Source organism: Rhinolophus sinicus, linkage group LG07 (assembly GCF_036562045.2).
Source record: "Rhinolophus sinicus isolate RSC01 linkage group LG07, ASM3656204v1, whole genome shotgun sequence".
In the NCBI taxonomy this organism is placed as follows: Eukaryota; Metazoa; Chordata; class Mammalia; order Chiroptera; family Rhinolophidae; genus Rhinolophus; species Rhinolophus sinicus.
In genome coordinates this window covers 123,998,504-124,286,861 of record NC_133757.1, presented here as the reverse complement: position 1 = coordinate 124,286,861, position 288,358 = coordinate 123,998,504, and the positions used below count along the sequence as shown (strand labels likewise).

Below are 288,358 nucleotides of genomic sequence, written 5' to 3'. Positions count from 1 at the left end.
TTTAAATGAAGAACATTGGTGTAGATAAACTCTGAAATCCATGCTAATTCTAAAGATGTGGCAATATCTCTCTCGGACCCAAACATATGCTTCTGGCATCCAAGGCCCAACTCGATACCCACTGTGTCTCTTCAGATACATGCCGATGCCAGGTTCTACCTCCAGACCTGCTGAGTCAGAGCTTCTGGAGAATATGACCAGAGCATGGAGTTCTTATAAAAGCAAACAGGAGTTTCCGACGAGCCCCTCGGGTTAAGAACCATTGCACTAGGAGGGCAAGGGTCACACCAGTGTTATGAAGCCCCATGGACTGGGGGCTCAGAATCAAGAAGGAATCTTTCCAGAGAGACTGTCTCCCCCAGGGCAGCCTGTATGGCTTCTGGAAATTGGGGAGACAGCCTACCTTCAAGTGAAGGACAGAGCCATGCCTGTAATAGTGAAGAATCAAGTTCAAAAACAAAACAGCGGATGTGATGGCTGGAAAACATCACAAGATTCAAATATAAGACATCCAGCAAGACCACAGGCTCCCTGCGGGCAGGACCATCAGAGGTGCAGCCCCAGGACTTCTGAATACCTGCTGGCCAGAAGCAAGAACAATACAGTGATTCTGCATGTTTCTCATTACATGTCCTACGCTCTAAGTGGCGCTCGGAAGATTCCCTTCAGGACAGACCCTGTTTTGAACGGGCCGAGGACTGGCTGCTGAGCTCTGGCTGGGAGCTAAGCCATCTGGGTGTTTCTTCCTCGTCCTGACTCAGTTTGGATTTGGGTGAAGGAATCAGAAAGTAGAACCTCCAGGCTAAAACACTAACCACGTAAAAGGCTGCCCCATGGGGAGAATGCAGCACCACTTCAACTAATTTAGGGGATTTCTGGTTTCTCTGAGGAGACGGGTGTAGAGCAGACGTGATGGTGAGGGTGCGTGGGAAGAAGAGAGCCCAGGTGATCACGGCTCAGGGAGGGCGGCAGGCAGTGTGGGTCCCACAGACAGGACCATCCACTGGGCACAGGTACATCTGACACTGAGCCTAACACTCCCTGTCCCAGGCTGTACCTCCTTTCTCATATCCTTACAGAATTCTAAATTTTGAAACCCAGGGTCATTTATGCTTCTGGGAATAGAGAGGGGCCCCGAGTTGTCCCCGGGAGCACTGTGACTGCAACGAGAAGGCCGTCTGAGGTAACAAGTGACAGCCAAGCTAATGACAAGATTCCACACAGTTGCCAAAAACACTAGATTTAATGCAGAAGTGAGCAATACAGGCTCAGCTATTTTATCTGGACATCGAAGCAAAGGTTAGCTAACCCTGGAAGACGGGGAGAACAGGGATACTCAGGGCTCCCTTGGCTTTTCCTGTGCCTCGGCTCATAACGGAAGGTGTGACAGCTAAGAACAGTGATTGTGGAGAGAGTCAAGTCTGAATACCAGTTCTGCCAAGTGACCTTGAACAAGTGACTTCATGTCAGGAAGCCTCTGTTTCTTTCTGTTTAAAACGGAGATGATGAGGTGCGAAAGGACGCATGTTAAGTATCTGGCAGGTAAAAAGCGCTCAGTAAACATCTGGGTTTGGCCTTTTGTTTGACCTGAATTTAAACGAAAGAATGGTGTTGGATGCAAGCGCTGACATGTCATAAGCCACTTCAGAGGCACCTAAATTCCTGATCTAAAAGCCAGCGGGGAAGCAAGATGGGAGCGTAGGTGGTCAGCAGCCAATCCCCTTCAGCGTGGCCTCAACTACCTCTATTTGCTTCTGACAAAGCAGGGGAACCGGCTGGCACGGCTGGGACACAGTGACCTCGCACTGTCACCCTCCTGCTTCTCTAGGATGGCACTGAACCCTCCCTCTGAATGTCGGCACAGAGTCTTAGAGCTCAAGGGAAAAGACGTCATCTGTTCTTCAGGTACCCACCCCCATGCCCCATAGCCCTCCTTTTTAGAAAGCGCCATCTTGTTTTCAAGTTAACATCTGTGTGTGGAAAGAAGAAAGGCTTGTGTGCTCAGAGGCGCGAGGTGCCATGATTTTAGTGACAGTGCAGCAGGAGTCCGGCCCCGCCCACAGTCAGCCTGGCCAATCACCGCTCGCTCGTGTATTCCCGCCTCTTTCAAGGCAAGTGATAGAACACCAACCTAAGTTACTGCAAGAAACAAATAGGAACACGGCGGCTTGGGTACTGGAAAGCCCAGGAGGCAGTCTGCATGCAAGCACAACAGGACCAGACGTCCAAACAATAACCTGAAAAATCCATCTCTCCATCCCTGTGTTCTGCTTCCCTCTGACCTAATGTGGGTCTCTGGAATGCGCTGTCCTGACAGCTCCCGACCTCAGAACAAGGCCACTTCCCACTTCCCACTGTTCTCATCAGACCAAATAACAACTATCCCTACTCCACACATTTCCCAGAAACAGTAGCCAAATGGGAGACAAAATGCCACTGTCCCTCTGCCCCCAAGAGACTAAGACCAAGCTCGCTGGTAAAACCTGAGTGGGAGGACACAGCTTAGTCCCGGGGGCCTGAGTAAGGTTTTCTACTCTCTCCCCATCCAGGGGAAGACAGTGGCTTCCGAACAATGAACCCTGGCTCACTGACCCACTCAATTCCAGAGAGAGAAGAGAAAACCCAGGGGGTCCTGAATGTGGAAGTACTGTGCACAATCACCCTGCCAATCAGGAAGTGTGGCCCAGCAACCAATCCTGCCAGCCACCTGGAGGAGGTGAGCAGGAGGAGACCAGGGCGTGAGAACACACCCCTGCACGCTTACACGCCGCTCAGGGCTCGGCATGATTTTGAGATGGAAGTCAGATTTCCAAGTTTGAACTGCTTGAGGTGACACAGAAAGAAAAGGAGCAGAGAGCCTCCCCTTCCTGCAGAACAAACTGCCAACTGTCCATGCTGGAAGGGCTCCCTCCCACAACGCCAGGGAAGCCTGTTTGTTCCAGGGGAGAACCCACCACAGTCCACTTTCCAGTCCGTTCCAAAGAAGTCATTTTTCCTCTGGAGCCAGCGCTCTGTGGCCCCACCGGCAGCCACATCCTGCCATCTACTCTTGTTTTGATTTTGTTCATTAGCTCCAGGAAAGGCATTTCCATTTCAACAAGTAGGCTGGCGGGTCTGCACTGTCTCGCTGTTTGGAATCCAGAACAGAAGTATTTCGAGTATATCTATGAAACGCACATGTCTTCATGTACTTTTGGTTTCTTGTCCCCTCTTTATTATTATCCTCACTTTACAGTTGAGGAAATAGGCCCAGTGAGGTTCAGTACCTGGCCTGGGACACAGGTAACAGCAGAGCTAAGATGCAAACCCAAGCTCTCTAGTTAGGAGTCTATGCTCTGTACTGCCTCCCTTTTGGCTTAAAAGACTCTGCCGTCACTGTCACCCTTGTAGGACTTCTGTAATTTGGGTGTTTGTTCATCAGATGATGTCAATATGAAGACAGACCCAAGAGATAGATAGCCTTTGTGCCATATCTTATGGCCCGATTTCTGGCCATAACGGGAAATTTTCAGGGTCCACGAGGAGGTTCTCTATACAGCACATGCCAAGTGATATAAAAAGATGATCTAAATAAAAAATAAATACAAAATGTATGTACAGACCAGCAGGCTTGCCCTATCTTTCCGGATAATGATCTGATATTTATCATGGACCGTGGGTTGTTATGGTGATGAAAGGAGGCTGACTTTTGAGGGAACAGTAAAATGATAAAATGTGGACGGGGCTGTTTTTAAAAAACTTATATAACCATCCGTCTAAACGTATCAACTTCAATGGCATCAGCAAATATCTTTACATCAAAAAACACTCTAAAATTCTCTAGGCAAAACCATTTAATTTTCTCTTCTCCAAAGAACACAAGTGGCAGGAGCTAAGCTAAAGGAGCAGAGCTACAGAAACTGTTTTTAAAATTAGATTTTCCTGGAGTGTCGAGGACAAAACATGTGTCATGAGACACAGAACAGAGAGTACCTTCTAAGGTAAGCCTGGCAGCTGGGACTCTGACTTACAAAAGTAAAGCCAGGAGGTGACTTCGCTAAGGTCAAGTTGGTCAGGAACAGAGCAGGCAGGACCACAGTCTGTCTTCCTACATTAAGTGCAGTGCAGGGAACAGGAAGGCATTTCAGAAATTGTCATCAACCATTCTCTCTCTCTCTCTCTCTCTCTCTCTCTCTCTCTCTCTCTCTCTCTGTCTCTCAATATAAATCAGTAAGGCATACAGACGAAAGGCTATGCCAAGGCCTGACCAGTGACAGAAATCTGCCTTTCTCAGGTCTCCCTCCTGACCTTTTTTCTGCAACTGAACACTTTCCTACTCTCCGGTCCAGTTTGGCAAAATTTGATTGTATGAAAACCATGGTTATTGTCGCCATCTTCTCCTTTTTGTTCCCAGAAATGTCTTATGCTGCTCCTTCATAAGCTAAAAAGGGACCAGTGACATGGGTGGAGGGGACGGGGACAGAGAGAGGGGGGCTCAATGACAGAGCTGAGCCGGTGAAAAAGAGTATTCACCACGGATGGTGTTTCGAATTATCAGCTTGTAGTAGTCACAGAAACAAGACCATGTTTTTGTACGTTTTATTATTTTTCAATTCAAGAAGACACACCACCTTATTGCCTGCACCTGAGGTGAATTTGAACCAGTGTTAGGGGTGGAGGACTCTTCTCTGGGCTCCGAAAAGCACAGAAGGCACGGAAGAAGCAAGTATGCCCCAGCAGAAAGTGATACCAAATATAAAATAATCTTGATTCCCCAATGAGAGGAATTTCCAAATGAAAGGTTTGGGGCACTTTAATTATATAATCTTTTCAAGATGTAGATGAAACAGTTAAAACCACTCGATAAACATAGAATTGGTTCACTTTGCTACATACACATTTAAGATGTCATATTATGCAAAAATCACATAAGATGAAAATTAATATGGCAAATTTTAAAACATTAGCTTATTTTTCCCCCTTACATTGCCTGAAACTATTTATTCAACCTTTGATATCAGTCTCAAGAGATGCTATACATACAATCTTGTCATCATGTCTTCATCACCATCAGAACCACAGGACATCATTTCTGGAGCACAGCAGCTTTATTTCCTTCTGAATTATTCAAATGACCCCATTTTCTTTGAAACTCGGTAGGATGCTATTTCCAGAAATTTTGTACAAATCAGAATTAGTCATTTTCATAACCTTTTGCATAGCAATTTTTGTTTTGTTAATTTGTACTGTAGTTGAATATTTTTGATGAAAAATTTTACTGTGGCTTTTTTTAAGTGATCTTTGAAAGACACGTAGGTAATATCCAGCCTTGAAATTATGAGATTACAGCCCCCACTCAGGAACAATTACTAACTCCATGCAGATCATTCCTCCTTTTAATCCACTCTGGGAGGGGCCCCACGTCAGCTCCGGGCATAGGTGTTAAATAACTCAGTTTCCACTGGACACTGAGAAGGAAGCAGTGCCACCAATGGCAGGTGGAATGCTGACACGCAGGGTCAATACAGCCCTACGTTCTCTGGCTGCAGAGCCGGGTGTCTGTGCCCCTTACCATGCAATGATGAGCTTCCAAAATGAAGTCCAACCCCCCGAGGAGGTGGTTTTGCAAAGGTGCTGACCCTCAAAGCACCAATAAAACCACCAAGCACGAAGGCGACATGGGCAGCTGCTGTCCATTCAAACAACAGCCCTGAGATGCCGCAGGGGCCAGGACCACCAGGACATGCGAGGCTGGGACCAGACCTGCACAAGGTGGCTGGTCTGCTCTCAGACATTGGTGGTTCGAGGCTGTTTCCAGGTTTCAGAGCCTGGCTACACATCACAGAAGGAACAGGTGGTTCACAACCGACCCTCTCTGTGTTTGGTCATCTCCGTTTGAGTTCATCTTCACTTTCCAGGTTTTTAGATCTTCATTTCCTGGCGGTCCCACTAAAGATGCAGTTGCACACACTTGTGTGGTCCCAATAGTAACCGAGAAGATGAGCCTTAGTCCCTTTTTTTTTGGCCTGGAAAAGTTCTGTTACGAGGACCTGCCAGAGGCAGCCCCAAACCACAAAGTCACTGCCCAAAGCAAACTTTCCTGTTTAAGAAAACCTTCATTTCATGCAGCTTAGCAAGTAAATGAAACTCCAGAACTATTTCGTGGATTATATTTTTCTGCCTTGAGAAAACATAAGCTCTCTCTGCTTTCATTTTAAAAGGATTAAAAGTAAATTTTATGAGATCCCCAAGAGTAGGTCTAATAAATGAAAAGCAAACAAATCCAATATCTGTAGACTTACGACTGTTGCAAAAACTTCATATATTGATTAAATTACTTCTAACCTTTAGGATCGGCAGAGCGTCAGAGTGGAGAAATGGCATGAGACAAGACAATCCTAACTCTTATCTCTAGCCCACCAGGATAAATCAGTCAAACTTGCTAGCTCTATTTCTTTAACTAAAATGAGATTGTCAAACCCCAAGTTCCTGTAAAATTCTATGAAGATGACATGTTTAAAAGTTATACGAAAAAGACATTTGAATTTAACTGTGAAAAGACATATTCAGAATATATAAATCTCGTAAAAAGCAATTAAAAAGGAGTAACAGTCCAATTTTATAATAATAGACAAAAGATTTGAAAAGGCACTTCATAAAAAAACAAAACACAAAAAACAGGCCATTCAGATAACCAATAAGCATATGAAAAGATGCTCATCTTTGGCCATAAGAAATGCCCCGATGACACTACAATATGCTAACGCCACAATGCACTAGGGTGAATTTTTTAAATTATCAAGTCCTGGCAAAGATTTGGAGCGACTGGAACTACAGCTCGGGAGAATGTAAGGTGGCACAGCCACCTGGTAAAACTGTTTGGCACAATCTGCTAAAGCTAAATCTACGTGTGATCCAGCAATTCCACTCGTAGGTATATGCCCCAAACATAAAGCAACAGTCATATGAGAAGCTTTATTCACACTGGGCAAGGGCTGGAAACCACCTCGATGCCCATCAGCAGAATAGTAAATTAATTGTATGTTATACAGTGGAACATGTACAGTCATGAAAACACTGACTTATTGCTACATTCAGTGTGGATAAACGCAGACACATTAACGGTGCACAAAAGGAGCCAGACAGAAACAGTATGTGCTGTATCATTTCAGTTATGTGAAGTTCAAAAATAAGCAAAAGCAATCCTTGATCATAGAAATCAGAATAGTGGTCACCTTTGGGTGCAGAATACTGAGCTGGGAATGTTCTAAATGTTTATCTGGGTTGTCGGTGTATGTGTGTATTCATTTATAAAAATGCATGAAGCTTTACTATGTCTATTGTCAATAAAAAGATTTGTAAAAATTTATCATTTTATTGTACTATGTGATATGTCAAAAAAAGTACCCCCCAAAATTTTGAGTAAAGAAAAATATATCTGAAGTTCAGTAATTCTTTCAAATATTATTGCTTTGGATTCATTTAAATAAAGTTAAATTTAATATTTTTTATTTTTAAATCACATGTTTAGTATGATTCCATTTTTCTAAAACTATTTCTACTTATATAGCTATAGTTTTAGCTGTGTGTGTGTGTGTGTGTGTGTGTGTGTGTGTGTGTACATAAAGAAACATCTAGGTAAGATTCACAAAATATTCACCAAATGTTCATTTTTACCAGAGGATGAAATTTTCTATATTGTTTAAGTGTTTTATAATGGGATATATCATTGAAACAAAACTCATAGGGCTATTATTCTTTAAGAAAAATGAATAAATAAAGCGATATTAGTAACATACTTGGCCCCTGGCCCTGGGAAGGATAATTGATGGGGCTTGGGTAATGGAATACTGGCAACAGAACCCGTAGCCACCATCATTCTGAAATCCTTGCGTCCTTTTTGTCCCTTCCTGTCCAGCAGCTACACCGCCGTTACCGGCTGAGGACACACGGAGCTGCTCTGCTGCTCATCTCCGAAGGGCACCTGCTCCGCGGCTCCTCGCCACTGCTGACGTCCCTGGGCTGCTCGTCCCCTAGCTGCCACCTCACAGCTCCCAGTCACCTCCCAGAAGCCGTTATTCCGACTTATGTGCCCAGGCCCTTTGGCCACACACACACTGCTCTGGATGGGATGTCTCTCCCTGCAAGACAGCTCCTAAGACACATGTCCCTTCTCCAGCCCAGGCCGAGCTGAGCCCAGGATGACGTTGGGTGGCCTGAGTACATGATCTTTGCCCCACAACAGAGGGCGCCTGACCCCCACGAGGTGGATATTTGCCAAAGCAGGTACTATGACTTGTAGTGTGGGTATCTGGTTATCTTTCCCATCCAGGAAAAGCCTTTGCAGATCTTGGCAGGAGACTAGATCTCACCTCCCACCATGAAAACCAAAGAAGTCCTTGGCAGCTTCCGGCCGAGCCTGTAGTCCCAACTCCAACTCTGCCATCAGAAGCATCCACACAAGACTTGGAATCCTGCTGGGTGATGTCATAAGAGTGACCACAGAGGTGTGTGTATGTGGGTGGTGGCAAGGGCTGCCCAGTGGCGGCACCAGTGCCCTTCTCCCAGACTTTTCTGAGATGTGAATTTGGCCATGTTCTCAGATACACAGACTTCTATGGCTTGTAACTATTTTCCAAGACTGATTCTTCTGTAAACCACCCAACGTGTTTCCAGTAAACGTCTTTCCTCTCAAATCTATCCCAATTTGGTCTCTGTTGTGTGCAACTGGGAACCATAATCCACCTCCCACTTTTTATCTTTTCTCCCCAGGTGGAACCTGAAGGAAACTCAATTACCTTTCCTTAAACCTGTGTCACTGAAGGAAGCAAATTCCAGTCACTTCCATCTCCCCACACCAGCCACCACCTCCCTGGGGTACCTAATCTCCATCATTCCCAGACAGAGTCCACACACAATGAGTCTACTTAGATGACCCTGCCCCCTGGGGGCCCTCACTCTCTTTACAAAATCCATTTAAAGAGCAAAAGTCAATCTCTGTTTTTTAGACTGCCCTGGGAATTTGTAAAAAGGTAAAGTTTACACACATATTAGTATCTAGAAATAATTTTTTAACATCTTGCTTCCCACATCCCACTGTTTTATCAAGTATTCCATATCTTGACTGTTGTGTATTGGGCATGTCTGTACTTCACACACAAATTCATAATCGTGAAGGTAAAATCAATTCATATTGCAACACCACTATCTGCCTTAGTTTCTCACCCCGAGCTGCTTTGAAAAATGCTTCAGATTGAAGAAGAGTGGGCACAACAAGGCAAGAGAGTCAGAAGGAGGTCTGTCCTCCGTGAGTGACTGCTTGTTTTGTCAGAGGACACAGCATAGCAGACATGGTCAGACGCTGGGGCTGCATAGCCTGTGCAAGTCCTTGCAATGTACTGGAATTTCCCACCATAAAAACTCCGCCTCCCCCAGGTAAACTCACTTCATTAGTGCCTGATGGGTTCTGCCCATCAACTGCTCAGGCCAAGACTAACAGGAAGAGGGAGGAGCTGGATGGAACACATTCGTCCAAGGGAAAGAGGATATGACAGACAGTCATCTGTCTGGGGAGGGCTGAGAGGAGCATCCAAAGCCAGTTTTGGTGATGTCACTGCCACCAGAACCTATCCACACCACGCCCAATTTCAGCAATGCTCCTGCCTGTTCAGCCTCCAAACCTTCCAGAGATTTCCATAGCCACATAACCCCTGTTAATAAATGTATATTCTGTTTAAACTAGTTAAAGCAGGTCCTTTTGGGCAATGGAGAATCCTAAATAAGAGACAGCAGGAAAACTGCTCATATAATGAATTGCTTTTATTTCCTTCTTGTAAAATAAAGAAATCTATCGTGAGATGAAATACTCTTTCAAATCATAGACTGTGAGAAGTTTTTGTAAAACACACATCTCACTGAACACTCTTCACGGCAGAGAAAGCAGCACCATTGTTCAGTCTTGAACTGAATCATACAAACAAAATGATGTGTTCTCTGTGATGTATTGTACTGGTAATTACTGTTCAATAAATCTTACTCAGTAACTGTGGCACTGCATCAGCTTTGCAGAAGATAATATTTTACAACACTCGGCATCATATTTTTTGTTTACTTGTGTAAATTACACGGAACTAAAACTTACTGCTAACCGTCTTTGTGAGTTATGTACACTGCCAAAGAGCTAACAGCCACTGGTTATCTTGCTTTGGGGTTTGTTGGCTTCTTGAGCTACAAATATTTAGAAGGTTTATGTGCTATCTGAAACTAATTACAATTTGTGTGGAAGGAATGAAATATAAAGAAAGGTCACTCTCCTGTACAATATCCATTATTTCCAAGCTGGGGCAAAGATGCAGTAGTGATCGTTTTTCTCTGACAATGTGATTTAGCATAAAAGGGACATGACAAGCATTACAACTACAAAAAAATAATTCTATGTAAATAATAATTATCCCATAATATGCTTGTATCTTTCTCCACCTATCAAATTCCATTGCCACTCCCTTCGTTTACCCGCCCACCAGTTTGGTCAAGGTTCATGGTCCCAGACAGCAGAACTTCTTTACCTAGTTAAAGCGGGAAAGGATTTACTAAGTGATATGAATCGCTCACAGAATTGTTGGGAGAGCTGAGGAAACAGACTGTTTGATAGCTTCATAACCACAACACAGGACTGAGCCTCCTAAGGAGTTTCCAACCTCTACTCTCCTCCACTCTGTGGATTCATGTTTGAATCAGTAACGATCCAACACTTCACTCTCATACATTAACGATGGTTCCAGCTCGAGAATTATGTCATCTCTGCCACTTTTCTACCCCAGCAAAAGGGATCTCCATGGTCTGCCTCTGTCTCATGAAACTCAGTCTCTTATCAGTTTTGTGTGAATGCATCTGACAGGGGACGGGCCCCAATTCATACACAATTCTCTACCTGCAGGGGAGTCTGGAAAACATTGGTTTTGGCTTTCCAGCCCCTGCATTACAAAACAACATGATAGAAGGGAGTTGAAAGGGTTGATCAAGCTTAATCTATAGTGTATCTCATAACAATTTTCTCCTGCTTCCACTGAAGCCAGAATTATCTTTAAAATGAAACCCTAATATTTTTACATTTCTACATAAAATCCTTTTGGAATTCTAAACACATTCAACATGGAAACTCCTCAACACGGTTCATAGGCCTTTCGTGATCTGAGCCCTACACAGGTCTCTAGCCTCATCTCTTTCCTTCATGTATATACTTCTCTCTCATACAGTAAAATCATTATGTGGTTTTCAGGTCTCCCAACCTTTGTGTATTCTATGCCCTTTGCCTGGAATGTCTTTCTCTGTCTTATTTCCCTACCTGATTCATACTAGTTCTTCAAATTAGCTTTCATGTTATCCCTTGTTCCCCAAGTTCCCTAGCACGTATCATCTGACCGGAAGTCTACCCATCTGACATCCTACAATGCCCTGTGCATGTTGGCTTGTAGCACCCACTTCACAGACCCATCATTGCCCCAATTTATTTTTCAGACTTCCATAGTAAACCATACCTGAGGCAAGGATTAAAATCTATCTACCTCTATAACCCCAGTTCTTTCCCTCATGCCTAACATATAATGAGATTTTTAAAAATAAGTGGAGAATAAATGAATGAGTAGAGCTGATAACAACACCACTGTGAGCACAGAGCTAAGGGAGGGAGTTTCCAAACATTGGCTTAGGAATACAGACTTAAAAATGGCAGTGCTTTCCTAAGAACAGATGGAAGACGCCTTTAAAAATCAGTTTACTCTCTTTGGTTTATGGAAGAGGAAACAGAGGAACATACTTCTTTTCTCAAAATCACACAAATAAATCAGAGCAGGGCACACACGTGTTTCATACCCACCTTCCTCCTTGAATAACCCTGGACCACTGACACAGCCAAGCATCGCGAGGTCTGGGCACAAGCCATTCCAGGGCCTAATGGACTAGACATTAAAAGTCAGGTAGGCACTTACAGGTTTGGTTCTATTAGTGATAAACACATGTGCAAAATAGTCACGGGGATGTCAAGCACAGCATAGAGAATATGTCAATAACATGATAATAACGAAGTATAGGGCCAGGTGGGTACTAGACTAATCGGGGGATCACTTCATAAATTATATAAATTTATGAATTTATATAACTTATAGATTATATAAATAATTATAAATTATATGAATTATATAATTTATACAAATTATATCATTTATATCATTAAATGTCTAACCACTATACTGTACAACTGAAACTAATACAAAATATTGAATGCAATTGAAAATAAATAAAATAAATAAATAGAATGAACTCATGTATTTTTTATTAGTATCAGGTGTACAAAACATGTAATAGTTAGACATTTATCATTTATATCCCTCACACAGTGACAACCTCCCTCCCCCCCATCCACTACCCCTCTGACATCACACAGCCGTTACATTTCCACTCTCTATTCTTAATGCTGTACTCCACTTCTTGTAAATAAGTAAATATATATACATACATAATAAATAAGTAAATAAATAAATATATATATACATATATATATAAAATTATAGTTGACATTTATTATGTGAACTCATGTGTTTTTAAGCAAACTATTCTCAGGGGATTCTCCAGAGTCCTTTCTCAAAATGACTTTATGTTTCACAACTAATCTTTGTGAATTTTAAGCAGAAAAGCAAAATAAATCTGTTAAAGAATCAAATGAGAAATATAACACATTATCATAATTGAATACAGTTCTTGGCATATATAATACAGTATCTGCCCTATGCTAGAAAGTGAAAAACTAATTTTAAAAACTAAATTATAGGTTTGTAATATATTATGAGTCTCCATAAATTATGGCTTAAAAAAGAAATGAGAAAAAAAGCCATGTGTCATGGTAAAAGCTATGACTCAGTATTTCGTTTCCTGAGAAATAACTTTGCAAGCCTCCAAATGGAACAGAAAAAAACTTTAATATTTTTTAAATATTGTACTTTATTTAATTTTTAGCAAGATGTTACACTTTAAATTGTGATCTTAGAGAAATTTATAGTCTGTTTACTATCATTAACAGCAGTTCAACTCAGTATTTTGATTCTTAACAAACTTGTGAAATGTCATCAAGAAATCTGAAAACTTAAATGAAATGAACAATTCTTAGAAAAATATAATTTACCAAAATTGACTCAATAAGAAATGAAATATATGAACAGACATAGAGCCATTAAAGGAATTGAAACTTTCCACAATGAAAATAATCAGCCCAAAGGATTTTATGGACAATCAATGAACACATAATTCTAATCTGGTACAAACTCTTGACTTCTGTCAGGTTGGTCTAAACTTTACACCAAAAGCAAGGCAGGGATAATAGAGCAAATAAAAACTCATCAAATCATGAATATAGGTGTAGAAATCCTAAACAAAACATTAGAAAACCAAACCCAATCAATAGCCTATAAAATATGATCAAGTGAGGATTGTCCTAGGATTGCGAAGGAAGCTTAACTCTAGAACATCTATTAGTATTTTTTACCACATTAGCAAAAACTAAGGAGACAAATCATATAAATCTCTGTAGACACAAAAAGGCATTCAATGAATTCAACATTTTATTCCTGTTAAAACTCTTAGCATCTAGCCAGAGAATTGCTTCAACTTGGTAAATATAACAAAAACAGATGCTAACCTCACACTCAGTGATGACACATTAGAATTTACTGTCTAAAATTCAAAAAGAAATGTAAGAGGCACTCCAATGTCTTTTCTGTTCAATATTGCTTTAGAGATCCTAGCCAGCGATAAATAACAATAAAAAGAAATAAAAGATATTAGAATTGGAAAAGAGTAAACTAAATTGTTATTATTTGTAAAGATGGTTGTCTGCATAGAAAATTTATGTAGACATTAAATGGTTGTCAACTGAGGAGAACTGAAGAATGAGAATAGGATATGGACATTTAAAGTAACAGAATGTGGGGATTTAAAATAATAAAGCAAGAGAAGAATGAAGTATCACAGATTGAGCGATGTGATTAATTCAACTACGTGGGATTTAAAAATATACACATAAGTTATTAGAACAAATAAAAGAGCTTAGCAATGAGATTGATTTCAAAAATCAACTGCATTTCTATATTCTAACAACAAAGAGATAGCCTGTGTAATTCACAAAGAAATACTGTTTAGAATAGTAATGGAAGAATATATTTTAAAACACATACAAGAAATTTATAAGAAAATTATAAACCTTTATTGAAAACACTAAAGAAGGCCTAAACGGTTGGAAAGAGATATGATGTTAATTGATAGGTAACTCAGTATCGTAAAAATTTTAATTCTCCCTAAATTGATGTAAACTAAATAAAATTCCAATCAAAATTGCACAAGGGTTTTTCATGGAATGTAGCAAATTGATTACTAAGTTTATACTGGAGACACAGGATGTCTGGATTAGACAAGACACTCTCAAAGAGTAAGTTAAGGACAGTAATAATTTACTTCCTCAAATACCAAAACCTATTTTAAAGTTATAGTAATTAAGACAGTGTAGGCTTGTGTTGGAGATAAAGACACCCAACTAGAAGAGAAAGTCTGGAAACAAACCCACACATAAGTGGAAAGAAACTCAAGCTACGTCGGCACTGCAAATCACTGGAAGAGGGCAGACGGACATTCAATAAACGGTGCTTGAAGAACTGATTATCCACATGCAAAAAGGTAAAATTGGATTCCTTACACATTAAACACAATAATCAAATGAAATTATTTTAAAAAGCAAAATTTAAAGGTTTTAGAAGAAAACACAGATGACTATTTTTTCACCTTAGTGAAAACGTATTTCTTAAACCAGACACAAGTAATGCTTACCAAAACACACAACCTACCAAGACTCAATCAAGAAAAAAATAGAAAGCTTGATCAGACCAATAACAAGGAGATCGAAGGAGTCATCAAAAGCTCCCAACAAAGAAAAGCCCAGAACCAGATGGCTTCCCAAATGAATTCTAAAAGATAGTTAAAGAAGAAATAACACAATTCTCCTTTTAAAGTCTTCCAAAAAATAGAAAAGGGAACACTTCCAAACTTACTCTATGAGGCTAGCATTCCCAAGGAAGAAAACTACAGGACAATATCCCAATGAACATAGATGTAAAAAGCCTCAATGAAAGACTAGCAAACCAAATATAACAACAGCACCTTAAAAGAATTATACACCATGACTAAGTAGGATTTATCTTTGGGATGCAAAGATGGCTCAACATATGCAAATCAATAATGAATACATCACATTAACAGAATAAAGGATGGAAATCACATGATCATCTCAATAGATGCAGAAATAGCATTTAACATGATTTGACACTCTTTCCTGATAAAAACTCTCAGCAACTTAGGTATAGAAGAAACATAACACAATAAAGACTGCTTATAGAAAGTCCACAGCGAACATATGTCCTTCAGTAGGTGAATGGATAAGCTGTGGCTATCCATCCAGACAATGGATTATCATTCAGTGCTAACAGGAAATGAGCTACCCAGCCATGAAAAGACATAGAGAAAACTTAAACGCATTAGACTAACTGAAAGAAGCCAATAATGAAAAAGCTATACATTGTATGATTCCAACTATAAGACATTATGGGAAAAGTAAAACTATGGAAACAGTAGAAAGACGAGTGGTTGCCAGAGGTTAAGGGAGCGAGAGACGAACAGTCAGAGAACAAATTTTTAGGGCAGTGTAACTATTATAGTATGGTGTTAGAATGGTGGATACATGTCATCATACATTTGCCAAAATCCATAGAACATACATCAAAAACAAACACTTATGTACAATAAAGTACAGTAGTCCCCGCTTATTTGTGGAGGGTACATTCCAAGACCCCCCAGTGGATGCCTGAAACCACAGATAATTCCGAGCCCTATAGAAACTGTTTCTTTATATACATACACACCTTTTCCCTCAAAGGAAGCACCTTGTGGCTTCTCTTTGGCATATCTGAATCGCCAGCATCGCTATTCTTGCACTTTGGGGCCGTTATTAAGTAAAACACAAGCACTGCGATACTTGCTTTTGGCGGACTGATCAAATTACCCTCAGTGGCCATTTTGTCCTCCTCCAAGAGTCATAAAATTCTGTTGTTTAGCTGGACACGTGGCCACATATCCCAGCCACCCTTGCCACTAGATGTGACCACCTGATTAAGTTTTGGCCCATGGTATACGAGTGTAGGTAATGAGTGCAACTTCCGTGGTTGCCCTTAAAAAGAGGTATGTTCTCTTTCCCCCTTTCCTTTTCCTCGTCCCTCTGGTGGAAACGGAGATGAGGACCTGCCCTGGCCCACACCCTGCATACAGTGGGAGCAACAAGGGAAGGAGGGGCGACCTTCACTGCTTCCAAAGCAGGGCAGCCATGCCAGCTCAGATCAACAGATAACTGCTACAGATTGTTTCAGCTGCAAGAGTCTGGGCCAGTGTCACAGTAGCCAAGCCCGTAATTCATTCCCCTGGTCTCTGTTCACTTTTGAGATGTCAAGGAAGAGAATGACAGAATGGTATCTATTATCGTATGTACTATATTGAAAACTTGAAAAATCACTAAGAACTATCTAGACATGTGATACTGGTCACCTGCTCAAAACAACAGCCTCTTTAATGACACACAAAAGCAGAGGTCCCCAAGATGAAAGGAGAAGGCAGCAACACTTAGCATATAAAGGTGAAAAGCAAATTGGGTTGAGTCACCCATTTTTTGGGGGGAAAAAAGTGTTAAAGGGCAAGATTTGTTTGATTAAATAATGGAACACCTCTGTTTTCAAAGCTGCGTTACAGTGACTTGCTTGATAAATTCAAACATTGGTGACAAATAGAGAGATCATCTCTGAGGCAAAGAAAAGGGTTTCAGGAAGTCAAAAAAGTAGGTTCACCCATCAAAATACCATTAAATGACAACATCAGTGGTGCTATAAAATCTGCAGCATGGATCGAAGTCCGAATTTTAAGTTTGCTCACTGCTTCGCAATTGCAATCCACTGAGAGAACACAATCTGCACGCACATACTGGGCAGTCCTTTCACAGAGGCACCTGCTCCTGTTCCTGGCTCAGCGACCAGAAAAGGAAGCAGCAGCTGGTTGTAGCTATTAGCACACAGGCTGCAGCCATTAGCACACAGGCTTTGCCAAGCTCTGTCTCTCATGAGCAGTCCTGGACTCAGCGGGACTAGTTCTACCTGTTATGTTTGCCTGACTAATGGCTTTGAGACGCTGCCTCCTCTGAACAGGCTCCTGTGTGACTGGCAGTGTCCTAGCCTTGATATTTTACCATCACCTGCCTAATTTGAAAGGCTTTCATCAGGCCACAGTTCTGTGACAGAAGGTAGAGAGAGAGAAAAGGAAAACTAATGTTTATGAAGTAATTCTCTGTACTAAGAACTGTCTTTGTGTCTGTGAATTATATACATGTGCTTATATATAAATATATAAGCATAGCAGCTATATACACAGAGTAAACAATAATTAAACAGCACTGATGGACACACTACCCAAAATAAGGAAGACATTACAAGTATCCCAGAAAACCTTCCATGTGCCCCTCCAGATCACATCCCCACCTTCCCGGCTGGAGATAAGTTATGTGTGTGAACCATTGCCTTGCTTTTCTGTATACACGACATGTGCACCTATTAATCAATTACTGTATAATTTTTGTTGCTTGCTTCCATCAACATCATCTTTGAGATTCATCCATGTTGCAATGTGGCTGTGATTCACTCATTTTCACTACCTTATAGTATTCCGTGTGTGATATACCACAGTTTATCCATTCTGCTGATGGGCATATGGGTTGTTTCCAGGTTTTCACTATTGTATACAATGCTACTATGAACACTCTTGTTTATGTCTCCATATTATGTCGCTCATAGAGTATACACCTAGACGTTAAGTATTTGTGTCATAGACCACACACATGTTCCACTTTATTAGACAATGACAATATTTTCTAAAGCATCCATTTACAGTGCTATCAGAAGAGTATAAGTGTTTCTGTTGCTTCCTCTACTCACCCATGCTTGGAACTGTTAGACTCTTTAGGTAACTTGATAAGGATGAAATGGTATATCAATTTCATTATTTTGCACATCCTTGGTTATTAACGAAACATCTTTTCATATGATTATCATTTGTGTCTCCTCCTCTATGAAACGTCTGTACATGTGTCTGGCAAGGTTTTGTTTTTGTTTTTGTTTGTTTAGCAAATATATAGTCTGAATACCCTTTCATGGTTTTATGTGTTGCACATATTCTGTTTATGACATATTTTACTATATAGATATTCCTGATTTTCATGTAACTAAATTTATCTATTGTTTCCTTTTTGGTCTGCACTTTTGAATGCTTTGTTAAGAAATTCCTCTTTACCCTAAAGTCATACAGATAGTCTCTTTATGTTTCCTTATAACAGTTACTGTTTTGCCTTGCATATATTAATTGTGCTCCACCTGGAAATCATTACTCTATATATATTGAGATTCAGAAAATCAACAATTTCCTTAAAGATAACCAATTTTCCAAAAATTATGGATAATTTTCCCAGTGTTCTACAAATATCAAATATCCATATATGTATAGGTCTGCTCTTGCCTCTATTACCCCTGCCATTTTTCCCCTTCCCTCACCCACTGCTCTATTTGTCCTTGTACCTATCCCACACTATCTTAATGGCCACACTCTTATATAAGACATGGTGCCTGGTAGGGCAAATAGCCCTGCCCTGGTTCTTCAGAGATGTTTTGCTATTCTTGGACCTTTGCTAGCTACATAAATTTTAGAATTCCCGTTGAGATTAGGCTTAGAATTGTATTGACCTTAAAGATTAATTTGATCTTAACATCTCTGTCTTTATCACCACTGGAACATTTCAAGTCATCTTGAAACACAGTTTCCATATATATATTTCCAGTTTCATGTTTATTTGCTTCTAGGTTATTTAATGTATAGCATTTTCTTTGTATCTCTTTAAGTATCTCCAGGGACTTTGTACAGCCCAAAATTACTCATTCATATAACTTTGGAATAGTGAGGGGGGAGGGTTGTTTTGTTTTGAACTGTACTTAAATATTTTTTATGGTAAAACTTACTATATTGCTTTTAAAAGTAGTCTTTTAAAAAGGATTATTAAAGGCAATATCCAATCCAAAGGCAAGAGACGATAAATATTGAGTCTTGTTAACTACAAATGTGTATACCTCTCCATTTTTTTGAGTTCTTGGGTTCTCTTTCCTGTCAATAAAAGTTTATCGTTTTTTCTATGGAAGCCATGCACATTTTATGCTAGATTTTTTTCCTAGATATCCCATATATTTTTGTTGCTATTGTAAATCACTGTTTACTTCCTCTTTATTTCTAACTGCTAATTGCTCATGTTTTGCTACACTTTTTATGTGTAATATCTATGTATAGGTATATAACCATGATACAAAGAGACAGTTATTATTAATCAGCCTTTTATGAAAAAGAAAAATGAGAATCAGAAAGGAAAGAGAAACAATGATTATTAAGCCCTTATTCTATTCTAGGCACTAAACTAGAAACTCTAGACATTATCTCACTTTACATACATTAACACTCCTTAAACAATGTTAAGGGAATGTTTTTATTCTTGTTTTCTAGTTTGGGAAACTGAGGCTCAAATGCTTAAGCAAATTTTCACTATGATGTGACCAGGGAAGGGAAGCATAGGAACAAGAAAGGGAATGAAGGTGGAGAAAGGCAAGAGATGATAAGGGAGGGCAGGAAAAGGAAAGGGGGAGAGATAACAGGAAGCAAAGACAAATCCGGGAAACACAGAGAAAGGCAGGAGGGAACGCAGGCCAGTTCTCAGGACTCGAGGCTCTGCACCCTCTCATCATCCGCAGTAAAGGAAACCGGAAGTCGGGAGGCCGGAAGTCGGGAGACCGGAAGTCGGGAGGCCGGAAGTCGTCTTAATGACTCCGCAACTTCCTGTTCCCTGAGGCCTTCACTCATTTTTCTCTCGATTTGTGAGTTTGAAATTATTTCCAAATAAAAAGTTAAAAATAATAGTTTTAGTAAGGAAGAGCATTGTTTGCAAAGAACTGCCAGCCTCCCGGCACGTGTCAGTCCAGCGATGCGCAGGCCTGGCCCCCGTGCCTTGCACCCGCCTGAAGCGGCGCCCCGGACGCCGCAGAACGAGCCGTGGCGTTCGCCTGGGCCTGGCATCCCGGGCACTGCTCTGGGGCCTTGAACTTCCCCTCCGTAGTCTCACGCGCCCGTGTCTCACCCAGAAGACTCTCCCTCTGCCAGTGGAGTGAGCGTGTGGCTCAGTTCTTGGTGGCCCAGACGCATGTCTCCCTGAAAACAACATCCAGGGAAAAGACCTAACGGAAAACTAACAAGCAGTGTAGGAAGCAACACCCACTGTGAGTACACGGGCCTTGGCCGCGTCCCAAGTCACACAAGGGCTGTGGCTGTCGTCTCGCCTACAAAAGGCTGTCCTGCCAGAATGATGAGCCGCTGTAAGCAGAGGAAACTAAGGGGCTCATTTGACCGTAGTGTCTCAAAGCTACCCTGCCGACAGGATGTTTCTAATATGATAACGCATTATGCTAATAATTGAGCAATCTTAGCAGACCTCGGAAATCAGAGAAGGGAGACAAAGACTGCCAGCATAATGAGGCCCCAGCCTGCGCTCTAAGAGCCAGTTTGTCCAAGCGGGGGGCAGCTTGTGTCCTGGATGTCACCCTGAAGTTGGAGCTGGAAGCTGCCTCTCTCTCTTTCTCTCTCTGTGCCCTCCCCTCCTGCCCGCCACGTCTGAAGCACACTCACCGCAGGTGCTTCCAGGGAAAAAACCAAATTGCACTGAGCAACCAGTGGCTCAAAACGAGGCCTGAGAGGACGAAGAGACAGAGCTGCATGATGTGCGGGCGGCAGGTGGGGGCACCGGGGCTGGCGGTGGGGCCGGAAGCGCGGCCCCGCCTGCGTGGCCCTGGTGGGTGGCTGTGACCAAGGAAAGCCAGAGAAGCGTCCGGCACCACTCGCTGCTTCTCCCGTGTGCCGGATGGTTTAATAGTCAGACTCCATAATGGACTATACTTTTTGCCCTTCTGAACATTAAAGGCATAGCTAAGGGCTTACATAAAAGAAAATTTAAAATTAAAATTAAAAAGAACAAAACATTTCCTTTGCAGGCTACAGTAGCAGGTCGTCATTGCTTTATGGTGCCACAAGGGGGAAAGATGTCATCTCACTCTTTGGCCTTTTATGAGATAAGGCTAGAAATAACTTTACACTTATTTTGTCTCCTTGATCTTTTCTACCATTTTTCAGATCAATAAAACTGAATGATGATGGCTCACAACTTTCCTACAGGCATTTACAGCAGGTGATAGCTTCGGAATAACCTCATTCTATATAAATGAGCCTTCACTTCGGTGCTTCACCTGCTCATCAGAGTCACGCTTGTTCAATCAACTATTGATGCGACTGATGAAGCACTGAATAAATAAACTGGGCCTCTGCTGTGTGTCACGTTCTCTGCAGGGACGTGTCCTCTGTCTCTACTCCTTCAGTGTTTAGGAAACTGACAGAACCTGGTATTTATGCAAATGAACTGTAGAAGAAACAACACAAGCTTAGTTCTGTGTACTATTATTGCCATAATATTGATATAGAGATATTCTTATGGTCTAAACTAAAACTGATAAAAATGAATTCTATAATTTCGACATGTTTATTCTACCTCCCATCATTTCCCATTCCCAGCTCTCTATTATTTAAATAAATCTTTGATTACTATTAAGAGGAAATCTTACTGATAATTCTTATATCGTGAAGGAAGCTATTTCCCAAGCCCTTTCACTCCAGAGGCCTTTACACATTCCTGTGTGATAAGATTGCACATCTGCCTTATGAAAGCAACTTAGTAGCAACAAGTAAACTCTCATTTTCAATTTTGAAAGTTGAACCAAGAGTAACATTAGACGGTAACTCATGGAAACAGGAAATAAAGAGCAATATTTCTAAGTAACTCAGAATTCCTTGGGTACCAAAAAAAAAATCAGAAAATTCTGCCTACATTAAGTAATAAGCATCTCTTTATTATAAGGATACAGATATACTCATAGGACTGAGGCAAAAGTTGAAGAATCAGTCTCAGGAAAAAAACAGGAAACAGGCAGCTCAAGAGAGTCACAGCAGCATAAGGAATTGACAATCCCCAGCTAGGGTGAATAAACTCCAGCTATCCTGTGACCTGTTTTTCCTCTGCTCACAATTCAAGTCTGGGGCAGTGGGTGGGTGATGGGCTCATTCAACTGCTCCAGCTGATACCTTAACATTCACCAGACTGAGTCCAACCGGGCATAGGCAGTGTATTTGTTTCATCCCCTGCAGCTGCTGTAACAAATTACCACTAACTGGGTGCCTTAAAACAACATAAATTCATTCTCTCACAATTCCGGAGGCCAGAAGTCCACCATCAGTTTCACAGGGTCAGAGAGAGTCAAACTCCCTCCGGAGGCTCCAGAGCAGAATCAGTCCCTGTCCCAGCCCCTGGTGGCCGTCAGCATTCCTTGGCTTATAATCACAGCCCTCCAATCTCTGCCTCAGTCGTCCCATCACCTACTTCTCTTCTGTAGTCAAGTCTCCCTCCACCTCCCTCTTGTAAGGACACATGTGATTGCATTTAGGATAATCCAGGATAATCTGCCATCTCAACATCCTCAATTTAGTCCCATCTGCAAAATCCTGTTTTTTCCATAAGGTAATTTTCACAGGAACCCAAGATTCTGTCATGGATATTTAGGGAGACATTTTTATAAATTTTTATAAATGTTAAATATTGCTTATCCTCAGTCAACAAACTATATTATAACATGCTCAATCTTACTAATAATCACTCATTCAAAATTTTATTAAATATGTGCTATTGGCAGGCACTGTGCTCACATCTAGACATTCAAAGCTGAGCTTGCCGCTGTTCCTGCCTCCAATTAAGGAAAGAGGCTGAGAAATAAGTACTTTTGCTAATGTGCTGTGTGTCTAAAATAGAACAGTGACAAAGCATCGAAAACTTCATTTCCTCATGGAAACCATGAATTCAAGATAATCAGAACTGGGCAGCTATGCATCTTAACAACTTGGCAAAGAACGTGCAGAGAGTTTATCTCCTATCACTGGGTGCAAAAAACAAAAGTGTGGTCCCTACGGAAACCTGCTACTGAGGAGCCCCAAAGCCGCAGATACTCACCATTGCCTATCAAGCCCACTGAGGCTTGTTTCCTGGGCTTACTAGAAACTGCAAGAAATCCTTCTGCAAGCCTCTGAAAACATAACATAAACCACAGATGGTGGTTCAGGTGAATTGCTGGGCTGATGGGGCTCGTGAGGAATGACAGCGTTTCCTGAACAACATAATAAGGAAATCCAAACTGATACTCAGAAACAGGGATGGAAGGCAAGGTGGTCAGGCTCTCAAGAGAACTGTCTGCTGAGCATTACCACTGCCCACCTGCCCAAGTTCAGCCTTTCTGGGACAACCTTAGTCACTATCAGTCAGGGTTCTCTAGATAAACAAACCAACTGGATGGATGGATGGATATGGATGGATGGATATGGATGGATATGGATGGATGGATGGATGGATGGATGGATGGATGGATGGATGGTTATGGGGCGGGGAGAGAGAGAGAGAGAGATTGAGAGAGGGAGACACTGATTGGCTGATTTTAAGGAATTGTCTCAAGCTATTGTTCCCACAATAGAAGTCCGAAATCCATAGGGCAGCCAGCAGGCTGGAAATCAAGGTAAGAGTTGATGTTATAGTCTTAATTGCAAATTCCACAGAGCAGCAGGTTTTCTGCCTTTTAGACAGGGTTTCTAGGTTATAGTCTTGAGAATTTCTGCTACTTTGGGAAACCTTAGTTTTTTTTATCTCTGAAGGCCTTTACCTGACTGTATGAAGCCCACCCACATTGCGGAGCATAATCTGCTTTATTTAAATCCTACTGATTTAAATGTTAGTCACATCTGAAAAATACCTCTAGAGCAAGGGTGTCCAAACTGCGGCCCGCGATCCATTTTTTATTGGCCCGCAGCAAATTCCAAAAATATATTTAGTTTACTTAAATAAACCAGGTGAGGCAATACGTACTTCACCTCGAGTGAGTGGCCCGGCTATTTGTGTATTTTACCGCACATGGCCCTTGGTGAAAAACGTTGAAAAAAAGTTTGGACACCCCTGCTCTAGAGTAACAACTAGACTGGCGTTTGACCAAAGAGCAGGACACTGTGGCCGAGCCAAGTTGACGTACAATCAGCCATCACACTAACTCATATATTTGGTGTCAGGATACCGTGGCTACAGCTCCAAGGCATGGAATCATTTCAAGGTATCTTGTAAGTGCCTCAAATTTATCTTCTTTCCAAGGGAAGGAATTAGATTTTTCTTTAAATGCCGATCCGATATTTAGCCAGTACTCACCCATCCATCATATCAGTCTGTTCACTATTGTCAATAATCGTTAACTATTTTAAATATCAACCTTGTCTTACCAGCTATTTGTACAATGTGTTAAGATTATTTTTTTAATGTTAATTGTTTAAACTGTCATTAATTTTAGGTCTTCCTCTAATGTGAGAATGAAGATATTTTGACGTACACATAAGGATCAGAGTTGTATTAAACTTCTAATTATATGAACAGCATTTATTTGATATTTTTATTTTGGGGGCTTTTTGGGTGAATTTCTTTTAACTAGAATGTACTACATTTGTATTCAGAAAACTAAAGTCCATTTTTGTTTGAGGAAGAACTGAGTAGTATAAACACCTGAAGGAAATAAGGAAGGCATGGAAGCAGACGAGCTGAGAAAAAGCTCCAAATATAAGACATTAGATGGTAAAACACAGACGATAAAAGAGGTCCGAGTCAATGCGGCAGCTCTGCGTTCTCTGAAAACCTGCTGACACTGAGGTATTCTGCCATCATTTTCAAGCACCACAATTTCCGTAACAGCAGTGTTCTAGAGACTTCTGAGGTTGGGTAACATTTCAAAATGAGATTTCAGGGTCCTCAAACTGTCACAGAAGTGAAGTGAACATAATAAATACAATAATGGCACTTGTTAACAGGTGGCAGCACCAGTAAGGAAGACTCGTTGCCCGTTTTTGCCTCCAAGCCTGCATGTTATGTTTTTATCCAACAAATGAGGATGCCTGTGGAATAACTATAAAATCACTCCTGTGACCTTTAACTCCTTAGTCACTAATTCATAAGCATTCTGTAATTTCCTTCATTGTACAAGAAATGTTGCTGAATCACCAATATGACAGGTTGCTTTTAATGATAAGGTTTGAGAGAGAAAAAGATATGGCAAATGCTGAACAACGGCAGATCGTGAGCTCATTTTAGAAGAACAGTCCCCAGCCCAGAGTCCCGGTGATGGGGACACAAACAGACCCTGCAATGGCTGACCAGCAAGGACTTGGCACGTGACCAGAGGCTCCCCACTCTGCCTTGGGGGGAAGCCCCAACCACATCGTCACCGTCACCGCAGATGAAAGGAAACTCCTCTCCCGCACAACTGCAGGGAGTTCTAACTCACACACACACGGCTGAGACAGAAAGCAGGACTGCAGCACGAGCACCCCACGGGAGGCCTGCGGCAGCGTCTGCGCTGAGCACAGACTCGCCGATCAAGAAGCTCCTCGCAGCCTGGTCAGTGAATGAATGAAGCACTGCCTCCCGGGGTCCGCAGGAGAGCGGCACACGGTTAGAGCAGGCCTGCAAAGCAGAGAGTGACTGTGAAGTCCGTCCAGGCTACAGAGCTGAGTGGCACAACCACCGGCAACTTGGAACCGTCCAGGATCCCACCCCCAGGACGAGACTGGAGAGGCCAATGAAGCAGAAGGTGGATGTGTCTCAACACATCAGCGCAGTTCGGGAAGACGATGGATCCAGGGACTGTCTGCTCAGGCTGCAAAGAAACGACCCATGATTCCGCAAATCCAGACTCACTGTGGCCGTTGCATTCCACAGCACAGTGCAACACAAGGGGAGGACACCTCAAGAGGCCTTAAAACGGTGGCGATGAGGCCTCGCACTTTCTGACTACACTACTTAAATGTGACTCTGAGTGCACTTCACACGCAGAGAGAAACATTGAGGAAAATGTACCGACACCTGTACTTTTGAAAGAGTTATGTCAACCTAACGGGCAATGGGTTTGAATGAAATCAGCTGGGCACTGCAGGTAGATATTCAGCGTCCAAGGGCAGCACTCTAATTGTCAACAAGACCAAAGAAGAGCCCCTAGAAACCAAGCATTTGGAGAAATTGGGACCCGTGTACAGTATTGGTGGGAACGTTAAATGGTGCAGCTGCTGTGAAAAACAGTATAGAGGTTCTTCAGAAAAATTAAAAACAGAACCACCACATGATCCAGCAATCCCACTTCTGGGTATTTGTCCAAAGGAAATGAAATCACTGTCTCTAAGAGATATCTGCACCCACTAATCACAATAAGCAATATGTGGAAACAACCAAAATGCCCATCAGTGGATGACTTGATAAGGAAAACTGATATATACATACAACGGAATATTATTCAGCCTTTAAAGGAGTGGAAAATCCTGCCTTATGCAATGACGTGGATGAACCTAGAGTGAAATACGCCAGCGCAGGACAGACGCTGCGTGATACCACTTACATGAGATATAAAAATAATCACACACAGATGCAGAGAGGACAATGGTGGTTGCAGAGGCTGAGAGGAGGCGGGAAAGAGGAGTTGTTATTCAAGGGGCAGAAAGTTTCAGCTACACATGATGGTTCATTTCTAGACATCTTCTGTACAACAGTTTGCCTATAGGTAGCAATACTGGACTGGACTTAAAAATTTGTTAAGAGGGTAAAGCTCATGTTCAGTGTCCTTAACCACAATAAAAAACCAAACAGGTAAAAAAAAAAAAAAAAAAAAAAGAATATGTTTGAGTCCTTACAGAGCTAGGCTCAGTATGTGGGAGCCTTGGCAGAAGTCCTTCAAGGATTAAGGACAAAGAAGCAAAAGTTAGAACAACAGAAGAGTAGCGTATAGGAATCCTTACAATCCTTATGGCCTATTTACTGAGATAATTAAAACATACCCCCCAAAAAAGATATAAAACCTCCAAAAAGAAAAAAGTAAGAGTCAAGAAAAATCTTAAACAAGCCAAAAATTAGGAAGCCTACAAAGATTTAGTACATTTTTGCTTTCATCTATCTTCTCAGTTCTACATGAAGTTCAAGTTGAAAACATAGCAAAACAAGACAAACAAATAAAAAATTACAACAGCTAACCCATCCTTTTTATTTATTTATTCCCTATGCTGTACTTTACATCCCCATGATTGTTTTTGTAACCAGCAATTTGTACATCTTAATCCCGTCCCCTTTTTCACTTATTCCCCCTAACCTGCCTCCCATCGGGCAACCATCAATTTGAACAGCTAACCTATCTTAAAAGCAACCATAAACAACCATGAAATCACCCTGCAGGCTCACTTAGGGCTCTGACCTAGAACTGCATTGGGGAAAAAAAAAAACCTTTTCATACCAATACACAATATGTGACACATGCAACAAAACTAAATGCATATAATTCACACGAAAATCAAGTCCAAGGTCATTTAGTCACAGACAAAATTCAAGAAAATCAGTAAACTCGGTAAGAACTGAGTAAATGAATTGAAAAAGCAAGGCAGAAATACAGGTCAGATAACAAAAAACAGTAACTCAGAGTATAAGACATAAATAATTGCCCAAGAACTCTTGCTAGGGGTCTAGAAAACCAAGTATTTGCTCAAGATGTAAGAGAACAGTCAGAGAGTACCACATAAAGAATAGAGTTTGACCTTCTGAGTTGGGCGCTTGTGTAATTCCTGCCGGGACCAGAACTTTTCAAATTAGAACTGACCTGAGCCTATTAGGGCAGAAATGTAAGTACAGTAACGTGGAGAGTGATGAAGTGGGAAACAAGACTTTTTTAAACCATTACTTAGACTTCTGCCAAATTTGAAAGGATAAAAAAGAAATTTCTGCTTTCTGAACCTAATGGATATTTAAAAATCAAAAGGCACTCCTGTTCTTGAAATCCATTATTCTTCCTTGTACACTGAGCTGGAGCTCTTAAAGAATCTACCTTTTAGGTATATTTCACTAATACTATGAGAACCCCATCAACCTGCATTGAGTTGATCCACCTAAAAAAATTAGGATTGATTCAGGAATGATTAAAGAGAAAGAAAAAAAATTAAGTGTTCTACATATTGTTTCAACTTGGAAAAAGAACAAAGAAAATTGATTTAAGGATAACCTATACATTGTGAATTGTAGTACAAAACATAAAAATTAATTAGAAAGAGACCATTTGATGATGAACAGAGAATGGAAGCAATGCTTTTTGCAACGTAGCTTGAGACAACAGAATCGAAATGCCCAGGGGTCTTTGGATGACATATTGTCTGTGTAGGAGGTATGGGAAGCACCACTCGTTGTCTACTCAACATCTATTCTCCCTTTCTTACAGTAAAAGCACCATACTGTTGGGTGGCATAGCAGGAAGCAGACTGCGCTATTATTCACAGACATGTTATTTCAGGCCTACCAAGAGCGGAAGAGAGGAATTACTTTCTTTGGTGGGAGGATTCCAGAAAGCTGTTGAATACGAGGGTGCTCGAAACATACAGTGAATGCTGCTGCCAAGTGCCATCTAATGGAAAGGCCAGGATCTTTAATTAATTGTGTGTTTTGACCTTGATGGAATTGTACGAGCTGAGTTTGTACCCAGGAACACTATGGTGAACTCTGAACATTATAAGGGATTATTAGAGCGTTTAAAAAACAATGTGTGTAGAAAACGGCCTGAGGAATGGGCAAACGGTTTCATCCTCTAGCATGACATTGTTCTGTGTCACACATCGCTTCTGGTAGGGCAATTTCTGTCAAATAAAAACATTGTGGTGTGTCCTCCACCTTATTTACTGGATCTGTCACCGTGCGACTTCTGGCTCTTCCCCAAAGTCAAAACGATTCAGGACATGGAGGCAGCCATGCCAGCACAACTAAAGACATGCATGAAAGAGGACTTCCAGAACTGCTTCAGAAAGTGGCAAGAACGATGGGATAATTGTGTTTAAAGCAAGGGGGAGTATTTTAAGGGTGATTAATGGCAATGTGTCTTTTACTTTTTTTTTAATTTAAATATTCACTGTATTTTTTTTTTTTTTATCACACCTCATACATAAAAAACGGTATCAACACTCTAAAAGTAACAATTTGGGAAACCTAATTTTATACAAAGCACCAAAAAATGTCCATAACGGCAGCAAAGAGCTTGGCTAAAAATTAATGACTGTCTCATTGTTACGGATACCAGGACCGGAAAGAACCCAAGCGGCACTCAGAGAGTTGGAGAGTCAGCTTTATTACACCGGCCGGTTCAGCGGGGTCCTTCCCCAAATACTGAGCCCCTAGCAAGGTTTTGAGCAGGTTTTTATGGGTTGGGGACTTCCTTGAGTTGGGGAAGGGGTAGGTGTCGTCTGGTGATTGGCTCAAGGTGTGGCTTGAAGGGGGTTATGCGGAAGTGGGCTGGGGCTTAGGCTGGGGCACTTCTCTCTCCGTTTGGGCCACTATTTTAGGTCAGTTCCACGTGGCAGGGAACCATCTTAGGTCAGTTTCTCCATCATCATATCTCCCCACCACCCACGCTGATATGGCCGGTGGTATATAAAGTCATTGGGTTGGGCTTCTGGGAAAGTTCTTCAAACAGAGCTGACTCATCTAGAAGGACATCATTTTTATTTTCCCCTTGCATCCTTCTAGAATGCAGATGTGATGGCTAGAGCCCCTTTGTGGTCGTGGAATGACCTTTAAGATGAAGCCACAGTTTTAACGATGGAGACACAGGAAGGTTAGCTGTCTGGGTTGCTGATGGAATCATGGAGTCACCCATCTAGTCCAAGGCCGGCTAATTCCAGCAAGGAAAGCAAGCTCCCTATTTTTGTTTTAATTACTGTTTTTTTAAGATTTATTCTATTAGCAGGTGTTTGCAATTCCCAATTGGCTGAGAGGACTTGTAGGGTTAATAAAGCTAGGTAAGAGTATTCTGTTCTTCTCATAGACTCTTGCTTATTTATGATAGGAAAAGTCAAAAGCACATATGCTTCACAATGAAAAAGGAGTCGAAAGAATCCTTGAACACAAGGATCTTTTTCCTCCTAATTAAGTCAAGTTAATTATATTAATAAAGTGCATCAAATCTTTTTTCTATCAAAATAAATTCATATTTTTAAGTCCACTTCCACACTTGAAGGTGGGATTTAAGTGATGAGTTTTAAAATAAACTAATCCAGCTTTAAAACTTGGCTCTAGACACAAAAAGCACAGGCAACAAAAGAAAAACTAAATAAATTGGATTTCATCAAAGTTAAAAGCTTTGTGCAACAAAGAATACTATCAGGAGAGTGAAAAGACAACCCACAGAATGGGATAAAATAATTGCAAATCACATCTCTTATAAGGGACTAATATTCAAAATAAAGAACTCCTATAATTCAACAATAAAACAGCAAACAATTCAAAAATGTGCAAATGACTTAAATAACCATTTCTCCAAAGATACACAAATGGCCAATAAGCACATGAAAAGATGTTCAACATTAGGAAAATGTAAATGAAAACCATAATAAGATGCCACTTCATACCCATTAGAATGTCTATTACCAAAAAAAAAAGAAAGAAAGAAAAAAGAAAGCAACAGAAAACAACACGGCTGGTGAGGATGTGGAGAAAATGGAACACTTGTGCATGCGGGAGGACTGGGTGCGGTGCAGCCACTGTGGGAACTAATACGGCAGATCCTCAAAAAGGTAAACATGGAGTTGTCTTATGATCCAATAATTCCACTTCTACTGTGTTTCCCCCAAAATAAGACCTAACCAGAAAATAAGCCCTAGCATGATGTTTCAGGATGACATCCCGAACATAAGCCCTAATGTGTCTTTTGGATCACAACTTAATACCTTGTTTCCCCAAAAATAAGACCTAGTCGGACAACCAGCTGTAAAGTGTCTTTTGGAGCAAAAATTAAAATACGACCCGGTCTTATTTTACAATAAGACCGGGTCTTATATAAGACCGGGTCGTATATTAATTTTTGCTCCAAAAGATGCATTACAGCTGATTGTCCGGCTAGGTCTTATTTTCGGGGAAACACGGTAGGTATAGAACCAAAATCACTGAAAGCATTGACTCAAACCTGCACACCAACATTATTCATAATAGCCAAAAGTGGAAACAACATGACCACACAAAAGATAAACAAACTGTGATATATATATACATATATTAATATATGTATGGTGGAGTATTATTCAGACTTAAAAAGGAATTAAATCATGATATATGCTACAACATGGATGAACTTTGAAACATCACGCTAAGTGAAATAAGCCAGACACAAAAGAACAAATACTGTATGAGTCCATTTATACAAATTATCTAGATATAACGGTTAATTTTGTGTGTCAACTTGACTGGGGTACGGGAAGCCCGGATAGCTGGTAAAGCATTATTTCTAGGTGTGACCGTGAAGAGATTAGCATTTGAATCAGCAGACTGAGTAAAGCAGATCACCGTTACCAATATGGTGGGCACCACCCAACCCAAAAGAGAGGAAAGGCGTATTCATGCCCACTGTTGGAGCTGAGACAGCGGCCCTGCCCTGCCCTTGGACATTGGGAGCCTGGCTCTCGGGCTTTCTGATGGGACTCTCGGACTCTGACGGGAACTTACACCATTGCCCCCCCCCCCAATTCTCAGGCCTTCAGGATGGACTGAACTGCGCCAGTGTCTTTCCTGGTTCTCCAGCTGGCAGGCCGCTGGCTGTAGGTCTGCTATATCTCCTTTTGGTAGTTTCTCTGGAGAACCCCGTGAATACACTAATCAAATTACCAGAGAGAGAAGAGCGGTTGCCAGGGGGTGGGTGGCGGGAGAAATAAGGAGTCATTGTTGAACGGAGACAGAAAATCTGTGTGGGATGATGAACACGTCGGGAGATGGACAGTGGTGATGGCTGTACAACATTGTGAATGTACTCGATGCCACTGAATTACATATTAAAAATGGTTAAAATGGGAACTTTTATATTACGTATTTTTTTAAAACTCCATCTTATATGCATTAACTGTGACCATATGAAACAAGTCAAGCTTTCCCACGTTAATACAGTCCAAAATGCTTCCTCTACAGGGACAAGTAAGGGTTAAGTGAGCAGACCTTGCCACTAACTCCTCACAATATTTGGCCCCTCTAAGAGCCTGAACTCTTGTCGTATCAATGAACTGAAATAAAGGGAAGAAGCTTCTGGTGAATGAGACAGAGAGGAGAAGAAGAGAAGGGAAGGAATATAAGGGCCTGAAGGAAGTTACACAATTAGAAACATAAATGAGCTCATGTGTAGAGCACTCAGCTCAGTAACTGAAATGTTAAACAATCGTCTAACTGACAGGTTAGCCAACCACAGTAGATAATAGTTGCAGCAATAACAGCAGCTACAGCAGTGAAAGTGCCCGATTATTTAGACTGGGGACCAGGGAAATCGGGATATTCATAAATACAGGGGATTATTATTTTAAAGAGGCCATTTGCCATAAAATGGCAAAATCCATGGGAATATCAGAGGCTGGTGAAAGAGACTTGCTACCATGTGCAGTGCTCGGCCTGGGTCCATGCACAGTCCTGGATAGAGGTTTACAAGTCACTTAATGTTGGTTTGTAGATTTTGAAAAGCCTAAAAATGTCTGCTGACTGTGGAGACACAACACTTGTCCTAACTGGCCCCGATTTTCTCAGAGAACCTGTTTGTATTACAGTGAATCGAAGAGAAAGGGACAATAAGCCACACCTAAAACTAAAACCACACCTGAAAGAGGTACCCTGAACTACGAAAACTGCATATGCTGGTCTGCTGTTCCCCGATTTCACATGGTGATGAGGACAAACTCACGTAGCGGGAACCCCAAAACAAGTCCGGTCCTCATGTGAAGTCACTCAGAGAAGCACCGTCCAGAAAGCAGAAGCATCTTAACGGAATCACCGTCCTCATGCGCATCCAAGAACATAAAGTGAGGCTGCATGTAGAACCCCAGCAATGCTTCTCAAATGCCCCTCTTCCCTCCCCAAGTCTCCTGCACTCCACAGACACCTCAGAACCTCTCAGAGCCAAACCCCAACACCTTCTCTAAGCTCTGCCTTGTGTCTTTTTAAAAATCCCTGCTACCTGCCTTGGTTCTGTCAGATTCTGCAGTCCTTTCCTCCCATGTTGCTGCTTCCCCAGTCCATGCTCTGGCTGGCACAGACAGAACTCTCCCAGGGGAGCTGGCAGCACAAGGTGAGGAGGAAGGCAGCGGGGAGCTTCATACCTCGGCTCCCTGCCACAGATTCAGGGTCCAGTAAGATTTTATAAGCTGAGTCAGGAACCTGACGGACAAGATCTGACGTCAGCTGCCGCCCCTGGGTTTTGCTCCCTTTTAAGTGCAAGTTCCACGGCTGCAGCAATCACGCGTTGTCTGTGCTGCAGCAGCCAGAGCACCCAGAGGCCCGACGTATAGGATCTGTTACATAAAATAAAGAAGCGCTGGGTGACAAGACAGTTTGAGCAGTTTGGAGGCTGCCAAAGACATTTTCTCAAATGACAGACAACATACCTCTTTGGGGCTCTGCTCTGTCTGCCACTTAACACCTTTCAGAATGTCAGCTCCTGCCTTTCATGGGCCCTTACAAAGGAAACCTCTAAAAGGTCCTACCCATAAAGTGGGGATGAGACTGTCTGCAGCCCCAGCCCCTCAGTGGCTGGTGGGCTGCAGTAACCCCTGACCACACTCTGTGGCACCGGCACCAGGAGAATAGGGACTGCCTCCATCCGGGGTCCCTGAGCCACCATCACGTGGGCCTGGTCTGGGCACTTACCACCATGCACGCTTTGTTTTAACAATGCTGATCCAGGCGAAGCACATATAAGAAAACCTGGCTCTTGCATTGAAACAGTGGTGATCAGTTAGCCTGACTTCTCAGAAGCAACCAGGTTGGTGCAAAAGGAATTTCGGTTTTTGCAATTATTTTTAATCTTTTAAACTGCAATTACTTTTGCACCAACCTAATACATGCTGCTTTATTGTATTTGTTCCAGAAGGTCAAAAACGAAAACAATGTTCGGCAATCTATTAGATTAGTGTGTTTCTTGCTTGACCTAAGTGAGCCTGTGACTTCCTCTAACTCTGTTCATTCTGGATGATTCTATTTGGAAAATCTGAAAGGTAGGACAGAAAGAGCTCATACCAACTCTATCAATTAAAATTCTCCTTTGCTTGGAAACCAAGTGATAACAAGTAACGTGTCTCCAAGGGTTGACACTGGAAGATGCACGAATGAAGAATCACAAATGGTATGTAGTGATGCAAACTCACAAGGACCAGTCAATTAAGGATTCTGAATTTTTTCAAAAAGCCTACAGTGCTAAACCCAGTGAAGACAGTATTATTTTTCATATACTGATATACACAGACCTTTGTTAGGAGACAAAAATCATATATTATTTTAACAGAGAGGATTAAATATAAAGAATTAAACTAGGTAAAAGAATTTTTTAACTAGAAAACTGAAAACAAAGTTGAAGAATAAAACGTCATGACACTAGCCAGCAACTGCAGGAGGCAGCTGCCCCTTGGCTTAGGAGAACAGAGAAAGGAAGAGGTGGGAACTATTACAGTGAGACCTTGGGCCAAGGGACCCACGGAGCCCATGTGTTCCCCAGCTGGGGCAGGCGGCGGAGCTGGGAGGAGAGATCAGCCCGGGCAGTGATTCAGACCCTCAGACTTCTCAGAGTGGCTGCTGCTGGTGCCCCTGAGGGGCACAACGAAACTTGGTTCTTCAAAGGGCAGACGATCTGCGAAGTGGGTTCAATCGTTTCTATGAAAATGAACTGTCACTGGAAGAAATGAGACAGTTGTGACACTGACCAGAACCCACCTGATGGCAAACAGGAGGGGCCTCCTTTCCTGGTTCTCCTCCAGGTTTTTGGTTCTCTCTAGTGTCCCCCCCCCCCCCCCCCGTCAGAGTCTAACAGACAACCAGCTGGCAAAGAAACCGTTTGCAGAACCCAGCCCTAGCATGACAAAGCAGAGTACAGGGGCCTGAGACACAACAGCTGTGACTGGTGCCATCTACACTTTGGCTCCTCAGCATTCACTCATACTCTTTCTACATGGATTTGAACTTTCACACAGCAACAAAAAAGAACTCCAGGGTCCATGATGATTTGCTTCAGGAAAGGTGCCATATCTCACACAGCAACAATTGATGTCAACACCTGGTTAAACGTATGACACTCCATCGTCATCCTCTAAGAGCCACCCTACTCTACAGACTGCAAACAAGCAAATCACACAGACACGAGATTTGTATCACGCTACCTGTATCTTCCATGTCTCTGACCATGGCAACAATCCACGCAGGTTCCCAGAGACATGCTGTTGCTTTGTTGACCAACCCGCAAGGAAGAAAAGTTCCAGGGACATCTACTGGGTCCCTCCTGACATCTTTACTTCACGAGTCACAGAACAAAGTGATGATTCTTTGAAATGACATGTATGTCTACTCACATTATACATTCAGTGACTTAGGAAATAATCACAGGAGCCTATGGAGCCATTGAGACCAAGGGGCTTTCAATTCAGGCCCAAACCCCACCTCTCACTGGGCCACTGTCAGGTAGTTGTACCTCAACTCGGAGACCACAGTGGCGTTTTGCTTCCCCTGGATTTAAGGACAATTCAGAGCCAGTGTGTAGTAACCTTTTGAAAGTCAGGTATTTCTTTATGCCCAGTGCTTCCTCGCTCTAGTAAAATGCCACAGTTCCCTTTGGAGAAAGCTTGGAGAAGATTTACAGTACGTGTCTGAAAATTTTTCTGACATGATTTGATAGCTTAAAAATATGTGGGATTTTTGTAAAAGCAATTATGGTAGAGCAAAAAGATGATGAAATATTCACTTCCTTCCTTCCATTTGTGGGGACAGAGCCAGGAGTGCAGTTTCCAGACTCTCGGGGTCACATGGAAAGGTGCTGGCTCAGGTAGTAAATGGCCATCAGCTGTGATTGGATGGCCATCAGCTGTGGCTAGTTGGACGTCAGCTGTAACCAGTGACCCGTTGGCCACTAATATAACTGCTGTGGCTACGCTAGCAGCAAATGGGGGCTAGCAAGCAGATGGTGGCTGAGCCAGCAAGCGCGGATTGCAGTTAGGACAGTGGGTTGCGGACAGAGTGGCTCCTGCTTCCTGTGTCTCCAACCCAGCCACCAGCGAGAATATAGTGGTGTGACTCCCCTACCTATGGCTCCGTGGGTGTTCCTTTTTGGCCTCACCATGTCCTGCGTTCTTATGTGGAGAGCAAGACCAGAGACCCCGCCCGACGTCCCGCATGACACCTACATTCATTCATTCATTCATTCATTCACGCAAAACGTATTAATGAGCGCCCACTGTGTCCCAGGCCTTGTTAAAGCTGATAGAAATACCCTTAAGGATCTTACATTTTATTAAACAGAAAAAAGATATCAAATATTTCAGATAACTTCAGACTGTGATAAGTTCAATGAAAGGAAAGCACAAGGCCATGTACAGAGATATCGGAGGGAGATTTGGGGGTGGCACGTCGGGTGAAGCGGTTGGCAAAGGTCAATCTACAAATGTGAAGCTGAGGTTAACAGCTGACGAAACAATGGCACCAGCCGCGACAACACTGCAGAGTAAGCGCCCAGGCAGCAAGAGCACGTCGCAGAGGGCGCGCGTGGGGGTGGGCGAGCCTGCGGCGGCGCCCCAGCCCAGGTGGGAGGCAGGCAGGAGCGGCCAGCCTGGCCCGAGGCCCCGCGGGAAGGCGCCGGCCCACGCAGCTCGCGGCCACACAACCCACGCGTTTCTAAAAACCCCTCTGCCACGCTCACTCGCACAGTACAAACCATAGGGCTTATGGGAAAACCCGGGGCCAAACACGCAAATCTTTTGTAAGCAACACTTCACTACATGAGAGAAACCTAACAAAAACAGCACATTTTTGCACACTTGTGCCGAATAAGTCCACAAATTCGACAATAAGCAGCACTTTACCTTAACCAGGCCCTGAAGCTCGCTGCGGGGCGCGGACTCCCGGAGGCCGCTGCTCTGCGCTGCTCCATCGTGGCCGGAGGACGGTGATCTGAACCCTGCGGCACAGCGGTTCACACCTGGTGCGGACAGGTGACAGGTGCGACTCCTCACGAGACTGCTGGAGGGGCGCATGCGCGCTGCAGCACCGCGCACGTGGGGCATCCTCCGCGCGAAGGTGACCCCTCCCACGCTCAAGTTGTTCCTCAGCGTCCCAATCGCTTTTTCAAAATAAACATTGTAGCAGACTGGGCTGTTTCGTTCTAATTGTAGGGGGAGCCGTGGGAAGGTTTTCAAAGAGCGAAGTGGCGTGATGTCATTGTGCTGTAAGAGAGCTCTTTGGCTGGTCTGCGGAGCACGATTACAGAGGGGCATGAAAACAGACGGACAGGAGCCGGTCTGCAGTGAGGTGTCTAGTGGGAACCAGTACACGGCTGCCTCGCCGCCTCCACCCCCGTGCGGAGGCCGGAGCTGGAGACACAGCCGCGTGTGGCCGTGAGGCTGCGCCGGGTAACCCAGGCGCGCAGGAGGCCCGGCCTGCTCCTTCTCGACACAGGTACCAGTCTGAGACGCTGTGCAGTTCTAATGTCTTGTTCTGGTTGGGTGCCTGCGGTTTCTACTAATGGTGCAGGTCTGTGATCTACCATACACTTAGGAAACAAAGCTTTGGCAAAGGCGTGATCCCATGATTTGTGGGGGTCAGTGCACCCCCTCTCCTTGCCTTCTATGCACCGTTCTTCAACCTGTGACTCAAGCACGGATATTTTGTCGTGTTTTGGTAGAAAGAGAAATAAATGCTGTTGTAGGCTAAAATAGACTCACATTTTTCAGTGAACAAGGGTGAATTTTGTTAAGTCTTGAAACTTTTTCTCAGACATTAATCTACCCCTATATTATTAAAGTAATAACTATAATATTAAAGTAATAACTTGAAGTATTAAAATTTTCTAAATGAATAAAGAGCCAGCCACCCCAAGAAGTAATTTGGTAAAATGGACCACTCTCTCCCCAGGATAAGAGCTTAAGAAAATATAAATATACCAATTTCATAAGTGGTTTCAGAAAATCTGCGTTGTCACTGACATTGTTGCTTTTAAACAAGCACCGTTTTTGACACGTGTTACTCTGAGCAGCCAGAGGAGCGTCTTCCCCAGCTCACGCACCTAACACAACTTCCGCTCTGGCCCTGTCCTCTCCCTGTTACTAGTTCCTACTCATCCCCGCTTGTTCTTCTTCCATTCCTGATTATGGTACTTAAAAACAATTTTTTTAAATCTGTTTATTTTTAATATTTTGTTGTCTTAGAATAGTTCCAGAACTACAGAAAAATTGCTAAGATAGTCCAAGTGTTCCCAGATGCCCCACACCCCTTTTCATAATATGTAATATCGTTTTGATACATATGACACATTAATGAACCAACACTGATTTATTATTGTTACTAGCCAGTGTCAATTCCTTATTCAGATTGTCTTAGTATTTACCTGTTCACCTTTGTCTGTTCCAGGATACATTATATTTTTGCTGTGTTTCCCTACGTTCCTCTTGACTGTGACCATTTCTCGTCTTTGATGACCTTGACAAATGGGAGGGGTGCTGGCCCAGGATTTCATAGGATGGCCCTCCACTGGAATCTCTCTGATGTTTCCTATGACTGGAGTAATAGGTGTTGAGGAGGAAGACCACAGAAGTAAAATGCCGTTTTCATCACATCGTATCAGGGGAATATACTACCAAGGACTTACCACTGTTCACATTGGACTTTACCTCCTGGCTGGCTGAGGCAGTGGCTGTCAGATTTCTCTACCTTTCCAGAAGGCGGTCACTCCATGCAGCTCACACTTAAGAAGTGGGGAGTCATGCTCCGCCTCCATGAGGAGGGCAAAGTGGTCCTTTCCGAGCATGCCCACCACTTGCTTCTAATACTCTGCCCTGCTATGCCCAGCAAAGGGTAAAATTATGTCTTTCTCTGAGAGTCAGTCGATTGAAAAGAGAACTGGATGGAAAAGGCAGCCACATGTTCCTGTCTAAGGGAGGAGGTCTGGCGTGTAATGCCAGGTGACAAGAGCCTTAATGCCCTGCAATTAGCGTCACTAATGGCAAGGCCATCACATTTTCAGACGGGGTTCCCTGCATATCTAGTCTCAGGCTTCCTTTCCCCACAAGTGGAACCATTTGGCTCCTACTTGCTGGCTCTGCCCTTTCCATCTCTAGGTACAATCCAGAGCTTGGCATTCTGGGGCACGCGGGACTTAGGCATTCAGTGTCAGGCCAGCCTTGCCACCAACTCCAGTCCCTTCCAGCCCCATGAGTCACTCCCTTTGTCTGCCCTGTTTTAGGAACCCCCCTAGTTATCTAACCTCTCTAAGATAGGTGGTCCTCCTTGCTACTGCCAATACGTTCTCCTTTCCAGGTCCCGGGGTTCTCCCCCTCAAATCAAGATTGTTAACAGAAGTCTCTATCTACCACTCATCTTACTTGACTTTTGATAAACACCCGTTTCTAGATTGCTTGTCCATGGCTTGTATACACCACCTGCCGTTAATGCGGTCTCCCTATCTTACACCACTCACAAAGATGAACTCCAATGGGTTAAAGACGTACATGTAAGACCTGAAACCACAAAACTCCTAGACGAAAATATAGGAACAAAGCTCCTCAACATGGGTCTTGTTAATCATTTTTTGGATATGATACCTAAACCACAAGCGACAAAATAAACAAGTGGGACTATATCAAACTAAAAGGCTTCTGCACAGCAAAAAGAAACCATTAACAAAATGAAAAGAGGACTTCTGGAATGTACTGTACCCACCATTCTTCTTGAGATAAAATGCCTACATGATGAGACGAAGTGAGGTGCATGACACAGGCAATGTGACAGCGTTAGGCTACTACTGATCTTCTGACAATACTTCAGAAAGAGGATCCTCTGCTTCAGGGAGGTGTCCCTGGATCATGGAGCCACGAGGACATGGAAGGAAGTGGGAAAGTGAAAAAAATAAAGTTATGAAACATTTTTATAAACTACAATTCCCATTTGGGTGGAAAATATTTGGTGAAAAATATATGTGCATTCATATAAAAAATTCAAGGACATACTCTTTGGACATAACACAAAAATATTAATCGCAGTTGTCACAGGCATTATAATCGGTTTTATCTCTTCTCCATATCCATATTTTCTAGTTTTTCTACTGTGAACAGGCATTAATTATGTCATAATATTTTTTAACTCTTCCCTAAATTGATGAATCATCAAATAATAGTATTTGCATGTCATCTGTAGACAGTAATAGTTTCTGTTTTTAGCTCTAGTCTTATCCTGAGTTATAATTTAGTTGCAATGACTTCAAAATTAAAGGCTCACATATTTAGGAAAACAAGAGAGTGGTTAAATATATAACATATTTTGTAAAACTATTCACATGGGAAACTATGGTAAATGGTTATTTCAAAAGGAGAGTGTTATACACTAAAATGTTAACAGTGGTTAGTTCTGTTTGATACTTTGAGCTTTATATTTCTTTTTACTTTCCTTTTTTTCCTTTCAAAATATGCTACCCTTAAAATCTTGAAAATCTTTAGATATTGAAATATTGATATTATAAGGTGCTATTATTCCACCCAATTCTGGAAGTGCAGAATAAACAGAGTGGCCTGGGACAGGGGCTACACAGCAAACTCTTTTCCTGTAGAGTTACTCACTTACCACTGGCAGGCTCAGCGCAAAGACTTTGAAGTAAATGCGACTCGATCGTAAACCATTTGATTGCAGGGACCACATCTTAGACAATGTGAGCCAACTGAGTGCTTTGTATGGAGTAGGCGGCAGTATTTTTTTGTTGAAAGAAATAACACAGACCTCAAAACGTCTAAGTTAGATGTTTCAGGAGATTGGCAGTCACCTGGACCCACCCTCATCAAAAATCCCAATGTATTCACTCTCCCCACCCCAGTCTTTGACTCATGTCAGGTAATACAAAGGCATCCAACCCCCTATAAGTTGCCCAATTCCTACCCCTACCTCCAACCTTCCAGTGTCCCGTGTATACCCAGGGTGTCTTTATTTCCTCCCAGAGAAGGTGACTATCAGAGATGGCTCGACCCTCTATCTCCAACATGGGATTGAGGCCTGCCTCAATTAGGGGGACTCCATAAGCTTCCCCAAAGGATAACTCTCTTCTCAAGTTCCAGAACTTCACCTCAACAACCTCTAGATAGTTACATAAGTACCATGGAGGACCTGTCCTTCCCGCCAAACACAAATATTTTTGGGGTCAGGCTATATATAATGAGGCATATGCATCCTCTAGACAAATCTATGGGGCACCCTTACAAAACTGTATTTCATAAATACTTATTCAACATGTTTTAGTGGTAGTGGGGTTAGTTCCAGCAAGGAATAATTTTTGTGGAGCTGTCACTTGTTTTCTCAACTTTTTGAGAAAACTGCCTATGTTAGCAGGAATAAGATTTTGCAGTCTTCTGAAAATAACAAGCAGACTGTTTTTCAAAAGTGATGAAGCTCTTTGGCATTCTCTGTAAGAGGTCCATGACCACCATGAAAAAGGTGCCGTTGACATAAAGAAATAACATTCTTAAATAAAATGGCAAGACAGGAAAAAGCCAGATAAGAGATGACAGAAAAAGTGAATATTCAATAACACTTCTAGTTCACATTTGAGGAAGAAAAGATCAGAATTAACATTACAAAAACTTGAGAACATGAGATAGAACAAATCTGAGACATTCTCAAAACACAAAGAAAAATGATAAAGAACTGAAAACCAAGGACAGAGAAAAGAGATTCAATCTAAGAATTACATTTTTTTTCCCACAGAAAGACACCAAAACAATTGGAAATATTCAAACCTATAACTAAACAATTACCTAATTTTAAAAAGAGTCTTGGAGTCACAGATTAAAACAGTTCACTTCATTCCAAAGAAAACCAAGTAAAAGAAATTCATAATTAAGACACATCCTGGAAATATTTTAATTAAAAATTTAAAAAGCTTATAAACTTCAAGGCTGATTGAAATGGAGAGAGGAGGGAAAGTTACACAAACTGGTCTCAGTTTGTTATTTCTTCTCCAGTGCAAAATAAAAAAAGAAACATCTACAGCTTTTCACAAAAACAAATTTTATAAACAACCAAGTTGTTTTTCATGAGGAAGGCAACATAATGACATTGACAGATATGCACAGATTTAATAAATATTTCACAAACATCCTTGCTCAACAAACTCATTGGATTTATACTAGCCAAGAAAAAGATAAATCAAAATAATGAGCACTTATAACAGGAAATCGTGTATCAGAAGACTGAGGACTCCTTGCTGAAATGAAATTCCGAATTTGGGAATTTGGTCGGATTATCTGTGCTCAAGAGGACTCTGCACCCTGGGCGTAAAGCGTCCTGCTTCCCCTGAGTCCTCTCCACCCACTTGTTAAACATGTAAGTTGTCAGGTCCTGCTTTGTGCCAGGAATTGTGTTGGGTCATGGGGATACAGTGGTAAATCAGATCGTTGTAATTACTTCCCTGAAGAACAGTCTAGTTTTTCACTTCTGTTCCTTTCTCAGTAGGAAAGCTAATTCTTGGGTCACATTCTTCACCTCAAATAGGCTGTTCACTTAAAATAATAACAGTGTTATTATGTCTCAGCAATTTCAGGAGAAAGCATTTTATGGTTGGCACACTGTGCTTGAAGACTTGTCCTATAAAAGAGCTTTTGTTCCCACCCTCCCCCCGCCCCCAGGAAAGCAGAATTGCACAGAGCAAAATAATACCCATTTTTCATTACTAAGAAATTCAAATAATGATTTTCTGCCTCTTTAAAGATCCTAGTTAATGGAACAGCGTCATGTGGACTTTCCAACTGGGAAAACAAATATGCTGCTATTATTTGTCCCGTAGCACATTTTCATACTGCTTTACAGCCAAGACGTGGGGCCGTGTCTGTGTCGACTACACGTTACAGTCACGTCTTCCAGCAAGTAAACAGATGAAAATGTCCGTGGAGTTTAGAGAGGGCCTTAACCAAATTGGCTCCTTGTCCTCTCGTTTCAGAATCCTCTCCTCTTATCAAACAAGACCTGGATCCTAAGGCCCGCAACATTTTAACTCAATTTTCTTTCTCTTCCCAACGCTTGCATTGTAGGTAGACCAGCTCTACGCAAATGAAACAGCAATATCAGAAAGGACATAATAGGGTGTGCCGCTACTTACATAAAATTAACACTGCAGAAAGAGAAGGATTATTTCCCAAAGCTCAGTTCAACTTTAAAAATCCCTTTTGTATTTAGAACAATTAGACTGACTGCTCGAATACTTTCTGTGCCTATGAATTATGGCTAACGGGCGCAATGCAAAATATTCTGCTGCCATTAAAGATGACATTTATACAGAACTCGGAATGGCAAGGGACTTCAGGAGACTGGCTGACCTGGGTGTGAGGGAGCCTGAGAGAATCAGGGTTTGATCAGAGAAGCAGACCCACTGGGACATACGCATACGTGACAGGCATTCATTCGGGGGATTTGTCCCTACTCAGTTATGGGGTTGGGTTATACAATCTCCATGAGTCCACTGTTTCTGTGCGAGGTGCCTGAAGCCCATGAGGCCGGCCATCAGAAGGGAAGACAGACACAAAGTGTGGGAGGGAGGACAAACCAGAACCCGCCCTCCAAGTCTGGGATCTTAACTCCCTTACAAGCTAGTAGTTAGCCCTTTACCATTCAAAGATTCTGGCGGCAGGCCTGGGTCAGAGATAAAGTACTGTGTCACTCACAGCACAGCACAGCGTGAACGCGTTCGTCTTAGAGCCCTTTGTCCCCCAAGTCCTGCAGGGGCAACGCAGGGGGACCCCGATGGATGTGGCACTACAGTGAAGCAGCGTCACAGCTGGCAGACCCTGAGCCTGGAAAATTCACCCAAGTCAGTAAGAACAGTAAGAGTAAGCAGGTGAGCCCTTCAACCCTTGACGGAAAGCGGGTGTTCGGCATAAACCACATTGTTTGTAGTTTAGGTGCAGTGAGCTGCCCTTATCGCTTGTGGCCATGATGGGAAGGAACCCTCTCAAAACCCCAGTTCGCTGATGCCGGCCAAAGGCCAACCTTGCCAAGCAGCCTTTCTAAGGGGGGCTGTCTCAGCGATTGATGGGGCAGCATCACGGCTCCTCTACAACTCTTGCATTGTTCTCTGTGTTTGAGTTTTGAAATATTATACTCCCGTTTATTTTTTCTAAAAATCTTATAAAACACCTTTCCCACTGCCATTTTCCAGACGAAGCGTTTTTCTCTGAGCTTTCCTCTTAATCTCCCCCTTTCCTTTTACTCCCACTGCTCCTGGAGAGGTGGAGTGAGGTGACTGATGGCTAAACTTGGGCAGGAGAGCTGGGTATCTTGGCTAAGATGCCCCCTGGGACTGTCCTGGCTTCAGGGCACTCCCCAGGAGGCCTGTGCATCCAGCGCTGCTGGTTTATCTGCCTAATTCTGGGGTTCAAATTGGCAATCCCGTGTGGCAGACCTATAGCTCTCATCCCAGCAATACAGCTCATTTTTGGACCTCTTCTGCCTTAATTTTTGTTGTAACTTACTAACTTGATCAGAGCCAAGTGGGGAAGAGGGTGTCTGTGCATTGGCCTCCCCTCAGACCCCCAAAAAGGATTATTTTGAAAATGGTGTGCATTAGTTGTTGGACTGGTACTTTTTTTCTTTCTTTATATCCTCAATCTTCCAAACTCATTGTTCTTAAAATTATAAAGTATTACTTTTATAATAACTCAGTGAAATTTCTTTTTTACAATTGCAAGTGTTGGCAATTTATTATTTTTTCCTCCCTTCTTCTGTCTCACCCCCGCCACCCCCCACCCACTCAGTTCAAGCCGTTGTTTCTCAGCTTGTATAGGACCCAGCTCCCTGGCCCACGCTGGTATTATGAGCCTTGCGCTCCCCCCTGCTGAGGCAGTCAGTCACCAGTCTTCTGTGGCAGCTCACAGCAGCCCACTCCGACCTCCCACAGCTCACAGCAGCCCAGCTCCAGGGAGAGCTATTGTTCACAATCTTAGCTGTAGAGGGTGCAGCTCACTAGCCCATGTGGGAATTGAACCAGCAACCTTGTTAGGAGCAGCTCCAACCACCTGAGCCACCAGTCCAGCCCCCATGAAAATTTTTATGCTGAGAAGTTCCCAATGTCTTTAGAGAGGACCTTTACCTTGTCCTCAAGACAGGGCCAAAACCACGAGAATAACACTGAAAACTCCTGAGTCCTCATCCCATAAACATTAGGGTCTGTGTGTTCTAGGTGAACACTGGGTTTAAAGCAGTAGATACGCTGAGGTTGGAGCAGATTGTTAAAACCTTAGCTGCCTCTGCATGCCCGTTTCCTTCCATCCCCTGGAGATCTGAAAGCAAGTCTTTTTAGAATTGTGTTGTCTACAACAGTCACTTTTGTGATTCATTTTGGCATCTGAAGGCCTCACTGACACCTGACACTTATTCCGCTTAGCATTTATTAGAGCTGCTGATGTCAAGGTTAGGTAAAGTTCTCTCTTGCAAGCAGACATTTGTCTGAGCTTTGGAACAAACTGCTATTTCCAATTCATGCGCAAGTGTGTTCGATGAAAATTAAGTGTCATTAAACATTAGAATCCGACTCATTGTGGGAGGTGCTCAGGCAGAAACGCACAAGAAGGGACCTGCTCTCCCTGCCACCACCCACTGCAGGTAAAAAAAAGTCTTGAAAGTACAGCGTTCTGTGTGAACATCCAAACCTCTCCCCCCAATATTTGTTTCTCTCGCCGTTAAATTCACATTAGCTAAATGTTGTATGATGCTATTCCCTTAATTGAGTTTGGACTAGTGATAAATAACTAATAAAGCTTTTCTTATTTGTTATTCCTCACGGAGACGATGTACATTAGTCAGACTTCACGGTTACTGTAGAATCAGCTCAAGCAGCGGTGCGGTGGCTCCAGGCAGGGGTGGGTCAAACGGCTCAGAGAGCTTCCGGAAGCAGGACTTCATCTGTCTCCCTCTGCCCTGCTCTTTTCTTGGCTTCACTCTCAGCAGGTTTCTCCAGTGCAGTGGCAATGAGAGCCACCCACAGACCAAGTGCCGAGAGTCCTCCCTCGTACCCTACACAAGTGGTCTTCTCCTGGGTAATCCAGCCCAGCCCAGCCCAGAACAACAGCGGGGTTGGGTAGGGCCTTCAGGACGTGCCCACGAGTGGGGACGCCCCCATTAGACTGTATATTCTTCTTAGCTTGCAAGAGGGGGGTTATTACTTTGTGAACGGTGTAAATGTCTATCATGTTGCTTTGTACACCTGAAACTAAAAAATTAAAAAAATTAAAATAAATTCTTCTTAAGCAGAGATTCCTGCTGTCACAGAGAGAGATCCTTCATGTCAGCTATTATCTGCAGCTCCCTGATATTATGACCTCTAAACGTCTGCTGGGCTCTAACCAGCAACTCCAGGTTAGCTGTTAAAATCATTATTTTAAACAAAAAGAAATGAGAATACCAAGACCTATGGCTTCTTGTAGAGTTTGGCTTATGTCTGCCTCACACTGTGTTCTCCTTGTGACAAATGAATTCATTATCGTAATTAGAAAGACAAAGCATTTGTTTGAAAAAAGCACATACATCTATTCCTTCACACTATCAATAAAATTTCTCTTATGTTTTCTTACACACACACACACACACACACACACACACACACGCTTAGGCTTTTTGTTCATCAAAATGAGAAATAATTCAGTTACTAAAAAGGTATCAGTGCTACCTACACAAGCCCTGTTCCACAGGCAGAGCCGAGTAGAGGCTCAGAAATGCTCTCGGAAGACTGACATTCTAGTGGAGAAAAGCGCTACATAGGATGATTAAAAGCACAGGGCAATAAATTTCCATCTACTGCATGATAGAGGTAAGATATGCCATTAAAGCACAGACGTGCTATTAGAACCTGGTTGGCCTGGTGACAGGAAGAGGGCGAGATGTCGAAAGGAGATGCAGTGGCCGTGCAAAGGGAGACGGGGAGACAAGGGCAGGACCTGCGGACAATGCTGTGAGCAGCATGGCACCTGAGAAGTCATCTGGCGACTTCCCGTTGGAGATGGCAGTCTGAGCAATTATGAACCCTGGGCTCTACTGGCATGAGAACCGAGGCATCACAAACCTCGCAATACAGAGAATGGGAGGGAAGCCATCTGCACAAGAGCAATGTCACCCAATTTCTGGGCAATGGCGAGTTAAAGGGAAAGTGGTGTGTAATGACGCCCTAACTGCAAGTACACAGAAAAGAGGCTGCGGACGCAGAGGAAGACAGCCTGCCCTGTGGCTTCCCAGAAAAGCTGGTGCTTCAGATACCAAGGAGCACAGAGGGGAGAGTGGCATGCGGGCCCTGAAGCAGAATGGAGAGTCTGTATGTGAAACAAGGCCCGTCTACACACAATACCCTGGTGCTCAGAACCCCTCTCACCAACTCCCTACCCCCTCGCCCAACCACAAAGAAGGAAGGGAGGGAGGCGGGAGGGAGGGAGGGGTCCCCTTCTGAGGAGACCAAATGACCTACCTGAGGAGACCTAGAGGCAGTGAGTCCAGGAGGCTACCCCTAAGACACCCATATGCTGGTCTTTGCAGGTCCCCAGTGTGGCCTAGAGAGAAATCAGCCCAATCAAAGGATGGAGGCTCCAGGAAGGAAATTCCAGGAGGAAACATGGGGAAGATGCCGCAGACTTGACACACGCTTAGGTGTTACAGGCACAAAGGAAACAATACAGGCAGATACCACGAGGGTGGGAGGTCCAGATACACAGAAAGGGACGTGAAATCACAGAACACAGCCAGGTTAGGTATTAGTCAATAATCTAAACTGTTCTGCTCCCGAGTTCTAAAATCAATCGGTATACTGACAGCAGACTTATTCGCGATAGTGGAACAGAACGTGAAGTCAGCCCTGACCATTTAAAAAGCCAAACTGCAGCTAACAAGAGTTGGCAGATGAAAGGGGGCAAGGAGAAATGGGGGGCAGAGTCGCCATGCCTCCTCTCAGCATGAGGAGCCCAGAGATTCTTCCTATAGTTGCTGGAACAAGAAGGAAAAGTGCACACCCATTGTTAAAGTGACGAGGCTGTGAGAGGAAGTAAGAAGAGGAACAAGAGTATCCTGAGAGCAGGCGGAAGAGATGAAAGGTGAACGGGTATCAGCTTCATCTTCTCGGTTACAGCAGGAAACCAACAGGGAAACTTGAAATGAATGAATGAGGAAATCGTAGTACACATACATATGTACACACACACACACACACACACACACACACACACAATCACTCAGAAATATGGATGGAACCCCCTGGAAAAAATCTAAATGGAAAAATGACAAAAATTTTGAAAGCTTTTGACATGCACCCCAGTGGGGAATAGGATGGGAGTGGGTGACAGGGTAGGATTTCTCCTCTTCCAAATACTTCCTGCTATTTGACTCTTTAACTGGTGTATTGATTGCTTTGGTGAGAATAACAAGATGTTTTCTTTAAGAGCAAGAAGTCACTTACGTACTCCAGATAAGGTCACTGGTTCCAGACACAGGAATGGAAAGGACGGGGCAGATGTGCCAGGCATAACGAAGGAAGAATTGTCTGGATTTGATCATTAATTTACCATGAAGGACAAAGAAAGGGAGGATACAAAAATATTCCCCAAGTTTTGCGACTAGTACATAGAAGGATTTTAGAGCCACTACCAGAAGCAGGGAATGTGGGAGGGCAGACTTGTCTGTGGAAGATCCGATGGGCATAGCGTTAGACATCTGTGTATAACAAGATAACAGTAAAAAAAAAAAAAGTGAATTTACGTTTTTAAAACATTCCTTCATTTCAAATATCAAAACCAAGAAGGCAAATTCATCGTGCATAAAGGGATTTTTGTCCCTAGGTGCACCTCTGGTTGTGTAGCTGTTGTCAGGTAAAAAAAAAAAAAAAAAGGAGAAATGCACACCATCCATAAAAATATCCAAAGACTTGACAGGGACTGAGAGACGTGCTGTGTGCTCCGTGGCCCACTGAGAGGTTGGGAGCAGGAGAGAAGGTGAGAATTAATTAGACTACCAAATATCATCATGGAAAAAAACAAACCAATGCCTTTGAAAACAAAACTGAATGTCCTAAACCAGGAAAAACAGGATGATTCTAAACTACCAAGTGACAGGTGAGTAACCAAGTAGGGGATTAAAATAGATTTACTTTTTGTCTGAGTGTTGGGGTGAGGAAGGTTGTGTAGGAATAATACCCTTTTATGCTGAAAAACTTGAAAGTTCCAGGTAAACAGAAGAGCAATTTGAATGAGATGGAAATTTTGCCAACAGCACCACCTACTGGGCACAAGAGAGAGTGCGCAGACTTGGCAGGAGATTCCAAAGGGGCGGGCGTGAGGAAGGAGAAACATCCCCGAGGCTTCTGGTCATTCAAATTAGGTGCCAGTACAAAAGTAAGTAATGAAAGGTTTTCCCCCATTCTGTCTCCTGAATTAACTAACTAAGGGTATATTACCTGGAAGTTCCACTTACACCCAGGATGTACAGTATCACTCCTACCCAACAGAGAAAAGGCTGTGCGTATTGCAAAAGCGTTTTCTTAAAACCATCGGGGGAGGCAGAAAAATGCCCTCATCCAACCCCCCCAAAAAACGTCCATGTCTTAGTCCCAGAATCTGTGACTATACGGCCTCACATAGCAAAAGGAATTTGGAGAGTTGATGAGATGGGGCGAGAACCTGGATTAGCAGGTGGGCGGATGTGAACAAACAACAGGGTCCTTCAGGAGACGTGGTCAGAGGGGATATGAGGTCAGAGGGCAGGAACCGGATGGACCTGATGGCTGGCTTTGAGGAGGAAGGAAGGGCTAGGAGGCATAGAACCTGGGGACCTCTAGAAGCTGAGCAGACAAGGAAATGACTTCTCCCCTCCGGAAGGCAGGCAGCCCTGACACAGCTTCACTTACTTACGATCGGTCAGACTGATTTTGGACTTCTGTCCTCATATATGTATAGATATATGATGTCTATATGTTAAGAGGTACACACACACACACACACACACACACACTCAGAATTCCAAATAATATAAACCCAGAGACCCACACCAAGACACATTATAAATCAAGTATCAAAAATTAAAAATGAGAAGAGAATCTTAAAAGTAGCAAGAGAAAAACAACTTATTACATACAAGGGTGGTCTCATGACTATCAGTGGATTTTTCAGTAGACAATTTGCAGATCAGAAGGGAGTGGCATGATATATTCAAAGTGCTGGGGTGGGGGGAATAGGCCAACCAATAACCACCCAGCAAACTGTCCTTTGGAATTGAAGGAGGTAAGAGTTTTCCAGACAAACAAAACCTAAGGAGTTCATCACGACTAAACTGGACTTATAATAAACGTTAAACAGACTTTGTTAAGCTGAAAAGAAAGGGCACTAATTAATAACAAGAAAACATATGAAAGTATAAATCTCACTGGAAAGGTAAATATATAGCAAAGTAGTGGATAAGCAAAACACAACAATCCTTCTTCTGGGTGTTTACCCAAAGAAATCTAAAATACTAATTTGAAAAGATACCTGCACCCTCTGTTCACTGCAGCATGATTTACAATAACCAAGATGTGGAAGCGACCGAAGTGCCCCTCATGGCCGACGGCATACAGCTGGGGTGCATTTATACAATGGAGAATTACTCGGCCATAAAAAAGAATGAAATCTTATCATTTGTGACATGGATGGACCTAGAGGATATTATGCTCAGTGAAATAAGTCAGACAGAGAAAGACAAATACCATATAATTTCACTTATAGGTGGGATCTAGAAAACAAAGTAAACAAACAAACAGAAACTAGCTCACAGACACAGAGAACAAACAGACAGTTGCTACATGGGAGGCGGTTTGGAGGGATGGGTGAAAAAGGTGCAGGGATTAAGGAGTACAAATTGGCAGTTACGAAATAGTCACAAGAATGTAAAGTACAGCATAGAGAATATAGCCAGTGACATTATAATAACTACATATGGTGCTAGGAAGGTACCAGACCTACCAGGCAATCACCTCGTATGTTATATAAATGTCTAACCACTATGCTGTACACCTGAAACTAATATGACATTGACTGTCAATTGTAATTTTTTAATAGGTAAATTCAAAAGAAAATACCAAAAACAAGTTAACAATAGGAAGAAAAATAGCAATCTCAAGTTTTAGGTTAAGTTTTAAAACTAGAAGAATCGTAAGCATCCCGTTAATTACCCCCCAAATTCCATACTGCAGGGAAATTCAGTGCATGGCGTCACATTTCAAGCTTTCCACCCAAAAAGCCAACTGTAAACCGAGTTAACTGCCACCACTGTCAATTGACTAGCTTGAAAAAAGACACCGTTGTTAAATAAATAAATGAAGATTTCTAAACACACATCCACACAGAATGTAGGGAAAGGAAATGTTTATTTTTCATTCATCTTTTGAATGCAATCGCCATAATTTTTCAGGTTTAATTTTAGTGGGAAACTTGATCAGTAACAGTTCCAGGAGTTCACAATTTCAAGGCTAATGTTCCAATTAAGGTAATACGGTTATCAATTTAATATAAATGAAGCTCTTTAAAAGGCTAAAAGCAGTCTGACCTCAAAGGACAACGGAAATGACGCAGACTCTAGTGGCAGTAGCTCAGATACACTCAAGGACGGCACAGGTCGGAGAGAAAGAGCCTAACTGATGCTCAGAAAGAAGTACCGCGATTTTCTTCTACACGTTTGCTCGTTACATGCTAGTGTGAGTAAGGCACTGTGACAAGCGCTGGCATACACAGGGTGCGCAGGCGGCCGTGGCGGGCAGGCGCGGGGAGGGGACGCTTCTGGGTGGCGCTCAGTCATCTTCTCCTCCACAGAGCAGCAGGAGGGCTTTCTTGTAGTCCCCAGATGTGTCACCCTGAAACCGAATGTTCTCCGTTAACTCCATGACTCAAAGAAGCCACAGAAAACTGAAACTAAGTACCTGACAACAAATGTTATTCATATGACTTTTCTCCGAAAAGCAGGGAAAAATCCCGGGTCTCACCTTTCCTGACCTATCTGTGGTTTAACAATAGATCGTCCCCCTGCGGCCTGAACTCAGGAATGTTCCCTGTCTCACCCAGTTCCGTTTTAAAAAAGGACCCTGAAACTTATGATTAATGCCCTTAGGCTCATTGATCACAAGCTCAGTGGTCTACCAGGCTCCTTCCATCATTGTTCCTGGGTTGCTGACTCCACCATAGAATCACGTGGCTCCATCAGAGGGAAGGCTCCATGCAGACCCCAGAACCGTCACGGGGCCTCTAGAGGAATGCACAGATTTCCCCTTAAATATCCCAGGCTGGTCTGAGAACGGTAAGGCAGTTTTTGGAGGTGTTAACCTGCTGCCTTCTCAGACCACCAGTGCTGATAATAAACACTTATTCTGTGACCCAACTCCTGTGTCGGTCTATTGGCTGAGTGGCGCAGGCAGCACAAGCCCTGAACTCGGTTGGCCTCTGCTTTCAACATCAGGAACGTAACTTATGTCTGACTTTCTAATTTTACCCCTGAAAGCACAGTTCTATCTAAGACAGTGAAGTATGTTCTTCCCTCTAGTAAGAGAACAGGGACGCTTTCACAACTGTATTCAAATCCAGCTTCCTGGACAAATTCTAAGTCTGCATCACATCGTTTATGTCTGACTAAAGGGGCCATGCTGGAACTGCCTGGCTGTTAAGGCTTTGCCTGAAAGACAAAAGGCAGGATATGCTTTGCCTCTGCTTGGCCCATATATAGATTTGTATGACAAATTAATGCTTCAAGCAACGAGAGCGGGAGAACTCTAGAACCCTTCAGCCGGCCACACCACGCGCAGTAAGTTAAAAGCTGCCTCAACTGAGATGCTGCTTTGCACATGGCTCAGATTCCCCTACATACAAAAGAAGAGGGCGATGGAGGGAGGAGGAAAGAGGGAGGGGAGGGGAGAGGAAGAGAGGAGGGGAGGGGGGAGGGGAGGGGAGGGGAGGGCAAGGGAGAAGACCGGAGAGGAGGACAGGAGGGGAGGGGGGAAGGGAGGAAGGGACAGGCCGGGAGGGGAGAGGAAGGGAAGAGAGGAGGGGAAGGGAGGAGGGGAGGGGAGGTCAAAATGTCATAAGCCAAATTTAATTCTAGACCACAGGGCCCCTTTGCTGTTAAAAGGACAAAAGTGATAGTAATACCTAAGCTCTTTACTTCTGATATGATCTGGTTGGTTCTTTCCTGAACTATGAACCAATACCAGAGACAAAGTGATAAGAGACAATAAAGGAAGGAAAGACAGATATGAAAGAAAGGACAGACTTACAGACAGCTGGAACTGATAAAAGAGAGAAGGAACAAACACACTATTATCATGGGCCAGGGTTGGGCCCGGGGTTGGGTTTGCTGAGTCGTCTGTCGCAGCTACTCAATAAACTTCTACACTAAACTCGCCCACAGCCTCAGCCTCCCCTCCAGCCAGTCTTCCTCGGGGGCATCGAGACTTCAGGACAGCGTCCCGCTTAGGAAGAAGTTACTGTCACACCACTACGACTTCTGACGTCACACAAGAATGGGGGTCTCCCAGCCATGCCGTGCCTGCCATATACTGATCTGCCTCGGATTTCTAAACATAACTTAAAGAAAGGTTCTAGTACCTTAATCATGGAATACAGAGAGGTGGCGAAGTTCTTCCGGAACTCCTTGCGGATGTTATACAGGTCGGTCTCACTCCTGGAAACCACCACTCTGATGAGGGTTTGATCATCCGTTCCAGCGCCCTTTAAAAAGAAACAAGAGGCACATTGTGTAAAAACATCAGCTTAGAGCATCAAACTCCCCTGAGTCGGGGCAAATGAACAAAACAACACAATTCAGTAGACCTGAGCTACACGTTTTAAGGGAAAAAAACAAACCCCCAAGTCACTCATGTAAAGCATAACTACACAGGAGAAAGACAATCAGTAGAGAAACAGACGAATTAGATAGAAGATTCGAGGTGTGCACTTGCCTTCATAGCATAGTAGAGAGTTTCTGCAAGGTAGGCAGGAATGCTTCGAATGGATTTCACTGAGAAAAGAAGTAATATGATGTCAGAAGGATTAAGTAAATGAAAAGCAAAGGCTGCCTCATGCTTATGGCTCTATTTCTGTACAGGTATACAGTCACCAGCTAAAGGACAGCTCACTTGCAAGCTGAGCTGATCTCCTTACCACAAGCGTTTCCATACGTACTGGCCTGGCTTACAGCTCTCGGTTCTACACAGACAGGCGTGTGGGACGGGGTGCGAGCTCCCCGACGCCCCTTGTTCTGCAAGCACCTTCTCACTATAGCAGTTGGGCAGCTCGGGAGGTTATGCCACCACCCTCTTCATCCCCGATAAATCAGACAAACCTGGCGGAAGTGTTCATCCCGTAACACAAGAGCACGACTGTGTCTAACCTTTCACACACCCTGGCCTGCCTCCCTGTAACTGTGGTCTAGGTATTCCCTCCACGTGCTTACTGTCCACGAGGCTGGCACAGCAGCATGAGGCGTTCCCACTGCAGTAGAATTGCCCAGCTAAGCTGAGGACAGGGAAGCACGTCATCTTCCCTAAACATGTCCGAGTCCACTGTACGGGAGGGCTGCTCAGACCTTGGTCTGCTGAGCTTCAGAAACAATCATTTGAAAATTCCTTATATACAAAAATAACAATCCCTCAATTGGGGGGAGGTTAATTCTCTTGTCCAGTGCTTAAGAAAAACAGCCACCAATGACTGGAAATGTCATAATTTTATGAGTATTCTAAGCACAAAGGGGATGTCCAATGAAAATGCGTTAACTGCGGACTCAAATGAGAGGCTGCTTTCGGTGTTGGTTCATGCACATCTTTCGCTTATTTTCCAGGGGAGAGAGGGCACAAAAACTCTCTCCAAATACTCATGTGGCATTTGAGTTCAATGCCAAATACTCGGAACAAAAGCAGACATTCACTCCACCCCGTGTGACAATTAGGGCCACCGGGCACTCATTAGGTTCTCCCTGGACTTGGAGAGTATATGATACGACAATAACCTGCACAAATTCGGTGCTCCAATTCTTTCAGGTTATTCTGAATACTTAACTAAAATAAAATTCCAAATTATTTAATCTAAAAACAACCATTGTTACATCCTCCATTATATCAACGATACCTTTTCTAAATCAGATGCCAATTTTTCAGTCTGCTTCAAAGCTGTGAGGATGGTATTCAAAAGGATACATTCCAGAGGTATCAGAAATAACATGTACAAGCCTCTGAGATAATTCCCACATTTCAGGGACATAATGAAAAGTAATATATCTGATGCAGCTTCAAAATGATTTTTCAACACTTCTCTTGGTTTTTCCCTAGGATCAGATGAACTAACCAGATAATCATGTATTTCCAACATCAAACAGACTTTGAAGTGGAAATTTAGCTTACTTCACTAAAATTTAGTTTACCTCATGCCATGATAAGCTCTTCTTTTCATGAATATGTGGTTATGTTCAGACACAGCTTCAACTGAATAAAATATTTCACTTCTTAGCACCATAAATAGCATAGATTTTGTTTGTAAAATTATAATTTTTTTGTAAAATTTACATCGTAAAATTACCTACCAACAGCAAGGAGCAGTTGCTCCAAATTACCAGAAGTCTCTCGGTCAATGGTTTCCTCAATTTGAAATCCTGATATAGTCATGTATTTGTCAAACACTAGAAATAGGAAAACGATAAGGATCACTCTTTCCAGAAACAAGATGTTTACTCTAACCAAGCATAAACCTCCCTTTTTCCTTGATGACAGAACCCTGATTTTGTTCAGAGCCTCCATGCATCAAGTCCTAAACAACTGATTATAAATGTTCTTTGTTCACTGATTTCCCACCCCCTCCTTACTAGTTATAACCAATATGCTGGACAGGATTCTGAGAACTCTTTCCTTATGAATTGTGATAGATTTGTGTGATTAGTTTACCCCTTTCTTTTCTTCTTGCTATGAAAATGGTTGGTATGTTGGAGCTATAGCAGCCATTTTCTGACAATGAGACACCAAGCATGAGAAAGAAAACCAAAACACTCCAGGACAGTGGAGCAGAAAAATAGAAAGAGCCCAGGTCCTGCCAAATTAGTCAAGGAATCCTACCTACACAGCCCAACTTTTAAAGCTGGTATTAGTCGAGTTTTCTATCACTTGCCACTGAACTGGCTTCCACCCCGATACCCCAAGTATGGATGAATACGCAGAGATAAGGTTGTGGGTACACGATCCAGGAAGAGGTATTTGGAGTGAGTCACAGTTCAGTGATTTGTGACTGAAATGAACAATCTAGAGGCCTAGCTCCCTCGTCACCCTCTGATAGCAAAAGGTGGATAGTTTGGTAAAAGCTACAATAGCAATACAAACATGAGATTTCTCAAGGTCACCAAGAGCAAGAAATACAAATACTGATTCATTCAGTAAGCACCCATTATGTAGCCGGTGTTTTGGCATACTGGCTCCTGTGCTTCCAAAATTAACCCAAGTATCTGGAGGGTACACCTTTTTTTCACTCACCCCTTCTCAAATGAGACACACTTCGTGTTCCGAAGATGGTGATAAACTTCTCTTCATCCGTCCCCCATTTAAGTTCTCCAGCCTGAAACAAAGCCTGTGAAAATTTCAACCACAATTAATCAAGTTCCTTCACCTCGCCTCCAGGTTCTCAGCCACACTTGTGTTTCACTCCCTGAATTATTAATTCACCTGGTCCATCGTCCTGCACTTGTGATTCTAGCATTCCTCTCTTCTTTCTGAGTAGTGAGCTGAGTTTACAGCTGCCTCGCAGCTGCCCGGGCCCATGTTACAGAAAACTGCAGGTCACAGAGAAGGCGCAAGCACTGCTGAGGTTCAACATTCCCAACACGTCTGCTGAGAGTCCCAGGCTTTCAAGTGGATGGTGTGGTCCGGGGGCGGGAGGGTCAGCAGAGTTCTGATGAGCTCACTGCTGACCAGCCCACCTACAGACTGGAAGGAATCTACGGGGAGCTGAGCTGTCTGTCTGCCTTTTGTTTTGCTTGCTGGGGTCCTGTTCAGTAACACCGGGTACAAAGTAACTCCCTATTTTCTCTTTACAAATGAAAGCTAGCTTAACCAAAGCTAGCGACAAGTTTTCACATTTCTAAATAATCACAGTGAATTTTTAAAAGGCTGTGGGTACAGTAGAGTGCTTAGCACTTAACATTTAGTTGTTGAATAGTTTCAGTTCCATATTTACTTGTTTACATGGAAAGAATATATGCTTTCCAGTATTTACATAATTGCTGAAAACAATGTTTACAAACATCATCATTAAATCTGAGTCCACTTATTGAGATGCAGATAATTTATCAATACCCAGAGAATCAATACAATGCCTGTAGTACCCTTTTAGTTATTTATTTTGAGGTAAGTCAATCCATTAAGCCAAAACAAATACAATTTGTTGAGAATGCTACTTAAAGCTGCCCCCACCCCACAAGTGGCAAATCAAATAAGGACAGAAAGTGACCCCAGCACGTGTTTGGATGTAGAAATTTTAATCACAGTATGTTTAAGAATACAGATCATGGTGGTATAGATCTATTTTTTATTCTATTTCCAGAGAATAAAAAATGGAATTATATCTTTACACTCAATTTTCAAATTAATTATTTTAATGATACAAATAAACAGTATCAACTCTGGTCATGGAAGCATGTGCTTCAAAACTGGGAAGAGAATTCCTATGTAAGTCTCAAAAGTAGCTCAAGTTTGGAACTATGCCATGGTGTTGCAGACCCCTCTTAAAATCAGCTTTTAAATCAAATTACAAAACTAACACATGTTCATTGAAAAATCTTGTAAAGCAGAGAAAAGTGTAAATAAAACAAAAATTACCACGAACACCAACATCCTGAAGACACAGGTTTCTAGCCCTGGTATGTCCTGTCCATGTAAGTAAGACATCCACACGCTCACCACCCAACAGGGCTCATCCTGTACAAACCCTGCAGGACTGCCAAGGCCCGCCAGCCTCACCCGCTGTGTTTCCAGGAAGTTTCTCTCAATGGTATAGCGGCTGCCTACTCTATGGGGATGAGTGGTGAAACGGCGATTTTAATTATAATCTCCGGATTTTCTTGGAAGAATTACGTTTGGGATCAGTTCTAAAACTGCTGTTCAGTAAATCGCATGCAGTAGTAACATTGGCCATCTTCTCGGGCGGAGACACCTAAGCTGCTTTGTCCTGCTTTTACATGAAGACACCTGAGTCCACGGAGCTGTCTGGATGGGGACGTCACCCCCACAGCCCACCCACCCCAAGGGGCTCTGCAGTCCAGCCCAGGCAGTTTGATAACCTCCGTTCACTGCCAAGTACAGAGGCTTTGGACTCAGGAAAGTCTTGTCCTCATCTGTGAGTCTCAGATGAGGGGCTTCATCTCCTCACTTACAGAGCGGGAAGGACATTTCTAGTGCATCACTGACCTTAGTAATGAGTGCATTGAACAGTGTCAGGTAACCAACAGCAGGTGCTCGATAAACACGGACCCCTTCTCCGCCCACTTCCCCTTTCTTCCCCCAGAGTGCCGCCCTCTCCCAGGAAAGCATAAGACAAGAACGTAGTGGGGAGGAAAATCAGTCTAACAAGTGAGGTGGGGCACGTACAGACCGTTCTGCCCCCCAGTGGCTTAACAAGTCCTGGAATGACAGGAAAGCTGTGAGTGCCAGGTATCAGCAGAGAAAGAACTGAAAAGCTTATGAAAGGGCCCTTCAGGCATCAGGAGTTCCTCTCCATTATGAAATCATAAATTCCCGTTAGTGATTCAGCCCAGCTGCCCTTGCCACAGGTATAAATGGCAAGGTGTGTTCCTTTCTCTAAGGCTGAAAGGATCACTGCTTCCAGCAGGCTGAAATTAATTACAATACACGTTTCACAAGCAAAGACTGAGCAGCAGGCAGCACGCTGTGTGGCTCCTGGCTGAGAAGGTAAGGAAGTCTGGATTCCTCAGGCCGTGATCAGACGTAGTTTCCCCGTCAGGGGTCTAGAGGGTCACGTCCCCTGCAGGACAGCTAAGTGACACCTACAGGCGGCCTCGGGACTCAGTGTGGTTCCAGGACCCCATGGCATCACCCACCCGAGGGCTTGTGAGTAAAGCAGAATCGGGGCCCCACCCAGACCATGGAGTCAGAACCTGCAGTTGAGGGAGATCCCAGGTGGTCAGTCTGACAAGCACTGCCCCACAGCGAGAGCTCTGAGCAGAGAAGTCACTGGAAGCAAGTGAACACGGTGTCCACTCAGCCCCTGCCCACTGCAGCTTCGCATCAGCCGCTAACGGCCCTCAGCAGCCATCTGGCCGCAGACCTGGGCCTTGAAAAGCGTCCAGGAGTCCTACTTACTGAGAGCGGGTGCACAGGTCAGCCTGTCCCCACGGAGCGCACAGCACTCAGCGCCTGGAAAGCAGTACGGTGGTCTCGGCATGAACGAGGCCCCTGACAGCCAGGACGGGGGCTTGTCAGGCTGCTCTGGTCCCTTCCCCTCCACAAGGGCAGCTGAGCTAGACCCGAGCTTCCCATCAGTAGTTAATAAACCCTCCTTCCCGCACAGGAAATGAGAGAGGGGGCTGACAGAGGAGGACGCAGAGACTCATCTAGTGAAGGAGATAGGGCCACACAAGCCTAGGTGGGAACCCACTGCTACTCGTGGGGCCATGAGCCTGTTTCTCAAATGCCTGAGCCTCAGTTTCTCTATCTATGAAAGAGAAATTGTCCCCTGTACTTTAGTCATGCACAGATTCACCCATCAGTTACTTACTGAGTCCCACTGTATGCTAGAAGCTGAGGATGCAAACTGCACTGACAGCTCAGAGGGCCCAGGGCAGGCAGTCGGGTAAACAGGGAGATTTGGGATCGGGGAGCGAGGACAGTGACAAATGTGGGAAAGCACCATCTTCCCCGTAGGGGCACTTCGGGGGTCAGGCTGGGCTTCCTGAGAAGTAGTGAACCTGAGGACTGACCCTTGAGGAGGAATCTGTAGGGTAAATGGGGGTGGATGGGGTGGGAGGAGAAAGAGAGGCAAGTGAGAGAGAGGCTGGAGGTTAAGAAAGCAAGGGACAGGTAACAGAGAGCTTACGAACCATCCTGAGGGGCCTGCACTTTAGCCTGAGGACAGTGGGATCCACGGAAGGGTTTTCGGGTTTTCAGCAGGGACGTGACACAACACGTTCACATCGTATAAGGGACAGCGAGCCCTCAGTCAACATCATTTCCTTTCCCACTCTTTCTCCAGCAGAGACAGCAGCATTCCACAGCCATTAGGAAAGCAGCCCACCCAGAAGAACACTGCTCTCCTCTCTCTCCTGTTAGCCATCGGATCACACACGCAGTGGCTGCTTCACAGAGAACAGTCAACGGGAGGGGGGCATGGCTCTTCCTTGTCCACTGGTGCATGACAGACTATCAGATTGTATTATATGTTTTATTAATTGACACGTGACCAGGGAGGCAGAACTACCACATGTGATTCTGGGAACCCAAGTCATACCTTTAGTACCAGTTTCCAGTTCTCAAGTCTCGTGTGTCATGCTTTCTAACACTTATTCTACATCTGATGATGCTGTTAACCAGAGACCATGGTGGGGTTTAAACACTTAATTGCAAATTTCCATCTGGAACTCACTAAACCTCAGCCAACAACAGACCAATCCTACTCAGAATTCTCTCAAAGGAAAGGTGGAGGAATTTTGTCATCTACTACAACAATTTGTCACCTACTGTATAATAAAACACCATTTATCAATAAAATACTTTATTCTTTACCCTTTCCTGCCCAGAGACCTACTGCGTCTTTGGCAGAGGGTTCAGTAACACCTGTGTTTTCTTGGGCAATTCTCTATTTTATGAGTGTTCCATAATCACATGCACAAAAGCTAAGGTATCTAGGTGGAACTCACAACTTATGTAATGTATTTTCTTTCATTGCAGCTTTGGGATAAAATATTTTGCTGGCCAGATGAAAATGAGGGCCCTCTACTGACAAGGCTCTCATGACTTGCAAAGGGCCCACAAATAAGATCATTTTAGATGCTATTACAGCACACGTTATGACTTTTTCATTACCGTGGGTTCTTCTTTCATTTACACGTCATAATAAGGTCATCTCATATTAGGTCTCACTCACCTGGGCATCTTGTTCGACCCGAGCTTCGTCAATTGCAGTATCAGGGTCTCTATTAGCCTACGAGAGAGAACACGGCACATTACTGAATTACATGAGCATTTTCATGTAAAAGGAAAAATGGTTCCACCTGATGGCAATGCACATAAAGCTTCTTCTCTTAGGAATCACAGGCTTTTATTAAGATCACATCAGTCCTACAATATTCCACATTATCACACAGCACTGTCCAAAGCCAATCAGCCCCTCTTGACTAAATTCTGAGAATAGATGAGGACAGTGAAATCTGAGAAAACTGTGCATTACTATAGCTATGAAGAGTTCTGGTCAGACCTCCTGAAACACAAACAAATACAGGCACCATACAGCCAGAATCAAGCAAGTACCAGAAATGATGAAAAGAATTTTAAGTGCTCTTACTTAACTAGATTCAGGCCGGTCTAGTTTCATATTTTTTAATCAGTCTGTAAATGTCTCCACCCAGTACCTGAAGGAGAACCACCAACATCCTCTGGTAGTACCCCGAAGTGTCCCCCACCACGTCATCTTCCAGGCTGGAGCCATACTCTGCAACAGAATAATGTCACATCATCTACAGCTTCTTTCAATGAGGAAAAGAAGTCCTGCCCCATTTGAGCAAATGGAAGAGACATACAGGAAGAAATATTCGATTAGCACAAATATTCTCTACTCCATCTCTGAGTGCTCGAAAGACTAAAGGCAACTGCTCTAAGTGAGTGGCTGGATGAAAACAAATTAGTCTCCCATCAGCACTGGGTTCCAGCCTAAATCATGACTCAGCCTTTTGGAAATGCTCTCAACCAACGTAGTTATTTATCTGTAGACATGCAATGGCACTTTATTGTGTTTTCTTTCACATGGTTTACATGACTGTTTGCCTCTAATAGTCTAAGTTTCCTTTCCTTGGGCACAGCTACTCCTTCCCCGAATAAGAAATTTTTCCTCTGCAGCAAATAAAGTTAACTCTGAGAGACAGCAGTGATATTTTAAAATATTCCCCTTCCCACCTCTATTTTCAGCTGTTCAACATGAGACCAGAGGAAGGGGAGAACAGGACTACAGGAGTCTGTCTACAACTCTTTTCACTCTCAGAGAGCCGCTGTTGAAGAAAGGGGGTAATACTCTAAGGCCCTCAAGTATTTCATCATCATTTGAAAGCAGACAATCTTTAAAACCTGAAACTTCTATCTGAAAAGGTTTATTTCAACCAGTTACCCAAATACAAAACCTTGGAGGAATCTTTTATTCCTTCCTCTACTCCAACACCCATCTATGATTAAACATCAAATCCTTTGAAATGTTTCTTTTCTCTCTGATTTATTCCCCTCATGCTTCCACCCACCCAGGCTGGGCCATAACTGCCGAGCTTACCACCCCCACCCCCCCTACCCCCCCACCCCCGCCCACACAGCTGCCTAATCAGCCTCCTGATTCAAACCTCCTTCTTCCCTCAATTGTTCCTTCAATACTCCACTGCCTACTCAGGAACCTACAGTTCAAGTCCAAACTTCTAATCCAGTCACACGAAACCATCTGTAACAGCCTAACTGCTTCTTCGTCTCCACAATGGACATGCGTATTTCCCCAACTACAGTCAGCTTCTCTGTTCCTCCCTCAGCACTTTCCTCAGTGCAGTCAGTCATAACACTGCAGACGGTGGCTGACCAAACCGCCCTCTTCACCTACCCAGACCCACCTGGTCTTGAAATCTGGCTCAGAATCTGACTGCACCGTGCAGCCTCTCCTAACCTCCAAAGCTAGGTTGACCTCTCTTCCCTGAAGGAATTCTTCCATTTAGTATGTTTGGTGTTTGACATGAGTTTGAATTTACTGCCCTTTAACTACTGACTTTTTCTAAGTCATGTCACCCCTAAATAGACGCAGACTCCTTATACACTTTTGGCCTCATTCATGGCAGCCAGAGCGCTGCCGGACACACAGCCAATGAACAATAACACGGCTGAGTGGGGGGGCACATGCAGGTGTATACGCTGTGGCATTCCTTTTGTCATCAAGCAGCACAGGGGCTCACTCTTCAATGTCAGCAACCCGAGAGAGAGAGATTTGAGCATTACAGCAAATAAAAGTCATGATGCATGTGTCTCTTCTGCCTTAGAGGTTGGGGCCCATCCAACGATAGACTGAGAAGCAAGAAAGAAAGACCCAGCGCTTCGAAAGGTAATTATTTAGTGGCTGTGAAGTTCACACTGTTCTGACTTGCTGGGTTACAACCTCATTTATAAGATGAACAAACTATGCCAAGACAGAGACCCACTTTCCTAGATAAAGGCACTGGGCTTGGAGGCTGCTGACAGACTGACGTCTGGGTGGTCTGGTCCCCCCTCGGTCAGGTGGGGAAGAGCGTGTTACAGGATAATCTGATGAGAAAAAAGAACTCTCTACTACCTTGACTTTTTAGTTGATTTTCTTCGTTCCATTTACAGAATATGCTTCAGAACGAAATTGTTTGTTTTTTTTCCACAAAAAAAGTAAGGCACACCAAAAGAAAAATCAAAATGCAGAGTATTCAAGCACTGCCATTAGCAGAAATGACATACAGTTACTCAAACATTTTTGGCAACTCTCATTTGGACAAAGCTTATTTTCCTTTTAGATAACTCTTAACTTCGCTAAACATAAGACTGAATTTTTATAAGGAAGAAAAACTACTTACATCTTAAAGTTAATGTAAAAAAAGACCTGTATATTCCTACACTGGCTGCAAATTCTCTTTAAAAGTAAACACCACCTTCCTCAGAAGCTTCATATAAATACTAAAATAGCTTTGCATATAGTAAAAGGTGGTGATTTCTCTACTAAAGGAGAAATCTCGCTTGATTTACTGCTTATTATCCATTCACTCATTCATTCACCTGGCAGTCGCATGTGGCCTGCCTCCTGTAACCTGGAAGACTTGCATTCACTTTAGAGAAATGAAAAAGTGACAGCGGAGATGAAGGAAACCCAATTTGAAACACATACCTTCTTCATAAACTTGTTTTATTGCTGTCAGCTCTTCAGGGGTCCTTGAAGCAATAATTTCTGTCAGTACTTTTTCATTTGTCCCAGCTCCCTATGTGGAGATTTATTTTTAATAGGAAAAAAACAACATGTCAATAAGATTAAAAAGAAAGTGATTTTCCTAGATTTACCCAAATTGCATAATTATAGAAATAATATTCAACATAACATTCATTTCTTTGTATGAGATCTATTAGTGATAGAAAGAAATGTCAAATTAATTTTCTTTCCAAAGATAATTGTATCCTTTTCTGTCTAATGAAAAACAATGTTTATTGCATATATGAGTGCGTACATACATATAACAGATTATGTAAATTTGCAATTTTATCAGTTTAATTCTAAATAGTTTAAAAGTAAAACACTTTAAAGAAACATGAAATTAAAAAAAAAAGGGTGAAAATAGTAAAAATGTAAACTTTACATAGATTTACATGGAGGAACACTGATACTTAAGTATCAACCCCCTGCACCCAAATTAAGTTTTCTATGATCCACAGGGAAATTCTGCAGCAGAGGGTACAATAAATATAGCATTGCTTAGTTATTAGGAACTGAATCAGCAAAAGGAATTGGGACTTGCTTTCTGGATTTTTGAAAAATAATTTTAGCCAGTTTTCCATTTTCTGATTATATTGATCCTGCTAAATTAGAAGACACAAGCAATGATACAGTTGAACTTAATTTCAAAGCCTTACGTTCTTTGTATTTCTGTTTCTTACCAAAAATCAAGCATGGGGAAAAAAATCTAAGTTTATGGTCTGGCAGAATTTCAGCTACTGCTAACATTTCAGAAGCATTTCCCCAAAATGCCCTTTTTTCCAATAATGTAAGATTTTATTTATTCCAAAAGAATCACTGCAGGAAAACGAAGAGAATAAACATGGAACTTGTTTAAACCTTGTTTAAATGCCCTAACTTGATAAACCTTCTCCTCCCTCCACTCCTAAGACTCCCTGAGCCACACATCTCCTTGTTGTCAAATTTGTTTCCCTATCCTTCATAGTCTAACCGCTAATGACTTAACAGTTTCCTGTCCCTGAGTCAGAATCAATGTTTCAAATTAGTCATATTTACGCAATATTCCAAACAGTAGTCATGGAAATATACATTCAGTTATCTACTACAATGAAATTATAACAAGTTTACCAGCTACTTTAGTGTTTAGAAGGAAAGGAAAGAAGGAAAGGGTATAAGAACACCTTTCTTATCTGAAAATTCTCTCTGAAACTTACTTTCTTAACCTAAAATGATTAACAATATTCTTGTTCCCTAATCAGCCAACTTTCTATTTTAAAAGATACAATACCTAATCTGTAACATTTTTAAAAACACATCTCAAAATTAGAAAACAGGCACGAAAACAAAATAAAAAAGGCTGTAAAAGCATTAAAATTTTATATAGCCACTATTATTAACTAGACAAAAAGATAAAATGACACACTTGTAATTTTCTCCGTTTCTTCTTATTGCCTCCGACTGTTTTGTTCTCCAAGAAATCCTCACAGAAATCATGCCAATAGGTTTAATATGAGAAATAAGATGACGTAATGACCAACACACATGGCATCCCTCGTGAGCAAAGTTCCTCGAGCTCCTTTACCTTAAGAGCGTGCTTCAGCTCATAGGCATCATAGAGCCAAGAGGGTTTCATCAAAGCCACGATCAGTTTTTCAAACTTTCCAGTCAGTTCTGACTTCAGGTCGTCCAGAAGGTCCTAAGCCACAGAAAATACAAATTAGTGAGCCACACTCTACTTAAATATGAACGACAGCCTCTGCCCTGATGAATTATTTGTGGTGCCATCTCCAAGGAGAAGCAAGACACATGAGCGAAACGTAACCCCATAATTTTGAATAATGTACTTCCGACATCTGACCTGAAGCTGAAGCTAAAGCAAAGCCACTTAGGTGTCAATGTAGTGGTTTTCAAGAAATGTGTTTCTTAACTTAAAAAAAAACACAAACTTTAAAGTAGGCTAAAACTATCTTATCTGTAAAATACTCTTCTGAGAAAGATGTTGTATCTTAAAAAGAAAAAAGTCTGCCAAAAAATATCATAAATGCATTTTTACAAAATACAAAACTTGGCTTAACATAGCTAAACAAAACAATTTTTTCTCTCCTTTCAATATCTAATAATATTCTAATACGTAACGGGTTACACTCATTGCTGTGCTCCTGTTCACGGAGGGACACCGTGGGGAAACTATGTATATCATTATGATGAAAAGCAGTATTTCCCATTTGTTTCAGTTTCAGCACAGCAGACAACTAGAAATTGTTTCGTTTTTCTTGCTTTGCAATTTGTTTCTCAATAAAATGATGAACAAAAATTTTTAGAATAAAACTGCCTTTAACTTTTTCATGTACGCATTATCATTCAGCAACAAATTTAATTTTTACTTTGCTTTGTCAATCAAATAAGAGGATTTAAATCAATGAATTAAAACCTCATTTATCAAAACATCACTCCAACAGAAACCACGACTGACTGTCCTAACAAAACACTGTTATAAAGGTGGGCACCTAGAAAACACTCACGACACCACCCTGACGGGACACAGAAGATGGCAGTTATCACCACGGGCTCTGAGCCGTCCACAGCATCACGAAAGGAAAAAGCGATTCTGTGAGGACCAGCTGGGTGAGCGTTATATACCAACCCACAGCTGATGATTAAGAAATTGGAGAAGAAAAAAGGTGTAGGAAAGTCAGAATCATTGAATAAGTGAGGTTTACAAAGGGATATTCGTAGATTTCAAACTCGTCTTAAAACACACAGCTTCTCTCTAGGTCTACCTTGGGACGGAGTGCGGTCTTACCCGGCCATACAGCGTCTTAAAAGCCGCGGCGATTTCCTGGCGCTGAGTGTTACTGCGGGACGTCAGCAGGGTCAGGATGCTCTCCTCATCTGTGCCTGCAATTCAGGTTCAAACAATGACATCGGGGCTCCCACACGCCCTCTCTGTCCCCTTTGTAATCAGCTCCCCAATCACCCTAATTCCTTACCTCATAACATATATTGTATTAAATCATTTATTAAACTATAAATTTTACAACATGTAAAATGTTGTATTTCCAATATATACTATCCCTGGTGCACTGTGAAATAGGTGGAAAAATACTCCTGACTTTTTAAAGACTTGGTGCACCTCATTTTTCTTGCAACAAATAGTTACTCAGATGATGGCTATTCACAAGGCACAGTGTGCTGGGTGTTACAGGGGCCTGGGAGAGGAGAAAGATGTGGAGCCTGGTTTCCAGTTACAATTTAGGGTCAAAATACAGAAACATACACACAACTGTGAGCTAAGGCACAATGACACGTGCCCAGGAGAGGTCCAGGCGTTAAAAGGGAATTTAAGAGAGGTTCTCTGAGCCCACAGGAGCTGAAGGAAGTGTGGGGAATGCTTTATGGACAAGGTGACACCCAGTCTTGAAGGACAGGGATTCTGACAGGCTATATGATATGAAGGACGACAGGCTTTTAGATAGAGGGGAAAAACGGGCTTTCCTGAAAAGCAGATAACCAACCCGGCAGGGTGGGATCAGAGAACAGGAGCGGCAGGAGAGGAAAGGGACCAGGTGGGCTGGAACAGTCAGGAACCCTGCAGAAGTCGGCCTCTGCCTGGGCCCACTGCAAACGCGGCAGGGGGCTCACGCTCAGGAGTGTCTGCTTCTCGGCTCAGTCGGTGCCCACACAGGTAAAGGTGAAAGTCCACACAGCGACGAGGCTGAACTTAACACCTGTTCAGGTCTGACACTGAATCCCAGGGATGGTCAGTCATATCATTTCATCTTACTGTACTTTTCCTCTTCCTATACACTTCAGATCAAAATATTCTCAAATTAAGCTTATGGAAAATCAGTAATTTTTTTTTTTTTGAGAAACACGTCGCCCTGTTTGAGAACAGGGAGGAGGAGGCTGAACGTACCCAGGCCTTTCATGGCATTCCGGAGAGTTTCCGCATCAGCCTGTGCATCAAATCCAGGGTAGTCGGTTACCGTGCCTCTGAGAACCTGAGATAGGAGACACGGGGACATTACTCACAGCACGGCTCGAACAGCAGCACACGACATAAACAGTAGCCCGCTGCTCTGGATCATGGCCCGTCGTAACTAAATGGACCATTTGATAAACTGTGTCACCCTATGTGAGACGGGAAGTGGACCAGGACCGGTTCAGCACATAAGCCATCGGGGCCCACCTGCAAGCCATTACTGGGAAGGCTGCTCCCAGGGCCTCTCCCTTGGGCAGCGCCCTTGTGGAGCCCACCAGCACCCCGGATTCACTTCCTCGCAGGCTTCTTCCCAGTAAGTCCCTCCCCACTGCAATCTAGGGGCATCTGTGCCTGCATTCAAGCTTGATGCCCCACCCAAGGCACTGACCTCTAAGCAATGCTCTTATTACATAACTTGTCACCTAGGCCTGTTTCTTTATCCTTATGAGGGATTTTAAGATAAGACTGAAAAGATACTTGATAATTCATGTGCCAGAAGAATACAAATCCTTGAATTTAGAACTTCATAAAGGTATACTGGAAAACATTCTTTGTAAGGTTTCTTGCTGCACATACACAGTGCTTACAATCAATATATTTTAATGTTTACCCCCCAAAAAGTCTGTAATATCATTAGATACTTATTTAGCATCAGAACTTTATTGAGTCATAAATTTATCTTATGATAAAGGGAGGCTCGCAGCATTTGCTTTTACCAATAAATGTTTTTTAAAGTACCTCAGAACTCCTGCTAAGGTTCCATCTAAAGCTGAGAAACAAACAGCAATGAGGGGGAGGGGCTGAGAATACCTGCCTGGTTTACAGTCACTGTGCCTTACTGTGAATGCACGAGGCATGATCACCTATGAAGAAAGGAATTCCCACCTCAGCCTCCAACTGCTGCATTTGCAACAATATCATAGCACCAACCAAATAAAAAGGATGACAAGAAACACAGCATGGGGTAGAACTTCCACAGGCACAGGTCAGCCCAGAGACCTTCTCTCTTAGGTGGCACTGAACTATGCCTCCAGGAAAAGCAGCACTCATGGACCCAGCAGAACAGACTCTCCTTGATCAAACTTGGGGTGGCTCCTCTGCGCCCTCCTTACGTTAGAGCTGCTCCTCTGCCTGCCTACCCCGTTGTAGCAGGAATCCTGCTAAGTCAGCTGCGGGAGAATCCCCAGCCCGTGAAGCCTCCTCTTAGTAACTTTCCATCCACTGAGCCCCTCGCCCTGCTCACGGGCTATAAATCCCCAGATGCCTTTGCTATACTTGGAGTCGAACCCCATCTCTATCCCATTGCGACAGACTTAACAAGCGTCGAGACAATTTCTTTCTTTAACAGTAGTCTCTCCTCTGATTCACGGAAAGAAAGGTTCTTCTCCCCTCTGAACAATAGTCCCCATGAGACAACCTACAGTGTTGTGATTATGAGGCCAAAGAACACAGTCCAAAGGAAGTGAGGTGTTTCAGTGTGGTCTCCCAGCCCCAGTGTCGCCCGGTAGCAGCTCTCATCCCCTCTGTCCTGAGCTAAACAAAGGACGGTGGCCAAGGAAAGTGGGGGAAGCCTCGCTCCCGTTCATCTCATCGGGGATGTCATGGAACTAAGCCAGGGCTCTTCCTCCATCAAGGGGGAAACCCACCCACACACACCAGGCTTGTGTCCACTGCCACCCTGTCTAAAAGCAGAGGCATAAAGACCAGTAACTTCCCTTCCATTAGTTCTACAGTTTGAGCCATGTGCAACTGGAGGGCTGAACGCTGGCAAATTCTTCTGGTTCTACGTATGTAAGAGTGATAGCTTGGGGGATAAATTGGTAAGATTTGAGAAGATGGTCCATCACAGCTGGCGTGGGTGGGAAAGTTTACCTAACAGGACGAACTGCAAGTCCCCCGTCAGTGGGACAACTTCAAGTAGATTATGAAGACACCACGAATATCATTGCAAAAATGAATAAATACCATGTGAGAACTTAGTCTGACAGATGGCTTAGTTCACCTGTCTGTTAATTAACTCACTCAGCAACCATTTTTTGAATGCCTTCCAGGTGCCAAGTATTGTACTGGTCAGCAGGAAAGTCATGACCTCTGAAAGTCGGGAGAAAGCGGCAGGCACGTAAAAAGTGACGTGCAGTCGAGTGCACACAGAGGCTCTCCCAAGGGGACGAGGGCACATCGGGAGGGACTGACTCCTGGGAAGAGGGGAAAGAAATTGGAGAACTGTCCCCAAACGTCTTGAAAGTGGCCTGTGACGTGGCAGGCAGGTTCAGGAGGCAGAGACGGGCAGGCAGATGGTCTTGCACACACAGCCGTGTGGAGACCGGAGATATCTGCTGAAGGGTTAAGTATTACCACAGACTGCAACAAGCCGTACTATTGGATAAAAAACCAACCAGGGACGGTCCTGGGCGAGGAAAGCCTTGCTAGGAAGTGCCGGCTTCATCCTGTGGACAAGGGGAAGCCCTCAGAGGACAGTGTCCACTCGGCACCGTCGTGTTCCTAGGGCAGCGAGGGGACAGAGGAATGGACTGCGCACGAGTGGAGACCGGGGGACTGCTTGAAACTGCAAACACGGAAGATAAGAGGAGCTTTAAGTCAGGAGCAGCCGAAATGGAAAGGCAGAGGGAGACAGGATGGGGCCAGGGCAGGAGAAACCACTTAGGATGACACCTTGCTGCCTGGGGAACAGGACGGCTGGTTTGGCCTTTCCCACAGCAGGCCGGAGGGAGGAGGCAGGCTGTGGGGTACCTGGAGCTGGGGGGGGGGGGGGCGGGAGGGGTCACAAAGGGCAGTGATAACGGGGCAGAAAGAAGAGCCAGAGGAGAAGGGACGGTCAGCTACAGTCAGAACGGCAGCTAACACCTGCCGCGTGCGGCCATGAGCCAGGCACTGAGCTCAGAGCTTCCCGTGGATCACCTCACGGAAACCCCATTTTACAGGTGAAGAAACACACTAGCTTAGAAAGGTCCGGCAGATCACCCTAGGGAACAGCTAGCGAGCCAGCTGCAGAGCTGGGACTGGGGGCTCTTAAGCACGACGCTGCACGGCCTTCTAGAGACAAAGAGAAAATCCAAGAGGATGATGGTATGGCTGCCAAAGGAGAAACATGTTCTAAGAGGAAAGGGAGAAAGGGCACATCCAAAACCGCAGGAAGTCAAGTTTGAGGGCAGGGGGGAAAGGACCCACTGGATTTGGTAACCAGGACACGGGTGGCGCTAAAACCCTGCCTGGACGGCCCTGAAGCGTGAACTGAGGCAGCGCGTATCTGTGAGCTCCCATTCTACAAATGACGGCGTCTGCAAACATGGTTTTAGAAACACTACCCAGTTCATGGGCTATGAAGAATTGCTAACAGAGAAGTTAAAAACAGTTGAGGTGAAGAATAGAGGAGACAACAGAGATTTGTCAGGAGAGACATCTGAGCGCGAGGACTGAAGGGAATCAGGTGAAGACAGAAGAGAAGTATCCCCAGAATCTCAGCCATTATGAACAAGAAGTAGCTGCTGGCTGTATTTCTGAGAGCTTTCCAGAAATTGGGAAACATTTTTGTTACATTCCATTCGTTCAGAGTCACTGTCAAAGCTAGCAAAGCCACATAGTGGCTCAGGGGCCAGACGTGAATCAGACATGAGTCACCAGGGCAGAACCCTCATGGGACATCCTGTCCAAGCCCGTCCCGCCCACACAAAACGGGGGGGCAGTGGGCAAATGTGACTACATGACTCAGACGAGAGGGTGTCCCCTGCTTCCTGTGGTTCCCAGTAGCCTCGGGTCGGGCATTCAACCTTCCCAGGTGAACCCCAAGTGTACGTAGGTATACTAGTCACCTCACCCACCGTTATCCTCTGCCACCAGTGCCTTTCCAAGGGAATTACATATAGTCTCAGACAATACGTGGCCAAAACACGTAATTCGCCCTTTTAACGCTCACCTTCAAAATTATCCATCCTTCCAGCTCTATAATTTTATTGGCTTTTTTTGTTTGTTCTAAATGAAAAAGTTCTTTACCTTCAAAGACTAGCTATGCCAAAACAAACTGGATAAAATTAAACCTCCAAAAAGGAAGGGTTGCTTTTCTAGACACAGAATTTAAAGACACAGGAAAATAACACAGAAATAACAACTTCAGATTTAAAGATGAGGACACATTCACCTGCCTGGAACACTTTAAATCAAAGCTTTCTGGAAGGCACAGGGGGGAACAAAGCCGTCTGTAAGTGTGTCTTTCAGTGCAATGAAAACACCACCCAACACTCCACTCAATACTAACAAGGAGCCAGAAATCGTAAAGCGAACCATTACAGGTGACGACGATTCAGTGTGGTGCTTCTGAGGTTTCGCAAAGCGCCTCTGGAGGCCACTGAGAAAGGAGGGCCCAGGGGAGGCCACATGGGCAGAGCTCTGCCCTCCTGCTCCAGCCAGAGCAGCTCAGGTCTTATCTGACAGACAGAGCACAGGCCCACTAACATTTCCATGGGCCAAGAAAGAAAATGAAAATTACTGTACACAGGAAGAAATGAGATGAGCAAGAAAAGAAGAAAAAGCCAGTGTGACATGATTACAATTTGAGCTGCAAAGTAAAATAAATAGAAAAAAACCCAGAACCTCCAAGAGGACGGAGGGGCACAAACACATACAATCAGGGGTCAGAGGTAGGATCTCGAGCCCCTGTCCTTACCCTTTCCAAGCCCATCAGAAAGGCGAAGGTGAGAGCTCACAGCCGTAAGTTCACGCTGGCCTGTAACTATTGCTTAGTTTTGCCCAACTTCCTCTCCCTCTCATGCTCTTTATTTTTGCTTCTTCCCATTTCATCTAATTATCCTACTACCTGCGACCTCCTTCAAATCAAGTGTAAGGGGACAAAGCATCACCATAAAGCAGTTTAAGTTAAGTGCACAGTGGTAGAAAGAAGTTTTTAAGTAACAACACAAAGATTGTGTCTGTATGATTTAGATTTTTTGTTGTGCCTTTAATGCCCCCATGACTACCTCCCTGCCAGTGTAAGAATGTCTTCCCTTGGCAAACGCCAATAAAAGGGAAAGCTAACCCGTCCCTGAACGATGGAGATGCCGAATCAGTAAGTGGGCGAAGGCATTAGTCCGATGAGCACACATGGGAGAGCACATGCTCTAAACGGGGTTCCTCACTGTCCACTGGGCATTCTGTGCAGAGCGCTTGGCACGCTCTATCACTAATTCATTCACACCAATGCCTCAAAAAGATCAAGTCTGTAATTTCTCACCTTAGAGAAGAGTGTGCCCAGATACACAACTTTATTTCCTCTTGTATCTAAACAAGGGGCAGAAAGCTAACGCACATGGCTGGCCCCACAGAAAGGTAGGAAATGAGTGAGCTTCAGATCCTCGTTAGCTAAGGAAGAGGTAAATGATACATAAACAAATGGATGAGCTGCGGAGATGAGAGAGGATTTAAAGATCATACATACCCTGCTGTTTACTAGATGGCACCAACCTAAGTGTTTCACAAGGAACACAAATTCAACAAACCCACTACTGGGTCCCCCTAACCTGCACTCGTTACTCAAAGAAAAACACCATCAACCACTTGGTCAAGCAAGCCTGTCATCCTGCCCCTTCCCCACCAACCACCACCACTTGGGAATCAAACTGCCCACGCTCTCCCATAGTTCCCTCCGGTCTAGAGCCCCAGCTGCTGCGTAGTCCAAGGCCTGGAGATTTCACTGGGATTAGTGGCCCAGATTCCTAAGTGGCCGTCCAACATCCAGCTTCCGTCTCCGTCCCCCCTCAACCCCCATACCGCCACCCCACCTCTGCAGCCCCCAGAAACATACCATCACACTGGCACCAGGCAATCCTTGTTAAACACGCATCTGACCACGGCACACCCAATTTACAACTCTGATAGCTCTCCATTCCCTGCAAAGTGATTCGTATTCTGTACCTTCTGAAATCCAAGACAGGGCTCCACGCCCCCACCTGCATGCAGCTCCCGGTCATGCCAAACCCCTTCACACTCCCGAGCATTTACTTTTGCCATCCCTCCTCTGTCCCATTCGACTAATGCCAGCTAAGTAATCTCAATTTCCTCTTCTGTGAAACAGAGATCGTAATTCTTTTTCCAAAACTGTATTATGAGCATTAAATAATGCACACAGAGGGTGTGGCAATGCATCTGTTACAGCAATAAATCTGAGTTCCGTTTCCCTTTATCCTCCCCATGTCTAACAATAGTTGGCACATGGTAGGAACTCAAAAGCTTCATACATTCATGCATGCATCATGCACGCATCATGCATGAATGGAAGGTAAAGACAACAGTTAGCAACTGGTGTCCGAAGAAATGACGCCAACTGGACTATGCATTCCTTCCAAATAATCCATTGCTTATAGGAGTACATATTATATAAACTACAAAGCTGAAAGGCTGGGTCCAAAAACCATTTAAAGCAAAGGTCTTAGGAACATGAATTAAAGAAAAAAAAATGAGCTGGTGTGTCTGTGAAATTTTAGAACAGCATACAGGTTACATGAATAAAATTTATTGCAGAAATGAATCTATGATGTAAAAATATTGTTGTATTTCTACCACTTCACACTTAAAGTAACTAAAAGAAGAAAACCACCGACCGCCCACCTCTAACTACCCTGGCCCAGTGCAGGTCTCCCAAGGGGCCTGAGACGCCAGGTAAGGGAATAGGTTTGCTGACCGCCGAGGCACAGCAGCCAAGCAGTTCTGGATCTAGTTCTTTCTCCGCATCCAAAATAGAGACAAGAGTCTAAGGAATCAGGAACTGAGAGACTAACCGGAGGCAGCACAGGCCCTAATTAAGATCCTAAGAAGGTGTCGTTCACTACGCAGCAACCTGACTTACAGTGAATGGCAAGACAAGAGGCGATGCACATGCACTACATCTCCTCTAGAGTGAACCTCAACTCACACTGACTCGTTTACATGGGCCCAGCGTGCTGTGCACAGGACCTCTGTAAGCTATCATGGCACAGTGGCTTCCAATCAACCCAAGAGTTTCCTAATCAATCCTCATACAGGGAGGGAACTCTGAGGTTCACCAAGTTTCTAGTGAAAGATTACGTAGCCTGATTTCGCCCTCATAACACTCCTGCTGCCCTGAATATATTAACTCTTTATAAACAACCTTATAAATGAAACTAAGTTCAAACTGCCCCAAATCTAGTATTTTAAAGTTTCACTACCTTAAAGAAAATAAAAGGTATAAAAGCCTTAAACTGAATTAAAATGTTTAAATGGATCATGTCTACGGCTGTCTCTTGATTTTTCCAAACCAGGAATATAAAATGTACTTTTAAGTACTTAAAATAAATTAGGGGGCCTGCCCGGTGGCTCAGGCGGTTAGAGCTCCATGCTCTTAACTCTGAAGGCTGCCAGTTCGAATCCCACATGGGCCAATGGGCTCTCAACCACAAGGTTGCCAGTTCAATTCCTTGAATCCTGCAAGGGATGGTGGGCAGCGCCCCCTGCAACTAAGATTGAACACGGCACCTTGAGCTGAGCTGCCGCTGAGCTCCCAGATGGCTCAGTTGGTTGGAGTGCGTCCTCTCAACCACAAGGTTGCCGGTTGGACTCCAGCAAGGGATGGTGGGCTTTGCCCCTGCAACTAGAAAACGGCAACTGGACCTGGAGCTGAGCTGAGCTGCGCCCTCCATAACTAAGACTGAAAGGACAACAACGACTTGGAAAAAAGGCCTAGAAGTACACTGCTCCCCAATAAAAAAAAGTCCTGTTCCCCTGCCCCAATAAAAAACACAAATTAATTAAAAAAATAAATAAAATAAATTAGGCTATCTATGAAAAATGTTGGCTTTAGCTAAATAGTGACATGAAAAACCCATGTGAGCCAGTTAAGCATTGAGAGAAATAGATCAGGACCCAATTTAAGAAATCCAAAATATGGTTAAGTCCGATTACGGAAATGACCCTACACCTACTGAAAAATTCGCATTTATATAATAAGAAGATTGTTGAAAAAAAGAAAGGATTCAACAACATTTTACTATGTGTAAATAATTCAGGGGATTATTAACCGCTTTCTGGTATGCTCAGTAAACACTTTGTACTCTTCTACCTAAATTTAACATAGTTAAAGATGTTACCAATCCAATGATCACAGTAATTTATTGCTCACGTAGCAAAGCTGATGTTGAAGCACCATGGAGGCACCCCCACAGTAGTGGCCTCTCCACATCCCGAACTCACCTTTCCTTGATCTACCTGTAGCTTAACTTCCTGTGGTTTGAGCTGGGAATGTCCCGTCCCACCCAGTTCCCTGTTTTAGAAAATGGCCCTGAAGCTTATGATTAATACCCTTGGGCGTATTGATCACAATCTCAGTGGTCTAGCATTCTTTCCAGGCTAAATCCCATCATTGTTCCTGGGTTGCTGATTCCACCATAGAATCATGTGGCCAGAGGGAAGGCTCCACGCAGACCTGGAACCCTCAGGTAGCCTCTGGAGGAACATCCAGATTTACCCCAAATCGGTCTGAGAATGTTTATACAGTTTTTGGAGGTGTTAATCTGTTGCCTTCGCAGACCACCAGTGCTGATAATAAACGCTTATTCTACAGCCCAACTCCTGTGTTATTCTATTGGCTGAGCGGCGCAGGCGGCATGAGCCTGGGATTCTGTTGGCCTCCGGTTTCAGTTTCAAAGCATATGAATATAAAACCATTCAAGTGAATGGCTTCAAACATAGAGAAAATATTGTCCAGGAACTGTTTACATGCAGGCACATTTGTCATTTATATTTTTCTTGTGTGTCATGGAGGAGACACAGTTAGTTAGCCGTGTTCTCTCAGAAAGACGGGGAAGCCTCATGTTAGACTACTTCTCTCCATCACGGCAGTTAATTCATAGAATCCCACACACTGCCATGCTAATGGACGAGGATTAGGACCAGAAAGAGGACAGAGCTCACATGGTCGTTACCCCATCATGTCCTCCAGCTCTGAATGTATTCACCCAACATGACCATGGATGTCGCTTTTTATGGAGTTCCCAATATTTGTCACAGCTTTGTCCCCCTACACTGAGATCATTAGTGTAAACTTTAACTAAAGAAATTGCATTGATATAAATTATATTTAATTATAATGTAATTTGTTGTTTATATAATGAACACATTAATATAAATACGTACAAGAGTGTAACATATCCTTAATGATATGTATTTATACTAAAAGAAAAACTCCAATATATCAATCACAGCTCAACCAATCAAAGCTTTCCTGTTAAATTCTTAACAAGCCAGGCACACCCATGACCTACACATACAATAACTGACTGCAGGATTTTCGCAGACTTTTATAGGTAGCGGGTTCCAACGTTAAGTAGAAAGAGAGAACCGCTGGTATGGAAAATATAGTTCATAACATGAAGAATGACTGATGTGGGCGGCTACGTTTTAGTTTTTCAATAAATAAGAGACACTGGTATTTAATAATACATTTTAAATTGCCGAAATGGGCACCTCTAAGACTCAGGCAACTGATCCCATTAGTCTACAATGGCCACTGAGTGGAGGCCTCTGGTTCCCACCACAGTTCAACAAAAGGTTGAAACCGTTTGAAACCCAATACTGAAGCTACTTCAGCTTTCCTCCAAGCATACTGGGTCCAAAGAAAATTTTAGACAGTGAAAGTGCAATCCCATAATGTAGGCATTTTGCACACCACTAAAGTAAGTATAAAGACAACAAAACTCCACCTTAATATTTTAACAAAATGTTTTACTTGAATGGCTTCCAAGGATAACTAATAACAAAGCCAGTGCAACTTTCATGACTAAAAACTGTGGTTTTAATAGAAAACAGTCCTGGTGTTACACTGTGGTAGAAATAACATATAATTTTGTAATACAAGCCGCCATTCTCCCGTGTTTTGTATGTAAAAGGGCCTTTACACTATTTTAATTTTTTGTACTTATTAATGTCCATGATTGGAAAAATGTGTTCATTGATGCCCTCTTGGGTAAAGAGTCCACCTTATTAAAAGGAACTGATTGAAAAACGTCAGACACCACTGGATAAACTTACAAGAGAGATTGAGAAACAGCCGAATGAGCAAGGATAAAGAGAATTATTCTTTAATGGTTGGTTGTTAAATCATTTACATCACCACACCAGCATATCCAAGATAGGAAAAATAATTCTCAGGATAGGAAAGTTAATTCCACATAAAAGTATCCTTTACATGGGCAAGAACCTAAACCAAATTTCCACTAGAAGCAATACGAGAATTGGTTTATTGTACTATTTCTTAAGTGCAAAAGGGGAAGTAAGAATGGAAGCACTGTGTAAATTTAAACAGTTACCAATTTATCTTAATCCTCCCATTCTCTGTTGGAAAGGAGGCTGAAACCTTATTCAGTTCTGATAAGTCAATCTGATAAAGGAAAAAAGTGAACTCTAAATGAGAGAGGGCACTGTTTGAGTAGTTAAAACACTTGCTTGAAAAATTTATCTGAACTCTGACAAGTCGTTTAGACTGATAAGATCTGTAAAATTAGTTTTGGAGTGGAGCTGCTAAGCACAGATATTTTATTCACACAAAGACTGTATAGTACGGTCAATTTTTAAAGATTGCTATATAAATTAAACGGTTTTCTTTTTCCGGTATTTTTGATAAATGTTGAGAACGACAAAGAAGGCCAATATTAGGTAATCCAGTCCCAAGGCAAATTCAATCCAGAACTGGTTTCACGAGTTCATCACTTAAGCAAAGAAGCTCTTCTGTTTCATATTTTGCATGAAAAAAAAAAATCAGTGCAGAGGACGAACAGCTCCTTTTAGTAAACTTGGGTTGAGCGACTGGAAAAAGCTGGACTAGGAGCTCTACTGGAAAAAAAAAGCCAACGCCCACCCAGAGTATTAAAATACAGAGAACTTGGAGGGAAAAAAAATAAAGGAAGCCAAGAGGGGGAAAAACGCGTTCTCCTCACGTGATTACGCTGAACTTAGCGTTATCCTGCTCTGGTTCTAATTTTAGCGACGGGATTTTAGGGAGGGCCGCTTTTACACACTCACTCGAGGAGGCAGCGCGCAAACCCGGCCACGTCACCGGCGGCCGCGCGGACGGGCTGCAGCGGGTCCGAGGGGCTGCTCCGCGGGGGCAGGCGCCACCCGGGCACGGCGCGGGCGAAGGGGAAATCGGGGAGCTGACCATTTCCCCAAGGCGGATTCCCTTTACCCCAAACTTTTCTGGCTTTTTGACAAATTCTACATCTCCCTTGATACAGCCGACAAAGTTAGTAAATCGGGGCGCTGCGCGGGGCGCACGGCCTCACCTGTGCCATGGCGACTGCTCAGGTCCGGCGAAGGGACGCGGGCCTGCAAGAGAAGGGACAGAGCGGGTTCCAAGAGCCACACCCGCCACCGCGCGCCCGGACCCCCGCCGCCCGGGCGCCGCCCCGCCGTCTCCGCAGCTCCGGGACCGCTCTCCGCCCCGCGTCCCGCTCCCCCTCCGGAGGGGTCCTCCCCGGGCCAGGTGCGCACTCACCAGACGGAGGGACCAAGTGCCGAAACCTCCCGGGGAGCGGCGGAGCGCAGGCGACAGCGCGGTGGGCAGGGCTGAGATGCAGGCGCAGAAGGCTCCGATAGCCGCTCCCGGCCGGTTCCAAGCAACGGAAACACCCCAGGCCCCGCCCCGCCCCGCCCCGGCCCCGCCCCGCCCCGGCCCGGCCTCGCCCCGCCCCGGCCCGGCCTCAGTGCGCCTGCGTGCGAGTGCTACCCGTCCGAGGCCTCGCGACCGGGTGGGGCCGCGGCCGCAGTGAAACCGGGAGGGGGCGCCGCTCCGCGAAGCCCGGGACGCCCTGCGCCGCCGCGCCTGCGGGAAGGGCACGGGGAGCTGTCCCGGACGCTCTCCTCTCCGCGGCCGCGGAAACGGTGGCCTCACCCGGCTGCTGGGACATAGCGGTGCGCGGGTGTCTTTTTGCGGGAAGAGACAGTCACTGCGGCCAAGGACAGCGCGTCTTTGACGGTGGCATAGAAAAAGCGTGAAGCGTTGCGGGCCATATCCCAATTTGTTTTCAAATTTCGGGTTTTCTTTTTCAAGTGTCCGCGATTTCTTCCTCTCTTAAACGTATAGCCGTTTGGTAACTTACGTGGGAAATGTCAAAACCTCTGCCTGGGGTCAGTTTCTATTTTCAAAACTAGCCTAAAACTTTAATATAACTTAAATTTGATCCGTGCCCTGCATTAGTTCCATAAATATAGGAATATTTCCATAAACACTTAAAATATATGAGAATATGAAAGAGAGAGAGAGAGAGAACTACAGGATGTTGGACGAGGCTGGTGCAGAAAAGGCAAAGCTAGAAAGACAGCGCCCTTCTCAGACGTGCTCGTGTGGGGAGGGAGCCACCAGGGCCCCGCGACAAGACTAGAGGACAAAAGCTTGCAACGCTAGACCCGGTTAAGATATTCTAGGGTAAACGCAAAGCTCTGTGAAGATTCGGATTAAGAGAGAAGACTCTAGTCTGCTTTGGGGACTAAAGAGGAGGTTTTGGAGAACTAGTGTGGCTCTTTGCATGGGACTCTCCTTTGCTTACACGGGTGAGCCGCTCGCGCTTGGCGGGGCCTCACCACGTCACAGCTGAGTGGGTGTTTACTGGCAAGGGAGGCGAAATCGCAGTGTGTGGAGCTTGCTGCATCTCTCTGCCTCCTCTGCTTGCATCACTTCTCCATCCCAGCGGAAGGTAGTGGCTCCCATCCTTGCCCTTTAGATTTAAAGTGGTCATAGTGTCCTTAGGAGAAATACCCGGTAGGTCCACGTGTACTTCACAACCGCATCCTGAGCCAACAGTGTCAAATTACTAGGAGGCTCTTTAATCCTCAGAGCTGTTAGTAAAAAGAAGCCGTAATACTAGTACTGAGCCCACTTATAAAAGGAGAAACGTCTGGTCTCCTGTTTATCGCTGCAGCCGCTGCACGTAGCACTGAACCCAGCACTTAGCAACTGCTCATTGGATGTTTTCAGTGGATGAATGCATACGTTGTGGTGTGGGGTTTTTTTTTAACAATGGTTGCTATTAACCATTTGCAAACCACTGATATTCAGAATGATGAGAAAGATGTGAACAAGAGTTCAAGGAAACCTTGTAAAAGAGAGGTACCAGGTGAATATAGGTATATGCTCAACAGGGATTCTGGATTCTGGACAGGACTCGTGGGGGGGGGGGTCAAGTTGTATTTTATGATCTTACTGCTGTGTGACCTTGGAGTATAATTTAATTTTTCCTAATTAGGGGCGGTGATTAGGATTAGATGAGCTCACTTGTTTAATGCCTAGAAATAGCAGGAAGACTGGTTTTAATTTCTCATCCCTCTTCTCCTTCCAAAGAGTCTCACCACTAAACCCCACCCTCATCTTCCATGTTGGTGTCATCCCCCACCCACCCCACTCAGAAACCAAAATGCAGTCCCTATGATCGCACTGTTCCACGGCGCAGGCCTGACTTGTCAGCCAGCTTCTCAGCTCTCTGAGGTCAGTTTGTGGTTCTCTCAGCATTGGTTCTTTACTTGGGGTTTTTCTTCCTTCATTCAACAAGTGTATTGTGTGTCAGACCCTGTTATAGGCACTGAGGGTACAGTGATTAAAAAAAAAAAAAAAAGATACACAGAATCTGTCCAGTTAGAGCAGTCTGCAGAGCAAATGGGTGACATGGCAGAATTCTGTTAACTTCAGGCTCAGAGGTAAGCGAGTGGGAAGGAGGCTTTGCACAGAAAGCCTTGGGTGGGTGGGTGGGCATGGGTGTACCCATCCCAGAAGTCAGCCTACCAGGGAAGGAGGCGTGTGACGGGCGGAACTACAGTGTTCACTTTTTCTCCTTTGTGCAATCCTGTAATTTGGATGAGATGAGCATGAGGGTTCGTTCAAGGAAGAGGAAAACTGAGAGGAGGGGATGAGCGGGACTCAGTGTCTGAAGGACAGTGAAGGACATTGTGTAATAGTCACTCTCACGTACGCTGGGCACTGTCATTCTCTGAATGGTTCCTCCTCTAAGATCTTAAACAATCTGAAAATCCCACTGCCTGAGTGCCTACAGCTTATTAACCTGTAAGAATGTAATACATTCCAACTCACCAGGACCCCCCCCACACACACACACACACACACGGATGTGTGCGTGTTGTATTTTCCCTGGGTGTATTTTCCAGCCTCCCTTCTGGAATGCTGTCCCCTCCCTGTCTGGTCCCGTTGTTTTCTGTCTGCAGCCCTCTCCACATGGGACTCCCCTCACTCTAACCCTACACATAGGATGGCCAACGCGTCCCAGTCCCAGGGACAGGCCCAGTTTTAAAGCTGAAAGTCCAACACCGGGCCCCCCGCAAGCCCAGGCGGAGTGGAACGACTGGTCAAGCTGCCTGGACGTTCTTTTGTCTCATTCCTGTTTTAGGTCCTGTTTCCTGGATCTTCTTTCTTCTTGGTTTATTTCCTTATTTTGTGGAACTAATTCTCTAGTATTTTCCTAAAAGGAAGGTAAATTTTTTTTTTAACTTGCCTGTCTGAAATGTCTTTAATTTGCCTTCACTCTTGTTAGAAAATTTGACGGAGAACAGAAAACAAGATTTGAAATCATTTTCCATCTGAATTTTTAAGGGATTTGCCACTGACTTGTAGCTTTTCCATGTGGGCGGTCAGTGGTCTGGTGCCCTTCTGATCTGGAGCTTTGTGTTTTTAATCTCTGGGAGTTTGTAGGATCTCTCTGTATCTCCAAGGTTCTGAAGTTTCACAATGGCATGCTTTAGGGTGAGTTTCTGTCTGTGCATGCATCATGCAGGGCACTGAGTGAGCTCTCTCAGTTATAAACTTGGGTCCTTCTGCTCAGGGAAATCTTCTTGATTATTCTTCAAAAATATCCTACCCTGTCTTTATGTATTCTCTCTTTCTGAAACTCCTGCTTATCAGGTATTGGGCATCCTGAACTCTTAATATTTTCCTTTTCCATTTCTTTACATTTGATTGAGTTTCTGGTAGATTGCCTCAAATTAATCTCCCAAAATTGCTTCTGGAATTTTCTGTTATATTTAACTCCAAACAGCAGTATTCTGCTCTCTGAATAGTTCCATTCTATAGCCTTCTCTCGTCATTTCCCAGATGTGCATTTCTTGTTATCACATGAGAATGTTAACTACAGGGTTTCTTTGATAGTTTTTTAAGTTTCCTTCTGCTCCATATATAGTTTCTATTTTCTTCAATTGTTGGTTTGATTTGGTTCTATCTGTCATGGCATAAGCTTTCCATAAATGTCTGGTAGTCCTTGGCTATCTGCTCACATACTAAAATAGAGTAATAAAATAATAATAAAAAAAAAGATGAACAGACTGGTACTCATCCCTGTAGGGTAACCTGGCGAGATTGTTTTACTGCTGCTTGTTTCTTTGTTTCTATTTTTAGCTAGCTTCCCATAGGAGACTCAACCCCTCTCTCACCTGGAAGGTAAAAGCTCGTTTATTTCTCTTACAGACCTGAAACTAATCAGCTCTCCCAGTGTCAGCACCATGGCACCCTACTCCAATATTCCTAAATATTTCTGAGACCCTGTAGTTAAACTCAGCCTTCTCCTCCGCCTTCCTTAACGCCAGTTTCGGTTTCAATTGTTAAATCAGTTTTGCCACTAGTCCATCTGCTTCCAGTTCCCAACATTCCATCGCTTACATGCGCTTCATTTTTCTGCCTAAAAAATCCTCTTTACAGTCACTTTTACGTCATTTCTGGAGGGAGGTGAGTAAACATGTGTGTTTGCTCCGGCATATTTAACCCGAAGTCTTGAAATCGCCTTTCTTTGTGTGCGTTCCCCATTCGATCTGGAAGCCGTATCTATCCATCATGACTGCCAGTGTCTGACGGGCGTACATCAGAAGCTCAACGAGTAAGTGAGGGTTTATTGAATGAATGCACAGAAATTCTAATCAAGGTTTTGCTTTGTTTTTCTCGCCAGTGTTTCATTTTCCCCCTTTCAGCTAGGCTAATCTGTTATCATTGCTTCAGGGGATGCATGAGATAACATGCAGCAAACTATTCCTGGATTTTGAGCTTCAAAAACCTAGGTATTTAGTAAAATTGAAAGAACTTGTGGCATAAGCAACGTGTTGGGGCAAAACACTGTGAAGCATACGTCTATGTCTGCCCCAGGACTCGAAGACGGATCCAAAAGCCAGTCAGAGCTCAGCTCCAATGAGGCAGCAAAGCCCTACAGAAAAACATAATGTTCCTGGACACATGGGACCATTTCATCCAGCAAGAATGGTTCAGGCGCACTGGAAAGTTCCCTTTGCATTAAAGAACGGAGGCAGGTACACAGAGAAGCCAGTGGATCGAAAGGGGCCTTGCAGATAAGACGGTCAAAAGGTGCTGGACTGGACCACTGCATGGGGAGGCAGGAGGATGCCCAGGGGACTTGTCAGGGGCAGATGACACTGGACGTTAGATCCCTCCCCAGCCCTGTGCCCTGCGCTCTGTAAGTCCCTCCTTACTTAAACACAATTCTAGGGAAATCCCCAAATTCACCAAGATTAAGTTTCTGCCATTTAAGTAAAATCGGAGCTCAAGATTGAAATTGAGTTATAAAAAAGTAAAATTACATTTCCCCAAATCTCTATTGGCAAGTTGAAATTCACATATGCTACACAGATATGGTGATTATGACTACTAAATATTTATTTTAAAATTCATATAAAATTCCTAAGTATTTACACGACAGGTGATCAAATACATTAACTAGCAATGTGCTAAATTGAAGTACAGATTTCTGTTTGTGAAGGACAAATCATCCACAAAGTCAAGCCTGTGGAGAGTGGAATAGGCAGATGGTCGGCTCAACTGTGTCTATTGTTTGTTAATCTTAACAGCTAAATAGGGAAACACAGCACCTCTGTCAGGCGCGTGTCAGGGCCTCCGCCCTCCCGCAGATGAAGGGCAGTGAGTGCTCTCACTGAGAATGCGTAGTGAAGCTGGTCAGAGCCCAGAGCAGCGTCTGTCGGAAGCACAGCTGGGGGACGTGGGACTTCAGTGACAAGACTGCAGCAGGAAGCAACGTGGAGGGGAGAGGGGGCGCGGTGCAGCTGGTTTTCCCTTGGGGGATGTGCCAATTCTGAGCACTGGGCAAGAAAGAGCCGAGAATCCAGGCCACAGGTCTGGGCAGGAGGTCAGTAGGGGACAGAGAAGCAGCAGCATTTTGGCATTTGGGGGAGCTGGAGAGAAAAATTGGACTCTTGTAAGCTGGGCTGGGCTGCCAGTGAGAGGGGTGGGTAGGAAAGCAAGTCTGACACTTGACCTCTTTTCCCCAAATTCTGATGCTGCGTGGAGCAGGGTACTAAGAAATGAAGCAGAAAGTCTGCAAACTAAAGCTGAGGTGTTGCCCCCTGAAAAGACTCACCAGGAGGGAGGGGCCACAGTGGGCCCTCAGGCGGGACCGACCCTAGGAGGCTATTTTAGCTGGGCCTGGCTGCTGTAACGAAAATATCCTCGACTCGGGCATAAACAACAAACATTTATTTCTCACACTTTGGGAGGCTGGAAAGTCCAAGATCAAGGTGCAGGCAGATTCAGTGTCTGGTTCAGAGAGGACCATCTTCTTCCTGTGTCCCCATGTGGTGGCAGGGGCAGGGAGCTCTCCCCAGTCTCCTTCATAAAAACAGGAACCCTACGCAGGAGGGGTCCTGAGCAGGAGGGCTCCATCCTCAGGACCTCGTCCCCTCCCGGAGGCCCCGCCTCCCAGTACCATCACAGTGAGGGTTAGGATTTCAACCCTATGAATTTGGGGGGACATAAACACTCAGTCTGTAGCAGAGGGCTACTCTCCAGGATCAGATGGCAAAGAGCCTCACAAAAGCTCTTATGTACTACGTGACGTTCTAGAAAAGGCACAACTATGAAGACACTAGAGATCAGGGGTTGCCAGGGGCACTGGGGAAAGGAGGGCTGAGTAGGTGGGGCACGGGATTTTCAGGGAGTGAAACTGCTCCGTAGGATGGGTCCATGTCATTATACACTTGCATGTACAACACCAACAGTGAACCCTAATGTAACTACGGACTCGGGGTGATAATGATGTGTCAACATAGAGCCATTCTTGGTTAAAAAGAAAAAACTACCATTCCGGTGAGAGACGTTGAGAACGGGGGAGGCTGTGTGTGTGTGGAGGCAGGAGCATATGGGAACTCTACTTTCTGCTCAACTTGTCTGTGAACTGAAAACTGCTCTAAAAATTAAGTCTAAAAACACCCCAGTGATCAGCCCCAGTTGGTTCCATCTCTGAGTGTGTCAGAGGGATCAGCTCCCTGGGGAGGAAGAAGTAAAGCCTCTGCAGGAAGATTTCACCCCGAAACCTCTATAATTTCTAAAATACAATGCCTGGTATCGGATTAAAACTTACCAGGCATTCCAGGAGACAGAATCAATTACTAAAAACCATAAAGAAAAAATAGAAACGGACACACTGATCCAGATATTTTAGTTACAGAAAAAAAATTAGAATAAGCATGATCAATATACTCAGGAGAAACAGATGAAAAGCATGTATGCTATCAGTTAAAACTAAATACAGATAGGAACTGTGGAGTGCACCTACATCACAAAAGTCAGAATGATCGCATTTCACACGCACTGGGTGCTTGTTTTGTGCCAGGTATTGTTCTAAGTGATTATTTGATTTCTCACAACAATCCTGTGAAATAAATACTACTATGGACCCCCCCCCCCGCAACTTTACAAATGAGGAAGCATTTGTACAAGATGGTTAAATAATAACCAGTAAGTGGCAGAGCTAGAATTTGAACTCGGGTAGTCCAAACTCAGAGCCCTCACTCTTACGAAGTATGCATCTGTACAACTACAACAGCCATAGATAGATAATGTTTTGGTTAAAGAGATTGGTTAAAAACCTGCACTGTTCAAATTATTTAGGTCACCAAAATGTTTTCTGTTTGCTCGTGGCCCCAAACCACGAGAATGTGAGAGTTCAGCCAAAACTGCACAGAGATGTATTCTGGAATCCATGCTGCTCCAAAACGTTTGCCTGAAAGTATGCAAGACTGAGAAGAAATGTGTCTAATGTTAAGTAGACTGAAAACAGAAAATGAAAACAAGTATGCGAGATTTGACCCAAAATAGCGTTCAGTATTAACTACCACCTAAGCTACTTTGTAAACTTCTTCCTGGATACTCTCTAATTATTATAATTGCCATGTGTGAATTTTTAGCTGCAGAACGACAGTTAATTCATTTATCCCATCGGTGGCTACATAACTTCGTCGGAAAATTTCACCACATGCTCAGGGCTCAGCTCTTCCCAGCAGCGCTCCCTGAACAGAGCCAGGCTTCGTCCTCAGATGTACCCTGTGCTCGCTGACAGACACACACCCCCGGGTTGCCATCTTCCCAGGTAAATGGCTAAGAAGCGTATTTGAAAGGACAGTGGCCTCCACAGCGGGAAATCCCAGCCTGTCTCCAGTACCCCCTTCCCCAATAATGGCTTTTCACTGCCAGAAAATTCTACCACTAGATTTGATTTCTCCAATCTCTCTTATGCAGAAAAACCAAGCATCCGCCATCATCTTTACCTTTGTATGAGTTAATGAAATGACTCAATCGCAGCTGGAACAGGGACGTAAGAAGTTGGAGTTTGGACTGAGATGCAGTAAGCAGAAGGCATGACGGTTTTTTGCGTGTAAACTACAGAGTTGTTGTTGTTCTCTTAATTACTACAAAATTAAGATAATAATGTAATCTACCTAACAGAATTGCTGTGAATATTGCATGAGAATGAGGAGCATAAATGCGCCTAGGATACCATTAGGCACAATATTAGGTGCTTCACAAATGATGGTTTTTGTGGTTACATAGAATGATTTTGGCTGTAATTGAGAAATTTAAAGGAATCAAATATATTTCAAAAGAACTGGCAAGACAATTATAGTAGTAGATCCGAAGTTTAATAAAAGAATAAAATTAACCCTCAACTCACAGAGATAGATTGCACTGTCCCACATCATTTCTGCTGCTTTGGATGATGTATAAGACGTGGGAGCATCTTGTGAGCTAACTGTCTAACATACAGGCCTAAATAGTCACAGATTTACAAATCCACTTAACATATTTAAGAAAGTTTGTGGGATCAGAATGTCAAGTGTATAGTTAAAACCTTGTCTCCATTTATTGAGTGACCCCTTGCCTCTTTATCGGCCTATTTACTTGAGAACAACGTGGTCCTAACGTCATAGGCACCACACAGGGTTAGGTGCACCATTGTTTCTCTCAGGTGAAAGCTGTCTTCCGACTCAGTTCAGCAGGCTCTGCCCACTGAGCTACCTTTTCCAATAACAGCCGTGGCTTGTATGTACATACGACGCCGGCATTTTCTCACTGAGTTTCTTCTGTGACCAGAAGCAAACCTTTCCGTGCTTATTAAGAGGTTTTATAGGAACAGTTTGGCTACAGATCAAACATAAGCCCGTTGCCTCCTGGGACAAGGACTCGGGAGTTTGCGTAATGAGCGCCTGGCTTCTCAGAATCATTTCCCCGGGGCTGGTTTTCTGCTCAGCCTGGTGGGTGATAACACACAGTCACCTGAGAAGTACGGTAGCTACAGATTAGTGTGACTGGAGAGGAAGATCTAAAGAGGCAGAAGCCTCTGTTTAAACTAGGCTACGATGTGGGTGGCAGGCCTGGCTGGAGTCCCTGATGAGTAACTGAGGTCACTGGCCAGTGGCTCTATCACTTACTAGCTGTGCGACCTTGAACAAGGCATTCGTGGACCTTTTCTCACAGGATAGACAGTATTGTTAGAGTGGAGGGTTTCTAAATTCCCTTTCTCACCCTCATAGTCTATTAGTCTCACCCATGGAAGAGGAAAGTGAAGTTGAAGATTTTTGTTTCTTTTTTAGAGGTACCACTTTCAGTAGCCAAGATGATAGCAACATATGTGGAGATATAAGATGTCAATGAAATTAAATGAACAGACTAGTGCAAATAAAATCAAACTCAACTAATTTTCTCAAGAATCACTCTCAAGTGAACCTTCAATGTCAAATGAATTGCCCACGCAAATATAGTCAACTGATTTTTACAAAGGCACAAAGGCAATTCAATAGAGAAAGGATAGTCTTTAGACAGAGCTGAAGCAATTAAACATCCATATGCAAGAAAAATAAAAGTAGACACGGACCTTACACATTTCACAAAAATTAACTCAAAATGGGTCATAGGAGGTGGAGCACAACTCCTTACCCCTGAAGTGTGGCTACATGTAGTGACTTCCTTCCAAAGAGTACAGTGTAGAAAGGGGGAAAAAGGGTAACTTTATGGTGGAGAAACCGGACGGACACAACCTCAGCCAGGTGACTAAGGTCAACATCAACAGCTGTACGTAATGCCGATAGCATTACTCCTGATACAATCTGTTGAGAACTGTGCTTTACCTCTGCGGTCTTCTTCCAAGAAACTCGGGCTAATCATAAGGGTGAAAAAATCAGACCAGTCCCATTTGAAAGATAAAAATTGACCAATAATTCTCAAAATTGTCACGGTCATCAAAACAAGGAAAGTCTAAGAAACTGTCATAGTCAAGAGAAACCTTCTGAGACAGCATGACTAAATGTAATGCCCTGTTTCCCCGAAAATAAGACCTAGCCAGACAATCAGCTCTAATGTGTCTTCTGGAGCAAAAATTAATATAAGAGCCGGTCTTATTTTACTATAAGACCCAGTCTTATATAATATAATATATGATATGATATAATACCGGGTGTTATATTAATTTTTGCCCCAAAAGATGCATTAGAGCTAATTGTCCGGCTACGTCTTATTTTCAGGGTGTTATATCCTGGATGGAATCCTGGAACAGAAAAAGGACATTAGATAACAGCAAAGGAAATCTGAATAAAGAAAGGACTTTGGTCAATAACCATGTGTCAATATTAGTTCCTTAACTGTGTCGTATGCACCACACTAATGTAAGATGTTAATAACGGGAAATTGAGTGTGGGGTGTATGGAACTCTCTGTACCATCTTTGTGGTTTTTCTGTAAATCTTAAACTATTCTAAAATTAAAAGTTTATTTTTAAAAAATCATATGAGTTTTTGTGCATTTCCAGGCAAAATGGTCACACCAATAATACTGCCTTGAATTTTTTCTCACTCCTTCCTTTATAGTAAATGATATAGCTGCTATGTAATATACTACCACCCTTTAATATTATTTGTTCCTTTAAGGATCCTTTGGTTTTGGAAATAAGTTACATCCACAGAATTACAGCTTTGAAGGTAAAATACCACCAACCAAAAAATAAGGAGAACAACAGCTCCCGTTTAGTGTGTGAGCCTTGCATCACAAAATGAGAACAACAACAAACTATCATCTTCACCAAACGAATTAAGATGCAGCCTTAGCATCCTTAGGTGCCCTGCTGGTTTGGGGAGGGTCTCCTTCCATACAATGCAGCGCTACAGAAAAGGCGACAGCAGGCTGCCTTCTGCGATGCATGGTCAGTTTATCCTGGTTCCTGTTGATTTGTTGCCTGTTGAGACGTTTCCCAGGACCGGGATCTGGCGTAAGTCCTGCCACCCTGAGTGTTCAGAGACTTGCATTTAGTCCTCACTTACCCACCACAACCTGTGTGACACTGAGCCCCACTCTTGTCCACGTGTACATGTGGACTTGGGTTGAGCTGACCCCTGAAACCTCTTCCTGTTTTGTGATTACAGACACAAGAGATACACTGGCTGACAGAGTATCATGGATTTGTTTTTCAGGTTACCTGGCCTCACCTGGCACAGAGTGGGGTCCTGGGGGAAGAGAGTGTAGGATGGTTAAGAAAAAGACAGCTGAAGTTTAATCTAGAAAAGAAAAGTCTTAGAGGGAATCTGACTCTAACAGTTACGTGGGAAGGGAGAGCTGACATGCTCTTGGAAGTTCCAGAGAATATGGGGCTAACAGACACGTAGGAATGGCCTCTATCTCAACTAGCACAGCCTTTGAGGGGTGGTGGCAATGGTCACAGACGTCCCAAGAAGAGTGGCCCACTAAGGCATGGCTGGGCAGGGAAATTCCCACTCACCTGGAAGGTTTGCTTTTAAACCTGCCTTGCCTCCCTTCCTCACCTCATCCCTTTCCTGCCGCCAGCCTCCCAAGCTTCTGATACCCGGCCCTGCAATCATTTCTACTACAAATATTTTGTGTCTGTTTGGGGCAGATTCAACAAAAAGGTTGGGAGGCACTGACCTAAGTCCTTTAACAAGCCTTTGCAATGCTGAGCCTGTGAGGGCAGCAGAAAGCCTCGGCTCTGCCTACTTCACCCCTCAGAAGGCCTCTTGTCCCCGACAGCACCCCCTTTCCAGTCTCTCCATCACATCCCTGCTTATTACCTCCTTTCACAACACACAACATCGTTCCATGATAAAGGGGATTTCTCCATGCTTGGAATTAGCTCTTACTGGGTTTTTAAATTCTCAAACTCCTACACATCTTAACCCCGCTACCTAGGAGGTCCGTGTAAGAAGTTTCCCCTCAATTCACAACCTTTCTTGGTGGGGAAAGGCCTGTTTTGCCAAGTTGTGACGTCAGCATCCAGGGGCTTATTCCTCCCCTTGGCTGGGAAGCCTCGGGTTACCAGCCCTTAAGTGATGCACTGGCTGAAAGCCACAGTGCATTACAGATGGCCGTTCCTGGAACAAGGGCCATTCCTCGTTCTCCGAGACCGCGTTCCTTCCAGGCCACCTGTGACATCGAGGAGAGCCACACATGCTTCGTGGGCAGCCTTCCTGAGAAGCCCTGCCATGTCCCATTTCCCCTAATGACTCAGAAAACCAGCGCTCCACCTCACAAGGGCCTCACAGAGGAAGGGGAGGCTCTGAAGCGCTTCTTCCTAATTTCCTCCTGCTCAGAACAATCCTGCAGTCTCCTCAGAGAACAGACACATCAAAGCAGGGCGCTTCTTCATTTTCTCACAACCAGGGGAGTATCTGCTTCACCGTTTGTCAGTTGCCGATAACAAGATCACATAAAAGCAACTGCCGAGCTTCTAAGCCACAGAATCTTTTATGGTTCTTTTCCCTAAGAAGATAATCCAGGCAGTAAAACCATGGGCTGAGTGACTAGTGACAACCTTATATCTCTAGTAGGTTGCGCACTGTTTATCAGGGTTATTGGTGTCTGAGTAGCCACGCCAGCTGCTGTAGACGGCTGGCTGGCTGCTTCATTCATTCAAGGGGGCCCCTTTCTCTGCGGAAGACAAGCCCTCGAGAATCGAGCACCCGCACTTCGGCCTTCCGCTGTATCTAACACCGACCTCTCCTTGTATTGTTATTCTTCTCACAGTACACAGCAATCATCTGCTTACACATCTGTCTCACATACTCGACTGTGAACTCTTGGAGGACGGCACGTATGTCTGCTTTATCTTCAGAGTTTCACTGCCTGGAGGAAAAGAACTGTTCCATGTGTGTTTGTTAAGCGAGTGAACAAACAACGCACGGCCATCCAACAGTGAGGTGCAGAGGCTGCGCTCGGCTCCCTCAGCTGTGAGCAGTGGGACATGGCGCACGTGACCCGTTCGTGCCTCACTCCATCTGCGAAGTGGGGTTCACAATAGAACTTCCTTCACAGGGTTGTTGAGTTAGCACATAGGAAGAATGTAGAAAAGTGCAGGCACGCTAATGTGGTGGATGTCAGTCATACGATTATTCTTCTAGGCAATGATAACACCCTACTCACAACACTGGAAGAATTTCAGTTCATGGTCTTTGCACCAGAGCCTTTGAGAGTAAGGAGGCAAGTCAGACATATACCACATGGTGGACGGACAGCCGAATGATGTGTGAACGCACGATGTCATCTGTGCACAACACGTAGGTCGTGCTGGGCAAGTAGGCCCCACAGCCCAGGCATGTACCAGACATTTTCCATAGACGACCTCTTTTTTACAGACTACTTTCTAGAGCAGTTACAGGCTCACAGTGCAATTGAGGGGAAGGGAAGGCGAAGTCCTGAATCCATCCTGTCCCCTTGCACGTAGAGCCTCCCACTTTACGAACATCCCCACCGGAATGGGACACGTATTACAGCTGATGAACCTACATGGACACGTCATCATCACCAAAGTCCCTGGGTTATTTCTGGGTTCGCCCTGGTGGTGTACACTCTGCGGGTTGGGACAAATGCGCAATGACATGGATCTACCATTATGGGACCACACAGAGTCGGTGCACAGTCCGAAACATGCACTGCATATGACCTTTCCATTTTCAAAACAATCTGAGAGAGGTATTATTGTTATTACCATTTGTAAAAGATGAGGAAAATGAGGCTCAGGGACGTTGAACAATTTGCTGACGATCATCCCCTAACAAGTGGGTCACCTGGCCCCAGAGCAGGGCCCATGATCTTTGTTCCAAGCTGCCTCCCAGCAGAACATGCGAGAGCAGATGAATCTCCAGAAAGTGTTAAGTGTTCCCCAAGGAGAGTCCAGCTAAAGAGGGTGTGGGTCAGTGTCAGCTGCCCTTCAGCCTGTGGTGCCACATACATGCAGCATTATTAAATGATTGCATAGTCATAATTAAATAAGTAATAATGCATGAACTTACCCCTGAGAGTCCTCAGTCAAAGCTGTGCCATGCCTTCAAAACTCTAAGGATCCATTTCATATATTCCAGACCACTGTCAGCTCATTTCCCAAAGAGGCACTAATATAATGGGGTGTTTTTAAATCACAACACTGCCCATAAGGTTGGGTGAAGAAGCCAAATTTTTGAGAGTTAAATGACTTGTCTAGAGTCTTACAGTTAATAAGAAGCAGAAGATTGAAACTCAGATTTGTCAGCTACCACAGGGGCTCTCTGACAATCAGCCCTTGGCCATTTAGTATGTAAAAGCTTTGCAACAGGCACTACACTGAGTAAGACAATCCTTACCCTTCTTGGGGAGGTAGACCCCTAAATAATTACAATACAATGTAACAATGGTGATAGGAAATACAGACAAGATGCCACTGGAACTCCTGGAATCCTCTACAAAGGGCGTGACATTGGAGCTGGGTGTTGGAGAGTGAGCAGGAGCTCACCGGGAAGGGCAGTGCAGGGTAAGGAGAAGCCACTGCTTGTGCCGAGTGTGCAGGAAACACGAGGGAAGTGATTTCTTGATCCTTGCAGCATTTTACAAGGTGAGACATTTTAAATTATAGTATTCATGATGCAACAGTAATAAACCTTGCAAAAGTGTCCTTTAAACACGTCTGCTTGCTAAGGCTTAGTGTGTGTGTGTGTGTGTGTGTGTGTGTGTGTGTGTGTACTAACGTCACGTAAGACTGGTGTGCTTTAGGACTATCATCTTGATTTGTGTCTTTGTGTATCTCAGTGGTTCCTGCTGGGGCCATTTTGACCCCAGGGGACGTTGGGTAACGTCTGAAAACATCTTTGTTACAACTTGAGGGGGCTGGGGGACCCCACTGGCATCTAGCGAACGGAGGCTACAGATGCTGCTAAATGTCCTGCAATGCACAAGCCACCCGCCCCACCCACAACAAAGAAGTATCCCACCCAGAATGTCAATTGCACCGAGGTGAGAATCCCTGCCTGCTGCGTGGAAAGCCACGGATCTCTCTCCAACCACCAGTGGCGGCCAGAACAAGGGCGCCATTAACCAAACCACACGTTTCCATTTCAGAGGAAGCAGCCCTGAGCTAAGGAACCCACTGTGACCTCACAACCTGGCAGGAAGCCTGCTCTGCATTATCTGGGCACAGAGGCCCCACGGAGAAGACAGCACAAAGCAGGCGGGCCAGGGGTACTGAGAACCATGGTGTCCCTTAAATCAACTCCCTGCTGGTTTACCTAAGAAGCAGAGCCTCCACGCCAGGGTCAAAGGCCCTGCCGCGGTCTGTGAAGTGACACAGGAGCCAGCAGTTAGTCCTTTTTCCTGTGTTTCTCTGTTTTTACCCTGCATACTCCTATGCAGCAGTAACCCCAATGAGTGGCCCTCACTGAGAGCAGTCAGTGTCCCCGTCCCCACGCCGTGCTACTGCTGCGTGAGAACTACTGACGGCCCCCCTCCCCCATTGCAATACTACTTTCTCCTGCTGGACACTCGTCCTTAGAATGAGGGAAAACCCTGCAGCAGTCCCTCCGCCCGGGACACAACACAGGGCCACCAACTTTCAGTCATCACACCCGCGGACTGCGGTAACAGTTACTGCGGGTCCCTGTCTGTCAGGCTTGGTGCTATTTTCTCAGGAGGCTCTTACCCCCAAGAAGCCTGCAGTGAAATAATATGTATTTCTATCAGCTTCTGTTCCACAAACGCTCGCAGTTACACATCGTTATAATAGACAAGCCGCTTCCATTCCTCAGTGATTCCAGACAAGGAAAGTATTATCCTACAAGCAAAGACCTCATGTTCTGGGGAGCTTGGCTTAGTCCAGGCCCACTGCGGGGGCTCAAGTGGGAGGACCACAGTTGTAAGCCTTGCTTTGTGTGAGAGCTTTAGTTGGGGCCGGAGGCGGCTGCAGCACAGACAGCCACCAAGAAGGAAGCGTGATGACTTCCCAAGGTCCTCACTGTAGCCTGGAAGGTGATTTTCAAGAATTTTTGTCCTTGACTCCAGTGAGAAATGTGTTTTACTAGCTCTGAGCAGAAGTTTCATAAAACACTGTTTACACTCCCAGTATGTGACACACGGCTTTTTCTGTGCTGACTCCCTTTCACTGTCTTTAATCCTGACCTTGAACTAGTGGGTGAGCACATGCCCTGGTCTGTCCAGGACAGTCCTAATTTATGCTTGTTGTACCATGTAACTATATATAATCTCCGTCTTTCACTCTCTAAATTGATTTCATAACCCATCAGCTCACGTTTGGAAAAACACTGCTATAAAAAAAAAGAGGCCGCAAGCAGCAGGGGAACGGTTTTCACAAAGAAAAAGAGCTGTTTCAGGGCACACATGGCAAAAAAAAATCAGCTTTGCAAGGAGCTGGCTTCTCCCAAAGTCTAAACCGAGGTTTGGGGTTTGGGGGAACCACCCCTTTGGCGGGGCACACAGGCAGCCGACTGCGGTGCGATGTCGCCCCCACGTGGTTCCTCGTGGGATCGCAAGTAAAGGAGAATCATTGCTTCAATCAGAGCCCCTGAGACACTAGAGAAAGTTTGTGATGGGATTGGGACCTATATAGTATGCAGGTGGGGCAATAATGAAGTTACATCCAGTTATTTCTGGTAATGTTTAAACCCAGACTTTCAAAACATTAGTTACCATTAAGTTTCATAAATACCTGCCTCACCAAAACTATGTGAGAAATAAACGATAGTTGCTTAACAAATTTGCCTATTTATAACAAGCTATTCAAAAGTAAAAATACAAAAATTTTAGTTTCTTTTAACTTTAAATTTTTCTTATACGTACAAGGTTTTCAATAGCTTCCCTGTGAATAACATTTAAATTAGACACAATTTTAAACACTTTTAAAAAATGTATTCTCCTATGGAAAGGGGACCTTTTAATTTCCCTAAAATGCTTTGGATATTCTTTTATTTAAGTCCATGTTTGCCCTGTCTTAGGATATGTTTGAAATGAGTGAAATCATACAGAAATTATTATGATGCTGCATTTCAGGAGGAAGTTTGAAAAGTGAAAAACCTATATCCTTCCCAAATATTGTATTCTTATCAAGAAAAGAGTAATTTTTCATTACATTTTTAAAAAGTGATTCCACATTTCTACTTGAAATGACTAACAGCAAAGTATGTCAATCCTTCTGTCTTCCGAAAATATGACTTTTGTAATTCCTGTTGCTGCTTCCCTCTCCCTGAAGTCTTACTTCAGAAAACAGAAAGCCCAGCATAGGCGTGGATGGGAACACATGGAGTTGCCAGGTTATTGTACTTGCTGCTGCTTCCCAGCTGGGCGTGAGCGGCGCCCCGACCTGAACCCAGCGCGGCCACACATTCCTCTGACGTGCTGTGCTAGGCGGAGGGCTCAGGAGAGCACACAGCTTCTGGCTTTGTGTGGCTCTCCAGGCTGGCGTCCAAAACCAACGTGCTAAAATAGGCGTGGTAAGAAAGATAGAAATGGCAGAACTGTGGTCCTGAGTGCTCTGAAATGGCTTCAGGACCGTGGGTCCGTCCTCCAGAATACCGACCTTGCTTGGAAAAGGATAAGTCGGACCTTGACTGGCAAAGTTCCAGCGGGCTGCGGAGGCCACGCGCCTGGCACTGCCAGCTGCATTCCAACCGCCCGGGGCGAGCCAAGCCCAAGACCTCAGCCCGGGTGGCTCCTTCCGCGTCTCCTCCTGAAGCACTTCCTTCACGTGGCTTCCAGGACTGCCCTCTGCCTGGGCAGCTCCCCTCTCCTGACTGCGGGGTCCCCCTCGCTTCCCCACACTCTGAACCCAGAGTGCATAGGTTCCGTCTCTCTCTTTTCTCCCCACGCTCACACTTCAGGTGACCTCATTCATTGTCACCACTCTCACTAAGCCACCTCACTCAGCTCATGGATGTTAATGGTTCCCAAATGTGTAACCGCCAGTGCCTGCCATGGTTTGCAGGCTCCCGGACCTAGCTGCTGCCTGGACGTGTCACCGGCAGCCCAAGCGTGATGTGTCCGCAGCTGCTCCCACCCCTCCGCCTGCGCCTTCACTGTCTTCTCCACCTCCGCCGCCCAGTGGCTCAGGCCTCGGAGCCATCCCTCACAGCTTCTGCCTGTCGCAGTGAAGATGTCGTGACTGAGGCCTCTGGGAGGCCACCCCCACTGTCACCGTCCGGATCCGACCATTGCCATCTCTTCCCTCATAACTGGTATCTCTCTTCCTCCTCTCCCCCTTCGGTCTGTCCTCAACACGATGGCAGAGATTCTGGAAAACTGTATCACATCATAGCACTTCTCACCTCAAAACGTCCCAGTGGTTTCTCAGTTCACTCAGAGAAGAGCAGACATCTGACAGTGACCTCTAAGACCCTGCATGAATGGTCACCTGTCACCATCTGACCTTATCCACCAACACTCAGCTTCTCCCCCACCTGTGGCATGCGGGCCACTTGCCCGTGGCGTGCCAGGACGTTCCCACCTCAGGCCTGGGCACTTGCTGCTGCCCCGCGTGGGACCATCTTACCCCAGGCTCCTCTCTTCCTTTAGGTCTTTACTCAAATGTCACTGCGTGCTGAGGCCTGCCCGCATCTCACGTCCCAACCATGCCGCCCTCCGTGCGTTATTCTTCCTGTTAGCACATGGCACTGCCCAGAGCTTTGTGAAGGTGGGGCCTCATCCTCCAGGGCCTGCCAACAAACATTCAGATGACATTTACATGGCGCTGTGCCCCCAACAGGTAGATACATACATCCAGGAAGCAAGGGATGGAGGCAGGAATGGTCGCTGACTCACTCCCAGTGATCTACTTGGAGAATGTGTTTCCTGTCCTGTCACTTCTGGCTTCTGGGCGTTCAGAGGTCCCCCAGGGGACACAGCAAGAGTCCCATAAGCTACAGCTGCCACCCGGGCTCTTCAGGCTGCGTTTGCCAAGCGACCCGCAGACAGGAAACGCAGTGCCAACCTGACTGTGAAATGGACCCTGATCCTCACAGGGGGCGCAGGAGGAGTTTGTCCACATCGGGTGACTCAGGCGAGCCCTCTGCCAGGGACAGCTATACGAGCCACAGGCTGAGAAGGGCACGGTTACGAGGGGTGAAACCACGATGCGAGGCAGGCCACGGAGAGCAGCGGAGATGCAGGGATGAGCTCCTGTGTCAGCCACACTGACAAAACCTTCAGCAGCCCCGTACCTGCCGTCATCCGCTAATTCCAGCATCTCAACTTTAGCAAAGAAAGCACATGGTGATGGGGGGAGGGAAGGGGGGTTTAAAATAAAACAGTAAAACAGTCATGCACTTCTAAATTCACCCAAATGTGTTTAGTCATCACAGTCATTTCTACTCCAACTCGGGCAAAACTTTAGGACCTCTGAGGAAAGACAGGGCCTCCTAGGAAGACCATAGGAACGGACGCCGTCCCTGGCTTCCGCTCCTATTTACCACCATTAGTCACCACCATCATAATTATTCACATGATCATAAACACTAATAGCAGCATAATTAGTATCAATCATGCTTTTCTCTTTCACCCATTGGTGGTGATTTTGTATGAATGTATAGGAGCCATTTTACATTTCTTCTGGAAAAATATGTGGGGCTGAGACATACCTATATCTATATCTATATCATCTATATCTATCTATAGGGGGTGCCAAAAAAAATGTATACCCATAACTTGCATTCATCTTTTGTTAACGGTATATATTGAGTATTACAATTTTCATAGTTTTTTTCTGTATATATACAGAGGGTGCCCAAAACTGTATACACATTTTAAGACAGGAAAAAACTGTACTAATATATACCGATAACAAAAGATGAGTACAAGTCACGTGTGACTTCCGCAATGGCAAGAGGCGCTCAAAGTGGTTCCCATCAGCGTCCACTACTGATTACGGCGAACTGCTCCTTGAGCAACGTTGACCAAAGTGTTAACATCTCTTAAAATGTGTATACATATTTTTGGCACCCCGGTGTGTGTATGTGTGCGTGTGTGTGTGTGTGAATAATTCATTTATAAAGTTAGTTTTAAAACAAACAAAAAACATCTTACAGAGTAAACAGTCTTGAAATGAGAGAGTGAAAGAATTAAAATAACCCGGGTTGTCTAAAGGAGTCCGGGCTTTATGCTGACAGTAAGAGTGAGTGGTAACCAGGAGTGGATGAAAGGACACACAAGACCACACTTGTTTGAAAAATAACTCAAATACTCATCAAAACAGATATGAAGGGCCAAGATGCAGAATGAAAGACAACCTAAGCAGCATAAGTGGTCAAACACCAGAGGAGAACACCACACATGACCCCCCCCGCCCCCAGGGAAAAGGATACTGGCCTTTCTAATCCCCTCCTGCCCTTCCAGAAATCATAAAGCCAGGCTCCCAAACTGGCCACATTTTTCTAGCCATAGCCATGTTGCTTAAGGTTATTTTTGTAATTTAAAACACCGATACGTATTACAGAACAGAAAGCAAAATCCGCACACTGGTAAAGTGAAACCTGAGACTTCGAAGGCACGGTTTCACCCATGGGGACTTGTTAGGCCAGCCCAACATGTACACGTTTACTCTTTCCTCTGCCCCTGGGAGCAAGCTGGAGAAGCACCTGTCTAGGAAAGGCTAGTCTCAGCCTTCATGGAAACCATCAGAACTAGTAATAACTGTAAATCTAAGATGTGTGCTAAAGAATGGAGATGTGATTTCTAGAAAATCTTCAAAACAATGCCGTGTTCCTGATATTGCCAACTCTCTGGTATCTTGGAGTAGCTAAAATGTGCTTCTTACGAAAGAAGTTCAGCTTCGATTTCGATAAACATTTTCACTCATTAAAATCGCCAGCCACCTGTTCAAGGTGGATCTCGCGGTCACTGAGTTTATTTTCTGGAGTTTTTTACCGTCCTGTACTGCCACCAGGGGGCCAAAAAGCTCACGTGCCTAACAGAGTTTGGGTCAGGTTGGCAACGTGTTCCCCCAAATGGGCTGCGGAGTCCTCTGGTCACAACGGTGGACCCTGGGGCCCAAGGTTAAGGCTGAGTTGGGGACGCATTTTCTGTGGGTGTGAAGCGTGCAAAGTAGGCGGCGTAGGGAAATGCCGGAGCGTGTAACAGCACCCTCCCGGGGCCTCTGAGTGGAGGAACTAACTGCACATCAGCACGGCGCCTGCTACGCCGGAAACCGTACTGCTATTACAGGCGTTTGTCATCATTACTCCAAGATGAAGACACGTGGTGGGTGCCGGTGCAAACAATCAAAAGACAACCCTAAACCCCACTTTTAAAGGGACCTGTGATGTCTGAAGGCAGATCTGAGAGGTCAGGTGAGATCCTAAAGTTAGACTCCCTCTCCCAGGACAGAAGTGTCACCTAACACAAGAGAGGCTGTGAATTTAAGGAAATGTAATGACTGTGGAGAGAAGCTAGCTCACCTCTGAGGTCTGAGCTCACATCTTGTTACACATCAGACCTTCCTACAGGAGAAAGGACCCACTTAGTATGACATGACACATGTGGCAAAGTTTCAATCATAATTCACTCTATCACAGAATAAAGTTTCTGGGTGTAATGAATGTGAAAACACCCAGTGCCTGTTCCCCTCACTCTTTACCACAGAACCCACGCCAGAGAGGGAGCTGTGCGGTGACTGGAGCACCTCCTGTCACCTTGCTGGCCAGAAACCTCACGGACAGAATGAGTGTGCAACGCTTCAGACCATGCTGGACATCACAGAGCTCACCTGGCATATTTACAGTCCAACCTTGCCTGTCTCTGCTCCCCAACTACTCAGATACTCATGAGCTCCGCACATGTTTTGGGCTCTTGATTATTTCTAAGTTAGGTCAAGGGGTCTCACAACATCAATCAAATCCTCTCAGGATGACTAACTTCTAATGGTTCAACTGGGCAGATGGAACATAGTTGGAACTCTCCAAATGTCTCCGTATTTTGAGGTTCTGGGCAGGAAGCTGAAGGACCCCAGAGCACAGGAAGTGTTTTTATCTTTCCTTCCAGAAAAAGGCAGTGATGTTGCAAAATGAAGGAGGAAGTGAGAAGTCACCCTACCCTGGCTTTGTTTATGGGACGGCTGAATTTGGATTTCTGCAGAGGCTGGAGAGTTCTTCCTGGCCTGGAAGGGATACACTAGGCCGGAAAGTGCCAACCTGAAATGTGCCTGGAGGGAACGTGCCCAGATAAAACTACATGTGCAGAGACCAGGTATGGCACGAGAAGAACGCTGGCATCACAGCAGACCAATTCGTCCTGGCAGAAAACAAGAAAGTGGGCCAGGTACAGTACTACGAATTCACATGTCTATATATGAATTAAGAAAATATAGGTTATGAAGATGTGAACTTGAAATTTTAGCAAAATGGGATGAATGCTGTGTCCGACAAAAGAAGATACTGTGAAATGGGATGAACAGCTAGAATGTGGGGATGGAAGACGATACACCATGTCGAATAGAAACAGCAGCTAACATTTATGGAGCACTTACTCTGTCCCATACGGCCATGTAAGCTCAAGGTATCCTGTGTTATTATCTGTATGTTTCAGACCGTAGACAGAGGCACAGAGAGAAGATGGAACTAGGGTTTGAATGCAGCCATCTGGCTCTGATGACCAAGACTTAAGCACCACCTCTCGGGCAGATTCGAGCTGCCAACAGAGGCAAAGAATGGGCTTCTTGTGAGATCATTTCAGTTGGGAATAAAATGAGAAAGAAAACTCAGATTCTTGTGTGACAGCCATCCCGCAGGCATCACTTATAATAGAGCAGTTTAACTTGGAGGGAAAATTGGCAGAGACAAAAGTGGTTGTGATTGGTGATTTCAGCTGCCAGGAACTGCTGTCCACATGTCCTCCCTTTCGCAGTTTGGTCCTGAGAAGCCACGGCTGGCCAGGGGTGGGAGGAATCACGGGAACAGGGTGGAAACTTTGAGTTTGGAGGCAGGCAAATGGTGCTGTTTTCAAAAAGCAGGCAGAGTGGGTGGAGGTGAGGAGTCTGGGAATTATGAAGGAAGACTGGATGTCAGTCCACATCAAAATTCTCTGTTTAAAAATACAGTTTTCAAATTTAGAAATGAAGCCATGTGAAAACCACTGAATCATACTTCATATTTTGCAGGGGTGGAGAGAATATTCTACATGTAGGTCAGTGGTTTCCAGTTCTCTCAACTCCAGCCTTTCCTGGCTAGAATCTACTGTGCCCGCCAGGCTAGACAGTATAGCTGCCCTTGCTGCACGCTGGGTTGTGTCGGCAATGGGGAATCTGGACTCACTCCTGTCATCGACCAGACACCCAGTGAGCCTAAAGTGAAATTCTGACTCACAGCCTGTTTCTGCTCATCACTGTGTCGGCCTGGACCACATGACTCGGCTTCCAGCTCAGCGTCTCTGCCTTGCTCTCTGGTTCCATGTGTCCTGGACGCTGACCCTCACTCTGATCCACGGGGTGCAGCTTCCCTTCGTTCCAGACACCGGCCTGTTGTAAATGGACTGATTGCCAGATGCCCAGTGCCACCTACTGCACGTCTGCTTGCTTCTCTAAGAGACAGGAAAAGGCAGAGCCACTGCTTACGTATGCCCGCTTAACTGCTCGAAGAAACTGCTAAGTGGCCACGCAGTGTGTCTGCTCAGATCCCCACCCCTCCCAGAGTGGGTGAGAGGACTCGCCAGCCCACGCCCATGCCAACAGCACCCCTTTCAAGTGGAACATTATCACATTGGACGGCGTCCAGAGGAGAGCAAACAGAATGGCAGAGTATGGCATCCTCTGAAAGAAACTTCAGATGTTTAACTTAGAAAAGAGCTCTCGTGTGAAAGAAGAACTCGAGTTATGCTTTACCATCTCCAGCGTGGGTGAAGTGCTGCTTCCCCACGTGTGTCCACAGGCAAGTCAGTGCACTCACACCTAATGCTCAACTCCACGGCACCACTCGCCCCAGAAGATGCTACTGACTTAGTTATTTGTGTAACGAAAAGATCAAGGGGCAAAATATCAACTGTGAACCATCTTTCTTTTTTGGTACCATGTTTGCTAAGGAGCTGACTACATCCCATAAGGTAATTGGAACAATGTAACAAGTTCTCGTTTTTTGTTTGGATCCCAACATTAAGACGACATATACTAGATGAAAATTGTCTAAGGGTCAATTAACTTATAAAAAGATGTTCAATCTTATCAATAGTTTTAAACTATAAGTAAAGAGCTTTTTTTATCTATCAGATTAGAAAAGATATAAAAGGCGGACAAAAGCTTTTTGCAAAGGTTTGAGGAGTTGAACACTTTCATGCATTGTTGGGTAGATTAAAAATTGGTATAAGCTTTCTGGAAATAAACCTAACAATGACAGAAACACAAAGTGTGCACATGCTTTAGCTCAACAATCCTACTTCTAGGAATTCATCCTAAGGAAATAATTCTGGATATACACAACACCTTAGCTGATAAGGACTTCCAAAAAAGTATTCCATTCATTTACACTAGTGAAGACTCGGAAACAAATGAAATATCCACCTGTGTGGGGTTTGGTATGTAAATTCCCGTACTAGGTACAGCGGAATGCGACGCCTTGAAGCAGATTTGTGTGTGGGTTATTTCCCTTTTGACCCTCCACATCTAGTTTTCACCTTGTTCCCCCGCCCCCCGCCTTGTGCCCCCAAGGGGCATCAATGAGCTCCCTCGTCCTCTGGCTTCTGGCTGGGTTGGCCACTGGAAGGCACTGGTAAGAAATGAGGAGCTGGGAAGATTGTACCATCTATTTCTTCCCTCTGTTCCCCCACTGCTGACTCACCGTGGTTGGTTGGCATCGGCCCTCTCCTACGTCTACTCCCCTGGGTCCTAGAACCACACTTCCTTTCACTCCTTTAGACCCGGAGCCCTGAGAGCTCCAGCTCCCCACTGCCGCTACCTAAGTTTGCTCAATGAAAGTAGGGGCCTGACCTTACTTCCAGTGTTTCCACAGCATCTAAAACTGTCTAGAACGAAGTTGATACTTAGTAAATATGTTAAGAAAATGAAAAAGCTAGCCACAAACTAGGAGAAAATGGTTACAAAGCCTATATTTCATAAATAGTGTCTAGGATATTTCAAGAATTCCTACAACTCGATAATAAAAGACAACTCAAAACTAGGCACTTGTAAAGAAATAAGATCCAAGTAATGCTCAGTGTAAATAAACAACCAGACATTTGATAAAAGAATGATCCCACTGCCATTACCACCCTCCTGTTTTACACTCACTCTGAATACAATGAAAGAGTCATTTCATATTTTAAAAAGATGCATTAATTGGCATACAGACGTGCCCATTTAAAAGGAAATCTAATATAAAAATAAATATTCCCTTCTATCTACTAAGCTCATCCCAATTAACTCTTTAAAAAATATAAGTGTATGGGTAATAATAATTCACACACACACACACACAAAGTAACATATAATTATTTTTTTTTTATTTCACAGCCATTTAAAAAATATAAACCACTAAGTATTTTGAAAAACCTACACAAAATAATCATTTAGCAGCAACAATACAACAAAAATAAAGTAACACAGAATGAATTGCACAATAGAACAAAATAATCTCTGCTGACGTAATCTGACTAGGAACGTACAATGTTCTCTAGGAATGCTACGTGGATCAGCTCCACCATTTTCCCATTATCAATAATCGCTAAAATCAATCACAGGACCGATTCCCAGGAGACCCCTCTGCATTATGCGTGCAATGAACAGATGTCAAGTGAACATCTTGAATTTAGTTCCATTTTTTCCTTTTCCTCTGGAAGACAAGTTCAACGGCAAGGCGGAATAGCGAAGACCTGGCCGGGATGCCTGGCGCAGGGCTGGCTCAAACCCCTCCCAGCTGGCTCTAAAGTGCAAGAAAGACGACGTGTGTGCCCCGCTGTGCCACACCACAGCCACCAGCCACACGTGGCCACTTGCATTTACATTACTTACAATTTACTTTTTATGTAAATGTCACACTAGCCACATTTCAAGTGTTCACTGGGGCTAAGGACTGCCCTCTTGGACAGTGCAGACAGAGAACATTTCTGTCATCACAGAAAGTTCTTTTGAACAGCCCTGGACGTGGGAAGTGTTTCCTCTCCCTTTGCTTAGCCAGGGTGTGGGCTGCTTATGGAAGCAGTTTTGAGAAGCAGTTTTTCACCCAGGAGATTCCTAGATTGGTAGTGGATTCACAAAAGGGCGTAAAGCAGCTTTCTTTACGTAAGACCCTTCTCTGGGCACGAAAGGGATGATCCTTGTATGAAGATCACACACACAAACGAGACTCCTCCAAAAATCTGTCAGGAAAATTGGAGAAGAGAGAAGTGAAGCCGATGAGGAAGCAGCAAGGTAGGAATGTTCTTCACGCCATTCCGAACCTCCATGAAGAGAGTATGCCCACCAAGGGAGTGTGCACGTTCCCAGGGTCCTCCTCGGGAAAATCCTGCTGTGGGCAAGTGTATTGGCTAAGAGCCCAGCTCTTCACTCTTTTCTCTCTCTCTCTCTCTCTCTCTCTCTCTCTCTCTCTCTCTCTTGGAGCAGAGCAGCAGTGCTGGGTGGGCTGCCAGCTGTGAAGGGCTAGAGTGCTGATCTGCCCCGAAGCTGTGCACCTTTACAGCTGTACTTTGTAGCCAGGACACAAATTAGTTGTTCACTCCAGATCCATCATCATCTTCCTTATGACGAGAACTCAGATTTTTGTTGAAGGCAGTTATATGCCCAGCTACCAAGACTATATTTCTCAGGCCACTCTGCGGATAGCAGTAGCCAGTGACACAGTCTGGCCGGAGATGCAAGCAGTTGTTGGGCGGCTGAGAAAACTCTCTAAAAGGGAGCAATTTGAACTGGCATGCCCCTTGGCCTTCTCCAGCTTCTTTAGGGGAACTGCAGCCACCTGAGGGAAAGGCAAGGGCACCCCAGGGGCCACCCTGACCCTGACATCTGTGAGCTGCTGAACCAACACAGCAATCGCCTACCCCAACCTCCTTGTTACTAGAGAACAAAACCCCTGCTTTGTTTAAGCCACTGTTCAGTGCAGTAACTTCGAGATAGCAATCCACCTGGATTCCCAATAGGAAAGCAAGATTTCCATCTGAAAGTAGAACATATCTTGCCTGAAGAATCTATACATATTCAGTAAGTTCAAGTAACTTCAGAGTCATATAAATAAAACAAAAGCTGAATACAAAAATGTCAACTTGAACCCACCCATGTCTACACAGATCAAGAATGGAGGAAATGGTTCGGCTTATATAAAATAGCTGTTATTAATGAAAATAAGGATTTTTAGCTTAACCCATCTGGAAGTTTTCTGAGTGCCCATTATGTTCTGATTGCTGTTCGAAACACAGGTCTGCCCTTCTGATTACCCAAATTCTTATAGGGTAAGATGCTAACTATTAAGATGGTTAATCAGATCATTACTTAATGCGTAACTTTACTTTGTGTACACAAAGTGAGAAATGGAGAATTGAGCATTTATTTCACTGATTCAAACAACAACCAAAAATCAGCACCAGACATCTACCACTCAATCCGCCCTGCATGTGACACGGACACCGGGCCGAGATTTCCCAGTGATCCCAGAGCAGACTTAACTGTGGATTTAACGTATGTCAGCCCCAGTGCCTCAGAGCAGCTGTGCCAGTGACGACCTAGCACAGTACATGCTGATACTTACTGCATTAGTACCATCACTATCCTAAACGTCCCTAGATTAGAAAGGACGAGTTAGAAAAAGGATGCATTTCCCACAATCCTAAACGGTTTAACCATTCCACAATGTTTAAAATTTCAGCCATTTAAAAAAACTTAACTCTTTTTGTATTTATTTTGAAACTACAGACAGAACTGGAAATATAAAATGCCAGCCTAAAAACGGGGTACTGCATAGTTTGCACTCATGTAATTCCAAGTTCTCACCCCTGCAAGTGAATCCAAAACAAATCTTGGCAGCACGTCTTTCCCAGAAAAGCCAGCGCATGGCCCACTCTGGCTGAATTCCCTCTGATTCTGTGAAATTACACCAGATGGCACCAGTCCTGTATCTACAGCTGTGCCCTAAAACTGAAGTAGGAATGTACTAGGAATCTACTTTATTAGACATTTTGGAGAACGTGTGAGGTCATTCACCTTCAACTTGGAATAGTTCTCTTTCCAAGGTGAACTGCAGATTCATAGCACTTACAAGTTCGGAAATCAGAGAAACAACCGAAATTACCCTAACAAGAGTTGAAGTCATTTTAAGCAGCTGAAATTTAGAGACAAGAGTGAAAGAAGAATACTTGAAGGAAAATGCTAATGTTACATAATAATTGAATTATGGCCATTTCATTAGAATGCAAGAAATTCCCATGACTTCTAACATTGCCGAAGAGTCACTAAAAACCTTTTGTTGGAAATCAAACATAGGCATCGTCAATAACCAAGTTATATGTGTATAATGAGCAGTTGCTTTAAATGTTCCTGGCTTTTCAAATATTTCAATGTCAACCTCATACGCACACTGTCGTCAAAATTAGATTCAGTACAGTGATTGTAAGGACCAGGATGTGGTCAGGGGATGGCGGAGCCATCACGTACAAGCCTGGGACCTAGACCACTGTGGGCATCAGAGCTTTTGATCAAGAGTGCATGCAGGTAGCAAAAACATGGGTTCAGAAGTAGCCCTAACCTGGGAGATCAGTCTATATCGGGTTTTGGGAAACGATGACGCAGTAAATGAGTAGAAAAAGCCAGCTCATACACAGGTGTCCAAGTTTCAAAAGCCACGTCTAACAAAGCAAGAACAAGGCAAGAGACCCAGGGCACCAAGTTCTGAGTGCCAACGTGAGGAACCTGAATTCCCAAAGGCAGGGCCAAATTCCAGGCAGACACAGAGTAACAGCAATAAGTATTCGGGTTTTTTTGGTTGTTGTTGTTTTTTGGTTGTTGTTGTTCTGGCTAAAAGGGAACTCAGTAATTCATTGGATTGCAAGGAAGTTATAAAATGGCACTGGTCACAAGAGAAAGGCAATCACTCCTTTGGTAAGAAACCAAGTCGGTGGAATGAGCAGAGAGATGGACTTAGTACTGGGGTGGCAGCAAACTACTCACCCCAGTGTCACAGTGTCAGGGGTGGTTAGACCTCTGGACCAGTGGCCCTGCTGGGAAGAAGAAAGGATGACAAACCAGGGAGTCACGCAGGAAGTTAAAAGAAGGTGCATCCCAGTTATTAAAGTGCGAAGTGACTGCTTTCCATCCTTATAAACAACTATAATTGCTCATTAGCACCCCCACACTCATCTACAGCGTCCCTGTTAACCACACACCCCTATAACTGAACGCCCCACAGAGAGAAGTATTGTTCAAAGTACGATATGCATTCATGGCAGTTGATTCTGGATTCAAGGTGGGGATTCAGATCAAGCCTAATGAGAGCTCTGACCACAAGTGGTGTACACATAAGTGAGGACTTGCTCATGACATTATATTGAAAACAAGCCACTTACTTCATTGACCTGACCAGGTCTGTTCTAGCAAAGTGAAGCAGAAAATGTGGGAAACTATCTGAATGTCTCAGGCCAAAACCTTTTCTCAAAATTAGTCCCCAAAGTGAAACTATTTTTTCCTTCCCTTGAATTATCAAAATAATTGTCTTCTACTCCACTTTCATATTCTCAACTTAGGCAAAACTTAGTATTTTGTTGTTTTCAGCCTCTCAACATGGTCTTTTTTGTGCCAAAAAATTAATAACTATTTTCAGTATTACAGTCCTGACATGGACAGTTTATCCCACCCTAACATGACTGAACCCAAGTTTTCCCTATTGAAGGGAAATGATATTTGCATAGCCTATTTCAACGTCAAGAGCGGACTGATGATTATAACTGCAGCCGCCCCAGCTTCCCATTCTAACTTCTATGATCTCCCTGGCCACTGGTGCTTGCCTTGAGTGAGGGACCAGTCTGGCTCCTTGGTTCCAGGAGCAGTTCACCGGTTCTGAGCGGGAGAGAACCCTTTATTTCATTGCACCCATTTCCTCCATCCTAACCTTTCACTTATGTTTAGGACCTGGGTCTTCATACATTCAGCCATAAACAGGGACACAGTAAAACCAAGGGTGGTCCCCACTTACCATTCGCAGGAAACGTCCACCTCTGGTTGTTCGGGCCCCCTCCATTCAGGTCCCCTGTTACCAGGCTGTAACTGAGGGTTCCATCCTCCGTGCACCCGCCCAGGGCAGCAGCTCGGCTCCAGAGCTCCAGATGATGTACATCTAAGGGAAAGCATCTGAAAGATAAAGTTATTTCCCAAATTAACTATGCCCAGATGTGCTCGGAGCACACCGGTGAGGTCCACTCCGCCTGTCAATCCTCCCGCGAACGCTCTGTGCTGTGCCCTGGAACACGCCTGGCTCCTCCAGTCCTTTCCCCGGTGGCTCTACAACGTGCAAACAGCTCCTCTTTCGCCAGCACCCCAGCCCCGTGGCAACCCCACGGCATCTCCAAAGGACTCTCATTAGCGCTCCAGCGGTTCCAGGTTCTAAATCCACGAGCGAGGCAACCCCAGGCACCAAGTGGGTCGGCGGCTAGAATAGGACGTAGGGATCAAGGGGAGGAAGAGACTCCCCATAAAAGACGGGCTAGGGAATCCTGTCTCCCCAGCACCGCCAGTCGCGCCGCATTTAGCATCCATCAGAGCGCATGGATCTTTGAAGCAGTGTTTCCGATACTTCAAGTGCGCCCTGCCTCCCGGCCCCAAACCCACATTCTTTCTCAATAATCTGGATATTTAAGTTGACATTAGGTTTTGTTTGGAAGTGCTGTGCTGAATAATCTGAATAATTTCGTTTCTCACCCCTTGGGGACAAGCGAAAACGCTGTTGGACTGGGTAGAGGAGCTTGGAGGCGCCCAAAGCCATTCCGGCTCCAAAGGCTGAACTCCGGTCTTTTCTGCACCTCTCCCCGTAGCGCCAGCCCAGACAGGTGCACCCGCTGTCGCCGGCACCCGAGTGAGGGAGCCGGGAGCCCGGAGCTTCGCGGAGGAACGGAGAAGCTCGCCTCTTCGCCCACCCCTCCCACACCCGAACCCACCTCCCGGCGCTGCAGCCCAGCCTGGCCCTGGCACCCGGGAGGCAGTGCCCACAGAGAATCGAGGCCGAGACCCAGCGTAGCCCGCGCAGCTCCGCGTCCCCCCGCCAGACCCACGCCTTTCAGGTCACACTGCCTGCTCGTGGGAGAAGCCCCAAGGCTCCCGGTGCAGCGAGAGGCGCCCGGGCTGGAGCGCCCCGCCCGTGCTGGCCACAGAGTTCTTCAGCTGCTTGATGACCACGAAGAGCAGGAGGAAAAGTAAGAAGAGCAGGAAGAAGAAGAGCGCCAGGTAGAGCAGGAAGTTGAGCTCCCACTCCATGCTGGAGGCGCCGGCGCTGGGCTGCGGGGTGCGCTCGGCGGCGGGGTGCAGCGGGCGGCGAGGCGCACGGCCGGCCTGCGCTCCCGCCTCCGGTCTCCTGCAGCTCGGAGGAAACGCGCCTGGGAGCTGAAGGGATCCCGGCCCCTCTCTCCCCGCAGGCACGAGAGCCTCCTGCTTCGCTGAGCTCCTCTCCTGCGCGGGAGTGGGCTTTTCTAGCAGCGGACTTCAACGGGCGGGGACGCCAGCAGAGGAGGTCACAGCCTCCCAGCGAGTGTTGGGGCTGGTGTTTTGCAAATGATTTTAAGATTTCCAGCCCCAACTCCAGTGGGGTCCCCCGCCCTTTCTCTTCCTAATTCATTTCTTCCGTTGTTCCCCCTGTCCTCGCTTTTCCAAAGGGCAGGCGGTGCCATGGCGCAGGGAACCAAATGAATGAGAGGCGACCGTGAAGGTGGGGTGAACCGGCTGTGGACGAGGTGACTCACGCAGCCGGAGCGAATCCCCGCTGAAGCGGCCGTGCTCTTCAGGGCGGCACAAGAACTCAGCCTACAGGTGCTTTTCTACCCACAACAGGTCATTTAGAAAAGCGCCTTCCAAAGTTGTATTGTACAAAGCTTTCAAATGTGACTTGAAATTCAATTTCTTTGGTGGGAAACAAAACCAAAATGAAACAGAAAACAAGGGACTCCTTAAGTCCCTTATCTCTCTGTATTGCATGAGCAGCCGTAGCCCATAGGGTGCAGGTTGGAAAGAAGCCCAGCTTACCTACCCTGTTTCCCCGAAAACAAGACCTAGCTGGACAATCAGCTCTAATGCGTCTTTTAGAGCAAAAATTAATATAAAACCCGGTCTTATTTTAAATATAATATAGTACAATACCGGGTATAATATAATATAATATCGGGTCTTATATTAATTTTTGCTCCAAAAGATGCATTAGAGCTGATTGTCCAGCTAGGTCTTATTTTTGGGGAAACATGGTACTACTGTATAACAAATCACCCCAAAACTTATTGGCTTAAAACATAAACACTGGTCATCTCTCACAGTTTGTGGGTCAAGAATTTGGGGGCACTTGGGGTGATTCTAACTTAGGGCTTCCCATGAGGTGACAATCAGATGTCAGCCAGGCTACAGCCCTCTGGAGCTGAAGGACCCACCTACAGGATTGGCAATCCGGGCTGGCTGGTGACGGGAGGTCTCAGTTCCTTCCCACCGTGGGCTCCTCCACACGGCCGCCTGGGTGTCCTCATAGCACGGTGCTGGCTTCCCCCAGAGCTAGCTCACCAGGGGAACCAGGCAGAAGCTGCAGCGCCCTCTATGACCAGCTTCAGAAGTCCTGGGACATCCTGTTAGTCACACAGGTCAGGCCTCCGTACTAGTCACTGCAGGAGTCCAAGGATGTGAACAGGAGGGGGGGGCGGAGTGGGGGCCAACTTACAGCCTCTCAGAGCTGCCAATACTACAGGTTATCACTGCCCACTCTGTGGGCTTCCAACTTTATTTCATTCTTTATTTGTGAAGATACAGGAGAGCCCCCTGGGCTGAATTCAGGGTGAAAGGCCTGACATACACATTCCAGATCATTTAATAGGCTGCCTAAGAAACGGCTGCTCCAGGGATGGCAAGGGGTTCAAAGAAGCAGGATGGTATGGAAAAGGCCGTGAATGGGAAATCTCAGGCCCAGTTCTAGTCTCAGCCCCACCTGTCAGTGGTCACTTCAGGTCTCTGGCTCTCAGTCCCTTCCCTTGTAACACACCTTGCTTACCTTTCCTTGGGTTCGTTGTGAGGATAGAAAATGAGTGGAGTGTTGAATAAGAATGTGTTTTGCCAGGTCCTAGGTCTCACCACTAAGTATCTTACTGTGTAAGGAATCGCTCTCTCTTTCTCTCTCTCTCTGTCTCTCTCTCTCATACACACACACACACACACACACACACACACACACACATTATTGCAATGGTGTGCTTGAGCTGGCGCTCATAAATTTTTCCCCCAAAATTTCGCAAGCCATTTGTTAAAATATAGCTGTTATTAAAAATTAAATCATATAAACTTACAATTAAATAAGTTATGCTAACAACAAAAGTAGCACTCAGAACTCATCATTTCCTAATTATTTTAGCACACTTCACTCTTCTCTATGCATCTGAGGTTATTCACATCTGCTGTAGCTGCACGGCTGAAACAGCATCAAATCACATGCTTGTTATCGCACATCTCTTCCCAACTGTGTTCAGATGTCATGTGAGCGGCTTGGACGTGGCCACAGTGGGAGTGTTTGCCCCGTGGAAGTGCACAAATGCTACAAGTCAGGGCCAGACACACCACTGCTCACGAGGTTACTGAGGAAAATGTGAAGCCTTACACAAGGAGAGCAGACACACACCTCCACTGAAGTGCCACATGTTGCGCTTTACGTCAATCTTGGCAAGAGGACAGGTCCCAGTGACTGCTTCAATTGCCACCTCCCGTAATGGGAACCAAGGGGGTCTTTTACCTTCTCCTGATTCACGACACAGAGCCCTCTCAGAAACACAGCCACATATCCTTGGTTCCAGTGCTCTGAGGCCTGGGATGGACCGAACAGGAGGAAATGTTCACAGGTCAGATGCATCCTGGTGGTAGAGGAGCTCCGAGAGCTGGACAGACCGGGAGTGACCTGGGCAGGCAAGGCCCTCACTGCCTGCCTCCAGGGAATCCCTGCCTCCTGCCCTTTTCCATTCTGGGAGCTCCCACTGGCTTTCCAGTAAATCTCCTTGCTGCAGCAGGCACAGCGGTGAACGGCAGCTCGCATGTGGGCACAGTGACACAGAAGGCACGACCCGCACACTCTGCACATGGGAAGCACTCACAGTCACCAAGGTGCTTGGTGGGAAAGGCAGATGCCATTTGGCACATTGCCATCTAGCTATCCAAACCATCAAAGGATGGCAATTGAAGCACAGAGAGGTCACGTGACCTGCTCAAGGCCACACAGCCAGCAAGAGGCAGAACTGGGGTCTGAAATGAGGGGTGTGGCCCCAGAGCCTGTCCTCTCAACCCCCGGGTATAATGCCTCACAGGCTCTTGTGCACGACCATCAAATTAATGACCACCTGTTTTACTTTTGAGTGTCAAATTTGAAAGAAACAAATGTCAGAGAAACATACCTTCTGCTTACAGACATCCCAGGTCCTCCCTTTGAGATCATGAAGGTTCAGATGAGCCAGTGCTTGTCTGCAGAACGCTGGGGAAAGAGGCCAAAAGATGAAGGCTTTGTTGCCAAGCTCAAATCCATTTCAGCCTTCCTAACCATAACTACTTATATTACCCATTTATCAGAGCAGCTTAAATGGATTTATAAATATTAACTAATAAATCCTCATATTCACTCTCAATAGAATTTGTATTTAAAATAATATTGCTGCCACAAAAATAATTTATTACATTTATTAGATGCTCCCAGTGCTTTTCAGCCTCTAGTTGTATTTGTACACCTTATAAGATGGTCTGAATTTCAGTTCATATTGTAAATGACTCCATAGAAATGACACAATCTTTCTCCGCCTAACTGTGCATATTAATAGAAATCCACAGAAGAACACCCAAGCGTTTCAGAAGGCAGAAAGGACACTCACTATAGATAAGAGCCTGGCTGGTTCCAGCATCTGAAAAGACAGGCTTCGTGTACAAATAGGAAAAGTGGAGGGAGGCTGTGCCGTCACCACCCCCAAGCCCATGGCCCTGCCACAGAGCGGGCCCCACGTACGCTGCCACTGGACACAGCGAGCCTCGTCCACCACGCATGTCACACTTCACGCCTCAGTCCTGTCCTCACGTCTCTAGCAACCGGCTGTCGCCTGGGGCAGCTCCAGGTCCGGCCTATGGCCGACAGACTCTATAGTGGTCCCCCCACTATAATGGGGTCCCCCCACACCTTGTCTGCTTTGTCCTCCATCCTCACCTCTGACTGGGGAGGCGGTCTTTTAATCATGTATGTGATAAGCTGCTTAAATCTCATCTAACCATTTAGGAATTCCAGTGAGAAGGAAGGAAGGAAGGAAAAAAGGGAGGGAGGAAGGAGGAAAATCTAAGGAAGAAGTTTACTGGAGGGGTATGAGAAAGATGGTCCCATGTGTGTGGCCTCTGAAGTGCAGAATTCACCGCTAAGAACAATTCTATGAAACAAACAAACAAAACAACTCTGTCCTGTCCTTGGTTTAGAATGCCTTAAAACACAACAAAAGATGCCGAAGTCTAGTCAATACTGAAAAAGAAAAATATTCAGTGACAGATGTGGTAATGGCCAAACACGATTTCTTTAATTTAGCCCCTTTCCAGTAAGTTAGCAGGAACCCTGGAAAAAGTCGATGTGACTGTGGCTGACTCCAGACTCGATCAATATGATGTCATGTAGCAAAAGGAAACATCTGAGCATTACAGAGCAGTACATCCTGTGTTCGGTAGCACTTTAGCAACGGCAGTGGTGAAGCTGACACCGCTAATGGAAGGTCTGCAAACCTCTGTACGAGCTGGTAACGGTCAGAGCTGGGGTTTGCAGCGGCGTGTACACGTGCAGGAGGCTAAAGCTGGCCGGCCCCAGGGGGAAACGGATTGCGAAAAAGTAGAATTTGTCTGTAACCCACACTCCCTAGTGAAATGCCAGCTTGTAAGATCTGGTGAGCCCCACAACTAGGGCCTGCATTCCCCGATGTGGGGACCCAAGGCGTCCCCAGACGCACGTAGGCAGACACAGTGGTTCAGGCTGGCCATGACAGACCTGGGCCCCAGCCCTGCATACTCTAGCACACTCTACTGTACAATGCTGCATTTCAAGTCCTAGGGACTGACAGGGCCCCGGCCTCACCTCTTGCTAGCTGGTGACCTTGGACAGCTTTGCTTGCCCACTAAGCACCTCATCCATCTTTCTTCCTTATTAATAGAATCCTGCTTTGCCAGGTATTTCTCTCTTTCCCACGTATCCCATGTAACTCAGGGGAAGGAAACTGTTCTGGGGACGTGGGTCCCAGTGTCACGCAGAGCCCTTGTCTCTGTCCCCAGCACCCGTGATCACCGTAACTACACCATCAGCTCTCTGGGTCTCCAGCCGGCCGACTGCAGGACTTGGAAATTTTCAGCCTCCATTATTGTTGTGTGAGGCAATTCATTATAAGAAATCTTCTATGTCCTATTGGTGCTTCTATTTATCTGGATATCCTTGACTAATACCTATTCCATTGTCTGTATGTACCACTCTTCCAGACATCTTTTAGTTATTTTGAGTAAAACAGGAGCTTTCCATATGACCTAAAACATTCAAATAATCTATGTTGGCTCTAGGAAGGCATACACATATCCCTCCTGAAGAACAAGTTTGTGCAGAGTGTAAATATGCTAAATGCAGAAGAATACAATGCTATGTAGTATATATGAAAACTATGTCTCCTTGGGGTCTTCTGTATTTACAGGGGCCAATTCCACTGTGGTTAAGGTATAGGATGCCATTGCCTCTGGAATGTGTCACACTAGAAGGCCCATTGTCATAAACACTGGTTGGGAGCTATAAAAGAAACTCTTGGTAGGAGACTCCACGTCCTCCACTTGGAAACATATCTGGATATTCCTTCTGTCATCCCCACCATAAACCAGCTTCACTCTGGCTTCTGCACCAGTTGTCTGGAAGCCACTGTGAATCCATCCAAGGAATCTTCTAGCCCTCCCCACTGAAACCATTACTTCAGACTAGCGACTGCTGGCTCAGGAGAGCCAGTCTCTTTTCATCACCTCACTCATATGTGCGTTCTTTTAGCTTAACGATTCTGAGCATCTAAACACCAAGAAGATCGGCACCATGGAGAGAGCAGCCTATAAAGAAAGCATTTTTCAAGAATGGACCATAAACCCAGCAACAGAGATTGTCCTACCATTTTCTATGACCCGTGAAACACTGTAAAAAGGGAGTGTTCAGGGTGTTTTTGAAACTAGAGGTAGCAGAATACTAACACCATCCGGAAGTTTTCTTTTCCGCCATCTCGGATACGTTCGTTGCCTAAGTGATGCTGTTACAGCCATCACTCAATACCGACAACGAGGCTGTGACATCTGAAGAAAGTGCATATTCCTCACTGGCTGATGCACACCTGGCCCTCTGTGGGGGCCTCGCAATCACCATCTCTTCATGTGTTGTACGGCGGAGCTGGTGGCTGTGACTCCATCTACCACCCCAGCACTGCTTCTCCACCCACCCAGCTGGTGGCTGCACCGTTTCTCACCTAGGAGCAGAGACGCACACACAACTCATGATACAAAACTCAGCGCCTGCTGCCTATATTTTCTATCTTGTGTATTTTGTCAGATGAAAAGTAAAAAGTCTGTTGCAAGAGGAAAACAGCTGTATCTCAGTTTCATCCCTTTGCTGAAGCCTTTGCTATATTTACCAGCATGATTTTTCCTCCTTCTTCTCTGAATTTCTTCTGATTTTCTGGTGCTGTGGAAAGAACACTGTCTAGAAATGAAGAGGTCTGGGTTCTTACCGTCCCTCATGCCCCGCTAGCGAGAGCCATATAACATTGGGCATTTCTCTGTGCTTCTCTTCCCTGAGTTAGTTCCTTGTTCCTTCTAGTTCCGAAATTCAAATGACTTATCAGTTTGACTGCCCAGACCGGGGGCAGTGGAAGAGTGAGATAATCTGGGTGAACTGCTCCCAGCTGCCACGATGACCGGGTCGGCTTGGAACCCAGAGCTCCTTTCAGGAGAGCAATTGGCTCCAGGAAGGGCCTCTGACGCATTAACAGAAGAGGTTAGTTAACCACTGCTCACTGCTCAGCCCCAGCCGCGACATTTTTCTTTTTAAAGTAAGCAGCTATTCATGTGTAACCTACGTTATCCGCGGTTCCTGAAAGCAAACCCCTTTCCGCTATGTGCAAACCGTAAAGCAGAACTCAGCACAACACAGGTCCCTCTAAAGAGAAAATCACCCCACACAGCACGGCGCATCAACACAGAATTTACTGACGGGAGATGAGAGGGAGAGTTTAGACAACAGAGCAAACAAATATCCAGTAGATGTTTCTGTTGCTCCCAAAGGCCCTGCGTGGCTGTTGGGGTAAATTCAGGCGTGTGCTCCTTTTAACTCTTTCTTCCCCACAAAATTATTATGTCTCCTCCTTTGCTTTTTCTGTTATGTAGAAAACCTGAGCTCCAACCTGAGACAGCTTCGACCTGTAGCGACCTGTAGGTTTATCAAATTCTCTTTTAAATTAAATGGACTGACGCACAAGGAATTCTGCCAGCTGCCAAGAAGATATACCGTATAACTCTTCAGCTTCTCTGATCAGGCCCAAATCCTTTCTAAGTAAGCAAGAGTGTGAGAGGAAGACTGCTATTAATAAGCCCTTCCAGGTGGGCTGCAGAGGACAGGACCTCATGTACAGTGTAATTGCACGCACTGCTTTTATTCTCTTTCAGATTAAATACAACTCCATTGTACAGGCTTGCAAGTGAAGCTTTCTACTTTCCCACTACCCCAAGTAAAAGGCTTTAGTAGTCTTCATCTCATTTTGAACAAAAATGGATGTCTTCTGAAAGATTACTTAACACAAAAGACGACTGAGTATTTTTGTTATCAAGCAGTTAACAATCTATTATTTTATATCTTCTTTAACATCATAATAATTATTTCAGGACAGTATTATAATGCTAGTGTATTTGGTGTACTGTTTGGTACTCATGCTTTTTTCTAATAAGGTTTGCAGGTTTACTCTACTATGGAAATAATGTGACAACATTTGCTTTCAACTTCAACACAAGCAACATATTAATTTAAAGGACAATTGTTTGCCCATCCCTCCATGGTAAACTACTGATAACCATGCTTGCAAAACATTCATGCATAATGGCAGGGTGTTTGTAAAGCTATTCTACACACTGCAATTTTTTTAAAATACCATGAAATTAAATTGTGAAATAAGCCTCGAAAAGATGTCAAAATTATACTCTCCAGTTAGTAAAATATGTAAGGGATAAAATAATCTTATGTTTCTTCAGTGAACTATTAAATGAAAAAGTCTTTCTCTGAAATTTTTCTAAAGTAAGGGCACAATTGTTTAAACGTATCACTGAAGATACAACATTGTCAAGATGTACTATTTATTGACCTATATAGCCAGCATTTAAAAAGCACATAGAATTAGCACTGCTTCACAGCACAGCGTTCTACTTAAGTCCCTGGGCTCTGGAGCCAGGCTGCTTGAATTCATGAATCTTGGCTTCCCTCCTAACTAGCATGTGACCTCATCTATCTGTGACTCAATGATCTCATCTGTAAAATGGGGGTAATAACAATACCCATTACATCGGTTTGTTGTGAAGATTAAATGGGTTAATACATGTAAAGAGCTTAGAACACTGCCAGTACTTAATGAAAGCTAACTATTCTTCTTCTTATTATTTCATAAGTCAGATGTTAATGGATCAAAGACAGTGCCAACCTCCGAGCCCTCTTGTGACTACGCAAACCAGCTGTAAGTTTAATTGCCTACCTCACTAATCAACACCTACTACTCTCCAGGTCATGTTTCTGCGATTAGATTTATAACTTTTTAATATTTAAATTTTTTATACATCCAGAATTTAAGCTTTGATGGGTGTAGGTAGAAATCATCCTTTTTTTTTTTCCATATGACTACCCTGTTTTCCCCAAACCATTTATTCAGTGAATAACTCAACTTTCCTACTACATTTCTCGTCTATGTGCCCTTTCATAACCTTAGAGCAGAGGTCTTCTAACTAGGTCTCAGACATGTCTGCGGGTGTATGAAGACTTTCCAAAGGACACATGAGCGTGCTAAGTTTTATGGTTACGTCCAGATCTTCAACTTCCGTGTACTTTTTCCCAAAATCATGTGCCTAAGAAGATGCCAATCATCAAGGCTCTCTCTCTCTCTCATTTTTAAGCAGACTTTATTTTTTAGAGCAGTTTCAGATATACAGCAAAACTGCGTGGAAAGCAGAGTTCCCATACACCCTTCACCCCTATACACCCACAGCCTCTGCCACCATCAATGTGTCCACCCGATGGGACACTGGTTACAAATCATGAACCTACACCAACCGAAACAGCATTATCAACCAAAATCCGCAGTTTACAGTAGGGTTCACATTTGGTGGTGTACATTCTATGGCTTTGGACAAATGTGTAATGATGTGTACTCACCACTATCCTGTCATACAGAATAGCTTCACTGCCCAAAAAATCCTCTGTGCTCTGCCTGTTCACCTCTCCCCCAACCCCAACCCCGGGCAACTGCTGATTTTTTTACTATCTCTGCAATTTTGCCTTTTCCAGAATTTTATATAGCTGCAATCATACAGTATGCAGCCTTTTCACACTGGCTTGTTTCATTCAGTAATACGTTAAGGGTCTCTTCTCATACTCCTCTTTCCAAATTTCTTCCCGCTTTAACAAGAAAGACATCTCTCTTACCTATTCCTAATCACAATATTACGCATGGCCAAACCAACAAACAACCCTTCCAGCAATTCCTTTGATCAAGGCACCATAACACATCCTCCCCTGTCCATCTCATTAAGAGATACATTCCCAATACATTTTATTTTCTAGGTGACAAGAAACAACCCCTTTGTTGGCTGAATGGCTTCAGCGGCTCTTCTCTCCCCACCCCATTAGGCAGCCCAGCAATGAGCCACATGAAAAACACAGCGGCGGCGGCGAGGCTTCCAGCTGCTATCAGCCTCCCAAACTCCAGCTGCTCCTTTTTTCTCAGAAAGTCATCTCGCCACCAAGAAGCCTCTATTGTTACAGCCAAATAAGAGCTCCCTGCCCCTCTCAGCGCCTGAGGTTTACGGAAGTGGGGTCCGAGGCCTAAACCCCTCTCACTGTGAGACGTGAGCCTGACAGACTGTGTGCTCGTTCGCTAACTTGGACGGAAGACCCCAAAGCATCTCGCTCTGGGCCTCTTCTGTGAATAGTTCAGGGCGTTTGTGCCGACTACTAGTCATAGGATAACTGTTTATCAAATACATAATTTATGCTGTTCTAATCAAATGTGTATTACATATTTATAATGATGGCAACCCAAACATTTGTTGTACACATATAGTCAGAGGATATATATTTGATATGAGGAAGCATTATAAAGTTGCCAACAAAAGACTTTAAACATAAAAGCCTATTACATTAAAACAAAAATCTATAGGACAGATAATAGAAATGGAAGTTGAAAGAGAAGTAGGAACGATGAGAAATTTCTGACTGTTGACAAGGAGCTTGTTTACTGATGTTTTAAATGGGTGATGAGGGGTTCAAATCACTGTGTTACATACACTGCCACTGAAGAGCGACAAAACAGCTTTATTTTAAAATATAGATATTTGCAATATGCCATCACAACTTTTGCTACGATTTAAATAATAAAAATGTTTCAGATGTCAATTTAAATTATTTTAGGGGGAATACAGTTTTTCAAAAAGCTTTAGGGGGATTGTGATCCAAAACGTCCTAGGAAGCATCCTCGACTGCTTGTCTTCTGGCGTGAAACACCCCTCTCCCCCGCCCCATCCTCACACTCGGTTGGAATTATTCAGGTGCTCCTAGGGGCTGTGTGTGTTCATGTTTAGGGGTGCAAAGTACAAAAGTTATACAGTATGAGCCCAACTAGCCTAGTCGTTGCTCAGGAAATGTTTCTTGAAATCAATTGAATCGAAAAATAAAATGTTTCAAATTTAAAACAAAGGCCAATAGGACATAAAGGTAAGATGATGTCTCTGTCTCTCTCTGTTTTCATATGTTTGCTGTGCTGGTGGATTACGGGCAGTCTGCACTCCAAAGGACATCGCTCTTGGCTTTATCCGGTTCTCTTTTCCCTGGTTTTCTAACCAGCACATTTTATGAAGGCTTAAACCTTTCTGCTCAAAGTGTTCCCTGTGCTCCGCAGGCGGCATCACCAGGAAGCTTGTTAGAAACTAATGATACTAATGACATATATTTATAGACCAATGAACAGGGCACTTTCATAGATATGATCTAATTTGATCCCAATTACAGCCTTCAATTTAGAATGAAGTGCTTTCTACAAAGTGCACAAATTCCATTCCAGCAAAGTGAGAGACATGACTACAATTTGCTGATTCGTTTTCAAAGATGAGCACAGCACACTCGACGTCCAAACAGTCATTTAGAACTATTTTCAATTTAACTGCATCAATTCTCTTCATTCAAATATATTTTGTTGTTATGGTCCAGAAGATTTCAGGAAAAAAACAAAACCCAAAACAGAATAAAGTAGTGATTTGGGGGTGAGCTGGTGTTATTATTATCACATCATAAAAATCTAGATCTGGAGAGCATGTTAGTAACACTATGCTGAGAGAAGTCAGACAGCCTGTCCAGGACTGAGTCTGTCAAAATACGCTGTCATCTAACAGATCAACACAAGGTCTTTATGATCTGAATGCACATGAACTGTCTCAGGCACCACGGAGGAAAAATAAAAACCCTTGGTATTAACTCTGTACTGTCCCCAGTTCACCCTTTATGCATTAGATGGAACATCAAATAATAAAAGATGCGTCTTCAACTGTAAGGAGTTTTTTATTTTCTGCTTAAGAAGAGACTGCATTTAGAGATCAAAGAAATAGATAACAATTATGGTGCAAAATATAGAAAAGAGCTATATAATTTAGTATTCTATGTATCAAAGTGACATAAAACAAGCAGAATGGAGATTAGTAAAATGAAACTGCGATAAACACTGATTTCAAGGCTTTCTAGTTGGTTTCTTTTGGCCTCACTGCTTTTTATTGGGCAGCCGAGAAAAAGGACTGTAGTGGGTGGTGGAACGAAAAGGTAAAGGATCAAACAACGCCCATTGCCAAGGAGCGGTGGGAAAGAAGCGATGGAGAAGGTGTCTGTGAAGAGGTGACACTTAGTGGCAGATCTACATGGAGGGTCACAATCTGTTAAGTGAACTACTGAAAGGAGTCAGTATACTAAATACTGATATTTCACTTTTCCTAGCAGGAGGTCGCTCAGTCATATTTAGACATGGCATTTCTTAGGAATCATATCTGGTAAACTGCACTACTTCATGTGCTGTGGCAAGCCTAGTGGATGGATCCCTGGGGTTCCACCACCACGTCTCCCTGAAAGTCAAGACTCTTCTGGACCTGAAGTCACATAAGAGCCTTGCCGATCTAATGGGTTCCTTCTTTGTGCTGAGAGTGTCCTGTTACAGAGATGCTAAGAGCCCTGTACTGGTCTCTACACATCCTGTGTGGAGTCAGAGTGAGCAAAGCCCATCAAGCAAAGCCCATCTTGGAAGTTTATCACTGAGTGTCAAGTACACAGCTCCTCAGGCACACCAACCACACCTTATCTGTACTTCACTTATACAGACTGTGACACCCCCTCCCACACACACAGAATAGCCACTAATGTGTCACAGTCTGCAGGCATCTTCTCACTGCGTATTTCCTAGCCCTCCTTGGGAATGGGCTTGCGTTGTTCACTTGGTCTCCTGTCCTCCCCGCCCACCCACGGTCCTTCTCTCCTGGCAGCTGGGAAGGACCTGGCACTCCTGCTGTAACTGCCAATGGTGCTCTGTGTTGCCAAATTGGGTTCTGACACCAGCTCTGCTGCCAAGGGCCCTGTCTCGCTCCAGCTGTTCCCGTTTCTTCCCCCAGCAGTGTGACGCCCACAGTGAGGGGTGGGGAGAATTCAGCCCCAGCATCGTGTTTCTATCCCTGGGCTCTGATGGAAGCTCTTAAGTACCCCACAGACTATGTGCTAGAAGCACAGGGCTTTTATAGTCGGGGCCAATCAAATGAGCGCGTTTGCTTTGTGCTTAGGGACAGGATGAACCTCGTTACCTGGTGTCACAAGCCTAGAGCCAAAATAGACACCATAGCGAGAGGGGACTGGCCACAGGGTGAAGCCACCCAGTGCAGGTCTGCAGGCTGCCTTCTAAGGGTTCAGAAAGACATGAACCTGATGCTTGAGCCCGCTCCCAACTAGTTGCTAGGCAGACTTTGTTTTTATTGCTCCCTGATTTTTATCTATGGCACATACAGCATCTCCATAAAATTAAGGGGCAAACTCCCGCTACGCTAAGATATTCACTGGTTTAAGTTTTATGTACTTCTTTCCTGGGATTATTGCTGTGGATTTCTTTTTACATGACGTTAATCAACTGGCTTGTAGTTCCTTCAGGATAAAGCTGAAAGCACTGCCATTTAAAACCTCTCCATCTACTGATACACCTTCTCTGTGAAAAGCAGTTTCAAACTGCCTTCTCAAAACCTGATTACTGGGGAGCATTTGAAATCTTGCTTCCCAGCACGTCATCAGCTTGGCTCAAATAAACTCATACAAATTCTCTACAGGTTGAGACGTTTCTTACTTTGACACACCTTTCAAGAACTGTTTGGTCTACATAACTGTCGATATGCATAGAGAAAGGTCTGAAAAGACAGAAACTGGTAAGTTTTCCTTTGGGATTGGGAGCCTTTTAAAAGACATCTGAATTGCTGGAATTTAAGCACCAAATTCAATGTATTTCTGTAAAAGAAGAATGTATTCCTGTATTATGTACTTGAAAGTTTTCCACAGAATAAAAATGACTACATGAGGTAGGCTTTCTGCAGCTCTGAGAAGTTGAGAAGATACCTACCTTGTTTTCTCCCCAGGAGAATGGACATGGCTTTGCTGATTCCAAGTCTGAGTGAAGATCTAAGAGTCCAGTGTTTCTAAACAGTCAGACCCCTTGTTTCATCTGAGCTCTTCCTGAGCGGTGGTGTAAACCTGATATACGTATAGCAGGCAGTGGCAAGAACTGGCTTCCGTTTTCACCTTTCACCTGCAGCAGGCTCTTGGAGACTGTCAGTGGCAGCAGCGCCCTCTAGAGGGAACTCGGGTCAAGTGGGTCACCTCTGCTCTAGCTCTAGGTGGCTGCCTTGCCTCACTTAAGCTAAAGCAATCACTCACTCCATCAAGTATTTATAGCAGGTAATTGTGATCTCTTCCCGTCAATGGATTAGTAAATGTGCAACACTGCAACTGTACTTAAATTGCATTTGTTTTCATACGCTATGTAAATAATTACATTCCTTCAAAATCAGCTACACAAGGAATCAAGAATGACACCCTGGTTTACTGGCTACTGGTCTGTTGTCATTCACTAGAGGGAACACAAAGAAGAACAAGTCTGGGCAGAAAGGAGGTGAGTGCAGTTGTGGACACAGTGAATTTGAAATGTCCATAGAACACGGGAGGCCTCCGGAGCCCAGAGAGGTCTGGGCGGTACAGGATGTGTGCGAGTACTCAGCACTGGCTGGAAACTGAAACCATGGGAGTGGAAACCCAGGGAGAGCGTATAAAAGGAGATTGTTCTGGTACAGACACTTCAGAGAATAAACTGAGGAAGACGGATCCTCAAAAGGGACTGAAAAGGAATGGCCAAACAGGTACAGAAATCAGGAGAATTAGACGTCACCAAATTCAAGAGAAAAAGGTATTTCAAGAAGGTCATGCGAGTCATGGGGGAAAAGTATGTCAAGAAGTTTAATGATGTCAAATGATACAGAAAAACCAGGTAAGAGACTCAGTTTTCATTGGTTTTAACAAGGAGGTATAAGTCCATCTAAATTCCACCCCCGCACACAGAAACTCTTACATGCATCTACACAGCCTCACACACTTTATCCTCAAATAAGAGGTTAGTGTTCCCTAAGATCACCTAGGTCTGCTCTGTTTTCCTTCTCTTATCACCCCATGCTTTGCGGTTGCATTGCAGCTCATCCACAGCCCTCATCAGGCCAAACGTAAAAGAGGAAAGAGAGCAGGGGCTGGGTGCCACGGAATGTTCTGTGGCCCAGGCTGAATCCACTTCAGTGCGACCCTGATTCTTCTTTGTACCCAAACTTCTCAATGGAAGCAACTTATTATCATGTTAAACGTAAATTATAAAGACAAAAGGCTAATTGACCAAATGAAGTTATGAAGTTTAATTCTCAGCTTCCTAACAACTCAATTGGCCTTTGAAATTGTAAGACCACGGACTATACAATATTTCAGAGCTTTTTTTACTAGCTTTTGCTTTTGACATTGCAACTAGACAGAAAACAAAAGTATGCATAGCTTAATTTCCTTGCTATACTTAAATGATCAGAAAATATTTATTAAGGAAAAAGTGCAGTTGGAAAGGTTTGCTGCAAAGAAAATGACTGACCTATTTTCAAAGTCCAGCTATAATTTAGAAATTCAAATATATAAAAGATCTGATTGGTTAAGGGTTTCAATGTACAAAAATTTTACATTTTCTTTTTTTTCACTCCTTTAAAACATATGGTTTAAAGAAAAAGGATTTATTTAGATAGCAGAAGAATGTCAGATTATATGACTCATGTCCTACCTAAATTTTCCTGTTGGAAAACTTCCTAACGGATGAGTAATCTTATTTTATGCTGGTTCAGCCCACAATTTGATACAGTTATAGATTTAAAATAGGAGTTGCTAGTTGCATGATTGAAGTGCTTTTTGAGTACAATGTAATCACCCCATTACTTTAATAAAAAACTAATTTATGTGACAATTTCTAGTGGTCTCCATCACTAAAGAAGTATACCAGTAATGTAAATCAGATTTTCACCACGGAGAGAACTAGTAGTTCCCCGAATTCCAAAAATGCAAAGATGTAAGTGATGGGCAAGTGACATTCTAAAAGACTCTGTAAGATGGGGATGGTAACATAGCATCTACCTTAAAGGGGTTGTGAAGATTAAGGGAGCTAACGTATGTAAACATCTTAGAAAAGTATCTGGTATATAATAAGAGCTAATGAGTGTCAGCTATGACAGCTCCTTGTTGTAGAGGTAAGGTGATGTGACTGAGACACCAGTTTCCAAGCCAGGATCTAAACTCAAGGCTGCCTGGTGTCAAAGCCTATGCCCTGATCCACCTATAAAAATTACATTTTAAAAAATGTGTGACATTCTTAGATGATTTCAAAGAACCCACCCACTTCTTTATCCCTTTGTTTTAACAATGTATGTTATACGTAGTGTGTCTCTGAAGCAATTTCTGGGTTCCTGTGCTGAAACTTTCCCAGAAACCAGGAAAGCTACTTAGGAAATTGAGCTTGCCAATGTGAAGGCTAGAGCCCTTGCGTTTTAAAAGGTATATTGTTGTATCCCTGGAGAGTGACATGTGTTGCTCTCCCTTAATAAAGAATAAGTATTGTAATGGAGGAAACTTAGTAAGAACAGTCACTGTAACTAATCTTTATTATTGCTAAATGTGGGCTGAGAGCTACTCCAAGCGCTTTGCACATAGTATTTAATCCTCAGCACCACTTTATGAGAGTATTATTAGCCGCATTTTTTTCCAGAAAGGTTTACACCTTGCCCAAGGTCACCCAGCTCGTAAGCTGCAGTTGGAAGTTCATCCAGGCCATTGGCTCTGGAGCCTGCGCTCCGTATCCATTAAACTCCTGCTCATGAAACCACGTCCACATGTGCTAAGTACGTGCTAAAGAACCTCAAAGAAATCACCTTATTTGTCTCCAGCAACCTTGCTCACATCCTATTTGATCATCTTGAACGCCACAGTCCACTTACGTACTGCTTCGTGCCCACATTCTCAGGCCTCCTCATCGGAGACGCTCCTTCCTGATTATGCCCTCCTGACCCTCCTCTTCCCCTGGCCTGGCTTTACTTTTCTTTATACCACTTATCACTGTCAGCCATTATTCATGTGCTTGTCTGCAGATGATTGGACTGTCCACCTGTCTCTATAACATAAGCTCCAAGGGACTGTGACTAATGTGTGTATTGCATTGTCCCAGTGCTTAGAATAGAGCCTGGCACATAGTGGGACCACAGGAAATACTAATATAAATGACTAGATTTTTACAGATTTTTACTTCTTACACAATCCAATTTTTACCAGTGGTATCAAATGATAATTAAAGAAAAATACCACCATCAAACATAATATATAATCTCTGTAATTTCAATCTTCCCTCCCAGTCCATTTATAAGCAGATACTGATATTTCTTTTACAGATAAGTACTCATAACTGAGATTCTAATATGCATTCTGCCTTTTCAGATAACATTATTGAATCAGATTTAAAAAGTCCATAGCTGGATGGATTTTTGTCAGACTTTCAACAAACTACATTTTCAGGCTCAGTTTATTTATTTCCTTTTTAAAGTAAAAACAAAGTTGGCCAAGGCTTTTCCATTTGCGTCCTAGAAGTCATTTTTCCCCCGCAATTTTTACTACCAGTGGTAGAGATTACAGTTCTAGTCCATTAGTACTTAAGTAGAACAAGATTCTTGAGACACAAACCAGGCTTTCCTTTCAGGCAACCCGTTAGATCATTAAAAAATGTCCTGGTCACTAAAGAAAGCACACTTCAGTGACACAGATCTAGCATTTTATGTACCACAAATTCCTTCGCAAAGTGTTTCAGCAGCCTTTTGATAAACTCAGAAGTTGCAAAGAATGTCAACTGGAGATTTCTTTGCACTATCAACAAGATGGAAACAGGCCAGTGAAACATGAAAGACAGAAGTAGTCCTTACCTCAGAGAGTTGGTTCTAGAAATTGCTTTATCTGCCTACTGCTTCTTAGCAGCTTGAACAACACACATTCATCACCAAGTTTCTATGAGTCAGGAAACTAGGCAGAGCCCAGTGAGGTCTGCTTAACGGCCTCTCTTAGGGATGCAATCAAGACATCAGCCAGGGCTGGGTCTCATCTGAAAGCGCAATTGGATGGACCTGTCTGCAAACTCACCTACGTGATGGTTGGCTGTATTCAGTTTCATGTGGGCTGTGGATTGTGGGGCTCAACACCTACATGGCTGTTGGATGGAGGACACCCTTAGTTCCTTGCCATGTGTGGCCCCCTCACATAGAAACTTGCTTCATAAACCCAACAAGGGACAGAATCTTCTAACAAGATAGAAGTTACATTCTCTGCAATCTAATCACAGACGTGTCATCCCCTCCACGTTGAGATATCTATTGGTCAGAGGCAGGTCACTGAAAGGGGGAGGATTACATAGGCCCCGAATACCAGGAGGTGGGCATCACGGGGGCCATCTCAGAGGCTGCCCACCACTGAAGTTCTCTCTCAAAATAATGCTGTATTGCTCGCTAAAGAGATGTGACACCTACCACCTTCTGGCCTGGCTGTCCACTGCTACCGCACATAGAGTCAGCATCGTCTGGGGTTCTCCCACTTCTTCTGAAGTGGCTGCTTCTGAAACAACCTAGGCCTCCCTTCCTAGGCAACTTAAGAAGGAGGAAAACAGGAAATAAGGTAGAAACTTTCCCTCTTAAATCATTAACTTGAGTAAAGAATCAATCAATGATATAGGTGCAACATCCCTGGGCTTTGGGGCTGAAAGAGTGGCTAAGGTTGTACAAATGACGAATTCTGTAAGTCTCTCCATGAAGAGCCAACACCACTTTTGCACGTCCGGCTTCTCCTCTGGCTCGTTATTAGCAGCGCAGTGCCAGTCGCATTCTCTCCCGTGTGCAAGCTATGGAATTACAGTTGGACCTCCTCATGTCTCTGCATTAATGAGCCCTACTTCATCACTGTACTTCTAATTGCGTGCCAAGCCTAAGCACAAGAAACTGAGTTCAGATAATCTAATAATAGCAGCTCTCTTCTCTACATAATATCAACTGTAAAGTACTCAAGAGAGGAAGTCAAGATCCCCACAGAGACAGCAAAAGAACTGGTTCAGGGCTAAGGCGAAGATCACCCACTTGGCACAGAAATGGGTTCCCATTTACGAGACACAGTGCAGCACAGCGGTTACGAATACAGTCTCTTGAGACAGACCGCTTGGGTATGAATCCTGCTCCTAGGATTCACTAGCTGTGACCCCGGGCTGTGTGACTCTCTGTGCCTTGGGTTTTTCCCCCCCAAAATAATACTTTTATCCACCTTAGAGAGTAATTATTAGGATTAATATTTATAAGTGCTTAAATTAGGGCCTGGCACATAGTAAGTGCTATATGCATGTTTGCTAAAAGGAAACAGCTATAGGTTTCCACTTCATGCGACTTCCAGTTTCTGGTTCAGAAACTTGGAAGTGGTCACTCCACACAACGTGACAAAAGCTGAGCAAATGAAAACTCTACACCTTTTCCTAGATCCATCACAGAAGTGAGATCACAGGACAAACTACTACCGCGTGCTGTGGAGAGGCAGGCAGGGGGTACAGGAAGGACACGAACATCTGAAGAGCTACCGTGTCCAGAACATTGTGTTAGGTGCTTTCATCCCCACCACTTAACACAAAGCAATTATTATTTCCAACCTAAAGAAGCCCTCACTCAGCAGGATTATTTAACTCACCCAAAGTCCATTTGAGCTGAAGGATATCTAAAGCCAAAGTCTATTCTTCCACAGCCAAACTGCCTCCCAGGATAGACGGTTTCAATAAAGGCCTATTTCATTTCTGAAGGGAAAGAGAAATGACTAAATGTCCATAAAAGAATCCAAGGACTTAAATGATGAACTTAGCCAGGAATTCTGTTGTGAAACTGTACTATAAATACGAACTTATGTTGTTAAAGAACTTAAATGGCCTGTACCCTGTATTCTCCTTCCTTATTTTGAAAACCAGTCAACGATCTGAGCTCGTGGACGTGATTTCTGTGCACTTTCCTTTTACTTCACAATTCCTGTCTCCAGAGAATGTCGAGCTCATCCTATCTCAGTCTTGGCTAATGTTGCTCCCTTTGCTTGAAACACTTTTCCTTTCCTCCAGATGGTATCATGGCTGTTCCTTCTCATCACTAAGGACTTACTTAACTCAAAGGTCACCTCTCCAACGTGAACTCTTCCTGCAAATACCCCTATTAAAGTAGCATCCCCATTCTCGGATAGAACTTAGTATGTGAGCTTGTTTTATTCTTCTTGCTTGTCCCCTCCAAAGAGAATATAAATTCCTTGAGGGATAGGATCTGTCCGCCCGGCTTATCCAGCACTTGAATTAGTCTTGGAACACAGGAGGGCCCCACAAATAACTGCGTACATGAATTGCAAGTGTTCCAAAGTGAGACTAAAATGTATCACTGATAGAAAAAAACAAAACAAAACAAAAAACCTGTGAGAAGAGACAAAAGAAAGGAATAGAGCCACCATAGGAGTTCCAGTGCCCACGCCTCTGAAGCAAATAGAAACACAATAATACTATGCAAACATGTCGGTAACAGCGCCTACACCGGGCTGGGCACTGTCCTAAGCGTCGTACAGACGTCTGTCAGTCCAGTTTTGCAGGTAAGTGAAATGCAGCACACAGGCTAACTGGACTAGGGTCACAGAATTAGAAAACGGCCGAGTCAGAATTGGATCCCAAGTAGTTGGGTTCCCTGCAGTGAACACTCCTTGATGCTGCCTCGCCAAAGAAAGCTTAGTGGTTGGCAGCGGAGACACGCTGTTTCCTCTGTACCCACAAAAATAAGGCAATGGGTTTAAAATAACTGGAGAGGCTGTAAGAAATCAACAGCACATTTTGTTTCAGCCAATGGTAGTTACACCACCATTGGTTACGAAGTGGGACAGTCTCAGTCTCAGTTTTTGTCACCTTCTCAGGTCTCCACGGTTTCACTGCGGCTCGTGGCTCAACTTTCTTCCCCCTCCGCTCCACCTGCGCCCCTCCATCCAGTGTTTCTCCACGGAATCTGCCGGACACTCGGCCTCCGCAGCGTCCTGGTGGCCAAACGTCGCCTTCCTCACCTGCAAAACAGCAGTAACACCCGTGCGGCACACCCGCTAGAACTGAGGAAAGGGCGCCGTGTGAGGGCGCGATACGGAGATTCATCTCTACACTGACGCTTACGTCGGGGCCTTCCCGCCCCTACACGTCAGGAGACCGCACACAGGCCTCCCGCGCAGCGCGGCGCCGCCCTCAGCGGTCGGACTCTCCGCCGCCCTCTCGGCCACGCCCTCCTCGCCCCGAGCTTGCGCACTAGCGACCGCAGCCTCCGCGTTCGCACCTTCGGCCGCGAGCCTTGATGACGTAAAGGCCCTGCGCCTCCCGGAGAGCGGGGTGCGCGTGGAGAGGCTCGGTCCCCTTCCCCGCGCGGATTCCGGTGCCCCTGGGTCCCGGGACCCGACATCATGAAAGAGACACCACTTTCCAACTGCGAGCGCCGCTTCCTCCTCCGCGCCATCGAGGAGAAGAAGGTAAACGGTGCCGGGGAGCTTCGGCTGCTCGGGTCTCCCGGCCCGCGGCAGTCTTCCGGCTCGGACACAGCCTGGTCCTCGCAGGCCCCGGGAGCCCCTGGGGGACAGCCGGTGCGTCCCTCGTCCTCCAGGCTTTAGTCGGCTACAGTGGGTTCTTTGCCCGGGCACCTCGTTTCTACTTCCTGGGGCGGAGGCGCAGGATCCCGCTTCCCTCCAAGGGCTTCGCCCAGGGCCCCGGCTCAGAGTAGCTGCCCAGTGTCTGTTGAGGGAATAAGCCGGTGTATGTTGTGTTTCCAGCGCCTGGATGGCAGACAAACCTACGACTATAGGAACATCAGAATCTCCTTTGGAACCGATTATGGATGCTGTATTGTGGAACTTGGGAAAACAAGGTAACTAGCTTCAAATTAAACATGAGCTCGATGGGGAAGAGTTTAAAAGAACCTAACTGACTTAGTTTACAGAGCAGCTAAGAATCCTGCACATTATTTTGTTTAGCAGCGAAAATAAGTATATTTTCTCTAATGCAAGGTGCTTTGTAGTCACGTTTTAAATTTTAAATCATAAATATACATTCTGTCACATGAATTTGTTTCCTTCAGTTGTCAGTAAGTAGGTCCTACTTTTCCTTTTTTCTGAGTGACATGAGAATTAGACTTTTAATATTCATTTGGCGGTTGTGAGGACATTGGTCAGGTAATATTGGCCAACTATGCATGCCATAGGGAAACTTAAGAAATCTCAAGTTTTCATGCCATCTTGTATCAGTAAATATTCATTTTAGAAAAGAGGAGTTAAGGGCATTTGTTTTTTTCTTAAACGATCTGTGGAATAGTCAGTATTGTAATGAGATGTTTTTTCATGTCATCTCTTTGGGTATGCCAATGTATATCTTACTCCTGTATATATTCTACCACTACATATGTAATATCAACCTCTGATATATCATGATGAGTATGTTATTACTCAGAATAAGATTGAAACTTAATTGGTATCTTTTTTAGTTTTTTTGTTAATTGGAAAGGAAATATATTTAGTTAACAGATTTGTACTTTATCTTTGCAGAGTTCTTGGACAGGTTTCCTGTGAACTTGTTTCTCCAAAACTCAACAGGGCAACAGAAGGTATTCTTTTTTTTAACCTTGAACTCTCTCAGATGGCTGCTCCAGCTTTTGAACCTGGCAGGTATTTAAATTTTCTTCTAAGCTGCTTTAACCAGAAGAGAATATAATAGCAGTGAGGTATTGTTTTAATGCTTGGTTGACATTAGCCCATTCCTATTTTCATAGGCAGTCAGATCTCTTGGTGAAGTTGAATCGTCTCTTGGAAAGATGTCTAAGAAATTCGAAGTGTATAGACACTGAATCTCTCTGTGTTGTTGCTGGCGAAAAGGTGGGGGATATGCTCAAAATTCTTAATTTTAGCATGAGTATTGTTGATTACGTTAATTCTTAGAGCTTCTTTAACTCAGTTTTATACTGGTTTATTTTACTTCAAATGTTCCTGAGTGCCAGCCATAAAACTTTGTGTCATTTCTCTGTGAAGGAACAAAAAACATTGGTGAAAATAGCTACTTGGATTTGTGAAAAAATGTCTTGCTCAAAGAACTTGTGGTTTTTCATATGTCTTTATTTATTTTCTTATGTTATTTGAGTTGATAAGCAGATGTTTTCCTTTTTTATGAATGAAAAACTTAAGGATAGATTAAATCCTTCATTTGGATAGGTTTATTGACTTACACAAGGCTGCACAGTGAGTCCGTGGTAGGCTGACATTGGAAATCTTACTCTCAATAAATTACTCTGCGTGATGACATTAGTACTTTTTTCTTGATTAGGGTATTTTGACCATCTTTTGTGACTCCAGAAGTCACTTAGCCTTTCTACATTCCATACTTGAATATGACAATTCCTATTTGCATTACTTGTAAGATTATCATTTGTCAGGTAAAACCTAAGGGTTTGAGTTTTTTAAGTTAGACAATAAAAATATAATTAGTTTTGGAGTTAGGGAAATCTCAGTATTAAATATAGAATGGCTCTATATATTTAGGGCATATATTTTGCTGTTGTGAAATGACTCATAAAGGTGAACTATTGGTATTTCAGATATTGGTCAGGCTTAACATTTTTCTAAATACAGTTTTATTGATACAATAGAAGGAGTAACCACGTTTTAACAGCAGAAGAAAAATTTGCATACAGTGTTACTTTTCCTTTTAAAAGGCCACAGGTTGTGATCAGTTAAGATTTATTTTTGTTTTAAATTCACATTCAGGTTTGGCAAATACGAGTGGACCTGCATTTATTAAATCATGATGGAAATATTATTGATGCTGCCAGCATTGCTGCCATTGTAGCCTTGTGTCACTTCCGAAGGCCTGATGTGTCTGTCCAAGGAGATGAAGTGACACTGGTAAGCTCCCATGATGTGAGCCAGGCCCCTTTCTGTGAATGAATGAATATCCTTCACGTGCAGGCAACCTGTTATTAGTAAAGGCTTATAGATGGAAACAAGGTATGTTCTAAAATTTGTTCGTAAAGAAAAACTACCCTTGAAACTCTTAGACCTCCTGTATTGAAGTGTCTGTCAAAAAGCACACCCTAGCCTGGTTTTCTAGAATAGAACTAGATGATTTCTTCTTTGGACCAAGCATTAGATGGAGTGTTTCGGGGCCACATGTGAAAAATACACGCTTCTCAGCACAGTGAAATAGTGAAATGGTTGTGCTTACTCTGTGGCGAAGTCCATCAGAAATACGTGGCCGGTTTGTTAAAACATTGCTATGCTCCACCCTCAGTAGGAAGGTTAGTAGGATGTATCAGTTTGTACTTCTATCAGCTCCCAGGTGATACGGATGCTGCTGGTGCGAGGACCACATTTCAAAAACTGTTGACCTATGTAGTTTACATTGTCTTTATGTTGAGTACGTCCATTTCAATTTAAGTAAATTACATGCTAGAATAATGAAAGTGTACTGTGGTGGTAGTGTGAGTCCTGAAGTTACAAAAGGAAACATCAGAGGCCCATATTCTTTAAGCAGTCATTCATGATGCTGCTTTTAGGCATCAGACTGGAACAGACTCTTTAAATACTTAAGTAGGGACAAAGGTTTATTTACAATAGAGACCTTTCTTTTAGAGAAGGGAGTTGATATGAGGAAGTAAAAAGAAACAGAGCAATTAGTAGACAAAAATATTATCAGTTAAAAAACACTATACAGTTCTTGCTGGTGGTAATGTAAAATGATGGTACAAACACATTGGAAAAGTTTGGCAGTTTCTTAAAAAGCTAAGTGTAAATGTATACAGCTCAACAATTCCATGCCTAGGGATATACTCAAGAAGAATGAATGTAAAGTATATTTACTCAAAAAGTTTTATGTAAATGTTCATAGCTGCATTATTCATAGCAGCTAAAACCTGGTAGCAATCCAGATGTTCACTAACTGGTGCATGGAAAATCAAATGTGGCCTAGCCATCCGAAGGAACACAATACATTGGTAAAAAGGATCAAACTACTGACATATACTACAAGATGGATGAGACATGCTGAGCTGAAAGGAGGCAGGTGCAAAAGACTAAAAATTGTTGAATTCCACTTACATGGAATGCCCAGAACAGGCAGCTTTCTAGAGACAGAAGGCACATCAGCGGTTGCTTGGGGCTGGGAGTAAGAATTGACTGACTGAAAACAGGCTCGAGAGAAGTTGGGGGAGGTCATGTAAATGTTAAAAAATTGGATTGTGCTGATAGTTACATAACTATGAATGTACTAAAAAGTGAGTCCTACAGCAGTGAGTGGACCTTTGGTCTGTAAAACACCTCAGGACAGCCTTTGGACAAATGCAGTGTTAAGGGACAGGAGTGCAAAGTCAAGTAGGTCATTGTAAAAGAAGTTAGTTAGGGCCTCACTGACGATTAAAAGAATTCCATTCTTAATTTTCCTGCTTGATGTGCATGATGCCTGTTTGTGTATTCATGCCTTAGTGACCAGTGGTTGACACTTTTCACACAGTATGCCCCAGAAGAGCGTGATCCCGTGCCATTGAGCATCCACCACATGCCCATTTGCGTCAGTTTTGCCTTCTTCCAGCAAGGGTAAGTCTCATGCTTGTCATGGGCTGAACGTGTAAATGCGGCTGGGCACTGGTGTGTTGTGGACAAATGACCAAGCCTCCTTTTACATTAAACCACCTGATAGTCCTTTTCTGTCTTTGTGAGGGCTTTACTTGGAAGAGCTTTCTCAATAGAAGGGACAAACTTCTCTAATGAAGACTCCACATTTTTCTTTTAATGGCGTATCAGAAATTCATGACTTTACTGCTGCACATAGTGTTTTCTCTGTCCCAGAGATGTACAGGTGGTAAGAGAAGTGTATGTGAGACTCTCATCGGGGGTGAGAATTCCTGAGGATTAATGAGAGCATATTAGGTCCTAGGAGCAGGTCCCAAGGAGGCATGGCTCACAAACGGGAGGAAACGCGTTCAGCTTTCCAGGAGTTGCTTCACAACTCACTGCTGTAATAGTGCCTCCCACAACTGCAAACCCGGAGCCCTGCGTCCATGCGGTGGTGCCTTGAAATGAAAGCTTGAGCTTTCAGTCTCTTTAAAAACAAAGGGAGGTATAAATAAGATATTTTAACAATTTTATGAGTAAGAACTAGAGAAAAGCTTTCAAGTTTCAGTCACTGTGGTGTAGAATTTCATTAGAGGGAAATAGAGTGGCACCGTCAGCTATATATGGAATTTAACATTTTCCAGTAGCCACATAAAAGGGAAAAAGAATAAGATAAAATTAATTTTGATGTATTTTACTTAATATATCTAAGATATTATTTTATATAATCAATCTTAAAAATTATTCATGAAATAGTTTACATTTTTGTTTCCAGTAACTCTTTAAAATCCAGAGCTTTATACTACAGTTACATCTCTGTTTGGAGTAGCCACATTTCAAGGGCTCAGTAACCACATGTGACTAGAGGCTAACATTAAACGGTGCAGAAATTTTTTAATGAGCCATTAGCAGAACTTAGAAGAACTTCAGAGTACAGGACATTAGGGAGATTTTAAAATTAACCAAATTAATGTTATCTGAATTTTCACAATGAGCCAGTTATTTAACCAAAGTGATAGCATTAGATTTAGACTATATATTATTTAAATAAAACCATTATGAACCTGATGTGATTTTATTGTTATAGCTAGCAACATCCACTTACCATTCATTTTGTGTCCGTAAAAACCATCATTTTCTTGTATCTTTTTCCATTAAAGTGGCTGAAATCCACAGGCTCGGGCCTTCACTGTGTTGACTTTATTAATGCCATCTTGTAAAAATATCCATTATCTTAAACTTGTCCATCAGTCAGCCTCAGATTTGGTCAGGTCCGCTTCCCGTTCATTTCAGCACCTACTTATTGGTGGACCCCCACGAGCGAGAAGAACGTGTGATGGACGGCTTGCTGGTGATCGCCATGAACAAGCACCGAGAGATCTGTACCCTCCAGTCCAGTGGTGGGATCATGCTGCTGAAAGAGCAGGTCAGTGCTAATGCAGGTTCTTTAAGAATGGGCCTCGTTTTAGAAGCATTTTCTAGTTTGTTTAACGAAAATCCAACAAGGGTATTTTCAGTGATTGTAGGATGTGTCAGCATCTGGTTTCAGCACTGTCGTTAAGCTGTTGACTGGTGGCAACAAGCTGTCTTCCTTCCTGCCTTGCTGCTCCCTGTATGGCCCTCCTGAGTCTAACTCTTCTAGACAGAGCGACACTTCCCTCCTGTCAGTGAGGAAAGGGATTCCTATCCCTGTCCCTCCACCTCTGAAAGTGTCAAAAAATAGAAATGAGGTAAAAAGATAGTTGTACTTTTAGAATCTGGGTACAATAAGTTCTCCAATCCAGCTACCTACCTGACTCACAGGGGGCGTTTAGAACTAGGTTGCCATCTAGCATAGAGAGCAGGTGGTCAAGAGCTCGAGACCGCTGTAGTTGGAGTTCCAGCTCTGCCTTATACTAACTGACCTTTGGCAAATGATTTCGTATCCTTTATCTGTAAAATAAGGAGTAACGTTACTATTGACTTGTTGGAAGGATGTAAGGATAAATAGATACGGCTGTATTGCACTGTACAGTGTAGTAGATTGTGTGCAGTAAATGTAGGTTTTGCTTATCACTGTGACCACTACCAGGTCCTATTTCCAGAGATACTGATGTTAGTTCCTTGAGGCCTGAGAACCTTTGCTTTGTGAAAGCTTCCAGGGATACTGTGCAGCCATGTGTGTCACTTACACAGGAAGAAAGTGCAGCTTGAGCACATAATGCGCGCGTGTGACCTCTTCATTGTTGTCTGCTAGTGTCTAGGGAAGTTTTTGAGTGTTCCCTTAATGTGATCGTCCTTCAACTATTTTATTTTTTAATTTTTTTAAATTTTATTGGGGAACAGTGTGTTTTTCCAGGGTCCATCAGCTCCAAGTCGTTGTCCTTCAATCTAGTTGTGGAAGGCGCAGCTCAGCTCCAAGTCCAGTCGCCATTTTCAATCTTTAGTTGCAGGGGGCGCAACTCACCATCCCATGTGGGAATCGAACTGGCCACCCTGTTGTTCACAGATTGCGCTCTAACTAGCTGAGCCATCCGGCCACCCCCATCCTTCAACTGTTTTAAAACAACTCTGACACCTTGCTTTAACTTGTTTATATTATTTTCATATTTGAAAAAAAACAGTCAGGCTTAAATTGTAAAGTTAGAAAAACTAATCTCACGTTTTTAGTTTTGTTAGAGAAAGCTATTTGATTTGTTATCTTTAGTAACAGTTGATTTTTATAAATAGGTTTTGAGATGTAGTAAAATTGCTGGTGTGAAAGTAGCGGAAATTACAGAGCTAATACAGAAGGCTTTGGAGAATGACCAGAAAGTTAGGTAAGTTTAATTTCTTTTTAGAACTAAATTGTCTTTTTATAATAGATTTTTTTCTGTTAAGGACCCTTCTGGCATAGGGTAGCTATATAATTTTCACACGGATCTTTCCTTAGTTAATCTCAGTTGAATGTACTAGTGTTTTTTAATAAAGTTGATTAAACTGTTGTATTCCAATTTAAATAATCTGTATTGGAAAGCCACATTATTCTTTAATAAAAATTAAGGGTTGGGAAAAAAGACTCAAGTAACTCAAATTAACTGAAAGAACATACTGGGTTGATTCCTGTCCTCTTACCATGTGACATTGAATAAGATCTATAACCCAGCACGTCAGTGTCTTCTGTAACATGGGAAGTTAATGTTATAGAACCCTGGTAGGGCTTGTTTGAGGACTAGAGAATAATCTGTTTTAAGCCCTTACATGTGCCTGGCACATGGTTCAATAAGTGGTAATTATGGGAACTTTTTATTATTTTTCTTGATAGGCATAATAAATCGGTGAGATTAAGTTAGTCATTCACTATTCCAATATTTGTCATCCATTGAAAGGATAAAATAGTTAACTTTTTTTCCTCTCATGTCTTCTCTCCCATTTGTCGTCCACCCCCATCCCATCCCCACCCCTCCAAAAACCCCACACAGGAAAGAAGGTGGGAAGTTTGGCTTTGCAGAGTCTATAGCAAATCAAAGGATCACAGCATTTAAAATGGAAAAGGCCCCTGTTGATACCTGCGATGTAGGAGAGAAAGCAGAAGAAATCATTGCTGAAGCCGAACCGCCCACAGAAGTGTATCTTTACTGGGTGGTTTTGTTTTGTTTTGTTTTTTCTTTCACTAACAAGAAGATTCCTAACATTGTGGCATTATTAGGGCAATGTGAAGGGTGTGCACGCTGACATTTGTCTTGTGAAACACTGCTTTGTTAGAGAAAACATTTAAGACACGACAAGATGGTGATGAGTCCTAAGTCGGTGGTTTAACAGCCACGTTCTCTTCAGCTATCCTCAACAACCCAGAAAATCCTCTATTTTAACAACCATTTTATAACATTTCATTTTCCTTTGGAAAATTGTTCTTTAATTTCAATGGCAAGGTCAAGCACTCTGTACACTGTTACACATTGTTCTTCAAATTACTTATTCATCCATTCACCAAATTTATTACAACTAAAATGTTGATTATCTCTTGATATTTCTCACCATCATGATCTTGAAATCTTACCTGAGTAATTTACTTTTCTTCAGTTTAGCCATCCATAGAACTATTAGTAAATTTTTTTCTTAAGAATTTGAGGCACATTTCAGTGTTAAAACTTTCATTCTCATCTTTTTCAACACTGCATTCAATAGCACTATTTTTATTATTCAGTTTTCTTGACTTGTTAAGTGTTTCTAAACCTGTGCTCTGGACTCCTGGAACTGCCCAAATTGGAGAAGGAGTAGAAAACTCCTGGGGTGACCCCGACGACTCTGAAAAGGAGGATGAGGATGAAGGTGGCAGTGATGAAGCAGTCATTTTCGATAATACAAAAATGGACACTGAAATAGAAGTCTCCAATACTGGAAGCCAAGGTAGATGGTACTTTATGACTTTTAATATATGTAGATATATAAATTAGTTATATGTGTACATAATCCCTATTTATAGATTAAAATATCCCTAAAATAGGGATCTTATTTTTATATTAGCAGTTCCTTTCTTTAGAGAGGCTCAATATTTTAAATTTCAACTAAGGCTAACTGCAGTATTAACTCCAATTCTTTTCTAAAAGAGTGTGCTTATTTTTGTGTAGTAGTGGTACTCTTTGGTATGTAAATGTAGTGGCATTTTTAATTAAGACATGTTCTGTTCTTTTTTCTTTTATGTATATATATATAGCTGGGCCAGTTTTAAGGTTTTTTTTCAAGATCTTATTCCTGCATGCTATGTCTGTGTAGTTTCTAGATGAAAACATACAGCCTGCAACCTTATATATATTGAAAAGTGCTGTCCAAATAGAACTTTCTGCACTGTTATAAATGTTCTTTATCTACATGTCCAATATGGTAGCCACTTGCCATCTAGCTGTTGAGCACTTGAAATGTGGCTTGTGTGACCAAGGAACTGAATTCTAAATTTTAATAATTTTGGTTAATATAAAATTAAATAGCCGCATACAAGTATGGCTACCATATTGAATCAGAACATACAAAATTCTAGGAATACCTGGGATACAGGTAAGCCTAGATGATCCTTGCATTCTGAAAGCCATAGAACTGGAGAGATTGTTTTTATCTGTGGGTATTTTTACTTTTAAGAAAACCAAATTCTTGACTGGCCCATACCAGAAAATGAGGTGGTTTTTTTTTAATGTAGTAAAAACAGAAATCATACAAAGGATCTAGGAACTAGGCTGGCGGAGAACTAAAGGATGTACTTACGAGTCTGTGTGATGCAGACCTGCCTCCCTTTGACGAAGGAAAGAAATTACTGCCTGTAAACATGACTGAGTCTGCTGGGGTTTTTGTCGGGGGAAAAACATCCCCATTGATTGGGACCCTTGTTCAGTTTTCCCAGGAGTTACTTCTACTTGGGATTTTTCTTCCAGATCTTGTCCCATGTATTTATTTAATGTATATTTACATCCATATAAGCTGCTACACACAGGTACTGTGAATGAAGCTTTAGAATTTTTTCCATGTCATTATATACATATCAGCCACATTCTTTTAAAATGCTGCATATAATGCTTCAGTGTTGAATTTAACTAATTGGTTTAATCATTCCCTTCTTGATAAATGCATGTTGATACCATTTTTTACCTTTTCAGTGCTACAGTGAGCATCGCATCCTTACATAAGCCTCTATATATTTATGGACTGTTTTTCTAAGATTAATAAGGTTAATAGCTACAATATTCAATTGCTGCTTGAAGCAATTATTTCAAATGCTAGTATTTTCAAATGAATAATAAAGATCTGAGATAATTGGGAGGATAGAGCAGGTAAAGCTTTTCTAAAATATATGGACAAAGGGAGAAACTAATGGAAGACTCAAGATAGAAAGAACTGATATACCAACAACTGGGAAAAGGATTAATTCACATTTTATATATATCATTAACAAAGGCTAAGGAGAAAAATGGGTAAGATACAGACGTAATTTTCAAATACAAATGGCCAATAACATATGCCAACCCTAGTAGTAATAAAGGAAATAAATTAAAAGCAAAAAGTGATAGCATTTTTAATCTTTTAGAATGTATATTCCTTTTGACCCAACAATTCTGCTAGTGTCCAAATTGGGTCTACAAAAAATGCTATGTATATCTATAAAATATAGTTTCCCTCTAACTTTCCTATAATAGCATGTACCGAATGATTATGTAATTAAAGAAATCTTTGGGAAATAAAACCTCCACCCAGAGTAGCTTGGGCTCAAGTTTAGAACCACTGATATAAAAACTATGTGGGAAATTTCCAATAGATATAGGCATACCTCAGAGATAATGCAGGTTTGCTCCAGAACATGACAATAAAGCGAGTCACAGAATTATTTTGGTTTCCCAGTTCATAAAACAATGTACATACCTTAATTAAAAAATACTTTATTGCTAAAAATGATAACCATCATCTGAGCCTGTTGGAAAAATGGTGCTGATAGACTTGATCTACTCAGGGTTGCCACAAACCTTCAATTTGTAAAAAACCAAATTACCTTCTAAATGCAATAAAGCAAAATGTAATAAAATGAGGCATGCCTGTACTTACATTGCTTTCTTAACTTTTCTTGAAGATGCCCCTATAGTGCTGTCAGACAGTGAGGAAGAAGAAATGATCATTTTAGAACCAGACAAGAATCCAAAGAAAATAAGGTAACAAATTTCTGGTTTATTTCTCTGGTTTTATTCTCATCTTGCCCTACTGTAAACAAAAAGATGTTCCTTTCTCATTAGAAATCCATCTGTTCTTTCTCTGGTTTCTTCCACCTGAGATTTAAAATATTAGGACCTAATTTTGTAAAACTGTTTGGATGCCTTTCAAAGTTACTGTATTTTACTCAGTTACAGGAAAACAGTAAGGCCTCCCGTGTGATGCAAAATTTAATACACGCAATGGTGTGAGTCTGGTGAATCACCCATGGGATCAGCTTCTAGTACTGATACTATTAGTAAACTGTCGATTTACTTTATTCACAGAATACAGACCATCAGTGCAAAACAAGAAAAAGCACCAAGTAAAAGGCCAGTGAGAAAGAGAAAAAAGAAGAGAGCTGCTAACTGAAGCTCACATGGTTGTATTTGTGTATATAACTATTAAAGGATATTTATTTAAGTGATAGCAACCTTGGGTATTTTTTATTCACAAATCCAGTATAAAATCTAGTCATTTCTTTATACTTTTTTACATTATGCTTTGAAATAAAACCTTCTGAAGAACTTAACAGGTTATGAATAATTGTCACTTCAGTACAGTGTAAAAGTTGATGAGGAATGAAGCATTTTCTTAGTGTATACAAAGGGCTGAAAGAGTCTAGGGTTATTACAACTTATAAATAAGCAGATTTATGCCAGATGTGTTTTGATTATTATGCCCAAATTTGCAAACTGGTCCAGTTGCTTAGGAAAGCAAATGTCAAAACTTATCTGTTTTCCTGAGACTATAATTAAAATTTAAAAAATTTTAGAAGCCTTCCCAGTCCCTGTTATACTGTAAGAGACCAAATTAATCTTTCTGAGTGAAATCCTGAAGTCAAATTTTTGCCTCAAATTAAATTTGACTTACAAACCAAGTTTTCCAAATCAATTTATTAATTCTTATCCTGGCAGTTGGCATCAATACTTTAACAAACGACTTAAAATTAGCCAAATATCTAAGATAGTTACATGTACAAAAGATATACAAATTAAAACCATTTAAAAAGTAATAGATACCATAATTTGCACTTGACCACAACTTTTGTATTAAATGATTGTAAAATTAAAACCTAAGATAAAAACTGTGCACAATATGCTTTGAGTGATTTAAATCTTAGAAAATACAGGCAGTCTTTCACTGTTACACATTTAGTATCTCTGGTGGGTTGAGGAGAGAAACACCATGATACCTGCAAGTAGGGGGAAAAAAACATTTTTAGTAAACATTCATTGAGAGAAGGAATGATATGTATACTAGGAACTCCAAAATGCTATTTCTATCTGTTTGAGTTAATGATTATAAAACCATTGCCTGGTCCCCAAAACATGCGCATGCCCCATTCATCTCCCCTCATCTTCAAATGCAGGACAAACACATGGCCTGCTAAGAGAACAGCTTCTAAGTAGGCTGTGCCCAATTTGTGAATCCTTTAATCAAGTTCAAGTGTCAAGGATCTCTGAACCATACGATAGCCTGGAAAAGAAGCTTCTTAAAATCTATTCATGTTAATTCTTACTTTGAATTTTTGTACTTTTCTCTGATTGACTGTTGTGCATGCTGTGGTGCTCTGAGGTAGGTTTGGTGAAGGTCCAGGAGACAAGGCTTCAGACTCTCCAGGGTATATCCAGTCTTTTGTACTAAGGATTCAGGCTAGAGGAGGGAGAAGAAAACCGCTGAGTTGTTTTTAGCGGCAGACACTAGTACAATAGGACTGAGCTTGAGTTTTGTTCAATTTCAGTACTAACACCTCCAACTAAAAGACCTTCCAGTTTTCTCAAGCCATTCCATCTCTTTTATGCTGACTTTGATCAATTCTTACTACGTTCCCTGCTAGTAGCAAGCCATAAGGCCCGAATTCTTTAAGCACGCCTTTCAAATCCAAGTAATACCTGAGCTTTGTACCTAACAAACAATGTAGATAGTTGAACAGTTTTTCCAGGTCAGTACATCCAGACAACCATCAGCTGTACACGACGGTTACTAAACTTAATGTGGCACAAGCATGTAAGTGGCAAGGTAGCTGTGAAGACATCGTAGTACATACGTACCCAACTTTGTCCCGTGACTGTGTAGAGGGCTAGATGAAAGGCTGCTCCAGCGATAACTGATGGCAAATACTTAAGGTATGGGTCAGCATCTATCAAACTTAACTCTCCCAAAAACTGGAATGAAAAGTAAATATACTTTTGATCGCAAGAGCTTTAGAATTCAAATCCCAAATCCTGCCTTCTGACCTAATTTTTCCCTCGCTGTATAGCAACCATAGGAAAAAATTCCCATAGCCTCATCTTTTAGCTATATCCATTAACTAGTGTTTTGTCCCACTGTCTTCCCATATTTTCCTCCTTTTAATAACTTTTAAAACAACTCTTCTGGCTACCCTACCATTTCCCCAGACTTCATCCTCAGATCACTATTCCTAATGCTTTCCCAATTTCTATTACCTTTTGCCGATGGTAGGCTCTCTGCCATACTGCAGCATTAATCTGTCCCCGAAATACTAAATCCCTTGGCCAAAGCTGTACAGAAACTAGGACTTGCCCTTAATTGTGACCTAAGAATCTTGATTCAACCAAATGAAAAGAACTTACCATTGCTAAACTTTCTACTTTGCAGTTTGCAGGCTGCTGGTGCAGAAAGTACTGGGTAAGAAACTGATTCACTGTCGGTGCTGCTAAGTCGAAAGCAAGGACTTTGAGCACGAGGTGCTCCATTCGCAGAACCTGTTTCTTGGTGTAGGTGTCATCTGTAATGTACACAAACTCTGCTACTTCTGGGGGGTAGATTTCTTCAAACTTTCTACAATGAACAAAGTTTCAAGCAATCAGTCCTAAAAGAGAAGCTTGTTCATCCCAATTCTGAAACCCAGAACAAATCCACAGAATACACAGAACGAATCCAAAACCTATTCTCCACCCATGGCCTGTTTCTACTGATAACTGACTGGTAATTCACCATTTCTAGCAGAGACTGGGTAAATGCTAATTAAAAGACCCAGATCAATAAAGGACATTTGAGCTATTTCTCCCAGGGCAGTCAAAGGAAATAAATGAGGCACGAGTCTTGCCAACATGGGAACAATACAGAGTTCAAGTAAATGAAAATTTAGAAACTTTTCTTAGAAAAATAAGCGTTTTATGTTTTAGTTTTAAAATTTAGTTTTCATGTTTTAATGGGGAGAAGATTTTGCTTATGTGTCAGAAAGCACTTTTTAATGGAAGGAACCACACTTTTCAACTTTGTACCCTAGTCCTGGTGTATTAAAATGTAGCCAGTCTCCATGCTCATTCAGCAAGGTACCCTGGAATCCAGACCTGGAAACTGTCCTAAATGAGAGGTTTCACCCACACCTGTCACCACTGAAGTAGTCACTGACTCTCTGCCTTGTGTAATATTAAAGGTGACACTGTTGAAAATCCCAGTTTCTTCCCTACACAGAAAGGTACTGATCACTTTTTACCCAAGGTGACTTACGAGGCCAACAGCATAGCAGCAGTGCCCACAAGCTGAAGTTTTCCTCTCAACACAGACATGGATGAAAGAAACCTATCAATGTAGTTCACAGCCAAATGCAGCGTCTCATTCTGGAGTTTATATTCTTCTCCTACTTCAACTAACCAGTCCACGAGGATAGCCCTCATACTGTTGGTGATGTCTGGCTGTTTCTTCATGTAACCCACTTTAGGCTTACATTTAATCTGTTGAGAAAGTTACTTAGCGTAGATTTAAACATTTCAGTTAGATTATTCTATCATTAACTATGCTGCTATATGCTAGAAACCTAAGTACTGCATTAGAGTAATTCATTGGCAGTTAAAAAACTTCAAAGCATTTCCCTCTCAATTTCATTTCATGACATCAACAGTATGAAAAGTGGATTCAGAGAGCCTTTACCTCCATTTCCCTGAGGTATGTGTGAATGTCCTCGTGGTAATCTGGTACTTCGTTAACACTCACTGGCTTTTCATCTTCCAGTACAATTGACATGTCCATAGCATGTGGTGACTCTGGGAGAATTCAAAAGTACGATTAAGTTTACTGTTTAATTTAAAAAGTGATTGCCCTTGTAGGAAGTCCCACACCACGAAAGCATGTGTTTCACGTGATGAAAAAGGGCTTCCCATGACAAAGTACAAAGAATATTTATTGCACTCTGGTTTTAGTACCTGTCTACTTAGCTTTATTTAACAAGAAAAAATACTGATAGGCCACAAACAGGTAAATAAATGTGAGGATCATGTATTAGGTATGTTAAAGTATCATTCAACTTCCATGAGACAAGAACAGGTGACATGGTGGTTCCGATAGGACAGAGTTAAAGTCCAGGTTTTGAGATAACATAGGATTTGCCCTAAGAATTTGCAGATCCCAAAGCCCGACATATTCAAAGCACAACCTACACATTAAGTGGAAGCAGGGCTAACAAGTGTATTAATGAGAAAATTAGATTTTTAGGTTTATCATGGGCACTATAAACAAATTAACACTGTAATCAAGTGATTCACCTTTTGTAATTTTATCTTTTGAAGCATAGAAGATCTATTATTCTTTTCACTTCAAGGTTCACTTTGAGGCTAAAATCTGTTGCAAATTTTAAATAAAAATACACAAATTCTTTGAATTCCGAAAGACTTTCCTGCTCCTCCCAGACCCCCACTCATCAATAAAACTAAAACTAAAACAAGATTGGATTCAGTGAGCTGTCCAGGGACTCGAGCCCTCTGGTTAGGCAGCAGCACAAACTGCAGGCACAGCTGTCGAAAGCAGCTACTCTTGACGTGAGGTTAAGACAAAGAGCCACGGTTCAGCTGCTGACTCACAGGACCGTGTTCCTCCCTGGTATCACAGGCTCGCTCAGATGCTTTCACAAAACAAAACTTTAAAGGTCAAGAGATGTTAGTAGATATCACAATATGGAAAGCTGCATACCCATCTCTGAAGTGGTATGAACAAAGCAAATCTGATGAATACAATTGAAACCTATTCTCCCAACAGAGCAAACATTTCCAGGGTCAGATTAAAATCAATGAGCTCTAATTCAATTGATGAGACTGGCAGTGTAAGGGAAGGAATACCGGACAACTAGGATTTTATTCCTTTTTTGTAGGTCACTAGGTCATGTACTAGCTGTGAGGTCTGAGATACAACACCCTTTCTAACCTTGTGACATTAAGCCTAACTCATGTAGTATGTAAGGGTCAGGTAAGATGCCCTAAAATGCAAAATATTAACCCAACTTATTTAATAATTATGTTTATATCGATTTGATACAGATGTTCATTAAAACTTACCAAAACTGCCCATCATGGGGTAATCAAGAGGTACCAGTGGTTTTCTTGGTTCAGGTAAAGTAAGAGCTGAATTAAACGCCAGGACATCTTCACACTCTGCTTTTTTAGATTCACCTGGCCTCTTTTGAGTCTCTTCTTCCGCTTCATCCACATGGATGGTAAATGCAGGCTGTTGACTGTTTGCTTTCCAGGGAGGAACAATAATGTGCTCATCATTTACAGGAAGATCCTTAAGAGGTGCAGCCTGAAAAGAAACGGATACTGATTTTGAGCCTATTAAATGAAGTTTTGCTTTCTTCCCCTTATGGGTCTCACCCTCTGCTTTACTCCCAACTACTCTATCAGGAAAATTAAAGTTACTGCGGCAAAATCCAGGCAACGAACTCTGAGTAGTCGAAGAAAAGGGATGTTCCAAAGTGTCACAGGCATTTATGCAAAGGTTATAGAGAGTCATACCAAGTGGAATTATGAGAAACTAATCAAGGCCACAAGAGGGGTGGAGTGACTGAAAGGTGACAAGTTTAGGAAAGAGATGGCAAAAATGCGTTGCTTCACCACTTTCACCCCAGGGTGGAGCAACAGAGCAAATCGGGTAAAATGGCGGAATTTAGCAAAAACAGAGTATTTTTAATATCCTTTCCTAAAGTAGAAGTAACCTCTTAACCGCGTGGGTTGGCGGCAGCAGGTCCAGGTCCTAGAGCCGTGCCGGGGGTTTAAAAACTATGAGAAAGGCACGGAGGCGGGCAAAGACCACAGTCATGCTGTAGGGCTTGGTTTGACCCCATTATCTATAGAAAAATACCCCCAATCGAGAGTAGACAGGCAGCACAATGCAGTGATGGCCAGGAAACTAATGGGAGAACTACGCCGGTGGCATCCCACACGCCACAAAACCAGAGATCAGGGGGACTGCAGGCCCAGGCCTCCCTAACAAAAAGCCGAGAGGATGCTCTCGCCCCTCTCCTCTGCCTGCTAAACCTTTGCAAAACTAACCCTCGGCCCACCCTCCTGCAGATATCGCTCGTCTCTTTACCCGTCTCGTCTTGGGTTTCTGCGGCGGCGCTGGACCCCGCTGGTTCCCGGCCTTCAGTACAGCCAGCCCGGCCCGGGTGCGGGGATGCTGGGCGGGCGACGCCTTCTCGGGGTTGATGTTCTCCTGGTCCTCTTGGGGCGCCGTCTGCTGCAATGTTAGCAGCGCCGAGCCCGCCTCGCGGGCCGCAGAGGTGCCCAACATCACTGCTCCCAAGGACACGGCGGGATCAGCCTGCGGCGCCAAGCAGTGTGCACTCGGTACCGCCGTCGGCCGCGCCAAGCAGTGCTCCAGCCGTACCGCCTGCCGCAGCCCGGGCCAGCCCGCCCGTGCACCCACCCACTCGGATCGCTGAGAACCGAGGAGGCTACGAAAGGCGCAGGCAGGCACCGCCGGGCGTGGAGAGCCTAGGACACCACCGAGACCTAGCGAGCAACCCGCCGGAGAAGCGGCTGTTCACGCAGTTCAAGTATCCCGCGACTATTGAAATGAGCCAATGACCAAGGCCGCGGGCCCGTGACGTCACTCGGGGCGACGCGTCGCAAGCGAGTGAAGGCGGCCGCGCAGGCGACCGAGTAGGGGCTGGGCGGGGCAATGTCGGACGGCGGCGGGAGGAAAAACGCCTGCGCCGGCGGGAGGCGGGGCCTGGTTTTACCGTCACTTTAAATGAAGCCACGGGCGGCCCCTGGGCTCAGGGCTGCCGCTAGGATTCACCAGTGAAACTTGAGCCGTGATTAGTGGGCCGCCCCAGCCTTTAGCCCAGGGACCTCCAAGCTTTGACTGACTTGATTCCCAAAGTGTGAAATCTGACGCAGCCACTAACTGGCCCGGTAGTCTTGGTCAAGGTTATTCAACGTCTCTGAATGTTTTCTTATCTGCTCATTGTTAGGATTAAATTATATGCATAAATTATTTAACACGCTGCTCACGTAGTAACAGGCAGATTATATCATCTACCATTTAGATGCTTTTTTATTGTTCCTAATGAAGATGCAATTAATCTGAGGTGCCACCTTGAACTATTGTTGATACATATATGTTATATGTTGATACATATAACAAAGTAATTACTACAAGAAATTCAACTAGACAGTCATCAGTTCTGATCTGTTTTAACCCACGATGTAGCAGCCGACAAAAAGCACCAGTGAAATTCTAGTGACATAGATATGTGTTCCATTTAGAAAAGGTTGTTTGAATATAGTAGAATATGTGACCTTATTAAAATAAAACTCTTAGTGATATGTGCCTTTAACAGATTTTCACATTTAATATTCAAGCCTGTACATAACTAATAAATATAATGGTATATAATTAAGCACGATTGTTTTCTGACAAATTCATGAGTGTGTCCTTCTTAAAAACAGAGAATAGCTGATTTTCCATTATAATCTTTATGCCATTTTAAAGCAAACTTTAAATACAATATTCCTCTGAATATGAATAAACATGAATTAAGATTAATGACTAACACTTCTGTAGCCTCAAAGTCATACTTCCTTTCATACACGATGAAAGGAAATGAGTGGATACTAGTGCTGGAAAATCTAAGAAGCCATCACTATTTCTGCACTATTCACATGCACACTGGTCTAGCTCTATTTGTTACAGCACATCAAGTTCAAGTCCCCCTCAGCCCCCATCTGTGCAAGCTCTGCTTGTTTCTTTGACCACAATTAATAGCATTGAGCCAACTTAAGTATCTTACAAACTGAGCACTGGTCACGATGCTCATCACCAAGCAAGAGTGAAATCAACTGCAAATCAATCTCTACTCCTAGAAAAAATAACTGGTAGGTTATTTCCACTGGCTGACAGCATATTTAGTAACCAGGACACAAACCAGGCACTAGCATGTGGGTTCTCGTCCCAGCTTTACAAAATAATAGCAGTCTTCTTCACTTAACCTCAGTGAGAATCAGTTTTCTTGACAAAATAATACAGTTAAGATCAAAAGAGGTAAACGAATGCAAATACATTTTGAAAACTGTAAAGCAGTTTATATATATAATGTGTGGGTAGAGCTTGTGAAATATTTGAATGTATTTTTATTTTCCAAATATTATTTATCATCATAAAAGTTGAAACGTTCACTTGCAAAAAATTCATTAGAATACCTTATAATCATTCCACTTGTATTTTAAAAATAAAAATGTTCTCTATTTTTAAAAAGTTGTATTTGTCAAAAGAAATAGAAGCATTACTAAAAAAAAGTTGTATCTCAAATATCTTCAGAAAATATTTAGAAGCATTTGAAATGAAAGTTTATATAGTTAGCTTTTACTTTTAAACAGCCAACTTCTCTGGAACTTTACCTGGTTTGTATTTCATGCAGCATCAAAGAAAGCAATCAATGCATTTTGGTCATAACTGTCCAGAATCTCCAATAAAAGAGGGACTTTGGTTTTTACATTGGTGCCTTTAAACTTGAACTTATCGATGAAGAGATCGGTGATCATGCCTATAAAAAAAATGTTAATTTCCTGTCATTGATTAGTTCTAATTAATGACATGGTACTTAATAAAAGTGAATGATTGCTTGAGACTCTATTTCTAGGCACCTGTAATTCCATTATTTATACACAAACCTGAAAGGATTGATGGTTTAAAAAATATTTATTTTGGGGGAATTTTAAGGCAAGTTTCAAAATATAAATCAGTTGGCTAATAACCCTCTTAACAATTCATTACAAGCTATTAATTCAGACAAACACTGTCCAGTTTTGAACTGCTCTCGGTATATTTAACATCACAACAAGAGGTTTGTTTTATCCACCAAGATGACCATTTCAACAGAAATTCTGTCTTAACAAGTTTATTTATATTAAAATATTCCATCAATATGTTGACCATTCTTGGGATTTGACTTCCTAGGTTCAAAGATCTGGGCAAATTATTTCACCTTTAATTTCACTCATATGTACATGGAAATGATTCAAGCTGTCAATCCATTTACCCAAAACCCTGGGTGCAAGGTATGTTTCAGAGTTTTTCCGTTTAGGAAGATAATAAAAGGAATATAGCACATATGGTATAATACTCAAGGGGAGTGAATGACAGCATTTGATAACAAAACATAGTAATGTTTCTGCAACAAAATATATGCATAAACAATCCCACTAAGTGGAATAAAAAAGATTATAAATAATTTCATGTCAGTTTAAGTGAAGTTTTGTCATTAAATTAATTCAGATCAAGTCAGATTTGATTTATGACTGACTTATCAAGCCAAATGATTTACGAAAAACAGCTTTGTTTTTCGAAGTTTTCTGGATTTTGGAAGTGGTGATAAGAGACAGTTGGTTGTTCTGCACCACCCATCTTCTAGGCTGCTATAAGGATAAAAGACCATGTGCTTTCCATATAGTAAATACTAAGATATTAGATATTATTATTACAGTTTGTGAGCAAGTCACTTGATGTAATCAAAGAAATTCATCAGGTAGGCTTAAGGATGAATATAGATTGATGACACTAATTGACTCTATAGAAGACTTGACATAGTGCTAAAAGTGCAAAAAGCATGCATTTTGGGGTGAGGAGGTTCTGCAGGCTTTGCGGATACTTACCTATGCGACAACAAATTCTTTAGTCTCAGATTTCAGTTAAAAAGTGTAAAAAATGGAGATAACACCATCTACCTTGCAGAGCTATTTTAAGGATTAAGTATCCCACCTGATTACGAAAATGTTATAAATAAACAAGTGTGCTATGTACGGTAAGTCTTATGTAAAGACTGCAAAAAACAAAGTTTTTCTTAAGCTGGTTCTTCCTTTCCTCTTGCTTTCGTTCTTTTTCAGTATAATTTGTGAAATACCCAACTTCTACCACCAAAGCAAAATGAGTTTTCTGTTATTTTACTTTTTTTTTTTTTTAAGGAGGGCGCAGCTCACAGCAGCCCATGTGGGGACCGAACCAGCAACCTTGGTGTTATCAGCACCATGCTCTAACCAACTGAGCTAACCAGCCACCCCACAAAATGAGTTTTGGACTGTAAATTGACAGTATATATAGATCCCTTATTAAATTTTGCCTAAAAATATATTAAATGATGCATTTTGATATTTCACAATAGCAAAAAAACCTAAAAATTATTTGTGTAAAATATAGCCTAAATTTTAATGCTTCATAGAAAAGCATTACCAGGTTTCTTCATGTATATAACTCCACACTGCATTATATTTATTTCACTTAATTTTACTTGCATTTTAACAAGTAAAACTACTAAATATTAAAATTAACTTGACAAAATAAATATCCTAAGCAACAAATTGGCTGTCACAGGTTCATGATGCTGTAATCTTTGCCTGTCTCCTCTGCCCAGCTTCTCTCACATGATCCTTTACAAACAGCCAGTGAAAAAGAAATATGGCAAGGTATTCTAGAATAGTACACTAACCATAGAGTCTTTCAAGATGTGCAGGTTGCTTTTTGTATTCTTCCTGTAGGTGATCTGCCTCTTCTAGAATACAGCGATATTCTGGTATCAGAAAGTTTGTATTTCCCTCATGAACCTGCAATTCCTTGGTTAAAATTAAAAACAGAAGCAATTTAATGCTCAAAATTCAATCCAGTATAACTTTAAAGTCTTTAAAATTTTGGAAATCCCATCACAATAAAATAATGATCATGAGTCCATGACACATATACTTACTTTTAAAGCATCAATTAACTGAACTTTCTTAGCCAAAAGCAACTGGTACTCCAGCTTTGGGTGGATTAGCTTTAAAGTATGTTTGACTGATACTTCATTTATCTCTAGAAGAAGTTGAGCCAGGCATAATTAGAAAGTCACTTTGATCAGAAACATTCTCACTGTAATAACAACAATCAAAAAAACACCCAGAAAAAAATGATTCATTTTTCTTTTTTTTACCGTATGAGATGTTAAGGTTAATTTTCCTCTTTGTAGCTTCTTTAGAGAGCACATCTTTTAGGATGGATATAGTAGAAATGTTGTCAGATTTAAAAATTCCTTCTCCTTTTCTATAAAATTAATATATATATTTTAAAGAACAGCTTTAGAACGAAATACATCCAGTAAATACATATTTTGTAACTAGTAATTAGTGTTTAGATTTCATCTGATTTTAGATTTCTTTATACACACATCTTAATATAAAGCATATTAAATGTATAACCTTTACTGTTGTATTAATTTAAATTCTGAACATACTTGCAAAACTAAATAAAAGATGTTAGATATATGCCGCCTAAAAATATGCTAATTTATGTCCTCGATTTAAAACAACTTCATTTTCTCTATTAAAATTTCCAATAGCTAACCCCTTATGTATATAAAATGCACTTAGAATTGCTTATTTACATGTCTTTCTTTGATGTACTCACATAAATTACAGCATGACTATATGCTTCTTCCTTAAAAGAAAGCTGACATCAAACCTAAGAGTAGCATCTTCTGTTCTTCCACGCCCAGCATCTATTGTCACGTCTTATGGCCCATCACAGGACCCTTGTTTTTCTTTAGGGAACCACTCCTCTCTCTCTCTTCCTTCTCAATGCATAGAATATCATTGGCACTGGCCTCAACCCCATTTCTGGGCCTTCAGGAGGAAGCACTGAGCAGTGTATTCCGTACTCCTGGCCACAGTGGTTCATGGCTCAACAGTGACACTCACTCCTGGGACTTTTTTCACTTGAACTAGTGGGAAAGAGAGGCTCTATGGTAGCTGAAAAGATGTAAGGCTGGATGGAGCTGCTGTCGGCCACCAGGGCACTACACAGGAAAGCCAAGAAAAGACAAAAACAGCTGAGCAATGGAAAAGGATAGTCTTGATGACACCAGTTAAGCCACTGATCCAGTTGTGCTCAGGCATATTATTGCTACTTTCAAGTTATGTTAAGTCCATAAATTCCTTTTATTTGGTTACGTCGGCTTGCATTTGGCTCCTTTTTATGATGACCAAAACTTTCCTAATATATACTATCTTTCATCTTTTCACACACAAAAATAGTTTATATTGACTAGCTGTAGGCAAATATTGATTCTTTTTTCTAGAAAGATGAGTAATACACACTTACTATTTTGATTCCAATTAAAGTTTTAGAAATCATAAGCTTTTCACTAGTCTTTAACTGATGGTACTTAATATTAAACACACAGTACCTGATACTGTGGAATGACTCATAGGGTTTATCTTCTTTTAATCATCACAATTCAATGAAGTAAGTGCTATTATATCCATTCCTCAGGAAAAAACTGAAGCTCAGAGAGTGACATAATCTAGTTAAGGTCAAATAGCTGGCGAGTCCCAGAGCCAAGATGCAAACCTAAGGATGTCTGCCCCCAAAGCACATGCTCCTACACTTCCTCCATGTATGTGTATTTTATTCAGATTCCCAAAACACATTTATTGAGCACCACTATGTCCAAAACCATGTGTTAGGTACCTGGGGGACACATACAAAGATAATCAAGATGTAGACTGCTGTGAGCTTACAGTCTAATTTAGAGAGAGACGCTTACATAAAAGTTATTATACTAAGGGTGCCCAAAAATATGTACAAATGGACACTTTGGTCAACATTGCTCAAGCAGTAGTTCCCGTAATCAGAAGTGTCTGGATGCTGATAATAATCACTCTGAGCTCCTCTTGTAATTGCAGAAGTCAAACGTGACTTGTATTCATCTTTCGTTATCGGTATATATTGAGTATTACAATTTTAATACAGTTTTCCTTTCTTAAAATGTGTACACATTTTTTGGCACCCTCTTTTTACTTCAAATAAATAACAATAAATACCTAAGACAGGTAAGAATAAAATGCTATGGGACCAGAGAAGAGAATCAAAGGAGGAGTAAAAAATGCAGCTATTCATTTGGGCCTAGAAGGGTAAGTAGAGTTTTGACTGTTAAAAAGAAAAAAAAAAAATGTAGGGACACAGAATGGTAAAGAGAAAGGCATGCTATTATAAAAACATATTATATGCTACTGGCATGTCGAATTGTCTGCTATGAATAAAGTGTGAGGTTCACTGGTACTTCAAAACAGGAGTGATTCGGGCACCCCCATTTGGGACCCCCTCCCTCTCAGGAGCTCTGACCCTCTGCTTTCAATAAACTATCCTCTTTTTAAAACAAACAAACAAACAAACAAAAAAAAACAGAAAAAAAAAACGAAATACAAAAAAACCCCCCAAAAAACAGGAGTCATTATTACAGGTTTAGATATAGGTAAGGTCCTCTGGAAGGTACAGTGAAACAGCTCCATAGAACTGACCCTAAAACTAGTTAGATTTCTGGAGAGTTCTTGGTTCCAAAAGGCTGCATTCTAAGGTAAAATTTTGAGTTCACAGCTGTTTCCAGAATTCAGCATGGGGAGGTCTCAGCTAGCAAATAGAAGTAGAAAACCTCAGTAATCTCAATAATCTCCTTAGGAAAGAAACCTTAAGAGACAGAGACAGGGAGAGGATAAAGAGCCCACTCACCTCCAAACAAAACAAAATAAAAAATAAAAAACACACAAAAGATCAAACAAACAAAAACAACCTACAGATGTAAGAGAGAATCAGAATGCAAAGACCTTGAAGAGGCAGGAAGGTACAAGCTCAAAGAGCACAGGTAGAGCAATCAGCCTTACCCAAGAAGGAAGTCATGTCACACTCAGAGATGGGAACAAAGGAGAAGGAAATCTTAGCCTCTACTGTACTGAGAAATACAAATTATGGGAGCCCCTGAGATATAGGTGGGAAGAGCACAGTGCAGCTGGGAGCTTGAGAAAAGTATAAAGGAACATAGTGACCTCCACCTCATAACTCGATAGCTTCAAAAACCTGCACATTTTAAGCCGAAGTTCTCAGTCATTTTCCATTTCTGCATAAAGAAACTGATTCAGAATTTTTATTGGAATCAGAATAATGTTCAAATCAATTTGGGAAGAACTGACATGTTTACAATGTCTTCATATTGATGACTATAGAAGACGTTACTCCATAGAATCAAGTCTTTCATGTCAATAAAATTTTAAAGTTTTCTTCATGTAACTTCTGCTTGTATCTAATAAAAAATAGTCCTACAGATTTTATATGGATATTTTGTTATTGTCATTGCTACTCTGAAAGGGTCTTATTTAAACAATCTATTTTATAACTGGTTATTGTTGGGAATGGGAAATGTACTGATCTTTCATATTTATCTTTATTCAATCATGTTTTAAAACTCATTAATTTTACTTGTTTTTCAATAGATTCTCTTGAGCAGTATAGGCTTTCGATCCTATTATTTGCAAATTATTCCTATTTTAAAACAAATGAAAATTTAGAAGCTCCATTTATAAAGAAACCTTGTAAAGTAGTAACAAGTGTTATCTACCTGTAGTTACTTTCCAGTTGTGTATCCAGGAAGGTGTTCTGGAAGTAAAATGTCACACATTCTCCTGCTGGAGGTTTTTCAGGAACTTCAGGCAAGCAAAACACCACCCAGGAGTGAACTTCAGCAAAACTGAACTGGCCCGTTAAAGTCAGTGTATTCACGGGTCTATAATTTCATAGTAGAGGTACACATTTGTGTGTGGGTTTGATTAAATACATATGTATACAACACATTAACAATCAGGATTTTGCAATAGTAGCTAAACAAATTTAAAAGTATCCATTTAATTTTTCTCAGATTAATCTTACATATCAGATAAATGAACATTTAGATTTCATGAAAAAAAAATGAGTGCTTATCTATACCTCAGGCTTTTAATATTCAGTTAAGTAACATAAATAGCTTGTTTTCATTATAACATGCTTTAGAAATAAATTCAATTTACTCAGATAAATTTCATTTTTAAAAAGTTCATCTAGTATTTCTATTATACAAAGTACAAAACATACTTATACAAGAATCTCCTTAGGAAAATAATCAGCATAATGTGAAGGCAAAGAATTGGGCTTTTAATTTTAAATAAGATGAATTTGAAACCCTGCTCCATTACTTACTATTATATATCTGTGTACCATTCAGCAAGTTAGGGAATAATACCATCTATCTTGCAAAACCACACACACACACACACACACACACACACACACACGGTTGTGAAATAAATCAAACAAACAGAGTTTAAATAAATCAAATGAGTAATTATAAACAGTTAAGAAAATATAAAGCTTGTGGAACTGAAGGTTCAGAAGGAATTTTAAGAAAATAAAAAAATTAAGAAAACTAAGAACTAGAAGGGACTTTGGGAACCATCCAAACCAACCCTCTCATTTGCAGGTGAGAAAACTTATGCCCAAAGAGATTAAGTTCTTTCCCCAAAGTCACACAGGAACAGATTTAAGAGTATAAACCGAGTCTCTTGATTCCCAGTTTGCTGCTCTTTGCAGCACGCTATGCTACCTCCACTAACAACTCCAACTTTTATGCAGGAAGACACCCTGAGAAGAATCTATCCCCTTTAATGTTTTCAAAAACAAATCTTCCTTAGGAATATTTCTCCTTATATCTATTTAAATTACATATCTTTAAAATTACAAGCTGCAGTAGGAAAACACATGGGCTTTGGTCTCAAATCATAGCTTTATTTCTTGTATCTGCAAGTTCTTTACTTTTCCAAGCCTCCCTTTCTCATTTGTAAAATGGAGCTATTACTACCTGTCTTGCTGTAAGACTTAAATGATAATGCACAACACAGGGAAAGTGTTCAACCATTCAATTCTTTCCCTTATTCTTCATTTAAACCCATGGTTTCTCATCTTCAGGAAATAAAGCGAAAAGCTACAAACAGGAGGGAATGGAAGTCAGAAATAACAGGGACTATCACAATCAATTGCTCTACAAGTATTTTCTGAGGTGAAATAGAAAGAACGACAATGCTTGAGGTCCTGTTCACTTCACAGAAAACTCAAAAGCTAAATGCTATTTGCTCACTATACGTGAGAGAGTGAGAGAGAGAGAGAGAGAGAGAGAGAGAGAGAGAAACTGTTACTGTGTTAGAGATGTCAGAATGGTAATATATGAGAGAGAGAGCGAAGTCCAGCTCAAGCCAGCCTCTAAAAGAAGACAAAGATCTTACATCTATCAGAAATATTAATCCATAACATTTAAATACTGAATTTTTAAAATGTACAAATATCTACCAGAATTCACACTATAAAAATTAAAAGCAAGTTATCTGCGCCATGTAATACCCTAAAAATAAACTCCTCCTTTGTCCTACCTGTCATGATCAATACAATGAGTTCTTTGATGGAGTGAAAGGGGTTTGATAAGGTACTGGCGGACCTGGCAGGTTTTGGGTTGAATTCTTGGAGTCACATATGCTTGAAGTGTGCCATACTGGCCTTCAATTGAGCGAATCTGATTCCACATAAAAGAAGAAAGAAAATGAAAATAATCTACCAATGTAGACATAATCTTAAAATGTTCAAAACAAGTAGTCAAGCACTAGGCCTTAATCTCTTCTGTAATATCTTGAAGAAAATAACGGCACTCTATTAAACAGCTATTTTGTACTAGTAGAGTAAAGGAAAATTTTAGAAGATTTTGGCAGTCGAAAGCAAAATTAATCCATCTATAAAAGTTACCCCGGCCACGTATTTTTAGGTGATTTGTCTATACTTAGCAATGCTATGCATTCCAAAAGACACACATTCTCACATACTAGTCTAGCACATTTAAACACACAGGTGAATAATATATGAGTCACATCAAAAAGGGTTCAAATTTAGATATTTTTGTTGAAGCGTTGAGTTTTCCAAATAACTAAAATTTATACGGAATATTTAATTTCCTCAGAAATAGGGGTATTGTAGCATAAAGCTATAAAAATCTATTGACAGAAAAAAATGTTTCCAAGAACTTAACTCTTGATTTTCTATGAAAATAGAGAAGTATACTCATAATCTATTATAATATATTTAGATTAGGAAATTGTTTTGAGAGATTTTGAAGATGGCTGGTTGAATATTCTGAGAATTCATAAACAGTTAACAGAAAGCAGTAATTCATTAAACTGTGAAGACTTAATTTTAGACGAGTTGGAAAGCTGTCCAGCTTCTCCCGCCTGCCCCCTTTCAGCTCCTCTGTTCCAATTTACGGGATGGATTGTATGTAGTACCTCTTGTGTTACTCGTATGTGGACTAAAATATATTATTTAGAAAAAAAATTACATTAAACTGGAATTTCCTTACCCAGATGTGGAAAAAACTGTGTAACAATATCTCTTAAAGGAAACATACTTTGAATCTCAGAACATGAGGAACACCAGGAAAAAAGCTACAGTCCTCCTTAATTTTTAGATCACAAATATATAAAAAGTAAATAAATAAATAAATTTTTAAATCTGACATTAAAAATTAGATCTGTATGCCACAATCAATATTTATTTATAGAAGTGATTATGTTACTAAATTGCTAAAAGAAAACTTTAAAAGATTTTCTCTGGAACAGATAGTAATAAATGATATCACTGGAATGCAGACAGAAAAATCCAGATAGTAGGAAAATATACGGCAAATGCTCTAATACTTTAATAACCAAATGACCTTATTTGGACCATGACTGGATCAAACAAACAATAAAAACAAAAGTTAGAGAACTGTGAAAACTAAATATTTGATGACATGAAAGAATTGTTAATTGTTTTAGATGTGATAATAGTATTATGTTATGTTTTAAAAGAGAGTTATCTTTTAGACACATACACTAAAATATTTACAACTGAAATTATAAAATATCTTGTCTTTGCTTTAAAATAATTTGGAATGGAGAGAGTATAAACAAGATTGCCAACAGTTGGTCATTGCTGAAGCTAGAATAATTACTTTTACACATGTTTTAAACTTTCCATAATAGAAAAGTAGAAAAAATATTTCCAGTTAGAGGAAATTAAGGATTGGTAAATTTAGAGCAGGTGACTGGTTGACTAATAATAGCAGAGATAATGGTCTGGGCTGAATTAAAACCTAACACATCATTCAAAAGTCATTACTACAAAATGAATCATTTCAGGGAGAAATTTAACACAAAGATATATCATTTTTGTTGCAAGATATATACCAAGGTAAAGAAGAAAGTTCAAACTTTCAAGTAAAGGTATTTTCAAACATTTTTACCTTGAGTTCCAGCCTTGTGGTATTTGCCTGGCACCGATAAGTGGCAAGAAGAAAGTTGTCATTTGACTGGGAAGAATTGAAAGTTAAGGAAAAGGATAAATCCATGTTTTTAACAATAAAAACAACATCAATAATGGTTACCATTTACTGAGCACCTATCACCTGGGCGGCACTGTGCTAAATGCTTTTTGCTTATTTCTATAAACAACCCTATGCAGTAAGATTCACGAAGTACGTTTTAACACATGAAGAAACTGAGGCATGAGGAGTTGGGTAAATTTCCCAAAAGCCAGTAAGTAATAAATTGGAACTCAAATCCATACCTTTCAGACTCTAAAGGTCATGCCCTTTCTATCTTGAGTCTCTACAACAACGTTTTAAAATATTAATTGTTCTTCTAAAATTTTAATGTATGGTACCAACTCCTAATGTTTATAAGACGAAAACATCAATGTTTGGTATAGAATGTCTTTGATTTTCACAAATACTTATAGAGGACTGAGAAATATCTCACCAAGTAGCACAGTCCCACATGTTTGTTGAATTAAATTGGAGAGGTTAGTTCAAGTATTGTAACTTCTTGAAATTGAATATTAAACTACCAAAATAGAAAAATATATCTGGGTTCATGAATTGCAAATGCAAAGCAACATGAAATATTTGATATGCAATTTTCATGTACTGTTATTTCCCTATATTTAATAACTGAAGAAATAAAAAGGATGCAAATATCAAAAAGAAAATTCAAACATTAACATTTCAAATCATTTAAACCTAGTCAGCATAGGCTCAATCAACTGAAAAATAAATTAATTTTTGTGGAATTAAAAACAAATATCAGGTACTTAAGTATTTATAGATAAAATGATATAGATTCGAAGAAATAAAACATCTGGGATTAGGTTTGGAATGGGGGAAAAAAGGGTGAAGAGCATAAAGTAAGACTGGCCATATGTTGAAGTTAGTGGTGAGTGTATGGAGATAATTATACTATTTGTACTTTTGTATATACTTGAAATACCCATAGTAAGGTTTTTATAAAGCTATCATTCTAGAGAATAGGTTTTAAACTACTATAAAATAATCATTCCAAAGAATCCTGCAGTGATGTAAATAAAAGGTTAGTCTTTCATAATAATTGAGGAATTAAAGATTTTATGTTTATATTACCTTGATTTTTTAAATGATCATAAAAGTGTAGGCCCTAATTTTTTACGTATGTTTTAATTCTCAAAAAGGGATGACAAACCATATATAATATAACTGTTACAAAATCTCTTATCAAGAAAAAAAGCTTTAATATGAAATTATATTACATTGAAAATTAGTCCCTCACATAGCTATCAAGTAATTGGATTTAAGAGATCAGAGTTAGGAAGGGATCTTTACTCTTTTTATTCCTTTTATATTTATCCCTTTTTCATTTGTGTAACTAACTAGCAGCCAAGCCCAGTCCCGCCCCGTTCTGGCTTGCCTTGGGCAATGCAGCCACTCCAGACCTTCTGTTTACCTAACTTCTCTTCAGGAGCCACCTGGAGCTCTGAGATTGCTAGTCTGCTAGCACGAAGCAGAAAGAAGTGATATAATTAGCAGGTCCCAAAGCTCTGGCGAGACTTCATCTGAGATTCCTTGTACACAGTAAATGCTCAATAAATGCCTACTGAATGAAGGTTAAGCAAGAGTCAACAAGCCCAGAAAAGTGAGGAAGGGCAGGCAGAAGGAACAGATCACGTTCAAATGCATGAATGTGTGAAATTACATAGCATTTTCAAGAAATTTTAAGAATGTCAGCTTGACAGAAATAATGTGTATGGAAGAGAAGGTAGCTGCTGCTGAAAGATAAGTTGGAGATGTAATCAAGAGCTGAATCATGGACAATCTTTTACGTCACAATGAGGAATCTACTTATATGCAGCAGGAAACAAGGAATCTTCCAAAGGTTTTGCGGTCGAAACGACAGTGATGCATGTATTTTAGGAAGGCCTCTGGCGGCAGTGAAGGCACAGCTGGCAGTGAGGCGACAGAGGCAGAGCAAGTGGGGGATGAGCAGTTCCAGCAAGCATGCTGAGGGTGCTGAGGGTGCAGAACGTCAACAGATGTGCAAATGAAGCCGAACAAAGGCAGAAAGGCCAGGAAGATAGAAAGGGCAGGAACCAGTAAGTAATTGGATTTAAGAGATCAGAGAAAGGAAGGGATCTCGGACAACACCCTAGTTTACAGGTTATCTGAGGACAAAGAAAGAGAGCAGCAGATTTTGAGGGAAAGTTGTGAAGGGAGAGACTGAAGAAACAATGAACCCTAGTGACATTTACAGGCTTTATTCAAAATGGCCTAATAGAAATGAAAGCATCTGAAGAATTCTGTTTTTTTACTCACCTCAGAATCACAGCTGCTAAAGCTGACAACAGCAGAATTTTTATCCACATCAAGTAAATCTATTGGAACATCACTCTACAGTCAATATTCAAAGAAAAAAAAAGGTTCAGATGGAAAACTAAAAATTTTCACAAAACATGTTTTCACTAAGGGTTATTCCTGTATCATCTGAATTTACATTTGGTAATATGTGCTTCTAGAAAATAAATCTAACAGGGAATTTATCTTACAATGACTTATTTATCAGAGATTATAGAATGTTGTCTCTCACTAACCCCTTAAAGGTATAATCTTCCTATTATTGTCTGTGCTAGCTAAAAATGTTACAATGGATCGCAAATAATCATACGGCCATTCTGATTATATCAGTTTCTCTTTTATCAATTTTAACTTCAGTTGTAACACAGAAAGGGGATGACTTTCGGTCCCCTCTGCAGAGGCAGTTTTGAGGAACCGCTGTTGCACTTTTGACATTAATCGTGCTCCTAGAGTTGTTCAATGCAGCTGCCCCCAAGCTAGCATTAGTTAAGAGAGATTTCTGCCTTTCAGTTTTAATGAATAATCTGATCTTTCCCTATCTTTTAAAACCTTGTCCTCTTCTTCCTCTTTATTCTTTCCTCATTTTTTTTGATGGCTTTTTCCATCATTTGCTTGTTTTCCATTCATCATACTATATATCATCCTTTTCAACTCCATGAATATATCCCAAGTTAAAGGAAAAAGTAATTAAGTATATTGATGAATGGAGTTGTATATTATTATTCCTAAATTTCACCTTTGGGATTATCTCCTTTGCCTACTGATCTCCCTAGAAAGTGGTGGTTGATGAGCAGGCTGTACCGCAGGCTACCATTTTAGTATTTGGAGCTTGAGAAAAGGTTCGAATAAGGGCATTAAATACTGGAGTTTTCTAAGTTGCACCTCTGTTATGCTCCTCTTATAGGTTAGCTAAAGAACAAAATCCTTACTGTCCTTTCTGACTCAACTGGAAACTTAAGTCCATCAGCCTTTTGTTTAGTATGTATAGGATAAATAAAAGGAAAGATATAATTTAGATAATCTATGAGCAAAATGGTCATCTCATGGAAGATTAAGATAAACCTTTAAAATTACTATCTAAACTAAATATAACATTTAAAAGACAAATATTGAAAATTACTGTCTAAAACTAAAAGGGGTCAATAATAATTAGAGCACATGACTGGTTTGCAAAATAGATTCAGTCATAAAACAAAGAAATTCGACATTTTGCTTACCTGTATTAAGACATTATCTATTGCTGTCTGCACCTCTAAGATGAGGCTGTAGCTGGCATCATCTTTATTTAATGTAAACTTGTCATTTATACTAAATGAAGGTACTGTTGATTTTGCTTTGCTTGACTGAGAAGATTGCTGATATTTCTCTCTTTCCTGTAGTACCTTATACTGCAGGTGTTCCAACTCACTGCTATAGGAAAATATGCACAACTTCGTCAGCTATAAGGGTAAATACTTGAGGTCCTTTGAATGTTTATAAAAATTTGAGACACTTACTTCTGCAAAATGGACTTTTATTGGTTGAACTAGAACTATGACACTAATAGGAACAAATTTTTTGCTTTTATAACTGAACAAACGATTCAACATTATTTATCTCTAATCTAAACATTAAAACATCCACTCAGTCCCACAGCAGCAATATTAATAAAGAGTTGTAAGTATCAAAGCAGGTTGCAAATAATCAATTCTAATGCAAGATCTGGTTACAGGTCCATGTAGTATTACACAGAAGAGAACCTGATTGTACTGGGGCAGAGGAAGACGTCAGACTTAATAAGAAACAAAATGTGTGAAAGCAGTAAACATGCACCTTTCAGGAAGCGTTAAGGAAGAGACAAAATAAGAATTAACACCTGGGGGACCACGAGGATAATCATGAGGCAGGGGTATAGCTGCAGTTTTACCTGGTGTTGGGGAGGATTCTGCTGAGACTGCACTGTGCAGCATCGCTGACACTCCAATTACTGGCAAAGGCCATTTGCAAATGAAGTAAATAGTAACTGAGGTAGACCAACCCGAGGCTTAGCTACTACCCCAGTGTAGGGGGAAAAGTCTAGGGAGCATCCTGGAAGGGGTTTGTGCAATGAACAAAGGAAAGGACTCATTTGTTCAAGAAGTGGTACTGAGTGCTTCAAATGTATCTATGTTCCAGGTGCTGAACGAACAAAACAGGAGCTTCTCATGAGCTTTCGTCAGGAGGGGCAGACTTGGTTATAAATGTGAGGTATTGTACTGAGGATGTGAGATAGTCCTCGTTAACTCTACTTGGTATCCTTCTTGTATAATCATTAGAGCTTGCTCTCCTGGTGGCGTTGGTCAAGCGGCTTGTGGAGAAATTGTAGTGTAGCTTTAGTGAACTAGTGCTTGTGGAATTTTGCTGCCTTAAAAACCCTCAACTACCATCAACAAATTATTGGCCCTCTCTCCCCGAAGAGGTTGACAAGGGCTGAAGTAGGGAGAGCAGTCATTAAAAGCTTCAGCAACTCCCACATCTTCATTATATGAAGCAATTTTGCTTGAGTCCCCTTCAAAGGATTTGACAAACTGAACAGGCCACGAAAGCAATCCCTCTGTGTCAGGAAGTCAATATCACTCACATCCAGTAAGAAAACTTAGAAGCCAAAGTTACACATTCAAAAAAGCCCATAGGAGCAGTTGACATTACAATTAATGAGGAACACAGCCATCTGTATTAGTTTCTTTCTAATGTCCATGGAAAAAAAACCCCAAAACACTACAATTATCTATAACTAAACAAATGCAAAAACATAATTATTGATCTAAATAAAGTCGACATAGAACAAAGTATACAAAAAGTATATTTCTAACTCTAAAATATTAATCAGCACTTACTGATAATTTTCTCAAACTGATAAACTTTCATTAATTATATTAAATATTTCCAAGAAAATATACTGCATGTATAAGTAATAAACAACCATACACTTCATGAAATGAAAAATAAAAAGGCAAACAAAAAAATCCAAAATTACCGTAAAGAAGAAATTTTATTTTGCATGTCCTGATTAATTTTCAGTTCCCCTCCTGGTCCACTTTCCTTATGAACAGGCTCTGTTGTCAGACCTGTAACCCAGCCTGTAGAAAGGAGTTAGAATCGTGTGCCATCAGTGCTGCTGCTCTTCACAGAAACCCCATCTACATGCCCCTTTGTCCACCACCATCAGCCTCGCTTATTCCTCTTCAAACAAAACAAAACACAAAATAATTCACACTGGAAAATATTCAAACCATAAAGAAATGATGTCAGCATTCTGTGATACTGTTTTTGCTTTGCCTAAAAGATTGTAATACTATGATTAAGGAAATTTTTCACTTCTTAATTTACAATTTTAGTTTTCAAGTATGGAATAAGTCAACACATTCTAGCAAACGCAAAAATAGCTGATGAAAAAGAACTGTTTTTCAGCAATTATTTTCATGGAAAGTTAAAATATTGTATAACTACTGTAAGAACGCAAAAATGACCTACTCAAAAGCAAGCAAGTTTTAATAAGAAATATATTCAGTAACAAAACATAAATTTGTTTTTAAACCAAAGAATATCATTGAACATTTAAAGATACTAGTGATATGCCAGGCACTCTTAAAAACTGTTATTTAAATATTAACTGTTTTGTAAATCAATCTGTCCACTCCTTCATTTTTTAACCAATAAAGCTTTTAATGCTGTAGATAAGAGTGAGTTAGTAATAACACTTTTTAAAAAAGTCATCAAAAGCTATTTATTTATATTTTTCATTACTGATTTTTTTCTTCAACTACGTCCTACCACTTCCCTTACCTGAATATGTGGACAATACGATCTCATCATAGCCATCCTTCCCTACACAACCTCCCTGGACAGATGTGACACTTTCCGACAAGGCCTAAGATAAATTCAAGATCAAGCACTTCATTAGTAACTAAAAATTTCACACGTGTTAAAATAAGCCACAAAATATATTTTCCTGTCTCCAGACATTCAACATATAATTATTGAATACTTATTATGTGCAGACACTGAGATTGGAAAGGTAAAAATCCTGCACAAATGTCAGAAAATTTCAGTGTTTTCACATTTGGAGAAAAGACTGAAAGTGACTCCTATATTTGTGTGTACCACTCAGCTATAGGCGTCATCTAATGAGCAAAAATGTGTTACTTATATAATAACGTATTTTTAAAATGACATAAGCAAAACTCTCAAAACGTTTAGTCTATTATCTGAATTCCACAGACCACCTCTCATGTGTTTTCTCCAAATAGTTTTATTGATGAATACAGAAGATCATACCCTATGAGGAACCTTTGAGAAATTTGCTACTTTAGAGAGAAAGCAAGTTTTTCAGAAAGTTCAGGCTTTATAGCTCTTTTAAGCAATACTTTCCAAACTTGTCTGATAATAATCACTTGAGTGAGTCAACCAGCAATCTGTATTTTTAACAAACACTCCAGGTCAGTGGTTTTCAAGCTATTCGGAAAGCAAGTAGTATATTTTATATTGCAATCTGGTATACATTCATGCATGAACGTGTATAACAACAGATATAAATTAAAAGGTTTGTATTACATGCTGATATATTCTAATCCATTCTATTTCATTTTAAAAAAAAAAGGGTTGGCAACCCACTAATTGGTTTGACCAGTAGTTTGAAAAACTCTGCTAGGTAATTCTTATCAGGAAAGGGTAAGAAACATTGTTTTAAAGGAGAAGATGGAGGAAATGGATTTAAAAACTAGCATTAAAAATTCTAGTTCTCGTCATCTTTCTTGTAGGAGGCAAACCTTAGAGCTATTCTGCCAATCAGGCTATCTTAGCCTTTCCGGAGATGAGAACCTGAGAGAGTCAAGTAACAAAGGTTTGATTATAAATTTGCAAAAAAGTTTTTTCTTTTTTTTTTTTAACAAGTGCATCTCACATACGTACACTTGAAGTCTTCAAAACTTTCTGTTCATGTCCCACTAAAGTTATTCTGAAAAATAACTATGCACCCCCTTGTACATTTATAAGCTGCCTTTTAGATTTTTCATCACAACTTTAAATAGTTACAAAGAATGTAGTTTCTGGAAGTTTTAAAGATTATCATTTTAAAATAAAGCTGTCACATTCTGTAATCATGCCCAATGAATCTAAATACCAGGACAAATTTACATACACAATCATTGGCTTAAAAAATGGAGAAACAAATCCTTCTTTAAAAGTTGGGAATTTTACATTGTTCCTTTTTCTCCTTGAATTCTTATTTCCTTCCATTCTACTTCCCCCACACATATTTATCTTAATGAAATGTACTCATATGCTTGAAATTTATACTTTTCTGCAACCAAGAAAAAATAATTGAAATGGTTTTATCTTCTGTGATCCTAAAGGTTTAAGCATTAGGAATTTCTGTCATTATAATTAGTATTACACAACTGATGAAGACAAATTTACAAGTTTTAGTAAATAATTAATGCAAAAGCAAAATTCTATAGGAAATGAATCTCATCAGGTAAATGGAGATTATTTTTTCCTTCCAAATTATTCATGCATCATAAATGAATATTATTTATATATTACTACAGTAAGACTAGGTTCAACATCAATTCTATTCCTATTTTTCATTTTCACAGATACAGCACTAATCAACCTAGGTCATATAAAGATGTTGATGAGAATAAAAGAAATTTTGTTATAGAAAGTTCACTCAATTGTTTAAACATCTTCCAAGTTATATAGCTAAAATCACCCATTGATCTACCCCCAAAAATGTTTTTTAATGACATATCGTCTGCAACTTGATTAGGTTCCCCTTCAATTTATCGAAAGAAAAACAATGGAAACCATCTAACTTAGAGAAGGATATCTTAGGCAGTCAATAGAGTCACACACTGTCTCACTTCCTGAGTGGTTTATTAGGTGACTATTAATTATAATTTTTATTTTTTTCATTCATTTAGAAGTACCTTAATTAACCCAATGTACTCAAAAGTTACAAAAATAAAAAAATTGTTAATTTCTAAGTTTTTGCTTATACATTTTAAAAATTCATTTATCTTAATGTACTTCAAGTACATTTTAGTAAAAGTCTCTCAGAGTTGTAGATTTAACTAATTCAACTTATCTTTTTTAAAAAATCATATAACTGTAAAGCAGGAGACTAGCTAATATGGTATAGACATAGTTTACGTGAATAACAACATGGACTGCCAATCAGGGAACTAAACTCACAAAAATAGACCTTGCTCTTTCCCTCAAAATATTGACAAATGAATATCTATTTATAAGCTTAAGTTAAAATATGATGTTTAAGGTATATATATTAATATATTCTTTTTATGATTTGCTCCTTAACTTTTTTTGATTAACCAACCATTAGTCCAGACTGCGTCAGATAAAAGGACTTGTGATTAAGAAAACAATAAAGTAATGGCATGAATCCAAGATGAGGCAGTGTATTTGCAGCCTTAACAGAACCTGAAAGAGTACCTCTGCCATCAGACAAACAGGAAAAAGAGTAGGAAGACAGGATTTCTTAGTGTCACACCCAGCAAAGCAGGGAAATGCTATGTCACTACTGGAGTTTGGAACAGAAGTCATGGTGGAGACTTAGGGTCTAAATAGGAAAGTTTCTCAGGGGTTGATGAGAAAAATACAGGAGATTACCAACAAAATGTTACTATAGGTTTTTAAGCCTAAACTGTTTTTTGCATCATTAGCAAGATGACTTTTTATACCAAAGTGAGATGAACAAATATGAAATAAATTTAGAAAATAAGTCGAATAATATTTTTATCCCCATATTATCTATATAATATACTTTATACCCCAAAACATCTGTATGTGCTGATCTACAGTTAAAGTTGGGACTGGGTGGTATAATTATTAGAGAAATTAGACAAAAAGGAAAAGCTGAACTGAGTCAGTGCGTCCTGCATAAGGCAGGACGGAGAAACCCTGGACTGGAGAATTCCCACTTCATGAAAATGAAAGACTCAGTTTATACCAGAATGCTTCTCCATGTGACTCTGTACCTTGGGGTAAACAAGTTTAATTACATTTAAAATTTGTGAAATGAAAATTACTCTTACCAAGTAATTCTTATTCAGTGGACCTTTGGGTGGCTAGAAGTGAAATTGTTACTTTTTGCCTCTTTGCTTAAGGATATTTTTTATATTGTCCTAACAATATGAAGCTTATTCTTGAAACGTTATTACTTTAAAAAACAGTCTCATTTATGTTACCCAAACATACGCGTATGTTACATATGTTATTCCTATAATCTATTACGTATTATAGAACCTCAGGCAAAATATTTAATACTTTAGATATACAATATTTAGAATCCAAATGAAAAAATAATTTATTATTCAGCTTGAAGGCAACAGTCTATTATTCAAACACAAGAGTAGTCTAGAGATTTTGATAACATCAAGGCCAAAACAACATTTTAATGTATAATAAAACCCAAATCATCATAGTCATCTCTGTAATTATTTGATGCATAATAAGCAGATACAGTCTTTTTAAAAATGAACTTACCTGATCAAATCGCAGGACAGGCTCATTTGCATTATCAAAGCTATAAACTTCCACCATTCCATCATCTCTCCCAACAAGTAAATCTTTAACCCCATCACCCACAATGTCAAAGCTGTCAACACACAAAATACCTTTAAAAAATAATATAAGTGATAAGTTGTTAATAAAACTAATATTATAGTCAAGTATATACCAAGTAAGCATGAACATGGGGGCAAAACAACAAAAACTCTGAGCATAATCTAGTGTCCCTTTCTTTTCCATCCACATCCATGCATTTCCAAGGCTTTACATAAAATCTACATGGCAATGGCCCCTAAGTTTCCATCTCCAGCTCTGGCCCCTCCCCAGAGCTGCAGACTCATCTATCCAAGTCCCTATTCAGCATCTTCTCTGAGACATCCGGTTGCATCTCAAAGTTTCCGTGCCCCAAACAAAACTCTTTATCCCCCTCTTCACCACACCCCAATAATAATGCTCCTTCCCCAGATTCCCCGCATCTCGGTATGACACCACCCAGTTTCCTAGGCTAAAAATCTAGACTGCATCTCTGATTCCTCTCTTTTTTCTCACTTCCCGCATCAAACCCATTAGCTAATTCTATCAGCTCTACCTCCAAAATATATACTCCTTCCTTCCATTCCCAACTACCATTTGCCTAGTCCAAGCTACTGGCATATCCAGCCTAGACCAGGATAAATTATAACAACTACAACAAAAACTTCTTAACTGACCTCCATGCTTCCAATTTTGATCTGCTTCCTCCAAAATCCATTCTCTATCCACTTTTGTTTTGTTTTGGTAAATTAGATCATGTCACGTCCCACTTACAACTCTCCAATGACTTCCCACTGCACTGAGATTCACATGCAAACTCTTCTCCATCGCACACGAGGCCCTAAACGATTTGGTCCCACCCTGCCTCTCTGACTTCAACTCCGTGCTAATGCATTTAGCCACACTGGTCTTCCTACTGCTCCTCAAATGAATCATGTTTACCTCTGCCTCAGGTCTTTGGTCCTTAGTTTTTCTTCTTTCTGGAACATTCTTTGCCCCCAAATCTTTACATTACTAACTCATGTTCATATCAATCAGATCTGAGCTCAAATTTCACCTCTTATAAGGCACCTCCCATGACCACCCAGTCTAAAGGTAGGCCTCCTCCTTCTATGCATCACTCTCTAGCACATTACCCTGTTATATTTTCTTCAGGCGACTAGTTGAAGCTATCTAATTTACTTATTGGTTTATCCTCTGTCTCTTCTAACCTGGAAGTATTTGTTGGAGGAATAAATATATGAATAAACATGCTGTACTTATAGTTATCTCACTACCTACCAAGTCAGATATAAATTCCCCTTAGAAAGCAGAAATTCCTTAGAAAACAGGAAGAGTCCCTGATCTGCTGTACTTCTTCCTTACCTCATAACACGTACTTCCCAATTCCAATTAATTCCCTACACCAAACAATGAAAAATGGGTTTGAGCATAAAATGATGTTATAGATGGACATTAGCGCATAAGAGCCTATCCATCCCAAATTACTATTAGCATGTTTTACTTTAAAAACTTATGCCAAAAATATGATAGCCCTGCTAAGTAAACAAATAGTGAATGTATGAGGTGGCTCTGTGACTTGCTAAGTCTGCTATATACATACTCTGAATAAATAAAACAGAATGAACTATATAATCTAGGATATTTTATTTAATAATCACCAAAATTTCAGACTATGAACTACATCAAAAACATACCTCCCCTCTTTTTCTCATTTCGAATTTCCCATTTATGTATTGGCTTGGATGGAGTGATTTGAATAAGCCCAAGTTTTCCATCTGATGTTCCAAACAAAAGGTCTTCTCCGGAGTCACCTAGTTATAATTAAAGTCAACATATTATATTTATCCCACAACTCATCTCTTTAAGATTAAAATTTTTCATATACATTGACGTTCATGTAAAAATCTCATTTAAAAATATAAAGACAGAAAACTTAATTTGGGAGGATGTTATATATTCACAGAACTTTATAATGGTAAGAGGTAACACCCTTCCTTATCATTTAACTTTAAGATGAAAAAACTGAAAATTAAAGTTCAATAAGTCATTACTATAAGTTACTGGCAAGTTATCAGACATCCACCATCTCAATTCCAGTTCATGAAAAATGTTCTTTCTACAATTTCCCATTTTCCCTTAATATATAGTTAAATGATTAAAACCCTGAAATGTCTAGACTTAACATAAGGCACTCCCTTATTTGATTGTGAAAACTGAAATCCCGATTACCGCCATTTCCATTGTGCAGAGTTAAAACAGCAGGTGGGCCAGGAACTTCGACTTCATATACCACGTCAGATCCCTGAAGGAGAACAAATATTTTAAAAGTGAAACAGAATACAAAGCTAAACTGATACAGGCACTCAGAGATAGCAGCAATATTCATATAAAGAACTCTAGAATAAAACTGCTGAAAAAATTAGGTCACAAATACCAATGTGTACTTGTTAGCAATTTTGCACGTGTTAACTCATTTTAAAATAAAATGCAAAGATCAATAAGAGAAATATTTAAAATACTCTCTGCTTTTAATATTTTTCATTTTAAATACTCTATTTGCCTGAAAACTTGACACTGGTAACTCTCCTAACAACACCTCCAGGAACATGCTTGTTTTTTGTCCTAACATAGCGCACATTCAAACATTAAACAGACCCAAAGTCACTTCCTAAGAAAAATTTTGGCCTTGCCTTTGGGTATTTCCCAAATCCACTTCAGTGAGAGGCAGAATGGCCTGCTATTTAGATAAGAAAACAAGGCAGGTCCTTTTATCTGTCTTTTTTTCAATCTTGCCACTTGTAATGCTTTTATGTAGGGCTATTTGTGAAACTGTAAACAATGAGGTAGAAGTACTTATACTCACATGGAAAAGACATCTATGATAAACCATTTGATGGAAAAAATCGCAAAATTATAGTAAAAAAATTAAATATATAAAGAACATATAAAAGAGGCATATGCTTTCTTTCATGTAAAATAACATTTAAAAGTTTACAGAGATCTACATAAAACTATATAAACACAAAAGAATATACACAAGACTGTCTAAAAAAGGCTACCTCTGGGGCAAGATTGCCTAGAAAGGCAGATGGGGAACAGGAGACGTGTGCAGGGCAGAGGCAAGACTAATTTCCTGCTTTCCATAAATCCTTAGTGTTTTTGAGGTTTTTTTTTTTTTTTTTTTTTACAATAAACATAGGAACCTCTTGCTGTTAAACAAAGCAGAATCTATTGAATGCTAGCCAGCTCCTGCTAACAGCCTTATTCAAACAACTCATATTTGGGAGCACCTGTGAGGGGAGAAATTATCATTCATGCCTCTAGAATGAAACTTTAATTCCTCAAAGAAAAAAACCCGATAGAGCCACTGGATTTTTCCTTTTATAAAAGGGCTGATGCCAAGAAATGGTCATATGGCTATGAAATTCCAAAGAGTGAGACAGCCTGTGGTGGCACAGGATGAACAGCTAGACTTTCGTTCAGCTGCACTATCATCAGGCTAAGTTTCTGAACCAATTAATCCACCTGTTATATTACCTGCACTTAATTTGATGGGTCGTGTGTGTGTGTGTGTGTGTTTGTGTGTATTTTATTGAAAGTCACTTCCAAGAAGACATAGTTATAACTATTATTAATAACAATGGCCTTACGTAGTTGTTTTAGCCAATTGTGGTTTTCAGTTTTTCAATCTATCACCCATTTACCTATCTAACAAATATTTACTAAGCACTTATTCTGTTCCACATACTGTCATAAACAGTGGATAAATTCAAATGATACAACCCTGATCTCAACTATCCCTTGTTAAAGCCTAACAACCTCTCCTAAACCCAATTTCCTCATTTAATGTGATTTTTTGGGAGAGGGGCGGGTGATGGAGGAATAAAGCAGAAAAACAAACCAAAAAAACCCCCCTGGTACTCCACTGTGATTGTATTAGCTCAAAAATTGTGTGTGTGTGTGTGTGAGGAATTGTCCTTTCATTCATATACGTCTCTCTAAAATCTTGCCAAAGATCTGAACACATTTGCCTCAAGTAAAAAAATTAGATTATCAATTAAAATATTAAAATTTTTTTTCTAGTTAAGCAGGACGTTTAAAGTGGTAGAAATCAATACAGTAATTTATCTCAAGTACACATTGTTTATCAACATTCATTTACCTAAACTATGAAAAATTACAAAAATGCAAATAATAGCAACCTGTAAAACTCTGAGAACTCTGTCCTGGCAGGCCAATACCGGTGTAATACGAGGTAATCTTTCCACTGGAAGGCAGATGACATCATTGATTTTGTCCCCAGAAAGGTAATAATGTTGGTCTTTGCAATCACAATAATGGTTATAGATGTAACTTGCACTGAGAAAGAGGTCTGAGCCAGATATGTGCCTAAGGATATTAAAAGTAATTTAAGACATCCATGTTCTTTTAAAATAAGCACAGAAAACTCCTGATTTTTTTTTCAGATAAAAATAAAAGTTTATACAGTTTACTATCATTTTATCACAGACTTGGAGAACACAGTTTTGGGTTTTATTGTTTTGTTTTGATTCCCCGTCCCCCTATTTAATTCCTAGCCTTTTGGTATAACACTGATTTTGAAAGATGAAAATAAGAATCGTAAGGCCTCAGGCCTCTCAAAAATTGAAGTCAGAAAACTGAAAACAAAGAATGATCATTTAATTATCTATACTGAAGACAAACATGTCAAACAGCAACCACTTTTGAATGTGTAGTATGTGCCAAGCACTGTCCTGAGTGATTTACATCTGTTAACTCAATCATCAGAACTCCATAAACTAGGGATCATTATTAACCCTTTTTACAGGTGAATAATAAAATGTTAAGTGACTTGCCTAATGGCACACAACTACTAGTAGATTGCAACTCAGGTAGTTTTCAGCTCTAGAGTTAGTTTTCTTACTACCACACTATATTGCTTAGAAAAGGCTATTTGAAGGCAACCTACTTTAACTAAATGATAAACAGTGCGACAAAATGACTAAATTAGAACTTTATTTTGAATAAAGAAATGAAAACAAATCCATTTCAAATTATATTTAATGTAATTTAATAGTCACAACTATGTTTTAATTCTTAAGATTGAATCAAGTTTTCACTGGGGAGCTGAAATTTTTGGACAAAAACATTATCTTTCACTTCTAGACTGCTATTATCATGTGATCATAAAGAGGATACTGTGGTTTTATTGGAAGGTTTTACCTATTTCTCCACCTCTAAGGTATATTTAAAATTTGGGGGGTACTAAAATTATTCCTTTATATAACGATCTCACTGATTTTCTCAGCTTCAGTTATTGTTTAGGTGGCCTCACTCTGTGGCTCTGCACATGATTTCAGTAGTGCTCTTGATATTTCTATCAACCCAATGAAACTTCCTATCTTTTTCAAGGTTTGAAATTTCACGTGAAACGTGTCTGCATTATACTTCCATTACATTGTCCATAGTACTGCTTGGGAGTCACGACTGTTGACAAGAGTGAGACACACAGAAGCAGCAAGCCAGGAAGGATGTGTGAATGGTAACCAATTTTATAAGCGATCAACTTCCTTATTGAATATTTTCAAGTTATAACCTTTTTATCCTATGCAACCTTATAAAAATGTGGAGATTCAGATAATTTTTCAAAAGCTGAGCAAAGAACCTTATCATCCCACCTTTGCCACTCCAGTAAAAACATTTAAGAAACTAGGTAAAGAGACTATTGGCTGGGAAACTCCTTATTTTCCCATCTCTGTCCATACACCTTTCTGAATGTGGAGGTATGCTAATAATTATTACTTAATTATCACTGGCCACGCCTATCTACAAAAGCATTTCAAAAGTATTATATTCTGGGGGCAGCCGGTGGCCCAGTTGGTTAGAGCACGAGCTCTGAACAAAAGGGTTGCCTGGTCGATTCCCACATGGGCCAGTGAGCTGCACCCTCTACAACTAGACTGAAGACAATGAGCTGCCGCTGGGCTTCTGGAGGGGCTGCCGGATGGTTCAGATGGTTAGAGCGCAAGCTCTCAACAATAAGGTTGCCGGTTCAATTCCTACCACAGGATGCAACAAAAGATTGAAAACGGCAACTGGACTTGGAGCTGACTGCGCCCTCCACAACTAGACTGAAGGACAATGACTTGGAGCTGAGAAACATACTGTTTCCCAATATTCCCCAATTAAAAAAAAAAAAAAAAAGTATTATATTCTGGTTGAACCACTTGCCACTGTTTACTTTTTATCTAGTCTCACCAAGCCAATGTTTTACAGCCCAGACATCAGGACATGTATTGAGCAGTATACAGAATTATACAGGGGAGCTATGCATTACACAGAACTCTGAACTGAATCAGTAGTTTCCAAACTGAGGCCTGGCTGCATCAGATTCAAATGAAGAACTTTCTTTTAACCCTCTCCTAATAATTCTGATTTTGTAGGTGTGAGGTAGGACAAAGAATCTACTATTTTAAGCTTCTAAGGGATTCTCCTAAATAGAAGATTTGAGGAACAGTGGATGAGATGAACTTTAAATCCCTTTCCAGTCCATGATTCAAAAACTAAAATTTTAATTGCAAAATTTCACATTTCAGGAAACCATTAAGGGAGCTATTTTTTCACTTAGAGTCTTACCTGACTCACCTGAAATTATACCCTATTGGTAGTCACCAACTTTGATGGTCAGCCTTTTAAGAAAATGATACTACCTCAAAACAAGAACTACTAGAGATAGCAAAGAAACAGAAACTTAAATATCTGGAGATTTCTTTCTTTTTTTCCTTTTATACCTTGATCTTAAATCATAACTGAACCAACTAGTCAAAAATATATAAATACTATTTTAAAAAGACAACATTTCAAAAACTGATTGATTTTATACTGATTTTAGGTCAAATTTAATTTCTGACTTACAAAGTACCTTCAGTCAATTTTATTTCCCAGAAAACCTATTAAGATATGATACTTAATCAAATGTTTGTCACCTGTCCAAAATATTGTAAATGGGTAAGTAAAAATAAAAACAGAATAAACATACATAGCTTTAATGCTTTCAGTGAGGTTTGTTTCAAAAGAGAGGAACTGTTTTCCTCTCTTTGTGAATCCTCTAATCTCAGATCCTGCAGCAATAAAAATTTTCTCCTGTGGTGTGTTAAGAACCCCTCCTAGTTCCAGTCTTGCAATCTTCTGACCGGGTAAAGTCTTGAATACTGCCTGCAAAAATCATTGAGGAAAAAATTAAGTACACAGATTTATTGTAAGCATTTTCCTTTATTGTAAAAATGCTGTGATTTTTAAACTTAGAAAAACATTATAGTTCTAGTATATAAAAATACCTTTAGATACACATGGATTTACTTCAGTAGGTCTTCTGGGTTTTTTTGCTAAATATATTCTAACTTTAGAATACTTATCCCACACATATTTCAGTGACACCACTAAAATCTAAACTCTTGCAACTCAAAGTAGGGTTCACTAAGCAATCGCTAGTGAACTATATGATTAATTTTCTTAAAAATGCAGAATGTCAGGCCCAACCCCAGATCTATGGAATGAAACACTGCATTTTAATGAGATTCCTCAACTGCTTGCAATGGACAGGATTTTACACTTTACTCATCTTTTAAAAATAACCTCTCCTGTTTTCTTTACAGTTTTTATAAGTTTTGGTGGTGTAAATAAATGTCTATAGAATTTTCTGGAAACCTGAATGTTTCACTTAATATTTCTCTATTTAATGGAAAACATTTGTATCATCAATTTCTTTCTGGTTATTTTCCATTTTATTACTGGCATCAGATTCTTCCCTTCCCCCCACGACTTTATACACAGAGAGCAAAATATCTAAGAGGACATGTGAATAATGGAAACATTGAGTTTCTGATAATTTTCGCCATCTTCATCTTTTTGTAAATTCCATATAAGGTATAATAAATATAAGAGTTCACATCTCACCCCCATCACGTAAACTATGGTCTGTGACTATGATGACATACTCATCACTTCCCTGATTAGGTTACATTAAATGGCAAAGGTGATGGGATAGTAACTTCTATGATGTTATGTGTTGTTATGTTGTGATGTGATGTGATGTGATGTGATGCTATGACTCCATCTTAGACTGGACAGATTTGCTTGTTGGTCTGAAGAAGTTAAGTCACCATGTAGTGAGAGGGCCTGTGAGAGGACTATATAGCAGGGAACTGTGGGGGCCTCAAGATGCTGAGAGCAAGTCCTGGCTTACAGACAGCAATAAAGTGGGGGCTTCAGTCCTACAACAGTAGAGAACAACCATGTCAGCCTGGAAAAGGACTGCGAGCTCCCGAAAGGAATAGAGCCTGGCTGATATCTACACTGAAGCCATGACTCACAGAAACTGTAAGATGATAAATGTGTGCTATTTTAAGCCCCTAAATTTGAGGTACTTTGTTACACAGCATAAGAAACTAATAAACCACCCTAGACTGTCAAAGGTGTTTTACAAATAACTGACAAATGACTCTTGGGCTGTCGTCTCATACGTCATAGAACTACTTCCCTCAAAACCCACTTTTCATAGTGTTTTAGAGAATTTTTAACCTAGGATTATTCAATAAGTAGTGCTTTTCTTTTAAAATCTTTTCTCCTTCTAAAACTAAAACCCATACATACCACTGCTTCTCCTTTCTTCATGCCAAAGCACGTAACTACACCATTATGATCACCAATAACTACCTGTAATAGAGTGAAGAGAATCTAAAATTACTATTATTATGCACTATTAACTATAAATGAAGAAAACAAGATTCTCCATATATAAATTATAATTTTTAAAAGCAAAGATTAAAAAATCTAGGAAAGACAGCCCTACAAAAAAACAATCCTCCAAAGAATTACAGAAAACCGTCAAAGAAAAGGTCATGGAGAGTCGCTATAGAAGTAGATGGCCATATATTCTGTTCCTACAATGTAAACAGCACAAGAGACTAGGGACAGAAACGCCAAGGCGAATAGAGGGGATGTAATTTTTTTTTCTTAACTGGAGCATAAGAATATTTTAAGATTGATTTTTAAAAGAGATTATCAAATAAGGTTGTGACTGACCTATTTGATATTTTTTAAACCTTTTTAATGGAAAAATTTTAACATGCAAAAGTAGACAGATTATAATGAATTCCCATGTATCCATCACTCAGTTTCAACAATTATCAATTACCCAATGTGGCCAATGGATTATTCTGAATAAATATAGAGCGATATTTTAACATTTCTTTCTCAGAAATTAATAATCAAGACAAAAGATAAGAACCAGAAAACAACTACCTTTGATCTAATATATGCACAATGTACATATGTAGGGCTGTGTATAAATAGTAAATAAAGCCACACATCCCAAGAATCAAGCACAGAGAAAGAATAGAAATTGGCCAAGTATTAGGATATAAAACAAGTCTCACATATCAAAAAGTTGATACTGCGCAGATTCTGTTTTTAGGCCACTGATTTTTAACTTCCTGTATTACCTTTGTGTATTTGATGAAAGCTGTGGACTTTCTCCCTAGAACAGTGAACATTCACAAATAATTATGTTCATATTTTAAGGATATTTATGGATCTTTGGTACTGGCAGAGATTTCTTTTCAGATGAAAAAATACACAAGAATAGTTAAGGTTTTGATTTTCTGACAATACATTTATCCAATAATTTATAAAACAATAAGGTATTACAGGGATTTCCAAAGTGTAGTTCCTAGACTCCTGGAATTCAATGAGAACCTTTTAGAGAATCTGCCTGGTCAACACTATTTTCTAAGTCTTCATTTTCCCCTTTCACTAGGTTGATATTTGCAATGATGGTACAGAAGTAATGGTGGGTAAAATTAGGGTGTTTGACAAGAAACTAAACAATGACACCAAGCTATACCAGTAATCTGTAATCTTCTTCACCATTTGAGAATAAATAAAAAAATCTAGCTTCACATAAGAATATCCTTAATGAAGCAATAAAAATTTATTAATCTTATTAAATCTTGACCCTTGAATACATGTCTTTTTAATATTTAGTGTGAGAAAATAGGAAGCATGTATTAAACACTTCTGCTGCATACCAAAACAGTCCTGACGAAAAGTACTTGTATAAATGTTTGAGTTATGAGGTGAACTATCCACTTTTTCAAGAAACACCATTTTTAAGAACGAAGGAACAACCAACAACTGTTGCTATTAACACATGGGTATTTCCTGAATTTTTTTTTAAAAATTGAAGGTGAGTTTGTTATTTCAAAAGAAAATAACTAACAGTGTTTGCTACAAATGGTAGAGTCAGAGCTTTCAAGTGAAAATCAGTACTTTGGAAAGTCTTATATCTGCTACTGTGAGACGAACTGCTTCTCAATACATAACTTTTCTGATGAGACCAGCAGTAATATTAACAAATGTGCTATGTTTGATATTATATAATAAAATGTGTCAACATTTGGAAGATATGTATAACTCAAATGAACCAATAATCTCAAATGAACATCACAGGATGTTATAAATTCATGCATGGGTAAAAGATCCATTCAAAGTACAAGACAGACCAATGGATTTTAATGTAACAAATTATGAAAAGTTAATCAATATGGTTTCAGATTCCACATTGCACCCAATATTTAAGATACTACCACTTGTCTAGTATAGATGTAGTATCAAATATGAAGAGCCATAATTATTTGGAAAAGCCATTTAAATATTCCTATTTTTAACTATGTATCTGTGTAAGCTAGATTTTCTTCATATACTTCAACCAAAACAACACATAAGAGCAGACTGACATGAAAACAGATATGAGAATCCAGGTACCTTTGCTTATGCCAGACTAAAGAAAATGTACCACAGTGCTGCTATTCTCACTAAATTCTTTTTTTGTTTTTGAAAATATTTTCATAAAAATATTATGCAAACATGTAATAGGCCTATTAGTTTTTTAAACTAGAATAATAAAGAAAACATTTTTTAGCTTGAATTTTAATACAGTAAGACTTGATAGATATATCTACATAAACAAAAGTTCTTTGGAACCCTCAATAATTTAAGAGTGTGAAAGGGTCCTGAGACCTAACAGATATGCTGATCTAGTAGAGTGAATAAATGACAATCAGAAATCTATTGATTTAGCTTGAAAAAAATGTTAATATATCAGGATACTGTATTTATTTTGCAGCTATTAAAAATATCCTTCTAGTCTACTATAAAATTGTAATTGTCATGTCTCATAGAATCAGTATTTTTATAAAAATAATCAAATCAGTATTGCTAAATACAAAGTTCAACATCAAAATATGTACTCTTAAAATACAATAATGTCTCAAAAAAACATTTTCTCTATATTCAGTTGTGTCTTACATTTCTTCTTTCATATACACAACCTGGTGCATACAAGTATACACAGAGTAAATTATTTCCAGAAAATGGAATATGGTTTTAACAAGTTTGTTTATACTATTTACTAACTGTACACAATAATTATAGTGTCCAAGAAAATGACTGTTTGTAAATGTCCCTTGGCATGCCAACCTCTGTTCAAATTAAAGAAATTCACTTCCATTTTAACATTTGCATTTTAAAAAGAATAACTTACCAATAAAGAAGGAAATATAAACTTCTCCTCTGTCAAAGCTTAAGGAGATGTGGAGAAATCAGTATCTCTACAGTACCTTTTGTGTAGCTCTATGTCTTGAAGCAGGAAGTAGCTTCATGGTCTTCTGAGAGGTCACTCCCACCTAAGGAAACACACCAGCCACTTATTGAATGTTTTCTCATACACTGTAATCTGAGCTTTACCTCAGAGATTTAAAGGTCCAGCAGATTCAGATTATAGAGTCTTTTTATTGCAATAATTAGTGATATGAAATAATTATCAGTGATGAACTTATTATCTAATGAAATATGCCACGAAAGTCAGGATACAGGAAACAACCAAAAATAGTAAAATTTACGCTTGTCAAAATTTATGTTGTCAAGCCAAAAAAAATTATTTGACATTACTGGCAGGATACTTCACAAAAAAATATTTCCAGAAGACTTCTTTTACAACTTCATATAGTTGTTAGTTTTTGTAAAGTGATTTAAAATCTTTGGAAATAGAGAAATTATTAAAAATGCAACAAAGAAAAATTTTTTGCTAAAATACCAAACATGCTCATGGCAATGACATCCAGTAAAACTGATGATGAAGATTACTCTACAAAAGGTACAGAAGATGAAAACAGCATGGCTTTTTCGGCAGGGAATTATCACTAGCAGTGCATAGTTAGGGGAGGAAGGTGGGAGACAAGTTGGAGAAAACAACAGACCGTGAAAGAATTTACGTATAGTATATATCCGTAATGTTATTCTGTAATCCAGTAGTAGTATTCAAGTTGAAACTAAGATTTGCATTTTGAAACAGCAATCTAGCAGGTGATGTGAAGGATGCTTGGAGGGAGGTGAAGCTGGAGCTAGGAGCTCAGTCAGGAGGCTATTTCAATTATCCAAGCAAGAGAAGACGACAACCTGAATTGGGGGTAATGGAGTTGGAGAAAATGGGACAGATTCAAGAAATACTGAAGAAATAACTGCAGCAGTTGAATAGGGAAAACTTTAAGGTGGGAAGTGCTTAGCGTAACTCCCGGGGAACTTGACCGGGCAAACATTTGTACCATTAGCCGAAACAGGATTACTGAAAAAAGAGGCGATGAGACGAGCAAGTCTAGGGCGGAAATACTGAGAGGCAGGGTGGTGTAACAGAGACAACACCAGCTCTGGAGTCTGGGACTTGGTTTCAAACCAGCAACTCCATCCTTTCTCGCTAGTTAAGCAACCTGCCTTCGCTGAGCCCCTGGATCATCGTCATCTATCATACGAGCTGAGAGAATTTTTATGAGGATTAAATATTTATGGGTATTCAACTCTCAGCATAAACTAGATGCTCAATAAACGGCTGTTGCTGCTTTTGTTACGGCCTGGCTGGTGAGGGCCAGCTCACAGTAAGAACTAAGAGGCGCTCGGGAGAGCGGCCTGGGTAGAGACGGATCCCCCGGGAGCGGCAGCCGGGAGCAGCGGCCCCGGGGAGGAACCCAGGGTCGCGTCAGGACGCACGGGCGCCAGCAACGCGAGGACGTGCCGCTTCTTTCCAAGTCCCCGGGGACCGTCACCGAGAGCTGGACCTGTCCGTGAGGAGGGCCACCGGAGGGCAGCTGCCAGCCCCCACTTCGCCGCCGCACCCGTTCAGGGCGACCCGGACGGACGTCAGTGGAAAGACCGAATCTTCTCAGGGAGCGGGTCTCACCCGCGCGGCGACCGCCCCCCCTCTCGGGTTTACCTGTAAGTAATCCGCTCGGTTTAAATTCAGATCCATGACGGCGACACGGACGCCCTGGGCGTCGCCGGGCCGGGAGGGACAGGCTGCCGGACCTCAGGCCTCTGAGGTGAAACAGCTCACGTCCCCCCAGACGAGCGACCCCAGCTCCAGGTACCTCAGCGGAGATGCAAACGCCTAGCGTCAAGGCAGCGATTTCGGCGTGACGTCAATACGTTCACGCGAGTGGGCCCCGGACGAAAGTGAAGCCCCGCCCCTCTCCCGACGGACCGCCCACTAGCGTAACCTCTCCAATCAGAGACGGAGAGGGCCTGAGGACACGGTCCAGGTGACTGGGGGAGGGTTGTTTCCAGGGAGACCGGAGACGCAGCCTTGGCTCCACCCGCACCGCCGCCCAGAGCCACACCTCTAAGTCTTTTTGGATGTAAAGGGCTGACGTGAAGCCCGGGTAGATTCGGACTTAATTCTCTGACATTGGCAAGGGTCCCTCAAGAATTAAGTTCCACCGTTCTAGGCGTTAGTTTACAGCAGCAGTTCTCAAACTTTGGCCTAAGGACCCCTTTACAAAACTCTTACAAACTATTGAGAGGATACCAAAGACCTTAGGTTTATATGAGTTATTTGTTGATATTTCCATATTCGAAATTAGAACTGAAAATTTAAAAAATATATTGGAAAAAAACTCATTACACATTTCAATGAAAATAACTATTTTTAAAATAAAAAAACTAAAGAGACTAGCATTGTTTGCAAATCTATTTACTATCCATCTGAATAGTAAAAGGGAGTCCCAGATCTACTTCTGCGTTCAATATATTGGTGTATGTGTAGATTATTTGTAAGTATATGAAAGAAATTTGGTCCAAACTCAACAAGTGGTAGTTTGAAAAGTTAGTTGCAATGTGGAATGCGGCTTCATTATACAACATCAAAAAAAATCTCATTTGTTCATATCACCACGGATTTCATCAGAAAAGATTTGTAGTATTGGAAAGCTGTCAACCTCAGATGGTGCATACAAATTTTGCGAACATATAATTTGTGCTTAAAGGCTCAAATTTTAAGCATTGGCAACACTGTCAATTGTTTCATTGAAATGATAGGTTCCCTGCTTGAATTTACAAGGAAGTGAATAAATACCCAACTCTGAATAATCATAATTTTTCAGTTGTGCTTTCAAAACATAAACAAAAACAAAAAACATGTGTTCCATGCGAAAAGCAACGAGTTGAGTTAGCAACTCAAAAAATAATTACACAAATGCTCTTCCTTGAGACAACTAATGTGCGTCAGTACTTACTAGTAATGCTTTATGCATACTTCCAATATCAGAGAATATTTAAAAAGACATGTACTCAAGAGTGAAGGCTTAAAATTTACAATTTTTACTGCTTCATAATGAACGTTTTTATATGAAACTTTGTTTTCCTGCCAATGTGCGCATAAAGAATACAGCGACTACTACAGTTTGAAGCCACTGCTTTGATTCATGCTTAAGTACCCGCAGTATTAATAACCATGCCTTTTGTACCATCAGTGCAAATGTCAACACAATGAAAAACACAAAAACATCTTAGTGTTATGAAAATAGTTTCAAAATCAGAGCCCCTGAAAAGGCCTCAGGGACCTTCAGACTACTGCTGGCCTATGGTGACTCAGGATCTGACCAAGAGCTCAAAGTCCTTCATTCCTGTCATCAATCTTTAGTGTACACTTCTGCCTACAGAAATACTACAGGTGAATAAGATACTGGCCCTTTGCTGATTTCTGTGGTCTACTAGGGGAGAGGTCACAAACGATTGTGAATCAAAAATTAAACCCCTGAGAAGAGGTGCTTTTTAGAAAGAGCAATTATTTCCTACAGAGGGATCTGAGGTTTTGCCTAGGTCCCAGGGTGTTCCAGAAAAATTATTTTTCTGAGGCTAAAATAACTATGTTAAATTAGACAATAATGCCTTGAGCTGGGTTAGCCATATAGCACTTTGAGGAAAATATGTGTTAATTTAGACTCAATAAAAATAGATACATTTTTAGAAATTGAAAAATAGCCACAAAGGAGATAGCGTAAAATAGAATTTTATAGAATATTATAGAATTTAGGGGGTTGGAAGGTGTATTAGATAGAAAGGGTCACCATAACAAAGTACCACAAGTTGGGTGGTTTAAACAAGACATTTATTTTCTTACAGGATCTCACAGGCTAGGAGTACCAATCAAGGTGTCAGCAGGGAACCAAACCAATCTTCTGAGGCCTCTCTCCTGAGACATCTTCAACCTGTGTCTTCACAGGGGCTTCCCTCTGTGTCTGTGTACTAATCTCTTCTGATAAGCACATTTGTCACAGAGGAGTAAGCCTTGCCCTAATCTCATTTTAATTTAGTTATCTCTTTAAAGGCTCTATCTTCAAATATAGTCATATTCTGAGGCATTAGGGGGTTAGGACTTCAACATATGAATTTAGGGGGTGACATAATTTAGCCCATAACAGAGAAGAACTTGTCTGATCTGTGTTGAGAATTCTACAGTTGTGGGAGATACGGAATTAAAAAAAAAAAATGCTATAAGCTTAATCTTCATTCAAGACTCAAAGGATCCTAGGCTGAATGTCCCCAGCTGAATCAAACCCTTTTGCATTCAACATTTTCCCAACCCCCAATTAGAGACCTCATTAAATATTCCATTCCACAGCTATTAACAAACAGTCCGTACTTGGGATGTTAGAAAGTACTGAAAGACTGAAAGTACTGTCTATTATGCAAACTCCGTATCTTTAGTGTTGTAATAGAGTAACATAACAATGAAAAAATTCAATATTTTATTCATTTCTGAGGCATAACATAAAATACATAAAGTTTGAAAACTGTTTAAGACAAAGTACTATTAGAATAGCACAAAAGTTAATGAAATAGTCTAAAGTGGTAGCAAAAATGTATAAAGTTCTTTTTTTAAACTTAATTGTTTTAAGTCCCAAAATGTAGAAATTAAGAAATCATCTTTACAGAGCGTTATGTAGTTCCATTTAATGTTCCTTTTTTGTCTTCATGTGTGAGGATAATGATTTTTAAAGTATCATGTATTTAATTGGTGGTTAGGGCCTATGAAACTATCTTTGAGGTGTGATCACAATGGCTATTCCTGTAGGACTAGACAGGAACAGACTGAAGAGAATCAGGATGTTAAGCATAACTCTATGAGACATTTGTACCTGGTTAAAAAAATATTTTGAGTGTTTTATGGTCTGTGAAGAGACAAGGGAAATCACTGGCCTGTATCCCCTTTCTTATTAAAGTCATGAGGCGTTGTGGATATTACCAGTACTCAGCTCAGATCTATAATATAAGTCAAATATGATACATCACAATTTATTTTGTGTAGCAAGTATAACTGAAATGCTTTGATAAGAAAAAGGATGTCCATCATTTTAAGTAAGAGAGGCCTTAAAGGGAAATGGAACATACCTGGTGATACTTGGACATAGCTTTTCAGGTACACAGCCACTGCTCTTCCCTATTTCTTCCCATAAGCACACCCTCCAAAACTCCGAATGGAGTGAATGAGCAAGACAGGAAGTCAGTTGTTGATATCTTAGCATTAAAGCATCACAGGCAGAGATTAGGAGGTTAAAACAAAATAACAGCGCTAAGTAACCCCCAACCTTAAAAAAATTCATCATCCCTATGACTAAATTCACATGACTGAAAAACAAGAAAAGGAAATCTAAGACAGAAAGCAAACAACATATATTTTAGAAAAATCTTTAATGTGTTGTTTTGAACAATTCTATGAAACTTAAATATGTAATGTAATCATATTTTCTATTAACCCATTTCATTGTTAAATTCTTCCTTTGGGCTCAAAAGTTCTGGGATTATCAGTGATGCCAAAAAATTCTAAGAAAATCTGACCAAGCCATAGCTGCTTGTGAAATGTTTTCAGTTTTTTGTTTTTAAAAAATCCCTTCAGCACTTTGACAAGAGGTGTGCTACATAGTGACAGCCTTTTTATTTGTTTTGTATTTTGTTGGCAGTTCCGTTCAGTTGGTTTCAACAACATTTACTGAGCACCTACTATGTACCAGGCACTGTACTAGATGCTGGAGACACAAAGATAAATATGACATGGTGCCTGTCCCCAAGGAGCCTACAGTTTCTTGGCGGCCAACAGGTAGTGCAAAGATGGAGGAAAGCTTACTCTAAAATGGACAAAAATGTCAGTAATGTAGTAATATTGGGCCTTAAATATGACAGTGTGTCACTGTTCGTGATGTCAAGGCAGACAATTAAAATGAAGACCATTTGCATGTGATAACACAGGAAAATCATTAAGACCTAACTTTTAAAGATTCACATGATAAAGGTAGTTAATACTAAAAATTTACACCATAGTTTTTCAAGTATTTCATACTTAGAAATATTATTGCCCACATTTGTGCTCTAGTCCAAGCCATGTTCTGGGTGATGGGGTCATTCACATCTCAGCACGCTGGGGCTCAGCTTCTCGCTGAGCTTATGAATTAGAGCGGCTAATTCCTCAGTCGCTTGGCCCTTGTCCTCCAGAAGTTCATAGCGAAGGCTGGAGATATCTTGCTTGATTTCTTTTAATTCACCTGTAGTATTTGGATTAAAAATACACACAATTGGCAATCTGCTCTTTGGACTTAGAAAAGAACAGAATACAATTTATACGATATGAATACATTTACCTCATAAGGTCTCCAAGGTATTTTAGATTTTTTCCTTGAAAATGTTTAGTCTTTAAAAATATACTGACCTTTGAAAAAAGCTATAAAAATAGTGCAGCTAAGTTCTTAATAGTAAAACTCAGCTGAAGTTGTCGTCCTGTGGCTCGGCCAATGGGAGCAGTCTAGCACAGGGTGATTTCTCTGTTAACTGATCTACAACCAGGGGACGTCCTTTCTGTCTATAGGGAGCCCCTTGGGTTCCCCCAGCCTGAAGAGCTGACACCTACACAGATCATCGTCCTTGTTAGGATCTCTTCCATCTGGCTGGTCCTGAATTATATCCTTTTACAATAAACCAGTGATCTAGTATGATGTTTCTCTGAATTCTGTTCTAGAAAATTAAGACAACCCAATGAGGGGGTTGTGGGAACCTCTGATTTAGAGCCAGTCTGTCAGAAGGACAAGTGACAACCTGGACTTAACAATTGGCATTCTGAGTCAGAGAGGTTGTTGGAACCTCTCATCTGTGGCTAGTTGGTCAAAAGCACCAACTAGACTTGAGTCTGGCGCCTGAAATATGTATGTTGGGGGGAGAGGGACGGGTGGGGCAGTCTTGTCGGACTAAACCCTTAACCTATGGAATCTGATGCTATCTCCAGGTAGATGGTATCAGAATTGAGTTGAATTCTCAGATACCCTGCTGGTGTCCTGCGAGTGGTTTGTTGGGTGGGGGACCTGCCCCGCCACGATGGAATTGGGGTCTAGGAACCCAGTTTAAGATGGGATACCACTGGCTATGTGGACATACACAGGAGTCTCCATAGGAGACTTTTGGCTATTAAAACATAACTGTTTCCATAATTGTGTTTGGCAGTATTTTGATCATATGTAGACTGTAATTAAAAACTGGATTCTCTTATAAATAGTTGCAATGTAGATAAGCCATTGACCCTGAAAGGTTAATTTTGGAGCAGGAATTTACCTTAAATCTAAGAAATGATTCTTCAAATCATTGGCACTTTAACAGCTTTTTATGATAAAATAATCACATGTAAAACATCCCTTTAATGATATGTCCTGGTATCTTTATGATGTTTTAAAGTATATTTACTATGTTCTTTTATTAAAGTCAGAATCTTTTTATTTTTAAGGAATTCTAACTCTCCCTTAGAATACATACAAAACATTTGCAAATTGCTTTTGTGGCAAAAAAAAAGTGCTTCTTCCATTTGCATATGGCAATGTAGAGGGAATAAACTGATCTAATTTGAAGTCACAAGGTCAGTTTTGTGGCAGAAATGGATTCAAATACCATTCGGTATCATATTTGGACCGTAAGCCCAGTGGACGCCCTTTCACCTCCGTAGTACCGCATCCTTCTTCCTTGGTTTTGAGTTATAGAGAGACTGAATACTCAGTATCATATTTAATCTGCCAACACAGGGAACACAAATTACTCAACCTCTTGGAACTCTCGTTTCTTCACTTATTAAACGAGGTTACAATATATGATATTTTCTTATTTAGAACTTTGTTCAAAATGCCAAATTCTCATTAATTCAATTTCCTCTTTTGTGTAAGGGCTTGGAAGATGGCTCCTTGTTTTTGATGCTGTCATGGCCCCATCACTTACTTAGTTGTTGTTTTGGTTTTTTTCAAGGAGGTTATGGTATAACTGATCAGATTTCCACTTTCTAAACTTCTAAATTTCATTCTTAGAAATATTCCAACCCTGTTGCCTTGCAATTAGTCACCATGATTGGATTTTTGCTGGTCTTCATTCATACATTCATAGATTTCATTTCTACATACACATACCATTGGATTGACTCAAACTTGCAAGGGATTCCTTGCATTAATCAAGTAATGACTGCAAAGCTCATTAATAGTTTCACTGCTGTTTAGCCTTTTCTTCTCTTAACAGATCTAGTAGCATCTCATTTGTGTTGAAAGCTATTGCTTGCATTTTTAGGGCAATTCATTTCTCCAGGTTGATTTCTTTTCAACTCTGGGCTGATTTTTTGGCTTAAAATCCAGTCTTTAATGAACAATTTTTCTAGCTCACACAGATGCCCTGCCTAGGATACACCTGGAAAAACAGACATGTTTAAATAAGGAGCCAAGGAGAAAAATGAAAGGCAAAAGAGAAACTCAGATAAGAAAAATTGGTGAGAGATTTCTTTCAGACAACAAAGTCATGTTTGAAGAAATGTGGATTCTGTCTGAGCCAACCATTATTTTACCTACGTCATTGGAAAAACGTCAACACTCATGTGAACTCGCTGAAACTACCTTATGTAATAGGGGTTTTAAAGCTCCCAGAAAGATGGCAGACTTTATATTCTCTAAGAATCAGGGCATTCTGAGTAGAGATAAATTGTTTCTAATTGATATTTTTAATAGCCGTTTCTTTAAAAAGATAGAATTTTAGAAATGTAACATAAGATTCTCCTGTTAATCTTGGAGGGACCTAAACTGTTATTTGAGATTATTGGACTTTTAAAGTATCCTTTTAAAGTATCGTATTTAATCTGCCAACACAGGAAACTCAAATTACTGAAATTTTCCAAGTTCATTAAATTATTTGTAAAAGGATGTTTTTCAAGTTGGAGATGCTTACCTTCATTCACTTCATCATTCTCTTTGTCTACTTGTGCTTTCAAAACATATCGCTTTATAAGTCTTTTCATTATTTGCTGTTGGGCAAAAAAAAATGATTTTATCACCAATGATACACATAAGTAACCTGGATCCTATTCTCCAAAGAGCCTTACATACCCGTAAAGCAAACAACTCAGGGGAAAGCAATTTTATGTAACTACTTACAGAAGAATTACCCGGGTTTCAGAAGTTAACCCTTTTTCACCTTCTACTGATACTTACTGCATAATTCACAAACATCTCCCCAGCCCCAGGAATGGAAGAAGCTTTTTAAAACATTAAGTGGGAAGATTTCAATTCATGGTTTCTCGATTTTTTTTAAGGTATGTTGACACTACATTATCATCTATAGACACTACCTTATTTCTCACTGTTTAAAAAAATACGATTATATGTTCAACACAGAGAATTTGGAAAATGCAGAGGACAAAAGAAATAAACAAAATGCTCAATTATCCCACCATCCAAAGATAATCACTATTATTTTAGTGTATGTCTGCCCTTCCAATACCTTTTCTTTAAATTTGGTATATATATAAATTACTATATGTGCTCTATTTTATTTTTTTAATATCATATATTTTGTTATATTGTATATTTTTCTCTTGTAGAAATATGTATTGTGAATGTATTTCAATCTAAATAACTGCTCTTACAGGATAATTGTTTATCCATATGGAAAAAATCACACTGGAGCCCCACTTCATACCATGCACACAAGAATTAATTCCACATGCATCTTAAATGTGAAAGACAAAGATTTTAAATCCTTCAAAGGAAAGTATAGGAGAATATATTTATAAATTCAGTGTAGAGCTAGATGTTTTTTAAACAAGGTAAAAATGATAATTGTAATAGAAAAGACTGATAGATTCAACTTCATTACAATTAAAACTTCTATTTATGAAGATACCATAAAGAAAGTGAAAAGGCAAGCCACAAACTGGGAGAAAATACTGGAAATACTTGTAACTGATGACCAATTTGGATCCAAAATATATGAAGAACTTTAATTCAGTACGAAAAACTCAAATAATCCAATAGAAAAATGGGCAAAAGACAGACATTTTACAGAAATGGAACTGTGAATGGTCAACAAGTATATAAAACAATCTCAAAGTCTTTTCTTGGGGAAATACAAATTATAATTAAAAGGAGATACAATTTTACATTTAAAGAGGGGAAAAAATTAATAAATCTTCTAATGCCAAGTATTGGAAAGGATATGGATCAATGGAATTTTTACACTTTATTGGCATGAGTATAAACAGACCACTTTGAAAAATAATTTGGCCTTATCTTTTTCAATTGAACATTCTTTTACCCAGAAAGTCCACTCCTTGGTACAGCACCTAGAGAAACTTCTCACATTTGGACCAAGAGACATAAACAACAATGTTTATAGCAATCTTGTCCAAAATAGCGAAAAAAACAAAAACTGCAAACAATCTAAACAAATATCAACAGAAGAACAAACAAATCATGGTATTGTACACAATATAATGTCATTGTGTTCACTAATGAAATTAATGACATTAATGAAAAGTAGCCATACACTACAGAATAGATGAATCTTAGGAGCATAAATGTTGAATGAAAAATTCAAGTTGCAGATGTCACGAAGTATGAAGATATTGTTATAAAGCTCAATAACTAGTAAATCTACATAATGCATTTTTAGGATTACCTATATATGCAATAATCTTCTCTTTGAAAAGAAAACCAAAGGAAAAGAATGAGAAACCCACCTAAGGATTATCTCTTAGGTGGTGGCAAGGGTGTGGGCTAGGGAGGGACACCTACATAGAGGCAATGGACAGATAATGTTATCATTCTCAGGCGGGAGGTGGCTTCATAGGTGTGCAGGTAATTATACTTCATAATTTATTATGTGTTATACATATTCTTGTGCCTCCATCAAATATCACATTCAAAAGGTAATAAAGGAAAGAAACAAAGGCCTGAACTAAAATGCAGATATGGTACTCCCCACTTATCCATGGGAGATATTTTGCAAGACCCCCAGTGAATGTTTGAACCCTCTAGTAGTACCAAACCCTTTGTCTACTATGTTTCTTCCTATACACACATACCTACGATAAAGTGTAACTTACAAATTAGAGAATTTCATGAATAGAAAATTAATTTTTACCGTGGATTTTAGTAATCTCAGCATATGAGATTATGCGGAGATTATATTATTAAGTGGCGAATTTTTACCTTTTCACATAACGGAAGAACTTTCCGGCTTCTCTTTGGCGTATCCGAATTGCCAGCATCACTACTCTTGTGCATTGGGCCCGTTATAAAGTAAACAGGGTGATGTGAACACAAGCACTGTGATAGAATGACAGTCAGTCTGGTAACCAAGGTGGCTACTAAGTGCCTAATGGGCAGGGAGTGTGTAGAATGTGGAGACTCTGGATGAAGAGATGAGTCATGTCCCAGCTGGGACAGAGTGGGACAGAGTGAGATTTCATCATGCTACTGAGAACTGCCCACAACTTAAAACGTAGGAATTGTTTATTTCTGGAAGTTTCCATTTAATATTTTCAGACCACAATTGACAGTGGGTAACTGAAATCTCGGAAAGTGAAAGCGTGGATAAGGGGTGCTGCTATATATAGCACCTACTTCCTCCTCAGCAACCCCATGAGGAGAGCAACTGAGATGTGAGAGGGATCATGAGCTTTTGGGGGAAGGAGGCTATTCTTTCTCCCCTGTGTAGAAGGGAGGGGGTGTCCCCCAGAAGCTAAGGGAAGGGGCAAATCCAAGGCAATCACCCATAAAGATTAGAGGTGCCTAAATGAAAGGGAGCCTGGCATCCTGCTCCCAATGAAATGTCTCTTCCAACTTGCTGACTTGCTCCTGGCAGTTTAGTCAGGGAGCAAAAAGAACAGACAAGAGAGGACCAGCCATTGCATCAACCTGTGCTCCTATTATTTGACAAACACAAATTTCCACTATGCTGGGAGGAAGTCAGTAGTATGCAACAGTGGGAAACGGTAGACTGTCAGCAAACAGGATTGGGGCAATGGGCTATTGTTATGGAAAGGGTGACAATTAGATCCACACCTCAAGTCAGAGCCAGATCTCCAGGTCTGGGAGCTGTGCAAAGGGCAGGCAGCCCACACAGCGAAGACTGAAGTCAAAGGGCTTACTGCCTATGGGTTCTTCCAGGAGTTTTATAATTTCGGGTCTTATATTCAAGTAAGTCCATTTTTGAACTTGTTTTTGTAGCTGGTATAAGATGGGGGTCTAGTTCCATTCTTTCGCATGTAGCTGTCCGGTTTTCCCAACACCATTTATTGAAGAAACTATCTTTTCCCAGTTGTATAGTCTTGCCTCCTTTGTCGTAGATGAATTGACCATATATGTATGGGTTTATTTCTGAGTTCTCTTTTCTGTTCCATTGATCTTTGTGTCTGTTTTCATGCCAGTCCCATGCTGTTTTGATTACTATACCTTTGTAGTATACTATATAGTTCAAAATCAGTGAGTGATGCCTCCAGCTTTGTTCTGCTTTCTCACGATTGCTTTGGCTATTTGGGGTATTTTATGGTTCCTTATAAATTTTAATACCCTCTATAACTTGTGCAGAAGCTGGTCAATCAGCCCTCACTTCTACTTCAGGAGGAATTACTCCATATGTAGGTTCATATTCGGTGTGTCTGTGGGAGGATGTGAGTTGAGGGCCTTCCTACACCTCTGTCTTGGCCTACCTATGTACTTTTAATTCAAATGAACACAGGTATTCATGAGCAGAATTCAATCTTAACTATCTCTCCAAGACTATGTTCTTCAGAAAAAGTTTCCCCAGTTTTTCAAAAAATTCTTTACATATATAAAAAAAATCACCTCAGCGTACTATTAATAGTTAATGTTAATATAAATACTGCCATGGATCAACACATATTTGGAATTCTTCCTCTGTGCCCTTTGTAGCACATTCAAATCTCTGTGTTTGAAGTAATTGTTTTGGAGAGGAAAACACTCATTTGAATGTAAGACAGATAAGGTGACGACCAGATTTTGAAAATCTGGTTAAGTCATATGGCACAGACTGTTGTTAATACGGTGAATAATTAGCTGAGTAACGAGAAAATAATAAAACACTTTTTGTGGGTCTTGTAAACTAATTTTAAAAAATATTTCTTCAGAGATATTTAAAAAATGCTCTGAGCTGTGGTGGCACCAACAATTTTCAGTCACAAGAAGTTTCAATTTGGGAGGGAATTTAGGAATTTCTCTACTTCTTCTAAACCACTCAAAAGCAACAAGGAGAATAGGAAACAGAAAGAAAAAAAACAGGAAAAAAAAAAACAATGACTAAACTTCTTTAATGACACTTAGAGACACCCATACCCTTTCTTAGAAAGGTTATAAGAAACAGTCACCTGGGGGTGTGAGGAAATGTCAAAAGTAGACATTCATGGCTCAGAACTTCCCTTTACTGTTTGATATAACGTCTACAGAAGCTTAGATACAGGGTTGAAGAAGAAATTATAGAGAAAAGCCGTATTTACCAGGAGTACTCAGTGAGATGCAGAGGGAGAGTCTACCTTGTGAATTGTCCTACAATGCTATTCTTTGACAAGGAAAAATAAAGAAAAAATGAACTCACACGCACAATCTCGTGCCTACAGGAAAATTCCTAATTGCCTGGACTGTGGCCCTGGAATTCTCCAGCCCCACTCCAACCTCTTGAAAGTAGCTGGTCCAAGAAGAACTTACTTCATTCAAAACTGAGTATTCCCAATAGGGTATCTACAGAAGATCTATATTGAGATATTTTAAGAAAAAAAGGATGAAACAAATAGCAAATAAAGAACACTCATCAGAAAAATGTTAAAGCAAAGATAAAAACACATAATGCCATTATTAAAACAAAATTTAAAAAAAATATATACCAATCATGTCTTCGAAATAAAAGCACAAAGAAGTCAAAGAAAATATGGTGCCAAAAGAAGTGATATATAAGTTGGAAAAATCTCAAGAAGGAAAAAACAAACACAGAAATGAAATCAGAAGCAGCACATATGAAGATAGATAGGTATAAAATACACTACAGAAAAAAGGAGACAAAAAGGAGAAATGGATGAAAAATTCAAAAGGAATAGAGAAAAGATGGTAGCTATGGAAGATGGGCATCTGTCTTTTTCTCCTCAGGCATCCAATTGGTATCTTTAAAGAATATACCAAATAATGGAACAGACACAATATTTCAAGATATAATTCAAGAAAATTCCCCAGAAATAAAAGAAGACTTGAATGTACAGATTGAATGGCTACACCATGTGCCAGGAAAAAATTCATATAGATCCACCTACAGAATAATCAATAGCCAGTTATTAGATTTCAATGATAAACAAGGAAAATTTGGGGTTTTCAGGCCAGAACCTCAGGTCAACTATATGAGAAAAACAATCAGGCTGGCCTCAAACTCTTTCTCATAACATTCCATTCTAGGAGCACTGGAGCAAAGTTTACAAATACATGAAGAAATAAAGTCGCATCTAAGAATTTCACAGCTAGTCAACATAGACATACAGAAAACACAAAACAGTTGGGAGCATTAAATAAGTTGGAAAACATAGCTCCTGTGAATTCTTCTCGAACAAACTATGTGAAGACAAACTTCAGCCGACCGAAATGAATAGAAAACTACAGCAAAAAGACCAGTGGTGAATTTTGATTCTGTTTAACCATTGGGCTAAAACTAAAACAAATGTGGGTTATAGTCCCTGAAAAGGTAGTGAAGGGGAGCAGAATATGCCACCCCAAAATATGTCACTGGCATAAGAATTATTTTGAACTGAAGGCGATTAAGAAGCAGAAAATGCAGAAAGAGCTCTATGCCCTCCTCCTGTCAGCCTAAAAGCAGTTTAGAAACTTCCCTTGGTGAAGGCTTTCCCCTTCCCCTCTCCCGCATCAGAAGGAGGGAAAATAAGCATCATCACTGGAGACAGGAAGGGGGTACTGAGATGGGGCTGCACAAACCAGCATTCCTAAAGCAACCCTTAGCTCCCATTAGCTTCCCAGATATTTACCTTCCCATAATTTACCATCCCTAGGAGCCCAAACCTCTTTTCCTTTGTCTGTCACCTCTCCACAAATGAATCTCCCTTTGTTCAGATGGTGTATAAGCCCCACATTCTAAATACCTATTTGAGTTACTCGTAAGTTCAAATAAAAAAATAAACAAGAAAGAATAGGCAGAAAAAGTATGTAAAGTAAGAGTCTTGAAGTAAGGACATGCGTGTGTGTATTTTTTTTTGTTTGATTTTGTTTTAAATCATTATGATTCAAATAATGTGGTTCTACAGCATAGGAAAGCCCATAAATAAATCTAAATAGAAACAGGAATTTAGTAAATGATAAACGCGATATTTCAAATCAATAGAAAAGATAGATTACTCCACACACTCAGCTGTGTAATCATCTGGAAAAACATAAATTTGGATCCTCACCTCACACATTGCATCAAAATATATTCTATGAGAATCAAACATTTTCATATAAAAAGTGAAACCATGAAAATACTAAATAAAACATAGGTAAAAAATTTAAAAAATATTCTCATATGGGGGATGATCTTTCTAATTAGGACCCAAAACCCGAAGCTATAAAGATCTGTAAAGTTGGCTACACAAAAATCAAAAAGTTGGGGAAAAACAACCACAAACATTAAAAAGACATACAACAAACTGGGAAAAAAATTTCAATTCTTATCACAGGCTAAGGGCTGATTTTCTTAAAAGAATTAATTAATTCTTAAAATTCCTCTTAGTTTATAGCAAAAAGCCCATCAAGAAAGCCAAATATGCATTGGGTTTTAAGCATATAGAACACTAAACATAAAAAGATGGTCAAGTTCATTAATGATAAAGAATATAAAGTAAAACTACACTGTGATACCATTTCCACAGATCTGGCCAGAATAAAAACCTTTGGTAACACACTGTTGGAAAATTAAAGAGGAAATAGGCATTCTCATACATTTATTTTAAGAATGTGAATTGGCACAAACTCCATCAAAATCAGTTTGATAACTAAAAAATTAGAATGCACATGTACTTTAACCAGACAATGCTATAGATTTGCACATTTCAAATGTCATATATACAAGGTTACTTAGAGCAGTATGACAATATTCTGTATTTTCATCAACAGAACACCGATAAATTAAATATAACCATATGATGGAATATAATATAACCATTAAAAAGTAAAGCTTTGGCAATCACTGTGCCAAGTAATTTTGTACAACTTGCTGCTTCTAAGAAAGTCACACGAAGAGGACTAAAGCTATTCGTTGTCATCACCACACATTATAAATTTTTTGATCCTCATTCTTGTGATCTTGAACACTCTAGAAATCTAAAGATTTGATAATCAAAAATGATCAACCACCTGGAAAATAAAGGATTATACTCTCTTCTGAGTTGGAGAACAGTGTTCAAACGTCACATCCAATATCAAAGGGCAAAAGATATTTTGAAGTAGTACTGATGAAACAGTGTAGCCTAAGAATCCATTGAAAAATGGACTGCCTGAAAGATCAATCTGGGCAATGTATCAGAGCATTATTTTCCAAATACACCACATCTCCCACTGCTTTCTCTAGCTCAGGCGATCACATAATGTCCTTTCGAAACTGTGGCAATACTTTGCTTTCAATACAGCAAAGAAATTCTTCTTCCTCAACTAGAAAAACAAAGAACTTGGACTCTGATTTGCAAAATTCTCTGCAAGTAACATTCTATTTTCTCTATTCTATTCTATCCTCAAACCGTGTGTCCCTAAAAATAAGACCAAGCCAGACAATCAGCTCTAATGCGTCTTTTGGAGCAAAAATTAATATAAGTCCGGGTCTTATTTTACTATAATATAAGGCCGGGTCTTATATAATATCATATACAAGACCCAGCCTTATAGTAAAATAAGTCTTATATTGTAGTACTACAAGACCTGGTCTTATATTAATTTTTGCTCCAAAAGAGCATTAGAGCTGATTGTCTGGCTAGGGGTTATTTTGGGGGAAAGATGGTAGTAAATCTGAAGAATCTAAGTCTAGTCATTATCCATGTGTGCACGCGTGCGCGCGCACACACACACACACACACACACACACACACACACACACAGAATTACAAACAAAAAAAGAGACATGTCTGATGAATGCTTACCTGATAACGTGTTGGCTGATTGAGAATGCTGTTAAAACTGTGTGATTCAAAAACTCTTGAGTTAGACTGAGTGAAGAGGTTTAACTAGGAAAAAATACAATTAACCTAGTAAATTAGAATACATTCACTTGGAAATCAAAAATATAATCTACTTTCATCTCGATAACATTTCTGGAATCAATATTTCTGTGGAACGTTTTGTGGACATTGAGTTTTATAGGTGATTTAATGTATTTCCAAAGGTAAAAACTAATGTGAGTACAACGCTCATGTGTATCAACATGTTGGCAGGATGTACTGTGACAGGACTGCTTCACTGAAAATATATTTTACTAAGTCGTAAACATAATTGCTCCTGGGGACCCTGTATACTTTATCGAAATGTATTCACAGCACCTACAAGGCCAAGTTCAGAAGCCATGCTACCTGCTCCTGGCCCTACATTCCTCTCCTGCACTGAGCAGAAACACACTACAAGTTCAGATGGCATTACTTAGTATTTTGTAACCCTAAAATATTTGCCCAAATAACACGTTTTCCCAAGTATCTTGACCGTCTTCTGAGCCAGGTTCACAACTTTGGAGAGAACTGGGCTGACGAATTTTGGTAATCTTTTCTTTTCTCTCTTTTTTTTTAAGGTTTAACTTTGAGTAGGGGAAGCAAGAGGTGCACACGATTACCGCCTGCTCTTCACGGAGAGTGAGCAGGGCCCGCTTCTTATTCGCGGACAAGTTGCTACCTATAAGGTGCGATTCAAAGGCAGGGACCCCTGTCCAAAACCATGTATTAATCCGCCACCTGCCTCCCCACCGTCAAAACTCAGGAAGCTGTGGGTGCTGGGGTCCTCACGATGGTGCGAGGAGAAAAACCCTGACGGGCAAAGTGAACTCTCCCAGGAGCCACTGGGGGTCAGTATGTGACCGCTGACTGAGGTTAGCTGTGTAGGTTAGCACAAAACATTTCTGGAGGCTCCTTCCTTTCTTCTAAAAAAGAAAAATAGAAATAAAACTTCTCCAATTTTTTACTAAATTCAGTTCACAGAGAGTATCTGTGAATATGAGTAACATTAAACAGATTTAAACAGCTCCACACACGATTTAAAAAAATAAAATCCAAATGGCAGTTTCTAACCAGATATTAGAGACTGAGGAAAGCCAAGGAGTTTGGCTCCTGGGAGATCAGAGCCCAGCCTTCCTTCCACTTGCAGCAACCTCTGCGAAAAGCCTTCTTCCTGCTAACGGTGCAATCCAGGCAGGAGGCCGTCTGCTCCCTTCACGTCCCTGATCACAAGCCGTGTTTCCCTTACAGGGTCTAGGTAGTCCCAGGCCACCTGAATGCCCTCTCTGCAACATGACTGTTCATATTTCCCCCTTCCACATGATGACAACATCAGGAATGAAATCAGTTACCCACAGAAAGAGAACATTAAGGTGCAAAGTGCAAGAGCTGTGGTCCCCATGCCTGAGAGGCTTCCTTTTAAAAGAAAGAAGCCTCAGTTAATAAATCCGCAGAGAAAGTCCATGTCAGCAGTAGCAGGAGTTGCCCAAGGTGACAATCAGAGCCCGGCCCCTTTAAGAAACCCTGCAGCTGAAGGTGCAGCCCATGGGGAGGAAGTGTGGCAGGAACCAAGCCAGAGCGCAGCCAGGGGCAGCAGAACCGAGCTAGGCATCTGATGAAAACACCTACCCCGCACTGGCTAGCCCCCGTGAGCTTGCATAAGTGAGTTACTGTAACAGCTTCAGTAGTCTTATCTATAAAATGGGAATAATAGTCATACCTACCTCACAGTGTTGCATGAGGTTCAAATGTACAGCAAAGCACTTTGTAAACTGTGAATGAGGAAGGGCACTGATATTTGTTGAGGCTGGAACTTTAGACATCTCACATCATCCTCTCAAGAACCCTATGAAGTTTTCCCTTTCAGATGAGACAATGAAGGCTCAGAGTGATGAAATCATTTATCCATGGTACTTGCTAATAAGCCATAAGCACCAGAATTCAAACCCAGGTCTAACGCCGAGGCTCTCTTCCTTTCATATACTGCTTCTCACTGGGCATATACAAGGTAGTATTTCAAATCATAGCCAATCACTGCCTTGCAACCTAATAGCCTGAAGAGCCCACATCTAGGTCAAACAAATAAAGGTTTGAAAGGCCACCTTCTTAAAGAATGAGATGTCAGGGTATTACAAGTCTTGGAAAGGCACATCTATTTTAAAAAGTGAGAAATGAAATTGTATGAATCCAGTCTTTTTTCCAGCTTCAACTGAGAAAAAATATCTAGCTCTGCTCAGGAAGGCCTGTACTTTATGGAGATAACATTGCTACCTTGTGGCTCCAAGAAGCTATAGACTGTTTTCCCAACTTTAGGCAAAAATTCTATTTTAACCTCACACATTTGCTCCTATCTGCCTCGATTGCTGACATCTGAGGTTCTGCCCATATACTTCTGTCGCCTATACCAATTCTATCCCTGAAAGTTAAGTTCATGATAATCAGGTGTTATCATGAAACTCATCTTCGTTCATAAGGTTGACTCAACCAGCACAACTTATGGACAAACCGTTCTTGGTCATTTATAAAGGGGGCATTTATGGTTACTATTTGACGATACTCTGAGTTCTGTATCCATTTTATAATATTGAAGGAAGCAAAGAGTATTTAGCCCAATAAAGGGTTTCTACAAATAAGAAGAATATGGTAGTGGTGAATTACACATAAAACCAAGTGGAAAATGTGAGATTAAAATTATTCAGCTTCAGAGTAACAGCTGTGAAGCATGGAACACACACAAAAACCCCAAGTGGTTTCTAACAATAATTTTTCTGTTTACTCTTAACAAGTTAAGGAAGTTTTTGTTTGTTTCTAATCTGGTAGTCTACATGACATTCTGACCAAAGGCAAGACATAGACTAAGTGACTTTTTCAGACGTTATGAAGATATTAAGTATTAGTCTATGAAAGACTATGGAATGGACAATAACTTTCAACATCTTCTAACATAAAAAACACTGAACAAACATCAAAAGACAAGGAGACAGACAGACCATTTAGCTTAAGGTTGTGGTTAAGTTTCCGAGACCTACCCTGGACTTGGAGTTCCCCATTCCCATTTCTATGTTCTTCGGTAGCCTTCTCCTTCTGCATTTGGAAAAGTTAATGAGCCGCATGATGAAATAAACGAATGACTTTGGACTAGGAACTAGACTGAAGGGTGGAGGTAATGTTTTTCCGTCATCAAAGTAAGATAACCAAAGTTTTGAACGAGCAAACTTCCATTCTACATCACTGTCATCCTGTGTCACAAAACAGAAAAGAACAACTCATTTTAAAAACTGAATATTTTAGTAATTGATTCCAGTAGGTTCTTACAATGAACCTAAAACTTATGCATTTGAAATAGATTAAGTGACATATACATTTGTCTGCATATAATCTCTATTGGCCTATATAACAGTCCGAGTACCACTTTTATAATACTCAGTTTTAAAAAAATTTCTCTTCCATATGCTTCTGGCTGTACCCACTGAAATTTAACCAGAATTTCCTGCCTGCCATCCAAAAACAAAGTAAACACACAAGAAAAATTCAGGGTCAAGAATGAAAAGATGAATTCCTCCCTCCCCAACCAGCCAAGTCTGCATATCCAACAAGAGTTCCCCACTTTGTACTCACCCTCCCTCCTTAACTAGAGCCATCCAAGCCAGGCTGTAGATACAGCATATATACCCCAAGGGCAAAGGGAAAAAACAGTATTCTGCACTTTGGAATTTCTGTGTCTGACATTACAAAAGGCCCTCAGGGGCCAATTCCTGTCTTACATTTCTTTTTGTCCTCAGTGCTGCCCCATGGTGAGGGCATAACCGTCCTTACTGGGAGAAGGAACGGAGAGAAGAAATGGAGAGGGGGGTCCGCAGGCAAAGGAAGTTGGCTCACTCATTTTCCACTTCCTAAACAGCCACTGCAAGCAGGTGTGCAGAGTGCCACGGTTTTCATTTCTGGAGGACTTAACTTCTGCTTCGAGAACACTACCTTCTGTGTTGCTAAAACACACACTTCGTGCACTGAACAAACAGTGAAACACTAAAACTGAATACTGAACTGGAGGATATGAGGGAACATATGTACAACGATGAAGGAAGGTGCCAAACCTGCCTGATCCAAAGCACGAAGTGACTTCTAGCATTCCAAAAATGCTGACTGGTTAAGGGCATCATCAGTGCTTTCCAGACACCTAGTGATCCCTCTACCAGGATCTTTCAGGTGGTTGCTGGCTAACCAAGGAGAGGACACTATCCCGACAGCCCATACTTGTTCTAGCCACTAATTTCAGGACTTCTGAAATACACCGGAGCAATGGTAAACTCATGGGCACCGCTGCTGCGCTCCTAGAAGACACTGGGAGGTGCATGCCTATCTGTCCAGATGGAAAACACAGAAAAAGGCCCAGGCTCCCTCTGCCTGGTATACGCCTCTGTGTCTCCATGGGCTGGAGCTCCCCCACAGGGCACAGAAGCAGATGAGCTACGCTACTTGGGATGGGATGGCAGGGCAGACCCCGTGGGGGGGAATCAGGTTTACCTCAATTTCTTGGTATGAGCTGTTGATCATAGCAATGAGCATGTTGAGTAGAACGACCACCATAGTTACATTGTAGATTCCATACAGAACGTAGCCAATGTTCTCTATGAACTTGTGATCGTATTTGAGCACGACGGAAGTCACTTCCGACAACCCAAATATGGACCAAAACAAAGTCTTGAAACTTTCTTCTACACTGTTGAAAGAAGGTACGCAGTAAGTAAAGGAACAGTTTTCGTGAGTAAAATGTCAAAAGTGAAAACAAGTCAGGGTCTGAATACTGTACAGATGTAACACGCCATCATAAAATATCATCATCATAAACCCCGAGTAGCATTGTTTTATCATCATATTTAATAGAAATTACGCTCTCAAGTTTTCAGGAACTCAACGATTAAATCGTGCTAATGCCTAGCCTTTCTGTACCGTTTCATCATGTGACAATTCTCTGAACTCAGCAGGGGAAAGCTAAAGCCATGCCATAATACCCACTCCTTTCTCCCAGAAGGACAGGGGTTTGATTTGGTAGGTGGTTTAGAAATTTAAATCAGGTTTTCTGGAATAGAACAAGGTCGGAATTAAAATTTTATACCCACGTCAAAATAGTAGGCACAAACATATTCCTTGTAGCATGGCAGCAGGAAAGAATGAAAACAACCCAAATATCCATCAATAGGGGAGTGGGAAAATAACTCTGGACATCCATATGATGGGATGCTATGCAGCCACTCGGGACAATGACAGATCTACCTTCACGTGTTTCTATAAAATGAGAGCTGAGATATAGGCTTAAATGAAAAAAACATGACGTGGCAAGGGTGAAATATTTATTCTACCATTTGAATAAAAAAGTGGGGCACACAAGTACTCACATTCTTGTTTATACAAAGAACTATCTCTGAAAGTGTAGCCAAAGAAACACAGGCCCCTGGAAACTAAGGAACACTAGGAGCCTGGGACCCATGGGTGAGGAGGGGGCACAGGCTTTTCACCACTGCAAATGAATTTTTGTCACGAAAATATATTACCTAGCTAACAGTCATGCTTGGAGGAAACGAAGAGGAAGGAACAGAATGAAAGATTCTTCTTCTTTTCCCTTAATTTATATCATCTACTTCCTGGTTCTTCCATTGCAGCAATTTGCACTTAGGCCCTCCCTAGACTAACTCCCTGCTTTTATCACTTAAATGACCTTTGCCAACCAAATTTGGCTGGCTTTGTCATATAACCCAGTTGTAATCCTTTGTCTGTAAATCGCAAGACTAATCCTTAAACTAAACAATTACATGTATGGAATTTCATTGCAAAGGAGGAATCAAAAGTAAGTCCTTCTTTGCAAAGAAAGATTTATGGAATCAGTGCTTTTTTGATTTCTTATAATAGATTCCAAATAACAACTTGATAGATCTATAGGTTTTAGTACTAGTTTATTAATTCATTCACTCAACAAACATCGATGGAGCACCTCCTATGTTTTAGAAGTTGTGCTAGGTCCCGGGGATGGAGGGTTCCTGTTCCTACAGAGTTACTCTCTGTTATACAACATCTGATTGTGTGATGCCATAGCACAGACGCTGGAAGGAGACTAAGAAACACTATAAGCTCTGTGCTCCTGCCATTAATTTAACAGTATCACAAAACTGTTGCCTTCTTCCTCTCTCTTTTGCAAACCTTCCCACCCCAACTTTTGTGGAGAATCTACATGTGTAGGGCGAGGGGGATGGTGAAAAGGAGAGGGTACTGGCAGGTCCTGAGCTCCTCCTGGGGACAAGAGGCTGCATATAAGTCACCTTATATCATCCTCATGACAGCCTGATTTAAACTTTTAATGCTTATTTTTAAAATAAGGAAACTAACAGAGACAAGTTAAGTAGCTTGACCAAAGGCCACAGCTAAAGCACAGCAGAGACCACATCCATATCCAGGTCTGCCTGGTGTTTCAGCCGTTCTTTCCATGCTATCATGTTGCCAGGTCTTCACACAAAACCGTGAAGAAAATGTAAGGTACCATGTTTCCCCGAAAATAAGACCTAGCCAGCCATCAGCTTTAATGTATCTTTTGGAGCAAAAATTAATATAAGACCCAGTATTATTACATTATGTTATGTTATGTTATATTGTTATATTATACCTGGTCTTCTAGTAAAATGAGACCGGGTCTTATATTAATTTTTGCTCCAAAAGACACATTAGAGCTGATGGTCTGGCTAGGTCTTATTTTCGGGAAAACATGATATAAAATGAGAGCTCATAGAGTTGAAAGGGGCAGCATTGTATTCAGGATCTCTCTGTCCTTCCTCTACTGGGTTCAAACAGATTTTTTTCTTTACAAGCAAGTCAATCTTAGTTGTCTTTCACCCCTAAGACCTGTTCTATATTAACTATTTGAAAAAATCCATTTCAAACAACTTAGATGTCTGAAAGCGCTTGAGGTTCTATTTTAGCCTCAGGGAACTTAAGGAATGGCTCCCTGGTTTCCAGCTGTGGCACTACAGGGTACAAAGGGAGGCAGGAGGGGTTTATGATGAACCCCCCTCAAGGATTACATCCAGAGGAAGGGCCCACTGCCATGACAACTGAACCCTGATGGGTGACAGCAATCTCACCATCTGAATGTCTCCATGCTGAGGGAACTTAGAAGGACAAAGATCAAGGAAGCTTAATCAATAATCAAGGAAGACTGCCTGGGGGAGGTGAGCCTCCAGTGCAGAAACCAGCAGGCCCACAGCAGGGGCCACTGTATTACCTTTACAGTGGGCTGTACACATTTAGCTAGAATTTCTTTTTCCTCGACATCCTGTACTGATTAATGTTATATTAAAAGAAGAGCCAATGCTTCTTGGTTGGAATAACAGTAATCACTATAAAATGACAAAACTGAATTCAATGTCATACATCATGTAAGAGACATCTGGTATTACAAATTTGTTACTTTACGCTCTCAAAATAACCTGTTTTGTCTAGGATTTTTCCAAATTCGGATCCGTTCTGTGGTCAAACGCTCACTACGTAAGCTCAAAGACGGGAGCTTCTGGAGCAACGTGATCACACACAAGCACTAACTTTCTAATGGATTTTTCTTTCTGCTCTGAAAAACATCTTTCCTACAGTCACTGACATTTCTCCTTTTGTTCACTGTACCTTTTTTTCTGTCTTACTTACGTGGTAAAAGCAGCATTGACTTTAGCCCCCAGGTAGTAAGAATAGAGTATGAACATGCCAATCATAAAGGCAAGAAACACCATAATAAAGAGGACCATGAACTTGAAGATATCCTTCACAGTCCTGCCCAGAGAGATCTGCAAGGGGCCAAAGCTCTCATTCGCAGGGAGGATGTAGGCGATGCGGGAGAAGCTGAGCACGACGGCGATGGCGTAGAGGCCTTCCGATATGATCTGAGGGTCCGAAGGGAGCCACTTATCTCTGGCTAGAAAAAGAGAGAGAGATGAACAATGAACTTTCTATCCACGGCTACCTATGCAAAATCAATATCATAAATAGGATCTATCTTGTGGGTAGGGACGCGGTTAATATCTCGGTGGAAACGACTCTAGATTTAATTAACGGTCCGGGCACTATTTGTTGTGTTAAACCAGAAACAGATGATTGTTACATTCATACAAATTCTTTCAGTGGTGGGAACACAATTATAAAGATACTAAGCTGACCGCACATTGAGCAGAAACGGAATGAAGTGCAAAAGAGGAAGAAAGAGGTTAAAACACTTCATCAGACACAGACTGAGTCAGGATGACTGATTTGCCCCTCTGTTACTAGATTTATTGACCAGCTATTTGTCATCCTATTGGCTCAGTTGGCACAAACTTCTTTTCCATATTTGATGGGGAAATTAGTTCCTCTCAGTCTATGCAGTAAATTGTCATATTATTAGTGAGAATGTCACTGAATCACAACGGTGCTGTCAACGTGACATCTGAGCGTGATATAACTTATTCCTGGAAAATGTGAACTGCTATTGAGGTGCAGAAATTTTGGATATTGATTCTAAGTGAGGACCCTAACATCCCTTTCAAGGTTACTTAGCAAGTTCACAGCAGACTCTACCCACTTCCCTGGAAGGTCAATGACACAGTATGTGGTTAATTTTGTGCAAACCTGGCCACTCCCAGAAGAATGTTTAATATGTATCGGACACGGCTTTCAATGACCCTATGGATTTGATGTTATCATTATCCTCTTTTTAGAGATGTAGAAACCAAGACTTAGGTTAAAAACTTGATAAAAATCACACACATAATAAGTACTGCAGCCTGAATTCACAAATTTCCCTCCAGATGAGTCATTAAATACACATGAATAAATAGGCTATGGTGACAGTCGAGATATATATATAACACAAACATGCAATCTAAGTTAGTTTTTTAACTATAAATGGTGATCATTTGTTCAGTTGATCTGGTCTCCTCTTTGCTTGCTGACAATGAGAGCTACTGAGTTTAAAGTTTACAATGTGAAAATGTACACCTTATACTTTGGAGCAGACGCCCAACCTTCAGTAACATTAACAGGCGGCTTGTCCTCAGCACAACGCAAGCCCTATGCTTCACAATCAGAACACATTTAAACTCTGTGCCTCAGTTTCCTTATCTGTAAAATGGAGGTGAGACCCTCATTTCTGAAGTATTTTCCAGATTGAAGATGTTACAATCATATGAACATGTGCCAACTGTGATTCCCCAATTTGGCCACGGGGGAAGGGAGGCTAACATTACGTCATGTGGGTGTGTGCTGGGCAGGAAAGGCACCAGTGGCATTGCACGCTGGGTATCAGCGGGGCATCCCTGATACAGATGTGTGGCATCAACTCTATCCTGTGCCACGTGGACCAGGGGCACAGCACCCCCTCCAAGATTTTTGCAGGTGCTCAGAGCTTAGACTCTCATGGTCACTGTAGGGTCAGGTCGCTCCTATAATACTTCCTGCTCTGCTGAATTTTTCAGCACCGCACCTGTACAGCAGTTTAGCACCGATTACTATTTCACCTCCTGGAACCCATGCTCTGGGACTCATCTTCCACATCAAGCAATTTATCAAGCTATTTCGCCCTCCCCCCAATTAAGACAGGTTCAGGTCCTGAAAGTATATTATAATAATTACATTGTTAGGCTTAAAGGTAATTTTCTCCCACCTCGCAGCACCTTCTTTTTATAGACGTGAAAACTAAGGCACAAAGAAGTAAATTAACTTGAACAGAGTCCCATTGCGAGGGAGAGTCACAGCCTGGGTTTGAATCCAGCTCTAAAGCTCATGCTCTCCCCACTGTCCAGAAACATGCAGCACTCTTCGCTTACTAAATAAACTCTTCACTGACATTTCCTTCCAAAACATGGTTCCCCTGCCCCTCCCGAAACATAAGAGGGCCCTGCAGCTCCTGACTTACCGTATGTGAAATACTGGATCTCTGGTGGGAGAGTAACTTCACTGAGGTCGGTCTCTTGGACGTAACTGTCCACATACTGTTGTGCTTTCGTTGCCTGAAGGAAAGCTAGGAACCTGGCCGTGAAAGCAGCAATAAAGATGGACAGCATCCCGAAGTCCAGCACATTCCACAACTGCAAAATGTATTCCCTAGGTCCTTCCAGCCAGAGCTCCTTACACTCAGACCACATCATTCCTGTGCCAACACACACGGAGGGTACACGTTAGACCTCACAGCTTAGACTGAGAAGCTCGTATTTCATCTAACATCAGTCTCTGTCTATAAAATGCCCCGTACGTGAAGCATCCGCTGTCCAGCTCAGAGGCCGTGGGCAGAAATAAATGGAAGAAGAGGCTTCCACCCAAAGAATGATTTACTCCACCAAGTTAGAATTCGAAGAAACACACTTGTACGTGTGCCACCAGAAATGGTGCCACTCATACTGAGGGGGCGAGGGCAGGAAGGAGGAGGACTTACGTCAGGGAGGCTCTACAAGGCGAACAGTTTTGCCCCATGAGACTTTTGGAGGACAGGAGAAATTCGTCTTTATACAATTACATTGGTTAATTACCAAACCATAGCGATCACTGGAGAAATAGCCTCCACGTGAGCATCTTATGGTAGATTTAACAAGAACGGTTTCCAGGAACACGTACGCCGTTGCCCTACCCCTCTTCTCCTTCCAGCTTCAGGCCGAGGAGGTGAGGAACATCACTGGAAAAAGAAGCAGCTTACGTGGGAGGCCCTAGGACGTTAGGAAGAAACTGAAAGTAGAAAAAGCCATCTTGGGAGAAAAGGACAAAATTCTCCTTGCCTTGGCTGCGCAAGGAGAAAATATTGTGGAAGTTTAAAAAGAAATGTAATGGCTCAGAATAAAATTTATAATTGCTTGACCTAGACCGAGGCCATAGGAGTGAATGAGAGGGAGGAACCGACCTATTAAATTGGGAACTGACAAGACATCAAGAAACACACTGGGTGAAACAGGGAGAACATACAAAGGTGACTGGATTAGTGATCAAAAGATCAACTGGTTCCAACTTCCTTCTTTCCCCCCTCACATTGCTTACAATTTGTGTGTGTGTGTGTGTGTGTGTGTGTGTGCATTTATTTCAATTAAAGTTCACTGGGTTGACAATTAGTAAAGTCACATAGGTTTCAAGTGTACAATTTGAGGGTAAGGGGCAGAAGGGGGTGGTAGATGGGAGTGAACAGGATCAAATACATGGTGATGGAAGGAGAACTGACTCTGGGGGGTGAACACACATGTGATATATAGATGATGTATTACAATTTTTACTTTAATATATGCGTAGCTACTCAAAACGGGCTATTGTGAGGGGAAGTAACAAACGTTCTGAAAAAGGACACTTTCCTAAAATCTCTGAAACTAAAACAATATAAATGTTCTTTAGTCGTCAGCTAATAGGCGCTGGGATTACTTCATAAGAATTCCAATTAAATATTTGATCATCACAGTGAATGACATTAAAAAGCTTACATTTGATTCAATAATTAAAGTTAGATATCAATAAATATTAGGCTCATATTACTCCTAAAAATTTTTATTTGGTGTTAAGGGATACCTTTTCTCATTATGCTGCCAAATTATTCTATTATTTTGCTATTCTGCTCATCTAACAATGGTGATGTTGTCACCATATAATGAATGTACAGTAACATTTTAAATAGAAAATGCCGATCATTCTATAGACATCGTTTTTGGTAGAAATTAGGTTACTTGAAAATAAAAGGCTTACCAAGAACCCAGACCATAATCAGCATCTCAGTCCACGTGAACTGGGTGGTTTTCACCCTGAAGATCTGTTTGGGGTAGTCGATGACGGTGATATTTGGCAGCGTGGAGATGCCTTCGAATCTGTCTGAAGCATTGAACACAAGCAGGCCCAGGAAGATGATGAAAGAAGCAGCGTGAGCCACAAACTTCATAAAAGGGCTTCGCAGCACTTTCCCCAGCTATAACAACACCAAAAAAAAAAAAAAAAAAGAGAAAGAAAAAGGAAACTTTTATTTTTGAAAATCTGGCTTCCACTTATGAAAATTACTACACGGGATTAAAAACAAAAACAAAAACAAAACGGTGAAATGAGAACATTTTCAAAGCTTTGCTTCTGTTTCTGAAGAGCTCTACATTGTGAAAATTGCTTCTTTTAGGGGATGCATCCTCCAAACGTAATTTAAGACATCTTTGAACCTCACTGTTTCCAAATATCCAGTTTGTCTTAGGATATACTTCATTAACAGATGCATTTCTGGAAATCACAGGGCATGTACTGGTTATTCTTATTTTTGCATTGAAAGACAGGCAATGTCAAGGTTTTTGGAGTCCAGGAAAAGAAACTCCCAATTTGTAACGTATAATTCTTTATTGCTTTAAAATTGAAATGTTACGATAAATTTGTAGAGTTGTTCATTTATAATTCAAATGTGTTGATGTGTTTGTACACATTAATCCCTTTGAAGAATAAAAAAGCAATCTTGCTACTACAGAAGTAAATTTTAGTTCTCATTTCTAAATATTCCAAAATCAAGTTGTGCTTTGTATGATAGAAAAAAGGCAGAGGATATTATCATTCGGATAAATATTTTATCTGTTACTATCCCAATTAGAAGAGGGAGGTACACAATGATTAAAACCTCTAAGTAGGTTAACTAAATTGAAAATCATCCCTGAGTTTGGAATATCATATAAATAGTACAAGAGCATTTCTAAAGTTCAGTTTATAATTATTTTAAGGTAACGCCTTTAAAATCCCATGTGGTAGGATGTCCTTAAAAGCCCAATGTTCTAGGAGAAATGAAAAACAATTCCTCCTGTCCCCAAGGCTTCCACGGTCCATGAATTAGGTATATTTGGAAGATTTATCAACTATGTTCTCCATTCTACACACTCAGATCCTACTTTTCAACTTAGTCTGTGACCTTAAAAAGCACCAAGATTCACATTTAAAAGACTGCAACCTCAAACTAATGTTTTCGTATGTCCAGAACCTTAATTTGATGTCAACAAACAACCAAAGAATGTCAAGCATTTCTGGCATTGACCATGATGCACACAGATCAATGCACATTTTCCATATTAGATACAGGAAAATAAATGACACATTTACGTATCACTGTGCTGTCTGGCAGCTGCAGAGGGCACATTTGGGGTAGCTCCTTCATAACACTGAGTGATTTCCTGGGAGTTGCCAAGTCTCCAAAAGGTTGGTCTTTTGAAACTTTAAAAAACACGAAAAGAAAGCAGCGTGCCTATTATAAAGACAGGCTCCAGGTGGAGAAACCTTGCTGTGTCTTTTACCACTGGACAGGTGGTATATGGCAGGTATAAACGTGGGTACGAACGTTCACTCCTTTCCCTTCTCTGCTGGTTGGCGAGTTCACCATACCATCAGCGGCACTTGTACAGGAGATGAGAAAAAGGGAGTGCATATACTTCAAGATGCCTCCTCCAGATCTGATGGAATGTTTTCACTGATTAAGCTGCCACTAAGAGACAAACACTTAGAAACCTGAACTCTCCAATTCCTTTCCCCCAGAATGGGAAATGATTTTTGCTTTAATGCATGCTGTCTCATATTACTTATACTTTTTAGTCTTTAGTGCTTATGTATTTGAGGCATCTTAAGGTATTTTTCCATGATCTGTAACAAAGGAACTCAACTCATCAAAACTGATCAAAATGACAAGCTTCCTGCCTGAAATCGCATAGGCGGCTCAGGCATAAAGTGGGATGGATGAACATTCGTGCACATATGTGGTGCCTGCAGACGAGGACTCTGCGGGGAGGCTGCCGAGCCAGAGAGATGACGGGTTTCCAGGGCCATTTGTAAGTGGCCTCGACTCATTTTGCCTGAAACTGCCTCTGATTTAAACCAAACCAGATCTGGGAATGTAACAACAGGATTCAAGGACCTCAGATGAAAGGACCTAGTCTTCTCCTGGCCGTGCCCTTTGCTAACCTAACGCAGATTCTGTCAGCACGACTAGTATTCCTTCCCACATCTCGTTCAGGATCTCTTAGGCACAATCAACTTGACTCTATGTTGGCAAGTTGAGAGAGGGAGAAAGGTCATGAACAAAACGATTCAGGCAAAATGAAAGAAACAAGCCATCTAAAAAAGTCAAAGCCCCCAAAACCAAATTCTACATTTTTTCTTCTGAAGAGTGAAAAATTTGGGGAAGCTGACACGTATGCACTTTTGTGAATTTTGGGTAAGACCACGCTTACAACTGGGCTTAAAACACTTGGCCTCGAATGGCGTTGAGCGGTTAGAATGAGCGCCCTCCAGTTACCAGGCTGGCTGTTTCCTGGTATCCCTGCAGCAGGGCTCTGCCCTGCCCGTGCCTAGGCCAGCACAGCTGACTCTGTTTGCTAAGCTGTGCAATCAGCGCACATGCTACTTCCACCAGCAGCTCTCCCTCCTGTCTGCCATGGGGAGTCTATCTTAAAAGCCTGAGTGTTCTATGCCTACAAATGGGATCTATCCCACTCGCAGGCACCAAATCCCTTCTCCTCCCTTATTTGAATTGATCCGGTCATTAAAAAGCAGAATTCGTGTTATTGAGTCAATTGACATTCAGGGTAAAACCAATAAGAGCCTTAAGTAGGAAGCTGTCTCTTTTTTTCCCCCTAAAAGGACACGGCACACCCACCACAGAGCAAATGGGTGTAAAAAGCTGTACCCGGCTGCAAGGTGCGATCCAGTAGCCGATGGCGAGCAATGGAAGGCCCAAGGCTACCACCAGCACAACCAGACACTTGATGGCGATGGTCTGTTCCCGCAGGCCCGGCAGGTTCTCGTACCAGATGGTCAGGAGTTGCTGCTGGCAGTTGGGGTGAGCCACGAACTGTCAGGAGGGAGAGAGAGGAGGCGGGTCACCACGTCACTGTCCACAGTTCAACTACTGAATGCATGTACTTCCTAAACATATTAATGCACATTTCCCCAGAATACAGGCGCTGGAAGGTTCTGGTAATACTCTCTTTTACCTTCCCTTCATTTTTCAAAAGTGCTTCAGCATCAATAGAAGAACCAAAGTGGGAAAAAAGAGGGTCAAACTGATGTTGACCTGACCTACAATTCTTTCTGCTTGAAACTCTCCATAATCCAAACTCTGCTCTGGAATCTGGGTGTCATACGCTTTCTTTTGTGGAAAGGTGGTTCCATCTTGCTGTCTGCCTGCTTACTTGTCATTTAGTTCAAATGGAAAAGAAAGAAGTTATTTGGTTTAATGTAGATTATACCTAAAAGAGAAACGTGTCACATTTCACGAGCAACTCCTAAAATGCTACATGTGTGAGAAACATAGACATGATATGGCCTATGTGTATGTATGCACGACCATGGCAACTCTGCAAAAGATTTGCCAAAAGTCAACAAATCTGCAGAGGTTATGCTCGGTCCACAATGCACTGCTTCTCAGAGCTGGCATCAAATGTCACTTCCTCCCTGTTGCAGTACGCTGTCCTCTTTTTATTGCTTCCTCTATCACAGGTCAAAAAAACCACAAACGTTTATTTCCAGTGGTAATTTTATAACTACAAGTCTAATCAGGAAAAATGAGCAAATTATACTTATTTCATCCTTGCCGTTGTATTTTATTTTGCCATCTGATTTTATTAAGTCATCTGCCTGCATCTACTTACAATAACTGGGACTTCTTTAAGATCCTGTCCTTATTCAGGTAACAGAATGTCCTTGTCATCAGGCCCATGGAAAGGTCCCTACACCAGAAGGTGCAACGGTTCCCATTTACAGCTGGATCTGCCTTTCTGTGAATGGCCAGGTACACTCTGCCCAAGCCCAGGAATTATTCAGGGTCAGACCCAAATCAACTATGAGTGCCAACATATTTTTTTTAAAAAGAGTGTTTAGTGATACAAGAGTCAAGGTATCGCTATCTTCTAAACCATAGCACAAACAATAATGGTGAACCTGTTAGGAAGTGCCTGTGAGATGTTTCTGCGAACTCTGAGAGGCCGTGAACAGCCACAGTTCCCACCAGGCAGTGGGCTCATCCTGAACCGAGGTACCGATCCTAAGGATTCCTAGTAACTCTGGGCAATCCTGCAAGTTATTTGGCTATTTATTAAGAGCTTACCTACAGGGCAATGAAGAAGGTTTCACTTACTGGTGTATAGTTTCCATGAGTGCTTTTCATTAAAAAAAAGGAAAAAAACAACAACCCCAAACCAAAAATAAAATCTCATCCCCTGGAGTTGGCAGTGGAGGCACAAATTCCCCCAGATGCCCACTCTTGCCCCCAGTGTGCCCACCCTCTGGGAGCCCATGACGGTCACTCTGGTGGTAGCTGCGTGCCACTGAGCTGGAGAAGTCGACGACCCATTGACAGAGGTGGTTGAGGGTGGGTCTACAACTATTAGATTTGAAATACTTAAATTTTTTCAATAATACAAACTGGTAGGGGCTGGGAGAGTTAAAGTGCTAAAGAGAAGATGCTGTCTTTTCTTACTTGATGAACTCACTGTGAAAAAGCGTATTTTATCTTGTAAGTTCTTTTTAATTCAGTTATAAAAAACTGCAGGTCCCGAGGCTCACTGCTCATTGCCAGCTACAAAGTGCACATGAGGTCTTTTTTCCAAACTCAAGATTTTGTCAACTCTTCCAAAGTTCTGATTTTTGAAAACAGTGCTTCAAGGTCAGTGCAGTTATTATTTGAACTCATGACAAAATGTGTGGACATAATCAGGTTGAAGGTTTCCTGGGCTCTATGTGGCAATTTCCTAGGATTCTTGTTGAGAACTTCTCCAAACTTCCCCTTCTGTCCCTGTATCTATTAGATCATTTCCTTCCTGCTTCACCCTCCTTCTGTGTGAATAAGCCTCCTCCCCTCTACAGACCCTAAATGTCTCATTCATTCATTCATTCATTCATTCATTCATTCATTCACTCACTCATTCTTCAGGACGTCAAAAGCCTGTCCCATGAACCAGACACTGGGTATCTGGTTTAGGCATTTGGTACAAGATGATGAAAACAGGGGCATCAGCGTTGCCCTACGTGATGAGCGGTCCCTGGTTGAGGGCACACAATGAGCTATCAATGAATATGAAAAAAGCTACGATAATGGAGACCTGGGCTCCACATACCTGCCAAGATAAATAATCAGCATTGAAAACAGTCTTCATTTGAATGTTGGTCTTGGTGTTTGGAAAATCTGCATTTGTGGCAAGTCGGGTAGAAGCAAATAAAAGGCAGGCTGTGACTGCAGCCAGGCTTGGCTTTGGATGGGGAGTGGTGCATCCTGGGAAACCTACAGGTAGACTCTGCAATATCATCAAATCAGTGCACTTTTTATAGGCTGTGGGTTTGTGCAAGACAGAAATGCTCAGGAAGGTAACAGACGGGTGCATGTATCCGTAGGAAATTGGTAGACACATTTCCCTTTTGCGAGTGTCCAGCCTTTCTTCCGTAGGTTTTAAACTCTCAGGGACAGAAGTACTCATGTTGTCCTATGGCTCCCTCTTCTCGCTCCTCCTCCTCGAGCTAGTCTTAGAATTGGAAGATGTGCTTCACAGCATTGATTACAATGTACGAAGGTTACACAGGTACAGACTTGATGGGAATCGATCCTTTCCACACGGCACCCAGGTGCTGATCAATCTTGGACCCATTAAGACTTGTACATACAGTGCAGACACTTGATATACGTTAGACACCAGCCCAAATCGTGGTGGTTTTCACTTTACTCGTTACACTTTACCCAGTTTAATAGCCATATCTCCTATACTTCTAATTCTGCCCTCTTGTTAACTGAGATAATAAACACCACCATATGGCGTCTGTTGAACTCTTTTAATCCATGGAAAGAAAACACAAATAGATATTTTCTTCCATTGATTTTAAATCCTCATACGAGTACAAAAGGAACATTAAAAAAAGAAAACCAATACAGTAGTAATAAGTGAGGGTAAAAAAGCTAATCCCCCTAGGACATGAGTTTTGCTCTTTTCAGTGACTTCAAAATGGGGCGGCAGTGACCTTTATCTCTTATGACTGTTTTACCTCCTAAAAAATCTCCTCATGCTGCCACACTAGTCCTAGCCAGCTGGATCAAATTTGTATGCTGTTTTCTAATTTCAGTGGACCAGTAATTGAAATAATTACAAAAATAATAGCCTTCTTTGAGGTTTTCTGACTTAAAGGGAGAATGATTGACGCACAAGAAAATCTCAGTCTTTCCATGGAACAAAACTACTACAGCATTGAGAAAAAAACATTTTTTTCCCCTTGCCAAATGACTAATAGATTGTAAACTGAACCACCAATCAGGACAGGTCTGGAAAACAGATAATTTTCAACTTAAAAAAAAAAAAATCATGTTACACTGTCTTTTCATCAAATCAGCCTTTATAAGAACTGTCTTCATGGATATACTGTCGTGTACAAACATGGTAGGGACACTGTTTTTGTTCTTAATTTCATTGTTGGAGTTACAATTTATACAATTTAAAAGAAAATATTCTTGTGAATAAAAACTAGGTCATTCCATTTCTTTTTAAAGTTCTTTGAATTGGGACATATAAACTGAGAACTTACATGGTGCAAGATTTCTGGATTCTGAGTCCAATGAGTGTAAAATGCTGACTTCTTGGTGCCTGGCCACAAAGCCGGCCCTGAGGCTGCCCGGTGCAGGACTCAGGCCCACACCGGCCAGCACATGCACCCAAAGTCCGCAGTGCATTCACTACTCTCTGGCTGCATTGCTCAGTTTCTGGGCTTTCTCTGAACACTTTCTGCATACACCACGGATCATTTTGTTTATACTGCTGCATGCCTGTTTTCTAGACGATTTTTCTACAGTTAAACCTAAACCCACCGTGGAGGAAAGAGAGAGCAAGGAGGAAGAAATCAGGGAATATTCTCCTTTTTCTCAAGAGCCCAGTTTTCTAGGTTCGATGGTCTATTGAGACCTAGTGTCTTTTATCATTGCCAAGGGCTTTCTTACAATAGACGCAGTGCAGTAGGAGCAGACAGACCTCTCGGTATTTCCATGGGTGGAGGGGGTTGGTGTTTCTCCTCAAGTCACCAGAAGATAGAGAGACAGAAATTGAGCTCAGGACTTTTGGGGAGGCAAACAGTCCAGTATTCTAATTGGAAAATAATTAGTGTTTTTGCCTAAAAGTTAATTTTCTTGTACTCATTTTTTAAAACATCAAATTTCATCTTCCATTTTCTTTTTATAGAAGAACGTAGGTAAATCTACAAACGCTAATAGTATTTACATCTTTCCAGTTGTATTATTTCTGTTAGAGACCCCTCAGAAATGATTCTAAGATGAATAATCTTCAGAATCCCTGATAGAAATACGTTATTGTTTGTTCCCCACTGGTAGCATTCTGATTGCCCATTTTACCCAATGGCACTGAGAATTGTAATTCTTTATTTTTTAATAATTTGAGACAGGAGAAATGGTATTTGTATATTAGTATGCATTTCTTTTATTACTAGCACACTTGGAAATTTTAAACATGTTTTTCTTAGCCATTTCAATTTTCTGTGAATTACCCGTTCAAGTCTTTGGCTTATTTTCCTATAGGGCTCTGGAAATTCTCCTTACTGAGCTCTTTGGGTATTAAGAATAGCAATCCTTTATAAGTTATAATTGAGAAAAATATTTTCCCCAGTTTGTCTTTCGCTTTTTTGTTTATGAGCTTCCTGCTGTACAGAGGTTTTAAGTTGTACGTGGTTAAATTATTTATATTTTTGCTTTGTTGTATCTTCAGTCACTTTTATATTGGAAAGTTCTTTCCCACATAATCATTAATGTTCCTATGCAGGTTTTTCATACTTTCATTTTCTTGATTAACTGCCATTGAGTCTCCAGGGCATGGTTGAACTCGTGGTGTGATTCTCAGGGAAGAGCTGAGCTCTGGGAACTCGGAGCCCAGACACAAGCCAGCGGACTCAGAAGCAGAGCTGGGAGGAGGTTTGGGCAGATGGCAGAAGACACTTCCTGAGTCTTCCATGGGACCTACACGGCTTACCATTGCTTCAAACTGGTTTCCTTGGTGGAATTATGGGTTGATTTGACTAAATACGAGTTTACTATGTTATCACGGGAAAAATTCTGTAACATATAAAATTATTTTGAAATCCCAATGCCTTTCCTATAGTCACAGACGACCTCAGTGCTACAGTGGGTGGTGTCCCATACATCTGTATAACCCACGAGGTGATTTTTCTTCAGGGCTAGAAATAAGAGGGTAGGAGAAGGAAGCGGCAGGAGTGGGTGGGGTATTTTTCCTTTGCTGGAGTGGAGATATGTGTGTTGAGTAAAGAATAAAGGAATCCTCTGACAGAAGAGGGAAAAGTGGGGAATTGGGCCTTTTTTGGGCATTCCAAACTGGCGTTCTTACACTTGTATACATTTATTGAGTGAAGATTCCAAATCAAAGACTTTAATAGTCCTTTTATAGCACAAAACACACAAAACCAGAAATACCCGCAAAGTCTTAAATCTCCTTTCAGTTCCAAATACATTTTTTGTTGTTGTTGTTTCCTGGCAGTTGACTGATAGTGAATTTATTATTAATGACACCTCATATGTTATAATCTACACATCAATTTATTTCAAACGAACACGCAGGAAGATTTTCACTCTGCAAGACAGCTTTGTTAACAGAAGCACATCTAAATGAGCTGTCTCTGCTAATATGACACTTTCACAGCAATGATAAAGAACCTGTGACCACTGAAATCAATTCTCTCAGGTACTAAAGAGAAGAGATATGTATTGCAAGACCTGCGAATAAATGTCCAGACAGTTTTCTAAAAATGGTTTAATATCAATCTTATTCAAAATGATCTTTCCCTCTAATGGGACAACACTTCAACTAGCAAATGTGCTCTCAGAGGAGGGCAATCAAGCCAGCTTCATTGTCTTTTACCCAGGAATTCCTTGAGAAGTTATCTTACTTCCGTATTTACTGAGCATCCTCACATTTCACTGTCCCATGAAGTAGAAGGGAGATCTGTCATTAATGGCTGGCTATAGTCCTGTGAACACCACACGTGGAAGTTCTCTCCATTGTGGTAGAATTGTGTGTGTGCAAGGGTGTCGGGGGCGGGGAGAGAGGGAGAGAGAGGTTGCCCCATCCTCACTAGTTTGCCGACGTGGGCCCAGGTCCCACTGGTGACAGGCATCTATACAGGCCTCTGTTGTGGAAGGGCCAATCTACCAGGCAGGGCTCGGGGCACCTGTCTGCCAGTGCAGGTGCCGGCCATTCTGCAGCACACACACAGCTCTTCTGTTTGGGCCTCACAAACCCTTGGCAGGTCACTTCTGGGCCTGGTTCTGGGCAAGGTTTCTGGAAACACAGCTTAGAGAAGCTTGTTCCTCCACTTCCAATGATTCTTGAGCCTCCTAACATCCCTCACTAAACTCCTTTCTCCTTAAATTGGTTACGGTCTGCTGCTAAGGGCTGGAACAATAACAATGAACATGAAATCTGTTTAATGACTAAGCATTGAACTTGCTCAAGACACATCATTCCGAGAATGAGTTGTCATAATGTAGAAATGTCCTTAGCTAATCCTTACGAACCATCACCAAGTACTGTACCCATGTTAGTTACTTTATAGGCATTAATCAGCTCATGTAATCCTCAAAACAACTGAAAAAGTCATTACTATTGTAGTCCCCACCTGACTACTGAGGAGACCGTGGTCACACAGGGACTTGAACCCTTAGAGTCCGTCCTCTAAGCACCACGTCACATGGCAAGGAGAGAACCCTCAGCTATATGGAAACTGACCTGTTCATGAAACCCGATCTATTCCTGATGATAGTTTACTTCCATGTGATTTATCAGTTTCTCTTAAAGTACAGAAGAATTTCATTTACCTAACATGCACCCTCATAAGCTGTTAGATTCTGCATACCTGAAATTGTAGTGAAACATCGTAACTACAATTTTCATGAGTTATCTAAAAGCCTCAGACAAGCAGCAAATAGATATACATAACAGTTTACCTACCGTAACCAGAGTAAAGACGTAATCATAATTTTTATTTCTGGCAACTGTATGACGAACTCCATAGCTGTGTGACCTTACACATACCATTTAAGCTTGGTGAACTTCAGTTTCCTTGTAGAATAGCAATCTCATCACCTATCTTACCTATTTTATAGGTGAAATGGATAATGACATAGGCTTACCATAAGGATAAAGGTGAGAATGCATGCAACAGTGTACGAAGTCACAGGTTTTATTATTATTAATTGCATTGTAATGAACGGTTTACAAAGTTCTTCTGCGTATCTTAATCCATTGAAATCCCACTAAAATCCTGAGACAGATAACAAATATTATCTTTTTATAGAGGAAACTGAAATGTAATGACTTATTCAAGGTCTCACAATGAATGAAAAGTGGAAAGGATCAAAGATGGATATCCTGCTACTTCACTTAATCTCTTTCATGAAGGGGAAAAAAAAATCTGTTATCAATAATCTCTTATTATTTCAAAAAATGTCCTGGAAAAATACACAGTGATATTCCACGTTATTCCAATATGGCGCTGGGTGGGCGGGGTCACTCACCTTTTTGACTTCATACTTGATGGCAAGTTTGACGCGACTCAGTGAAGCCTTATGCCTGTGTACCTCTGCAGGCTCTGTGGATTCCAGGTCTCCGTTCAGAATCGCTTCCACCTCTTCCGAGTCCCGGCAAAGATCCAGCACGCCCACGACAAAGTCTTTGCACTGCATGGAGAGCTTCCGATAGTCATTCTAGGAACAAGAGGTTTGGAACTCAATACAATGAATTCGCTTTAATTCCAATGGAGAGTGTTTAGGGTTTTTGTGCATTGAGAAAAAGGGCGTCCCTTCCTTGGATAGAAAACATCCCCTACGTGGATGCAAGGCTTGCTGAGTTAGACACAGGCTGGGTTTGTCCCCACTTACTCCATTAGCCAGGACCTTATGCAATCTGCCCACCGTATGAGACAGCTCGAAAATGCTATGCACGTTAAGTCACTGGTTTGCATTAAAAGACACTGGCTAAGTGCTAATGCTGAAAGACCAAAGGATCAAAAATGCCGTATCTCTCGTGACCAAAGGATCAAAAATGCTGTATCTCTCGTGTACGGATAAACAATCATTTTCTTAAAGCCAAAGCAAAACCATTACTATGATGAATTTTTTTTTTTTTTAAACAGAGGTTTTTCTAAAGTGGAGATCTGACCTAGAAGATTGACTAGATGTGAAAATAACTTGTCCAGTTTCCTATCTCTTAGCCTTCATGGAGACTTTGCCTCCCAGATCAACAGCCTCCACATCGCCTGGCCGTGGGTTAGAAATGTACGTTCTCAGATCCCATCCCTGATGTCCTGATTTAGATAGAGGCTGAGGATGGGGCCCAGCCACCTGTGTTAACATACTCTCCAGGTGTTTCTGACACACACGTTTGAGAATGACTGGTTCACAGGGAATGCAAAGAGATGCACAGGTACCAACATAGAGAGCCGGTGTTTTTCCTTGTATGTCCGCAGGGCACATTGTGATGTGCTGCAGAACTGGAAGGAGAGAAATGTCTGGCTGATTCTATGTCATTGAATTCTCAAAGGTTGCAGAGTATCAATACCTGAGAGAAAAAATTCCAGGCCACTGCAACTAACACCTTGCTGAAAATAACCTGTGACTCTTTTGTTAGCATATGTACATAGGGCCACTGACTGGAGGACTGGCATAAGGAAGTCAGCTGGCAGCCTTCCCTGTTACCTTCTGACAGGGCCTCTATTTTTTACCCATTGGTTCCAGACAGGGTGCCAACGACCCTCTTGGGAAAGTGCCTTATTTTTCAGAAACCCCAGTTCTACTGCTATGGCTTTCACTAAAATTTCAGCCCATTAAGAAAGTTAGCCAGATGGCAATCTAATCTGGGACACTTGAAGAAAACAGAATTCCTCATTTCAACATGTCCTGAGACACTGTGTACGTCTAATAACGAAATCATTCTTTACACAGCAGGATTTCCAAATGTGGGGCTTCCAGAAATCATACTTTAAAAAAAGACCGGAAAAAAAAAAAAAAAAAGACCGGAAGAATTTCCATTTTGTTCCCTTAAATAATTACTTAATTCGAATCAATGGGCTAAAATCACGTCACCAACTAAAATAAACAAGAAGAGCAGAGACTAAAGCCTCCACAGACTAGAATAGTTTCCATTTCAGATCTCAGAAATTCAGATAAAGAACAGTTACAGTTAATCCTTTTCCCCTCATAAGGGAACAGATAAAATGAATAAAAACTCCAACCTTTGGTTTCCATTCAAGTTGGTACAATGCAATAGATAAAATTAATAAAATGTTTAGTCTCTGGTTTCTATGCAGAGTGTCAGTTAAATATCCATCTGCCTTCCATGCCTGAAAGACTAATGAAATATTTTATTACAGCATCCAGAAGAAGTATTAAATCCATGTCTGTTTCCATATAAAGCTCCCCTTTTAATACAGTTTTTTTTAGATGAAATTTCCTCACGTTACTCTTTAGTTCAAACTGTTCTGTTAAGATTTGGTACAACACAGGATGGCCATTTCTCCACTAAAGAGAAATAAAACAGACTATTTTCTGTGCCTGGAGAAAACTTAGTAACGACTTCTGCAGTAATAATACCTAAATAATGACTCATTATCTTTAAACATTATAATCTGTACATTGTCCCATCGTAAAGAAAGCTGTGTGGTTTTTTTCCACATACCTTGAAAGATCGGTCAAGAAACAAAAAACCGGCCATCGAGTTGCAAGGAAAACACTTTGTTTTCATAACAATTTAAACATTTCCCACTGGAAGAAGTCTGTTATTCCAGTGCAGAAAGTGATCAGAGCTGGAGATGACGGGGGTCTCTGTTAACTGTGGTCATGGGATACCGTTTTGTCAATAGATGCAGAACTCCCATGGAAAATGGAGAGCTTACCACGGCCTCTCCTCGTGTACAAAAGGAACTACCTAAAATCTGCACTGACTATAAGGTGACCGTTAGTTCTACCATGAGGTACTCCCGCATGTTACTTCACAACTCAGACTATCTGTGTGGTCTGCAGCATTTGCGAATAATTTTCTCTTGATTTTGTGTGGCTTAATCACCTTCATTGTGCCACTCATCCATCACCAGGGCCCTCCACACAGTTACCAGGTGGACCTGCTGCCCACCTCACAGAGCAGGTACTCAAAATCCTGAGGACCTGCTTGAGCCAGGGGAGGAACAAGGAAACTTCGTCCTCATCACACCCTGCCTACATGTTTCAGCACACTAATTTAATCATAACTGCAATCCCTTTTTATCCTTAAAAGGAAAACTGGAATTCAACTCTAAGCAGGCCTGGTCCTGTCAGATCCTTTCCCTAAAAACAAAGAGAGTGTGTGGTTAAAACATCAATCTAAAGCTAGACTTCCTGGGTTCAAACACTGCTTCTATCACTTACTAGCTGTGTGATCTTGTGGAAGTTAATCAGCCTCTCTGATGAGAATGAGCTACCTAATATTACCATTGTGAAGACTAAATGCTTAGAACCTGCTTAGTACACATCTAGTACCATAAATGTGATTCAATATTACCAGGTACAGCATGTTAGAATATTTAGGACTGGGACCCAAGACACCCAAATCTAGGCTTACTTAGCAGGGGGAACCTTGGCTATAGCCTTTGTTTTTTCATTTGTAAAATGACAGTTCTGTATAGCCAGATGATTCCCAGAGTATTTTCCTGCTATAAAACGCTATCTTGCTTTAGGATTATATTAAGTTTCCCTCTTCCTTACAGCCTGTGTGTGATATAAATTGAAATTGCTTTTCTACTTTAAAGAGAGGAAAATTGAGACACAGGGAAGGCAAATGGCTTCTTTATTTTGCAAAAAAGTACATCGCTGACTCAGAATTAGGAAATTTCACTTTGCATTCTCACAGCTTAATAAATGACTGGCTTCTTGCCTCTGACATCTGAAGGATTCGACCCAGAGTCCATCCTTTCCAGTATTCTGTTTCTCAGAATAGCTACAGACAGCATTTGCACACCCAAAGTATTTCTTTAATAACCTGTCATCATGCTGTCATCCATTAATTTATCTAAATCTAGATCCTGGAAGGCTCAACCTCTTGGGGTAATGACATTCATATGTTTTCGGCACCAGGCCTCTATTTTTTCAAGGAACTTTGAAAATTGCATGGCAGCCGGGAACTTTCTCTGAAAGACCCGAGTGATAGCAATTTGAGGGGGAGATGCTAGATCTTCCAGGCCAGGGAGAAGATAAAATAGGGATAGGTGTCTGAAAAGGGAAAACAATCACCTCTTTTCCACTAGAGAACACATCATCTATTTTTTTATTTCAAGGCTCAATGTCTCTGTGGAAAGAATACAGAGAACACCATGAAACGGCAAATTAGGTTACCTGCCTGCGTCCAGAATGAGCTGCACATACAGAGCCCTTTCAGAGCTGAGAGTCCTGGGTCAGAGCTGGGAAAGTACTATTTTCTTTATCTTTATAAAGCCCTGACAGATGGACATGAGTGTGGGATATGAGGGCAAAAAAGTGAAGGGAAGGCAGCTAAGAAGAGAGTAACAAGGACAGGTGAGAATGGGAAAGAAAATGAACGTTTAGTCAGGGGAGAGGGACTCGTAGTCCCCTAGAGACTATAACTTCCGAAGAACTGTCTGTATATCGGCTCAGGGAACGTGTTGCTACCCAAGTGCTTTCCATATAATTCAGATAAAGGAACTGTGAGATTTAGATGATATTCACATATCTTTGGATACTTGGCAACTTTATGGATGCCCTTGTAAACTCACTTTTATACGTGTGTGTGTGTGTGTGTGTGTGTGTATATACATACATATATATATATCCTCTTGTAATATTTTCCCACCTTTGAAAGATCAGCGGTGACTCTAAGTCAGGGTAAAGGAGCTTCTAAGTATTACCAATATAGATGTAGCCAGCTTCAGTGGAAAACTATGAATGACAAATTTTTAACCATCACTACTGAGATGACTTTTCTGAGCAGAACTGCAAACATCACCATCTTTCCCGAGTTATTAAAGTATAATCTTACAAAATATTCCCTTTTGTAGCATCTCTTTTATAGACTTTCAATATATATCAAGCAAAATGCATAGAATGGTTTTTGTGACATCTGAAAGTGACAAATTCAGAATTATATTTTTTATTACTATGTCAAAATAAAGAAGTGACATTTAGAACTATTTCACCTGAATGTGTTCCTATTCTCTCTAAACAGAATGAGATTTTCAATATTTTTGAGTTCAGTCTAAAAAAAAATTCATTTTGGGCCCAAGGAAATGAGTCTTTCAAATACTACATAATGAATCTCTTCAAAGGGAGTAGATATCAGGTAACATTTATTTTATTGTTTGTATTTTCCCACATTTTCCAAAATTTTATAATAAATATGTGTAGCTTTTGTATCAGAAAAAAAATTTAATGGAACAACAAATAAAATTATACTAAGGCCCGAGCTCCACCAGGACAAAATGAGGGTTGATGAATATCTAGGAACTTGGTGTGTATAGAAGGGAAATAAAAAACCCCACAAAACTTTCCTACCATCTTCTTGCAAGAATTATATTTCAAGCATTCTAGCCTGAATTACATTGCTAGTAGCGTTTGTGTAAATCTCACTCAAGTATGAAAAACTGTAGTAAGATCTGAAAGACAGAATAATCACTCTTTCTGGGGTCTGACACGATCACACTGATCTAGAAAGGAGATGAACTCAGCATCCAGGAGGTAATGTGAGGAATTGATGTCTACAATCATCTTCTCAGGTGGACAACAGGAGAGAAGAACCTGCTGGAAAACAGTCTGACTGACTTTCTCCAGAAGGACGAGGTTTCCTTTTGCCCCAGATTTAATAGGTAGAACCATCCAAAATGCATAGGAGGATGTAACAATTATATAAAAAATAAAATGTTCTACATTAATGTATAATTTTTATAAAACTGAATAATAATACTGCTTGACTGGAGATAGATGATGTCCAGGAAAAAAGTTCACTCCTTAAAAAAAAATCCATTAAAGCAAAACACTCTGCTGTCCTTGTATTTCTGGGTTGAGCTGATGTTCATATATCTACACTCACCACTTTGAATATACATTTGTGGATTTCAGGGGAGGCATTTTTGTCATATTAATGAAAGTTTGGCATTTTATATTAGTCTTTTGACTTTCGATCTAAAGGGATACACAAATGTTTGGACCAATAAACAGTGCATGCAGAACTACTGCTACTTCTGTGGTGGGTGACAGGATACAGCTAACTACACAAGGGGAGGAAGAATTAGGAAGGGGGATGGTCACAGCAAATCCCGCCTTTTGACGAAAGGGGAGAAGTCTTGTGTTCTAAAGCTGATCCACAACACAGAGCAGCACCGTAACTGTGACCCTTTGATCCAGATATATCCTCATCCCCAAAGCGAATTTATCACAGCTCCATGCTGACAGAGGAAAATCATCAGCTATTTCTGAAGGTTGCTCCCAAGCTCTCCTGGTTTTAAATCCACTGGGTAACACCGATTCGGGAGCAAAGGGCGGGCACCAGGCAGCGGCCGGCTGGCCGGGCGGAGCGCAGAGCTTACCTTGAACTCCTTCTCGATGTTGGCCAACTTGGCCAGCTCATTGCTGAGCTCCAGGGCGGTGAGCACCGGGTCCTCGCTGGACAGGGACAGGTAGGCCGGGCTGGCCAGCCCCTTGTAGGCGTTGATCCTGGAGCGTGAGTGGCTGAAGGAGTCGTGCCTCTGCTTCTCCGTGCAGTCCCCGCACTTGCAGAAGTAGTCGTGCGGCCGCTCGATCCTGGCGCCCTTCATGAGCAGCATGTGGACCACCTCGTACTTCTGGCAGTGCGCCGCCAGGATGATGGGGGTGATGTCGGGCGAGAAGCGCGTGCCGTCCTCGTCGTAGGCGTAGAAGTCGTCGTCCTGCAGCTCCTGCTCGGAGGGGCTCAGCGTCAGGCGCTTGCTGGCCGCGAAGCCGGGGTGGCTGAGGATGGCCTCCACGATGCGCACGTAGCCCTTGCTGATGGCCAGCAGCAGCGCGTCGCCGATGCGCGCCAGGTTCTCCTTCTTGAGCAGCAGCTCGGTCACCTCCAGGTGCTCGTTGCCCACGGCCAGCTGCAGCGCGTTCTGCCCCATGTAGTCCACGCAGTTGACGTTGAGCGTCTTGGACTCGTCCAGCATCTTGCGCACCACGGGGATGTTGCCGTACTCGGCGGCGTCCAGGAAGCGCTCCTCCTCCGCCGTGAGGCTGGTGCTGCGGTCGTTGAACATGAAGGCCGGGCCGCGGACGGCCTGGCGCCGGCCCTTCTCCCGCATCACCGTCTTGCGCCTCAGGGATGGGCTTCCCTCCATGGATCTAACCAGCAGCAACGAAAAAACAGCTAGACTATTAGGGCAAGGTGCTTCCTCCCACACATCGGGCCCTCCGGGAGTGCACAGCGCTCGGCGCACACCTGCGGCCCGAGGGCCATGGGTCAGTCGCTAGCAGCACCCCTGACGTGCACACCTGTCAGGCCTGGGCTGCCTGAACCCGGGGAGCGGCCGCTCGCCCTCCGCACAAGGGCTCCCGTTCCACGGAAAACGGCTTTCAGAAGAAACCGTAACAAACCATTTCCTGACACCTGCAGCTCCCTGTGACCCCGGGAAAGATGGAATGTCTCATATTTTGTGGAAATAACCGTACTACTGCTCTTAAAAAGTCTTGAAAATAGAGGCTAGCAGGTACTGGGCAACAAAGCACTAGGCTTGAAGGCTAAAGAAAGTACATTTTTAAAGAATTTGGCCAGAACAATCCTCACAAGTCATCGCACATTTTTAACTAAAATATTGACCAAAAAAAAAAAAAGCCCAGTATTTAGGCCAAGTATTATCTTTTAGGATCTTAGGTTTACTTTTATTTCTTAAGGGTATCTCCCCTCCCCACCAAAAGAATAAATAAGATTTTTTCCAATGACACACAAGATTTAACAATTATAAAATTAGAGCATCAATCTAGATATATTTTATTGAAAATAACTGTGCCTTTGTAATAAGAATTGTTTAATTACCAGTATTATATAGTTGCCTCTTTGAACTAAAAGGATATGGTATGATTTATGGTTTAAAAATCACTAGTATCACTTTGTGAATAAAGCAAGTGGCACAAATTGCAAATCCAGGACAATATGTACCAAAGTCCTAACACCAGCCTCAGTCGTTGAGATTTGGCTGCATTATAAAATCATGTCATTAACTGATGAGCTCACATGTCAGTTTCTGTGATGCTGGGTAAATAATTTTATTTCCCTGGGCTTCCTTATCCCAGGTGTAAAAGGGAAATTTATAAAGTACTCCAGATTTTCCCATGAGCTCATGAATAAAAAGCTTTTTAGAAGTTCTGAGTCTCTGAAAAACAATGTTAAATAATATAGTTTTTAACATTGTGATTATTTTTAATATTTCAATGACTATTATTATAAGTATAAGCCTGAAACTTTACCTTTACCCAGTTCTAACATTCTTGCTGATTGAAATGCTTAATATAACTTTCTTTAAAGAAATCTGTGATTTTTGTTTTTTGTATGATTTGTACCAGCAAAGGGACCAGTAAAGCTCTTTTCACATGACTTTTGAAGCAAATAAGAGCAACAAGTTAAAAGCGAATGGCTAGGAAAAAACACTTTCCTTCCATAATACGTCTTCCAGAAATACCTTCTACCATTGACAAAACAGCATTCATAGACTCAGGGGCTGAAAACCAGAGGACACTGGCCTCCCTGGGGGTCTGGAGGTGAACATTCAGGTGGGTATTAGGGAGAGCTCCAGAAGAACAGAGGTGGTGACCAGCCCCCACTCAGTTCTCAGCTCTGTGGGCCTCAAACCCAGAGAAGAGCACAAAAGCCACAGACAGAGGACAAGGACACGTGGCCCGGCAAACCTGGCTGGACAGAGGTCCCCAGAGAGGCTTGTTGTCCAGGTCAGAGAGCGCTGCGACTAGCACCCCATTCTCCCTGCTCAACTAGTGTCGGGTGATCAACTTTAAAAACGACATAAACATAGTATTGATATAACACATTTACATACACATACATACACGTGTATGCACACACACATACACGTATTTGTAGCAATTGCTACAAAGCAACACAGCAGCTTTTCATACCTGGGCTCTGGGGAGTGGAAATTAGGATCCACAGGGAAGGACAGTTTTCCTTTTCACTTACACCCTTCTCTGCACATTTTGAATAGTTTTAACCATAGTCTGAATATTTTCATTAAAAAATAAAATTCATGTTTAAAATTTTTGTTTAATTCCTTAGTCGACAAAATCTAAAAAATGCAAGTACTTGTTGGCAACCGTTCCTGTACCATCTTTCTGAAGCTAAATAACTGCCCTACACTTGACTATTATTAGTAGGGTATGGATGTGTGGTGTGTCGGGTCGGGTGTGGAGTGGGGAATGTGGAGTGTGTGGTATGTGGGAGACAGGGAGGTGCAAGGGTAAGTGGGGGTGTTGTGTGTGCGTCTGTGTGTTGGTATGATGATTTTTAGCCAACAAGAACTGAAAATAGTCTTCACTGAACTGCACAGAAGAGAACTTTGTTTCGAGACCAAACTATGACAAGGGTTTTAAACAAATCTTGTAAATATTGTCATTTTAATAAGTATATTTTATTAATATTAATAGTATTGACTTTTATTGGTTAATATCTTTACTATTAAGCTACAAACTGGTACTCTTCAAATGGCTAGAATTTTCATATCATATAAAAGATGAATTTTGTGCTTCTATTGATAATATGTTGACATTATCTAAGACTACAGAATATATACAGAGTATATATGTCTGAAGAATTCCAATCTTAGATGGGTTATCTTTGGGGAAATAAACTCATTATTTATTAGTGTCACATCTTAATGGAAAGGACTTTTATCTAATGACTGCTACCTACAAAGAAAATCACTTATAAAAACCCCATCTTTTCTCCCCAAAGAGAATGCCTTAAAAATACTAGAAAACGATTCTTTCATGAATCTTTTTCCTTGCATTTCTTAGTATTTTTAAGTTTTATCTTAGTATTTCTTCTCTTTTTTGGAACTTACACCTCCATATTGTATTTGAGCTGAAATGTGGGATTTTAGTACTAGACAACACAAGTTACATGAGTCATTTTGGTTTTGTCTTTAAAAGACTCTAATACTGAGTTAAGTGTGAAGTCAGATTTCTCAATTAGAACAAATTATGCTGCAATTTCAAATTAAAAGAACTGACTTAATGGTACTTATCTTCATGGTAAATCCACATAGGAAGTTTGTTTTTGTTTTTTTTTTTTTGTTTTTTTTTTAACTTTCCTTACAGTATTAAGATAAACTTCACTAATCTGGGCTGATAGCATGGCATGAGTCACATTCAATTCATCTACAATGTATAAACATGGCCCTGGTCTCCGCGGGGCTTGGCGATGCAGGTCCTGTAGCTTTATGAAACAAACTTTGGGTTCTTAGTACTTGTCTAAACATGAAAGCAGATAAAAAATTTTTCCTAAGAAATATTTTGGTGAACCCAAAGGCAACTCTTTGCTCCATTCTATTCAGAAGCAAAAATACAAGTAACACTCCTCAGTTTTTATAATGTTGCCATCAACTTATCTGACCTCAACCAGTGTTTCCGTGTGACCTGAGGACCACCTGTATCAAGATCACTTGGACTGTGTTAAAATGCAGATCTCTGGGCCCCATTCTGCATAAACTACATCAGAATCCCTCAGCGGTGGGGCCCTGGAATCCGTATTGTAAATGAGCATCCTTGGCGATTCCTGTGTGCACTAGGGATTGGGAACCTCCAGAGTAACAAGGAGCTGTGCTGGATCAATGAGCCCAGGCTATGAGGCCTGCAAACACTTGTCACACTGGCCCAGAGAAAAGCTGAAATAACATGGTGAGCAGTCAGGCTAAGGGACATCAGTCTTATGTCCATTTCAGTTCTCTATGCTTTATTACCATTTAACATTTGATTGGCAGGAAGCTACTTACCTGAGTGACAGTCAGAAAGAAGCCCGCAGAAATGCCCTCATCAGTAACCAATTAGTGTCATGCCCTTGCTTTTATCAAGGATTGATCATTTTAAAAGGTCACCATGTCTTCTTCAAAACCGCATTTAAAGGGTCAAAGAGGTTGCCTGTCATTGTACCTTTTGTGAGGATTCAAGTGCTAAGTCTTCCTAGAATTGTGTAGCAAGAAGCCTCTCTAGATGAGTCTGCTTCCTTGAATCTACTAATGTAAACTATATAACTCTGGCCATTTTGTAAAGCCCAGGGTATCCAGAACAGTTTAGATCTAAAAATGCTCAATAACCATCACTACTGCATCTCAGCTCTCTGATGCAGTCTTTCCCCTCCTCCTAAAAGATTTCTCATGTAGATTTTAAATAAATTATCCTATACGCTGTGTCTTTTAAACCTATTTTATGGTTATCTAAATTCTTTTTTAAAACATAGAGTATCAATAAATACCCCCTTACATGCCACCACTGCACACATTCCTGGATGGTAAGGTAAGGTCACGCTTTATAATGTATCCTCACCCAGTGTCCCACAGGGAACAGACACTCAATAATATCTGTTCAGTTGAGTTCCCAAGTCTCCTCCAGGGCCCTGTCCTCTTACTTGACCTCAGGCCCCGCACGTATAACTCTCTGTCCCCTGGTCACTCTAAAATGCCCTTCTCCCTTAAACCAGCATCTGCTCCTAATATGTGCATCTCAGGCTGGTTATTCATGCTTAGCACTTTCAAGGTCACCTATGACTCACTGTTTTGAACCTGTCCTTCACTACGTTCTGATGCTTCTCCTTGGGAATGTTTCTTGTACTGGACCCCTCCTTCCAGTTCTCACTGCCAGCATCATCTTCCAGATCTTTAACAGATCACAGCTGGATCATTGCAACAGCTTTCTGGCAGAGATGGCGAGAGGGAAGGCAACTACACTTCACCGAGTGCCTGGCATATGTATATGCTCTTCATTCACACCATCATATTTAATTCTCCTAACAATGATATTAAGCAGGTATTGTGTTCTCTGTTTCATAAGTAAGAAAACTGAGCACAAAAGAAAGTGTCCACGGTAACATTCAGTAAAATACTGAACTGGGTCTGACTCTGGGCTCCACGCTGCTCCTGATTTTCCTCTTTGCACCCCACAGCCATCCCCAGCATCTTACTCATTTTCAACTTCGCTTTTACTGTCACACGTCTCTTAAAAGCAAGATAACAAAAAACTAGAATCCCCTGGCTGACTTTCAGGGACACTGACAGCCCGCCCCACTGCCTAACCAACCTTCTTTCCTCGCTGCCCAGATTCGTTCTTCACTGTCCTATAAACACATTATTCTGCTTAGTTCGGTACCACCAAGGGTATGCACATACTATCAAGGGTATTTTTTTTGAAAAATTAGTAAAGTGCTTTTCTCTTGTGCCTTTCCAAATACAAGCTCTTTGCCCTGGTTGACTCAGGGCATCTGCCTGGGGGGTCACTGGTGCAGTATAGAGTTGGGTGGGTGTGTTTAGGGGGAATTGGAGAAGACATATTTTAGAAGAGAAGTGCAAAGAGAACGATCAAGGCAATTTTCAGCTTTCTGCAAGACAAATGGGATTTTGCAAGCAGCATTTGGGACAAGGGAAATCGTCTCGAGGAAGGATTTGCTCAATTCCTTTTTCTCTCATTAATTTTGAAGAAACTTGACCACAGAGTGCTCTCATCATGCAGACAAGATAGCTCTGCCACTTTGGCAGCACAGCCACAGTGCTTACTGTCCTGGGAGGAAAAAGACATAGCAGAAGGGAAGTAAAAGTCAAAATGAGGCTCCAGCAGGGTAAGGAACCACTGAGGGCGGGAGGTTCTTGCCCGGTGTATCTATTTGGAGATCTGAGACAGCCCAGTCTGATGAAGCAGCAGAATGGTGAGGGCTTTCTCAAGCCACTCTCAGCTCCCACATGGTATGGACCCTGTGCTGAGACTAGGAACGCCCACGGGGCTGTAAGCTGGATGCAGGATGTATGCTCAGGCGCCCAGCTCTGCAGCCCGTGGGAGAGGAGCTGAAATCACTTACGCAGGGAGCACAGCTGGCTCCTAACAAAGGCCAGTCAGCCAAGGTCAAATCACTTCCGCTGACAGACAATGAACATCCCAGAGACCAGAAGAGTAAGAGGACCCCAGCCCTGTCCCCCTCCAGGGACACAAATACTCCCCTCCCCCAGTGCCCAGATGCTACAGAGAAAAGCAAAGGGTGGGGCAGCTTTCTGAGAGCCTGAGCAATTTTATCCAAGTGAGAGAGAATTTCTTTTAAAAGGAAATGCACTTTAGTGTATCAAACTAAGATCAGTGAAATCAGCCTCATAGCATCTCTCTGGAGCGCCCTCAACTAGGGGTGGATGCTTGGACTGTAAAGAGACTCCAACTCCTTGTGAAGACTTGGTGGGGGGGGAGGGTGTTGGCAATCAGCAAGCAAAGGTCTCTTAGACACAGGTTCAAGGCACAGGAGATACTAGTTGACCAAGTCCCTCAGGACTGCAGGGCAAGCTTTCCCTCCTGATTCACTCACATACCTGCTTAATTGCTTCCTTAACCTCACTGCTTAATTTATTGATTGCTTAGTTCACTTGTTGAATGACAAGAAGTGTCTGTTGAGCAAGCAAAACACAAAACAACATTTTAAAATCTCACTTAAACCACGGATTGGACATTGAGTTCATTTGCTTGTCTCCCAGCCTGCAGGCAGGAGGGTCAGGGGAACGACCTGTTCCAGGTGGATCACAGGAGCCATGTTGCTGCTCGTGCAAGTTGTCTGGTCCCCTCACCTGCTCCGCCTGCCTCGGGATGCTCCCTTTGTTTCTCTCCAGGGACATACTCTCATTTCTGCCCTTCGCTGGTTCAAGCCCTTCCTGTCTTCCACGGGCCAGCCTGCCTTACACCTCTTTGGGCAGAAGGTACGGTTTCGCAGGTATCACTAGCAGACCTGCGCAGTTCTGTTCATTCTGAAACGCTGCGTTCCTTTGACCCTTTCTGAAGCCCTTCCTGACCATTTCAGCCTGAGCTTTGTAATATTCCTGGTCTGCCAGTAACTCTGTACATTTAATGTAATTTTGATTACTATCTCCTGTGATACTCATGTCCCCTAAGTTCAACTGAGGATAAATGCTTTGTGCTTCCTTTTTTATGTTTTATACTTTTTATGTCACCTCCATGGTACATAATACAGTGCAGTAGAAGTTCGAAAATACTTGTTACTTGATAGCAACTCTACAAATGAAGAGACTTAGTGAGAATGGTTAAGTGATTTCCTTAAGGTCACTGAGAGGTAGAGAATTGGGAGACGAGAGCTCAGAGGTCCTCTGCCAGGCTCTCTCTACTTTCCTGTAGTGTTTCTAGGGAATGAGAAAAATGAACAACAGTTTGCAAATCAAAATAACATTATTAATACATGCTTAGCTTATGTGTTGGAACATTCTGGTTCTATAAAGAACAGCTTTTAAAATGGCTCTCTGGATTGAATTACAAGCTCTTTAGCACTCAGCAACAAATGAAGATTATTAAAGAAGTCATCTCGAATCCTTTGTTGAAACGAGGTGAAGAACTTTCCACTACTCCAGGCATCTAGCAAGCAAGCGTGCCAAGTAACAACACCACTGATGTGAGCCAAAGCAGCAAGAATCACACCCAAATTGTTACGACTCATCAGTTCACCACACTGAAGAAAGTGGATGGGCCGACGGGAAAGGATCGGTCTGTCATTCTGTGAAGGGCAAGAAAAGCAGGAGCCAGAGAAGACTGGTAGTGAGAAAAGCACAGTGGAGGGAAAAAGTGTTAGGCATTAGGGAGCAAGCACCGTGCAGGTTACAGGACTGGGGTGGTGATAATTGGAAGTGGTGATGAAGGTGGGAAGCAGCAGGCACTGACAAAGGACAAGAAAGTCAGAGAAGAAAAGTCAAAAGACAGACAAGCCTCACAGTCCCCATGGCAAACAGGCACCTGTCAGTCAATGTGGCTACCTCTGGGGACACCTGCCTTCTAAGCGGTGTGCCGTACATGTGAGTGCGCTTGGAAGGAGGAAAGAGCACCTGACAAATGGCTTTGACAATGTCATCGAAAACACATGTTTTGAACATCTCTTGATATATGTGTTTGTGGAGGGGGAGGAGTGGAGTGGGAGAGCCGCTGGACCTTAGGAGCCCCTAAGTGCACCAGTGTGCAAGGCTGGAGGAGGGCGCCCCACCAGTTCACCTGTCTAGTGGACAGGGCACAGGGCTACGTCAGCGCCACGGCCCAAAGCAGCGATTGCCGAGCCTGCACCACGATGCTACAAGCAGCCAAAGAATACACTGTTATGGGAGCAACCAAACCAGCAAGATAAGGCGCCCCAGTTAAGAAACAGGAAAGCACAGCTTTCATTTCTGAAGATTTGCATGCCACAAAAAAATGAAAGTGGAGATGCCAGTATTTACAGGTCTAGAGAGATAGTTGGGTCTGCACAGTCAATTCCCTGAGAGTTTCTGTTGGCCTGTTATGTTCAGAATTCTCCACGTATCATTTAAATAAACCTATTATACATATACTAATTTGGGCATCAGCCCTAATGACCAAGTCAGAGACAAGACGTAGATATTTCAGGGAGGGTCTGGGCTCCTATCCACATTCCCTTCCCTATCAGGCCCCTCAGCAGCTAAAACCACAAAAGCAAAAAAGCCATTTAACATGTGTTGATCCCTCTGAAAGGCCACCAGGAGCAGAGGTGAGGACCCCCAACCACTGCCGGCATGACTTCCTGGTTATACTTCTTACACACATGAGCCCAGAAAGCAGTCTAGCAAGTGCCTTCTGGAACTTAGGTGTTCCTGCTTCCAGAAATGGCATTTTGTGTGTAAATCCATTAAGCCTACTGTCGGATGCTTCGTCATCGTGTGGTTTCGTGCCTCTCTCCTCAATGATACTATAATACCCTTAAGAGCAGACTGCCTCTCTTGATCTCTGTGCATCTGGCTTTTAGTACATGGCCAATGAAAGTCTACGTGCTGGAGACATGGACTCACAGATGCACGTGTGCTTAATCTGTAAGACTGAAGACCAAGGGAACAGACAGTTCTCCTTCCAGATTAAAGAATACCCATGATCACGTGTGATAATGTGTGAAAGTAGTGGGGGAGGGGAATTGGAGTAACTTTTCTACACAAAAAGATGCCGTTGAGTACCTTCATGCAAATGAATAATCAGAAATTAAAGTAATATAAATAACCATTCTTTTTCCAAAGAAGATTTCTGCTTGATCACATTCAATTCTTAGTTACAGCACAAAAAGTAACTGATGGATTCTATAGCTCTTGATTTTGATCTTACATAAAGGTACGTTTCATCGGAATAATGTGGGGGCAAACAGAGGATAAATCTTAGAATTAATAAGATCTAATAATAATTAGGCTAATTAAAAAAAATAAACTCATTTTCACAATACTTTCTAAAACTAATTTTTGTTATTTCAGGAAGATGAGTGACAATGAAATTAGAAGTCAAATATAAAATCTGTTTATAATCGAGTAAGAATTGGAACAAAATGAACAGAGTAATAAAATCAAAAACTTCTTCTGACCCCAAAGAAGTTCATATTTGGCAATTTAAATGTATTAATCATTATCAATTATATACCTAATAACCTCTAATGTTATTAGAAGCAAAGGGATCTGGTTTTCTATCATTATCTTCCATATCCGAGGTCAAAAGTCTGAGGTTTGAAGATGCTCGCCCTCATGTCATCACCCTGCGACCTACTTTCCAACAGAGAATCCACATGCCAGTCCTATTTGACAAAATATATTTAGAAACGCAAAAGTGGTGTAGAATATTATCATTGTCATGCTCTTTCTTTAACAAGTCACACATGTGTGGACTTCTAAATCTCATTGCTTAAAAAAGTCTAGGACCAAACCCGTATTGTCACCTATTATTTGACTAGTGCAAAGAAAAAAGTTATTTTTTTTTAATAGAGGAATTTTTCTTGACTAGATAACTGTAGACAACTATCCCTGACCTAGAAGCTAAATTAAAGAGAAAATGCTATGAAATCCTAAGTGTTGTCATAAAGTCACTGCTGAGCCCCTTATGCACAAGTGTGAGGTTGGCCACCCCACAGTTCCCAACTCCAGACCCTGTACCCGGGGCTGGACTCCTATGAGTCCACGCTGCCCAGGCCACTAATCTGTCTTCCCTGCTGGGCCGACACTGTGTCGTGCTGCGGGCGTGCTCAGAAGGAAGACTGCCTCTCAAGGAGACTGCTGAGCGGCCAGTCCCTGTGCCTTGAGCCTGCTCCTGAAGGGGGTGATGATGTTAGTGTGGCACGTACGTGATTGGAGGTAGGAGACTTCAGACGACCCTTACATCACACTGTGTAGGTTACGATCTACTCCATTTGCCTAATAAAATCAGTCATGTTAAGAATAGTCTCCCTTTTGCAATTTCGGTTCCATTCATAATCCCGTCTTCAGTGGGGCTATATGAACACCTAAAATATAATCACAGGGATGTTCAGTTTCAAGATGATGGAATAAAAGCCTTTCTTACCCCATCTCCTCTCCAAACGTCTCCCTAAACAACAAGGAGAACAAAGAACAGCAAAAATTTCATCTTCTGTGAAACCGGAAGACATTTGAGCCCCCACTCCACAATACATGAAGACGGAAAAGAGATGAGGAAGAATGGTGAATAATTCAGTGGAGAGAAGAAAGGTCCAACCAGAGTGCCTGTAACACGACAAGATAACCCGCCTTGTTCAATACCAGAAAGGGCCCAGAAATTGAAGGCAAAAGAAATCCCAGAAAGTTGAGGTGAAGCAGGAGCCAAAAATGGGGGAATTGGCTGAAAATATGTATAAGGAGTAGGTAGACATTTTTCTGCCAGATCTCTAACCCCTAACTGATATGATCAAGTGACAAACCTCACCCCTATAAAGAAGGTAGGATATAAAATATTTGGAGAAATAGGAACCGAGATGCTCTAGATGTGGGAGTACCAGCCCAGAGGATGGCAGGGACCAAGAACAGAGGGATCCCTACTCAGTTACAGAATACAGCAGCCAGGTTCATTATCTCCCAAATCTCTCCTCCCTGAGAAATATAAAAAAAAACCAAAAAAAAAAACAAACCACTGCATCACTGAAATAAGAGAGAATGCTGTAACAAGGAATACTCATAAGACAAGAAAGGGCTCTTAGAGATTAAAAATATAATAGCTAACATGGAAAAAAAATCAGTAAAAGTACTGGGATATAAATTCAAAGAAATATCACAGAAAGAAGAACAGAAAAGACAAGCACCGGAAAATAGGAAAAAAGAGATACAAAAACTAGATCAGTCCAGAAGTCCAGCATCTAAATAGCAGGCATTCCAGAAAGAGAAGAATGAACATAGTGGGTAAGAAATAAAAAATAATAATAATACACGAAAACTTCTGAGAGAACCACAGGGCATAATCTCTAGATATTGAAAGGGATCACCAAGTGTCCAGCTCATATAATGAAAAAAGACCCATACCACAGCATATCATCTTGACATATCAGAAGAGCACTAATGAAGAGACGATTGTTTTTTCCCCCCTAAAACTTCCTGAGGGAAAAAAATAATTGAAAACCACATACAAAGGAAGTCAGAGGATTTCAGAAGGGATGTCTTTAGGAGAACACACAGAGCGTGCAGAAGATTTAGATAAAGAAACAAGAACAGATGAGACAAATATTTACTCCAAGAAAAACAGTAATTATAAAAGCAGTGTAAATCATATACTACTTGACTGAGCAGTGCACAGTACTTACAGTCATAATAATGAAGACTTTAAGATGTTAACCAGAAATCATGACAAATCATGTGGTGGAGGATAGGGGAGAATAAAAGGGACGAGTGAGGGAAAACTCCCACCTGGGACTACTGATGCCAGCTAAAGTATAGCAATAAGATAGTAGTAGTTGAAGGAGTCGAAAGTGAAGTAAAGGGAGTGGGCAGGAAGAAAGAGGAAGGGAACCAAGGAACCACTGGGGACTTGCTGTTTTTCTTATAAGCCTTTTCAGCACTATCTAACTTTTAAAATGATATTCATGTGTTACGTTGATAGTATATACAATAATTTAAAACAACCAACAAAAATGACAACTCTATATTGTATACTGTGAAATTATACTTTAGGGGATAAACTAAAATAATAATTAAAAGTTTTAGATTACTAAAGGTCTCAAGTCTAATGCCATGCTGCACTACTATTGAAAATTAAACCATAACTGTGGAGAAACCTGCCTCTTCCTTAATAACACTAGTTGACTTTAGTCCTCAAAGTCCAAACACCTGGAATTTCCAGTCAAGATGGCGGAGAAGGTAAATGCTGTGCTTACCTTCTCTCACGAACACATAAATTACAACTAAACTACAAAACAACCATCATTGAGAATCGCCCGAAGTCTCGCTGGACCGAAGCCCTATAACTACGGACACACAGAAGAAGCCACCTCAAGAAGGGTAGAAGGGGCAGAGATGCAGAACGGGTTGATCCCATACCCACATGTGACCATTGGAGGTCCCCCCCTGAGGAGCAAAGCATCCCAGCCCCTCTCCAGCCCAGGTTCCAGTGCCGTGGAGAGAGGACCCCATAACTTATGGCTGTGAAAACCAGTGGTGTTTGTGGCCGAGTGAGACAGAGGGTAGCTGCAGTCCCAGATGCTCCTCCTAAATGGCCCCTGCATGGACTTACCTGATGACGGACTCCCTCACTCTGAGCTCCAGTGCTGGGGCAGCAGCACGCAAAGCACCACGGACATACGGGGAGGAACTGAGTTGTCTGGCTGCAGGGTGAGGGCTGCAGGGGAAGCTTTCTCTCTGATGGACGAGCTGGTGGAGACTATTATTTCTTTGTGGAGTGCTCCCTCTTTCCAGTACGCAGATGCAGGCGACTGACATATCTGGGTCTCCATCAACCTGGCTAATGCCGTTCTTTCATCCTGTTGATTCTGAGACCCTGCCCTGCCCAACTTTCAGGCACACCCAAGTCACTTCCAGTGGCTTTTTTGTACAAACTGCCTGCGTTGGCTTATGTTGCAGACTGTCCTAAAATGTCTCAAAGGTTCACAAAACCCAAACAAGCAGCATCTGGCTTCAGCATGTCCCGTACCTCTGGCTGAGCAGCCCCAAACCTGGCACCAGTGACAGCCGGCCTTGGTTCTCACACTGGCCTATCAAGGCACCTCCAAGAAAAAGCACAGGCAGCAGCTATCTGTGGATTGCTTTGTGGCTCATTCCAGGTGGCCCTGGGCAGGACACAGGCTGTGGCTCAACTTAGCCTGCAGTGGGTTCCGTCTCAGGTGCCCCTGGGTCTGGCACACCCAGTAGGCCAGCAGGTGACCCAAGTCGCCTCCAAGAAAGGACAGGCATGAGAGCCTAGGCTAAAGCAAATCCTGCTCCATAGCGTCAGCCTCTGCACCACACTTCTTCCACTGTAGTCATGGCCAGTCTTCACAACCAGTGATTCCAAGGGTCAATCCCTCCTCCCATTAACATGCAAACAGCAACCAAGGCTCAACTATAATAGGAGAACACACACAACCCACTCAAGGGACACACCTGGAGCACGTGGGCCCTACAGGACACCTACTACCTAAGGCCACTCTACTAATACTGGAAGACATAGCAGCCCTACCTAATACAGAGAAACAAACACAGGGAGGCAGCCAAAATGAAGAGACAAAGAAACATGTCCCAAAGAAAAGAACAGAACAAAACTCCAGAAAAAGAACTAAATAAAATAGAGACGAGCAAGAATTCTACTAGACACAGAATTCAAAACCCTGGTTGTAAGGATGCTCATTGATCTCAGGGAGAAGTTCATTCAGCAAAGAAATTGGAAACATAAAAATGGAGATAGAAAATATGAAAAGCAACCCATCAGAAACGAAGAATACAATAACTGAAACTAAGAATATATTACAGGAATCAACAGATTAGATGAAGCAGAGGATCAAATCAATGATTTAGAAGGTAGCAGAAAACACTCAGTCAGAACAGTAAAAAGAAAAAAGAGCCCCCCCTCAAAAAAAATGAGTATAGTTTAAGGGGCCTCTGGGATAACATCAAGTGTACCAACATTCACATCATAGGGATACCAGTAGGAGAAAAGAGAGAGCAGGGAATTGAAAACCTACTGGAAAACTTTCCAAACCTGGCAAAGGAAATGGATATTCAAGACCAGGAAGCACAGAGTCCCAAACAAGAGGAACCCAGACAGGCCCACAACAACACACATCATTCAGGTACACCTGAAACTCATATAATATTGTATGTTAGCTATATTTTAATACAAATCTTTTTTAAAAAGTTCAAACCTCTGTTCCTGGACATTTAGCAGTCACTTGGAGAACGTCTGATTTGCCATCTGATGGTGGGAGGAGGAGGCAACTTCCAGTCTGATGCTCAAGCCAGCACACACACCACCGTTCTCAACCTCCCAGGAGAACTAAGCCTAGATCAGGACATTGACACGGGGCCTGCGCTACAGACACTGACATCCTACTGGATAATCCGGGTGACAAGGCACTGTGTACTCACCTGCAGCTCCCCTATCATATAGAGCTGAGCTTACTATTTTTTTTAAATCTTTTAATCACTCTGTGGCTTTATTTTTTAATGACTTTTTTAAAAAAAGATATACATAGGGAAATTAATATAGTCAAGGTCATTAACCTTCTACCTCCTCACATAACTACTTTTTTGTGTGTGAGAGCACATGGAATCTACTGCCTTGGCAAATAGCCAAGATCCAAGATACGGAAACAACCTAAGTGTCCATCAATAGATGAGTGGGCAAAGAAACTGTGACGAAGATATACAATGGAGATCTTGCCATCTGTGAGGACATGGATGAGCCTGGAGGACATTATGCCAAGTGAAATAAACCAGACACAGAAAGGAAAATACTGCATGATCTCTCTTATGTGTGGGATCTAAAAACATCAAGTACATGGAATCAGAGAATAGAAGGGTGGTTACCACGGGCTAGGGGAGGAGATTGGGGGGATGTTGGTCAAAGGGAACACAGTTGCAGTTATGAATAAATAAATGATGAATAAATCCAGAGCTCTCGTGTACAGCATTGTGACTAGTTAATACTAGTCACTACGGTGAATACAGAAACTCTGTTGTTGATTTGCCAAGTAACCTTCAGAAAATGACTGTACTTCTCTGTGTACCAGTCCTCATTTGTAAATGATGACAATAAAACCTACTTCAAAGAGGTGCGATTCAAGTTAATTAGTATAAACGACAGCATGAAACGCTATGTAAACACAAATTACAGCACCCTCTCTGAAGAAAAACTAGAAGAATCCTCTTTTCTAGAAGTCTTTCTCTGTTAACGATAACTCTGCTGAGAAAGCTAATGGTTTTGTGCACGTATGCTAATAAAACAAGGATTGATTCTTACTAAAAGCAGACTCCTAAGTTTCTCTCTTGATTTATTGAGTATTTGACAACCGTGGGTCAATTCTTCCCTTTTCTTGAAACTCTTTTCTCTATGTAGCCTGGCCTTAGTACCACCTGTGCCTTCAACATTTTCTGTCTTTTCCTTGCTAGCCTCTCTCTCTCTCTCTCTCTCTCTCTCTCTCTCTCTCTCTCGCCCCCGCAACAAAATGTTTTCCCTCAGAAGAGGGAACCTAGACTTCCTTTGTTTTGCTCTCATGCTCCTTGGGGTAATATCATGTACTCATACAACCCCGTAACAGTTCCCATCAGATAGTAGACTGAATATCGCCAAGCTTTAAACTTGCAATTCCATCTTTCTGTTTGACACCTCTTCCTGAATTAGTTGAAAAACCAGATCCTCCTTTTTCTTTTGTTTTCTACAATACATTAATGATGGTAGTTATCTACGTTTAAATCCCTCTTTAAATCCCTCATGGCCAGGTAGTTGCAAATTCCCAAAGATTCTGTGTATTCTCTCTTCTAATTTCTCCCCTTTCCATCCCACCAGTGCTACACTATTACAGATCCTAAGCTCAGCCTGGATTGTTACAATAGCTCCCTAATTTATTAATTTACATTCTGCCAATTGCCCCGTCAATCCATCCTGCTCTCAGAGAGGCTTTGATCCAATTGCTGCTGCTCTGAAACAATCTATGGCTCCCTCCTGCCTCCTCTGAGAATACAAGATCCTTCACATGAATAGCCCAGACCAACACATCCAGCCACATCTCACTGCTCTCCTATACACTGTGTTCTAACCAAAGTCCACTAATATTCTCTAGATGTGCCTGGCATTTTGGGGGTGGGGGAAGGGCTTGAATTCATTACCCACTCTGTGTCTGCCTCCTAGCCTACCTATGTTTTAAGGCCCACAAACGTTTCCTCGATTTTTCCACAACCTTATGTTGTTTCACTCTCCTTTGCACTTGACCCTTCATAGCTCTATTCTTGTGTATGTGTTTTTTATGGTGCTTATTTTCCTCTAACTTATAGCATAATTGTTCAAGTCCAGTTTTATTTCTACCTCTCCCTCATGAGATTTTAATTCCTTGAGTGCAGACAAGTTGTCATACCCATCTTTGTGGCTTGTTGTACCTAGCCTGCACTTTGCATATGTCAATGTTTAAGAAATGTCTTTGGATTGAAATTCAGGAGAATGCTTTCAAATGCCTTTTTGGAGTTCATCAGATATATTTAACAAGTAAAAGACTTCAAGAATGAGTTAACCTTACCAGCGACTTACTATTAATACTTGGTCCTAGGTTTGCAAATAATTGGGGTAGAGGAAGTCTTGGCTTGAATCACTGGTTGAATTGAGAGTTCTATCAAAGGAGTTTTTACAAAAGTCTTGTTAGCGATTTAACAGATGTCATCCTTCTTCCTAAATCAGTCTGTTTAAAACTCCCAAATGGAATACTGGAGCATGGAGCAGTGAAATGAACAACAGGATGACACTGAGGAATATTCTTGGAAGAAGTGGGTTCTACTCTCAGCATCCCTTCTGCTCTGCCTACTGACGGACAACCCTGGGGTCATCCTTCAATTCCCACTAGGGCTGTTTGTTCACCTGAGCTATTAAACGGTGGCTACTTCTACTCAAGGAATGAAGAGCGAATCTCTGCTACAGATAAGCAAGCTAGAATCTGACGTTACCACGCGACAAGCCTCAAATAAACACGGAGAGCTTGCTGCTGCTCCTGCTGCCGGACCTCCAGAAGACACGTTAATTAATGTCTATCTCCTTAAAATGACTGGGTCTTCTCAACGGCTTTATGAAACAAGTACACATTTACTTGTAGAATTATGTAAGCTCAGAACATAGATAGGAAGATGTTCCATTAACAGTTACACTTTAAGTCCACAATAGAATTTGCCCTGACAGCTTTGTGCAATTGACCTCAAACTTCAAAACGCAGAGTAATGTCTGCTCCGGCCCACTTTCTCAGATAAGAGTGCTCTAGTGTCCAATTTAATGTAGAGTTAAGTAAAAGAAAAAAAAAAAGAATCAAGAAATTGAACAGGGTTCTAAAAGCCAAATGGACAAAAGGGAAAATGGACCATGACTTAAAACCTCAGTGAGGCGGGGATGTAAGCTGGTGGTGCTTTAATCCCTAAGGATTTCATTACTTCCCTCCATTTCCTGGGGCATTTCCACTCCAGGCTCATCTTCAGCAATAACTGAACCACACCCGGATGCGTCGCTCCTTTTAAATCAGAACCCTTTCCTAGGCGATCTACTTGCAGCCCTATTTGTTTTCTACAGGCAAGTTGGTGGGGTCCGGGTCGCCCCAGCGACCTCGGCTGGAGCTGCAGGCAGCTCGCGGCAGCAGGGGGCGCTGCAGAACCAGCTCCCGGGCGCAGGCGGATAGCGCCGCCCGCCTCGTCTGACCCCAGCTTCTCTACCTAGATCCGAGCGTTCTTCCTAAAAAAGACAGTAAACCCGCGACACGCCCAAGGTACGTGACCAGAGAAATAGAGAGCCTGCGCCCTATAAAGCGAATCACCCTCTTTTTCATCCTCTCTGAGTCTGGCAGATCTGGCAATGAAGCAAAGTTGCTCTTTCTCACACATTAGAGCGCCGACCTCTACCTTCCTTTAAAAAAGGAAAGAGCTGCTGACCCTGAGCCGCCTGGGGACTACAGCCCAAGTCATCAGAGCGGTTCCCGCGCCGCTCTCTCCCGGGGGACCTACTGGGGCTTCGGCTCCAGGTTTCTCGCAACTGTGAATGGGCCGTCGGGAAACCAAGCGACCGGGTACATCTTCCACCCATACTCCGTATAGCACACAGTCCCTTCCCTTTGCCCCCGACGGCCCGGAGCGTCCGAGGGGACCCACGTTCCCGGGGTGGCTCGACGCGGGGACGAGTCGGGGTGCGCGCGCGCCTGGGTCTATGCGCCCCTTCCCCTTCCTTGGCATCCCCGGGTGAACGTGGGAACCCCGGGTCTATTCTCCGAGGGGTTCCCAGCCCACGGGGTAGTCGCACGCGCATCCCCGACCGTAGGATAGGAAGTGTCCGTTGGCTGGAAAGCGCGCCTGGCGTCCGTTTGCGGGGCAATTCCGCGCGCTTCAGCCAGGACACGGCCCCCGCCACGCAGTCCGCGCCCCCCAAGTCCCTCTAGAGAGCAGGACCCAGGGAAGGACCCCGGCCAAGGTCGGGCCCGAAGCCTCCCCGAATCGGACTGCCGGCCGTGCCGGTTGGGGTCTGGGGTCCAGGGCACGTCGCGGGGCGGCGGGGGCGCCTTTGCCCCGGGCCGCCGCGGCCAGTACTCACATGTCGGGCCCGGGCGAGAAGGGCGGCGGGCTGTAGCGGTGCGGTTCCCCCGGCGAAGGCGCGGAGCGCGGCTCTAGCCCCCCGTTGACGCCCCTCCAGCCCCGCGGGCGGCGCTGCGGCTCTGCGCCCAAGTCCTCGCCCTCCTCCTCCGCCTCGGGCGCGGGGAAGGTCACCCTGGCTTGCTCTTTGCACTTCCTGACCTTGGTGGACATCGCGCCGGCCTCCGCCTGCGCCGCGCCGTCTCCCAGCGGCGCCCCTTCTCCGCCTCCCGCGGCCCCGGCAGCCAGGCGCAGCCAGGGGCGGGAAGGCAGGAGGAGAGAGCGGCGCGGCCCGAGACCCAGCAGTTGGAGGCGGGAACCGAGGCCGCAGCGCCGCCGCCGCCCACCATCAAACCGTGGGAGCCGCGGCGGCGGCTGTGGTCGCGAGGAGGCAGCCCGGGGCGGAGCGGGGCGCGGGGACTGCGAAAGGCGCTCCCGCCCCGCCGCGGCCGCGCTGCCGCCTCCGAGCCCGGCGCCTGCTCCGACAGCATCACTTGGGAGGACAGTTGCGTTACTCCGGGTGAAGGAGCGGGAGGGAGGAGGGACGGGAGAGGGAGGGAGGGGTGAGATCTTTCTCACTCTGTGCGAGCGGGGGAGGAATCGGACAGACCCGCAGGTAGGGGGTCAGAGAGACTTCCCTTCCCATCCTGCCATCTCTCTTCCAGAGGCTCCACAGCCCGTTTCCATGTACAGACACAAGTTTCTTAAGGAGGGAAAAGGGAATCGGCTGGCTGGTTCATTTTCCCGCATTCGTAGTTACCCCATTCAACTCGAAAGCATCACTTTTCGTTGTTCCTCACTCTAAGCAGGACTTAGCTGAACCTACACAGGTTTAAGTACATTTCCCTGAGTGCTTTTGTACCCCAAGAATGGTAATATTTTAAACGTGCACGATGTTTCAGTTTTTTAAAAAATAATGAATCTCAAAAACATCTAACAGGATTTATATGCTTCCCAAGAAATATTTTTCCAGCAAAATTTAAGCTCTCCTTTTTAAAACTTAAAAAAAAAAAAGCATTTTAAAATTCAACAACAGTATTTCTTCTGGGAGAAAACACAATGGAATTTTAGTCAGAAAGAGCCTTAGGAATCAAGGAATTTATCCCACGTTTTAGAAATAAAACTGAGGCCTAGAGATATTGAGTAAACAATTTAAGGTAGGTAGCTAATGAGAAGACTCAGATTAGACCCAAGTGAATGTATTTTCCAAGGCTTTCTACTGCCTTAAAGAGGTAGCTTTTCAGCAAGTCCAACCTGGTGGAAAATACCAGGCAATGATGATAAAATAAGATACACATTTTTAACTGTATCCAATTTTACTGTATGTCTTTGAGGAGCAATTATTCCCAAATTTAAACAAAACACAAGTAAGGAAGTGTGGTTCTTTGGAATTTAATTCTTAGAAGGTAAATAAAATACTGTGTGTTTTAGTCAGATGATAAAAAGTCTGTATGTTTAAGGAAGCAATGCTGTTTATTTATGCCCCTGATGCAGAAAACAAGTCAGTATCGTCTAGTACTTTCCAGTCAGAAGCTCCTTTCCCATACCGGCATGGACAGAAGTAAACTGAGAAGCCTCACCCTGTGAGTCTGCGGCCCCCTTCAATCCCATCTCTGGAATATCCCACCTCTGGGCTGCTCTCCCCACCCCAATACCACTGGCTCAGTTCAGGCTGCCCTTGGCCTCCCTGCAGCCCTCCTCTCCCCGTGCTATTTCATTCTTCATGCTGCTACAGAGAACATGGTCCAGCAGGTCTGAGCGTGACTTTTCTCTGTCAAAATCTCTGGTGGCTTCCCACGGCTTTCGGGTTAAAACCCAATTCTGGCACTCCCAGTCTTCCATGGACTAACCTCATCCTTCCGGCTCTCCTTTCATCCTCCCTCATTACACATCCTAACTCCAGTCACCCTGAACCTCTCACTCCTCGCTGGACGTTCTGGACACCCCAATTTCCCTGACTTTGGCTGTGGTATTCCTGTCACTGAGCTGTCTCCCTTGTCCACCTGGAACACTTCTCCTTTTCCCTAAAGACCTAGGTTCAACGTGTCTCTGATGTGACACCCCATTGAAGCTCCCACAGCCCCTGGTTCTTCCTCATGGCACTCTGTGCTTGCCACAATCTTACCACAGGTCACACTGGATGGAAATTAACTCTTTATGTCTGTCTCCTCTTCAGACTGTGAATTCCCTGAGGATGGTTTAGGATCTTATTTACTTTGAGCAACTTGGAGGCTCATCTTTTTGTCTTTTGTCTTTTTAGCTCAGTACCTGATGTGCAGGACAAGCTCAATACATGTTATCAAACGAATCCAGAAGTCTGGAGTTTCTTTATAATTACGTTAACAAGTTCATACGCTACTCTTATGATGAGGTTCTGGGTAAAAGCACAGCAGGAAGGCTGGAGTATCAGGGTTTACTCTTACATATTATATTAGTCTGCTAGGGTTGCCATAACAAACTATCGCAAACTGGGTGGCTTGAATGACAGAGATTTATTTTCTGACAATTCTGGAGGCTGGAAGTCGGCGGTCAAGATGTCAGTAGGGTTGGTTTCTTCTGAGGCCTCTCTCCTTGACTTGTAGATGGCCGTCTTCGCCCTGTGTCCTCTTGTGGTCTTCCCTTGTATCTATATCCTAATCTCCTGCTTTCATAAGGACACCAGTCTTACAGGATTAGAGCCCACCCTAATGGCCTCATTTTTTACTGAATTACCTCTTTAAAGGCCCCCATCTCCAAATACAGTCACGTTCTGAGGTTCCAAGGTTAGGACTTCAACATGTGAATTTGGGGAGGGGGCACAATTCAGCGCCTAATGCACACCGAGTCCTGAGCCTAGAGAATTGTTCCACCCAGAGTCTGCTGACTTTTATTCTTAAGAAGTGTGTGCCTGGGATTGCTGAAAACCGAGAGAGGAAATCGAAAAGGAAATTAAGGAGAGAGAGGAAACAAGGCCGTCCTGCCACAAGCCAGCTTTGGCCTTCTTGTTTTCTTCTTTTGTAGGAGAGGGTCTATCCCTGCGTTTGTGTACTCATGAAATAAGTGTTTGTCCAACATTAAAAATCCATTACTCCTTTGGGGAACAAAAAAATTATTATTCAGTCTTCAGAAAAATCCAACTGTTGAAGCAGCTTATTTTCAAGTAGAGGTGGCCCTTGAGGCATAAGTAAAGTATAACTTTCATGGTAAGTCCAAATAAAATAAAAGTGACTATTTTTTAACCTGGTAGCAGAAGATGGTCTCTAAATTTTCTCTTATGTCTCTAAGAAAATTCTGTACCTTCTTTAAAATCTGTTTCCATGCTGTGGAAGACCTCCCCCCTGCCCCTTTCTCTCCAGGGCTATCTGGGAGACACCTACTCCTACGTCACTGTTGAGCAGTAATTCTTGCACCCTGGGATAAAAGTTATGGGAATAGGTATACTGTTCTAACCAGTGCCCATTTTTTTCTTCCTTAATACAAGCTCATCTTATGAATGGGTTGTGCTTTCTTTTAAAAAACGATTTTATTTTTTAGAGCAGTTTTAGGTTCACAGCCAAGTTGAGGGGAAGGTACGGAGATTTCCCATGTACTCTCTGGCTCACACAGGCACAGCCTCCCCCATTGTCACCATCCCCACCAGAGTGGCACATTTGTTACAACTGATGAACCTACATTCACACGTCGTTATCATTTGGAGTCCATAGATCACATTAGGGTCCCGTCTTGGTGGTGTACATTCTGTGGGTTTGGACAAATTTATAATGACATGGATTCACCATACAGACTAGTTTCACTGCCCTAAAAATCCTCTGCTCTGCCTATTCATCCCTCCCTTCCCCCAACCCCTCACAAACACTCATTTTTTTTTAATCATCTCTATAGTTTTTGCATTTTCCAGAATGTCATATAGTTGGAATCATACTGCACATAACCTTTTCATATTGGCTTTTTTCACTTCGTAATATGCATTTAATTTTCCTCCATGTCCTTTCACGGCTTGATAGCTCATTTCTTTTTAGTGCTAAATATTTCATTGCCTGGATGTACAAATTTATACATAACCATTTAGGAAAATGGTTTTGTAAACATCTACATGCAGGTTTTTATTTATTTTTAAATTTTAAAAGATTTTTATTAAAAATATTTAAAATATTTTATTAAAAATATTAGTTTCTGGGGTACACGACGGTTATTCAACATTTATATACCCAAAGAAGTGATCACTATGATAAGTCCAGCAACTATCTGGTACCATATCATGATATCACAGTATTATTGACTATATTTCCTATATTGTATATTACATTTATTTTATACCTGGAAATGTGGACCTCTTATTTATTCCCTTTCACCGTCCCCCCCTCTTTTCCATTTTTCAATTACAGTTGACATTCAATGTTATTTTATATTAATTTCAGGTGTACAGCATGATGGTTAGACATTTATATAATTTAAGAAGTGATCACCCTGACTAGACTAGCACCCACCTGGCACTATGCATAATTGTTACCATATTATTGACTATATTCCCTATGCTTTACGTCCCCCTGCCTATTTTGTAACTACCAATTTGTACTCCTTAATCCAGTCTCCTTTTTTACCAACCCCGCCCCCCCATCTGGCAACCATCAAAATGTTCTTTGTATCTATGAGTTTAATTCTGTTTTGTGTGTTTGTTCTTTAGATTCCATACATAAGGGAAATCACATTGCATCTGTCTTTCTTAGCCTGACATTCCACTCAGCACAATACCCTCCAGGTCCATTCATGCCACCAGTACCATGTCTGTAGTAGCTGTGCTAAATGCCAGGACACCCCAAGGCCTGCTGCCACCTGCCTGCTCCCTTAAGGTTCAGCCACTGATAAAGCCTTGTGCCAGTAGGGTGAGGCAGAGTCTCAGAGAGTCACTAGAGTGGGAAGAATTGTGGTCCCAGGTTAATGTAGACTCTGGTTTGGTGCCAGCATGGAGTTACTCAGCAAAAGTCTCAGAGCACAATGAGGCCAGTCCCCATTTGCCCAGGGCCTGTGGACTCCCATAGTTTTCCAAGAAAGCGCGCAATGTGGGCGGGCCAGGCTGCTCGCAGAGAAAATACCTCTGATGTTGGGGAAGTCAGGTGGGGCAGGATCCCAGCAGAGTCAGCAGGGCAGAGCAGCGGAGCTCACCAGGCCAATCAGATTCATATTTGGCCATGGTGGCGGCGGGCTCAACACAGGAAAGGTGACCCCGCCTGCTGGCTACCGGGGAGTAGGCCCCACACGGGAAGTTGTGACTGTCCTCTAGGCCTCACCCCAAGGCCACACACCTCAGAATGCCTCACTGTGTGCCTCTGACACCCCCTCCGAGTCACCGTCCCTCCGCTAGAGCCCAAGGTGAGTGCCTGCGTGTGAGTCTGTGTGTCAGCCACTTAGGAAAACATCTGGGTTTCTCCTGCAGCCTTCCGTCCCACACGAATGGTCAGAATCCCCACTGTTTTTCACAGCCAGGTGTCATGGGGGCTCCTCTTCCTGGCACAGGTAGGCCGGGCTGGGGAGGCTGGTGTGGGGCCTGGGACCCCTCACTTCTCTAGGGGTAACCTCTGTGACCGAGATATCCCTCCTGATTCTCAGCTGCCACACGGAGGTTTGGGGCCAGCCTGTTTCATGTCTCTGCCACTCCTACCAGCCTCAATGTGGCTTCTTCTTTATATCCTTAGTTATAAAACTCTGTTCGGCAGACTTCAGAAAGTTGTCCAGGTTGATTGTTCTATAATTTAGTTGTAATTTTAACATATTCACAGAAGGAAACGGGCACAGTGTTTACTCCACCATCTTTGATTTCTCTCTCTGTGCAGGTTTTTGTGTGGACATAAGTTTTCAACTTCTTTGGGTAAATACCAAGGCATGTGATTGTTGGATCTTACGGTAAAAATATGTTTCGTTTTACAAGAAACCTCCAAACTGTCTTTCAGAACAGCTGTTACCATTTTGCGTTCCCACCAGCAATGTATGAGAGTTTCTGTTGGTGCATATGCTCACCAGCATTTGGTGTTGTCAGTGTTCTGGTTTTGACTATTCTAATAGGTATATAGTGGTAACTCATTGTTTTAATTAGCTTTTCCCTGATGACTTACAATGTGGAGCACCTTTCCATATGCTTATTTGCCACCTGTCTATCTCCTTTGGCGAGGTGTCTGTTAAGTATCAACAGGTGTCTTAAGATTTTTGGCCCGTGTAAGTCTCGTTGTTTTTTATTGAGTTTTAAGCGTTTGTTGTATATTTCAGAGAAAAGTCCTCTATCAGATATATATCTTTGGCAAATATTTTCTCCCAGTCTGTGGCATACCTGCTTATCCTCTTGAATCTTTGCTTTTTAAAGTAAACAAGTCATTAATTTTCTTAACAGCATAAACAAGTAAGACGGGAAATGCTGTATATCAGACAATTAAACCTGAAAAAGGAAGATTCCTAAACTCATATGTGGTAATTAATATTCTAGTGCCTTTTTCACAGAATTTACAGTGTCCTAGAAACGGTGTATCTAATATACCTATAATATACCTATAAACTAATGCTTGCAGCTCTTTACATGCCCAGGCTGTCACCTAACTTAAAACAAGTATTTTGAAAATTTCTTCATAAGCTAGAAATTTGGAACTCACAATTTACTTTATGATAGAAATAAGATGTAAGTGATGTTTATATTTCCTGGACAGCTCACACATACTTAGTTAGCTTAAGTATATTTTAGTGACACTATAGGGAGGTATCTGAGAACATGTATTTTGGGCCCGTTTTAAATTGCATGCCCTTTTGAGGCGCGTGACGAAATCTCCAATGACCCACTGCATCCCACCAGGGACGTGATCGTCCCTTAGTCCAGTGTCTCCGCGCCATACAGGCTCCCTGCCCGTCAGTCACTCAGTAGCCATCTTGTCGTGAGATGCACTGTCGTAGTATGGCAGTGTGTGTGTTCAAGTCACCCTTATTTTATTTAATAACGGCCCCAAAGCAGCAGAGTAGGGATGCTGGTGATTCAGATATGCCGAAGAGAAGCTGTAAGTGCTTCCTGTAAGTGAAAAGGGGAGTACAGTACAATGAGATATTTTGAGAGAAAGAGAGAGAGAGAGAGACCACATTCACAGAACTTTTATTACAGCATATTGTTAAAATTGTCCTCTTTTATTATAAGTTATTGTTGTTGATCTCTTACTGGGCCTCATTTATAAATTACACTTTATCATAGGTATGTATGTGTAGAAAGGTATGTTGAGTACATATAGCAGTCAACACTCTGTGGTATCAGGCATCACTGGGGATCATGGAACGTATCCACCATGGATAAGGGGGGACGACTGTACTGTGTAAGAATTAGCTACTGTTACTTCACTATTGTGAACTATAGGACTAATGACAGAGTCTGAAGTCTGGGTCCTAAAGCGAGGCCCTGCTCTGTCTGATTTACATGCCCCTCTATAATAGTATTTACTAAATTATGGAACTCTTGACTCACTTGTCTGTCTTTCCCACTGGACTGTAAGCTCTACTGAGGCAGAGATAATGTCTCATCTGACCTTGTCACACGAGGGTAATCATAAAATTGGAAACATAGCAAGTGTTCAATAAACGGTAACTAGTAATAGTAGCAGTTACAACAGGTGATACCTGATAAATATTTAAGGAATGAAGAGCTGCTTTGGACACAGTGCCAAAACGGGCAAAAACACTTTTTTTGGCATCTACCTACTCTTTCTCTCACATCTTTTCCTATCTTATTGTGCCCGTCTTCCCTGGCACCTATGGACGCAGTGACTTCGTGTTGTTTTCTTTGCGCTGAGATGTTACGTATCTGTCTGGCCTGCTATATCCTAAAAGCGCTCTATGCTTCAGTCACACTTGTAGCCTCTGTCAGTCAAAATTGCTGTTCCTTCAGGGCCGCCAATCTCAGCCAGCTGTTAAAGGGAACATGTCTTACACAAATTTAATGTGTGTGAATGCCTAAGAGTCCTTTTGTGCTCCAAGAGATTTTTATGTTTCAAAAACTGCAATGAATATCCATTTAGTGGAATTACCAGCTGTGCATTAAAGTGAAGTGAAAGTAAGATGTTTCTTTTGTGGGGAGGACGAGAGACGTGTGTGGAGTTGCCAAGCAGCAAGCCAGCCTTGGGGTGACTGCCCTATAGGGTTTGTGACTTGCAGCTTTCCTGCTGCAATCCCCAAAGGATATAAACTTGCCTCTCAAACCCCATTAACGTCTGCCCATAGCACTGTCAAAAACGGTTCCGATTTTGAGGAGAGTGGAAAGTGGGCTACGGGGCAGAGCTAGCGGCTGTCTGTATAGTCTCAATCTTGAGCATTTTTTATTGTTGCAAGACAATTCTCCCTGAGTACCTCACATTTCCGTACATCCTGCAAGGAGAGGCAATGGCTGCCTTTGTTTTGGAATATCATTAAGGGTGTCTGGTGGCAAACGGCCTTGCAAGATAAAGATAGGGTCTCTCTCTGGAGCAAAGTGTAGTTTGGTTCATTGTCCACTATAGTCAAGATAATGTTCCCCCTGGGGCAAAGGTCAGACAGGTTTACTGATCATGATATTAATAAAAGACTCAGTTACCTAAGCTCGGCGTTCCTTTCTTGTAATGCAACCCACTGCATGTGCAGGTGTCATCTGGCCCTCTGCTTGTCCCTCTGTGGGAATTGGTGCTCAGGGAGCTGACACAAGTGCTGACCCTCTACTTACGGCCATTGCTGTGAATAATAACCTGTCCTTTGTTTCTGGTCTGGAAGGTCTGTGCCTTCTGCCAACATCCATGAAACTGTGACTAACCTGTTAGCTTGCAAATCATGTAAAAGTTCTGACCCTTCGTAGTTTTGGACAATTTACAGATGAAAATATTCTCAGCTGTCCCCAGAGCAGATATCTCCAAGATTAAATTAGGTTTTTAAAGAAGTTGTAGTAACTTTCCTATGGGACTAAATGCATTATTAATTTGTGTCTGCCTCAGTGTTTACATACTTGCTAATAGCGTTTTGTTTCTTTGTTTTTTTGTTTTTTTTTTTAATGTAAAATCAGTACCAGAGGAAATCAATGCTCTTGATGTAGTAATATACAGACTTGATGAGTGCTTAGTTTTGTGCTGACGGTCTGAGGAGTGGCTTGACACTGCTGGTCCCGCCAGCCCTGCTACTCCAGGCTGAGAATGCCGTTGCGTTTGGAGATTTGAGGTAAAGGAGGGTGAGTGTTTGGCTCTCATTTCCTTGACCTCTGTCTGTGTGTACACACAGAAATCAAATCTCTCCATCCTCTATTTTTGGCAACGGTAAGAACAACTCTGCTTCATCCTAGTTTCTATGATTCCTGCTCACCCCCTTCCAAAACCTATTTACAGACATGTTCCTCAAAGTTATATTTGTCCTTCCTTGAGGGAGGAAAAAAAGCACTGATGACTACAAGTGGGAAACTGGCAGAAACATGTCCAATAAGTCACCTGTCAGAAAGGGAGTTTGAGAAAATGGAATACTTCAGTTTTTCCAGTCAGAGTATTTTTACCTTTAGAGAAATGAGCTAAAATAATTTCTTATTTATATTACTCCTGTGGAGGGTGAGTCCATAGGACATATTAGACATGGTGGGAGATGAGGGTAAGGGGGATCAAATATGTGGTGATGGAAGGAGAATTGACTCTGGGTGGTGAACACACAATGTGATATATAGGTGATGTATTACAGGATTGTCCACCTGAAACCTATGTAACTTTACTAACAATTGTCACCCCCAATAAACTTTAATTAAAAAAAATGGTGATAAAAAGTTTTTGCACGTATAGCCCTTTAATGTCAAATTTATTCTGTGCTGCACGCTCATCTCTTACAGGTTGCAAATGCAATCCCATTCTAAGATCGGAATTGTTCAGTTATAGAATGAGGATAAAGTTGTTAGTTTCCATGTTACTAGTTTTACCTCCCTTTGTTTTGTTTAAAAGTGCAAGCATCTCCTCACCGCCAACGGATGAAGAGAGACTTGACTTCCTGACACCCCAAGGCTAACCAGGTATGGATTTAGGAAGAGGAAAGTGGCCTCACTTAAACACTGTAGATAGATAGAGGATGATGAGTGTTTCCCCATCTCTTAAGCCATGTCTTCCCTAACTTTCCCCCCATTAGCTCTCTCTCATCTTCAAATGTGAGTCCTTTACCTTGTAATTCTTTAGGTGGAAGTGTTAAGACAGAGCAAAAGGAAAGAGAAAAAGGAGAATAAACTCTTAAAGTTCTCTGCTTCTCCCTACATTTACCTGGAATAAATTACCTTAAAACTGTGTGAAATATCCACACACATGGGATCCTCAATGGTCTCAAGTTCATGCAAATTTTCATTAAAAATTGAAATGACAAGATATTCACACAGCAACATAAAATATGTAACTCCATTATTAATATTTTTGATATTATAATCATTATAATGTCTTTAAGGATTTCAGGGATAAAGGAAAGGGAGAAGGTTATACTGTCTGAAAATCATGAACTGAGTGGATTTGAAACACATTTTCAAGGATATCTAGTCTGATCACCTTCTAACGCTTGAATCCTTCCGCACTGTCCTGGCTAAATGTTCATGCATATATATTAACATCTTTATCATGGAAATAGTTTAAAAGAAACGTGATCCACTTGCCTCTGTAGATTCATTTTCAATTCAATAAATACTTTCTTAGGAGAGGTTTAGATGCCAGAGGAAAAAAATTAATGGTGTGACTTACATCTTAATCAATGAGTGAAAACTGTGAGCAACTGCCTTTGTAAGGAAGGTTGTGTCTCTCAGCAGTGGAGTAAGTGTTCAAAGGGGGACTCTAGGTGACATGTATGAGGGTCCCTGGGAAGCAGTGATGTCCAACATCCTCTTTACCTACAAGGACAGGCAAAGTCCATCTGGACATGTACACATCAAATTCAGTAAACTTCCATTGTAACTGAGGTGGAAATGGGAATGGAGACAATTCGTAAAGAACTTCGTTATGGTAAACCGAAAAGAAAATAGATTTAGGCTTGACTACAGAACAGGAGGATGGTGTGAGATGGAATTGGAAAGTGGAAGCTTTGACTCTTGGCTTGAATTTGATTTGTCGTGGAAAAAGAGCTTTGTGCGAGGGACTTCCTGGCACTTGTGATGGTGCTACTTGCTGCAGAGCCCAGACATAATAAAAAAAGGGTTGGTATCTGTATCAAACAAACTATTTCTGCACACAGAAGTATGTCTCCTAAAAGTTATACAGTTGGTTACTGAACAACAAAAAAGTGTCATTTCTTTAGAATGTTTTGTTTTATGAGAATTTTTCCTCCCTACTCAACTGTTTCGCTATCAGCTTACAATTCTGGAAGCCCAAAGGCAGAGAGAGGCTTCTCAGATCAGAAGGGACATGGCAGGCTCCCAGACCATAAATGACTTCAATTTCCATGGAAAGTCAGCTTAGTGAATCACAGGTGGATTTTTACCAAAAATGCATTGAAGGGCCTACGCTGCCAATAATACCGCATTTAAAAAGAATCAGCTCATCCTTGGCTAGAAATCCTATGTACCTCTAGCCAAATGCATCAAAACATCAACAAAGACACGTTTGGAGCTAATTCAGCAAAAGCCCAGTATCCACAAATAAACTGATTTCAAGACGAATAATAAAAGCCCATAAAAAAGGATTTATGTATTAGTACAGTGAAGGGGAAAAATGGAATAGTGTGTTAGAGTCACTTTATGTGAAAACATATAAGGTCTTATTTATGACTTTAGATCTGTTTTAGAAGCTATTTTTTTTTTTTTATAAATACAAAATATAAAATTCAGTACAAAGCAGGAAAAAAATCACCTGTACCTAAGGAAGTTAAAAATCCCACAATATTAATATCGCCATGAATGAAATGATCTGAAATCCAGAAAATGTGATATTGGTGCGTCGCACAAGACAGTCGTGATCAGAGTCCACATACTTTGTCTCCCAGAATCTCACATCATCATTATCACCAGCAGCAGCTACTTTTTTCTACTATCCCTTTCTGTTTAAATGGAGTGAGCACTTATAGGATGACGAGCTGGAAACCTAAATTAAACCCATCTGCACAGGACAGAATGATCTCCACAACTTCACATGTAAGATCTTTGGTGATCTGGCCCTTATGTATCTTTCTGGCCTTATTTCCTGCCACCTTCCTTTTGAGACTTGGTATATGTGTACTTTCTGCCTAGAATATATTCATTCAAAAAAGTTAATAACCACCAACTATATGCACTTTCCTAAATGTTTTTCCAGCAAACTCTTCATCCTTTGAGACTCAGAGTTCTCCTCCTTGAAGTTTCCTTTCTCCACCACTGTACCTTGTACACAACCCTGTAAACTGGAACTGTAGGACAACTTTTTTTACGGGAGTAAAAAAAAAAGAAAAAAAACACTCAACCAAAGAACCCCCCCCCAAAAAAAAAACTACACACATGAATATATTCCAATTGTTAAAACTTTAAACAAACTTGAAATATTTAAACTAAGAACTAGCAATCTTTCACCTTCCATCCTACTCTCCTCCTCAGTTTAGAGTTTGTGGCGTATAGTTTGAGGCTTTTTTTCTATATATTCTATATATTTATATTCCCAGTAGGCAGTTTAATGTATTTAAGCATACACCCTGGAGCCAGGGCGTTTGGGACAAAATTTGAGCTGTGCCCCTTAACATTTTGGGGGTCTGGGACAAATTACTTATCCTCACTGGGTCTTCGTTTCCATAAACATAAAATAGAAATAATAATAATAGCACATAGCTGATTAAATGAGTTAATATATAAAGTACCTAGAACAGTGCCCACACATAGTAGGTTCTTTAAACTGTTTGCTATATGGGCTATACATGTATAGGTTTTCATGTTGCTTTTAAAAGTATATAAATGAAATTATAGTATACTTAGCATTCTGAAACTTTATTTTTGCTTAACATTCTATTTACCTTATTTTATTATGTGGCTATATCATACTTTATTTAACCATTCATCATTTAATTTGTTTCTAAGCTGATTGCCACATGAGAATATTTTGAAGAAATTTCCTAAAATTTTTGAGTCAAAATATATGAATGTGTACACACACACATACACACACACACACACACACACACACACACTTTATGTTTACTTAGATGCTAAGGAGGATGTGATCGTTTGCATTTCCATCATCAGACCTGACCAGCAGAGGTCAAGAGCCTGGTACACACTGAGTAAGGTCCATCTCAGGGTCACACCCCCGGCCAACAGGTGTCAAGAGGCTCAGATAGCATTTTTCTGGCGTCTTTAAGCCTAACTGCTGGGGTCCTAAAGGGACGGTGAATGTCCCGATATCTTCCCTCCCTTCCCCCAATAGTTATAGCCCACCCACACCCCAGTCTGCCTTGAGTCTACCAGGACCGTCTTCATATGCCCTTTAGCTGTATGTTTATGTCGCGAACCATAAGAAACTCCAGATTCCTGGCTGCCCCTCCTCTCCCACCAGCTCTGCCCGTTCCTACTTCTAACCGCATCCTGCACCAAACTCCTGAATCCCTTCCACTGTTTCTTCTGGACCTCAAGACCCATCCTCAGCAAAGTCTGCTCCATCTTCAGTCTCTTCTCTGAAAGTTCCCTTCACCTTCCTGCTCTACAGTAAACCTGGCTGTCTTCTGAGCGTGCTTCTTCCCCTGCAGTCTTCTCAAATGGAGGCTGTTTTCTCTATGCACCCTTTGTATTTAGAGAGTAGATCTCTTTGCATGTTCTTTTTTTTTTTTTTTTTTTGTAGCTCATTCTCCCTCCCTCCTCCCTAGCTTGAGTCTGATCTCATCAGATGATAGTACCCATGACCCCTCACTGTTGGGATCACCTCCCTATGCCTGAGCCCTTCCTATTGCTCTATGACCTTAGCTCCTGACTCACTGTCACCCTCTCCAGCACTTTTCCTGTATTAAGTTTGGAAGATTCAGGATATGCGTACATGATATTTCTAACACCCTGGCCTCTCAGTGCCTTGACCTCCTTTCCTCTTTGTTTTCTACATGTCACCTCAGCCTTTACTCTGTGATCATATCTAGAGTTTGTCATAAACAGTCCCGAAAGTTCTTCCCAATCTCAGTTTCATGTTCCTCTCTCTCTGACCTTACCACTCCCAGATCTTTCCAGAATCTGCAATCCATCTGTCCTACCCTTGTTCTCCATTCCACATGCCCCTCGCCCAACTCCAACTCCATGACCTCAGTATTACCACTCCTTGCTAACATGCTCTATTCTCCCCCCCACGCCCATCCCCCAGCTTCACGTTCATTGGCAAAACTAATCCTCTGTGCCATGCCTCTGCTTGTGCACCTGCCTGAGCCTGGAGGAAACCACACAGGTCTGCTGCTTGAATTCACATTAAATCAAGACCAAGATTATCAGGCGGCCTCCTACGCTGTCTGACCATCACAACACGGAAGGCAGTGGAGGGGGAGGCAAGTAGAAATACGTCAAGATCTGTGTCTTGTTTGGAGGAAGGCAGCAATAAGGATTAACTCCATACCATGACAGAAAATATACATTTAAATATATGTTATTTGTGAGCAACCACTCTTGGTTTGACAAATCATTTTCCCTTCAGGATGTCACTCGTGAGGATGAGGGCTATGTTTATTCTTTCTTGAGTTCTAGCAACCTAAACTCAATAAATGCTTGGGGACTTTGATTTTGTCCAGAATGTTCCTTTGTTACAGATAATGCTGTAAACTGATAAAGATGGTGGTGGGATAAGAGAGAGGGTGATGGTGTGGAATTAGGTACTTCTTAAATGTTTCATCTAAACATCACACTCTCTAAACTTTGATAGTCTTTATGTCCTGTTAAGGAATAAATGGGTGCATGTACAGGGCTACATTAAAAATTTTAATTCTGAGAACATTGCAAATTCTTCAGAGCAGAAGTCCTAGATTTTTTGTGAAGCTCTCCATCCCGTGGCCTAAATCCATGTTGTTTCTTTTCCTATTTGTACTTTCGTTCATTACTATTACTCTTTTATTTCCTGGCCCATGTGTAAGGTATAAAGCTACTTTTGCAAGGGATCAAATTGGATAACAGGCTGATAATCTTAGGAATAATTCTTTTCCCCAAAGCCTTTCTTTATTTAATAATCTGATGTTTCACCTCCTAACAAAGTTTTCAGATTGAAAAAAAACACAAACCACCAGCTGCATGATGCTTAACCAATGAAAAGAAGTAGAAATAGTCCATGATCTGATTCCTTTAAGTGGCATATTCTGAGATATTTTCAGTTTTTTTCATCATCTATGTTGGTGATGGAATTACAAAAAATGCTGATGTTGGACTGTAATGGATGCTCTCAGTCTTGTACTTTACAATTAAATACGTAATTAATTACAATTAAGTACGTAATCACAATCTAGAATTTAAGGATTTTTTAAAAAAACCTGCATAGATTTTTTTTATGTGACACACAAGTCAGGATTGAAATTGATCAATGATTATGTATCATTGTATTCAGCATTTATATAATTTATCTATAATGTACATGTCTTCAAGGCTTTCTGAATTAGCAAGAATTCATATATATATATATACATATATGTGTGTATATATATATGTATATATATATACATATGTTACTAACTCACTGAGATAAGGTAAATGGTGCAGAAAATAAATGCTAAGCCCTTTGTTTTCTCCACTGTTAAATGATTTAAGGCTTTATTATCTACTCATTTTATACTCTATAAAAAGATATTAGTCACTTTATCAAGGCATTCATTTTTTTCTGTAAAATCTTAGTATCTATTAGTCACACTTTAAAACTCAAGAGATTAGTAATTTTTTTATGTGAAAATGTAAAATATAAAATATATGATTGTACAAACTCATTTAATTCTTCGTCTCTTTTTAATTAAACATCCTTATCAGAGCTCAATTAATTATTTGATTATTAATTGCTACGTGTATTTTATATGCTATGAACATGGATATTCACAGTAGAATAATTTATAATGAAAAAATTAAAAACAATAGGATTTGAGTAAAGTAATTATGGTGCTCCCATGCAATAGAATGCTATGCTGGCCCAAAAGTCATGTAGAAGAATATTGATTGATGTAGGAAAAAGTTAATGATATACATTAAGTAAAAATTGGCTATTGAACTTTATGTATAGCTTTGTACCATTTTTCCCCCTACAAACAAACAGAGCAAAGAGACTATAAGAATTTTCACCTATTCCCTGGGGACAGAAGGAGAATGGGGAATGATTTGTGAGGACTTTTAAATTTTCCTTTAGCTTTTCTGTGTTTTTCAAATTTTATGCACTGTGCGTTACCTCTCTAAATAGAAAAAGATTTAAAGCTGAGCTGCTCAGATTAAAATCAGTTTTTGTTTAATTTCATTACCCAAACCAACCAATATTTTCTGAACACCAACCTAGTGCAAGACATTGTAGGAAGATATTTTAAAAAGACATTTTTTTCCTGTAGTCAACAAGCTTCCAGCCACGTTTTAGAGGAATTGGATGTAAAACTATACAATGTTAAAAAAAAAAAAATCAATAAGGTTTAAATAACAATCAAGCCAGCAACAGAAAAATGATAAACATCTATAGTTAATTATATTGACAAATATTGCTGTGAGAAGACTCACTTCTCTGTTTAACTTTCCTGTTTTTAATCTGATACACTGTGAATCTAACCAACTCATGTCTTTTGTCTCTCCTATTTGTACTTAAACCTAGTTGGGTTTCACGGATGACCCCATCAGTTGTAAATAATCCTGTTCTTGAGTTCAATTTCAGTGGCATTTACCAAAGTACACTTCTGAAAGGTCTTAGTTCCCTGACTGCAAGCCATGTAGGAACACGTAAGAACTTTGCAATACACAGTTGTTATTTCAATCCTTACCCTTTGCCTGAGATTTCAATTTAGAAATAACATGTAAAACTTTCTTCCTTCCCTATTTCCTAATGTGGATTAAAAGACAGGGGAGAAAAAAAGTCCTATTTTTTTATTCTGGAAACCTTGACATATTTTCTCAGGTACAGAAGGGAGAGTGTGGTAAGTTAATCATGTGCTTGCCATTTAGTCAATAGCTATTTCTTTTCTCTCTCTCTCTCTCTCTCTCTCTCTCTCTCTCTCTCTCTTTAAGATTTTATTGGGGAAGGGGAACAGGACTTTATTGGGGAACAGTGTGTACTTCCAGGACTTTTTTCCAAGTCAAGTTGTTGTCCTTTCGATCTTAGTTGTGGAGGGCACAGCTAAGCTCCAGGTCCAGTTGCCGTTTCTAGTTGCAGGGAGCACAGCCCACCATCCCTTGCGGGAGTCAAACCGGCAACCTTGTGGTTGAGAGGACGCGCTCCAACCAACTGAGCCATCCGGGAGGCAGCTCAGCTCAAGGTGCTGTATTCAATCTTAGTTGCAGGGGGCAGAGCCCACCATCCCTTGTGGGACTTGAGGAATTGAACTGACAACCTTGCGGTTGAGAGCCCACTGGCAGCCTTTGGAGTAAGGAGCATGGAGCTCCAACCGCCTGAAACACCAGGCTGGCCCTCTCTCTCTTTTTTTTTTTTTTGACAGCACAGAAGTCTTTTATGTTTTTCACATCTATCGTGTCATGAATTCATAGGGAAGGAGTTCCAGCAGCTCAGGCTCCTTTCTGCTGGTTCGCACGGAGTGTGCTTCTCTGGGCGGAGCAGGCGGGCACTTGCGTTGAACCCACCCACGTACCTTTCTCTTTGGCGTCCTTCCTTTTTTAATCATTTTCCTTCACAAGTTTCTGGAAGCTACCTCAGCTCTAGAGTATTTAATATGCTCAGTACGTATATTAGAATCTCGCCCTTAACCTGGTTGTTTACTCCAATGCCAACTGCATGCTGGGAGACACTACGCTCTTCCAGTTTTGCTGTGGTGACATTTGTGGGGCATTCATTTTGGAACTGTGCCCTTTCCCTTGATGTCCACAATATCACCTTTTTTGTAGGTCCGCATGTATGTGGCCACAGGAGCAACTCCATATTTTCTAAAAGGCTGAGAGCACATATAGCGGGGCCTGTCCTCTTTCCTTTTGTGTTGGTCATTGTGGCGAATTCCTGGAAGATGGCGGTTCCGCCAAAAGGCCTCAAGGGTTGTTTCTTGAGACGTATGTAGAAATGCACTCACAAAGAAACACAAAGCACGATGCTACGCGACGGTCAGTGAAGTGGCAAAATAAAGAGGGTGGAAATGAAGGCACCTAACTGCATTTCAAATAAGGACCCTAACCTTGGTTGTTTTTGTCCCTCAGTATTTAACCACAATGGTTAATTCTTCTCAGGGGAAAGATGACGACTGAATTATTGTCATTCAGAGAAGCTAGTAATTCCACTGCAAAGTAATACACTACTTATCACCAAAAGAAAATTAGTATTGTTACTAATATTATTACTAATAGTATTAATCATAATGGAAACTGGTGGTTTAAGTTTCCCTGAATACTATCTATGGGTAAGACAAATAAATATTCAATCATATTCTTCTGTTACACTATATAGATTTTCACTGGTTTCCTTCTGGAGAGATTTTCAAAACCGTACATAAGGATGTGTACTCCCCCCTAGAGGGGAGTTAAGCACAGAATAAATTTAAAAAGTGGTAACAGGGTCTTAATGATATTCCTTCATGCCTGATAAGTGAGAAAGATGCAGGGACAAATATTTTCCCATAGCACTTGTGAGTTATATTTACCTAATGAAAATTTCTTCCCTCTCTCCACTTCCTTCTTACTTCCTGTTTTCTTTCAATAAATTACATACATGTGTTTGAAATTATATTTCCATAGCTACTGCTAAAGAGTGAGTGTGTGCTTTCTCATTGATTTAACAAATATAAAAGTTTATAAATCCCTTTCTCTGGGGACATAGCCCAAAGAAAAACAACAGTAGCCTCCTTACTGAGGCACAACTTTTCAACAGCTTTTAAAAGCTAAAAATAATTTATTTGAAATAAAATAAGCATAACCAAATGAATGCATAGTCAAGTAATGTATTTTGTGTACAGAAATTTTAGATGACTCTTTTCCCATAATACCAGAAAGTTATTTCTGTGAAATAAGAATCTTTATTAAAGGATGACTTCCTAACATCACACTCACGCCTTTGTAATTATAAGCCTGTTAAAACATACAAATTGCTCATTTAAATAAATATATGATTATTTTCATAAAATAATATTTATTGAGTAATTTCCTACTCCTCAAGCTAAAAATTCTGCTAATAAAATTATTGATGGAATAGATAAACATTCACCTCAGTGATTTATTTATTTTTGTATATATGTATGTATTTATTTATTTATGTATTTATCACCTCTGGGAGTCACTGTTTACATTAGTCACTTTACCTGAGGTAAATTTAGGTTTTTTTTCTTTTTCATGAAATGGCAGTTGCTTTTTCTCTGCTGCTTTTGGCCAGCTGAATATTCTTGATGTTATATTCTTATCTGGAAATGAAAACGTCCTGAATACTTTCTTAGACTAAATTTCCAGAGCAGGAGAATAAGAAAAGGAAACTGTGATCTTTCAAGGGTCCTGCCCACCTCATGGATGTCTGCGGGGGAAATGCAATGCGTGCATCGAGGGGCTTGGGAGGAAAAGCCCTCTGCTGTCGCGTTTAGAATATACAGCTGGCACCTTAGACATCTCCTTGGCCCACACCCTCGTTTCACGTGTAAGGAGAATGCGACATAAAAAGCCAGGTGAGGTCCCCAAGCAGCTCGGCTGGCCGATTCCCTCACAGACCCGCACTTCTTCCTCCTTCACCGTCCTCCCAGAGACTTGGATGGGTTGGCCCTAGGCATTTCTCTTGATTTCTGGTGAGCTGAGTAATTCTTTAGAAAGCATTCTTTTTAATCTGTTAAGGAATTGGCAGTGTGACAGGGGAGAGCCGTTCAGAGGCTGTAGTCTGCCACCTTCCAGGGCTGACCTCGGCCCTGTCACCGTTGCCGTTCCCGTCCTGCTGCGTCTCACTCGTTCGCTGTCCTCCCCTCACTACACTCCCACCTCGGGGTCTGTCCCGGTGCATGACCACACCCAGTGCCTAGATGTCTTTGTTTGAGCTGTAGCCTTCATACTCATCCTCCTCTTCTCCCAAGAAGGGAACTTGCCCACTTTCTTTTCTGCCTGGAGAAATCAGTCTGTCCTCTAAGCCAAGTATAAAGTCATCTGCTCTGAAAAACGTCCCCTTGACACCATGCCTCACCTGTCCCCGGGAGAATTGACTACTCCCTCCTTTGTGCATTACCCCGGAGCACTGGGGCTTCTTGGGTCAGATCAGCCTGCCGATTTGGTATGAAAAGACCGTATCTTATTTACCTGTGTGTCCCTAACGCATAATGTGGCCATTCAATAAACCTTTTGAGAATTAAACCTAAATGTGGGATTCACGATTGCGGTACCGGTTGCCCAACTCCCATTTCACCGCTCTCAGGCATTCACAACCCTCAGGCTTTGCTATTATTCCTCAAAGGAGATTTTCTTGGCTTTAGATGTGAACCTTTGTTTATATCATTATCCGTCATTCATGCAGAGAATATTCTAATGAAGTTTTTTCTTTGTCACACTCCTTTCTGTCAATAGTTTTTAAACTCTTTTTTTTTTTTTAAATAGGATTCTCAGCATACCATTATTATAAAGAATGGCAGTAAACCATGTAATTATTTTCATTTAATTATAAGATTCCATTAGGTATGGTCGTTATTGGGCTGTGCAGTTTTTCAGAACGATTTCTTAAGAATTTTGAGAGCTAGATAAGTGGTATTTTTTTAAAAAAATTACACATGCAATATAAGTCAACATTTTAACTGTAAAAAAATTTATCCTAATAATACCAAAGTATGCTTTTTCATACTCTTTTTCCTAGAGTACCACTTCCTCCTCATGGGCACCACTACTAACAGTGAGTCTCTTCAAACATGTGGATATAGATGGTGCTATGAATAGAGCCATTGGGTTACGATGTTATTAGTTCCTTTACTAGAGAGAAAAAAGTCACATCACATGAAAGCTTCTCTGTCCTTCTGTCACTGAGTATTCATTGATGTCAGCAATAGCAAAAGAAAAAACTATAAATAATTTAAATGGATGAGTGACCCAATGCCAAGTACATCGGCTGCTATGATTCCAGCTAATACTAGCAATGGCATTTTTATTTTGCATCACTGGTCATGACAGAATGAATTTGTGAGGTTCCTAGGGATTCGGAAACAATGAGTAATTAATAGTGACTCAATGACAAAAAAATAACAATACATTATGTTTAAGCATTTGTAAAAAGTCATTCTGTCAAGGGAGGTGATTTTTTTTCTACTGACATTTTATAAAAATTAGTTATACTATTGTTTTTCAACACGTAGAGACCTGACTTTAAAAGACTCTGGGTCTCAAATTACTATTAAAGTACAGTGGTCCCTTGGTATTCGTGGGGGATTGGTTCCAGGACCCCCCGCAGACCCCAAAATACAAGGATACTCAATTGTCTTACATAAAGTGGCAAGTGTTTGCATAGAACCTAAGCACATCCTCCGGTATACTTTGTCACCTCTTGATCACTTACCTAATTCAGTGTAAATACTATGTAAGTAGTTGTTATACTATACTGTTTAGGGCTAATGACAAGAAAAAGTCTGTACACGTTCAGTACAGATGCAACCGTAGTAGGCCTCACTGCATAGTACACATAAGCAACAATTGACTGCTTTTTTTCCTGAACATTTATGATCCATGGGTTGGTTGAATCTGCGAAAGTGGAACCCATTCTGTAATATTTTATTTTTCTGTAATATTGTATTTTCTGTAAAATTTAGGCTTTCAGAGAAAGAAATCTCTGAAAGTCTGTCCTTTTACAGACAAATAATAAAAATGTGACCAAAATTTGCAAATGATTTTTAAGACAAAAAGTGTGTTAAAAACATACTTTTGAAACTTAGTCTCTGGGTGGAGGGTTGCATCCTGATTGTAGCATAGAATCTTAGAAGGAACTAGAAAGGACCTTGGAAGTAACCAAGGGAAAATCCTTCACCTTACAGACGAGAGAAATAGTAAGGCTCGGAAGAGATGGGACTTGCTCCTCTGTGGCACTCTGCAGGGAGAGCTGCACCCGGACCCCAGAGCCCTGGGTTTGAATCTCACCCCCGTCACTTGTGCCCCTCTGTGGTTCAGTTCCCTCCTCTGTAAAATGGGGGTAAGAATAGCGAAGGCATGGGGGTATATTTATTAAATGAGATTATTAAATGAGGTAAAACAGATGTGCCTGCTGTACCCTCAGGCCTAAGTAGGGAAACTATTCAGTAAGTGTTCTGTCCCCAGGGGCTTCCATGTTGTCTAAGGGTACAGATCAAAGTTATAGGAAAAATGGGGTGAGAATCTAGATCGCCTGACTTGCAGACCAGCTGGCTTCCCACTGATTCCTTTCAGCCACGCCCTGACGCCTGTCGCCCTCTTCAGGATATTATTTCCAGTCTCTTAGACGCACGAGTAGAAGTACCCTCACTACAGGTGGTGGGTGTATTCTTGACTAACCATGAATCAAGGTCATCCCTTTGCCCTCAGGATCAAGTCCACCTCCTTGGCAGAACGTAAAAGACCTCCGCTGACCTCTCCATAGGAGCTCTTCTCCATACACACTCAGGCCCAGGCACACTGACCTATTCTCAGCTCGTCTGTCACCTCTGAGCACTCACCGTGCCACTTCATCCCTCACCAGGCAAATTCAGACCCGTATATTAAGTTAGTTCCAACCTACCCGTCATCCTTCCTGGGAAGCCTTCCCCAACCTTGGATTTGGTGCCCAATATCATAGAAAATACCCTAACACCGAACAGTAATGGATTATTGAGTGATGTGATTCCTCCTCTCAGCAATTAAGTTCTCAAATCTTGACAAGACTTTGTTGACCTTGGTGTCTGTAATACCGGCACAACACTTTACAGTACAATTTCATTTTTTATTTTTAACCTTTTAATTGAAGGAGAACATACATTTCTAAAACTACGTAAATCATATACCTTCAGCTGGATGTATTTGCACCAATGAAATACGTGCTCTCATGAGCATAAATCAAGAAACAGAACATGACCCCCGGATGCCTGTTCCTTCCCCTTTCCTCTCTTATTACCCCTCTGATTTCTAACGCAACATATAAATGGAATCATATAGTACATTTTCTCTTTTGTGTCTGTCTTCTTTCTCTCAATATTATATTTGTAAGATTCTAAAAGCTTTTTTTTTTTTTAGAAAAAAATGAGTAATATTGCAGTATCTAAGATTTGAATCAACGTGTATGAGATGTTTTCCGCATCGCCAGTTCAGACAGAAGGCAGTTATTATAAGGCATGTGTGAAATTCCTCTAGTGGATGCCTGCTTAGCATGCTTTCCTGTCATCCCTAGCGGGAACCCACTTTGGTTTGGGTGTTCCTGTCACCCCCCACTTCCTGGGCAACCCACCTGATTCATGGTGGGTGAGCCTGATTGGTAACCCTGCTCCTCCTCACCAGGGATTGGCTGAGGAATGGCAGTCCCCAGCTTGACCAATGAGACCTAAAGAGAGGTTTTGGGGGGCTCCTGGGAAACCTCTTGCCCACTGCTCCAGAACGCTAGCAGAAGTGTCCCTCTCACTCTTCTGGGTGTTGTCATGGGTTGGTGTGAGGCTCAGACCTCTCAGGCTACCCCATCACCAGCGCTGAGGATGAAGTCAATACAAGGAGGAAAACGGGCGAGAATCACAGGAAACAGGGCTTTCTGCTGGGTTAAGTCACCTTGAGCCTGTCCTACTTCAGTTTCCAGTTATGCCATTCAGTAAATCTGTGTAATGCAGCTTGAGGTTTTTTTGTCTGTTTGTTCATTTCTCCAACTTTTATTATTCGTTTTTAAATTTTTCAATTACAGTTAACATTCAATGCTACTTTATATTAATTTCGGGTGTATAGCATAGTGGTTAGACATTCATATAATTTACGAAGTGATACCCCTGATAAGTCCAGTAACTGCCTGGCACTATGCATAGTTATTTCAATGTTATTGACCATATTCTCTATGCTGTACTTTACATCCCTGTGACTATTTTGTAACTGCCAGTTTGTACATCTTAATCCCTTCACCTTTTTCACCGAGCCCTTCAACCACCCTCCCATCTGGCAACCATCAGTTTGTTCTCTGTATCAGTGAGTCTGTTTCTGTTTTGTTTGTTCATTTATTTTGTTCTTTAGATTTCACGTATAAGTGAAATCATATGGTATTTGTCTTTCTCTGTCTGACTTATTTCACTTAGCATATACCTTCTAAGTCCATGCATGTTGTAACAAATGGTAAGATTTCATTCTTATTTTACAACCAGTAATATTCCATTGTATATATGTACTACATCTTCTTTATCCAATTGTCTACTGATGGATACTTAGGTTGTTTCCATATCTTGGCAATTGTAAATAGTGCTGCAATGAGTATAGGGAAGCATTATCTTTTTTAATTAGTGTTTTGGATTTCTTTGGCAAAATACTCCAGGTGTGGAATTCCAGGTGTGGAATTCTTAGGTCATAAGGTAGTTCTATTTTTAATTGTTTTGAAGAAACTCCATACTGTTTTCTATAGTGGCTTCTCCAATTTGCAATCCCACCAATAGTGCATGAGAGTTCCCTTTTCTCCACAGCTTCACAGCACTTTTTGTTTGCTGATTTACAGATTTTGACCATTTTGACAGGTATGAGTTGATATCTCATTGTGGTTTTAATTTGTGTTTCTCTGATGACTAGTGACGTTGAGCATCTTTTCATATGTCTATTGGCCATCTGTATGTCCTCTTTCGAGAAATATCTATTCAGGTCCTCTGCTCATTTTTTTATTTTATTTTATTTTTTTAATTTCATTGGGGAAGGGGTACAGGACTTTATTGGCGAACAGTGTGTACTTCCGGGACTTTTCCAAGTTAAGTTGTCCTTTCAACTTAGTTATGGAGGGCACAGCTCAGCTCCAGGTCCAGTTGCTGTTGTTAGTTGCAGGGGACGCAGCCCACCATCCCTTGGGGGAGTTGAACTGGCAACCTTGTGGTTGAGACCCCGCGTTCCAACCAACTGAGCCATCTGGCCACCCAGGAGCTGAGCGGTAGGTAGCTCATTGACTTCATTCTAGTTGCGGAGGGTGCAGCTTGCTGGCCCATGTGGGAATCGAACCAACAGCCCCGTTGCCCAGAGCTCGTGCTCTAACCAACTGAGCCACCCGTTTGCACTCTCTGCTCATTTTTTAATTGGATTGTTTGTTGGATTTGTATGTCTATTTCCTTCGCTGGGTTGGGATGATTTTTTTATCCCCAAATAATGATTTTTCATCATTATTTCTTCAAATACATAGGTTCTCAATCTCTTGCTCTCTCTCTTCCTCTGGTACCCCTATGACGCAAATGTTGTTATGCTTGATATTGTTCCAGAGGTCCCTTAAACTACCCTCATTTATAAAAATTCTTTTTTTCTTATTGTTGTTTCAGTTGGGTGTTTTCTGATATCTTGTTTTACAAATCTCTGATTCAGTCCTCTGCTTCATCTAATCTGCTCTTGATTCCTTCCAGTGTATTCTTAACTTTAGTTATTGTAGTCTTCATTTCTGACTGGTTCTTTTTTTATGGTTTCTATGTCCTTTTTAATGTTTATTGTCTCATTGCTGAAGTTCTCACTAAGTTCCCTGAGTATCTGCCTCATAACTAGTGTTTTGAACTCTGTATCTGGTAGATTGCTTGCATTCATTTCATTTAGTTCTTTTTCTGGGTTTTTCTCCTGTTCTTTCATTCGGGACATGTTTCTTTGTCTCCTCATTTTGGCTGTCTCTCTGGGTTTGTTTCTCTGTCTTAGGTAGATCTTCTACATCTCCCAGTCTTGGCAGGGTGGCCTTATATAGTAGGTGTCCTGTGGGGCCCAGTGGCACAATCTCTCTGCTCACTTGAACCAGGTACTCCAGGATTGTCCCTTTTGTGGGTTATGTGTGCCCTCTGTTGTAGTTGAGACTTGATTGCTATTGGCACATCACTGGATGGGATTGACCCTCAGGCTGACTGGCTGTGAGGACTGGCCATGACCACAGAGTATGAGCTGCTGTGCGGGAGCTGACCCTATGGCGTGGGATTCATCCCCAGTGGGTTCTGGTACTTGCCAAGACAACTCTTTGGGTATGACACATAAGGGGCTAATTGGGGGGTACTCTGTTACAGTCTAAAGCTAGCCATGAGCTGTGTTGGTTCTACGGCCTCTTGAGAGTGGCTCTGGTACAGTCCAAGTTCAGCTGCTGCTTGTGCCTGGCCCGGGGCTACCTAGTAGGAGCTACAAAACAATCTGTGCGTGGTAGCTGCCTGTTCTGGACCTAGAGGTGTGTGGGAGAGGCCACGCTGTGAAGTGAGACTGGCTGCCACAAGAACTGGGCCTGGGGGAGCTCAGCAAAAGGCTCAGGGAAACCCAAGGCCTGCTGCCTGTAAGGCTTAGCTGCTGAAAAAGCCCCAGGCAGTACGTGAGTTGGGTGAGGCGGGGTCTGGGGGAGTCACCAGGTTGAGGTGAGTGGTGCTCACCAGGTTAATGAAATTCATATTTGGTACTAGTGCCAAGCCTTGGCCATTCCACAAAAGGGTATACCAAGACCAGCCACCAGTGGCCTGGGGCCTGCAGACCTTTGAGAGATTTTTAAGAAAGACTGCAGGGCGGGCCGAGGCCGGCTACCTGCCACAGAAAGAACCTCTGGTGGTACATGATTTTGGTTAGGTGCGATCTCGAGTCATCAGGGTGGAGTGAGCAGAGTTCTCCAGGCTAATGCAGATTCAGATTTAGCCGTGTGGGAGGAGCGCTCAACACAAGGAAAACAGCAGCTCTCCCTCCCGCCCTTGCCCTGAAGTCATACAACTCAGTCTTATTTTGTATGTCTCTGGTGCCTCCCAAGCCACCATCCCTCTGCCAGAGCCCAGGGTGAGTGCTTGCAAGTGAGTGAGTCTGTGTGTTGGCCCTTTAAGAGGATGTCTGGTTTCCAGCCGCCCTTGTCTCACCCAGATGGTTGGAATAACCATGATTTTTCACAGCTGGATGCCATGGGGGCTCCTCTTCCCAGCACTGGGCTTGGAAGCCCAGTTTGGGACTGGACCTCTTGATCGTCAGGGTGGAGCTCGCAGCTGAGTCATCCCTCTAGTCTCTCAACTGCCACACATGGGTGTCGGGCCAGCCCGTGTCGAGTCTCCACCCCTCTACTAGTCTCAATGTGGCTTCTTCTGTATATCCTTAGTTATAGGACTTCTCTTCAGCTAGAGAAGCTTCAGATGGTTTTCCAGGTGAATTGTTCTATAATTTAGTTGTAATTTTGATGAGGTTATGGGAGCTGGCAAGCACAGTGTTTATCTACTCCACCATCTTGTCCAAAACTTCTGTTCATTTTTTTTTAGATACTTAACACTAAAGCCGTTTTAACCAATAGGTCTTCTAAGGACTTGGATGACGACCTGAAAGGCACATTTAACTGAATGAAAGGGTGATGTGAAGCTTTGGTTTTGGGAATGAGATGCAAGTCAGGCAGCAAGGGATGGGATGGCAGGGGTGGAGGCCTCTTGCTATAGCATGGGGCTGAGAAGGAAATCCCTCATGCATGAATTGTTTTGGCACTGCCCACAGCACTTTGGGCAAAGGCTCTGTGGGTACACTGTGGGAAGACTTGAGGAACCGAGGAATCAAATGAAGAACAGCAACATTCTGGGTGATGTGGGATGGAGACAGCTGTGTGTGCCTGCAAGTAGAGATGCTTCTTCTCTGTGGTTGGTCAGGGCAGTAACAGTGGTGTAATTTCTTCAGAGGACAAGGATTGCACTAGCTGGCAGGTTGTGGATTTGGGTGGGATAATTCTCATGTCCAAGATAACACAGCTTCTCAAATAAAGGACATGAAGTGTGGTACAGCGATAACCAGACTCTTGGTGTTTTCCCAGCACTGTAGTGTGATCATGAGTGTCACGAGGGTGACAGGAAAGGGCTCCTGGTGGATGGAGCAGCTTTTCTGCGCCCTCCCCCCATAAGAGTACTTAATATTGTTCATTGGGACTGAGGAAGCATGCCTGGGGCTACTGCAGTTACCATGGAGAGAGGAGTCTCTCATGGGAAGGGTATTCTATGAGGTGGAGCCTCAGAAAATTGACAGGAAACTAGTTCTTTCTTCCACCAAGCTGCGGAAGAAGTGGGGCTAAACAGTGCCATTTATATGGGGATATCAGGGAGACTGCTGGAAGGAGAGCTGCTGTTGTCCCTGTGTTGAATGAAGCGGCATCTGATTTGACCTGTGAGGGAAAGATAGTGTTTATATTGAAGTGATGGGGAAGATATTTCAGGTAAAGGGAACTGAAAGCTCAGAGGCAGGAGGTCAGGGAAGTGTGGCTGTAGGACAGAGTGGATCAGCTTGACTCTGCCATCGGGTGTGTGAAGGTGGGGAGGGCTGAGTGAGGTTGGAAGCTGAGTGAAGCTTCTCGGCCACTGTGTCAAAGTGGAGGCGTGTTGTGAATGTCTCAGAAGAGGTTTGAATCTTATCCTGTCGGTAATGGAGAACAATCAAAGGGTTTTAAACATGGGATAAAATTGAAGTTGGCCTCAAGCTGATGAAAATCAGAGTGGACTAGAAACATAAAGACAGCAAGTGGGGAGACCACATTGGAACCAAAAGCAATAGAACAGAGGAAAGGAAGTGAATTAGGGTCATGATTGTCATCTGTAGAGAAGCGAGAGGGTTTATGGAGGTGAACTTGACAGGAACAGATATGCAATTGGGTGTGAGTACTGCATGATTAAGAGGAACTCGATCATTGTCACAGAATCCTGTCCCAGAAGTTGATATTTTTTTCACGCCATGTTACATTTTCCACAACCATCTTGGTGGTGAAATGATTCCCAATTTGCAGGCTATTTTGGAAGTATATTTGTAGTAAAATGAAACAAACAAAAACCAGAGTGATGATCAAGGGTACACGCAAAAAGAATTTGCCTGAAGCAGACTCCTTTATCTCATGGGGTTCCCAGTAGGACTGCTTTGACCAAGCAAAATTGTGCATTCTAATGATGATCATGGAAAGAGAAATGTGTTTGGAGCTCCTTGCAGCTTCACTGTCCTTCTAACTCACATCAGAACCTGCCAGAAGTGAGTCAGAGCCAAGCAAATGAGGATGTATTTCTTTTTGTTGTTGTTGTTTTTGACGTTTTTCAGAATTTGATTTATTGGCTAGAGTGTATACATTTTCTAAGCTGGAAAACTCAGCTTGGAACATGTCTCCAAAGCATAATTCTCTTTATTAATGAAGAGGAGGGTGCCTAAAAGCTTTCTTACTGATAATAGAGGTAACAGTACCTTTTAAAGTAGTGTTTCCAAAAAGAATAATATTAATGTCTTCTCTTCCTGAGCGATGACCATAAACTCTTTATGATAGGACTTACTGTCATGATCATAAATATCTATAAGATAAATATCAGGAAAATATTGTAGCAAATGGAGATAACAAAAGATGGGAGAAATCCTAAGCGGTGATATAAGGTTGAAGCTGTTATTCCAGGAGAGCGGTCTTACACTTGGATAATTGGAAAATAAATAGATCTTCAGAGAAAAAAGTAAAGAGGGAAGGATGTTTACTTCTAAGGGCTCTTTGGTACACTCATTTAAGATTTGACTCGAGTTGGAAGCAGTGTCAGAGGGAATGCTGGTCCCAGAGATTCTAAACTGATTTGAAATTACTCTTGACCTTCAATAATGTTGGATTCAAGGACATGATGGAAACTTACATGAAGGACCCCCAAAGCCTATCATTTCTTCCTCAAGAGACTAGAGCTCACAATGACTACTTAATCATGACTTTGGCTGTTTAACAGACTATTTATTCTCCCAGATTTATATTGCTTTGTGTAATCTAAACTAGAGGTCCAGTTTTTATGGCACATAAATAGTTAGAATGAAGAGCTAATCCTCAAAGGGTACTCTTGAATATTTGATGTATAGTTTACTTTATAGAAAATCCTCCACAGCACCAGAAAAGAAGAAGTAGTATTTGATACAGAGCAATTACAGTAGGACCTCAGTTTTCGAACATCTTGGTTGATGAACATTTTGGTTTATGAATGCCATAAACCCAGAAGTAAATGCTTTGGTTTTCGAACATGACTCAGAATTTGACCATGTCATGCAGCTTCCACTGAGTGCAAGATCCTGAGGCCTAGCTGTCGGCTGTTTTCGAACATTTCAGAACTCGTGGATTACGTTCGAAAACCAAGGTACCACTGTAATAGCATGTAATAAAAATGAAAAGCATTAAGTAGTAATGAGATAGTGTTCCCCAAATCATCCTTCCAATACCGTCATTTTGCGGAGATTTCCCAAAAGGCAATGGAAATATAGGGATTCTATTTTAATTGCACAACCAGAGGGGAAGTGCTCATCTGTCATAGGAACATGTTGGAGGTAGATGGATTTTGAACCAAAAGATGAAGATGTTGTGCCTCTGGAAATTCAAGGTCTCCCCTGTCATTTAAAGTGTAGCTTATAGCAAACATCTTGTCAAAAGCAAAATGTGAATAAGAAGCCTGAGTAGTTATCATGAATCTATAGTTCAGGATGTAAGTAAGAAAAAAAGGTATAAATGGCTAAAATTCTCATTCAAGACAATTGTCCTTTAAACGTATCAAGGCCTTCTTAGAAATAACTCCATCATGAGAAGATCAGCAAAGGGTTACCTCTCTGAGTCTCATCTAAAGATCACTAATAAAAGCTCTTCTCTACATAGAATCATTATTTCACTATGTGTTTCCTTTCATCACCATTCAAAATGTACTAGTGAATTAGATGTAACCCGAAATCCCTTCTTCCCCCTCCCTTCTTCTGTCCTTCCATTTCCGTGAATAGAACAGATGAAGTAGCCAGAAGTTATCATTTTCAAAACCAAGGAAACCATTGAGGATTTTCGTGGACTTGCTTGCTAAATCAATTGCATAACAAAAGACCTCAGAACTTCATGGCTTCAAACAACCATTTATCTAGTTTATGACACTGCCAGTCAAGTTGGCATTTTAGGCTGGTCTCCCCTGGGCCTGCTCACCTGTCTGCATGCAGCCGTGTGATGGCGAAGGAACACTGCTTCCAGGGCTTGGCTGGCACCTCTTGGCTCTCCCTCATGTGACCCTCATTCTCCAGCAGGCTAGCCAGAGTTTGTGCTCAAGGTGGAGGCAGAGACCCAACAGAGAAGTGGCAGCATGCGAGGGTCCACAAGGCCTAGGCTTAAAACCAGCCAAGTTCACTTCTGCCACATTCTCTTAGCCTAAACAAGTCACAAGGCCAACAGAGATTCCAGATATGGGAAATAGTCTCTATATCTTGATGGGAGGAGATGCAAAGTCACATTAAAAAGGCATGAATACAGGGAGGCTGTTAATCGGGACCGTCGAATGATCAATCTGCCATATTAGCCACTTTAAAATTTTATTAAATATATTTTTTTTCCTATTTCACCAAGACTTTTTATTCAGAAGCGATTACTCAATTTTATTAATTGCTAACAGCCGCTCTTTGGCTGTGTAAAGATGATCATGATTGGAGTTTTTCTCCTTTGAACCGTATCAGGGATTATCTTAATAGAGTTTGTAGTATTGAACCTTCCTTGCATGCCCAGAAGGAACCTTACTCCATTGTGGTTATTGTTCTTTTATTACACTGATTAATCTCTTTGCTAGTATTAAGATCTGATCTGTTTATGAATGATCTGTAGTTTTCCTTTTTGTGCTACATTTGTCAGATTTTGGTATTAGAATTATAACTCTGTCAGAGAGAAATTTCCAATGTAACAGATTTTGTCCTAAAGAATATTTTATCATAGATTGCTAAATTTTGGCTGGATTTTAAATTTATTTCTGAATCTCTTTATTCTTTACCAGATGACTTATCTTTGATTCCCCCAAATTTTCCTACCACCTCAAGCGTGCGAATACATCTCTTTTATTTATTCACAGTGTGACACAAGTAATTTCTGACTTGGCCTCCAGAGACCCCCACTATATTTATTTATTCCTGGTATTTATACCTTTGTGTAATCCCCTCACTTGAACGTGAGAAGGACCTGTGACTTGTATCATTTCCATGATTAGGCTACATAAGATAGTGACTTCTGTCTTGCTAACAGACTCTTTCCCTTACAGATTTTGATCAGGCAAGTTGCTGTGTTCGTGAGGCCCACATAGTAAGAAAATGAGGGTGACCTATGGCCAACAGCCCTTGAGGAACTGTAATTCTGCCAACAACCAGGTCCTTCCCAGGTGAGACCCCAACCCTGGCCAAACCTTAACTGCAGCCTGTGAGAGACCAGGAAACAGAGGACCCAGCTAAAACCACACCTGGATTCCTGACTCTCAGAAACTGAGTTTATATGTTTTGTTTTAAGCCATTAAGCTTGTGGTAATTTGTTAGCCAGTAATAGATAACTAATACCCATTGAATAATAAATTATCAGGGTAAGAAGAACCTTAAAAAAAATCACAGTGTTCAAACTTATAGTCTAATGTGAATCTCCTTACAGTATGTGTTCAGCTTATGTTTAAATGGCTCAGATGACAGAAAACTCGTGAGTGTAAAAGGTAGTCTGTTCCATCTTGAGGAAATTACAATTTTTAGTGTATAGTTAATTTTGACAAGGTAAATATTTTATTCACCGGTCCTGACTCTTACCTAGAGGTCTACCCATTTGTTCTTCCATGTAATAACCCTTAAATTCTTTTAAGACAGTTATTCTTTTTATCCCTAGTCTTCTATTCTTGTTTACAATGTAATGAAATTATGAACATCCTAAGACTGGGAACCAGTCATATATGTTTTTGTCTCTCCAGTGCTAGTAACAATTCCTGGTGTAAAGGAAATGTTCTACAAATATTGGTGGAATAAAACTGAATTGTCGGTGTTAAATATTCGTAGCTCTTCCAAAAGCCCTAACATGCTATGTTTTTTATATATTTTTTCATCATCTGATTTAAAATTGCTGTCCTTTTTATGTTCTCTACTGTTGGATGACATTTCTGCCATGTGTATAAGCTAAGGACTTTGGACTTAGTCACCTTTCAGCTGATCTATGCTATTTACCCAGTGCTACATCGATTTCTACTGTACTGTCCCCATGAGTTGTGAAGGCTAAGCGTCTTCCCCTGTCGGCAGCTGAGGACCAGATCCTGCTCACTTCTGATTGGTTGAATCCACTGGGTCTGATTAGGCCTGGCCAGTCAGAGGGCATATTGGCAATAGCAGGTCCTGCTAATTGTCCCTTATTTTTCTAAGTAGATATTAAACAGTTGGAAAAAGAGTGAACAAAATTTCCTTGAAAATACACCTCTTCCTAAAAAGTGGCTGAAAATACTTGCACATTTATATTGTCTGGTGGTGGCAGTAAGATGTGTCAGTCAGATCTCTTTAGACTAAAAGTGACTAGACTCAACTGGATTAAACCACACTGAATTAAACCGAAAAGGGAATTTGTTGGTCCTCATAGTTGTACGTCTGGGTCTGGGCTCACCGGAGCCCAGATGTTTTAGCAGTGCTGTCATGAGCCATCTGCCTCTGACCGTCTCAGCTCTGCTGACTCCGTGCTGACTTTGTTCTCAGGCTCTGACCAAGTCGTGAGAGAAGGAGCAGCCAGCAGCTCAGGCTGATAGCCTGTCAGTTAATGACCTCTAGCCAGGAGTGAGCACCTCTTTCCCAATTTCCGGCAGATATCCAGGAGCTAACTTTTATTTAACCAGATGGCTAAGTGAGGTATCCATTCCTGAAATAAGCACTGAGTCCAGGAGTCTGGACATTACGGACAAGCCAGGTGTTCACCTGTGTCCCCCACCTGGGTGTAGGGCTCAGCCACGTGCACAGCAAGTCGACAAGTGTACCCATTCCCATGTTAGGCCAAGGGGGTTATTATGGTTCGGCCTGTTCTCACCAGGCCTTTGCATGCGTGCATAAGACCGACTCCTTGAAACTGTCCTCAGAAAGGGGGACGTGAGGTGAGGACAGGGGCTCCCTCATGGAAAAACTGGAGAGACAGCAGAAAAAGGAGTGGCCTGAGAAAGGAAGCAGTTAAAAGAGGGCGAGAGATTTAAGATAAACAAACAAAAATAATGATAAGCAAGTATAAGGATCGTCACACAGCTAGAAAGTTGACCACGTTTGCCTTGACCGATTCTGGCAGAATGCAATCTGCTCTAGTGATAACCCCTGAGAGTAAGCCCTGGTGACGTGTGTGGGCTCACGCCAGCTTGGGCCTCTTTCTTGTCTGTTCCCCTTTCTCCTTTCTGTCTTCCATCCCTTCTATTCTCTTTCTGACAGCTCACACGTGTGCTGACAGCTTCCTCTCTGCATCAGTAGCTAATGTCTTCCTCCTTTTGTCTAATTGTGCTTTACTTCTACACAACAGCATTTTATTTCTCATTCCTCCAAGGAGAGATGGAAAAGAAAAAGATAAAGAAGGCAGTCTACCAAGCCCCTGGCATAGTTATTTGATGTGTAAGAACTGAGCCAGTCTACATCCCTGTTCAGAACTTCTTAATAGTTTCATGATGGCAGTGCATCAAACTAAGGGCTGGCCCGTCTGGGGCTGGGCTCTGTGCAGCTGAGGAGGATGTACGCTCGTGAAGCTGATCCTCGGCAGAGCTCCTTGGTTCCCTTCCCAGCTGCCATCCTCAGATATTCCTTCTCTCGCACGGGCCATCCTTTTGGGGAGGGAGGATTAAGCCAATGGTATATCCCCATTCCCTTTGCCAGCAACTGGTTTAGGCATGAACACGCGATACAGTTCTGGCCAATGGGATCTGATTTCATTTGATGAAAAGCAACACAGGGAAAGAAACAGCTCTCCTTTTCCTAGATGTTATCATCTGTGCAGTAATGCCCAGCATTACCCTCGCCATCTTGCCACATGAGGGATGCTTTCCTGAAGAAGGGAAAGTGGAAAGAGAAGGAACCCATCCATTGATTTAAGTAACCAGGAAGCCACTCCCGCTTAGGCTTCTTGGTATGTGAGATAATACATTTTTTTATTAAGTCAGTTGAGTTGGCGTTTTCCTCTTATAGCTAAAAGCAGCTCAATTTATAGCTTAGTAATCAAAGTAATTCTTACATGAAAGTAAATCTGTATGTAAAAACAAGAACAGGAAAACTAGAAATGGAAATTGTAGAGCTCCTTGAAGGAGCTCGAGAGACTCCTTGAAGGTATTTTTCCCACTAAAGAGGCCCATCTCACGCTGTCCAGTTTCCCCTTTCATGACATGGCAAGCACATAGACAGCAAGTTTATAAACAGGAAGCAAAGTAGCAAAGTATGTTAAATGAAATGCAAATCTCGATTTCAAAAAGGAGGTTTGATAATAGAAATTTTGACTTACAAATAAAATTTCCTGAGGGTAACACGTGAGTAAAATCTACCAATCCAGAAGCAGAACCAATAAATCCTTGATGTGCTTTTTTGGGTCACCTTGGAAATTACCAACTGCTGTAAGTGACTTCTATTTAGCTTGAAGACCTTAGTGGCAAAACAGAGATAAACTAAAGGGAAATCTTTCTTGAGATACTGCTAAATAAATACATTCTGAAGCTATTTGTTATAGTCAGGACTCTGTCTGTTGTAAGTAATAGGAAACCTAATTCAAGCTGACTTAAGCTTATGTAATGAGGGACTCCAAGGTGGACTGGATTGCAGCCTAGCTGGATCCAGGCTCAGATGATGAATTCTCTTTGCTTCTCCATCTCTTGGCTCCACCCATCCTTGAGAGAGACAGTGCTCTGATTGGACAGGTCCTTGTGCCCTGCCTTGTACCTACCCCAGCCCCCAAGATTAATTGTGAAGGGGGGGAGGTTTTGGAAGGAGGCTGTGGGTTTTAAGAAGATGGGGAAAGGATTCTAGGCAGACAAAAACATGCCTACATCACTATTGTGTAACGATGTCGTGTTGCAATTTTAGTTTATTCATAGCAAGTATTGCAGGCAAAGACAAATGCTATTCAGAAGTCAAAATGAAGAATTCTGAATCCAACACTAATTCATTTTGAAATTAAGATTTTTTCGTCTTAATACACCAGTTAAGTTTTGAGGATTGGGTTAAGATTTTAGTCTTCTGTCTAATCATTCCTAAAGCTAATTCTATTTCTAAATTGAAGGAAGTTTGTGAATTCACACATGTTTAATCCTCCAATGTTAATTGACAAAGGCATATCATTGAAACCGCAGACATGACGTGTAGTACCAAATCAGAATAATGTCAGAACAGCGATAACAAAGCAAGATTCTTGAGTGAAACGATCTATTATGCTCATCAAAGTGACAGTTAAAGAGCCCTGAGGTAAAGTCACATAACTTGATTGGGTTCATACCAACATCTCTGACTGCTTGTCAGAAAAGACAGTTTAGTTAGGGAGCTGAGTTCATGAGTTAGAAAGCAGCCACATGTTTCATCCTTTTCTCTTAAACAGCTTGCACTGTAATCTTGTAGTTACAAGACACTGAATGCATGGAGTTCCTGTGAGATGGAAGGCATACCTCAAATGTTTAACTGAACTTTTTATTTACTGTGAGTTCAAAGATTCACCTTTTTAAGAACCAGATCTCCAGGTCTGCATGAATTCCAGATTGCCTCATTTTCATTGGCACAAAAACAAAGACATTAGTCTCTTATCCCAGAATAACAAGACATCCATTATTTCAAATAGAGGTAACTTGAAAACATTGCAGTAATTTATAGATACTGTGTAATTGTAAGACAACGTGTTATTCCAAGGGCTGAAGAAAAATTAGCTATTTATCTGAGACAAAATTATGGCATTGCATTCCTGCATCTCATGTAAACCCAACTCCTTTTTAAGTGATCACCTGAGGAGTTGTGCAATGTTACAGTGAGTGGATGGCAAGGCCTGGGTGGGGGTGAAGGTCTTCACCAAACGAAGAGATAGCTAACAAAAGCTCAGTTCATTCAGTATCATCTTTTTATATCTTATTAGACAGGCAGCATCCATCACCACAGTGTACAGTAATAATAACATGAGAAAAAAATGCATCTGAAACGAAAACTGACTATGGCTGGTTCTCCCTTATAAGGAAGAAGAGGTATAATTCATTTCAGTGGAACAGTCAATCTCTCTAAATCTCTGTGCAGCTCCTTTCTCCTCACAGAGACTGTGGAGGAGAAGAGAGGGTGGTGAGACCTGGAGCAGGGCTCCCCCCACCCCACCCCCCATTTAGTCTGCAGCCGTTCGGGGTGGGTGGTGGGTGGAGATGGGGGGGGCTTGACCCTGAGTCAAGGCATAGAGTTTGGAGGGAGCTGCAGAGTTCTCTCCCACCCCACCCTCAGTAGGAAGAACTGCTGTTATTGTTTTTTAGTTGTTTGTGGCAGCAAAAGGCAGAGGCAGAACCAGAGCTCGGCCACTTGGTGGGAAGCTAGAGTTGGTGGAACAGCCAAGGGTCCTCAGAAGAAGAAAGCCTAGCCTTACATTTCAAGTTGTCTGCTCTAGAAATCTGTGATGGAACCTTCTTGCCATTTCTCGGGATCATTTGTAAACATTTGCTATACAGTGAAATGCATTCATTTTTTGAGGGGGAGGGTATGGTTGGAATTCAAGGAAAAGTGGCCTGAGTTCCATATGTAAGGTCGTGGGAATCGGGGAAATGGAGACACACTTCGGTGAGACTGAGAGTTCTGTAGAGCAAGAAATGAGTCCCAAATATCGCCCAAGGTTGGCACAGAAATTCTGGGAAGCTGTGGGGTGGGCACTTGAGTTGACATTGGGGTCACTTACATACTGATAGTTACTAACACATATTAAGAGATTTACTATGTACCAGGCCTTAGAGTTCACATGTGTTCTCTTGCTCATTCCTCACAGTGATTCGAAGTGGTTTTCATTGCTTTCCCTCTTTGAGATGAAGAAATTGAGGCATAGAAGTGTTCAATAACTTGCTTAGGGCCATAAATGCTGCCGCTAAATAGAGAAAAGACTTCTGCAGGACAGAAGCCCATGTCCCCAACCGTCAGCTGATACTGCCTTTCCAGGGCCCCTCCATCGGCTCCTAATAATGACACTCTGAGCCACACGCCTCCCGTTTAATAGAAATAATTAAACGCTGCTTTTGTATGCTGCCCCAAATTCCTAAATCTTTTTAGTTTTAAAAGAAATCACTGTTACCCATAACAGGCTGTTACCCATAACAGGCTGTTACTGACTATCTAGCTAGTATGTGTGGAAGAAGAAAGGTATAATACCTAATTCCTAGCCTTTTGAGATTATAATCAAGTTGGATAAATATAATAAGTATTAAAATAGAAATAAAAAGCAATGCATCACATTCCAAATTAAAACCCGAAAGGCTCAGCTAACGTGCGATACTGTAAAGTTACGGAGTGAGTGAGGTTATTCTGGGATTCGGGGGTCGGCCCCTCAGAAGCTGTGTGGGTTTGGGCGAGTCACTTAACCTCCTTCTGTCACAGCTGCCCATCGGCCATGTGGAAATGGTCACAGTACTTGCTTTACCCACCAGAGTTTTGATGTGAGTCCTAAGTGAGATGACAAATGGAAAACTGCTTTGTAAACCACAAGGAGTTTTATAAATTCCAGTTATGATTCTAGAATCCTAGTGCAAACATGACTGTCCCGAAGCTGCTTAAAAACAGCTCACCTTCTACACCAAAGGTCAAATGCCAGGAGGTAAGACTATAACCAGTTTGTTCAAACAAGGTACCGCTGTCACTTGTCTGCTGTGTGGGGAAAGTTATTGGCAGGAGAGCGGACAGCCACTGCAGCAAGAAGCATTGGTGCCAGCAAGGCAAGAAAAAAGAGCAAACACAGCCGCCCTGTCCTCTGCCTTGCTCCATCGTCTCCCCTGCCCGTTATGGAGCCTCAGTTTTACACCCCGGTTATTTCTCACGTACTCTCTTCTCTTCACTCCATCACCACTGGCTTCCTCAGGTGCCGTCGCCTGCTGACTGAGCACTACCTCAGCCCCTCAGTCCACTTCCCACACCCCCACGCCAAGGTTTTCTTTCTAAAATGCAAACGTGGTTGTGTTGCTCTCCAGCTTAAATCTGCAGACTCCTTCCCGGTGCCGGTAAAGTGTGAAGTATGAGCTCAGCGGAAGCCTCCACTATCAGCGCTCACTTCTCAGCGCCTCTCCGGTGGCGCCCTGCAGTCCAGCGGGGCTCTGTGCCTTGCAGCTCTTCAAAAAGCCACCCCTTTGCCCCTGCCCTTCCCCCCTTGTTCTTCTGGTGACTTGCCACCCATCCTCCGGACTCAGTGCCCTGGCAGCTTCCCAGCCCGGCCTCCTTCCTGGGCCGCTCCCATCCCCGCACGGCACCCCACACACCCAGAGGCAGAGTGAGGGCTTCTTCCTTGACCCTTCAGCACATTATACGCGTTCCTCTTGTAGCATTTCCACAGGGCGTGTCATTATTTATTTTCCTGTCTCCCCCACTAGACTGTGAACTAATTGAAGGCAGGGATGGCCTCAAATTTGAGCCCCTAGCATCTGGTACGTAACAGCTTCTTGAAAGAATCAGTGTATTAGCACTGACTTAAAAAAAATGCCCCGTATTAGTGCAATTTTTTAAAAAATGACTACATTATCAGTGTTTTATAGAAGCATAGCTTGCTTGGAATTTTCTGTCTTACGTACTCAGCATG

At 41.8% G+C, this 288,358-nt stretch overlaps 6 protein-coding genes and 1 long non-coding RNA gene across 24 annotated transcripts; 2 read left to right on the top strand and 5 right to left on the bottom strand.

The window, feature by feature from the left end:
* Positions 1 to 51,720: 51,720 nt before the first annotated feature.
* Positions 51,721 to 80,186, bottom strand: ANXA5 (annexin A5). Its single transcript, XM_019741406.2, has 13 exons — positions 80,046 to 80,186; positions 79,834 to 79,876; positions 68,465 to 68,549; positions 67,352 to 67,446; positions 66,131 to 66,244; positions 64,489 to 64,579; positions 61,973 to 62,052; positions 61,489 to 61,545; positions 56,868 to 56,961; positions 55,931 to 56,026; positions 54,315 to 54,373; positions 53,962 to 54,084; positions 51,721 to 52,220 (listed from the first exon to the last, which is right to left on the bottom strand). The coding sequence occupies exons 2-13, from the start codon at positions 79,840 to 79,842 to the stop codon at positions 52,158 to 52,160; spliced, it is 966 nt and encodes a 321-aa protein (XP_019596965.1). The 5' UTR covers positions 79,843 to 79,876; positions 80,046 to 80,186; the 3' UTR covers positions 51,721 to 52,157.
* Positions 80,187 to 85,255: 5,069 nt separating this feature from the next.
* LOC141572764 (uncharacterized) lies at positions 85,256 to 92,324 on the top strand. Of its 2 annotated transcripts, XR_012498246.1 has the most exons (4): positions 85,256 to 85,695; positions 87,752 to 87,933; positions 88,083 to 88,188; positions 90,362 to 92,324. It is a non-coding gene; the product is annotated as an uncharacterized LOC141572764 (long non-coding RNA). The 2 variants fall into 2 exon arrangements; XR_012498245.1 differs by lacking the exon at positions 90,362 to 92,324 and having other exon boundaries at positions 88,083 to 88,366.
* A 13,225-nt stretch (positions 92,325 to 105,549) lies between these two features.
* Positions 105,550 to 132,497, bottom strand: LOC141572763 (uncharacterized). 14 transcript variants are annotated; one of them, XR_012498240.1, is made up of 5 exons: positions 132,128 to 132,455; positions 130,894 to 130,996; positions 114,668 to 114,744; positions 110,245 to 110,399; positions 105,550 to 106,426 (listed from the first exon to the last, which is right to left on the bottom strand). XR_012498240.1 is itself a non-coding variant. In XM_074338549.1 (5 exons), the coding sequence occupies exons 1-4, from the start codon at positions 132,362 to 132,364 to the stop codon at positions 109,249 to 109,251; spliced, it is 342 nt and encodes a 113-aa protein (XP_074194650.1). In that variant the 5' UTR covers positions 132,365 to 132,497; the 3' UTR covers positions 105,550 to 106,426; positions 109,224 to 109,248. The 14 variants fall into 14 exon arrangements, 5 of the variants coding, with proteins under 5 accessions (XP_074194650.1, XP_074194652.1, XP_074194651.1 ...); XR_012498241.1 differs by having other exon boundaries at positions 132,280 to 132,451; XM_074338549.1 differs by lacking the exon at positions 130,894 to 130,996 and adding an exon at positions 109,224 to 109,273 and having other exon boundaries at positions 132,280 to 132,497.
* A 46-nt stretch (positions 132,498 to 132,543) lies between these two features.
* Positions 132,544 to 143,968, top strand: EXOSC9 (exosome component 9). The gene is made up of 12 exons (XM_019741403.2): positions 132,544 to 132,729; positions 133,027 to 133,121; positions 133,795 to 133,914; positions 134,019 to 134,121; positions 135,007 to 135,144; positions 136,748 to 136,830; positions 138,142 to 138,274; positions 139,558 to 139,646; positions 140,289 to 140,435; positions 141,032 to 141,216; positions 143,420 to 143,498; positions 143,823 to 143,968. Exons 1-12 carry the CDS (start codon positions 132,664 to 132,666, stop codon positions 143,905 to 143,907), a joined length of 1,323 nt encoding a protein of 440 aa, XP_019596962.1. The 5' UTR covers positions 132,544 to 132,663; the 3' UTR covers positions 143,908 to 143,968.
* Positions 142,714 to 150,956, bottom strand: CCNA2 (cyclin A2). Its single transcript, XM_019741405.2, has 8 exons — positions 149,866 to 150,956; positions 148,833 to 149,076; positions 147,436 to 147,548; positions 147,016 to 147,239; positions 146,133 to 146,340; positions 145,590 to 145,703; positions 145,058 to 145,191; positions 142,714 to 144,730 (listed from the first exon to the last, which is right to left on the bottom strand). Exons 1-8 carry the CDS (start codon positions 150,064 to 150,066, stop codon positions 144,682 to 144,684), a joined length of 1,287 nt encoding a protein of 428 aa, XP_019596964.2. The 5' UTR covers positions 150,067 to 150,956; the 3' UTR covers positions 142,714 to 144,681.
* A 152-nt stretch (positions 150,957 to 151,108) lies between these two features.
* On the bottom strand, positions 151,109 to 185,468 carry BBS7 (Bardet-Biedl syndrome 7). Of its 2 annotated transcripts, XM_019741399.2 has the most exons (19): positions 185,253 to 185,468; positions 183,607 to 183,672; positions 180,581 to 180,643; positions 178,968 to 179,143; positions 176,131 to 176,317; positions 174,158 to 174,230; positions 173,623 to 173,739; positions 171,869 to 171,999; positions 168,149 to 168,233; positions 167,340 to 167,442; positions 165,562 to 165,754; positions 164,306 to 164,380; positions 161,930 to 161,995; positions 160,032 to 160,171; positions 158,195 to 158,359; positions 154,739 to 154,848; positions 154,517 to 154,620; positions 154,262 to 154,385; positions 151,109 to 152,323 (listed from the first exon to the last, which is right to left on the bottom strand). In XM_019741399.2, the coding sequence occupies exons 1-19, from the start codon at positions 185,286 to 185,288 to the stop codon at positions 152,190 to 152,192; spliced, it is 2,148 nt and encodes a 715-aa protein (XP_019596958.2). In that variant the 5' UTR covers positions 185,289 to 185,468; the 3' UTR covers positions 151,109 to 152,189. The 2 variants fall into 2 exon arrangements, 1 of the variants encoding a protein (XP_019596958.2); XR_012498235.1 differs by lacking the exons at positions 151,109 to 152,323; positions 154,739 to 154,848 and having other exon boundaries at positions 154,343 to 154,385; positions 154,517 to 154,677.
* Positions 185,469 to 188,990: 3,522 nt separating this feature from the next.
* TRPC3 (transient receptor potential cation channel subfamily C member 3) lies at positions 188,991 to 249,181 on the bottom strand. Of its 3 annotated transcripts, XM_019741417.2 has the most exons (13): positions 248,644 to 249,181; positions 229,443 to 230,214; positions 223,393 to 223,581; positions 215,509 to 215,673; positions 212,562 to 212,778; positions 210,763 to 210,996; positions 208,524 to 208,788; positions 205,362 to 205,557; positions 203,867 to 204,076; positions 202,562 to 202,609; positions 200,781 to 200,864; positions 192,551 to 192,626; positions 188,991 to 189,855 (listed from the first exon to the last, which is right to left on the bottom strand). In XM_019741417.2, exons 1-13 carry the CDS (start codon positions 248,853 to 248,855, stop codon positions 189,713 to 189,715), a joined length of 2,811 nt encoding a protein of 936 aa, XP_019596976.2. In that variant the 5' UTR covers positions 248,856 to 249,181; the 3' UTR covers positions 188,991 to 189,712. The 3 variants fall into 3 exon arrangements, with proteins under 3 accessions (XP_019596976.2, XP_019596977.2, XP_019596978.2); XM_019741418.2 differs by lacking the exon at positions 202,562 to 202,609; XM_019741419.2 differs by lacking the exons at positions 200,781 to 200,864; positions 202,562 to 202,609.
* Between the last annotated feature and the right edge of the window lie 39,177 nt (positions 249,182 to 288,358).

Excerpts from the sequence above, each read along its gene's own strand:
- ANXA5 (XM_019741406.2), bottom strand. Across the intron at positions 64,580-66,130 it reads AGCTGAAGCACGCTCTTAAG|GGAGCTGGGACAAATGAAAA; the intron begins GTAAAGGAGCTC and ends ATCTCCACATAG. Across the intron at positions 54,374-55,930 it reads GCAACTGCTCCTTGCTGTTG|TGAAATCCATTCGAAGCATT; the intron begins GTAGGTAATTTT and ends TTCTTTTCTCAG.
- LOC141572763 (XM_074338548.1), bottom strand. The coding sequence starts at position 132,364 with ATGAATCTCCGTATCGCGCCCTCACACGGCGCCCTTTCCTCAGTTCTA. Across the intron at positions 114,745-132,279 it reads GTGTTACTGCTGTTTTGCAG|CGTTCTGCAGACAAGCACTG; the intron begins GTGAGGAAGGCG and ends CTCTTTCCCCAG. Across the intron at positions 110,698-114,667 it reads GGGATGTCTGTAAGCAGAAG|CCGCCGACCCACTTGGTGCC; the intron begins GTATGTTTCTCT and ends GTCCTATTCTAG.
- EXOSC9 (XM_019741403.2), top strand. The coding sequence starts at position 132,664 with ATGAAAGAGACACCACTTTCCAACTGCGAGCGCCGCTTCCTCCTCCGC. Across the intron at positions 133,122-133,794 it reads GTGGAACTTGGGAAAACAAG|AGTTCTTGGACAGGTTTCCT; the intron begins GTAACTAGCTTC and ends TTATCTTTGCAG. Across the intron at positions 143,499-143,822 it reads AAGAATCCAAAGAAAATAAG|AATACAGACCATCAGTGCAA; the intron begins GTAACAAATTTC and ends CTTTATTCACAG.
- CCNA2 (XM_019741405.2), bottom strand. The coding sequence starts at position 150,066 with ATGTTGGGCACCTCTGCGGCCCGCGAGGCGGGCTCGGCGCTGCTAACA. Across the intron at positions 147,240-147,435 it reads CATACCTCAGGGAAATGGAG|ATTAAATGTAAGCCTAAAGT; the intron begins GTAAAGGCTCTC and ends CTTTCTCAACAG. Across the intron at positions 144,731-145,057 it reads GAAAAGTACAAAAATTCAAA|GTATCATGGTGTTTCTCTCC; the intron begins GTAAGAATTAAC and ends CCCTACTTGCAG.
- BBS7 (XM_019741399.2), bottom strand. The coding sequence starts at position 185,288 with ATGGATCTGAATTTAAACCGAGCGGATTACTTACAG. Across the intron at positions 179,144-180,580 it reads TGAAGAAAGGAGAAGCAGTG|GCAGTATTCAAGACTTTACC; the intron begins GTATGTATGGGT and ends TGATTTTTGCAG. Across the intron at positions 172,000-173,622 it reads AAATGAGAAAAAGAGGGGAG|GTATTTTGTGTGTTGACAGC; the intron begins GTATGTTTTTGA and ends TATTTTTTAAAG.
- TRPC3 (XM_019741417.2), bottom strand. The coding sequence starts at position 248,855 with ATGTCCACCAAGGTCAGGAAGTGCAAAGAGCAAGCCAGGGTGACCTTC. Across the intron at positions 223,582-229,442 it reads ACATCGAGAAGGAGTTCAAG|AATGACTATCGGAAGCTCTC; the intron begins GTAAGCTCTGCG and ends TCTTGTTCCTAG. Across the intron at positions 212,779-215,508 it reads GGATCGCACCTTGCAGCCGG|CTGGGGAAAGTGCTGCGAAG; the intron begins GTACAGCTTTTT and ends GTGTTGTTATAG.